The sequence below is a fragment of the Pholcus phalangioides genome, unplaced genomic scaffold, assembly GCF_987345545.1.
Source record: "Pholcus phalangioides strain wild (caught in Gottingen) unplaced genomic scaffold, Ppha-v1.0 ptg000015l_1, whole genome shotgun sequence".
Lineage (NCBI taxonomy): Eukaryota > Metazoa > Arthropoda > Arachnida > Araneae > Pholcidae > Pholcus > Pholcus phalangioides.
The window spans coordinates 23,144,284-23,393,692 of record NW_028301608.1 but is presented as its reverse complement, the minus strand read 5'-3'; the positions used below and the strand labels follow the sequence as shown (position 1 = coordinate 23,393,692).

The 249,409-nt window shown below is 35.7% G+C and overlaps 1 protein-coding gene across 4 annotated transcripts; it reads right to left on the bottom strand.

The window, feature by feature from the left end:
* Positions 1-5,952: 5,952 nt before the first annotated feature.
* On the bottom strand, positions 5,953-128,530 carry LOC149075687 (fasciclin-2-like). Of its 4 annotated transcripts, XM_089243173.1 has the most exons (18): positions 128,006-128,196; positions 45,490-45,661; positions 40,715-40,866; positions 37,869-38,144; positions 37,221-37,336; positions 36,793-36,952; positions 35,111-35,250; positions 34,182-34,338; positions 32,546-32,730; positions 30,951-31,065; positions 30,664-30,837; positions 30,296-30,552; positions 29,198-29,387; positions 28,388-28,432; positions 20,103-20,331; positions 19,867-19,923; positions 17,979-18,074; positions 8,435-8,658 (listed from the first exon to the last, which is right to left on the bottom strand). In XM_089243173.1, exons 1-18 carry the CDS (start codon positions 128,052-128,054, stop codon positions 8,559-8,561), a joined length of 2,670 nt encoding a protein of 889 aa, XP_089099299.1. In that variant the 5' UTR covers positions 128,055-128,196; the 3' UTR covers positions 8,435-8,558. The 4 variants fall into 4 exon arrangements, with proteins under 4 accessions (XP_089099302.1, XP_089099300.1, XP_089099299.1 ...); XM_089243174.1 differs by lacking the exon at positions 28,388-28,432 and having other exon boundaries at positions 8,305-8,658; positions 128,006-128,520; XM_089243175.1 differs by lacking the exon at positions 17,979-18,074.
* Positions 128,531-249,409: the final 120,879 nt, after the last annotated feature.

The following is a 249,409-nucleotide window of genomic DNA, read 5'->3' as shown; positions in this document are numbered from 1 at the left end:
GGTTGTCACAAGTATCTAGGGGTAGGGGTTTCCAACATAAAGTCTCTCGCGGAACCCTCGATATTTATAAGGCTATTCTGCGGAACCCTTGATGACAATGAGGCCGTTCTGCAGAACTCAAACCATAGTGACGAACTCGCATCGCGAGAACCTGGGTTCGAACCCCCACCTTCGCCATAGTGGTGGTCGGCTGATTTTGGTTTTCTGTGGCGCGAATGCGAGCCGATCTGCCGGTTAAGAAGTCTCGTCACAGAGAGCAACACAGGCCTACACAGCAATACAATTATTCAATCATTACACTTCACGCATAGTTAGAAAAAACTGGTGGCAGATGGCAGCACAACACATAATAAGCATTACACAGAAACAAATTTAGTCAGGTTCACTACACATACACACACATTCCAATATGTACAAATTCGTTAGAAGTTCTGCAGAGGAATATGGACGAGGTGCATGTCTGGTTCAGCAGCAGAACTCAAAACCAATTTTTGAATATTTTGTCCAAAAAAAATGTGTCCAGCATTATAGGCCCCAGGGCAAAATGAAATAGGGCTTTGTCACCACCTCTTAATATACATATTTATAGTCAAAGAAAGTCCCTATCCAACTGAGGTCTCTGCGTGCCCCATCATTTTTGTTTTTAACACTATAAATTCATGGGGGGGGGGGGTGCTGTGAAGAGTCTGACCTAGGCCCTATTCTGACCAAAAATGTCAGAATAGGGCCTTACTGTGGGATATGGAGCCATGGGCCTCCATGGCGTGGCTGGTTGAAGTCATGGTTTGGACTCACGAGGTTGGAGCCTTGTCAGACTATTGGGAGACATATTCACGAATCAAGAGCTTTGATTATAACCATCACTAGAAGAAAAGCTTCTGTGCGAGAACTGTGACATAATTATTACTTTAATTGAAATAATCATGATGCTAATAAATGAATTATAGGGTGTTCATGGATGTTGTTGGTCACACACAGGTGAATATATATATTTTCTAGGTAAGAAATAAAGTATCTGTCCTCGATGGTTAAAGTGAATGGTTAAAGTCTAACGCAAGGGCCCGGAACAAACCTTATTATTATTTTACACTATAGAGGAGGCCCCCCTAAAGATCTGTCTGGCTCATGGAGGGGGGGGGGGGGATGATGGGCATTGAGATGCTCTCGGTGAAGGGAAAAATTTATTCCAACATGAAATGAGTTCTCTAATTTTTTTTAGATACAAGGCACATTCTCTTTTATTTCATCTGTACAGGCACGTTGTTTCTCTGCACACAGAATTCCAATATCCGTGCGTAATGAAAAAACAACATGCTATTTAATATATATTTTTTCTATGCAGCAAAATATCTATGTACAAGGAAGCATTCTTAGACTCGAAAACATTCACATTTTGTAAACTTTGTTCACAAGAAAAAATTGTGTCTAACAATAAACAGGTAAAAATAAAATTTCATCAGCAAAATGTCTTCTAGAAAATGACTATATCGTAGCATTACATTACATGTAGAAAACATTACTGAACTGGAACTCCTGCTGTCACCTATCAGATAAAAAACACAACCGTTATAATTTGATTGTGGGAGAGAAGGTCGGAGTCACCCACCATTATTCTGCAACAAAAAATGGGACTCTTTTGACGAATCGTAGTCCCTCTTCTTTCTCCTCCCCCCCCCACCCCCCCCATGAGAAAGAAAGTTGTCATCATGCAGGTAATAATTACCAAAGCCACATGTGTAAATGAGGCTTAGGAAGAAAAAAAAATGCGTACAGGTGGAGGAAGAGATGTCTGGCACAGTAAGGCGGATTTATAGTTTTGTAGTCTGTACAAATTTTGCCGCGATTCACCCATTCCAGTTTTATTGACTACTCATTCCTCCAAACTAGCTACCCTGAACTAGTCTATTTAACCCCCCCCCCCCCCACACTGTAAATATGTTTGTAAGTCTAACAAAGAAAGGCTCCCAAAGTGACGTCTTCAAAAAGTTTTGAAAAAAAAATATCATTGACTCTATACTCATTTAAATATGTACAAAAATATAAATAAATTCAGTGAACTTGCTACGAGGTCAGTCGAAAAATAATTTTTAAATATTAATATTTTGAATGGTACAGGCCAAGAATGACTTTACAAATTCTGCAACCTCTAGAGTGACGTCATTCAAACAATACAGGATCAAGTACAGAACAGACAAATAGGGGAAAAAATTCTTTTTATACAACAGAAAAGCTGGAGTAAAAAGAAAGGAAGTTTTTCACAGATATCGCCAAGAAGCGATGAGTAGCCACCTGTTATGATTTTTAATAATCTTTTGAAGCTTTAATATAATTGCATTCCGCTGCTAATTTTTTTTGTATTTCTAGGTGAGGTGAATTTACTTAAATTTTTTCATAATTTTTTGAGGAAGACACCTTGGGTCCCTTTCCAGTCACTCTTTTGGTCGTTCACATTTTTTCACACCCCCTAGGCCGCTGTTTTTGTCTCTTGCTCACAGGCAGTACCATCTTAACGCATAAGCCTATCCGGGCACAGCCTGGGGGGCCTCACAAAAATGATATCCGGTTGAAATTTTCTAGGATTTACCAGGTAGGGCCTCCGAAAAACCACTTGGCCCGGGGTGCCCATGATACTCTTAAGACGGCCCTGCTCACAGGCCATTCTTTTGGGCACTCACATACTTGCACACTGTGGGCCCATGATACTAATGATACCATGATTTAAGACGGCCCTGCTCACAGGCCATTCTTTTGGGCACTCACATACTTGCACACTGTTTTGGTCACTAACTTGAACACTCTTTAAGTTAGTCATCCAAGTGTAACGGAATAAAATAAATGGCACACACACATTATCTCATTAAAATTCAAAACAAAGAACAGCTTCGTGAATATCAGTGACAAGAAAGTTTTCTTGATCAAAAGCTCTCTAGATTTCGAGATATTCAAAGATTCCATAGTATTTGATCATGCAGAACCCAAAAAAAACTATCACCGAACCCCTATTAGATACCTGTGATCTAAGGTCTAGCTAGACCGCACTATATATGTTAGCTGTTGGAAACAACATATCCCCACAACTTGCAGCTCTGAGGTAGCAAGCATGATCCCAACAAGGGTGGGGCTGACAGGGGTCCGGTCCAGCCAAGTGACAATTATTTTTTGGTTTTTCATACAATCAATTTACTATGGGGGGGGGGGAGACATGGTAAGTGAGCTGGGGCAAAAGATCCCTGCTGCAGGATGTGGGGGGCAAAGTGTAGTCCACCGATCACGAGAACACTGGCTACGTCACGTCGGACGATTTTATTATTTACTTTTAGGTAAAGCAACTGCCCATCGAGGATAGCGCATTAGCAACGGCGCTTTCCCGTTTGGCGTCTTTAGCGCTATTTTGGTCTCCTAGAAATTTCACTAAAAGCGCCACGACAGTGCTCTCGATAACGTCGTCATCACAGTGTTTTTGTTGCGTAAACACCAGCTGTTCGACAGTGTCATCTTAAGCCATTGTCGCATTAGATTCACAAAAATATCTGGTTGAAATTTTCCAGAATTTACGTGGTAGGGCCTCAGAAAAATCACTTGGCCCGGGAAAGCTCGTGATGCTCTTAAGATGGCCCGGCTGCTTGAGCACATTATTTTAATACAAAAAATATATTTTTTATTCCCGAGTGCGAACCCATGGACCTTGATTGTAACCTTCGTAGTGGCAGACGAGCTGAGGACGAAGGATGGGCTGACAAAATCCAGCCTATAGAAGAATTCTTAAAATTTTCTCTTTTTTTTTTCCACACTGTAAATTCAGAATGGACGTCCGGTGAGAGATCCCAGCCAGGATCCCTGCTGCAGCATGAGAGGACCATTCTTCCGATGCCCTTAAGCATGGCCCCCACATCTTCGACGGGTCACTCTAAAATGAATTTATAGTTGTAAAAAATGATTAGAACCATCCAGGGCCCCAGGGCTTGATCCCTGTAAGCCCTGCCCTTGGGGGGGGGGGGGACAGGCCCTTAAGTTGGCTATAGACGTAACTGCAAACTTGACAAGCAGGCATAGTCAATCTTTTTATTTGTCACTACTGCATTTGTCACCTAGGGGCCGTTCAAGTATTACGTAAGCAAATTTTTAGCCATTTTTGACCCCCCTCCCCCCTTGTCAGCAAAATTTCGTCATCAGCTCTGCCCCTCTGAATCCTAACTCATATTTTCATAAAGGGTGGTTGATGACGTAAGCATTATCCAACCCCCCCCCCCATCGATGATGACGTAATACTTGAACGGCCCCCTATTTAAAAAGCCCATATGAGTAGCTTCTGTCGAGAAAGTAAAAAAAGAAAAAAAGACGATGATATGGCTATAAGAGAAGGTAAACAGAACAGGAATGGCTAATTGCTAGCAGGTGGCATTCTCTTACTGCGGTATAGAAATTAAACCGAAGAAAATGCCATATAATTTACAGTAGTAATAAATTATTATTATTATTATATTAATAATACTCCTTTTGTATTAAATTATTAATTTACAGTAATTTTACTCCCTTTATTACTAAATGATCACTACTCCCTTCAAATTTTTTTCTGTATGAAATATTTTAGTTCAAAATATCAAATTTAATAAAAATTCAAATTTTTTAAATTTAAAAATTTAATTTACTTCCAAAATTTACAACAAACAATTTCCGAGTACATCTTTTAACAAACGCCAACACAAAAAGCGCAGCTCACGCAAGCGTGAAGATTGACGGAGTTCACTGAAGCGTGAAGAATACCCGCATGCAGAGATTTGCGCCAAGACAGCCTTTACTGGCAACCCGGGATAATTTCTATCCTTTCCCCGCGCCGAAATGGACCCTCTCTAGAGAGGGGGGTTCGCGTAACTCTTCTCGTGATCTGAGGACTATACCAAGCACCCAATTTATAAATCAGGTAGACCTGGGTTCTCAAACTGTGTACCACCAACCTTTGTCAAAGGCATCGTAGTGATAGCCTGTTATGGTTTTCCAAAAAGAGCTTATTTGTCAAACTGCTTTGTGAAGAGATGGACAAGTGTTGACTATGGTGAGGGGTGGCCAAACCATGACCCCCCCCCAGAGAAATCCTATCTACGTCCTTGCACCCATGATGTAGAACAGCGTTCTTCAACCTTTTTTACAGCTACAGGCTGACAAAAAATTAATAGGAAAAACAATTTCAACATTGCCCCCCCCCCCCCAAAATAATAATACAGTCGATGCTTGATATAATGACCCTCTTCATCCTGTGAAAACAGACATTTATTGGGAGAGTCACTATATCAAAAGTAAAACATATCACGTTTTACTTTTCGATATAACGCATTACAGTGGCCATTCCATTACAACGACCGATAAGATAAGTCCAAAATGTTTTCATTATATGATGGTCATTCTATGAAAACATTTAGTACTTATCTTACCGGTCGTTGTAATGGAATGGGCAACAAGAGGAATAATTTGCAGACCAACACAAAAAAATAGATGGGGGGAATAATTTACAGACACAAAAAAATTAAACAAATAGGAGAAATAATTTAGGGACCAGTAAAAACTAAATGGTAGAAATAATTTGATAATTTGAAGACCAGAAAAAAATAAACAAATGGGAGAAACAATTTCAGGGGGCGGGAGTGAGAGAGAAAAGAATAAATAGCAAAAATATTTTGCGGACCAGAAGAAATAAATAAATGAGAGAAATAATTTATGGACCAAAATACAATAAATAGAAATAATTTGCAGATCTTTTGTCCAGCTCTAACAGAAATAAAGAAAAATACAGAAACAGTATAACATTAAAAAAATTTAAAATTATGGAGATGCTATATGAATTGGACGAAATGTTTAGCAGACCGACAGTTGAAGAACACTGATCTAGAAGAAACACTTTGGGTACAAATACTCAAGGCATCCAATATTAACAACAGAATTCCCACACACAAGAAATTACGAACAAATTTTTATTTTAATTCATGCACAAAACATCACAAAATCAAAACAGAGCAGCAAAAACATTTATCGAAAAAATGAAAAATCAGGAAAAAAAGAAAGGAAAAAAAAAACAAAAACAACAACACTCGGTTCGCATCGCTGGTATGTACTTGAAAAATAGCTGCTCACAGAGACGATTCATCGTCGTCAGGCATTGGTGTCACTGCTCCCTCGCTGCATAAGAATTTTCACACAACCTTATATATATATATATATGAATCAATTTCCCTCCGCTTTATACCACGTATATACAGAATATTAGGATTATTTTTTTAAATGCATTCACGCTACTATCAGTCATATGACTTGCGGCACAGACATTAGGTACGGCATTATTACATTGAGAAATCAGTCTTTTTTTTTGCATTTAATTTTTAGCATTAATTGCAGTCAGTACGCAATTGTCTAGCATACTGCATCGTTAATATCTGTTATATATATATATATCTGTGTTTACATTGTATTTATTTTTATATACAGTGACTTGTTTGAAAGGGGGGAAAGAAAATTTGGAAAATATAATCAAAATTTGCGGAGTAAAAACTTTTTTTTCTTAAAACTTTGGCAGTTTTTTTTTCTGTATATAATTGAAGGCATTTTGTATGCTATTAAAATTTCAGATTACCTTGTGAAAAATCTACTATCAACATTTCACAAATGCAAGAACTGAGAATATATCCTCCGTAAAAAAAAGACATTGAATACTTGTGATGATGGTGTTAATCTGACTTGACAGGGATCTCAATCTTTCTCGAGAGTCCATCAGCATTTCTTTTTCATACAATGTAATAACATTTTGGTAATAATTTATAACTATGATAGTTATTAATAAAGAGCTTTTCATATGTCATGCGATTCATTTATATGTTCATGGATGGCATTAAAAATATACAATGTAATATATATTAATACTGATGTCTTGTTCGACAGATCTATTAAAAATGAAGTCACAGATGGCTTTGAAGACTGTAAAATATTTGTTAGTATGATTGATTCTGTAGATCTCACTTATTTTTTTCCCTTTAAAATAACTTGTAATTTATAAAATTCTTCCTTTCACGCTACCCTTGCAAAATATACACTGAATGTGACAAGTCTGTCAAGTAGAAAAAACTTGCATGTGCTTAAAAAACATCAAAGATCCACACTGCTTGAGAAGAATAACATTCATAATCGGAGACAACAAATACAGCTTTTAAATCCATCCCACAATGAAATTTTGCAGAAAAACAAACACAATTTTAGCCACAGGAAACTGAACCAGCAATAAACACAGAATTAAAAAAAAACATGAATGAACATGGAATGACTCATGGGTATAAGCTAAAAAAAATTATATACGAAAACATAGGCTAATTTACAAAATAATTGTAAATGAGTTTCTCCTTTTAGAAAATATTTGCAAATCAGATAGAGTGGGTCAGAGCGACCCATGCTTCCGCCGTGAGCAGCACCTTCCCTGACTTTAAGATTCTTCCCGTATATACATAAAAGAATACTGAAAAAATACATCGATGTGTAAGACATGCTTAGAAGCATATAAGGACCAACTAGCAGTCCCGCTTTGGGGGTGGAATTAAAAAACATGGGCTTCTCTGGCTTCAGGAAGCTAATGAAAAAATTGATTGAAGAACTTTGTGCTTTAAATTATATTTATGAAGTATTAAAAGCTCAAAGAAATGCCAAAGCTTATGAAGGTAAAACCCAGATCTATGAAGTAGGGGGAAAATTGGATCGAAACAAATTCACTTTTTTTTTCATCAGGTAAATGGTAATGCATTCATCCAAGATGGACATGTCAGATAGCCACAGATATACAACAAGAATAAAAATATCAAGTTTCTTCTTTTCTTTTTTTACAATACAGACACTGCTTTCAAAGGGAGAGAAAAACACATATAGCGTGAAACAGTACAATGAACTGGGGGAAAAAATAGATAGGACTGCCAAATTTGGAGAAATGTCTGATATATTTTTGTAACTGAACTTAAAAAAAAAAGGGCCCTGCCCTATCAAAAATTATAGTTTTTGTAAACATTAAGTTTTGTTATAGATTGTATTAAAAACTTTGAAATAACGGCAATACCCTACTGCAATTGTGACTGTACAAGCAGTCATTGCAGTTTCATACCAGACTTGCTAAGATCAAATCTATTCAAATGCCAATATATAGTGATATCATTTCAAAAATTTGACAGCCCTATCATACAATTTGTTTACATTCCTATGACTATAAACATAAAAGATGACAGCTGAAGGCAGAAATTCGCCTTGCGTGCGTGCAAAATATAGTTCATTCTTTTTTTTCCCTTTTCTCTCTTGGCTGAATCAAAAAGATACTATGCTGTCCTTTTCAAGTGAAACACACAAAATAATTGTCCTAAAAAGCCCAGTTTTCACAAATGTTCCTTCACGCTTCATCTTTAAAAAAAAAAACCCTCAATTGAAAATGATGTTGGTGTAAATTTTTTCTTTAGTGTGTGTGTTGTAACTTCTTAAATGTTTATGAAGTGGAATATTTTTTTTCTTCTTCTTTGGCGCTTTGTTCTCCCCTTTTTTACCTAAACTAGACTGTCCTTGGCAATACTAGACTTGGATCCCTTTGGTGATTTGTTTTTTAGATCATCGTTTGTGCCATCATTAGGCTTGGTATCTTTCGCACTGAAATAAGAATGAAATATTAGAATAAAAATAACTTGACACTTAAAGCAAAATATTGTGTGAAGTCTTTCACAACCATTTCAAAAACAAGAGGATTGCTGAATTGAAAAATTTTCCTCCACATATTAAAAGTAAAAAAACAAGTTTGGATCAAAGTTGAAAAATTTTAAAACTCTTATAATGTTGGCATATGCTCATCAAAAAGGCAATACATGATCTATCAAACTTAGTTTACATGGAAGAACAACTTGTAAGCTTTCACATGTGACTGATTTCAACATTATAATACTTTGAAGTGTTTAGGTACACAGATTCAAAATTCACATTGTGCAGTAAAAAATCTCTAACACTGCTCCCCTATCCTTTATGAATGCAGTGAGAACAGAAGAAATTCGTTGCAGCACTACTAGGGTTGGGGGGGGGGGGGAATTTATCAATCTAGCTGCAGAAATCCATGATTTAAAAACTTGCAGTGGAATACTGAATTTGTGTTTTATTCACTATTCTCCCCTATTCTCCCAATAAAACAATATGCACTAATGATGATATAAAAACTTGTGATCATACACAGGCTAAACATGATTTCTATTTTTAACCATTTTTATATGCATTTGAAATATAAACCTTCCGCTGGTAGCCTGTAAGTCGTCAGACAGCCTATGCAGGCTAGAAAATGACAAAAACATCACATTTTGGTCTGGATATGCATTTTATAAAATTTTCATTACTTTTAAAGACTAGAAAATGAACTTTTTTTCACAAGGACTGTACAAACTATGCTAAGAGGCATCATCTTATAAGAAGCCAAAAATTTGTTGGGAATATCTTGAAGCTTCCAGGTTTTATCAGATGTTGACCAAGTGCTGAAATCTATGTACATTTCACACTAACAAGAAGAGAGAGTGGTTCTTCTTTACACAAACAATCTCTACAAGTTAGGTCACTGAAAACTGCATGCAGATGACTTTTTAAAAGTGCAGTGACCGGTAATGATATCGCTTCAAATACCACCACAACTGAGCTTTAATCAGGTTCTTCTGTCTCAAACTAGAACAATCACCATTTATTGTCCTTGCCTGTCACAAACGTTTAATGTCCAGCCAGTCGTGATACTGGCTATTGAATATTATATGGACAATTAAAAGTCTTAAATCACACTTTTAAGAAAAAATTAAGTTCTTTCGTAAAAGTTTATGATTGTTTTTGCTTACTCTTCAAAACACACATTGCAATATTTTCTCAAAATTGAAACAATAGATGTAAGATACCAGCACATTTTTTGTTGCTACGACATACAAATTCCGGTAAAAAAATACCACCAAATCATGGACTACATAGTTTTCTGAAACATGTCTGACCGAAAATAAGTAGTGAAAAAACAAGGATCAAAATAATTTTAAAGGTTATGAAATATTTTTAAACATTTTAAGATGAAAACAACATATCAACGTTAGTTTGAAAAATTGATTTTTTTAAATGTTTCAAAAACTTGACTTTGAATTAAATTAAAAAGTTGCAAAATAGGATTTTCCTCTTCTTGATGCTAGTTTTTCAGCCAAAACTATTCAATGCTACAAACATTATCTGAAAAATACTTTGAGAAGTTAGATCAAAATTCAATGGATTAAAATATTAAATTTTCAAACCATTTTCCTAAATTTTTGTGAAAATCTATATTTGATGGAGGAATATAGAAGTGATATTTGACATTAGCGGCCAAAAGTATTTGCAAAATAGTTAAATACATAATTCCAATAATTTTCTATAACTCGAAATTTACAAGCTTGTGTAATCAATAGTTTGTATTACTACACATTCTTAGTTTTAAATTGCAGACTTTATCACAGTAATCACATTGAGGTCAATTGCATCAGCATATACTGAAAATCAATGTTAAGACAGGCTAATCAAAAATTTTCAAATTGCACACAAAGCATTTCATCTTTGAAAACTCTGGGCAAAAAATCAAACTATCAATGAACCTTTGAGAAAAAAATCAAGCAAAAATACATCATAGCTCACAACTCGTTTGACCATACTTTTTCATCGCAAACTCTGAAAATTCTGTTAATTTTTTAAAATGATAATACATGAAATAACAATACATGAATACATGTACTGGGGCCAGAAAAAACTTTCACTACTGAGAAGAAAATCCATATTGAAGATACTACAGAAAAAAAAGAATTCAGAATTATAAGGTAAGAACTTATTGATTCATAAGCAATTCATACTAAACTAATGAATATGTATATTGGTTTTGTCTGCTAAAAATATCAGTGAAATCACCAACAAACTAATTCAATTGCAGTCTACACTCCTTATAACGACCATTACAACAGGTCCCAAATATTTTCCTATTTCCCACCATGTTATTTTTCGTCCAATATAATGACTGGTGAATATCATTCTATCTATTATAATGACCAAACTCAACTTGCCCCCCCCCCCAAAACTGCATTAAGAGTTCAAGCGGCTTTGCCTCCCCCCCTTTTATTGCAAAGAAATAGACAAAATCCTTTGTCGAGTGTGTTTGACCTTGACCTTTTATGCTTGCAGAAGAAAGGATACAAAACATAGATGGTTTAAAGATACAGCATTGTCACTTCTATAAAATGCTTAGTGGTTAACTAGTGTCATATCTAGAAACAGGGCAAACCAAAGGCTCATTGCGGTTGTGTGAGTCGACTGGATGGTGGTGTTCTTTCTCTCTTCCCTGTTTCCTTATTCTATAATTTCACATGGTGATCCACACCCACTTGGTGGATTTTCTACCTTATTTTAAATTTTACTGCACAATTTTACTTAATTTATCAATGGCAGAAAATAAATAGGCAAGTGAACTCATTTTTCAGCATGTAGTAAAAAAAATAAATGTAGGTTTAGGTCATCACAGAAAATATAGTATTTTCGTAAGTAGGATGTACATACTCATACTATATTATGTATTGGTTAAATTTTTTCAGCCAGATACATTTTCCTTGTAACATTATGCTAAAATGAAAGAATTATCTTTGTTAAGAGAGAGAGTCAGTAGAATATACAATTTTTCGAAGAAGATAAACTTTATGATTTTATAAAATATTCAATATAATGTCCTTCCCAATATAACGTCCATTTTTTGTGAAACAAACAGGGTGGTTATAATGAGCGCTGACTGCACATGCTAATCTTTTCTTTTTTAAACTGAAAGTAAATGATTATTAAAAACTCAGTAGAATATTTTTGTCATGGCCCCAATACTATTTTCAACCGGCAATTAAAAAACAAATAAACAAACAAAACATCAAATTTGATATGTATAAAAAAAGGTAGTGCTAGGTATTTAGGAAATAGACAGAAAAATGTTTAAAAAAAATATAACAAAGAGTCACGTGAAAAATATGTGAGTTCTGAAAATTGACATGTTAGTAGTGAAGGATGACAAAGCCATACTGCAATTGCAGCTTGTCACTTCATGCAACATTCCAAGTTAAAGTGTAAAAAAGATTAGATTTCTTTCCCCAATTCATTCAGACTGCGATGATCGGTTATGAACCCAATGTATTTAACTATAAAACTCATCAAGATGAAAATTATGTTAGATATAGACAAATACTCAACAAATTATCCTGAAGTATGCCATCTATAATTAGTAAAAACTTAGAAATTTAGATTTTTGTTCCAATTCCTAAGGTGCATATTGTGATTATTTGAAAGAGTGCATGACCAAGATATCCAATAACCCAGTTATAAATATAGTCTAGAAAGAGTTGGCTAAATGTTTGAAATGATCAAATGTTTTAAAAAAGGTAATAGAGATCTTTTCCAGCTTTTTTTAGACTAATAGTACTAAATAGCTCCTTTCCCATAACATGCAGGCATTAAGTCTATGTATACATTGTGTATGCTGAATTGAGACACAAAATGAATTTTTTTTCTTGGTAATAACATTTAGAAAGGCGAATAAAAAAATTTACACCACAGTCATGTTTTTTCACGTATAATGGAAAAATACAATGGTGATCATCATTATAAAATGTTTCTACACACACACACACACATAAATTTTAACAAGGTTACTGTGAATTCTATCTATTATTTACATGGGAACCACAGATGCATATGCTATAAAACTATTTCCCTTACAATCTGTAATAAAAAAACTGAGCAACAATAAATAATGTAGAAGATGAATCTTAAAACTGAAAACGAAGTTCACCAATCGGATTTAATTAGTTTACCCTGTGTTAAAACTAAATAAAAGAAACTTTTATAGATGGAGTTTACTTCGATCAAATATCACACACCAGAAATTTTGCGATATTTATGTCATAATTTTTTTATAGTGAAATCCACAGAGAAAAAATGAATGAATTAAATAATGACCAGGTAATGCCCATAAGTGTATCAGATATAAAATGATTGAGAGAACCAATTTTTAAGCAAATTAATGAGTGATACAAAAACTGCAACCTCTATGAAAGAAATTATATAAATTGAATACTCAAACAAAAGAATGGTTATGAAACAATATCCCAATTTAAAAGGCCTATGAAAAGCGATCAAATGATCAGATTTTTCTGAAACTTGGTATTTAAGCTATTTAGACCGTAGGCAAGAGATTTTCAAAGAAATACAACATTCAGATTTAGCTTTTTTAAGCAATATTGACAACATATCTTGCCTACTTAAAAGCATCTTATTTTAGCATTGACAAGTCCAGATACTTTATAAAGCTTCAATATTCTAAATGGAATATTTTTTCCCTATACCCCTTAGTTTGCACCTGCTGGAAATTGAAAGAAAGACTACATCATTAAAAAAGATAAGGCATTTTGCAGGGAATTTAGTAATTTCTACTGCATTGCTTAAAGGGTAAAATCACCACAGTGCTTTTTAAATGGTAAATTTATGTGAACACAAAACTCCAGTTTCAGGCAGAGAATTAAAGAGCCATAACTGAGAGCAAGTCATAGTGTTTTCAAAATGCATTTAGATACGAAAACAACATGCTTTATTGGCAAATTGCTGTTATCAGAATAGCAGCATATTGTGACTTCATTGTGACAGTGCCATTACTTGAAAAAGAATAAGGAAAAAAAGCCGATTATACAAATCATGAAGTTTGCAGAAACAGGTGAATTAGGTGTTGCACTACGAAAAAAAGTATGCTTGATGTAACATGATTTCTGGCTTTGAAGGTTCTGTTAAAGAAAAGGTATATCACAGAAATATGTGTAAATTATGAATACAAAGGCCACAACAGGCAAATTATCCAATGAGGTGGCCGAAAAAAAAGATGCCCATGGTCCATCCTATCCAAAAATATGGTTGTCAAATATAACCAAAATACAGCAACCCAATATAAAAGTATATATTACGAAAGAAAAAACTAATAATTAATAACAGATAATACACTTCCCATAAATAGATTATGGTTGTCTTATCTAAGTATGGATAGCTTCTCGATTTATCCCACTGTGTTTATTGTACTTATTTTTAAGCATGCCAATTGTGTTAGAATGTGATCCCCCTTGAAGTAACCTGTTCCATTTATTTGCAACCCTATTAGAGAAAAACTCCCTGGAATTGTCCCTTACTGAACAGTTGATTGACGATGTATTAACTCATGGTCCATCCTATCCATCCGGTTGAAAACTTAACACTTCAATCATACCCCCCCCCCCCCCGCCTCCAACAAATGCATTCCTTCAATGTAAACATATTCAAGAAATCAAGTCTTAACCTAACACTTCGATTATAGTCCCCCCCAACATCTGTATCCCTTCCTGCCAACAAGAGCACATGTAGCTCTCCTTGTACCCCTCTCAACCAAGTCTATGCCCTTCTGTAGGAATGACAGTCATTCTTACAGAATATCTACAGGTCTATCCTAAACCTTACAGCATACTCCATTCCAGGACAAACTGTCTCAGAAAAGTGGAAATGCAAAGAAACCTTTTTAAGAATGAAACAGAGCATTCTATATACTTCTATGACTATCGCTGAACAATGTTCAGAAAACCTAAGCAACTCATAAAGTCAATGAGAATTCCCAAATCGGCAGCTCTAGTTGCATCCGGATAGTAATATCATTACACTTGTAAGTGAAACGTGGGTTGTTCGAACCAAAATAAGTGACCCATGCACTTATCAACACTAATGGTCATGCTCCATTCATTAGCCCATGTTTCGATAACATTCAAGTTTGCCTGGACCATCACCCCTATCACTTGGATTCCTGACTACCCCATTGGCTTCATGTAATCTGCAAATTTGTTCCCAATTCCACCGATACCCCCAATCAAATTTATTGATAAAAGTGAAAAAGTATGGGCCCAAGAACACTTCTTTGAGGGACTCTATGCCACTCGTCGTCAATGAGAATTCCCAAATCAGTGACCCTACTTGCATCTGAGGTAACAATACCATTGAATGAACTCAAGCATAAAACAATGTGAAGCTTACATTTGGATGTGACTGATCATGCCTTTTTGTGGTTTCAACTTGTCTTTGTTAGAACGAGACAAATTGTTTAATGAAAATGAAGTTTCAAAGCTTATATCTATATTATATTCTTGCTCATAAAATGCCACACTTGAACAAATTTTCGGATTTGCTGTCTTTTGAATATGGAGAATGGGGGGGGGGGGTTGAATGATGCTTACAACATCAACCGCCCTTTAAAAAATATGAAATATTCTTAATGGCATCTTTATTGAGAGTAAGCAAAAAAACGAAAAAAACCTTTCCCTAGTTCGTGGGCATCTGAACTAACATCATCCCATCTATTGATAAGTCCTCTATAGAGCAACTTTAGTGATCTCTAAATGTTCAGTGGATCTTTTAAGTGATCTGTAAATGTAACTGGGCCACTGAAGTGTTCTAGAAATGTGTTACTGCTGCTTAAGTGCTCTGGAACTGTACAGTGCGTCACTCAATTGATATGTAAATATGCCGCAGATCACTTTAATAATCTGGGAATGTTTGGTTAATTTGAGTAATGTGGAACTATATACACTGCAGGTTGATTAGCTGTGCTTGTCACTCGAGTGATCTTTAAATTTGCCATGGGTCGCTTAAATGCTCTGGAATTGTGCAACGGTTACTTAAGCACTTTGAATTGTACCACAGGTTATTTAAGCGATCTGTAAATGTGCCACTTAGTTTATTTTTACAAAATTAGGTTTGAGGTGGCAAGCAACATTAGATAACCCTGAGGGCCACATTTGGTTTGATGGTCATGGGTTTAGCATGTACATACGGCTTAGAGAGTTGGTTGCGATGAAGTTCTTAGAGAGAAATTTTGAGTTCTTAGCCTTCAAACAGCATTAAAATCAACAGAAAAAATTTATTATAATAACATATAAAGGTATTTTCTTCTGATATTTTAAATATTATTTTTTAAATATTTTTTGCAAAAAAAAGACTGAATTTTTGATCGTCTGGAGGGGGGGGGGGAAGAAGACTTGTAACTCCCTTCCCTGTATACGTTTCTGAACCCAATGTGTGTTATGAGGCAGGGCGCAGAGTTTTGCTGAAATTTTTTTCTGACGGGGGACGGGTGTAAAAAATCTGCTGACGTAATACTTGAATGGCTCTTAAGGAGGTCATTCAACTATTATGTCAGCATTGATGGGCATTTCGATTTGCTGACTTTTGATGGGGGAGGGGGGGGGGGGTTGAATAATGCTCATGTCATCAACCACCCTTTATAAAAATATGAAATATTCATAACGAACACCTTTACTGGGTGTGCCAGAAATGAGAAAAACCTTTCCCTAGTTTGTCAGCAACTGAATTAACATTTGCTCTATTGATTGATCTAAATGGCCCGTGCATCCTTCAAGTGATCTAGAAATGTGTCTGAGCTGCTTAAGTGCTTTAGAAATATGTTGCGGGACACTTGAGTGCTCTGGAACTGTGCCGCAAACCACTTAGGTAATCTGGGAATGTGCTGTTGGTAACTTGAGTGATGTAGAACCACACAAGGGGCGCCACTTAAGAGCACTAAAACTGTGCCACATGCCACTCAAGGATCACTAAATGTGCCATGGATCACTTAAGTGTCCTGGAACTGCGTCTAGAGTCACTGAAGTGATCTGTTAATGTGGTTACTTGAGTGATCTGAAAATGTGACAGGAGCCACTTAAATGCTCTGGAATTGTGCCATGGGTCACTTAAGTGATCTGTAGATGTGCCACTTGGTTCATTTTTACAAAATTATGTTTGAGGGAGCAGGCCACATATCAGATGACCTCCCAGGGCCACATTTAGTCAGTGGGCCAAGGGTTTACCATATATGGCTTAAAGGGTGGGTAGCACAATGAATTTCCGAAACAGAAATTAATTATAACGACATATAAAGGTATTTTCTCTCGAAATTTTAATTAAAAAATATTTTTTGCATTAAAAAAAAAAAAAAAAAAAAAAATAATAATAATAATAAAAGTCTGGGGGGGGGGGCATAGGGGGCATGCTCCCTTCCCCTGCGTTTATCTCTGATCCCACCAATATGCATTAGGAGATAGCGGGCAGAGATGACAGAATTTTGCTGAAAAGAGGGGGGGGGGTAAAAATGGCAAAAAATGTGCTGACATAATACTTGAACGACCCCTAATTGATATGGGTGGATGCCCCAAAGCAGAATATTTAGCACTGTTCTGCGACGAGCCCTCGGCTGACTGGAAATGTTCTGCAGTAAAAATCTCCATACATGTAATAGTGTTTTTTGCACTTTTTCTTAAAATTCTTCCGAATGGTTCTGCGACGTACGTCACAGATTTTGGCACATTCTGCTTTGTGGGGTGGATGACTCAGTTTATAACCAATGTATAATATGAGTATATTGTGATGCTGTTGTGGAATAATTTTGTCTTTATGAATATATTATAACTATATTTTGTATGATGAAGGCAGTAATTTCTACACACACACACACACACACAAAAAAAAAAAAAAAACAAAAACAAAAATCCAGAAATCCCGGAATTTGACCTCTATACAAGAGCGATAATGAAGAAAATTTTCAGTGATTGATATCTATATCAATCGATGAACAGAAATGCACATGATGTATAAGGAATAATTCACATCAATTGTCATTCTCTAAAAATATTCCACTCAACGTATTCAGTGATTTCTTTGATGATTCATGGCATACAACAGGACCAATATGAAGATAAGAAGGCTAAGTGCAAGTGAGATATGCAAGCCAACATGATAGGAAGTATAGATTGAAGGGGGAAAAAAACAGAAGAAAATTGAGCAGAGATATAAAAAAAATGGAAGCAAAAATGCAGCAATCGAACGGAAAGGACTGGTTTCCTAACGCTCACCCAGATGTTTGAATCATGGGCGTTTCTTCAGTAGCTACGTCCCCTTCATTATCCTTATCAGTCTCTTCCTTAGTTTTCGATTGGTCCTTTTCTTTGCTAGAAATGCAGAGAATACATAACATATAACTGAAATAATTCATACCCCGCTCTAAAGTAACCATTTTTTTTTAAAAGTACATCTGGTGTGAATAATGCTATTTTGAAGATAACTTGTCTCCATATTGATGCGACTTATTTGTTGTGTATCAAATTTATGGAAATCCCAAGTTTGCTGACAGTAAACACATAAAAATTATATGAAGATTATTTTTATAGTTATATCATTGCTTTCAAACGCTAATGATACAATTTTCATTAGACAATTTTCTACACAGTACCATGAAAATTTTTTTCTCATAATTTCATTTCTAAAAAAAATTGCAAGTAACTGGTAAGATAAATGAAATTTTAAACAAGTGAAATAAAATTTATTTAAATATATGAACAATGTGATGTTTCTTTGGGATTATAAGGATGTGATGAAATAACAAAACAATCAGATGCTTGGTCTACAACTGTGGCATTAGAAATTCAAACATTCTAATTGGAAAATCAAGTGAAAAAAAGACATTTTCATTCCTCTTTTGCAATAATCAGATCTTGTGTGATTGGTATCTACTGCTAATACTACAACTTAACTATATGTGCACTTCATACACATTCTTCTGGGGGATTTCTAATGAATTAATACATGCAGGAGATCGGTATTCTACTTCTGATTTTCCCCATATTTGTTAATGAAATGTTTGACTATTTTTTCCAATGAATCATTGTATAATTTTCAACAAAAAATATTGTGAAGTCATATTTATATTGGCCATGATAGCCTATGTAAGTAGTTGACCTGAACTGAATTAAAGGATCAAAATATATATTACATAACTATTTCTGAAATAATTTTTTATGGGAATGATGATAGAAATGTAGCAGGATTTTCAGATAAACAACATAGATACAACATTTTATGGCAAATTAACTTCTTTGCTTATACAAGGCTGAATTTTGATGCAATTGGCAATTTATAAAACACATTGAATCTCTTTGAATTTATGCAATAAAGAAAATTTCTGAAATCCACCAGGGCACTTTTAAAACCAATCCTTCACATCACCACCACCGTGTCAGATAATTAGGCATGGTAGCAAACTAACTAAACAGAAAAAAATTAGCAAATGCATTTTTCCCCCAGCACCACCAGATAAAAGAAAACAGAATTCGAACCACAAGGTCCCAGTCATTACCTACTCATTTTTGAGTACAGTATTTAAAAAATATATTTTTCTATAATATAAATCAACATGTGCAGAATCAAATGAAAATTTATTTTAAAAAATAAATAAAATGTTGTTTTACACAAAGAGCTAGATTATTGAAATGCAGTAAACAAAATCATAAAATTAGTGAAAGTTTTCAACAGTTAAAAAAAATTAAAATTATATTCATAATTTTTGAAGGTCATTTCTGTATTAAAATTCAATAACTGCCTTGTGGATGAGGAGTTGCATTTAATTTGCAACTAGTTATTGGTTAAACTGTTTCCTACAAACTTGTGAAATTCTATCCAGAGCACGTGTATTAACTAGGTTTTTATATGTATATAATAAAAGGTTATTAGATCAGGAAAATATCTGATGCAATTTTGGTATCAACTGCAAATAATTCATCAAAAAGTGAGCATACTGCATGCATGCAATTTTTACACTTGCAAACTGAACTTATTTCATGCTACATCAAAACTTTTCATGCTAGTGAAATAAAAAAAAAAGTATGGAATTTCAATGCACATAATATATTCACAGGATTAATTAAATAATAATAACTGATTAACAGCAGTTATTTATCTACTCACTCGAAAGCAGGATTATCAACCTCTGTCTTTGACTTTTTCTCTGTTATGTCACCTTTCCTAAAAAAATATTTTAATTACAAGTATAAAATACTTTATTTACATATAAACGATATATTCAGAATATTCGGACACATATTCTGCCCATAATAAGCAGACTTCCAGACCACCATGTATATCAAAACCAATTCCGCTATTCATCATTAAAAGGCAAAAGAAATTATCTGATCTTTACTTACCCTCCTTTACCATCTTCCACTGCAGCTTCTTTGGCTTTGTCATTAGGCTTAGCACATGCACGATTTCGGATCAGGAACAAAACACCTCGTTTATACCTCACATAGAGTAAAACATCCAGAGCAATAAGGATTACGAGTATCAACACAAATATTATAGCGCCAACTGCTCCTCCTGTTAATCCAGATCCACCACCTGAGTAATCATCTTTTAAACCTTCATGACCAGATCCTTGAATATAAACAAAATATATGTGTAATAAATATGCTATTGCTAACATTTTCAAATGATGAAAGCAACTTGGATTCAATGTAATTGATTACAGAAACATGAAAATATTCTGAATACCAATGGGAACAGGAGAGAGATCTATCTGATCCAGCATTTGGTAATATGCATCAAAAATGGGTTGAAAAAGCAGTGGTGGAGCTATAAATCAAAATAAGCTCAACAAACCAGCCGGTGAGACAAAAGGTGCTATGAATTTCTTTTCATTCTTTTTGGCTTGATTTCCGAATAATTTTCAAAGTTATTTTTACACAACGTTGAGACTTTCATCCATGTTTATAAAAATATTTTAGTCAAAATTAAATTTCTAACAAATATGGAACATTTAGAGATATCAGATAATGAAGAATTTTGAAAAGATTAACATTTCTGGGAAAAGTAGCTAAATAATTTATCAGATCTTAAACCAACAGAAGTTTCAGGTACAGGAATATTGATGCAAATGATACTGATGATGTATGTGCTTCCAATTTTGCAAAGATTGATAATTTTTTTCTTAAATTCTTTACAATTAAAAACCATATCTGAATGGCTCTTACCAAGATTCAAACTAAGGCTTGTGAAACTGTATCAACATACTGCATTGGCTGCATACCACTTTTTAAATATTCTTTATTAAGTTACTATACCTGCTATACTTGGAAAGTACTATACCTGCGGCTGATTTACTTTCAAAAATGAAATTTTTTTGATCTAAGCAAAAACCAAGTTGAATTTAGTTTATACATCAACACATAAACAACAATATCAACAAATAAAATAACTATCAACATTTGAAAATTTCATGCAGTGCAAAGCTCATGCAGGTAGGAGGCACGTTAAAAAAAATCTGCACATTTCACCTAAAACTCTACTTTGTAACATGCAAACATAAATAAATATATTTCAATTGGACAGCTTTCTTTTTTTTAAAGGAATCAAATGCCATTACTTCAAAACTGAGAAAAAGCTATTTAAAGTTATCTTCAATTTAAAAAATAATAAAAACTCTTTCAGTGAAAAAAGTATTAAGATGACTTCAGTACATATTAAGCTGTTTTACTGTTACGCATACCCCCATTAGAATTCACCTTCCCCTCATAACTTCATCATAGAAAAAAAGCTGTGTGTTGGTTCTCTTTAAATAATTTCAAATTAATATTTATCTAAAAGGCGCCAAGTAAAGTTTGACAATAGGTCATTGGGTATTAACATGCCATATGTATTGGTTGGTATGGAAAAATAAGTCCACTGATATAAAATTTATTGAACAGTTACATAATATAACTAATGAATATACACCTTTTGAAACAATACATTAGCATTCATTCATCAATCATCTGTTGTGAAGTCTGTAATTTCAAAATCATCTATGTCATCTTCAACCCCGGTACTGGAATCAAGTTTCTTATAAAAAGGCCAGGCATTCTTTGGTATGAGGTGATGAATAGATAGGATATCCTTATGCTTTTCCTTCTTATTGGCTTTCCTTCCAGGTCATAAGGGAAATCAACATAGTAGAATGAAAGCTGTCTGATGGTCTTTCTCGTTGCTTGCTCTTAATATCTACTTGAATGAACCTGTCTTATGAATGACTAGTTTTCATCTGAAGGATAAATGGTTTGGTCCTCTCAAGTTCACCAGCCCAAACTGTGAGCCAGTTGATTTTCTTTCACTCAGTGTCTATCTTCCTGTTGGTGATAACTTCTTCAATTTCCTTGGTCCCTTTGAAGTCATCCTTTTGCATTTGTGAAATGAAATTTTTTTCTTTTTGTGACATCCTCCATTCCTTAACATAATCTCTAAAAGTTTATAGTCATTGTTGGTTTTTAGGGCAGATTTTACATCACCAAAATCAGAATCATTTGGAAGATAATTGTGCCTTGAAATGAAATACTTCAATGCATAGGTGTACGCAAGATTTTTCTGGAGGGGGGGGGGGGGTAGGAGGCCAATGCTTCAACCTCACAGATTTCAGTATGACTAGGTCATCAAACATGTATTCATCATAAGCACATTTTTTGTTTCGGTTCATGAGTTAGACCATAAAATATGAATGGTACCCCACCCCCGTATTCGCAGGGGGTTACATTCCGAGGGTGGCCGCAAATACAGAATATCCACAAATAACCAAAACCTGTTTTTTTGTCAATCTTGTTTATTCAACACCATGAGAAGAGCAGGGTGATGCAGAGGTATAAGGGAATGTAAAAGAGGGTACAACGATTGTTGGCAATGCTTTCTAAAAGAACATTATGATTTCTGTTTGCCGTTTCTTCTTCATATCATCAAGTATGTAGGAGTATGTTGACAAGACTTCCTCTACCAATTTTTCTACATGTGAAGAATGTACCATAGAGGGATCTATATGATGAAAATAATCTATTGCTGATTTGAACTTACGTAGCCCTTCCACTATGTTACTCAAGGTGAACTTGTCTTCCATTTTCTTATCTCGATATTCTTTATCTGGTACCGCTTGTTTCATGAGCAGTCAGCTGCATTAATTCCTCCTCGGTCAATGCCTCTGAATTGCTATTAATTAACTGTTTGACTTCTCTTCTATATCTATATCATTGAACCCTTCTCCATCCATTTTGGTAACGTGACAATGTCTTTTATAATCTCTTCAGTTGGCTCTGTAGAAATGGTTGTGTCCTGGAGCACACATTGTGGACAAAGGTTAATCCAATGTTCCAACCCGAGTTGACTGTTTATCTCTTAAGAGCTGCCTTGGCTCTAGTGATGACAGTAACGACATTGGCGATAGTATAATTCTTCCTTACCTTCAAGCCATTTTCTGCATTTGCATCTTCTTCTGTTGTGTGCACAATCATCCCCATTGAGTGACGTGTATAGTGAGCCTTGAATGTTTGCATTACCCCATGATCAAGGGACTGAATGATAGATGTTGTATTAGGAAGCATATAAAAAACTTCCACATCATCAGCTTTGAACTCATTGATATCTGGGTGTACAGGAGTTTTATTCAGTATCAAAAGAATTTTGAATGGCATGTCTTCACTCTAAAGGTACCTTTGGAAAAGTGTTTTCGTGGTCCAAGCCATTTTATTGTTCATCCAAAATACTGTGTAGGAGCTTTGACTTATCCTTCAATGCTAGTGGATTCATAGATTTGAAAATGACGGTGGGCTTTACCATGTACCCATACGCATTTGTACAAAACAAACCTTAACTTGCCTTAAACGAACATGTGGAAACTTTATGTTATGACATGGAGAAAACATTGCTCCTGCCAAAAATCCCAACAAATATTATTTATTACAAGAGGCAAATATGGGTATATAATACTGGGATCTTCTCTGGAAAAGAAAACAAAAAGTTTCTTTTATATTTGAGTAGAAGGGTCTGCAGGACCACTGCCCAGGAAGTGGGTTCCTACTTGTGAAAACACATTCTTACTCATGTTGGAAGGACTGTGACAGATCTTATATATACAGTCGGCCCCCCTGTATTCACGGTTCTTTAACTTGCCTTAAAACCAGAGGCTTGCTTTTCTTCTTGGGTGATAAATTTCTTTGGGGCATTTTCTTCCAAAATAGTGTAGGTTTGTCAGCATTAAACACCTGCTGAGGTGCATAACCCTTCTCTTCAATAATTTTTCTAGCTGCCTCCTGGTTGGCAGCAGCTTGATCACTAGTGATTTTTACATTGCTTAATCCGAATTGTATCCAATTTTTCTTGTAAAGTTTTCAATTTTTTTTTTTTGTCTTTTTGAAGCATTTTCAGTAGCACTAGACAAATGAGCTGTCCTAAACATGCACAACTCAAATTTTGTACACAAAACACGTGAATGGCGATTGCTGAGTGTTGCCAAAAAAATTACCCAATAAAGGAAAAAAAACCTGAGAATATGAAACGATGAACACAGGGGGCTGACTGTATACATAAGATCTGTCACATTCCTTCCAACATGAGTAAGAATGTGTTTTCACAAGCAGGAACCCATTTTCTGGGCACTCGTCCTGCAGACCCTTTTACCCAAATCAGGATTCATACTCATTTTCGTAGAAAAATTTCCCTGACTTTTCCAGGTTTTCCAGTCAAATTTTCAAAAAATTCCAGGTTTTTTTTTAAATCAAAAAATTGATATAAATTAATAAAAATTTAGAAAAAATTAATTATATTATAAAATTATTTATATAAATTATAAAATTAATAATTTTAATTACAATATCATAATGACATCATAATCGTAGATTTTTTTACACACATTTATGCTTTTCAAATACACCTGATGGAGAAGAAAAATGGAACACAATTAAGGAATGAAAGATTTCCCTTTTCGGCAATTTCAATGCCCACAAGATTTAAGCCTTTACAGTTGTTTCTTTTGTGACATAATTAGTCAAAGATGTAGTTGGTTTCACTGCATCAAAATTCTTTCCAGTTGGCTTGCACCAAAGCCTCCTAGAAGTAGTATCTAGGAGGCTTTGCTTGCACTCGCGTAAGCGCTAGAACCGAGAAGCTACGCAATCGGGGGTTGTTCACTGAACTCTGATTTCACGTGCTTGGCATAGTTCTGGATAACTTATCCGCCCATGTTGCGAGTTTTACCGCAAAGCTGCCACCCACGCTTTATACGGGCCATTTTTGACTGCTTCGATCCAATCAGCCTACTGACGATCCGCTCAGACAAGTTTTCTTACAACGTATTGTTTTCAAATAAAAATACCCACGTGGAAAATCAAAACATACCCGTGCGTCATCTGTCGTTCCTAACTGAAGTCAACTTACAAAACTATCGCAACTGCGCTTTGTACCCATGACTTTCTACGATGCATAGTTATGATGTTTCTGGGGAAGCACTAGAAAAAGTTACGATAAAGTCATAGCAATACGCTTTTCCAAGCGGACTTACAAAATCCTAGTTCCTCCTTGGCAGTATCTAACGTTTTTTTGCGATATATTGCAATATTTTACGGATTATCAATATTTACGATGTTATCGGTATTCCCTTTTTCATCCCGACGGATTTTTTTTCCTCATTATTATTTTTGATCAATCTTTTTTTCCCGATCAGACGACAATTGTGACGATTTTCCAGGTTGTTGTCTGAAATTTCCAGGTTTTGAAGCAAAAATGGGCCATTTTCCCTGACTTTTTTTAGTAATTTTTTTCCTTGACTTTTCCAAGTTTTCCCTGACCCGTACGAACCCTGCAAATCTAAAGGAAACTTTTTGTTTTCTTTTCCAGAGAAGATCCCAGTATTATATATCGGGTGCCCGAGTGGCATGGTGGTAAGATGCTCGTCTACCATCGTGAAGGTTGTTGGTTGTCAGGGTCCTGGGTTCGAACCCAAGGGAAGATATAGATAAGATATTTTCCCAAACGAACTCGAGGCGACCACCGATAGACAGCGCCTTCACTTCTAACCCATCTCACTAATGGCAGTAAATTGCAATATAGCGATATGGCCAGAGTTGGTGTTTGGTGAAGTAGTATTATATACCCATATTTGCCTCTTGTAATAAATAATATTTGTTGGGATTTTTGGCAGGGGCAATGTTTTCTCCATGTCATAACACAAAGTTTCCACATGTTCATTTTCCTCTGCAATTCTCAGATCATCATCATTAACTCACCCACCCACCCACACTGCTTTTCTTGCTTCCAACTGATGCACATGTAAATCATCCTCTATTTTGCTCATGTCAGCAATGTTGTGACTGTTCTGCATATTAACATGAAAACTGCCACATTTACTGCAGACATGGCAGTAATTATGATTTTTGCTGCCTCCATAACTTTAAAATTCGATAATTTTGTAAGAGTGTTCTTTGTTCCCACCTAAAACTGTTGCCCCCCCCCCCTAAATTTTGCCCCCCAGGGCAGTTCCCCCTCCCCCTCTAGTTCCGGCCCTGATTGCAGGTATCTTTTTTCACCATGTTTCTTTCGATTTTAAAATGTGTGTGAAGTATCATTCTGTAACAACTAAAACTTACTGTACCATTCCCTTTATTTTCTTCCTTGTATATCATACATTGCTGGTTCTGTTGACTGATATTTTGTATCACCACTCTTTCTTTGACAATTTATAGGGCAAACTTATTAATGCCATCCTTTACTTTCTGAATTTCATCAGGGAAAATTTGAGGTTATCCTTTCCTGTGGGTTCCCTCTCTTGTCAGTTTTCTGTAAACAGAACCAACTGTCAAAGATAACACGGTTCTGTTTAAATAAGATGATGAAAACACAGTTTAGTAGTTGGTTCAAGTGCACACAAATGGCAGCACAACTTAGATGTCACCAGGTTCTATGTAAATAAAAAATCCTATATCTTTAAATAGTTCAGATGTCGGTATATCTCAAAAATGGTGCTTGGTTCCTTTTATATAAAAGCTGTCCAATTTATACTAAAATAAAAGAAAAGTAAAAACTCTCGAAGGTGCCACCTCTCTAATAAGACCAACTTTTTTTTCTCTCCCTGATACAGATTCTCTACCATACACAATTTACCTTTAATAAACCCTTAAAATGTATGCATAGTCTGAGAAATACCCATTGGCATGCATAAGAGAAAAATTCTCATTTTTTTCATGCATTGCAAATCACAAATAAGTGATTTGGCAGCCAATCTATTTAGCGCTTATAAGATGGGAGTAGTCATACAGTTAAGAAACCACTTCTCCTAAGAGAAAATTTTAGGAATAGAAAAGTAACTCTCTTAGGGGGTCTTTCGAGAGGTTTTACTGCATTTACAGTAAAAATCATAGCATAAATAATTCATATAACTTCTGCCCCAATTCTAAGTCTGAATTTTGCATCGATCAAATTAATTAAGCATAACAGTTTGCAAATGGTTCATAATCTACAACCTACAGTTGGTCTCTAGTATTTAAAAAAGTAATCAAGAAACAACATCAAGTCATAAATCCCATCATGATTGAAATTATATAAGGCCACATTATAAAAAAGGCAAGATTTAAACTGTAATGTAGGAAACACCTTGTAAAAGAATTTTGTGCATGATTATAGGAAAAATTAAAAATTAATCAATGATGCATACGTTGAATGCAACTTGATACACACTTTTTTATTATTCAAACTAAACATAAGTAATTAGCTTTCTACAGAGCAAAAAGTTGTTCGAAGGGTTTTCTAATAAACTTATTAAAAAAATAACTGAAAAATAAAATTATTTGAAATTCATGATGGATTAGTTCAGCTAGAAGAGCAATTGAAAAAAATAAACATAATATTTTTGATTATTTTTTTTAAAGTTTATTAACTTTTTTATAGTTTTCTCCTGGAAAATAGTAGTCAGCAGTTATGTCATACAATGCAACATCTTGTCTTTTAACCCATTTTCTGACTATTTATTTCATAGGTTTGCGTAAAAAAAAATTTGGTAGAAGAAATCATTATATTATCTTTAAAACATCATGAATTTAAAAGGCCTTTTTCTCAATTTTCAGCAGCTGAGGTAAGAAAAAATGTTGCACTGAGAAAATCAGCTTTACAAAATATGAGGATTTAGAAGGAGGCAAGATATCTTGTAAATGCCCAAATCAGAATATATTGTTGTATATTTGAGCTGTGATGAGCTTTTTTAAATGCATTTCTGTATTTTTTTATTTGATTCTTTTTTTCCCCACATGATCTATGATGGAGGAAATTTTTTCATTAAACAGAGTTTACCCTTGCTAGAATCTGATAGAAAAATATAACAATGTTCATGTTTCAAAAAAAAAAAAAATTGTCAGTGACCAAACCTGTTATTTGATTACATTTTGATATATGTACATATTTTTGAAAGTATTCTTTTGGTCTTTCATATCTTAATTTGCAAAGAATGCAAATATGAGAATTAACAATATAAGATGTTGTGTCCTAATCTTTCATACCAGCAAACTAACATTTGCAATGTGGAAACATTTCTAAAAAGGCAGACTCTACATTAAGCAAAGCCAACTAACTCTATATATAATATCATGCTTCTACAAGGGGTATAACACAGGGTTGTTTAATGGAAAGGGACATTTGAAGGTTAGAGTACCAGGAAGGTGGGCTGGAGATCGACCCTGTGACCTTTTGCTGGGATCTAGAAACAGAGAGAGAGAGACAAACACATAAAAACACCAACACCACAGAATAAACACAAACAGGAAAAAAAAAAAACACAACAAAAAAATAAATAAATAGACATAAGTGAATATAGTAATTTTTCTTTTCTATCATGTAACCATTCAAATATGCACTGCGTGTGGAATTTGATCACATCTAATACAGAATAATATCAATTTACAACGATTTGAAAATTTTAACAATGTGAACGTAAAAATTCTTGATTTTTAAACCATATCAGCCTAAAATTGTGATAATTAATAAAAGTAAAACCATAATATAAAAAATAAATTAATATATACAAGCACTCTTATAAAATGATCATTAGTTTCTGACATTAGTTAAGCTGCAACTGTCTTAAAAAAATAATTGAAGGGTGTAATAAATGACAAAAAAATGGATTTTCCCCCCCTCAAGAAACAGATATTATTATCAATTAAACCTTAGTGATAAAAAATTATAGTAACATAACAGTTTATTTGAATGATGGAACACTGTGAACACATACACAAGCATGCAACTTATATGAGGGTCCTCAAAGAAGTAAAAAGAAAAAAAATTAAATCAATGAGGGTGCAAAAAAAAAAAAAAAAAAAGTTATTGAGTGAAAGTGACAAAATCATTAAGAACAATGCACGATGCAAAAAATAAGAAAAAGACATTATTGAGCTTTATGGCTGAAATATGAAAAATCTTTATAGAGGCAAAATGTGAAAAAAAATGTGTTGCAAAAATAATCTACCTGCAGCTGTCTGGAACACCAAAGTTGCATCTTGACTGTATCCTAAATAATTATGCGCTCGAACTTCAACTTTATAGTAAGTATTTGGCTTTAAATTCTGCATCTCATATGTTGGAGCATATTCAAAATCTGAAACTTTGATTGCAACAGGATCTCCAATTCTCCTCCATTCACCATCCCGTTTTTCCGTCTAAAGCATAAGGAACAGAAGAATTTATGATACATATTGCTCAAAACAATAGAAGAGAAATACATTTTAGTTTTTATTATAAATTGTGAATTCAGAAAGTTTCGTCTTTTTGTTTTCATGGTTGAGATGTGAAGTAGTACAGAACGACAGTTAGTAACCAAATTACACAAAAATTTTACTTTACAACCCATATTATTGAGTATCAATACTACTGTAAGCATGAACATTTATCGTGTTCCTGTTTGTTATAAGGGGTTAAGGAGTCTGACTGTAATACACATATGTATACCTACAGAGGGACATAGACTTGGTTGAAGGGGTGCAGAGAAGAGCTACGCATGTCCTTATTGGCACACTGGGCTTGAGTTATGAAGAGAGACTTCATTTTGTGAATATGTTTACATTGGATGAAAGCATGTGTCGAGGAGATATGATCGAAGTGTTCAAAATTTTCAATGGGATGGATAAGATGGACCAAGTACACCGCCAATCGACTGCTTTTACAAGGGGACACCAATATCAATTGGTGAGGGACAATGCAAGGCTATGGTGTCGCAGGGAATTTTTCTCTAATAGAGTTGTTAATAAATGGAATAGCTTACCCCCGGAAGTAGTAAATTGTAACACAATTGACACGTTTAAAAAGAAATACGATAAACATGTTGGGGTAAATCGAAAAGCTATCCATACTTAGAATAAGACAACCATAAGTATTTTTTATGGGCATTATATAATATTTTATCATGTGTATATATTGTTTACAATTTTTTGTTAATTGCATTTTTAATTGGGTTGCTGTATTTTTGAAATATATGACATCCATATTTTTATGGGCATCTTTTTCTCAGCCACCTCGTTGGGCATTTTGCCTGTTGTGGCATTGTATTTGTATGTACTCATGTTATTACCTCAAAGTATCGCAGTTCAAAATAATCAATTTTCAAGCCATTGTCAAGAGGCACAGTCCATCGTATTTGTTGACGATCAGGATATGTGCTGATGTTCCTATTAGGACTAAGGAATTTCGGAGGTTCTGGTGCTGATTCTTCTGGCATCTGTTCACGAATCTGTTCACTCCATTCACCAATTCCAACATCATTTCTAGCAGCAAAGGAGAACCTGTATGCTGCTTTTGGCTGCAAACCTTCTAGAGTATATGCAGAACCTAAAAGATTTTTTTTTTTGTGAAAAGAAGAAAGATGTTTTAAAATTAAAATCCAAAATTATCTAGTACATCAATTTAAGATATTAATATAAATTATTTGTGAAGACGTACCTTCACTCCATTCATGAGTCTGAGCATCCTCATATGACATATTTTCATCATAATATCTAACAGCAAATGCTCTAACAGGCAAACCCCCATCATCTCTTGGTCCATGGAAACTGAAAGTTATGGTTGTGGCCGTTTTCTTTTCTACAGAAGTTTGCAGGATTACACTAGGAGTCCCTAAACAATGAAAAAAAATGTGAGATACACACAATACAAAATTAATTTTAAAAAATCCAATTAAAATGGGTATATCATAGTTCTTTCACAATGTACAATTTAAAATTACTCACTTGCTTCTGTTAATTCAATGTTAATAAACTGGCTTCCATAGGGGTTAGTTGCAGAACACCTGTATGCTCCATAAACTGACGTACCATCTCTGTTGAAATCTGATGGTGGATGTACCTGAAATAGCAAATGGATGGCCGGTAATGATAATTGAAAAAAAAAACTATGACACTATAAACGAGGCTTTGTTTTTAACGCTCCATTAGTTACAATCAAGTTCGTTATTAAAGGCAAGCATGCATTTTAGCACCCCTTCTAATCCGCACCCAGGGTGCCGGACCTGTCCGCACCTCCTAATTGCAGCCCTGGTAAGAAGCTATATCTAGTGCTATCTAAATATTTACAATGAGATGTGAATAATCTTAAATTATGGTATTTCAATTTCCTGCATAACATACCATTGTCAATAGAAGGATGATATATGTAGGATGATATATTAACACATTCATTGTGTTAATAATTATCCTGCATAATTATAATCTACATATTGTTACAAGTAAAAAAATATGAATTTCTTGGTGAAGATTCTACACAACTGTAAAAAAAAATAAAAAAAATACAGGGTGTTCTGTTAATGGGCCGACAAACTCAGAGGGTTGTTAGTAGGCATCAAGAGGAACAAAAATTGCAATAGAACATGGTGTCGCAAACCCTGTTGAGAGGGTGAAAATTGCAAAAAACTCATACAGGTTTCAACGTCACACTGGAACAACAAAAAGTACAATAATAACTACAAAAAGATTCATTTGATTAATTATTACAAGAGTTGTTGGAAGTTGCAGCTGCTGTGTCATTGCAGTCTACAACAACGTAAAAATGATTCCCGAACAAGCTCAAAGATACCAGGTATGCTTTTGATGTCCGCCGCAGCGATGACAATCCGCCAGGGTTGTCAAATTTGCTCCCTGGGTAGGATCCATCCCCCCCCCAGGCTGGGTTTTTTAGAGAAAACAAAGAAAATGTGTTGCTTTCAGGTTAAAATTTTATTTTAAGGCTAGTTTATGTATTCCAAAAATTGCTGCATAGCGCAGTGTTCAGAATATGCATATTTTGAAGTATTTTTAAAAGCTTTTAGCCAAAAGAACCGCCAAATGATTTTTGTGTTTTTTACCTCCTTTCTATTTTTCTCCTCTGAAGGCAAGAGTTTGGTTAAGCAAAAAACGAAAAGATAAACCTGTTTCATCACAATTAAACATATCTGCATCTTTATACCCTTCTATCATTGATATGAGAATTTCAGTTTTCTAATTTTCAACAGTTTCTTGAGATGCAGATATGCTTTCTCCACAAACTTTCCTAAACAATAACACTCTTTGAATTGGGTCAGCCATCCACTGCTCACAGTGAAATCACTTTGATTGAGACATTTTTTAGTGTATGTTTTTTTTACATGATAAGTTTAAAACCTCTCCAAAAATGACCATAGAAAGACACTGGGGAAATGAAAAATCAAACACAGACACATATAACAGTGAGTCAAACTTGTTCTTCGACTATATCAATAAAAGAAAAAAAATCAATAAATGATTGATTTTTAGATTAAAAAGTACTACATAGCTTCAAATTTTTTTATTATCATCTTGATCACTCGTCTAACCTGCAAATCACTATGTCCAGCTCTGCCAAATATGGTATAAATATTGTTGTCCCGAATAGGCTGCCCTTGGTATGACCATGTGATAGTAGCATTTGGAATGGACTCAGCAATACAGGTGAGGTTCATGGGATTCCCATTCCAAGTTTTAACTGCTGTATTAGGAGTTGAGGTCATAACAGGCGCAACTGTAATGAAACATACACATCAAATATTAGTTTAAAATAATCATAACAAGAAAAAAAAAGAAGAAGAAATTCATTTTTGAATAAAATATTGAATGAATGTGGGGTTTTCTATCTAATGAAATGTGATAAAATACACACAGTTTATACATCAAGCTTTCTTTCTCTCGAGAAAAACAGCAAAAATAAGTTTTTTAGGCTTTTCTGAGACTTGGTGACCAGATGTTAAATGCTTACATAAATTCTGAATATTTTGCATTGTTTGCCAATTCCAATTTATTCATCACATGTGGAAAATTTCAGGAGACAATGCAGATGTTTTGGTAATCAGGGTGACCTAGTGCCTGGAATTTGTCAAGCCCAGTCATAAAATATTCTGTAATATTTGTTATGAAAGTCAATAATAATTCCAATAAGAAGAAAAATATTTATTAATTTTGAAAAATAAATCAAATACAAGTACAGACGTGCCACCTTTTGGAATCCAGAAATCTGAAGATTCTCCTGAGGGGGTTACCCCCCTTTGGCAATCATAGACTCGATCAAAAAAAAAAAAAAAAAAAAAAATATATATATAAAAAATAAAAAAAACCATTTAAATTTTTTTGAAAAAAATCAATTAAGAAAAAGTTCCATTCTTCCACCCCCCCCCCAAGGCAGGTTCTGCATTGCCCCTGAGCAGAATATAATTCCATGTCAGTCTTTCCACTCAGAATACGGAAACCACATCTACATACTGTTCATAAAACATAAGTGTTTTCTTTCGTGGATGCTATCAGTGATTAATGATCTTGGGTATATAAACTCTTTAAAAGCTTTATATAGCTTAAAGTTTTATATTTTCTTTCTGAAGACATTTTTAATCAGAGGAAACAATTTAAAAACCTTCAAAATACAAAGCTGTTGATGAAAAAACTTGCGTTTACCGCATGACTGTTAACAGAATACAATAACGATTATACAGGAATTCGGCAACCAAGGTCATGCCCTGACTAGCATCCCTTGATAAATGATTGCCAACAAACGCTACAAAAACAAAGTTACGGCTTGGCCAGTTGTTTAAATGTGGTCTCCAAGACTTTTTTATGGCTGCTCGTGCGATGGAAATGACCACGGTTGTCCTCTATGGGTGTTTTGCATAACGACGATGGCAGTTATTGATGTCACGACAATGTGAAAGCTCGCATACAATCTAATTTTCTGCCAAAATCCGGAGAAATGTTAACAAATTCGGAGAGCAGGAGGAAGGATGAACAACATGGAGAGTTGGCAGGTCTGCAAGTAGCTGTTGCATACAATAAAATCATGCCATAATTAATGCAGACAGAGAGATTCTAAGCGAAACAGGAAGTTCACTCAAACAAATTACTTACCTCACACAATTTGAGTATCAATATGAATGTAATACCAAAGTTGTGAGTTAAAAAAAAAAGAAAATTTGAATGTTTCCTTACATTGAACTGTAAGATGTCCAACTTTTTCAACATGAGCACCTTTATTTTCAGCTGCACAATAATATAAGCCATCATCTGTTCGCATTGTATTCCTAATGGTTAAAGTCAAAATTGCTTTGTCAGCTTCTTTTCTCTGATTCACTGCTATTCTATCATCCTGGAAAAGAAAACCAAAGGACTATGGAAATCTGTGACATCCATTTTAAGTTATATCAATAAATAAACTAAAGTGGTGCTTTGTTTTGCAAGTAATTCATGAAACTTGTTAAAATTAACAACATATTTTCTATTCAAAATGATTTCACATTTAAAACATTTTTACTACACTCTGCTGCAGCAGTGTCTGAAAAAGGGATCCATTGCATTAAATTCTTTATTAACAGCATCCTATTTTCATGTTCATTGTGGGAATTTATTTCTGTTGAGATGTAAATACACAAATATGTACAATGCATATAAGAAGTCCACGTTATTTGAAATGGATGTATTAGCGAATGAAAATATTTTGGCCAGGACTATTAATAAATGCAAATGGTGAATGAGCTAGCAAACAATTTTTGATGTGCAGCAGTCATTCTATGGCGTGAGCCTGATGAAAATAGATTTTACTCATAAGGGGGAGATGTAAATACACAAATATGTACAATGCATATAAGAAGTCCACGTTATTTGAAATGGATGTATTAGCGAATGAAAATATTTTGGCCAGGACTATTAATAAATGCAAATGGTGAATGAGCTAGCAAACAATTTTTGATGTGCAGAAGTCATTCTATGGCGTGAGCCTGATGAAAATAGATTTTACTCATAAGGGGGAAGAATGTATACCTAAAAAATTTAATCATTTAAATAGCTGGTTGACTCATGAGTCTTTTAATTATAAAAATAACTTATAAAAAAGTTTATATTAACAATTAGTAATAAATTACTTCATTTGGGAATGGTCTATCCAATCCATCTTTTCGAATACTCATTTCAGGAAGCGGATCACCACGTGCATGACATTCAAATGTGGTTGCATTGGTATCAACAGTGGTGATATTATTAAATTCCATAATCTCAGGCTTAACTGTTATGGAAAAAAGTAACAAAAAAAATTGAATAAACACTTGATATAACATTATCTATCAATACTTGTTTCTGAACTGAATTTTGATTAAAACAAATGTGTGTAAAATTTAAAAATGTATATATACCACGTTAGCGGGCATGCCTTAAAACCTGAGGGTCACCAGCCTTTTAAATGTTCGGCTCTAATCCCTTCCGGCATGCTGGGAAAAGCAAGGTACAAAAGCACAATTGAAGATGTAGGTGCAAGAACCAGACAGCTCCACTTTTTTCTGATTCTCACTTTTTCTTATAAAAGAAAAAAATTCCCTATCAATTGGTGCAAGAATCATATAGCCCCCAGCAATAGGTATAGGGAAATGTAAAGGGAAAAGAGCTGTATCGGTGTCTCATGCAGTGTAAGAAACAATACAGCTCCTAAGATAGCTCCAGGAGCTGTCTTGTTTTTGCACCAAGTTATTTAAACGTTTGATGGCAGAACTTTTCACATTGCATCAGCCAGTTGTTGGTGTCCAGTGATGGCGGTGTTAATAATGATGATTTCTCTGCACATTTTAATAATAACTGTTGCTTTTAAAGTGATTTTGGTGCAGTATTTTTTAAAAAATGGATAAAATTTCATGATTATTTTTTAAATCTTTCTCTACGTTTTTTTTCTATAAACTTATTACAAGTTACTTCTTGTGACCATATGGTTTCAACCCTTTAAGTGGCATTGATGAGATATCTTGTTTTCTTTAAAAGTCTTTTATTTTAACATTGGCAAAAAAAGATATTTTGTAAAGTTTATTTCTCAGAGAAAAACCTTTCTCTACATTCCTTAATTTGTACCTGCTGGAAAATCAGAAGAAAGCCTAATTCCTAAGATATAAAATTTTGAATGGGGTTTCATGATTTTTGTTGTGCCGCTTAAAAAGTTAATGTGTTAATAAAGAGTTTTTTTGGGCATCTACTAGGATTTTATTGGTAAGCCTGGCCACAAAATTGCAGTGTTTGGTGAAAAAAAAACACAGATGGCTCCCATTCTTTTAGTGAGTGAGAGATTCAGAGGCCAAAAACATATTATATATTAATGTGGCTCAATTAATGTAAATATATATATTTTAATATTTCAATAATGTTTCAGATAGATTTAAAGTGATTTTTGCTACCAAACAGTGACAGATGATTATAGTTACAGACTACTAAGTTACGATAATACACATTTTCTTTATTGACTATCTCTTGCGATTCGAGTGTGACCCAAAACAGTTTTTTTAAGGGGGGGGGGGAATGTCCAGCATTTGTAAAAAAAAAAAAACCCATAACATTAAAAAATAATATATTGTGTAAATTAACTCAAACAATGTGAATAAGCTTTGTGCATGTTGAGGTTGATAACCGAAAAAACTGTTTATCTCAACTAATTTGCCCACTTAATTAATTTTCATTAGAATTAAAAAAAATACTAGGATATTTATTTAAAAAAAAAATAATAATAATTAAAAAAAAATCAACTAAAATTATTAAAAAATAAGAGGAACAACACAAAAGTGATTAATACCGATAACTGTGAGATCCAAAGATCGTTTTGCTTCACCAGCAGGGTTCTTTGCCATGCATGTGTACCGTCCCTGTTCTTCTCGCTTGATAGACAGGAATGTCAAAGTGCCACTATCTGCATCTACAACGTGGCCATCGATAAGACCAAGATCACGTCCATTCTGAAAGATATAAGTTGTTCTCATATGAATAACACATTTTTGAGAAAGAAAGTATTACAGTGTATGTTTTGGATATAAAAAGTTCTTAAATATGAATTGAGTATACAATAATTTTTCATAACCTGAAATCTGCAGGTCTTTGCTATTAGTGCTTTAAATAATTAAATTTATCGCATTGTTACACTGATAAGTTTGATTGAGGATTTCATTTATGTACATACAAGACATAATTATGAATCATAATGGTTTGCTAGTCAATACTACTCACAGGATCAAACCATGAATATAAAGGTCGAGGGAATCCTGTTGCTTTGCACTGCAGCATAGCTTCACTGCCTTCAACAACTTCAGCATTGTCATTCAATTCGATGATCTCTGGAGGTTCTAGTGAGAGAAAAGAAAAACAACCCCAGGATTATTCAAAGCCAATTCAACAAAATGCTACTTAGAGACAAAGCGAGGGAAATACAGGAGGTGGAGAAGAGATACAGGTTCCTAAGATGAATTTCAATGAAGCAATCCTCTAATATAATGATTGAAAGCACTGACTTCAATTGACGGTTACATTACTCAGCACAAAAGCCAAATGTTCATAGTGCAAAAATTATCTTCGAATTAATATAATATTTTAAATTACAAGAAGTATTATTTGTGCCAAAAAAATTTCTGCCATGTCTTGTGAGAAAAAAATAATAAATCAAAAAATCATCAGTTATTAACAAATCAATTCAATTAAGATTGATTTTTATCTACTTATAGTGAAACAATTTTGGGAACCAAAATAACTGCATTCACACATATTATATTAAGCTGGATAATTCTTGATACATGATGTGATTCAATGCTTGAACGACAAAACTGAGTAAACTGACTTTTTTGGCAAAATTTGAATTAGTAAAAAGAGTTGCATACATACCATGCACTTCCACCTTGATAGTACGTATTTGGAAGTTTCCAGTCTGAGAAACCATAGCTTTAACTACAAAATCACCTTTATCTTCTTTTGTTACACTAGATACTCGGATACCATCAGTTTCAGTGATATATCGGTCATCTGGTTTCTCTAAAGGCATTCCGTCTTTACTCCATGTGATTGTAGCAGGAGGATTGGCTGAAACTCTACACCTAACTTTACTATCACTGTTGATAACAAGAGACTGTTCTTCAGGACAATCTTCCCATGTAATATCCTCTATAAAAAATATACAGATCAGTATCATTGGAATGAAAACATACTTTCAAACAAATTGGGCATATGTAACAAAAAAATAAAATAAAATAATTCGAACTCATTAACAAACCTATAAATAAAATTACACATTTTTAATGGTGCACCATGAATTTGAAATACAACTTTTTTACAGTAGGCAGAGCCAAAAAAGGGCTTTGTTATCTTTAAAAGGTTATTAATAACTAGCTATAATAGCTGGTGCTGCCCAGATTTTCACTATACACTGGAAACATTGATGAAGTTACAAATCATTGTAAAGGATAAACATGTCTGAGATTCATTGTTTTGGAATCACAGTAACCAAAGTAAACATCCAAAAAGTCATTGTTGAGGCCCACGGACCACAGCCAAACAGCTTTTTTGCCCATTTCTGGCATATGCCCAGCTCTGATGAACTTTTTAAGTAGCTTATCTTTTAATTCCAGTCCTGTGTTTGGTATATATACTACCATAGGCATACGCAGAATGTTTTCTCAGAGTGGGGGGGGGGGGGGTTTAAAAATTTTCCTGCAAAATAACACTATAATCTCGGTTTGAGGGGGGTTTAGAACCCCCCACCCTTGTGTACACCAATGTATGTTACTGCCAAATCCTAAAATTGGCCAGTTTGTAAAGTAGTCGGTGATCCCTGGTCAGTCCGATAACAAAGATATGATTCGGGATCATCTCCAAGTTGCTTTTTTTTTCGTGATAATTATGTCTACATTAGTTATGGCAACCCATCAAACCACAGTCATGATGCGTAATAATTTTTTTCTCCAAAATTTGGCAGAAATATCTTATACACCATTTATACAAAAAAGTCCCCTTGCTCATTTTTTGGTGGTTTTGTTTATTGTACCTATTATCTAGATACCAGCCCATTTCTTAGGAACCAAGCATGTATATTTTTGAAGAAAAACTGTCTAATACAGTCGAATCCCGTTATAATGAACGCCAAGAGACCGGAGGAATCACTTCATTATAACAAAATTTTGTTATAAAGGAATTTCCAGTTACTTAGCATTGTTCCTGTGTAAACTTATTTGGGGAATTATGAAACTGTTCGTTAAAACGAGATTTTCGCCATAACGGTATTCGACTGTATGTATATTTTTTCAACCTTCCTAGACCTAGTGATCTCTCCCCATGTAAGTTCACACGTGACATAAATTCCAAATTTTTGTTTTCATTAGACTAGTAACAAACATAAAATATCTCGGTCCCAATAACAACTTTTTACTCACAATGGTGACATTCCACTTGTCAAGCCTTAATATGAAATTACTACGTAATATATATATATATATATACTAGCTACAATACCCGGCGCTGCCCGGGTTTTCTTCAATGAGCCTTTTTGGATCATGCGATATCTCCATCTTTCTTTGAGGGACATGCAAACCATGTCTAAGTTAACCAATATGGCGACGTCCTGCGCGACTCATGAAAGAAATAAATCTAAATTTAAAGAAACGTAGAAATGAATAGTCCCCCCCCCCCACCCTTTTTTTTTATAGGTGTAAGGTATTTCGATTCCCTTCCCCTGAACTTCAAGTTATCTATTTCTGCCTGTTTGAGCTTCCAAAAATGCTTAATTAAAGCTGTGGGATTTTTTCGATGCACTTTACGGGGCCCAAAACTAATTTTAAAAACATCCTAAACTATATGAATTTATGCAAATAAATATCAAAAGACAATACGGAGACATTAATTTTCATGCTTGAGAAGATGTAAATAAAAAGTTGAAATCAATGTTATTGCATGAATATCGAACTCGAAAGTAGGTCTGGCTAATCACTTCATATTTAATCTCCTGGACTTCGTATATCTCTAAGCGAACTCAATATTTCAAAAATCGAGTATAAAATACAACTTTTAAAATTATTGATGGAGTGGAAAACCCCACCAAATTTCCGTATTTCTACAGTAAAATCGGCAATTTTAACACTGATTCCTATGGGAATCATCCTTGGCCTGACCCTCAAACTGATTCTGATGATGATTATGACGTCTATTCGAAAAGCCTCATTACTGGGAGGATTGAGAAAGTGGCAAACCATTATAAAGGCATAAACTATTATACATATACTAACAGGATTAAAGAAGTGACAAACCGTTGTAAAGGCATATACACGTCTGAAACGCATTGCTAGGGAACCACGGTAACCCAAGTAAACGTTCTTGTTGAGAGTGATTGTTGAGGCCCAAAAACCATTGTTGCCGGACAGTTTTTTGCCCATTTGGGGCATTTGCCCTGGTCTGACGAAATTTTAAAGTAGCCTATCGTTCAAGTCGGGTCCCATTTGGTATATATGCAAAATTTGGCGACGATCGATCTAAAATTGTAGATTTGTATAGAGAACACACACACACACACACACACACACAGAAAATCAATTATATATATATATATATATATATATATATATATATATTCAGGGATTAAAAAAATCAAAATGTACTTCATATTTCTGCATGTTAAAATCATAGGCACACATCATGAGCATAGTGATACATCATGTATGAGGGGGGAAAAAAAAGTTCCTTACGGTAAAATACCAAGTTGACTGACGTATTCAGTCTGTCAGTGCTGTCATACATTGCACTGCAGGTGTATGTGCCACTGTCTTCTGTTGTTGGTTTTCTGAACACTAAGACTAAATCTCTATTCAAAAATGAAATATCTTTTTGGCTTCCTAGTCTACAAAAGAAAAATAATGCATGATCACAAATTTAGTTGGGAATACAAAAGGGTCTATGAATTTTTATATTTTTTAAAATGAAATTAAAACACAAATATTGTTAAACCAATAATAATACACCAGCATCCCAATCCCAGGGCTCCCACTCAAAAAATTAGAAAAAGCAGGACGAGGGGGTGGGACCCCCCCCCCCCCCAAGACAACAAAATCATAGCCTTATGGAAAATAACCTCTTTTTTTTTTAATTAAGCCAAAACAGTGCACTAGCAACCACTTATAATTATTTTTTCTGTCTCTCCTCACACTACATACATATATTACTTTATTTTTTCCGAAGAGTCTTCCAAAGTCCAGTCTGTCAACTCTCTTCTTCAATACACAACAAAATTTAAGTTTTTTAAGAATGATGCTTCTTTGAGACAACTTCAAAAGCACAGTGCAAAATGTGCAAATTACAAGTTCCAATGCAAATAGGGGAACCGGGAGCAGGCCTCGAAGTGAAAATTAGAAAAAAAAGGTAGAAAAAATAAGAACACCATTGACAAAAACTTAGGAAAAAATAGAATTCCCAAATTATATCGTGGCATTTAAAAATGTTGTACCATTAAGAGATTCACACCTTAAATATTTTAATTTTATAGTATTATCTATTAATATTTCAAGAAACTGAAGTTCTAACATATTTAAAAATATTTCATTTCCACAGAGTGTGGTATCAAAAACAATGTAAATAGCAAAACTAAAAAGAAATTAATCAAATTTCTATCGTCACTTGAAAAGTCTAATCATTCAAAAGACCCCATGGCACACTTTCAGGCCGTTCAAGTGGCTCACGTCACATTCCTAGATCAGTTAAATGACCCGCGGCATATTTACAGATTACTCAACTTACCAGCGCTGCTTTTCAAGAACATTTAAATTTACACATCATTCAAGTGACCAGCAGCACATTTACACGTCATTCAAGTGACTTGCCGCACATTCCCAGATCAATAAATATGTGTCCGCATATTTACAGTTCACAGCGGTATAGTTCCAGAGTACTCAATCGACTCATAAAACTTTTAAACATCACTCAAGTAACCTGCACCATAGTTCCACATTCTTTGAGTGGGCTGCAGCACATTCCCAGGTCATTTCGGTGACTCGCGGAAAATTTACAGATCACTGCAGCACAGTCCAGAGTACTTAATTGACCCCAGACACATTTACAGGTCAGCTTAAATGACATGCGGCACTGTTCCAGATCACTCAATCAAGTTGCTTGTGACACATTTCAAAATCAATGAAATGGCTCACACTCTACTGAAAGTAGAACACCCTTGATATAACACCTCCTGGAGTTACACCATATGGCTCGCAGCACACAGATCACCTAATGGTCTGTGATATATATTAACAGTTTACTTAAGTGGCCCGATGCATTTTTTATAGATTATTTTAGTGGCACTCTGGACACATTTCCAGACCACTCAAGTGACCCGATGTGCCCTTTCAGATCATCCAAGTGACTCATGGCACATTTCCAGATGGCTCAAGTGGCCTGCGCACACTTTCAGATTACTCAAATGGCCAGTGGCAAACTATCAGACCACCTGAATGACTTGCAGCACAATTTCCAATTAACTCAACCTCTCAACCCATTGAAGAGTGCGGGGGAAATTCATTGATTTGGAAATATGTCGGGAGCCACATAATTAAGTGACCTAGAGCAGCGGTGCAGGTTATTTGTGTAATCTGTGAATGTGCCACGAGTAACTTGGGTGGTCTGGGAATTTACTGCTGGTCACTTAAGTGAGATGGAAATTTACCTCTGGCTACTTAATTGAAGTAAGAATGTGCAGTGAGTCACTCAAGTTATTTGTAAGTATACTGGGGCCACATTTGGGCCATGGTTTGAGCACATGCATGCTTTAAAATAACATAAAGACACCTGAAAGTTATTTTCTGAAGATTAAAAAAAACTGGGTTCAGCTAGTAGCTAATCGGTTCCCAATGGCCCAGGCTCTGTCTCGTTAGTGATGAAAGCTCATTATGGGATCCCAGGAGAGGAAACCTTAGTATCTCTTGGAATCTCTCGTGTGGACAGAGCCTGTCCCTCCCCCGTCCCCTTTTTTGCCTTCCTTATTTTACAGCAAATGATCTGCGAAACAGATTCGCTTTCCCCATTGGACTTCAGGCTTATTTTTAGCACTTTCACTGAGCACAACAGCAAAAAGATACGCTTGTCATCGTCTCCAACTCCAGTGGAACTGAAAACATTTTTTCCTCTCTTTACTTTCAGTAGCAAGTTGTGAATAAAACATGTCAAAAACGGAGGGAGTGGGAAAGCAGTGATATTTGCAGTTTCTTGGAATTTTCGAATTGAGATGTTGGCTGTAAACAAAAGATGGGAGGGATGAAATAGGAATAGTAGGAGGGAATTGGGGTAGAAAAGGATTATTGTGCAAAAATATGAAAATAGGAGGATATTTGTAAAAATTGGAAAAATAGGAACGCTGTGAGACATGCGGAAGGTTTTACTTCGCTGTCCATCCTTTTTTTAAAGGGATTTGTTACAATTTTTTTAACTTTTCAATGCCAGCATCGTAGTTTTTCACCAATGAAGCATTTTCATTATTTATAGCTATTTGCAGAGATTTGTGAACATGTCCAGCGTCAGAATCACAAAATCTGTAACAGGTCTATGCATCCAACTGTTTTGTTATGCAAACTGTTATTTCACCTATGCACAAAATGTGCGTAGGTGAATGTTAGTTATTGTATAATGAATAGTCCAAGACCATGAAGTAGTAAATTCAAAATTGTTTGTTTTATCCAGACAGAAGTTTTTAATGACTACTTAAAACATTAACGCAAAATGAGTTTTTGAATCCTCAAACTAAGCAAAAGAAAAATTAATAAACCAAATGGTTTACACATTCTCTCCAAATAACTTGAAAAAAGATACAATTTCTGCTTCGACAGAATCATTAATTCCAATCTACTACATAGGCAATATATCAATATGATTCTGCTTTTCCTTTATAAATAGTTACACAAATTTCATTGACGAGATTTGGTAAAAAATAGGAAAAGTAGGACAAAACCCAGAAAGTAGGACATTTAATCAAAAAGTAGTAAAAGTAGGACAACTGGGAGCCTTGTAATCCCCAAAGCAGAATATTCCGAAATCTGTGACTCAGAACAATTAGTGCTACTGCAGAACAATCTGGAAGAATTTTAAGAAAAGCATAGAAAACATTATTATGGAAATTTTTACCACTACTGCTTAACCGTACATGCACTTCTTACACATTCCTTCACAGAATTTCCAACGAATCCGTACATGCCGGAATATGTTCTCAGTGCCTCTACGACCCTAATGCATCTATGTTGTCGAGCTGCGTTTGCTTCCTGTCTATGCTGCCATGTCTTCCACTTTCTGAAGTACAGATAGAAATGCTTGAATTTTCATGTTATGTCAGCATCGTGTTGTAGATTTGCCTGCTCTCTGCTGAGAGATGCTTTTAAATGGGAGACCAGCTTGCATTTGTGCCTTGAAGTCAGAAACTGCAGAAAACCAAATTCAGATGACCACCACTGTGCTGGCAACAGGGGTTGAACCTTAATCCTAACGTTGAGAGTCCAGCGCAATGCCTGCACCACTGCACAGAGGTTGGAAATTTTTACCACAGAACATTTTCAGTCAGCCGAGAAATCATTGTAGCACAATGCAAAACATTCTGCTTTGGTATGCCCAATAATTTGATTCCAGGTCGTTCAGTCTGGAGTTTTCATTATGCTCCCCATTTCATTCATGTAAATTTCCATAGTGAATCGATTCATAGACTGAGTTTTCAAGTTGCATTTGTAGCGATCATGATACGAGATGATCAGAAAGAAAATGAAGAGGTACCACTGATTCAGCATATATCTAGGCAGATGAGTTATTGATAATGTAATATGATCAATCCATATGGAAACATCCAGACCATGTTACTTGATATTTTTGAGCGTTTTACCAGTTAATTTACTACCATATTGAGAGTTCAGAACAGAGGTTTGTTTAAATTATTTTATACTCTCATCTATACAGGGTTAGCCTACCCCACCCCCGTTCCAAGTTTTTTTTACCACCAAAATGATTAAATTAATAAAAACAATTTCCCTTCACAAACTCTAAGGATATGTTTCGTATACACACATCTCAGTTTAATGGGGGGAAAAAAGAAAAGATTCAGGCACAGAATAACCCAAGAACTATTCCAATACCTTTACAGCTATTATTTTTGCCGCCCACTCCTCCCTTGTACAAGTCTCCATAATTTTAGTTTTTTTCATTATGCATTAAAGAAAACCACCCCTTTCAATACCTGAAATTTGTAGCTTGGAGCACACAATTCTTTGCCCCCCCCCCCGATTCTGATTAAGGGTAACATTGCATGGCAATTGCTTTAGAGTAACTATGTGATTGAAAAAAGAGAAAGGGTATCTTCTGTTATGATATTTATGTAATATTCTGGATGTTAGAACCTTGATAATCCAACCCTATTTTATCAAGAGCTCTCTGTACATTGTATCAAATAGTCTAGGTTTTACTGTATTGATATACATTTGCAGAATCATAAAAAATTACTAACGATGATGGCAGTTCTCCCATTGGTCCATGCCATTTCATTTCGGAGAAAAGTTCTTGGTTTTCAGCCTCTCCACGGCACATCAGAACAAAACCCTTATCAGCTGGTTGGCTTTGGTTCTGTCCAGATGGAGTGATCATCAAGTTGGCCCCATCTGTTGTCTTTAATAAATATCCTGAAAATGAAAGAAAAATAAAGAGAACATGAACACAAAAATCTTTCAACTACATTTCTTGTTTTAAGAACGTGACATGAAACAATTCAAAATCTGCCTCCAGAATTTTTGAATCAGCATAAACTAGAATCTCATTATAACATGACTTTCAAGGTGTATGATTTATATGCTGTTTCAATAAAATTTTGTCAGTTTAAATGCTTTTTGGAGGTTGGTAATTCAAAATTTCTAGAAAAGATTGCTTGTACTCTCTCCAAAGGTGTGTAGGTGTAATCACAGTGAAATGAGGGGAAACAGAAGTGCAGAGCTCCTACAACTTTTGATTGAAATATTTCCCTGACCAAATTAGTTTTATTTTTTTAAAACACCAAATTGATATTACCCCTCCCAAAAGTGACATATCATAGAATAATATACATTAAGAAATAACAGAATATATCAAGATTTACATTTGATATAGTATTTTTGTAATCATGAGTGATTCAAATTGAATTGAGCAGCACAAAAAATTAAGGAATTGCAGGCAGAACATGATGTTGGAATAATCACTTGAATTAATTGAACAGCAATAACTCCCATATATTTCTCAACATAAATAGGTTTGAAATATTCCAGAATTCACTCTTTTTACTCAATTGGAAGTAAAAAAAAAAGAACTACACAATTTGTTAATAAAACCGAAGGTCAATGAGATGTGTCAACAACTATGTGAAACAGATATGAAACCAAATTTTCTTGTGAAAGCAGGGTTCCTTCAACTTTTGACTAAAGGATTTCCCTGACTATCGGATACCTTTTTCCCCGACCAACTAATAACCATATCTTTTCTGAACCATCAAATTGATACAGTAGTTCCTCCCAAAAGTAGCATTTCATACAATAATACCCATTTTCTTTAAGAAAAGTATATTAAGATTTACATTTGCGATTAGGACAGCAAATTTATCTTTTTTTTATCAAAACAATATGCATGTGTGTGTGTGAATAATAGTACTCTTAAACATTCAAATGTTTAATTTTGAGATGAAAATTTTTTGATTATCGCATCAGCCAGCATGCGGGAAAATAAGAGTTATAGATTTACATCAATTGTAACATTGGGGGGGGGGGGCAGCGGATTGCCGGTGGAAGCGCAGAGGTGAGTCATCGCCCAACTCAGTTAAACAATTAAAAAGAAAATATTATGATAAATGTGCAATATGTTTTTAGTTTAAAATATCTGGAAATATGTTTATACATAAAATAAGTGCAATATTTACTTTCACACAGATGATGGGCCATGGACCGCTGTATAGTCAATAACTTCATGAAAAATATTCAATCTGCAATAGGTCTAATGGTGCTGATCCTGGCCAGATCTTCAATTGTCATAATCAGTCAGTATTGTAAAATTATGTAAGCGTATGTAAACTAGTTTTTCTCTGTCTGAAATGCTAAGCTAATTTTAATACTGATGAGTCTCAAAGCGAATTGGTTCTGGTGAATTCATGTGACAGGGAATTTTCTTTTATAATCGGTGTATGTGTTGTGAACATTCACTCTTGTTTGCTTTTGTATTCCATTCTAGCCACGCTCTGAGATTAGTTCTCTTGAGTGCTTGGACACTTCCTGAATTATCAGTCCTGTAAGCCTAGGCTTGGTGGCCACGCCTTCACTACTGTTAAAATGATTGGAAGGTATATTTTTCCTACTGGAAATTCACTTCAGCTATGATGAGATCTTGCAGATGGTAATAACTTCATAAAGCGCTGGAATTCCTCAGATTTTCCTGTGTCAGTCGATCGTGAGGCGTGGATCCTCATGGACTCTAACTAAAAGAAACAGGTGTTGGCTTCATGGAGTGACGGCTTCTGTGCAATAGACTTTTGGCCGTATTCACTGACACAGTTTAAACTACAATTGCAGCTGAAAGGATCAGAGATCGACACGGATTGGTTAAATTCAGGATTTTAACCAATCTGTGTCGATCTCTAATCCTTCAACCTGCGATTGTAGTTTAAAATCTGAATACGGCCATTAGAGTGATGTTCTAGTCTGACAGAGCTGGTGAGACCCTTCAAATTTTAATTTGATACTTAAAATCTGCATTTTGTTATTGGAAGAAACTAAAACGGTGTTAAATTGTAATTTTATCTTTACACCGTTAAATAAATGTTTTCAAGTGGGAAAAAAGTGTTGTCATTCTTTATTGCTGTCCGATGATGATTTATTGTTGGGAAACAAAAAAAAAAATTAACCGGGAATGTACTAGATTGGTATACAATTCTTAACTATCTCGACTATAAGAATTGACTAAAGTGGTTGACTTGAACCTAGTTTCTCTGCATCTTAAGGTTCTACGTCTGTTTTTATTAACTTCATTCAGATAGGTGGAGCTTCAAGGTTTTTTAAACTATCGCAATCTTGACTTCATATTCATTCTCACGGCTATATTATAGCTTCTAAATTAGAAATTCTAACATAATTTGAAGTGTAAAATTCGAGATGCATGGAACTACAAAGTTATTTCTTTATTCTTCGATCAAGTGTGTAAAACTAGATTGAGCAGTAGGGTGGATCGAAAAATCAAAATGTGGATAAAAGAATCGGCATGGGGCGCAAAAGTTGTCTTTTAAGCATACTAGCATAAATGCTATTTTTTTCAACTTCAATTAATTTCTTTCTGTGCCCCAAGACACTTAAATATTTGCAAAAAATTGATTTTTATGCAAATTTCGAAGAAAAAAATAAAATAAAAAATGAGTTAAATAATCTATTTCTCATAGGGAAAATAGTATAGGACATAAACATTCATCTCACAGACCGCGCAAAATACATAAACTCTTGTAACTTTTAAAGTGAAAGAGATAGAAAGATGAACTTCTAATTACCTTCCTAGATCGATCACTAACTAGTATTGCACCTGTCGCATGTCAGAGTGCACTTATGCTAATGGAGTTACAGTGAGTAGGTCGTCCCACAGACGATTGTTTATGAATAGTGTTGCGATTGTAGAACGGGTACGATTATTTGAAATCGTAATTTCTTCGTGAAGCTGAGTGTTATTCAAGGTAAATATGAATTATTATTATTCATACACACAACCCTGTGGATCTCAGAAAAAAATGTGTGCCTTCTGTGATTATAAAAAATGACGAATGACAGGGTTCTGTTGAGCCCAATGTAAAAAATTCATGTGTATGGATTACCACGATTTATTATGTGTTGATTGCTCAGAATAACTGAATCGCTAAATGTAAAAAGGGATCATGTCACATTTTTTCAATTTTTATGTTTTGCTGGATTCATGTAATAGAGACGCCAACACATTGTTTTATAGCAAAGTGGGTCAAGTCTCGCCTCCAGATGCTGAGAAAAAACGGATGTCAAAAGTAAAAAGATGTCAAGTCCAGGACATGACCCATTTTTTTACATTTAGTTCTCAAGACCGCTAACAGGTGGCAGCAGGGTTTTCCTGTTGAGTTACTTTCATAAGAAGGTTTTCTTCGTTTACATTGTTTTTGTTTCGTAGTTATTTGTTTAAAATGTAGTAGTTATTATGTTGTAATTATTAGTACAGAAAAGGAGCAAAACATTTTATCCTGCAATCATAGAAGCTAAAGAGCTTTGCCAAGAAAACAGTGATATTTTCTGTCTGTGTATTGACTATATGGCTACTGTATCCTTACCTCAGATTCAAGTGCAAGATATCTACTATTTTAGGCAGCTGAGTGTTAATACCTTTGGTATTCATAACCTAAGAGATGGTAAAATGAAATGTTTCATTTATGGCGAAACAAATGGAGGCAAAAGGCCTAATAAAGTTATGTTCTGTTTGAAAAAATATATTGATGGTGCTGAAGATGGAAAGATCTTGTAACTTTTTATGGACAACTGTGGAGGGCAGAATAATAACACATTGATGAGGTTTTTGATATTCTTAGTAGAGTCTGAACATTTTGAGGAAATTAAATTTCATTTCCCCATCAGAGGGCATTTTTTTTTACCGTGATAGAGATTTCGCCCTGATAAAAATACTTATCAAGAAGAATGTGAGATTGTACACAGTGGATCAATATGTGGATTTTATCAACCAGAATGCATCAAAGTTTACTGTATACAATACGGTATCGGCTCACGAATCTTCCCACTAAGAAAACTTGGTGTACCACTAATAATATTCCAAAGCAAAGCTTATTCATTGACAAAACTTCCAATAACAAAAGTAAAAGGGATGAGTTGAATAAATCAAAAAATACATCCCAATGGAGTATAACTATAACAATTTTTGGGACTAGATTTTTAGTGCACCAACCATTCTCATTAGAGGCAACCAGAAGAGGAATACTTTTGATCCCCATCTAATAGAAAGTTTGCATAGTATAAAAAGCCTAAATAAAGTTTGTTTCACTGCGTACATTTGTTTATTTATGTGTTTTCCTGAGACTTTTCAATAGAGAATTGGGGCTTTAAAATGTTTAATTGTAAAAAGGGGTCACGTCCGTATCAGATTTTACTCTCTCAGGCTTCATTAAATGCATTCCACAGACACAGCAATTAAATTTTTTACTTAAAAAAAATTATTGGAGAAGATATACGTTTTTTTGCCTCTCCTGAAAACTTGAGAAAATGTGGCATGATCCCTTTTTACATTTAGCGATTCAACTATTGTGTTCATTTCTATTTCAGAAAATTAATGATTAATAAACAACTTTTCAGATTTAAAGCGTGTTTTATTGCTCCTTGTATTCTATAAAACAAAAATCATCAATATAATATGTTCCTCTGCGGGACGAATGTTTATGACTAGTGTATTTCCCATGCATGTTTATGAATCTAGGGTTAAGGAACCTTTTGGATACTTCTTTTTTTCTTTCCCTTCATTTAAAAGATCAGTAAAAATACGAAAAACAAAACGATAGATAATGAAGTAAACTTAATTATGGGGACGAATCGGGCCTGACTCTATGGAGTTTCTTATCCCAAAATTGTATTCTCAAATCCATCTGTCCAACAAACAAGGCTAACCCAAGATGAAAATTTAGGAAAATGACTTGGGTCAACTCAAAGATGATTGAAACCAGTATTTTTTGACACTTTAATTGGAACACTTTTAGAATTTTTCCATAGATATGATCACATGGGCATTTGACAATGTCACAATAAATCATATCTACACAATAGAGATAACAACCAAAAAAAAAGGATAAAGTGAGCACATGTGGCAGCAATTTCTTTCACTACTCTATAAAGATATTACTAGGGATATGTAAATTTTGCAAATGAAAAATTTCTAAATCTGAAATTTCCCATTTATTTGCAAAAGTCTCAAATCAAAAATTTTGCATTTGTTCTCTAAAAACGACCCATTTTTTTTTTTCAACAATTATTACGGTTGTTTTTTTATTATTGCATGTTTTTAATATAAATTAATAACTGCCATAGAAAAGTTTAAATACCAAAAAAAAATTTTTTTTTTTACATTCAAGTTCTACTGTTCTAATTAACTACATGCAATTTTGTAAAGATTCCTCTGGGAAATTTTGAGGAATAGGTTCATGCAGAACCAGTGCGTGTGGCCCAAACATAATTTATCTTACCGAAGTTATGCATGTTTTGGGTTATACTGGGGGGGGGGGGGGGTAACATTTTTGAAGTCTGCATAACATAATCAAAAGTCAGTTGGTTTATGGAGAGAAGTAGCTGTAAACATGATTGCTTCCCTCCCCCATATCATGTCATCCCTTTTAAAAAAGTACTTTATAGAAAAGCTTCCAGTAATAAATTTGGGAACAAAGAGGATATAGGTGTTGCTGCGAATTCAAATGCCCAAAATATACATTTGCTGATAGGTTTCATTCGTTGAGTTGGGTGTCACATGTAGAGTTAATTTATTTGAATTTAGTCTAATTCTGTTTTAACGGGAACAATGCAAAAACCTAGAATGCCTTTATAACAAAATTTTATTATAACAAAGTGATTTCTCCTGTCTCTTGGAGTTCTTCATAGCAGGATTTGAGTGTACTTATCTGCTCCTGTTTTTAGCAGCATGCTATTGGGCCCTTCTTCATTTCTTCAACTCACCATTTCCATTTGCCAAAGTTTTTCTGTCTTTTTTCAAACATGACCTTACTTTGGCACTCAAAAGATTTCAAGACCATTAACTTACTCCACAAGATGTGCGTGAATGGATAGTTTGATCGTTCCAGATTGTCGATTGGTTCCATAATTTTCTTAGGCCAGTGTGCAACCAGCTTTACAGAACTCAGAAACAAAAGTCAACTGAACATGTATTATACGAGTTGGAACTTCATTTTCCCAACTGAAGAAGGATTACATGAACCAGGCCCATTATTTGGCAGAACAATTACACGCAAAAAGATGATCTATTGATGATCTTGTTTTAGGCTAGAGAATATCGGCTTTTAAGCACATAAGAATGTAAGGTGCAAATACTGAGCAAAACTATGACCAATTTTTTGCTTTAAAACTGCAAATTATTCATACTTCATGGAAAATAATTTTAAAAAAATCAAATTTCTGCATTTATTTGCCAAAATTTAAAAAATTTACATCTATTTCCTAAATAGGAAATTTACGTATCCCTAGATATTACACATGAAATAATGATGATAAAAAGCAACCATCAACCATGCCTATACCACAGGGGTCTTTTCAGACATCATGAGCCAAATTTAAACTTTCCATAAGGTCCGCAGAACACCATACCAATTCACACTGCAGCATTTATATTGCAAGATGGAATAGGGGAGATTTACAAGACTCTCTTTCTCTAGTAACATGCATCGGAATCTTAATAGAAAGGCCAACAGGGCCCTGAGTTAAACAGAGGAAAAAATCCTTCAACACTTTCATTTACTATGAAGTTTATTTCAATTATCTATTTTGATTAGTTCTGAAATTATTTATTTCACAAATTTTGAAAAAGTTTTTGATTAATTACTTTTTTTAATTATTCTGAAATTATTTAAAATGATTGTGTATTATTTATTATGGTAAAGCTGTAATCATTTCTTTCAGTAATTCTGCAATAATTATTTTCCTAATTTGAAACTTTTATCTGTTATGAAATAATTTAAAAAATTCTGTAATTGCTTTTTTCGAAAATTCCATTTTTTTTCGTTTTTCCATTTAGTTTTTTTTTTGACATTTTTGTAATTATTATTGCTTATTTATTATTTATTTCTTTTGCCGATTTTTCTGTCCTGAAATATATGAAATATATCAATCAGGCTCCCCAAAACATGTTACTTTCACCCTGTTAGGACGGTCCTGGTGATGTATCAAATGCATAGCGTTACTGGTGAGTCGGGAAAGCACCTTACAATTATAAATACCACAGCATAATTGATTCTCAGTGAACTTAATCAAATGATTATTTCGATTTTATCATCTTCCAATTTTTTGTCAGCTGTTTTCAGAAAATTTTCAATGGGCCATGCGTTGACGACCTCTGCTATACAGGCAGTTACTGGGTGAGGAAGATGAGGGAAACAAGAATGAATGAAAAGAGAATGATGAAAATATAGAAGTTTAAGAATAAAGAAGGAAATGAAAGTATGGTGTTTTTTTTTTTTTTCACTCAAGCAGAAAGGTCATGATAAATGTGGAAAGAAAACTAAAATATATTTTTTTAAATCTCTTGCTAAAAATCGCAATATTTGTAGATTTCCTTGATGTCTGATCCCGTGAGCACATATTTTTTTTTTTTTTTTTGCAACTTGAAGTTGCCCGGAATTGGTTTTTTTTTCCAAATAAAATAATGCGGGGAAGGAGACAAAAGCGATGTTCCGCGATAAATCAGATCCTGCGGTATAATATAGAAGCCTCATAGACATGCGCACGGTGTCACCATGGGGAATTGAGGGCATTTGCGTAAAACATATCCATCACAAATTTCGGTACATTCTGCTGTGAACAATAATAATAATTTTTCTTTTTTTATCATTCTTGGGGGGGGGGGGATTGTAATCGAAGAAACCACAAAAATTTGAAATCAATGAAAATCTTTCCACGAAAGTAAAAAGAAAAAGGCCGCACCTCGTGTATGAATAAAGCTAATTAAGTCGTTCATTTATTTGCAATAAAATTCTCAATACTGTGCAAATTTTTTCTCCCTTTTCCCGGGAACCATTGATTTGTTGATAGGACATATAAATAATGTATTAAAAATGTGGACAAAGCCGCTCAGAAACTCGGCGCCACGGCAGCATCTTTTTTTTTTATTATGGAGGGGATAGTGCGGTGGGGAGGGAGGCACCTGTTCGCTGGAGGCAACGCCCCCTATATTTACACTTAGATTTGATCAAGGACAACGCACACACACACACACAGTAAATATTGTAGAGTTCCCCCTTCCTGCTCTGTTGTCATCTTGAAGTAATTATTATGCACGTGAAAACGAATAATTTTCATCGATTACGAAATTTGTGAGCAAAGAACATGTTAAGTCTTCATATAATGAAATAGCTCTGTTACATTGATAAATTCGATAGAGAAATTACTCTTGATAGAGAAAACTAATGAAAATTCAAGCGTTGCGTAAGAAAGAAATTTCGTTATATTGGGACTGATTGTAGTTCAAAATTTACGTACAACAATCACAACTACAAATTGCACTCCTTAATTGGAAATAAAAACAAGTGTCCCAAAAAAGGGAGAATGGTAAATAATGGGTTAACGTTGTATGGGACAACAACAAAAACGAGATTCTTGCACTTATTTCTCAGAAGTAGTTCCATACTAAAAATGCAACTGCATTAACAATTTTGGATATTTTTGGAAAAACTTGTGAAATAAAACCCGACTATAGTTCTTCAATCATTTTTCAAACAGAGGAAGAATAAGATATGATTAACTCATTGAGATAATAAAAATATCACTTATACATTCACTAGGCATTTTGCAACTACTTTTCAAATATCGAAAAAAAAGGGGAAATTCCTTTATTGTAATTTGCTTTAGTGACGTGATGTCATCATGAATTTTAGTCAAGAAGTATCCTGAGAGAGAGGGAACTTGCCTTACCACTATTACCGCTCAACCGCTTTGTAAGAATAAAGGCATAAAAGAGAAAGTACACAAGATCAAGTCAGTGGAGCAGTTCTCAATATGTTGCGCGATGTAAGGCGCCATTCATAATTCATATACACACACGTTCAGAATATCAATGTTACCGCAAGAGCAAACCCCTACAAAAAGAAGAAAAAAAAAATGTGGGTTGTGGAAAAAAAAAAGATTCTGTACGTGAGAATAGAAAAACGACATGCACTAGCTGCAGAGGAAGGAGAGAAAGGATTCAAGAGTGTAACTAAACCATGATAGGGATTCGATAATTTATGGAAAATCTAAAATTCAAGCTCGATTAGGAATTACGAAATCTCAACAGTATTCTTTCTCTTCGAACACGTTCCCGAAACAATGGATGAGTGTCGGTTTGGATGAAGTTTTTTCTTGGAAGTTACAGTTTACAGAACTGAATCTCGTGCTAATACAATTTTTATCACTTCTTAAAATGTCGAAACCAATCTATTACCTGACTGGGGTGGGGGGGGGGGGGGGGTGAGGAGAATGTCCGTGGTGGGAAAGAGATCAAGAACCACAGGCATAAGCTTTCTCGACCGGCCTCCGTTCCAAACTTGGACAAAGTATGGAACTATTAGCCTATGTGAATCTATCATCTCGACAACACCGGTCTGTCGCTATTGAGACAATTTGCCACTGTTTCATCATATTATTTACAACAATAACGATAGAAACACATTTTGTAAATACACTAACAACTTCTCTAACAAAGCCAGAACTACCCAGTTCTTTAGAGAACCAGTCCTTCGAAGAAGTGACCTGTTGAAATGTCTTCAACCAATATACCGGGGAAACATTCCAGACCAAAATAGATTGCCTTCGTGGGGTAGGGTGACCAGACATCTAAGTTTGAAGGACCTGTTCTGGAGTCCCGGGAAATTTTTGAGTTGCCTCGGAGACGATAATATGTAATTAAATTACACTATTAGATCTAAAATAGGCAATATTTGGTGAAAAAAATCAGAGGTATTGAAGGGAGTTGGGCGCAGATCAAGGGTAGAAACGTACAGCGCTTATGAATGACGACACAATTCGATGAAGGTTTCATAATGCCTACAGAATGAGCACCTACAAAGGCCATATAAACATCAATAAGAAAGACGACTATGGGTCAGTCGCATAGATATAATACACCATTATTCTTATGACTATGGTCAGTAGCATATCTTTGGCTGGCTTGATTGAATATTTTCACATAGTTTTCATTATCGTCTAAGTTTTTGGTACAAGGTTGGTGTGCTTGGTCTACATTTTTCTGTTGGCAAAAACATGGAATATTGCAAAACCGAAAGTGGAAATGATATGTTGGTTTGTGTGTGTGTGTTTAAAACTTTTTCCAAAGTAATCCATGTACATCAGGTGATGACATAAGCATGTATGTCAAAACAGTAATAACGGTGCATTCCACTACTCTCTATTAGAAACAATCTTCTTGTGGCCCAAATCGAGTGTGGGAAGGAAAAAAAACTTCTACCCTCCTCTCTTTAAAGCTGACATTGAGGCTTGTACTGCAGTTTACAACTGCAGGCTTGCACTGCTTGTAGAAAAACTTCAAATGCAGTTGAACTGATTAGCCTATTATTAATTTTCTTTATTTCAGTTTTTTGTTGTATCATAAAGTAGAGATACAGATTATACGGATGACAAAAAATAATTTAGAACTACACTGCTCAAAACAATTAGGGGAAGCAAGCAAAAAAGTGAAGAAAACCGTGCGAGACAGCCACGTATTGGCATACAATGGATAGTACACGCGTATCAACGCGCAATACCGAAAAAAGACGTAAAAAAATTTGGAGTTAAGCTTTAATTCTTTGAAAATATGGAAAAAACATGAAAAGATGATTTAGGGCAACAATTTGGTTACATGTAAACGATAAAAAAAAAAGTACTGTTTAGACATGATGCATGAGTTTTAATAGGGCGTGTGGTCTCCTCGAACAGCTAAGACTGCTGCACACCTGTTTGCCATGGATGCGATGAGGTTATCGATCAGACTTTGGGGAATACTGTTCCACTCCTCAAGAAGTGCAATCTGCAAGTCTCGGACAGTAACAGGCGGCCTTGGTCGCGCAGCAATGCGTCGTCATTCAGGTCAGGAGAGCACGCTGGCCATTCCATACACTGTATTGTTTCAGCTTCAAGCATGTTCTCCACCAGATGAGCTCTATGCGGTCGGGCATTATCATCCTGGAAAACAAAGGAATCTCCAATGGCTCCAGCGTAAGGGATGACATGAGGTCGCAGTACCTCGTCTGCATATCTTCGGGCCGTCAAAGTGTCATTCCGAATGATATGCAGGTCCGTACGTCCGCCTATGCTGATTCCACCCCATACCATCCAACCAGCTCGTCTGTATTGTGACCTTTCACGAACGAATGCGGGGTTATTTCGAGTGCCCCTGTCCCTCCATACCAGAACACGTCGGGTGTCACACTCCAGACTGAATCGGGACTCGTCTGTAAACAGCACTTGGCTCCAATCATGTTGCTCCCAATCTCGATGTTCAGCAGCCCATCTTCTTCGGGCCGCACGGTGGCGTGGGGTCAACGGAATGCAGACCATTGGCCTACGTGCATAGAGCCCTCCCTCATGAAGCCGATTACGTACTGTTTGGCTGGACACCCTTCGTCCTGTTGCCAAGAGCAACCGTCTTTGCAGCTGCGTAGCATTCTCTGTTCTGTTTCGACGGGCTGTTAACCATATATACCGGTCATCAGTTGCTGCAGTAGCGCGTGGCCGACCTTGCCCTGGTCGACGTCTAACATTTCCTGTTTGTTGGAATCGATTCCACACCCTTGCAACAACACTTCTGGCGACTCCAACAGCGTCCGCGAAACTACGTTGTGTTTGCCCGGATTCCAGTCTGCCTATAACACGCCATGCCATGGATTCCGGTAAATCACGTTGTTGAGACATAATCAAGTCACCTTGTCTCAAAAAAAAAAAATACTGCGCAATCGAATTTATTTCACAGTTACGGCAGTAAAATGCCAGTTACGTTTACTGCTTTACACGGTTACGCAGTAAAGGACGTTTCTGCAACATCCCGATTTCTGCCCTTATCTCCTTTTTCTGGTTTTTGACGTCATGAACTTTGATTTGCATATGAAGTTTTCTTCTTCCGTTTCCTGCTAGGCTTTAAATTATGGATGATTCATTTTATGTTACTTATCGGTATACATCTTTGCGTAATTTTGTTAAAACCATGTGCTCCCCTAATTGTTTTGAGCAGTGTATTTAAATTAAATTGTTTGAATTCAATTTAAATTGCAATAAATTGAAATCTACGTATCGTTAAAAAAAGGAAAACGCAATTTATGGTAGTTTAAAATAGCATCCCTTATTATTCTATTAATCATCATCAGGTTTTTTATTGCGATATTCACGTTAGATAAGTGTTTAAATAAAATGTTATTTAAAGGCACTTGTGAAAATAAAGGGTTATATATTCTGGAGGATTATAAAGCCCGCATATCCTCTCCCCATTCACGAACCTCTGAATATAATCCTATATTGTCTGTTAATGTTAATTGACTTGTGTTGTAAGAATTTTTTACTAATCGTTGACTGGAGTCGTATGAGTGTCATGTACATGAAATTACATACAATGAGCTAATTGAAAGTCTGATTCTTTTTACTTGAGAGTTTTTGCTTTAGAGTTGAAAAAAACAAAAAAACAATCAAAAATCGATTGACATTTGCAGTTGTGTCAACAGGGATGATGTGGGTGCTTTTATTGCACAAAATTTCCTACTTAAAGATCAAGACAAAAACCCACAAGTTCCAAACACTTCCAGCACTCTTGGCCAGCCAAAGGCGCCGACATGAAGGAAAATTTATTCATTGAGGGAGGGGGGCTGAAAATCGGCATTTATTCCGTATATAAGGGATTCAAACCCGTACTCAAGGGGCGGAATGGTGCATTTCATTGTATATTCATGAGGGGGGGGGGGGGAGCGTGCTCAAATGGCATCAGTCCCAAGAATCTGGCGCCTATGGTGAGAGTGTTTGAATATTTCGGTGTAATAATACAACGCGATTTGAAATGTGCATGGCATTGCAAAAGAATAATTTAAAAATAAGACTTTTTGCAGCTGTTATACATAAAACTTAGATACATTGTCGATAAAAAATTCCTCAAAGATATATTCTCTGCATGGATATATTCAATAGTGAATTACGGATTGATCGAAATTTATTATCTCGGACCCTCGCTGAAAGAAATGGAAATCCCGACAGAAAGCGGGAAGCGCGGCCTATACGGTGGAAATTAAATTTTCAAAATTTATTTGATCCCAATTCATTATTTTGGTGTGCTCCCCAACGCCCCTCACTGCGAGAAATGGAAATCCTGACAGAAATGCGGCTTTTATGGTGAAAATTAAATTTTGAAAATTTATTGAATCACAATTTATTATTTTGGTGTACGTTCCAATGTCCCTTGATGACTTCAATGAATACTTTTTTTCATTTGTTAAAAATTAAAATAGAGATGGGAAGGGGAAACATTTTTTTCCAATAAATGAGAAAAAAATTAGTTCCATTTTTTACGCCTAAAGCAACTACCCTATTTATAAGATCATAACAAACATTTTAATTTTAAAGCAATTCAAATTTTTCGCGACGAAATGACTCCGCTACAAATTTGTACAGCGACAAAAAGAGTCTGCGACAAATTTGTACCACGACGAGTTTGTAGCACGAAGAATTGACGCTGCGACAAATTAAAAGTGACGAATTGATCTAGATCCAGAATTGGGCAAGACGTGCGGTTGCGTCCAACTGAAATCTGGTCGCCCCATCTATGGGAAAATGGCTTGTCAGAAGGGCTTTGTTTGAAATTTATAGAAACGGAATAATTCAGGGAACAGAACACAAGAAGCCATTTTTCTCCAACCTCACCGTATCAAAACTTGCAAAATATACTAAATTTAAAAACGCATTATCTACAAAGAATAGACAGGAATTGGGACTATATATATATATATATACTGTATATAATGTATCTCCAAACACAATTAGGAAAGATATATTTGAGTACTATAAATCCTAAATACTCTAAACCAGCGGTGCTCCGGGGAGCCCCAAGGGCTCCGTGTGATCCTCCCAGGGGCTCCGCGTCGACTCAAGGAAAATAAAATGAATCAGTAAATTTGACAGATAAGTAAATAAGAGAGGTTACAATACAAGGTTCTGCCATAAAAATTATGTACAAAAAAGGGTTCCTCGAGTAAAACAGGGCTCCGTCATAGAAATTATATACTGAAAAGGGCTCCGCCATAGAAATTATATACTGAAAAGGGCTCCGCGAATCAAAAAGGTTGAGAACCGCTGCTCTAAACTGAAATCCACGAAATGAAAGCTTAACACAAATGGCAAAGATGCATTTGTATTCTTCAAAACACTTATAATCTTTTTAGTTTCTCATCTAGCGTTATTATTATTTTTTTTTTTGTAAACACATTTTTTCTATGGCGTTTCTTAAGAAATAGCTGGGGCGGGTGGGAAACCTGATTTTTTAATCTAGTAGAGAATTTGTTTTTTCTTTTCTATGAGTGATGTTTTAGAGACTGTATCCAAACTGTATTTTGAATCTTCCCTCAAGTCTTGCATATTTCATGGACCTAACAAGATAGGTAGTCCTTATAATACCGTCCAAAACTTGAAATACTTTACTTCTTTCAGGAATCTATTAAAAAACACCGTCTTTTTACTATCCAAATGAACCTGCAACAAAATACTTTTTATTCTTTCAAAATCAACTTCAAGACCAAAAAAATGATGATACATACATTTCCAAAACATTTTTCTATAATTCGGAAAATTTGTTCATGACGTACATACTATAGCGGCGTCTAGATATTTCAATATTTAGAATGCATAGATAACAGCACACACGGCATTTTATTGGCGAGCTGTCGATTCTAGAGGCATACTTCCAATTAAAATAAATATCTAAATAACGTGTAGAACTCAGTTACGTCATTCATGTTGCAAGAGGGGTTGTACAGTTATTAAAATTAAAAAAATTAACTTTTTATACAGGTCCCTGTGTTCAAAAACCCAATTAGAAAGTTGTTGCCCTGTCTCTTCTGATGCCGCTGTGGTGGTCATAGTGACGGACTAGCATCGTGAGTACCTGGGTCCGAACCCCACCACCGCCACAGTGGTGGTCGCCTGAAGTTGGTTTCCTGTGGCTCTCAACTTTGAGGTGCGAATGCGAGCCGAGCTCCCAGTTAAAAAGTCTCACCACAGAGATCTACAACAGTACAAATATTCAATAATTAATTATACTTCACTCATTGATGGCAGCGCTGAAATTTCAAACACGACTAGATACGCACTCGGATTGTTACAGGGGGGTTGTATAGTTATTAAAATTAAAAAAATTAACTTTTTATACAGGTCCCTGTGCTTACAATTACCTATACACAATTACCTGCTCACAATTACCTATACACACATATTTCCGACGCAATTCAATCGGTAGTAAATTGCCCATGGCGATGGGCCGACATTGTGCTCGGTTTGAATAAACGAATGCCTCTCTTAATACCAACAAAAAATTCCACGTTTCCAAGCGCAATATTCATTGGGGTGTTCGAATTCGAAAAACAGCATTAAATCATTTGATGCTGCAAACCAGTTAAACGGTTTACTCACATTTGATGCTGTTTTTCCCCAACTTTCCTCGTTTCTCCAAATTCTATTTTTTCAGCGAATCATTGAAATGTTTCACTTGGACGTGGAATTTTATTGTTGGCATCAGGAGAGAGACAGGGCAACAACTGTCTAATTTGGTTTTTGATTTTGTTTCTCTGCTTTATAATCATTTTCAAAGTTAACACAGGGATATTGAACATTTTTGCAAGATCAACTTTCCGTCATTAATTTAACATTTTTTTCGAATTCTTTCAAAATTTTCCATGCTCTTTTTCCACAGCAAGCAAAGCACCATAACGAAAGAAAATTCAACAGGAAATGATCGAAAGAACTTAGCGTGTATGTGAGCTGCTGTGGTGGTCGAGTGGTTATAGTGACGGACTCGCGATGCGAGGATCCGGGTTCGAACCCCACAGTGGTGGTCGGCTGAAGTTGGTTTTCTGTGGTTCCCAACTTCAAGGCGCGAATTAGAGCCGATCTCCCCGTTAAAAAGTCTCGCCACAGAGAGCAACAGGCCTACAACGTTACAAATATTCAATCATTACACTTCACTCACAATTTGAAGTATAGATGGCAGCACTGAAATATCATACACAACACTAGATACACACTCAGACTGTTAGGTGCACTCACTTTGTTCCAGACTCTGCCACGAAGCTGGGCTGGAAGGGATCTCGGCAACGGGATAAGTCTGGTGGCAGAGACCCTGGCGTTCATTCAGCGTGTATGTGACTCTTATCGGCAGACCTGTACCCTCCAAATGCTTATAGCGTGTGTGTACTTCTTTACTCTCTGAGGATAACGCTAAAACATTGGAAGAATAAATTCGGAAAGGACGTACGGCCGCCAAAACAATTTAAACCTATTTCTCTTCAGAGTTAGTCGTTTGCGTATTCTCAGAAACAAGCAATATAAACAAATCATTTAGGTGTTCACTCTCAATGGCCATTAGCCAGCTTACTGGCTATTTTCGTTTACGTCCGCAATCACCCTAAAATTTATGGCTTTTGCGGTGACAATATGCAAGAACTGTTGCAGCAGCGCGTTTTCACTGCATACAAAAATTATGCGCATTTGATGGATATAAATGACGTTTTTTCAAAAGATTCGTAGTTTGAGTCGAAGTTAACTCTTATCATGGCAATCCCAAGATATCTCGTCAAACTTGATTTGCTTTATTTCGGTCACCCCGAAGTATCTCGGGTTCTTCGCTTTTATTTCCAATGTGGCAGTTATAATGCGGATCAGGAAAATTTTAAAAACCGCTTAAGCCCCTTACACACGGAGCGTATGCGGAACCGCATGCCTTTTCACACGTATACATATTTGCGGGCGTTTCGCCCGCATCTTTAGCAGGGTTGTCAAATTTGTTCCCCGGGTAGTACCCATTTTCCCCTTTGGGTTGGGGTTTTTTTTGGGGAAAATATGTGTTGCTTTTAGGTTAAAATTTTAGTTTGAGGTTAGTTTATGTATTCCAAAAATCACTTTTTTATAATTCTTCTACCTTTTTTTATGTAAGCATTTAGGTATGAGTTTCACATATTAAAATATGTTACAAGAAACCGCAAACAGAAAATGTAACCAGGGAACTATGGGAACCAGGGAATGTAATGGATTTTAGTTTAAGAAATATACTTGATATGTTATATGTAATAAGCATATCCACAGAAATTATTGCTTATCTATAATACACAATAATTTTTCACATACACCCACAAATCCTTGTACAAATAAATTGAAGCCTCTGTGAAGAAGTAAACAAATGTATGTAAACTGAATTTTCATTAAAAAAAATTTACATTTTTGCATTACTTTTTTATAAGTTTTATACGGGTATATCAGACGTTTATAATTGAAATATCAAAAGATAAAAATAACATTATCTCATAACGATTCTTGAATTGAACATTGGTAATAAACACCTTCAAGTAAAAAGGAACAAAAAGTATAGTTTTTCTCCGAAACTAAGACCTAACCAGAAAATAAGCCTTAGCTTGATTTTTCAAGATGCTCATAATTGACCACGAAAATTGGCCTATTAAAATCGTCAGCCAGATGAAGGCATTCGGTAGGTTTGTTGCTATACATGACAGGTTTTCTTGTATAAAGTGATCAGATATTAATATATACTAATGTTATTCACACTTTTGGATACATTTTCTGCGGGGTTTGAAAAATTTCGAGAGAAAAAATTCAGGCACCATTCTGATTTCACACATAAAAAATGTTCATTTTCGTTATCCAAATTCATTTATTTTACCACAAACAATCTTCTATCTTCATTGCTACAGTTCTGTATACAATTCAAGGTTCAGATATAATTACACAGAAGTGGGTGTGTTTATGTGTAAACAATTATTCCCTTATAGTATGGTCAATTTTATTGATCAAATCGTAGTTTAACATGCACAAAAAAATGTATATTTAGACATAATATACATTGTACATACAAAGGATGTACATTAGGGTGGGTCGAAAAAAAAAATTATTTTCAAATCGCTATAGTGCGAAAAAGTTGCCTCCTTTAATGAAAAGAAAAATGACGTAAAAAAATGTAAAATCTATTGACATCTTCCGGTCGCGCATAGTACTTGTACCATACCCTGTCCAATCAACCATCCAAAGTATGAGAGTGTGTGTAATTTACATTATAGTTACCAAAATTGACTAGGGGATTTAGTGGTTTACAGTTTCTTCTATTGTTTCTTTTCCAAGTGTTCACGTTTAAATCTGACTTTTGGGAGAAATTAGGCATGACTCTAATTTTTTGAGAACAGCGTAGAATTGGTGTAACTATCTCTAGCTTCATCTCCACATACTTTAGTTGAGGATTTCGGTAACAAGTCAGGCACATCTCTCGACTGCCTGAGTGGGACTGGAGCACATGTGAATTGCACGTGGGAAGAACGCTACAGCGGATCGCGTGTCTACTCCATTTCAACGAACTCCCTTTCCGTCACATTTTTCAGCATATATAGATGGTGCACCCACAGGGCAAAAATCTTTTTCTGGGCCCATTGGATAACAGCTTAATGGGTTTGAAAAGCGCATTGTGGTGGAGTATGAATCATGAGATTATTTGATTCTAGAAGTATTGTGTGGTTCCCAACTTCAAGGCGCGAATGCGAGCCGATCTCCCCTTCAAAAAGTCTCGCCACAGAGTGCAACCTACAAACAGTACAAATGTAATTCAATCATAACACGTCACTCACTTCACTTCTGCAGTATAGATGGCAGCACTGAAAAGTCAAACACAACACTACATACGCACTCAGACGGTTAGGTACACACACACACACAGTTAACTTCCGGCACAACTCACTAGGTAGTAAATTGCTCATGGCGATAGACCGGAGTTGTGTTTGACCCAGTGAACACTGTACGTGAATAGCGCGTTGTTTTTTACAGTATTTATTTTTTAAGTTTTATTTTATTATTTAAGAATAAAATTGTGAAGTATGAACAAAAGGAAGGTTCTACCTATACTAAAAATATTCTTAAAATATTTTAGTATAAATTGCTGGAAGGCATTACACATGCTAATGTTTTTCAAACATCACTCATTCAAATGTCTTGAGACCCTGTGTGCCTCTCAACACTATGGTATTACATACCATAAACTAGGATGACTTTGTGCCAAGGTTCTGCGTCGTGTGAATAGCTCCATATAACCTAATCTACAAAACCTGTATGTGCGGATGCGGAGCCCGCACTTAGGTTTTGACATATGCGGATGCCATTCGGACCCGCACGAACACTCCCAAGTTGCGGGCACATTCCGCATCGTCTGAAAGGCTCCGTATGCACCAATAGTTAAAACTTCTTCCGGACCCGCATCCACTCCATGTGAAAAGGCCCTTAAATGGTAAAAACGTCGAATAATTGAGCTTTTGCGTTAAACAAATGCATTATTAATAAATTATTAGTTAATAAAAATGTTTAGTAACCCATTATACGACCGAAGATAAGCATCGCATAAAACGTGAAAGTTGTACAGCTGAGCGACGTATAAACAAGGTGGTATGAGAGGTTGGTATTTGTTTAGCTGATTTTGAACTTTGAAAAATTCTATTTAACCACTTCTAAGCAAGCTTAGAATGGGGGAGGGGGGGGGGGAAGACTCCAAAAAGGGTCAAGTTAACTTTACACTACGATTCTATTTCTTTTACATTTCAGAGTTTGCAAATTACGGAAAAAAGTAATAATTTTTCCCTTTCTATCTTTCTTCTAACCCCTTTGGGTCATGTCATCATTCAATATGCAAAGCACGACATCCCTCTTGTCAAAGTTTCCTCTGAATGGCAGACGAATACACAATTTATTCTTTTGTGTGGAGGAAGATTCCCATACACAAAGGTGTTTTTTCCCTCTATTTTCATTTTCATTTTTCTAGTGAAGGACAGGATTTATATAACCCTTTCCTTTATCTTTTTCAGTAAAAGTGAACAAAAGAAAAGACAACTTTTTTTAACCTCCGGGGGGAACTACTTCGCTATTTTGAATTTTTGAGTAATGGAAAAAAAACCACCACTCATGGGCCTCTAGAAGCCAGGACATACTTGAGCATTCAATACAACAGTAGAATACATTACACGTGGTTTCAAATGGTACATCCCTCCCGTCCCCCTTTAATCACAAATTAATTTGTAATAATAGTTTTCTCAATTTTTCGTGCGTCACTTTAAAACGATGGAAGAAAAAAAAGATTGCCCACATCCAAGGTGAAAAGAAATGACCGCTCACTGCATAAAATGCATTGTGTGCGATACTGGACACACCTCAAAAATAAGTTGCATCAAAAACTTGATATGATTCTGGGGGAAGAAACAAAGATATGATTTCCCTAACTAACACAGAGAGAAAAAAAAATGGGAATCAGAAGAGGTTCTTTTCGCACGCACATGCGAACAAGTCGTCCCGAGATGTCATGGCCATTAGACAGAGCAGATAAAAAGATAGGAGGGGGGGGGGGAGAATGAGAACCATCATCATATTTTCTATTGAATTTCCGAGAACAATGAAAGACCATTTGATGCTCACTGAATTGGATCGGAGAGTTTCCTTCTTTTGGAGAAGACGTGTCCTTTTATATATAACAGCGAAAAGAAGAAAACGGCTCCAAACGAGATAAACCAAGCCGACTATCCCCCCCACTCAGTCATCTACCATAACAACCGCCTCCAACATGAATCACAGCAGCGTTATTTACTGCACTTTGTAAGACAAGATTTCAGGCTCCGGAATTCGTTTTCCACAAAGAAATCTTCTAATTCTGCTTCTGAGCTTGAAATGTCAAAGCACGAAGAGAGATAACTAGAGCTCTTCTATCGTCCCTATCCTAGTGATCAATAAAAATTCAAGCAGTATCGTTGATTCATCACGCGATTGGGTATACCTACCACCATTTACTGTGTTCAGTAAATTTAATTTTCATCTTACATCGAGATGAACAAGTCACCAAAGGATAAGTCATAATATTTCGTCATATACTGGAACTCTATTATAACTTCAAGGTACCGAGGAACATTTGATTGGCTAGATCCGAAAGCTGGCATTCGTTCGTATGAGATATTGTGCATCGCATCACAAAAACATCATGAAGAATACCAGCAAAATTACCTTCAGATTGTATGCTTACAACCTGTAATCTGTAATTAATTCCCAATGACAGCAGTAGGATTCGAATACAGGCTTTAGAGAAACAAATAATGGGTGGGTGGGGGCGGGGGCGGCAACAAGGCATTTGCTTTGGAGTGGCAGCAGAGAAACAAAATTATACAGAGAAAAAGAATGTCTCAGTATACTGAAACTACTCAGACCTACTGTATGTAGCGCCCATTCTGGTGGACGTATTCCACAGAAACTTGGTATATACGCTATATGGACCATAGGAAGAAGGAAAATGCAATAAAAGCGCCACTTTTTCACCTGGTGATCGAAAGTTAAAATATTTTGTATTGGATAAATCTCTCCCATGGATGAGATAGTTTATAAGGAAAACTATATATATATATATATATATATATGTATAGTGAGGGGTGGGGGGAAGGGGTTGTGTGTGTGTGATTGAGGAAAAAATTTTCTCTCATATATACATTTTAATTAAGTAAATTCAATGTTTAGCTGTCTTTTTAAGATATGTGAGATATATTTTTCAGAAATATATATCCTACATACCTTAAGAAAGCGGCTAAACATTGAATTTACTTAATAAAAATGTATAGGAAATTTTTTATTTACTAACAATTATCAAATTATGTTAACGCGATCAAGTAATTTGATTTAAGTCATCTGGGAGTTACAATCTAGAATGTCTAACTGAATTACGACTGAGAAAGGAAAAAGGAGGATGCTTATGTGCATAATTTTTACTGCCGAAAATGACACCAGTGTCTACCAACATCAAAATATATAAGTGCTGAAGGCACTACCGCGAATCCCATAATCATGAATTTGAAATCCAAAATTATGGAGAGATAAATGAAGAGAGCAATTTTAAATAAAGAAAAGAAAATGTACACACACATAACAATGGCCTAAAAGATGCTTTTATCACGATAAATAGATAGAGCAAATATCGAGGTAGGGTTTCTTGTAAAACTATAAAGAAAGAGATCTGTACGCCGTCATATCCCAAAAGCACGGCCCTGTTTCAATGGCAATGCCCGATTCGGTCACGATTCCATGGCTCGCTATTATCAGCTGACTCATATCTCCTACTCTTCAGTCATCCTCTCTCTCCGTATCTCATAATCCATCTATTTATAATATAACCTTTACCTATTCATTTTTATGCCGCATCACATTTTCACGTCGGTGATTTCAATGCACAAATCTACCATTCACGAAAAGGTACAAAAAATCGAGCATAAGTAATGCAGAATTTTTTCGTCCAACTTCAAGGGTATTGTTACGATTGAATCTGTTCATTTCTTTCAAAAACTTAAAAAAAAAGAAAGAAAAAAAACTTTTTATACTTCACATTTTCAGTGGAAGATTATTTTTTTCCGAAAAACAAGAATGATTGGAAAATTAAAATCGAACTGCACCCTATTTTTACCCTCTTTTTTTTCTTATTCTCTCAATCAAATACTTAAACGTGAAACAACAGCCTTAGGCCATTCCACATGTTTCGAAGAATGGAGAAGGGGGGGGGGGCATTTTATACGCCGACCATAAGAAATACGGTAGTTCATTGGAGAAATCTGTCTCATATTGGCCGTCAGAATTTATAAACTACCGAACGACCGGACTGAAAACAGCTATTATTGAACTTCTTCGGAACCTAAATGGCAGTGGTAGACTGCTATTTAGGCAAGACTTAGGCAATTGACTTAAGGCAATTTCCAATCGATTTTCCGTAAAATGGGACAGGCTGGTCTAGTCCCAATCTAAGAAAGCAAGAGATCAATACGATCTGTCCAGGGAATTTGTTAATGTTAGTAAACATCCATGCTCGAATCGGGATGCGAATCGAATCCAGACCTGCACAGCCAAAGGCTAGCACGCTACTCACTCAGACTGCCGCCAGTATCACATAACAATATTGCTAGTACTAAATCCCCAACAGAACTGCTACAGGTATCGGGAAAATATCCCAACACGCTTTCGTCTGCAGAAGGCAGGTTCAAGCTCTATCCCAGTTCTGTAAGTAGCGAGAGAGGATATAAATATTCATGACTGCTGACCCCCCCCCCCCCCATACGCAATATGTACTATATCATATGATCTTAAAACGCCAGCTAGATTGACCCGAAAAGTCTGCGGAATTTTCAGTCCTATGATTATCGTGAGCTTCGCGTGAAAACCGCCAGAATACGGCGTGAGATGAAGCGGTCGAGATGATCTCTTTCGCAGCGATCACACGAATGCTAAGTAATAAAACCAAGGCAAAAATTATATGCATGCACATATGAATATCAGGAGTTATTTTAAAGCACGGTAGTTGTGGTGTCAGATCTTGCACTTAAGGTTTGGAGCAAGGGTGACTTTTGAGGGCACGATCTTCTTTTTTCTTCTTCCCGGGTCTTTCACCTGAAGTCCATGAATGAAGCTTACATTTTGTACGGAACAAAAAAAATGTGGAGATTTATTTTCTTTCTTTTTTTCTCTCGAAAAGTAGGGGGGGGGGGGGGTCGAACATTTGAGCTTCTATTACAGATGCGCACCGGCCGAAAAATGTAAGTTGAATTTCAAACATGGATGCAAAATAGAACTCAGTATATTCTAGAGATGATTAGGTTTTAAAAACAGCAGCGTTTTCCCACAATTCAGTCGGTATATATAAAGCTTGGCATTAATAGTTTTAATTTTATTTCGTCCGTTGCACTTAGTTTTATCTAACACAGTATAGCTTCGGTTAACGAGCTTAATTCGTTCCGCCAACGTGCTCGTTATCCGAATCACTCGTACATCGAATCAAACTTTCCCATAGGAAATAATGGAAAATCGGATATATAATATTTGTTCCACAATTATTCATTCACATAAAAATATAATAAAAAATACAATAAAATATACATAATATATAAATAACGCTATAAATAAAAATACAAAAATACGATAATGTTTACAATTTAACTTACTTTAAATGAGAGAGAGAGGAGGAGGAGGAGGTCGGGTCTATCGTTTAGACTCACTGTTGTCTGCAAACTTAATTGTTTTTGAGCGACTTTGAAAAAAAAACCTATCTAATGACACTTGTTTTGTTGTTGGCCAGATTCATAGCTCCATTTTTTGCAGCTTTAGTTGTGCCAAAAAACTTTGAAATATAAGTACAATAGGGTATTTTTACATTTGAATGTCATCTTAAATATCGTATTTATTTCACACCGTATTTCCCAGCTGCGAAAATGATATTTTTCTTTAAAGCTTTTATACCGATAAACATGCTTAGAAGACTATTAATAAATCTGCACACAATGTCATATGAAAATAAAAGATGCAAGGGAAAAGAAATTCCATGAGAATTTTACATTTATATTCCGTGACAACGCACATTGATATTTACATCAAAGAATTAAGTACCCAAACAGCTAAAGTTGTTAGTTTTAAAAGAAATTGATTTCGATCATTGTTTTGCTTTCCTTTGGATTAAATGACTTCAGAACCAGCCTAGATCACAAATTACCTCTTTGAAGAAAATATTTCATCCTTGGCGACAAAGCTTTGAAACAATCATCTCAAATTTCAGAAAAAAGTATTGTACACAAGACCTTACTTGCATTAAATGACAATGAATTTTTCCATTAAGTAAGTCAGCACAAACGAAAATTTTTCCAAAGAAAAATATGTTTTTACTCTTTCTCTCATCAAAGAAAAAGATAGTGATTAATTTTTTCATTTTTTTATTCCTGAAAAGTGAGGTCAGGTCATAAGGCTCTGACAGTCAAAGTGACAGAATAAACTGAATCAGACAGCAATCATTCATCGGGGTATCACCTTCCGAATATCTAGAATCATTATATCTAATCACTTTTCCTAGCATATTATGTCATCACTTTCCTATAAAAATAATTATGGTTCACGGAAGATATATGTATACGGATGAACAGTAAACGGCAAAAATTCGTATTCTTGAATTATTGGAAAATCCCTGGTGGAAATTTATGTAAGGGTATAAAAAAAGGGGGGGGGGATAAATCGGGACCGATCTGTAAATATTAATTTACAATCAAATGCTTGACATACATTTTCCCAAATGTGTGATCAGCAGTTCAATATAATTTTCTTTATTTAAAACGTTGATACTCAATGACAGTGGGAACCTAAAATATGATTAAATTTAGGCGAAAATTTTGAGGTTCAATTTAACAAAAATACAGTAATAATAATGAAATAACTAGGGGTGGTCTGATTAATCGGGTCTCTCGGTTAATCGCAGTTAAAAAATTTTAGTTGAGTTAATCAACTCGACCAATCATATCAAAATTTAACTTGATTTGTTTGACTAAACCGATTAGATTTAACATTACAGATAAATGACCATATTTGAAAATATCAATCAATATTTTGATCAAATTTTTCGAAATCGGGAAAAAAGAATATTCAACGAAATCTAGTGATGATTTTTCAGTCTCAAATCGAGTTTCGTGGAAGTTTTCGAAGACAAACCCAAAATTTATTGTCCCACCGTGAAGGCAATGGTATTGTCAGATGCACATTGCAAAGGTGCATTCACTATCACTCTGGTTTCAATATCTCTTTCCGTCTGGTCACTAACACCGCTGCCCTGATTCGCAACAAATTGTAGTCTGCTATATCTCGAGCAGTTCACCACGAAAATAGATGACATTAGTATTGTTTGTTAGCTATTCCAAAGACAAAGCTGATGGTAATGACATCATTATGTCGGTACCTACCATGAGATTCAAGGCACAAACATATTCACGCCAAAACTTGAGGCCGTGTCTATGACCCAGCCTATTCCAATTTTTTAATTAGAAAAACTTGAGCTCCCTTCCCCCCATCAGTATAATTTGAGAGCAGTTTCAAACTAAAAAAAGTAACAGTATGTAAATATATAAATTAGTTTCGAAATAAGTAGCTAACTGAAAATAATCAATTAAAAAAAACCATCAAGACTTAAGTTGACAAATTACAAGATTTTTTTTTATACAGCATAAAAGACAAGTATGTTCATCATATTAGATAACTTTAAGAGGGCGGCCTTCATTTGTTAATACAAAATGCAGTATATTTCTATATTTATTTACATCCATTCGATAGGTAGATGTGTGAAATGAATGGAATATGGTTTTTACAGCATCAATTGTAAAAAATATTATCAATACTACGTTTACTATGAATGATTAGCATTCGAAAATATTCGATCGATCGATCAGCCAATCAATCAAAATTTTTGATTAACCCGTTACAAATTTTAATCTATTCCAGCTCAAGAAATAACGTGTCTAGTACAAGGTCCGAAAAATTGACAATACTTCAATCTCTCGTGATCAAAGATAGAACTTCGGATCTCTGTAAACATACGACTAAAAGGCCGAAACACACTATACTGACGTAACGTGATTTCGCGTCATGTCAGAGACGTTCTGAATTCTAATTCGTGGAAATTCTGTGACGTGATAATCACATCACGTCTGTATATTCACGTAAATTCAAATTCATTCAAATTTTTTGGGAAAATGAACTTTTGGGAAGGTCTAATGAGTGTCACAGTATTTTTTAAAATTTGCTTACAATGAAATTTGATTTTTTGTTTTTTCAAAAATGAAATTTCCGAAAATTTTATATTCCGATTTTCTATATCAATTTTTTTTCCTGACCATGAACAGAAATAATTTTTTTAAAAATAGAAAAAAAATAATATTTAACCATTTTTTTGTCACATGGTGTATGAGGTTTCCCAAAATTATAATTATTAATTACTTTGATTAAACTAAGATTATTAATTTACATTAATTACAAAGATAAACATACTAAATTGATGGCCAATTTTTTTGAAACTTCGAAAATATATTATTTAAGTAGGCAGTCATGGTACATGGACAAATTCTGTGATTTGGTAACAAATTGTAACAGCGGTAAAAAATGGGTTAAGGCAGCGAATGGGGCTAACCAATATTCCTTGCACAGTTTTTGTGGTGCAAAAGGAATTAAATACAGTATGTTGTTTACATGGTAGCACATTTTTGATTTTTTTTTTTTTTTTTTGTCCCCTTCTACGCCGATATCAAACTTTTTTCTTTTTTTTTGTAATTATTTTCTTCTCCTCCTCCGAGCACAATCCGGTTGCGATCTGGCACTCCACGCGCGTCCCCCCTCCCACACTATACAAAATCTAATTCAAGTCTTTCCTTCTACCGATCGTCCGTGGATCCTCCCAAGTTTGACGTTTGTGAAGTGCGAGTCACGTTCCTTGGCTGGCAACGAAACATTTGTTGACATTCGCACCTATAGACAGCTACAGGGGGAGTGGGGGGAGAGTGGGATAGACTTAGTAGACTCAGCCAAAGAGGAAAGACTTCATTTCTCCGAAATGTCTATCTCTCTGAGAGATTTAAGAATCTGCTAATCCTCAGTGGTAGGCGAGAGCTCTTCTATTACATCACCGCACCTTTTCGTAACTAAAACAATTTAACGTAAGAGGTGCCAGGTGTGGAAACGAATGCAAACAGATTCACCTCTGGAAAAAATTCAATTTAACATTCATCCACTTCTAGTGGAAATATAAAAAATTCCAAACTTATCATACACACCTATAACACCGTTTCTTTTCTGCAGTAGCGTGCACTCCATTTCCGGACAAGCAAAAAAAGAGGGGGGTAGACCATGACTAAGTGATACATAGCACCAGATCAGTATTAATTATTATATATCTACATCTCCTTCGCCTTTGGGATCACTAATGGCGTGACCACTTGTCAATTTACCGGATATTAAAATTTTTTTTTTCTTTTAATTTAAGACTCTCACAAAGAAATTGGTACACCCATCAATTGTGCCCTCGGCCATCACGCAGGATCGGTCAATCATCCAATATTAATTGTACTTTTTTTTCGATAAACATTACAAGTGATCATTTTATTTTCCTTCAAAAACCAGTAGGTGTCTTATATAATTCTCTCCATACTACATTTTCTGTTTTTCCATAAAATAACATGAAAATATTTTTTCAATTTCCAATATTTGGTATAAAATTATTTTTTGCCGTCATAAAACAGCTTGAAATTTTTTATATTTTTTATTTTGCTCCTTGTGATTTCACTAAAATTTAAGAGATTTAAGAGTGCTTATAATTATGTCTCGCACTGTATTATTCTGTCAATTCATTGCGCAACGAACTAATTCAAAAACAAATCTATTATACATTTTTTTTTCAAAAACAATTTCTAGTGCATAGCTGACAACTTTGGAGAATGAGAATTTGGGAGGTTTTCGCACGGATCCAAATTCAGTACAAAAATAAATGCAAAAAAGGGATCTTTTAAACATTTTAGGGATTTTTCATTAGTAAAAGGGAAATTTTAGGGATATTTTCCCGTTGCAAAAACTGTGACACCGTGCAAGCCATCGCTAATCATGGCCAATCAGTAGGTTAGTCTTTGGATTAAATAATCTCTCAAAAAACAAATCTCGCAAACCAGAAAGTCTCCGTCGGGCCCGCAATAGGACATATGGATAAAGCAGATACACGCGATCGTGTCAATTTTGGATTTCGAAAGGCCGGATTGACGCTCGCTGATTGGCAAATATTGTGTTTTCTTCCCAAAAATGAATTTTTTTTGTGATTTGACGAAATTTTACAGTATCAAAATTTTTATCATTCTCACTGCATTTTCTAACTTTGCGCTACATTCTGATGCTATATTTTAAGCATTCATGAATGAAGATTGCATCACACATCTAAATATACTGGTGTATTGTCTCGCAGGTTTTTTTTCCTTCACAAAGAAGCAGCAACACTGGTGACTTCACTGTAATGCTAAGTGCAGTTGGTCTTATAATCCAAAAAGACACTAGCTGTTCTTAAAGGATAAAGACCAGTGTACTAGTAGTTACATTACCTCACAGACATTTTAATTTTCTTTCTATAGGAAGCAGCACATCTCATACTGTATGTCGCCATCAGGCTTAATATTGAACTCTTTTTTTTTTGTTTTTTTACATATTTTCAACATTACCCCCAGTTAATCAATGTTCTACTGTGCAGTAGTAAAAGCCCGAAATTGGCCAGTTCGTGAAGTTGCCGGTGATCCCTGTCCAAATAATTTTCAGTTAGAAATTCCTAAAAATATGGACTGAGCCACCGTTTGGTTAGGATGTATAGTAGTAAATGATTTATGAAAAATAATCAGCTATATACAGGGTGATTATAATTAAAGTTCCGATTCCAAAACACTAATAAGAACTGTTGACAGTAATCTGGTCAGAATGGCTTGAAAATTTGAATGGATCCATTGCATGAAGCAATGGAATTTTCTTTGGCGAAAGAAAAAAAAGAACTTTAAATATTGGAGTATGGCCGCTGTGGTGGTCGAGTGGTTATAGTGACGGACCCCACAGTGGTGGTTGGCTGAAGTTGGTTTTCTGTGGTTCCCAACTTCAAGGCGCAAATGCGAGCCGATCTCCCCGTTAAAAAGTCTCGCCACAGAGAGCAACAGTCCTACAACGATAAATCATTCAATCATAACACTTCACTCATAGTTGCAAAAACTAGTGGCAGATGGCAGCACTACACATAACAAGCATTACAGAGAAACAACAAAAAACTTCACGTCAGGTTTCACTACACGTACACGCACATTCCCGCATGTACCGATTCGTTGGGGGGTTCCGCGGGGGGAGGGGTGTGGGCGGGGTGCATGTGTGGTGTAGTAGTAGTAGTAGGTAGGGCCTCCAAAAAATGACTCGGGGATCCATGATGTTCTAAGTCAGCCACCTCGTTGGGCAATTTGCCTGTTGTGGCGTTGTATTTGTATTTGAGTAGATGATATTGAAGTGCGAAAATGATATGGTTGCGCAAAATAGATTATACCGCTGGCCAAGTACAGCTTCATAAGTGTAAATAGCAGGGCTGGTGGACAATTCCCAGATACCGGACTGACTAGAAAATCGGTTTTGGCACCTAAATTGTTTTGATTTTGTAATGTGTCTTCAAACTTTTTATAATAACAGTAGGCCCCGTTATCCCACTCTCTCCTTCCATTGTATATGAATGAGAAAAGCATTCACCCCTCCGGCAGTGGAAAGAAAAATCAAAACACAACTTGTCTTTTTTTTTGGTGCCACTAACTTTTTCTGCCTGGTTGAAATGCACTTTTTTTGCTTCACACCTATTCCCTAGAAATAGCAATACGAATTAGCCATTTTGTAGCTGACTTCTGTGGTATTTTCTTAAAAAAATAGAAGAAAAAAAAATTAATCACTATCCGAGTCTTACAGTGCACCAATGAATTTGTCGTAGACTAGTGAAGTCATTGACTGCTAGTAGGCGTGGCATTGAAAAAAAAAATTTAATCCTTTTTAATATCATCTGGGTGTATTTACAGATAATGCAGCTGTGCGAGTGCGGTAGCATTTTTTAATTACTTTATTAATAACCAAGTGATTTACTATTCATAAATTTGTTTATTAGAATGTAATTAAAGTAAAAATATATTTCCTTTGTGATAGTCAAAACACATGTTAGTTACATAGTGAAATTAAGCTTTATTAAACACGCTTGGATAATTAGTTTCGTAATATGCTACACGTGTTAATGGTATTACACAGGTTTTGGGAATTTAAATATTTGCTGATACGTACACTGTACGTGCAACGCTAGCAATTACAAGCATTTTGATAATTGAAATCAAAATCAAATTGCTATCAAAATTTCGGGTTTACCCTTTCATGCCTCTCTCTCTCTCACACACACACAGACACACGCACGCACATTACAAGACTGCTTTTCTCGGGGAAAACATGCTTCACTCTAAACCAATTTAGTTGGAGCCTAAATTTTTTTCCCGATTTGTCCAGCCCCGGTGGATAGCACAACTTTTATTAAGATACACATTGCAACACCAGCCAAGCAGCTGCTGAAGACCCATTTTGACAATAACAGGACGACACGACACCTGGCCGCCACGTTCATCTGACCTTAACCCTTGCAACTGGCTTTGGGGGATACCTCAAACTGTTATGTACAGTGATGGGATTGCAAACTTTGGTGAATTGAAAGCACATTCACATCATTAGCATGACATACTCTGATCTGTTTTGAGCAAGCATTTTTGCACTTCCGTCTCATAGCAGAACACAGTAAACAACATATTTCTCGTGTAAGTCATTTTAGTGATGTTTCCATGAATTATCAAATTGTGCCATGCTAATTGCATTATAATTTTGCCTTGACTGGCTATCATATCCATTCTGCGAGCAAATTCCCCATGTGCTGGAAGAGTACAGCGTCGTCTATTTTACATTTTTAAGTATTTTTTCCTCTTCGTCATACAAAATTCGATTGCCTCAGCAACATTCATGCAAATTTTCAAGTCATTTTGACCAGTGATTTTTATTTTACAGTGTTTTGAAATCAGAACTTTAGTTATAATTACCCTGTATATCGTAAATCATTGTGAATTAATCTGCATTAAGTATGCTTCATTAAACACATTGTATTTGCCTAGTTTTTATCATAGCTTTTGTAAAATAGCGTTCTAATTAAGCGTATTGAAGGTAATTGGAGAAAAAATCTTTATTATACGGTCAATAACAAAATTTAGAATTCTCAAACACAGAATATTTCCTTGAGTTTAAGCTACAAAATAACTAAATTACAAAAGTTCGTTTTTATTAAAATGTAAGAAATATTTATAGATTAATTAATATGGGAATTGCGTTAATTACATTAATAAACATCTTATTTTAATTAACTATTAGAAGATTGGATGATTTTTTGAAAATTTTATTGTTTTTAATGTAAATACTATTAAAATAAATAAAAAAAACGGTTTAAACAAAAAATCCCAGTTTTTTGATTTAAAAAAAACCCAACTTTTTTTTTTACCAACCTTGACCGACAAACGTAGAAAAGAAAAGAAAATCAAAGTTTGGCGAAAAGGGTGAACTACCATCAAAAATATATAAATAATAAATAAAATTAAAAATTATGAATTTGAAAAAAAATATTGCAAAAATAATTTTTGTAACACCTGCCAACTATAGTACTACATACGCACATGAATATGTCGACACTTATTAATAACTAATGTAATTTATATCCAGCTATGTGTTGATTCCTATTTACTTATTTCTGTATAAATCACATTATTACTTTATAGAAATAACTGTAATTACTTCTTGATAAGAAACGCTAATTTAGAAACTGATAGCTTCATCTTTCAATTTCCCTTGCTTGTTCTCATTCATAGTATTGTGCAATGAATTAAATGAATTATTTTCAAGTGTATTGCTAAAATATGTGGAAAATTGGTACTCAAAATATTATAAATATTAGATTTATTTTAAATTATAATTTTAATACAGTGTTTCTCAATCGCCGGGCGGTTCTGATATCAGTCAAACAGGGTCGTGAGCCATTCACCGTTTCATTTTCCATAAGTGGTGTGTATGACTGAGCCTTCCATTCACAGAAGTAGTAAATCAGACCGCGGGCTTCTAAAGATTGAGAATTTGAGAACCACTGATTTAAAATACGTACACCATTGAGATTCACAGGGAAATCAAAATTGCGAAGATGGAAGGTTTTCGGGTTATTTTCCGTCGTCGCAAATGGCTACAAAAACTGAAAATTCATATCTTCATGGCTATCAATCTCTCTTCGTACAGGGTTTTTTTCTTGACGTAAATATTACTCAAAACTAATGCTACATAAACCGAAACCAGCACAATAATTTCAGAAAATGGAGATACAAATCAAAACTAGTACACATGGGGGGGGGGGGGGAAGAATATAGTATTATACGAGTCCAAAACTTGTTTCTCACACCAGACTGGCTTCAGATGCAAACGACAAATAACCTACCTCAAAATAGGCCAAGTTCATCTCTCACAATACAAATTAGTATAAAAAAATTCGTAAATAGCATATTCCCCCCCCCCATAACACGAATGTGTGTGTGTGTGTACACACACCCCTACATATAAAGACACTTCCGCCATACAAGAAAAATGGTCGTTTGTCTGAGAAAAACGTGAGATGTTTCTCTTTCTTTCCCTATCATTGGTTATTTTTCTTTCGATCTAAATCGGTCGACTTCACACACAAGAAGGCACCTTCTTGGACAGATATATATGGTTATGAAAACCTAAATCTATAATATCTCTTAAGTATTGCCTCTCTATCTGGGCAGGTCAATACATTTCCAGTCCAAACGATAACCTTAACCAATTCTGCAGATTGAAGCAAACGAAATATTAATCAGGAGATCTTCGCAAAATTAAGTTCTTCGCCTGCGAAACGTGGTGTACGTACATCGAACTATATTTACCAACAACTGAACGTATATAACCCTACTGCATAAAACTACCACTAACGATACAACGCCAGCTAATATCAGACATTGATAACACTACTCAACACTGATTTTATTCCTAAAGATATTTCAGTGATTTCAGGGTGATTTTGAGGCGCTGATTCCGAATTTGGCATTTATTTTGTCAGATTGGATCTCAAAAACTAGAGCTAATTCAGCAAAACCAACACCAGTTTTGAAATCAGCAAACATCCATATACTCCCAAAACCATTGAAATTTTCTTGAGAACATTTTTTTTGTTTTTTTTGAGCAGTTTAATCAATCGTTACTTTAAAGTATGCAGATGCATACAATAGGGACTGGCTAACACACACATACAAAGTTTGTTGAATTCTACCTTTCCTCAAAGTTCGTACCACGTGTTCGGAATTATCCTGTAAGTGCAAGTGTACTTATGATTTATTTTCAATAAGGATTTAAAAGCTCTCAAACCATTTTCTTGTCTCGTCGTAGCTCTTCACTCAGTCCGGTTATTCTTAACACACAGTAACCAGTTTTACAAATATATTATAGCTTATGACTCATAGACATGACTTATTATGGAGCTAGGAAAACAACATGCAATTACAGATTTCAAAAATGAATTTTAGAAAGAGAAGCTGAAGTGAGAGAGTGGGACTGAAGATGGATATAAGAAAAAGAAATAATTATTGAGCTCCAGATCGCCTTAATTGAGGTCAAGGCCACAAAAGCGACCCCAATATCAATTAATGGGCACATAATAATAACGAAAAAAGCAAGTTGCAAACGGGCTTAGTACTTGTCATTACACATTCAACACGAGAACTGTTGTCGAAAGTAAATAAAATAGTGTTGCTCTTTCAAGAAGTTCTTTTCAAGCTTTTCGGGACGGGAAGGGAGGAAGCGGAGAAATAAAAAAAAATCTATCAATCGGTTGTATCTATAATATATAATAGATATTATATATAACCTATCTTATACCGGTTAGGTATAGAATAGAAATTATAACTTCGTATTAAAAAAAAAAATAGTTCCTTTCAAAATAAAAGAAATATAATGAATAACAGTGTTAAAGCATACAAAAAACAAACTTTCAATGTGTTTTTCTCAGATCGAATTACGGAAGTTTTTACAGCTCATCCGCATGATAAATTTAAAAACGGCGGGGCGGGGGACTGCACAAAAATTCTGAAATTTTGTAGAAAAGGTTTATCCGACATATGTTTGTAAAATGAACTTCCGATTTAGCAACTGATGAGGGAAGTAAGTTTTTAAAAAATTTTGACTTGAGATTTTTGAAATTATTTATCTCTTCCACCCCCCCAAACTTTAAAACATAAAATTCTAATGAACGCTCAGACATCAAGTCCGAGATTTATTTTACTAACACATGTGGTATAAATATTCCTAGAAAATTTCAGAAATCTCCCCCCCCCCCCCCTGTTATTTCAGATACATATAAAGTCAATCAGTATTGTTAAAATATCAGAGGAACAGCCACAGAAATTTTTGTGTTCATTTGTATTCGAGTATTAAGGCAAAGTAACAAAGTTCAGTAAAAAAAATTATTTGTTTCGACGTCCAACATGCTTAACGAAAAAGAACCTCACCATATGTATGCAGAATCGAAGAAAAAACTTTAATAGGCATCTTTTGGAAAACCGAAATCGTGAAAACGTATCAGTAGAGAGAAAGAAAAGAAAAAAAGAAAACACTCTTAAAATTTCAGCTGACTTTTTGGTTCATTGATAAGTTTTTTTAAACTTTAATATATTCATTTACTACGATTCAGTATCATTTCTCACGGCGTGTATGATTCGATTTCATCGGTGATTTGATGAAATTAGAGAAACGGCTTAATGTCTTTCAATAGTCAAATACAGCGCATCTCCATACTCAAAACTGAAGGAACGGAATCCACAGTTGAAAGAGAGATGGGTTCACTGTGCTCAATCTCTCGGAACTTCTCTCATGCGATAATTATCAAGCTATACTGATGAACCTATCAGCTCCCAAGCATAACAGCGGGCAGAAGTGTAGGCAGTAATAAGCAGCTGATGACAGTTGACATTAGTGTCATATCCTGCATCGCATTTCGGCAACTCTCCATAAACGACACTGATAAGCCTCCGAGCTTGTCACGAGACAATGATGGTTGACATGAAAGAGTAAACCCGAAATTTTGATAGCAATTTGATTTTGATTTCAATTATCAAAATGCATGTAATTGTTAGCGTTGCACCTACAGTGTAAGTATCATCAAATATTTAAATTCCCAAAACCTGTGTAATACCATTAACACGTGTAGCATATTACGAAACTAATTATCCAAGCGTGTTTAATAAAGCTTAATTTCACTATGTAACTAACATGTGTTTTGACTATCACAAAGGAAATATATTTTTACTTTAATTACATTCTAATAAACAAATTTATGAATAGTAAATCACTTGGTTATTAATAAAGTAATTAAAAAATGCTACCGCACTCGCACAGCTGCATTATCTGTAAATACACCCAGATGATATCAAAAAGGATTAAATTTTTTTTTCCAATGCCACGCCTACTAGCAGTCAATGACTTCACTAGTCTACGACAAATTCATTGGTGCACTGTAAGAATCGGATAGTGATTAATTTTTTTTTTTCTATTTTTTCAAGAAAATACCACAGAAGTCAGCAACAAAATGGCTAATTCGTATTGCTATTTCCAGGGAATAGGTGTGGAGCAAAAAAAAAGTGCACTTCAACCAGGCAGAAAAAGTTAGTGGCACAAAAAAAAAAAGGAGAAGTTGTGTGTTGATTTTTCTTTCCACTGCCAGAGGGGTGAATGCTTTTCTCATTACAATGGAAGGAGAGAGTGGGATAACGGGGCCTACTGTAATTATGAAAAAAAAAAGTTTGACCGAGAGATTGGAAAGTTCGTTGGCGCAGTTCCAGATAGCAATCATTACAAACGAGAGAAACTGAATGAACAGACGGTGAGTCCGTGTTAAGACAGTCATCAAAAAGTCACAGGTACTGAATATAGTAGTACAGCAACACACACTTGGGGCGAGGGAAATGAATAATTGAGAGAAGGGGGGGAGGGGACACTGCCATCTCCAGTCATTGGCATCAGATGCCTAGTGTGTGAATTTTGAAAAATGTAGACACGTATAATGGTCGTTGTTTGGGATGATTCACATCTAAATAGATGTCTCCTAATTAAAACGTAATGAATCGATGGGAATGAACAAAACAGGTTTGTTTTATTGTGTCTGACAGATACATCAGTCATGTTCCAAAATTAATAATTACTAGAGCCCGGATTATTTGCAAATGAATATGTGCATATGCATTTGCATATTCGCCTATTTTAATTGTAATGTATATAAATGCATAAAATCAAAGAATTTTCAGTATAAGTGCATATTTTTGATTCACATTTTGGTATTTTAAGCGCATATTTCGCATTTCAAGAGCTTATTTTTGCATTTTAAGTGCTTATTTTTGCACTTTTTTAGTGCATATAATTCGGGCTCTAATAATTACTTTACAAATAATTCTAATCGGAGTAATTTTTTTTAATGCTTGAATACTTCTGAAATACTAGTTGATTTTTGTTTTCCCGTGGTGCAAAGGTATATGAGAAGATTACCTCTTCTCATATCATAGCTCAGTCAAAAGGGTTTTGCCAAACTTAAGATTTAATCAGATGACAATTTTAGTTGGTAATTAACTATTAACCATTTTCTTATAAATCCCGCTCTAACAATTGTACATATTACAACTTTTCAGTTTTTGAGGAATAGAATCATACGAATATTTTTCATTGAATTACTACAATCTCAGGTCAAAATTAAAGATGGGCGAATATTCGGTACTTCTGCCGAATAATGCTTAAGTATTCGGCCGAGTATTTGTGCAAATTAATCTAAGCACAATAAACTAATTAAAAAGAATATATTAATTGGAACTTTCTCATAAATTACAAATTTACTGATTATAGTTTGCTGTGCAGTATATATTTCTTTCTGCGAAAGAAGTTATATCACGGTTAAGATGTGAGGTGAGAATATTCTCAAGTTATTTATAATAGCACATATAACCACAAGAGAATATTCTCCGAAAGATTATTCTCTAGAATTTTACATCTCTAGTCAGGGTGAATTTCTAGGATAAGTAAAACATGAATCTGAAAATAGAATCCTACTGCAATAAGGTGCAAGTGTGAACATGAATTACACAAGTTCATAAACTCTGAAGGATGTTGTTACCTAGACAAGATAAGTATTGAGCTACTGAAAGAGGCAAAGAACATCTAAAGAGGAAAAATAAGTTGCACAAATTTTAAAGATGCATTACTAGTTGAGAGTCAATGATGGTTGGCGTTTTCTTCATTAGCTGTAAAATTGTAACGTGTTGAAAAAAAAAAAGATTCTGTAAGTAATATAACAATACAATACATCATCGTTAAATTTATCGTCAGTATCATGGCAATAAAAATCTTTCAATTACCAGTTGTTAAATATCAATTTAAATAATAAATTGTATATTTAAATATTTTTTTTCAATATCAATCATTAGAAAATTACCAAAAATTTTATTTACAATTGTGATTTTAAGAAAATTTATATTTCCAGTACCATGATAACCGGGGTAAGTGTGGCACAAAAAAATTAAAAGTTTGATTTAGAGGCAATGCTGTGGGTAAACTGATAGAGCCGCGAGAAACAACTTTTTTTATTATTTTGTCCATAAAATAATTGACAAATAATTTTTAACCCAATTCGAGACAAATGAGTCATAGTTATAACCGAATTTATTTTTTTTTTTGAAAAGCTAGTTCGTATGTGACACTTACCCCTTGAACTGGGGCGTGTGTGGTTTCAAAAGGGAGATAAGTTGACACCAATTTTTTCTCCACTTTTACAAATACCAGAGAAGCTATAAGAGAGTGTGGTTAAGTAGATATTTTTTCTTTGTACCTGCAAGAATTTTTTTGCAGTTCATGATTTACCAGTTCATACTTTATAAGTGTCAAACGACATTTCAGTGAACTAACTCTTATGCACTACTGAGTTAACAATACGCCCCAAACCAGAATGTTTAGCACTGTTCTGCGACGAGCCCTCGGCTGACTGGAAATGTTCTGCAGTAAAAATCCCCGTACATGTAATAGTGTTTTTTGCACTTTTTCTTAAAATTCTTCCGAATTGTTCTGCGACGTATGTTGCAGATTTTGGCACATTCTGCTTTGGGGACAATACGTCCACAAATCAATAATAATAATACATCTAGTTTGTGACATCATTAAGGGGAACCATTTTCGTTCATTAAATTTCTTTTAGGAATAAAATATGCAAAGAAAGAAAAAATTGAAAAATTATCGAACTAAAATTTCAATCTGAGATTACTTGAACTTTCATTAGCGTGAATTTCCCCGTCAGCTTTACCTTCACGAACTTTGATTTATTCCATTCTTCCTCTGCAGCTGAGACGTGATGAAGATGAAAATATAGACATTTCCCGTAGAAAGATGGAAAGCATCCACTTTACTCCTTCCATCGCTTTTGAAAAGATTTTCATCTCAACCTCAAGAAAAGAATTTTTAGCACCGCAAGAAAAAAGAGAAATAGGAGCCGGTATTTTTTTGGTTTAGTGTGCATGCGAGAAGGGAAACATTTAATAATAGCATTCATCATCTCGGACAAGAATAAGGCTGCTTCAAAGGTAAAACGGAAATTCACCCCCCCCCCCCCCAAAATTCAGTGACGAATTTAAAGATATCCAAAATGCACAATGGAAATTATATATTTTTACGCATAACATATTTCGGGAAAATGCAGGGGGAATTCATTCACCAGTGATGAAAAATGGATGTAAAGCATCACTACAATATTACACAATTATTATTTAATTAGCCACCGAATATGTTGCAAAACGCGTGCCACATAAATACAGTTCGAACCGATTCACAGAACTGATTTCAGTATTGTTGAGTCTTGGATTATCGTAATGCAAATCCTCAAAAACATAAGGAAGGTGACTTCGTTCAATAGAAGATTATGGAAGGATTAGACAATCGAGTAATTTGGGAGGGGGAGGAATTCCATGCTCTGATTGTACAAGTAGAATGCAACTAAGTGGAAACTATCAATTAACAGACGCATGAGTCGAAGAGATAATACATAACACAATGGTTGTTAGTGAGAACAAACGTTGTTTCGAAGAGAAAGTTTAAGAAAACGAGCAAGAAAAATGACAATACATTTTTCAACGTAGAAAAAAATTTTAAATTTCACGAGAAGCACTTAACACGTTCGTGTATAATAGATTTAATCTGCTTTAAAAAGTATAACATCACAAATTTAACTGTTGATAAAGAAAACACGATGAGCGCTTGAAATTGCATAACGATTGAACCGAGCAAAATATACAGTATAACAAAGATATGTCCAACTCAAAAACTTTGAAATCTGCGGCACCCTTTTGCCCTACTGGTTATATAACCACGGCACCCTCATGGCAACAAATTCCTGTTAACACTTGATTCCTGGTAACAATTGAGTTCGCACATATCAACATCCTAATCTTAGTACGTCACATATTTAGCGAAAAATTGCAGAATTAATCTGCTTGATTATTAATTAAGCAAAATTATTTTTTTTAAAAAAAGATGCAATTTTATGGTTGTAAGTTGACGTATATTAGCTCGTTACCGATAAGAAATGGGAAATCAGCAGAAGGAGCAATCGATTCTTCAATTTGAAAATATCCAGAATGAAAAGGATCGAAAACCGACAAACGGGCGGCGAACCAGAGTCGCGGTCGTCAACGATTATCAAAAGGTCAAAGACATACCGCTGTAATTATGTGCCTGTGGAAACGTGAAACGGACACCCACACGTTGTGCGTAACATCGTACGGATGAATACACGTACTATCCCCCTCCCCTTTTTTTGGTCTTTTCACCAAACAGGTAAAGGACGACTTATTTTTATAAAGTAACCTCGAAACCATCTTTTCTTTCACAACGAAGAACTTCAGCTGCACAATTCAGGCGAAGTTACACCCAAAATAGAGGTCAACATAACAGCTTCTAAATCCTACGATCGACGCAAATATAAATTCAGATCAAAATAATAACTCAGACTGCACTTTCCTTTACTGCAGTTTATTCTCAAACTTTTGTCACTCACGGCTCCCTTGCCCAATTCGCCGTTCATCCGCTGTTACCCAGAATAGTTTAGTAGATATTTCCATTCATACAGAAACACTTCAAAGTACTTGAGGAACACTGGTTATATTTATTGATACTTTTTTAGATATGTTAATTACGACAAAACCTTTTTTCTAAAAAAAATCTCGCATTTTCAAGCAAATCGCAAGAACGAGTGTAAAATTTTATGAGAACATACATTGAAACGATTCAAATCATGTCACCCCCCCCCCATAACTAACTGAATTTTTCCATAATCCCCTCCAATCTAAAAAAAAAAAAAAGGCACACACCCCTGCAATAATGGGGGGGGGGGGGAATCTTTATTATTAAAAGCGAGAGTAATGTTAGCTGAAAGTTCTCTCTCTCCTTCTGAGTCCGTTTCGCAGAAGAAAGAGCAAAAATTCGAATCATCACATACCACCAAATTCAAACTTTTGTTGCAATACTTTCTAAAACAACGATGTTAGTACAACTGAAAAAAAGTATTTGTTCATGGTGGAAAATTATATTAAAAAAAAAAAAAAAACCACACACACACACACTATGCCAGAAACCTTTGCGGGAGCGTACTCAACAACTTCCCAAAGTTTCATGGCGATCGGATGAATGGTGTAGTAATGCATAAAGGACAAACAGACAGACATACATTCGTTTATATATATATAGATTAGTTGATTAATGAAATTCAGTCAAATGGATGAAATGCATTTCTTTTGTAAATAAGTTTACCGCATTCCAAATCCGTGTCTTACACAGAAAATAACAATATTAAACAATTACACTAATACACTAACACTTCAGTGATCACGTGGTGCAAAATATGTTATTAAAAGCTCTCGGAATAACGAAAACAAGTGGCGAAGGTGAAATTATACTCAAGACGTTTTTAAACGAGATATAAGAAAATACCGTTACAGAGGAACTTATTCGATAGTAAAGGATATCTTTGTTTGAGAGTTTATATATATTATTAGACTATTGCACTGTATAGGCAATTCCAAACAAGATTTTAAAGAACATCGTTGAAGAGGGATTTATCGTTGTAGCGAGGTTTCGCTGAAATGTCATTTTTCAAAAATGTCACTTTTCAACATTTTTAATTTGAGATAAAATGTCTTATTTTTTCCTGAGATTCAAAAGAAATGTTTCAGATCAGCGTAAACGTCCGTTTTACGTTCTATTGCATTTTCAGATTCAAAAATGAGAGAAATTGAACCGAAACGGCTATTCAAATGAACTAATCAACATCAAAATAACAAATAATAGTTTAAAAAATAAATTGGCAATCTTTCAGCGGGTCAATGATTTTGAATAAACTGCACTTGAAGAACATTTCGTATTTCATGTCGAAGAGCTGAATAAGGCGGATTAGCATTATTATTACAGACAAAAAACAAAATCTGTTCGCAATGCTAATTATTTTGCCCTCATAACCGTTACAACGAAAACACCAATCGAAAGCAATATGAGAATTTCTAGTGCAAAGAAAACAGCTTTTTGCGTAAAAACTCTGTACTAACAATTGACCATAATGTGGAGAAAAAAGAAGCATAATTCTCATAATCAGGATAAAGAGTTAACGCATAGCGGATTGCCCATTTTCTCCTATAAACGCATGAATAGCGGAGATCGGTCAACGTGCCCCAGAAAAAAAAGGGGATAAATCCGCGTCAGATACCAGAGCAATATTATTTTGACCCCTTGACCCCCATAAAAATGTGAGGGGGGGGGAGGCTTAATATCGTTTTGCGGGAGGCTCAGAAGAAAAGAATCGAAATGACTACTGAGTGGATAACTGGCATGTATCTCACTTCTCCAATATAATGAAGACATTGTTTTTTGGAGAAGCTTCTTCAGTTGTAAGTATGACTCAGTTTATATGAACTCGACCAGCGTTCACCAATACCATAGACTGAAGATATATAGTACTATCATATTACTCTACGTACTATTATTAATCTATGGCCAATACGCATCTAGATGACTATTTCAACCCCCCCACCCCCGAACTTTTCTTAAAGGTTGAAAATACTCAAAATTTAGGTTCAATTTTTTTTAAGTATATGTACGAGATAATAAACATGTGAAAATAACAATTTGTCGTTTTTGTTCAACATGGTGAATATTGAATTTTCAACATTCTTCGTTTTTGCGGCATCAATTGTCATCGGATCATAGAGCAGCTCTTGTTGCTCCCCACCGAGCAGTTCACTTGAATCCTGCATAAAAGCCGCTGAATCCCAAGTGAATGAAATAGATTTAATTATTTTCAAAACTTTATACATGATGGCAAAGAAAGAGATGGCAGAAAAAAAAAAGAAGAAATATAAACTAATAATGATGCTGCAGAAAGCAAATGGCATGCAAAATATAAATGTTGCAAAAATTAACATGCATAATAGGAAACTAACTAATATTGCCCATTTATTTTATTGCCAATTGATGACAACACTGACATATCGGTAACAAAAAGATGATGGTTGGTATCTGTCGCTTTTCAAGCAGAAACCTTAGTTTTTCAACTCTTACTGAGAGGTTGAAATTAACGAAATTCCGAATAGAAAATTTCATAACAACCCTGGGATACGTTTGAAAGACTTCACAATTAGAAAAAGGAAATGAGCATTACAGACATATAAAAATTAAAAATGCTCAGGTTAGATAAAAATTCCATGAAAGCTAAAAACAGTTTTTAGGCCATCTGGTTGAAAATTTGGACAACAAGTTTGAAGAAAGTACAATGAAAATTTTCATTGACTTTGACGCAGTTTTGAATCCTATGAATGACACAACATGTGCAAAAACTTTCGAGACCAATGATAAAAAAAATGATACTCTGTATAATGGTTCAAAAACGAATTACAACCCAAGTTCAGATAAAGCAATGTACAGTTTAATTTGTCTCTATTGTAAAGGAAATGGGAATATCTTGTATAAAGGATGAAAATATGCTTCTATAGAAGAGCCACTTAGGGAAGAATGGTTATTCGTGAAAGAACTAAAATACATAAATATAAAGGAATGAAAATGGCAGAGTTTTGCAAATATATCAGTGGGTGCAGAAAAAGTGGCGATAACAAGCCTTTTATATATCCAGAAAAAAGAAAGTTGATCGTAATTGCCTTAACTTTGCCTCTTTCAACAGCATCATGAAAACGTGGTTTTGCGACATTAAATCGTATAAAATTAAAAAAGAGGGATCAACTTGGTGATGGTCATGTGGACACCCTGATAAGGTTATCATGCGAAGGGCCTCCTTTGACTGTCACTGATGAAGGCGTTCACTCTGATATGAATTTTGAACTGGCTGTTATATATATATATATATATATATATAAGATGTGGAAACAAAAGAAAAATTGTTGAAAAATGTAATGGAATGAGTATGTAAATATATACATATACTATGTATATGATTAAGTTGGTTTTTGTTATCTCATATTTTTTTACATATTTTTATCAAATCAATATTTATTATGTGTTTCAATTAAATATTTTTCGAAGTTTGAAAGTTTTGACGTATATTTTCATTTATCAGGGCTCCCACTCAAAAAATGAGAAAAAGTAGGAAAACGCAGGACTAAAAAGTAGGGCGGTGGAGAGTAACCCCCTTAGCATAATCATAGCATAATGGAAAAAATCCCTAATATTTCAAATAATTACAAAAAAAATTGTTTTTAATTTTGATTTTTTTTTTTCATAGCACTATTTCAGTTTCCTATAAAATTGACTCAAGCCAAAGCAAACTGACAAATGACTTGGTTACAAAACCAATTTTTGGCCAAAACAGTGTACTAGCAGATAATTCTTTTCTGTCTCTCCTCATATATACGTATTACATTCTTTTTTTGGAGTCTTCCAAAGGGCAGAGCTTGTCAACTCTCTTCGACAATGCACAGCAAATTTTGAAGACGTACGTTTTTTAAGAATGACGCTCCTTCGAGACCACTTTCAAAAGCACAGTGCAAAATGTGCAGATTACAAGATCCGATGTAAATAAGGCAAGGTGAACCAGATAGTTTTACTGCGTTGTCCATAATTTTTTAAAGGGATTTGTTTACATTTTACTGTTCAATGCCAGTGTAATCATTTTTGACAAATGAAGGAATTCCATTTCTAGCTCTTTGCTGAGCACCCATTGCAAATATTGTTTATGCCTCTTCATGCCTTAAAAATACAGAAGACCACTGAATGCTATTGGGTAGCATCAGAATCACCAAACCTAGAATAGGCCTATGTATCCAACTGCTTTGAAATGCAAACTGTTGTTTCACCTATTTGCACCATAATTTTGAATGATGAATGTTAGTTACTGTCCAAGACCATCATACAAATTATTTTTTCCATTCAGACAGAAGTTTTAATGACTGCTACACTTGTTGAACCCTCAAACTAAGCAAATGAACAAGTAATCAACCAAATGGCCCACATAAACCCCCCCCCCCCCAATTAACCTTTAAACGCTACAATGCATTTTCCAACATTTGTAATATTTGGCAATATATCAATGATTTCCTGCTCAAATAAGTCCAATTACACAAATTTTGTCGATAGGATTTGTGTGATAAAAGTAGGAAAAGTAGGACAAAACCGAGAAAAGTAGGACATTTTAACAAAAAGTAGGAAAAGTAGGAGGACGAGTGGGAGCCCTGCATTTATGTATCATGAATGTTTCAATTCCAATTTAAAACTATTTTTCACCGTTAAACCCCTAATTTCGAAAAATGCCCCTCAAAATTTAAGAGAGGAGTGAAATTACTCTTCATAAAAAAAATTTCGGATAACACTGAACCCAACTACGTTTCTTCGTCTTGCATTGATATTAATATAACTCCTAAATTTATATGGTTACTCACCTTGAAAATTTTTAAGGACAATTTTTAACACAAAATTAAAAAATAATTTTGCTTCGCAAGCAATATCAAATTTAATGCAAGAGAGTGAAATTTTATGATTTCTAAAGAACAGATAAAGTTAACTTTTTGGCACAAAGCAACAGACATTTGTAAAAAGAATCACCGAATAAACACATCTATAACCCGGTGGTATATAAAAACTTGAGAAAGCAATTTGATTGCAGTTCCGCGTTCACGAGAGTTTATTTGTCCCGTTGGCCCACAAAAGATTCAAATAAATGACGATAAAACATCGCAGAAAAACAATGGCCCACGAGTGACATAATGCGGTGGCGATTCGGAATGCACACAAAAGACGCGCGCGACCCGATTCCCGAGAACAACAGCTTGCCTTAGTAATAAGTAATAGGATTCGTAACTACCATATCAGCAGACCTTATTGACTGGAACTTGGAATTTTGTGTAGCAAGTGAGGCTTGACTAAAAAAAGATAAGGGAAGGCAGGGGTCGTTTTCATAATGGCTCATTGCTAATTAAGGGTTCATTTAGTTCATCGATTTTTCCAGCCTAAACTAAGTATGCAATTTTTTAAAGGATAAACTCTATCTTTCACCTGAGAATACCAGAATAACGAGTCTTAATCGGGTACATTCGAAAAAAGGAGTTTAAATTTACCCAAGATCGTAGAAATGCATGGTATATTGCTGCTCTTCCCAGCCTAGGTAAAATTTATTCTAACACTTTTATATTTAGGTATAGCTCAAAAAATAAAATGTGGTTCTGAGTTGTAGTTCACACGGTTAAAATGTTACACTACTGCATTTGCTTATGCTGTCTAAGTACATTTTGAAAACGAGTCGAAATTTTACTCTCACATCCGTCGAAATTTATTTATACCCTCATTTAATTCCTTAATTAATTCACAATCGGGAAGTGAAATGTCATGTTTCTCCCATCACATACAAAATTAATTTTTTTTTTCTTTCTTCCTAAAACTAATCTCATCATCGAAAGAATAGGCAGGAAGTGAGAAGGGAGTAACAGTCTGAAAAAGAACAGAAAAATGATTGAAACAATAACAGCTCAAGAAAATTGTGCAACGATGCAGCCAGCAACTTCCGGATATTATACACATCCTGGCATAACCATTAAAATTGATATCCGGCGCAGAAATAAAAACTATTGTTTTTTTATATGCGTGAATTTTTGTGGGAGGGTAAAATTTTTTCTATATATCACGATATCCTAGTTTTAGGCAAAAAGTGGGGGAGGGGGTTATTCCAATATTAATAAATGGAAATAAATCGCACTACAATCAGTTTCGCGACATCAGATTCATTATTTTTTCATTCGAACTCGGCTGTCTATCTGCTTCATTTTTATGCCTATTGTGAAGGCTATTGTGATTCGTTTGGAATGGACAAAACACTGTGCTAATGACCTGCACGATATGTGCTGGAGTTATCAGTGCCTTTATTATTTTAATGGTGCGTGCGTGGGAAGATTATATCAATAGAAAACTTTCTCATTATCCCGTCAGTGGTTGAAGATAACCATGAAATAATAAAATAAAGGTTTATATAATGAACCTGGAGAAGAAAAGACGATAAAGACAAATCACGGCACCCTTTCTCCATATTAGAGAAATAAAGTCAAACCGTTTCTTTTTACGATATGTAACAGGCTGAATGCTGATGTGAAGCGAGTTGTGTCTAGTCCTTTTAAAAAGACCCGCTACACATGTTTAGGTCTAGCATATATGGACAGACAAACTGTCCTACACACGTTCGATTTTGCCTGCGCAGGCAAATCTGAACGTGTAACGAGCTGAAGCCATCATAATATTTATTTAAATTTAATTTAATAAGGGAAATAATTATTAGCATCCCCACTTCAGGTAGATCTAAAACTTATATACATTTCATATACACGATATTAAAAAAAAAAAAAAAGCAGCAAGCAAGCAAGAAAAAAAAAATCAACGTAAACACAGATTCAGAAAACTGAGAACTATTGACAGTTACGACAGTTATAAAAAATGGTATTGTGAATAAAACGCCAAGCTTCACAACGTGAAAAATATTGAATAAATATATCATACAATAACGATTAGGAACAATCTATTTCTGAAGTCTATTATCCGCCAGCGAAGCTGTCAAGGTACTGAAATGAGGCCACAAAATTTCTTCTCGTCAGTGAAATTTCTTCTGGCCGTTTGTCACGAATAAATAAATGCTACAGACGTCGTATCGTTTATTTCGAAATAAAAAGTTTGGAAAGCACAAGAGGAAATAAGATCCGCAATCTTGCATTGCAATTCACGATTTGACGTTTACCCAATTCACATCACAATTCTGTCTTAGGCCGGTATTACACTATAAAAGTTTGATAAAAGTCCTATTATAAAAATTTAAAAATGCAGCCAATGAGATCACCGGTTGCATTTTCTAGAATGTAACCAATAACTTTATTGGTTAGATTTTTCAAGTTTTATAAAAGGGATGTTATCAAACTTTTATAATGTAATACCGGCCTTAGGCCGGACCAAAACTATTCAAGTGCTTAGGGCCTTTAAACGTCTTAATCCGGTGGTGAGTGAACACCGTACGTGGATAACGTTGTTTAATAAAAGTATTTTTTTTTAAAGTTTAAAAAAATTAAAAGATTAAAAATGTTAAAAATAAAAAAAAAAGTATTTAAAATAATTTTAAATATTTCAAAAGAAAAAAATCAAAACTTAAATTTAAAAGTTATTAAAGTATGTCAATTATATTCGTAATGAACAGAACGGCTTATAATTTTGATCCCGTCAGTGACCGTTGTTGATGTTTTATTGTATAAAATTGTAAGGTACGGACAAAAGGCAGTTAAAGTTGCTATATCTCCATCTCAGAAGGAAACGGAGGGATAGACGAATATGCAAGGATGACGTCACTCTTCGCTACCATACGAAGGTTTTTTAACAACTGGCTGTTGCGAAGATATATTGTGGAAAGAGAGAAAATTCAACTGCCTCTGCAGGGAATCGAACCCACATCCTCTCACTTTCCGGGTGAACGCCCTAGACCACTAGACTACACAGGAACCCTGTCTTAAGTGAAAAAAAAATTCAAAATAAGAAAAGCTAGTATAATAAAGTAAATAATTTAAAGACTATTGAAGCCCTTTTCCAGGCAAACTTTAAAAATTTAAGGACATTCGTATCATGATTGATAAAAACCGTGATATCTTAAAAATATGGAATTAATTGGATGTTCTTAATTTATTTTCAACACGTGCTCATTTTGATTTCGAATCTGAAAAGAAATGTTATTTTACTAAAGATACAGTGAAACCTGTACGTAACGGAACGTCAACAGACTGAAATAATATTCCGTTTCAGACAGATTTCCGTTTTATAAAGGTGCAAATAAGAGCACTAATCATTGAACACACTATATTTTGTTTCCGTGTCAGACAGGTTTCACTGTATATAGCTTTAAAACAATTATATAGTTCAACTTGTAGACAATATCAACTTCTAAAGGTCTTGCTTTAAAAAAAAACCACTTAGTATATAAGTATACAAATGACATTTAAGCAGAAATCATTTTATATTTAAAACAGTATTGAAATTTGGCTAAAATAAAAAGAATCAGAGAATTTAGTCGTATGTGTGTAGTGTGACTTATATGACCTATATTTCCCGCACATTTCTGTATTTTCATGTAGATCTGGCCATACCAACTTTTACATGAAAATGTCCTGTTACTTCCCCTATTTTTAACAAAGCCTATTTGAATTTTTATTAATTTCTGAAATTATTAAAATTATTTTCCCAATCCTATAAATTTTATTTAGGTAATTATGGTAATTTGGTAATTATGAGCAGGGGTGGGAAGTGACTAAGTCTATTTCGGAGCAGCTTTGGAGCAACAAAATATGGGATTCGGAGCAGATATTTATAAATGGGAGCAGTGAAATTAACAAGAATATTTTCGTTAACCCTCAACCCTTTTCAAAATAAAACTGCAGCATGTCTTTTGTTATCAAACATCTTTTCGTCAGCTTGATTTTTGTTTTTGGTGTTTTAGGCTTTTGACACCTTGTTTGAAAGAGCGGCTGTGATAAAATTTTTTGCACCTGTCTATTTAAGATAATTTTGGCTTACTGACGACACTATTTGCTGCCTTGAACAGCAGCACTTCAAATGAGCTAAAAAAAATTTATAAGTTTTTAATTTTTTTTATACTTGGAAAGAAATTGTTGCAAAATGGGAGAGAATTTCGGAAGAATCAACTCGATGTTTGGCGATTCAGAACTCATTATCTGGCGAGATTGGCGATTTAACGCTCGTTATTCGGCAAAGTTTCTAAACTAACATTCGTAATTCGGCGGACATGCGCTTTTTACTCCCGGAATGAAAATTTTTTTCACGAAACATCGGGATTTAACACAATGACAATCGACTACAGTAATTTTTGTTGCTTCCAGTGACGACTTTTTTTTTTTTTTCGGAAACACTCGAATTTGCACTGTAAAGCTGAAAGGCATTGCAAACCATCTTCAGTTCCACGATCACGAACAATATCGGGGTTTCGCGATGGAAAGCCCGATCAGGGGCCGATAGTTTAAGTATAGCGGAATAAAACACGCTCTTGTAAAGAAACGTTTCGTGGCTAGCAGGAACAAACATTTTTTGGCGCCCTTTCCGAAATTCCGGGCATACTGAAGCAAAATTCGCTATTTGGCGCAGAAAAATGCGAAAATACGCTATTGGAGCAGGATGGCGCAAGATATTAGTTTTAGCGCAGTGCGGCGCAATTGGCGCAGAGTTCCCACCCCTGTATGACTTTAAATATGAATATTAATCTCCTATATTTGTCATGTGTTTTTCCCACAGACTTCATTTAAATCTACTGCTTCAATGCAAGGGTACTTCAACAATTAGCAACTTCGTTTACCCTTTGGCATCATTTTAGATGACAACTAGCGATTTTCCCGTATTTTTTATCGAGGAGGCATGGTCAGCCTCCAGCACTCCATATACGCAACTGACATTCATTAATTAAATAGTTTAAAATATTATGAAGCAATATCAGAAGAATATTATGAAGTACAGTGTTTTTCTGCCAGATTTTTTTTTTAGGCGATATTTTTTTAAGCACAGAAGTACCTCAGGTATGAGTGACCATATCCTGTTTTGAACATTGTCTACGTAGCTCACTGCTTTTGCTCTATTCATTTTCGCCCCAGCGGAACAAGGTTTAGGGGGAACTTAGTTGGGATGTGGGGACAAAAATTGATGGAAGAAATTCACTTTTTTGTTTTTCAAGGACTTTTAAAGACTTGAAAAGGAACATTTTTATCAAGAACTTCCACGGATTTTCAAGGACTGTATGAACCCTGACTCGGTACATCAAGTTAGATAACATGATAAATGATAATTATTAAACACGTTATCTGAATTCCACTGTTTTGATATGGAATAGCCATTCCGATATCCAAAAATTATAATAAAAAAATTGTGATAAATGGGTGCTTCAAAAGAAGGTGTGTTTAATGGATCAAAGGACAATTTTTGAAAAGAAAACATAAAAGTCTTTTAAGAAAAATTATCCAAAGTCAACAAGGTTATCCCTCACCTTTAAAGCAGGATACGAGATCATTTTTTTAATATCGCATTAAAATTCCAGAATCCCACAACCTGATTTTTATACCCTCCCCTCCCCCATTTTCTTCATTAGAATTATACTGTATAGTATATAAAATATTGAAGAAAAAAAAAGGTTTTGTAGGTGGATCACCCAATAGGCACTATGTCCCCCTCATCCATTTACAAGGAAAAAAACCCCCACCTTTTCATACTTTTTCAGTGGACCAAACAATGACGGTTCGTTGGCGTTGGGTGCAACAGATGCCAAAGGCCTTTACCTTCTTTTTTATCAAATGAAAAAAAACAAGGGTGGATTCGAAAACCATCTTCCGAAAAGAATCAGAGTTGAGAAGAGAGCAATCCGGGAGCAGGAGGAGGGAGGGGTAACTTTTTTTTCCTATTTTATGGGAACTTGCACTACAGAAACGTGATTCACTGTGGTTTTCTCTCTGATTCTTCATTGTGCACGTGCAGCGGTGGTATATCATCCATTACATTTGTCCCATCCCTAGTCTACGTAAAAAAACCGCCCAACAATCTGTTTTATCAGAGGATAGGGGGGAAAAACATGGGATAGCGTCTCACGGTAGAAATGATACAGTGCCTCACGATTTGCTCGTCGACTCGAGGTGGTTAGTTAAACTGTTAATTTAGCTTGATTTTAATTGATGAAATTATTACTATCAAAAAGGGAAAAATTGAAGATTTCGGAACTCTCAAATACGTTGATGACATAAATTTGTACATGAATTATGAATGCGATAACAGGCATCGATTATCAAAAGTTAGTTTGTGGTGAGTTAACAGATGTTTTGGAGTCACGGTGATATTCATTAAACTGCATAAATTTCGACTGGGGTGTTGGCTAAACTCAAGTCCAAACATTTCATTTTCTAAAACTATTAGCTGTAATCACTGCAGTAAGCTACCTATACATGTCTTTCTTTTTAACAGCACACGACTTGACTAGAGCATATTTTTTCATCAGTTGCGCGTCAGTGCGCATAAGTTAACCCTTTATTTGGAAATGTTGCTCTCAAAAACAACACGGTTTTCTTATATTTTTCAAGCAAACGCATTTTATATTTTGATGTCTGTTACTAGAGGCGATTGACGTGTTATATAGCGTATCTAATATCCATAATTACCGAAAAGAGCAAATAAAAATTTGATTCGGACACATCACGGAAAATTTTTACTCGGTAAAGATCCAGAATTCCAGATTGTTGAGCAACCTAGGTTTGAGGAATCGAGGAGTAAGAATAAATCGACATCACTAATCTGACCAAACTGAATATGAAATATTGTACATGGTCTAATCGCAAAAACAAGTTTTTCATCTTCTAAAACTGTCGGGCATCCTATAGAAGTGTGTTTCTCGACCGCCGGGTCCTGCCATCAATCAAACGGGGCCGTGAGTGATTTGCTGTTTCATTTTTCCTCATTTATTTTCCATTAGTCGTGTGTATGACCGGGTCCTCTACTCACAAAAAAAGAAATCAACAGGGCAGCACGCTTCTAAAGGTTGAGAACCACAGCTAAAGAATGCCGGATTGCATACTTTGACGGCTTACTTAACGAGCGAGCATTACGCAAGCTATGCTATACTTTACAACTACATTAATTTGTAAGCGAAAATGAAGGGATTTGGTTCATATTTCTTCGCAATACCGGTTTATTTCTGCATATTCTGCACTATTTTGGATGTACTAACACTAGTTCACAAAATTTTTTCTTAGTTAAGAATCATCACACAAATTGCACTATTTAATTAATTGAAAGGTAGAGTGTAATTATACTAGAAGGTAAAATAACCAGTGGTTATCACTACGAGTATTTTGAGCCAATGAGATGCCTCCAGGGAAGAGGATGGATAGAAGGGTAATGATGCCTGAACTAATTAATTAGGACGTTAATTACTTGAAAAGTGGGGGAGGGAATGATTCTTAGAGATGAATAGCTGTATATTACACTACCATCAAGACGAGAAAAATGAACGGATACAGTCAAAAGAACAAGTCGATAATGGATTTCATGGGCACCTGTCATGTTGCACTGAATGGTTCGGAAGCGGCGAAAACAATAAAGAAAACCCAATAGTTGGATGCTGCTTTGCTTCGGAACCACGAACTAGATGATTTTAAAATTAAGCATAACACAATTATGCTAATGAGTCTTTCCGCCGAAAACGCACAAAGCAAGTTATTCATGCCGAGAAAATAATTCTGAAAGAAATTAGAAGAAATGGCACAAAGTTCCCTGGGGGAGGGGGGGGGGGGAAGAAAGAAATTTCCTAATGATAATCAGCATATTTTCAGCAACGTATATAAATTTCTACTTTCATGTCCGTCTTTACCTTCGTGGAAATTTTCATGCAAAAAAGATGATGTAATTATTGATATTATTTTGAAACAGTAAAAAGATTTCAGGTATTGTATTCCACTTTAATAACCACCAAAAAACTTGGTGGAACAAAGAAACAAACTGTGTGTCTATTCAATCTTTTTCTCACGTGGTTGAAATCTTAGATGCTCAGGGACAAAGTAATAATAATAATAAGCAAAGAGCATTAATTATTTATTTATTTTATTTTTTTGTTGGACTCGAAATGTCAGCTATTGAACAATAAAAACCTTTGGTTATGAAGGAAAAGAAAAAAACTCTGACACATCAACGACTGCAAACAGAAAGAAATGACAGATGTTCAGGGAGGCGTCATAAGTTGCCAACTTTGACACCATAGGAACCATCAGAAAATGCCACTATTGAAACGGTTAGAAGCATCGAAAAGATCAAAAAACTAAAGAGAAAGTTGGGTGCAAATGAAAAAAAGTCAAAATGTAGAAATATATAAGCTGAGGGAGAGAGAGATAGAGAGAACATTATATATATATATATATTAGGGTGGCCCTTATTATAACGGTGAAAAATTTACTTAACATTTTTAAGCGTCCATCCATTAATGTTTTTCCTTTTACCATAATGTGAAAGTATACCAAATATTTTTCAATATATAAGGATTAACCCGTGCCTCATCGAGCTTGATTGAATGACGATGTAAGAGAAAAAAATTGCTAAAAATTAAGCATTTAAAAATGTTTATTTATTACTCATATTAAGAAACTATGATTTTTTACTATAAAATTATGAAATGACATCTTTAAAAGGGCATATGAAACAAATTTACTTTTTAATAATATATTTAAATAAATTTTCGTTTAAGAGTAGCCTTCTTGCAGTCCGGATACTCCTTTCTGTGGTTTTCGACACACTGGAGAAGAAATTACTTCTGCTCTTCATCCAGTTACGAGCCCATTAACATCTGACATCAATTTCACCCGTTTCGGCTGTGTCATTAACAACACTGAGATTCCCGAATGTTTCTTGTGACTTTAAACAAGAATTGTCTCTATCCCAAAAATCTATACTGAGATTCAGAAAGCAAATGTCAACATTCAATTTCTTTAACAAATTTAAACTTTTCTGAGAAATGAAATGTTTTGTTTTATCTGAATTTTTTTGTGTGTGTGTGTGTGTGAACTAATTATTAGATAGCATATCTAAATTCTTAATGGCTTAAGTTGTAAATAATCATTAGAAAACCTTGTTAAAAATTTGGTAAATGATAAAAATGGACTATCATTATAAAACCAAAGGTGTCCAATCCATGCTTTAACACACACCGTTACAACAAACAAACTAATGTTCTTCAGACAGTTCACTTCAGAAACTTCTAAAGCCAATTTCTGTCCAAATAAAACATTTTAAAAGAGTAAATTACCTTTGCCAACCATCGCGCATAATGTAAGCCCCTGGTGGGCTGATTTTGATAGTCGGGAGTCTGAGTTCCTTCCAATAAAAACTATACATAATTCAACAAGCTCCCGATAATTGTGCTCAAGTTTTTCATTTTTCAGTGCATTAAAAAGGAAATTCACATTACTCAGTATTTCTTTCTCGTTACATATTTCGTTCAAATATATATATATATTTATTTATTTATACCCGTCCATATAACTTTCTTTTCCCAAATTATTTCATTTTTCTCTGATTTTTTTGAAGAAAACATCGGGACTACTAGTCACTTGAGGTAACTCATGTTCGAAAACACTTCGTAGCACTAATTCATACGCGTGGTGCCGACATGGAAAATATATCATCTCTCGATCTTTTACTGCTCTAGAAATCACACCGTTGATGTGACCAGTGTTGGAACTGGTTGTGTCAGAACACAGAGCATTTGAGCCTTATCTTCAAATCCCCAATCTTTCAGAACATTCCATACAACCATAGCTTGCTCCTTCCCTGAAGAATTTTCTAATTTTGGCACTCCGAGTAATTTTTCTTGATCTTTATATGTAAATGATACAGGTAGCCTTTCACTTTTTAAATCTCTCACATTTAAAGCAGGTAGCAATTTACCATCCCAATGAACGAATACAATACTGGGTTCATTTAATATCAGTAAATAATTTGATAATCTTAGTAAAATCTTAGAGAGAGAGTGTGTAGCCTTCGTCTTACGAAAATCTTCCCGATATCTTTGGATCATATTTCGGTTGATTGCCAGTTCATCTATGTTGTACCCTAATAAAGATTCAGCTGCGGCTTCCAGAATAAAAACGGGATTTCTCTGACTAATGTGGCATCGATCGAGTACAACCATTAATTTTGGAGTTAAAAAACATTTCTTCCCATGTACATTTTTCATCCCTAAACCTATTCGTAAATAAATGTTTTCCTCAAGAGACGTCTGGGTAATGTTTGATGAAGGCCCAAGTTGATCAGAAATATCCTCAATGCCTGACGATTCTTCTGATGAATCCATGAAATTGCCAGAGAGATCAGAACTACAATGAGCCTTAGCCCGGATGTTTTCATGTTCCCTGACTCTGAAATAATGACTTTTCTTCCCGCTTTGCTAGCTTCATATCGACTCCCCCAAGACATCCCCCCTTCGCCCGACTCTCTTTGACTCAGTAAAAATTTTCTGTCTTCTTCAATTTTTATAATTTCCAAAGCATTAGCGTGAGCAATGTCAAATAAATTATCAAATTTGATATGAACTTATGTTCATGTTGTTTCTGCGTAAAATTATGAGAGTACATCTTCATAATTTTTTCTACACAATGAGGTATCGTTCTCGTAGGAATCCTTGCCTTCTCCCAAAAAATGAGGCATTCGCGCACTACTAAGTTGGCAAGCTTACGACCTGCTCGCCACTGAAGTGATAATACTCTACCTTCAAGCACTTTGGCACTCACTGGCTTCCCACTTCTACCGCGATGAGGCACGGGTTCCCAACCTCTGATTTGAACAAATGAGGTCTCTAATTGTTTCTTGAAATAAAAGGAGAAAAAAATGGGCGGTGGGCGAACTGAAATTAAAACATAAAAAAATAAGGGCCACCCTAATACATATATATATATATTTAAAAAATGCTAAAAAGGCGTTCAAAAATTACCTTGTACCAGTTTTGACAGTGAAAATACAATGTGAAGCGAAATGAAAAATCTAAATTTTTGTACGGTCCTCTTGGAATCTAACGTCCAATTACAAATATGTTACCCTGTCTTTCCTGAGGCACAAAAAATAAATAAATAAAAATAAAATAATAATAAAAAGTGCAATATCTAAGATATTTGAATTCAACAATCGAAGAAAAGTTATGAAAGAACAGCAAATACTAACGGAAAACGCTCCTTTCCCTCATTTATGATGTTCTTTCCCAACTTTTCTTTGTTTTGAATTCAAATATCTCGGCGAATATTGCACTTAAAAACACACACACACACACACATTTTGCCTCAGGAGAGACAGGGCAACAAGTTTTTAATTGGCGGTTAGAGGGCAGGGGGACGGACAGTATAAAAATTTAGATTTCATTTAGATTTTGTGTGATACTCTTATTTTAACTCTCAAAACTGGTACACAATGATTTTTGAACACATTTCAAGCATATTTTTAATTGAAACCATACCCCTACGACGAACCCTTCATGAGATAAATGCCGCATTAGCACTTATAGGATACACTTACTAAATTTTTTATTTCATAATCACCATTTCGAAAAAACTTTCTTCACTGAAATTACTATTGTATATCACAATAATATTATTATCACTTCTTTTTAATCTCATAAAATCTGATCAAGCCAAAGCGAGTATTAGCAAATGAGCATGTTTTGGATGCTAAATCTTACGGAACAGCAAGATAAATACAATAAGTATAGAAAAGATGAATGGGGAGCAAAAATCCATTACAATCTAGTCATATTTACTGTGACGCTATTCTATAAACACTCATGATGCAAAATGTAGTTAATCTGCAACATCAAGCCCTTCTTCTCGTCAGAATAAACTCTTCATCTGCAACACCAACAAGTTAAGCAAATCGGCGCCATAAATATGTTTTGTCTACTTTTGCCAGTTGTGTGCATCATCAGAGTAAGCTTCCCTTTGATTTAAAGATGTCTTCTTTCCCCTCCCGATTCTTCCGTTCCTTCCATCCCCCTGCTGGACAAGACAAATCCTTTGAACACAAGTAAAGATGACTTGCGATCTCTTTCTTTTTCTTTACCTCTTATTAACCCTACTCTAGCAGAATCTTTAGCTGGTATTGACTCAGTACGTACCATACTTTCTGTCAAGCAACGAGTATTCCGTATTTCTTCCACAGAGACACAAGATCGACGTTTAAACCTCGGATAGCTCTATTTTTTGCATAAAAACACACTAGAAACATATCATTTGAGGAAAATTCACCCCCTTTACTTGCTTTAAAACTTCGTGAAATCGATTTCAAGCAAAGTAATCTTTGATAGCGTAAAGAAAATTTCACCTTAATATTGATTAAAATTTAATTTGATTAATTTTCTGTTTTTAACTCTTCATACAGAGAATTTAGACGACCAAATACCAAATTTTTCACATGAAGGCGTGATTAGCTTCATTAAAAAAAAAAAAGAGGGGGGAAGGGTTATAGTGATAAAAAAATCAGCTAATCAAAATAATAATAATAGCAATAATTAGCTGATGAAAACCATCGTGATTAAAGATATTCCAGGTTATATTAATTTGCAGCATTCGAGATTAAGATGAGGAAACAAATAAACGAAGAAACAAATCGTTCAGAAGATTATCCAGTATATGAGAACTAATTATAGAATAGAATAGACGCAAAAAGGAGGATAGAATACACACCGATATAAAAATGAAATAATAATAATAATAAAATAAGGGACCTTCTTAACCACACACTCCAATCGGTAAAGTTCCATCCACCTACAATCTATCCTTCGATAATGCAAATAGGAAAAAAAGAGAAAAATTAGTCGCGCGCATACGCACGCACAGACGCGACCTTGGCAGACACAACTGTCCAACGAGAGATGGGGATGTCGCATTGTCACACCGCACTGTTAATGACGCTATACCATTTACAAGCTTTAAGGAAACTGATTACAGCTACACATAGCAGCAGCAGAAATGGTGGGTGAGATGATGGCAAATGAGCGACCTACATTTGTAGCGCGGTCTATGTTTGTTGGATTGCCACATAAAGCAGGTCGGAGCACCAACATCCATCTATCTGATAGCCACTCGGCTGTATGATAATGATGATCCTTTGGTGAACACAGCGACATTTTATGGGTTCGGTGCTCCCTTTGCGATTCACATCCCCCCTCTCTCCACCGCTACTGCTTTTTCCAATCGACTTTTTCGGGAGTCGTAGCACATTATCTGCAATAAACCCAAACAAAAATATTTATAACTGCTGTTAGGAAGGGATTTCTTTTCATTATATACATCGAAAAACCTGTGATCAAATTGAAAATTCGCCTGTTGGATTAGCCAGCTTACAAAAGAAACGATGTTGTCTAAGAGGAAAACTTATTTCTTTAAATCGAGATATAACATCACTATACGATACACATCAGTTCTCTTGCCGTGACTTGTAGTTGTTCAAGTACCAGCTTCAGTGCAATCGAAAACAAAGATAAGTTGAGCTCTGATCTAGTGCAGAGATTGAACGTTCCCCACGGCTACCTGCCTACGGTAATGTAATGAAAGTAAAATTCCATAAATTTCATCAGCCATGTAACGAGTTTTCTCCCTTCCTCCAATCACTGACGGTTTGGTGGATAGGCATAATTATCACATTTATGAATTTTTCGAAGTACAAAAGAATGAATGAATGAGAACCTACCCCAAAACAAAACGGGCTATTCACGTACAGTAGTAGAAACTACGAATCCCAGCCACTCCGTGACTTAAATTACTTTAGAAATTTAGGTATAGGGGTCATTCCCAAAAAAAAAAAGTACAAACCGTTTCCGAGACTAATTTTTTTTACAAAATTTCAGAGCACTCTGGGTAATTTTAATTTTTTTCCAGTTATTCTGTCATATGATATTTCTTAATTTGTTTCAGATAGTATCTAATTTTTTTAAAAAATCACTGTTTGTAACAAAACCATAACCTGCTTTACCCAGCTTAAAAAGTGTTAAACTAAGAGACTTGGTGCAAATCTGGAATTTTTCTTCAAAAAAACTTGGAATCACATTTGATGTATATGCCATAGATAAATATAACTTACAATAAAATTTTGAAAAAAAAAAAAAATTTTTTTTTGTTCATGTCCCGAAATGTTTCCCATCTTAAAATGTCCACTTTGATCCTTTTTTGTCGCACCACGGTCATTTTCTGCACACGAGGGCTAATTAGACCGGGACCTACAATTTATTGCCGATTCCGAACGGCAGGCTTGTTTTTATACTCATCGAGAGGTTAGTGCGCTAACCCCTCGATGGGGGACTACCTGCGGTAGCAATTTTTTCTGCGGTCATGTCGCCGTTTCTGTTGTACCCCGTGTCAGGAAAGTTTTCTGACAAGGATGAACCGGGTATCGAACTCGCGACACATCTAAACATCCTTTGGTACTTCAGGCGAGTATTTTATCGACCTGGGCTACCGCGCCCTAAAATGTCCACTTCTTCACGTTATTTGGGAAATATATTTTTCTACCAGATTAAATCTGATAATACTTTTGAGCTCATTGAAAGGCTCACTTTTAATACTTGATCAACTTTTTTGGATTAGACTTTTGAAAAACGACTTAAGATTCATGTTATGTCTTCAGTACCAGATTTTTTTTTGTCGAATGTCCACTCTGTGTTACGCCATTATCATAAATAATTACGATTTTTTTTCATAACAAATATATTTCTTTTATCACCTAAATTAATTAATTTATTTTTTTGAATAAAGCAGTAGGAATTTTAAATGGGGGGGGGGGACCTTAAATCATAGAAACACACGAAATGGAGACAGAAGTATCTTGAAACATTTGAGTTGTCCAGGTGTAATGTGACTACGGTAGGCTAACTGACAACATAAACAAAATAATTTCGTTTTTTTATACACAGATGTTTGTTATAAACTGGGTTCGCTCTATACCAGGGTTCAAATGTAATCACATTTATTTCTGTAATCAATTAATCTATACTTATTACACTTGAAACAATTTTTAGTTAGCTGAAATGATCTTGGATCGGAACTGATTGATTATTATTGATCGGAAATGAATTAAAAGTAAAACTTCAATCTTGTATGAAGGTTATTAGAAGATATCTGTTGCATAGACTCTAACTTGAAACCTAGTCCTTATAACGTTATGAAAAATACAGTACCAACATTATTTTCCCCAAAACGTACGTACAAAACATGGATACCATATTTGGATCATTTTAGATAGATTTTTGACAGTTGAGGTGATTTCTTTCCCTAGTCAGAGGCGGATTTAATGGCGAGCGCACCGGGTGCGCGCCTGGGGCCCCCGAAAAACCCAAACTTTACACATTTTTCTCATTTAAGGGGTCCAATATTTTCTCTTGCACCCGGGGCCTCGACAGACATTAATTCAACACTGTCCCTAGTCATTCATTTTGATGCAATAGAATGAAAATTAACATACAAGTCACTACTAAAAAACAATTTGCGAAAGGGGTGTCATTTTTAAAACATTTAGGCCTACTTTAAAAACATGAGTAAAGAGGTCATCGTTTTGAATGCTTACAACCAAGTAATGGACAGACGTTCATCTTCAATTTATTTTGTAAGAAAAATAAAACAAAACCATGGTGAAATCTGGTGAAGGTAACTGAAAAGAGGAACGAAAAAAAAACTCAAAACATCGATACGCGACTGGAATCTCATTAAAAAGTACACACGACAAATGACTAGCACAAGTACACAAAGCATCAAGATTTCAAACATGAAGGCTTTTTTTTCTTCTCTTTCTATTCCAAGTCCTTCACCTGCACGAGAAATAGAAGAAACGTGACCATAAAAATCTAATGATGGCCCATTTTTTAAAGAATAGTCACAGCTTAGAAAAAAGAAGGGTCATTCTTCTATTCGGTGTCTGAACTGGAGATGGATAAAAGAGTACGAATGATAATTGGCAAAAGAAGGCAGAGCCTTCCTCCATGACCTTCTGAGATATAACGTCCGATCTTTATCCGGCAATATCAACGCTCAACGTACAATTTTCGATCATTGCTTGCCACCCTTTTCCAAGAACAATAGTAACATCAACAAACGCGATTATTGACCATTACAAGAAATTCAAAAAATAGAATACGCGCAATATGTATAGAATTCAAGCACAATATCGAGAGAAAACAAACGCGCTTATTACATGACAAAATAACCGAGGGCAAAGGGAGGAAACAATACAAATGATTTATCTTCCAAGAGATGAAACATGATAAGGAACTGAGAGAGATAATAAACACCCTCTAATAATTACGTAGATTAGTCTGATTGCATCGGTTTCTTCTCATTAAATTACTAGAAACGTTATGAGCTCGAGTTACGAGAAAAGCAAATTGGTGAGCAGGAAGTAGATCTTGCACATATGGGGAAGATTAAAGAAGCTCATACAGAATGATGAAGCACAAGCGAATTTTGAGCTTCCAAGAAAAACGTTTCTAATTTTCGGCGCTTAGAGCATTTGATTTTGCCTACTTGAAAAATTTGTCATTCTTATGAAAATATATTTCCGTTTTACCACAGTATAGTTGATACGACCCAAATTTCATGTTCACCTAAACAAGTGTTTCCCAAAAAAGGCAATATCGCCCCCGGGAGGCGATGAAATTTTACAGGGGGCGGTCGATGCTGTGGTTTTAATATACGATCCTATGTGGAAAGATTTTAGTAGGGGAGCGATGAGAACAAAAAATTTTTGAAGGGAATGATAAAACAAAAATTTTGGAAAACTATGATCTAGACCTTTAACTTTTTTAAAATCTCGAGCACTGTTTACGCCCCATTATCAGCAAAAGAGCATTCCATAGCTGCCAACTTTTGAAAATGAAAATTCGGGAGATTTTCGCGCGAACCCGTATTTTATGCTAAAACCACTCCCTAATAAATACAATAGGGATTTTTCCAAATAAAATAGGGATTTTCCAAGCATAAAAGTTAAAGCGTAGGGAATAAAATCCCTACTTAAAAACTAGTCAAATTAAAATAGGGATTTTACTCACATGGAAGTTAAACCCTTGGAAATAAAATTCCTACTCAAAAAACAAGTGAAATTGGAGGCCAAAACTTCAGTGATGTAAAAATAAATATTGTGTTCAATCAGAAACGCTGTGAACAAACATTCTGCGCGAATGACCCCAAAATCATCGGAAGATGAAGGAAAACACCGTCAATTTTTGAAGAACACTGACTTTTTGTGACACTTGCTTGATGGTTTTTTTTTTCATTTCACATGAGTGATTATGTCAGTCTTCCCATGACCGATGTTTATGTCCGTAACACAACTTGTACAAAAAGGAAAAGTCGCCCTCTTCTGGAAGTATCTTTAAAATTGATTAAATATGTTTTTGCTTATCAGTATTCATGCTTTGTTATATTGCACGTACGTAACTTCAACAAAAGAAATTTTGACCATATACGCGTCACTAGAATCTTCAATTATTATCCAGGACTATTAGCTGCTAAGAAATTTCCCTGCAGGATGACAAACAACTTTCTTGTTACCATCAGAGGGTTTGTAAAACTTCATTAAAAAGGGAATTTCCCCATTTACGACGTGTGACATCATTTCGAAAAAAAAAAGGGCTTCATGCCCCACAAGAAATTTCTTAGGGATTGTTTTCATAAGCGGGGATTTTTTTTTAATGAAGTAGGGAATGTGTAGGGACAATTAGGGATTTTTGTGATTTTCGTAAAAATTCGGGAGATTTAAGAACTTTTCGGGAGGTCGAGCAATGAAGCTAAAATTCGGGAGATTCCCGAAAAATTCGGGAGACTTGGCAGCTATGGCATTCATATTTAAATTTTGACGCTTGAATTACAGCCATTATAATGTGAGTTTTTGAATAGGGAGGAGAGACTCAATTAGATATTCTATCAAGAACTGGCGAGAGCACGAAATCAAGCACAAGCATCCAACACTCTTGGGTGCTTCGGTGATCACAGCGGTGCTCGCGTGAAACGGGGTGAAGATGCCTGACACAGAGGAATGGGAAAATATTTGCTGAAAATGGGTTTTCCGTTTTTTCTGTCTATAATCCACAAACGCGAATTTCGCAATTTTGAGGAAAAAGTATGTATAGCGGCGTATAATCAGCATGTGAAAATTTCATTTATCGATAATGAAATCTCAAGAAATGTAAAAAGTTGTTTGCCACGTTTTTGTGGGGAAAAAATATCGATTTTTCTCACCTCATACGTATATACAGTCGAGCCTCGATTCAATGCCTCCATCAGTACCAAAGAATTTTGGCGCTATAACGAGTTTGGCGTTATATCGGATCATGGTCGGAAGTGTTTCGGAGAAGCACCATTACATAAATTCACGTCTATTACGAACTGCTGTACCTCAATGTCTTACTAGTGTTACTTCATAAATAAAATAACCTATTTTATACGCATTCAATTTAAAGTTAAGAAAATTGATATAACTGTAAATACAGCATATAAAATGTAAACGTTTCTGCATATAAAAAACTTGACAGAAACATACCACTGACGCATTACAACTTAAATTACTTTAATTCTTCATAAATTTAGCGACACATTTTATAAGTGCAAAAACAAAATAAACAAGGGGAAATAATGGCGGAATTGCTTTTAGTCTATACCGGTTTTATAATAAAAAAATTTCCTGTTTCATAGATATTGAAAAAATAACTCATTCTCTCTAACGTGATTGAATGGAGCAAATCGAGGGAGATTATAAGAGCGCGTTAAGATGCTTGTTTGCCCAGGCTGACCAAGAATGTAGTCGAGACCCTGCTAATGACTATTCGTACCACTCGAGTACAAAACATGCACTTGTTGAAAAACTAATCTTGGCAATGTTGAAAACTGGTGCAGTACGCTTTCCCTTATTAAAATATTCGTTTCTTTGAAAAGGTTGGTCCCTATGCACGTTAAGCTATTTCATGAGAATTGCCCTTTCTAGACAACCCACCCCGACCACACCATTTTTTTATTTTTGATGTCTTTTGTTCTAAACTGTTGTTCTGTTGGGAGAAGAAATGTGGAAATTCTGGGAAAATGGACGCAAGACGTTGTATATATCCAAACAATAGCTAGTATTATGAGTTGGCGCGAAAACAGTTTTTTTCATTAACATCCCTACACGGAAGATTTGTTCACTAAAATTTTGTGGAACTGTAACGGAGGCGCTATAACGGGGTTCGACAGTAAGTTATCCATACATCTTTGAAAAATTATTTATTACAAATTAATTTTGAAAATATTTATTTCTACTCCAGCATCTCAGAAAAGAAATCCGCAAATAAAACACAGTTGTATATTATGGTAGTTCAATATATATATATATATATATAATACGTGGAGTAAGAGCCTTGCAAGAACTCTACAGCTCATCAAGTAATAAAAATAAAGTTTCAACTATTTTAACTTGTGAGGTTCACAGTAAAAGTTTTTGGCCAAGCATATAGATATGAAAATAATAAAAGTCATATCAAACACTCGATGACAGCTGATAATAATCATGAAAGACTTCATGTACTAATAACATAAATCAGAGAAAGATTATCACTATATGTGTCAGAAAAAGCATTGAAAGAACTGACCTTCAAAAAAAAAAAAAGGCTTCTGAAACATCCGCATTCCGATTGAAATACGTCAAAAACAATCCGAAACTACCGCAAATGCTATTTCTCAATCAAACACATACATATACATGTGCAAAGTAATAGATTGAATATAAAGTTACAAACACTGAATGGACCATTTCCAACAGCTTGGATTACTCACCATTGCGGTCTAAACGATATTATTTTAAAAACGGAAATCACTGTACAAATCATTCATAACCTTAATTTTATCAGTGAAAGAATGGTATATCTGATTATAATGCGAACACAAAGGCACGCAAAGAAAATAAACTAACCTCAGGAAACTTGCATTCATTGCAGGGCCGAAGAAGGACGACAGGTTAATCAGAAGTTTGGCTCTCTCTTCCTCAAACTCCGAAGGTTCAAAAAGGGCAGGGTTGTAACATTCGGTGTGACGCCTGGAGATTTATTCGTATTCTATGTGTCACCTTGGAATCCATGACCCGAATACATGCAGACGAATAGGAAGACGGAAATTCTCTTTTCAAATAACAATGAGTAAAGCATCAAACTCATGCTACTCACTCTATCTCGAGAGAAAATAAAAGACCTTCAAAAACTACGATTTTTATTCAGCTAATTTCATCACCACACACAAAAATATTTTCTACACTTGGGCTTCATTTAAACAAATAAGCTTACTATAAAAGCTATAATCATGAAAACGGTTAAACTTGAATCGGACAAGACGAGCAATCTGATTTGCATTAAAATAGAAATGTTTCCTCTCCATACTTTGCTCGAATCGATGCCTCACCATGGCGTCTTCATTCGTTCATTTTATAACGAGTCGTTAAGGGTGGGTCAGAAGAGTCAGCAAAATCTAGACCAGTGGTTCCCAACGTGGGCGTTAACACCTTTTGGGGGGGGGGGGCGATAGAATGTTCCAGGGTGCAGTAGAAGCTACGGGTGTAACATAGGATCCTATGGGCATTGGGGGGGGGGGCGATGGGACAAAAAAGGTTGGGAAACTGTTCTAGACTTATGTTGAAAAATTCAAAACCGTAAATTATAATTAATATTTTGTTTTAATTATAGTAATAAATTAATGTTTAAAGATAAAACATTGTAATATATGCAAAGTAAGTTTTTTATCATGTTGTATAACTATTGTGTTCAAAACATTATCAAAAGGCATTCCTTTAGGTTTTTGACCCCCGGGGGCGTTCACCCTCGTTGGGAATCACTGATCTAAGGGGCCATTCACGTATTACGTCAGCATCGATAGGGGGGTTCCGATTTGCTGATTTTTGATGACAAGGGGGGGGGGGAGGGGCATCAACCAGCCTTTATGAAAATATGAAATATTTTTAATGACATCTTACTCGGCGCGCCGAAAACTAGAAAAACCTTTCGATAGTTTGTGGGCACATGAAGTAACATCCCCCCCCCCTATTGATGAGTGCCCTACAGAACCACTCTTTACTGATCTCTAAATTTTTCGCGGATCCGAGTGATCAGGAAATGTGTCCGGGCCGCTTAAGTGCTCTGAAACTGTGCCACGCATCCCTCAAGTGCTCCGTAATTATATGCCGCGGATCACTTAAATAATCTGAGAATGTGCCGCGGGTAACTTGAGTGATGTAGAACCACACTGGAGTAACTTAAGTGCTCTAAAACTACGTCACATGTCACTCAAGGGATCTCTAAATGTGTCACTGATCGCTTAAGTGTTCTGGAATTGTACCACGGGACACTTAAGCGATCTGTAAAAATGTGCCGCTTAGTTCATTTTTTCAAAATTAGGTTTGAGGTGGGCAGGCCGCATCAGATAACCCCCAGGGCCATATTTGGTCAGCGGACCAAGGACCTTTATGCGATTTATCATTATATGGCTCAGAGCAGTGATTCCCAACGTGGGCGCTAACGCCCCCTGGGGGGGGGCGGTAGAAGCTACGGATATAACATAGGATCCTATGGGTGAGATTGCGTTGGGGGGCGATGGGAGAAAAAAAATTTTGAAGAAGGGGGCGATGGGACAAAAAAGGTTGGGAAACTATGGCTTAGAGGGTGGGTCGCTATGAATTTATTAAAGATAAATTTTGAGTTCATATCCTTCAAATAACAATGAAATTTACAGAAATTGATCATAATAGCATATAAAGGTGTTTTCTTAGGAAATTTCAATTAAAAAAAAATTTTTTTTTTTGCATTAAAAAAATAAATTTTTGACCGTCGGGGGGGGGGGGGGGGGGAGCACTGTACGTCTCTGATCCCGCCAATATGCGTTAGGATTCAGAGGGGCAGAGCTGTTGACGAAATTTTGCTGATGGAGGGGGGGGGGCAGTCAGAGTTTTGCTGACACGGTTGGGGGAGTCAAAAATGGCTAAAAAATTTGCTTACGTAATACTTGAACGGCCCCTAGACTGATGTACGATTTTCGAGAAATCAATGAGTTAAATTTTCTAGATATTTGTAATTATGTACGATTCTTATGAAAAATATATAATATATTAAATTTTTTTTGACATTTCTTCGTTGCTGTTTCTATTGGAGTCGATAGCATAGTTTCACTATTTTTTCTTGAATGTCATTTTCCAGAGATTCAAACTCTGAAATCGGTTGTGGAACTTCCAGTTTTATACTTTGGCACGAGTAAGTTTTCTTTTCGTAGCGTTCACAGAGATTAGCATTTCTTTCACAAAAGCAAGAGACATCTCTGTATTGCAAGTTGCTACTATTTGGTGGACTGCCATAGTGCCTTTTCGCACAGTTATATCATTCGGGATAATTTTTTTTATACTTTTTATTTCTTCATTTTTGATTTCGTACAATTTTACAATGGTGGCATCTTTGAGAATTGTGAAAAACTGAGTGGCATCTGTCATTTCCACACGCAAAAATAATATAGGGAAATAATTGTTCAGTCCCATAAAATACAGAATGTATTGTCATATAACGCCCTTTATTCATACTAAAATGCCTCTTGTGCCACATATCCCTGGATCTGTGCCTGGCAGTGATTTTGACGATCTGTACTATTTAACTTTCGTATGTAACTGAAAAATTAACACGATGGGGAGAATGTAGTAAAGGTTTTAAATTGAATAGACATAACTTATTAAATTAACTTAGAACTTCAAAAACTCTTAATTAAGAAAAATTTACATTAAATCATAGTTTCTATTCTGTGGCGTTGGTTGAGTTTTTGGAAGACGTAACAGAGTGGACAAATTAGCTGAAATTATTTTTCAGCTAATTTGAAGCATGAAGAAAGCATGACTAGGCCTATTAAAGATAAAAACTATGTCAAAAGATTTTTTTCCCATGCTCATAAGAGGAAGATATTTTACCATCACTATGAATAAAAAATATGACTTCCTTTTGTGTAGTGTGAGTCACAGTGTGATTAAATAATTTCTATAGAGGTTAAAAAACAAGAAAAATATAGGAAGTTTGTTTTATTTAGTAAATCTAAACCTGGAAAATATCATCTAATTTCAAAAATTATTTTAAATACAAAAACTTATTTTTTATTGAGATTGTTTATTAGACAGAAATTTCAAATGTAGTGTGAGTCACGCATGGAAATGGCCAAAAGTCAAAACCAAAATTGTTGATCAAGCATTAAAAGTAAACCTTTCAATGGGCTCAAAAGTGTTATCAGATTTAATCTGGTATAAAAATATATTTCCCAAATGACCGTAACAGAGTGGACATTTTAAAATGGGAAAAATTTCGGGACACGAATAAAAAAATAGTTTTTAATAAGAAAAAAAAATTATCTCAAAATTTTATTGTCAGTTTTATTCATCTATGGCACATATATCAAATGTGATTCCAAGTTTTCTGAAAAAAATTCCAAGTTTATACCAAGTCTCTTTGTTTAACAGTTCTTTGAAGCTGGGACAGCCAGATTTTGACGTTTTGCTACAAACAATGATTTTTAAAAGAATTAGATACCATCTGAAAAATAAATTAAGAAACACTGCATGACAGAGAATTAAATGAAGAACTAGAAAAAAATTAAAATTACCCCCAGAGTGCTCTGAAATTTTGTAAAAAAAAATTACGGAGTCTCGGAAGCAGTTTGTACACTTTTTCTGGGAATGACTTGTATATACACCCTGATCTAAGAAATTTTTAGGTGAAAATAAATGAGTTTAATTAGTGCATTAACAGATGCTGCGTGAGAATTTTTATATGGAATTAAATTTTGGACTGATCAGAAAATTTAAAATATCAAAATAGATATTTTTCCTCAGTAATTATAATTCTGAATATAAAGCCCTTTAATCTACATAAAAGTAAGTGTTTTGTTATTTAACATATCTATCAAGTTAACAAAAATTATTTGACATCATTGACAGTAAGTTTTTGATAGTTTTAATACCGATTGAGTTTCTGGGGTCAAAAACTTAACCCTGATGCCCTATCATGTGTACATACTTTGAATAAACCGCTCTATTCCGCTTAGCAAATTGAACACATATAATGAATACAGTAGCTTAGATAAATAAACCATAAAAATATATATCTTCTAGACCTGATTCCCAACGTGGGCGTTAACGCCTCCTTGGGGGCGGTGGAATGTGCCAGGGGGCGGTAGAAACTACTGGTATAACATAGGATCCTATATGGGTTAGATTGCGTGGGGGGGGGGGGGGCAATGGGAGAAAAAAAATTCTGAAGAAGGGTGGCAATGGGACAAAAAAGGTTAGGAAACAATGTTGAGACTCTTATGTTGAAAAATTCAAAATTGCAAATTATAATCAATATTGTTTTAATTATTGTAATAAATTAATGTTTAAAAATAAAACATTGTAATATGCAAAAAAAAAAAATAATAATAATAATAAGTTTTTCATCATGTATACCTACTGCGTTCAAAACATTATGAAAAGGCATTCCTTTAGGTTTTTGACGGTTTTCGACAGTTTTTGATGGTTTGAACTAGTTTTTGACATCAAAAACCCAACCTGAATAGACACAAATGAAAAATACTTCAAGTTTTTCAAAACTAGAAATAAAACGGAAACCCCCATTTTCCAAATACGTTTAATCCACATAAGATGAATTAAAAGCAATTTAGAAACTCGCACTGAGAACCAATGATGTTATGAGCATCATCTTTTATTTTTTCTGCGCGTGAATTAACTTTTCTAGTCCTCATAGAATCACCTGTTTGTCAGAAGATATTAAATAGCACATTACTGTGGCGTATTCGAGGGAAACATGTAAATTCAATGTAAACACGTGTTTTTGATTGCTTTCATTCGCAGAAACGCGTATGCTAGCTATAATATTTTGACAGTAAAATACAATGATAGCAGATATATAGGCATCCGTGTGTAAAAAAAGAATGAAATGGTTACGGTCTCTCGATTTCTCGCTACGCCATTCTCAATAGCACAAAAGTCGGAAATCTTTTGTACAGCAAATATTCAAGGAGAAACATTGGTATAATAACATATACAAAAATATAAGCGAGACCAAAATATAGCAAAAACAAGCTATTGTTATTCACACAATTCTTTTCGCGCCGTTAGCTTTATGCAACAACGCTTAAAAGCGTTGGCATACGTAAGACTCCCGTCACTGAATAAGGAAATTCCACTCACAGTGGAAACTATAAATACGAGTAAAAATTTAATCAGCGTCACTGAAGCTCACTGACCATAAAAAGCGGTCTTATCCCTGACGCATATACGCTCATGTCAATTAAATTTGAGTAATTAATCTTGCATCATCCGTAAGATTGAAGTAAAAAGGAAAGAAAATTCATTCGAATGTCAAAGTTAAAAGTGTACCAAGAATCGTAATTGATTAAAAAAAAGGCATGCGATTCCACATGTTAGTTAGTTGCTCACTGAGGACGAAAATTGTTCAATACGGGGCTTTATCTAGTAAAAGTATACCGTGGGGTTCATGGACACCATGATTAAAGTCGGGGTTTTTTACGCGTTCTTTTTAGAAATTCCACGAATCGTCACACTATAGCGCATCACTGCTCCTGAAACAAACTTCATTGAAATGAAAAAATTCACTGAAATTTTAGAAAAGAGTTTTTTTGCCATGAAAGAAATGGTAAGAGTAAGAAATGCTCTCCCCCACCACCACCCGTGATCGTTCCCTGGTTTAATGGATGGCACATATAATATTCATCTAACTGGTTCTCAGAAACAAAGTGGTTAAGCACTTCGGTCACCACTAATTTTCTTTCTCGTTCGTAACTACGCTGGAGCATTTATTTAAGGGAAACTCCTACAAATTCTAATTAGACTAGGCACCATTTTTTTAGACGAGCCAAACAAGATTAACCTCGTTTTAGTTACTACCAAGAGGAATGATAAGGTTGAAAACATGATCATCCATTTGAATGGACAACACTCCTAGAATGTAGATCTACCAACTCACACCAATACCAAAGTGTGGGGATCATAGAAATACCATTACGTCAGATAAGAAGAAAAATATGTTAAACACCCATTCAATTCTTTCCTCAAGATTTTCTTTCGAGACAACGAGTAATAACTCACCCTTCGACGTTGGAATCCTTTGTGTTCCAATAAACGCACGGAACACGACGACACATGAGCAATTTTTTAATACGCAACTCAAATGGATTTTTTTTTCCCAAACGTACATCACAAGGAAAAAAATGGTATCACGTGAAAACTAGTATTGTCTGGTTGAGGGTCAGGTCACTTTTTCCCCAAACACATCGAATTCTTTCTATGGAGGAGGAGAACTGAAGATAGAAGGAGGCGACATCAAGGTGCAGAGATATTCAACCATACAACTTGAAAATTGAACTTCTTTTCAAGAAAGAGGGGCCCACTCATTTTGAAACCAGATTTCCCATGTTACAAATTTACACCAGGAAGCTTAGAGGAAGATGAATCCTCACCCTGTGACTCAGTGATGAATGACGTGACACTTAAGGCTATGGACATCCAAGTACATCAATCTGTAATTTGTTCGTTATCACTTATGCGCGCGTTGTTTTTTATTTAAATGCATGAAATGAACATTAATATTCCATTGGTAAGGATAATGATAAAAATGCAATATATAATAAACTGAACACCTCATCCTTTGACACACACACCTACACATACAAGGCCACAATAGGCAAAATATGCCCAAAGAGGTGGCTGAGAAAGAGAAAAAGGTGTTCATAACAAATATGGATGTCATATATTTCTAAAATACAGCAACCCAATTGAAAATGCAATCATAAAAACTAAAGATTATAATTACATGATAAAATATAATATAATGCCCATACACACATAAAAAATATTTATCGTTGTCTTATTCTATGTATAGATAGCTCTTCTCTCGATTTACCTCAACATGTTTATAGTATTTCTTTTTGAACGTGTCAATTGTGTTGGAATTTACTACTTCCGTGGGGGGTATGAGCTATTACATTTATTAACACAACCTATTAGAGAAAAATTCCCAGCGACACCACAACCTAGATTTGACCCTTACAAATCAACACCGGTGTCCCCTTGTCGAAGCAGTCGATTGACGGCTTATTTATAATTAATCAATCAATCCCGTTGAAAATTTTGAACACTTCGATCATATCCCCCGACACCTACGTTCTTCCAATGTAAACATCTTCAAAAAATGAAGTCACTCTTCATAACTCAAGCCCTTTCCAGCATGGCCCAGCAGCAAGGTAGCCTGCTTACATCCCACAAGGGACAGAGCGGGGGCCATGTTCGGTGTTTGAATAACTCCGTGCGCCAAGATATATATGTATATATAAACAGGGTACGCGCGCACACACATATACACGCAAGGGGGTAAGGTATTTCACTGGCGAACCGTTGATCCTAGAGGTATACTTCTAATCAGAAAATAACGTGTAGTACTCAGATATGTAATTCATGTTTTCAAGGTTTTGTATAGTTATTAAAATAAAAACAATTAACTTCTTATGCAGTCCTCGTGTGCTACGAAATCCAATTAGAAAGTTGTCCTTCTAATGCAAAAAAAAAACATGTTTCTAGGTGCAATATTCACTGAGATATTCGAGTTCGGAAAACGGATGGAAGTTGAGGAAGAACACTCTAAATTCGGGAAACACCGTTTTACCCATTTGATTTTTCCCAAATTTCCTGTTTTTCGAATTCGAAATCTTCACTTGGCAGAGACGAGGACAACAATTTTCTAATCGGGGTTTGGGGCACACGAGGACTCTATAAACAGTTAATTTTTTTTTAATTTTAATAACTATAAAACCACCCCTTGCAACATGAATGACTCATCTGAATACTACACGTTATATTTGAAACTTTTTCTAATTGGAAGTATACCCCTAGGATAAACTGTTCGCCAGTGAAATGTCATACCCCCCTGTTTGCTACATATATATATTTGCGTACGAGCCTCCCCCCCCCCCCACCAAAAAAAAAGGTAAAAATTTTTTGTGAACAAAACAGTTTTCATACGTGCTCCCACTAAACCAGTGATTCCCAACATGGGCGTTCACGCCCCCTTGGGAGCGAAAGTTCTAGGAGGGCAGTAGATGCTACGGGTATAACATAAGATCATACGAGTTAAATTGCGTTGGGGGCGATGGGACAAAAAAGGTTGGGAAACTATGCACTAAACAATCACGAAATCGCCCAGAGAATTTGTAGACACCCTGTATGTGACGGTTCACAAAATTGAAGGGGTTTTTAAAAACCTCCATCAACAAAACTTGGAAAGGAAGGTGGGCGAATCGAATGCACCCCTTATTTACTCCTCTTCCCTACGGTTGCAACAAATGCCTTCTCTTACTGTGGCTGAAACTATGTAACTGGAAGGCGCTTGTATAAATCTAGATCATAGTTTCCCCCACCTTTTTTTCTCCCATCGCAATCCAACCCGTAGGATCCTATGTTATATCCGTAGCTTCTATCGCCCCCCCCTGGAATATTCCACCGCCCACGTTGGGAATCACTGATCTAGATCTAAACTTAGGTGCACATTTTGAAATGGAGGAGGGGATTCGCGGAGACAAGTGGAGGGGGGGGGGGAGAATTTGGGGTGTCTTACCGATTTCAAATAGGGCTTAAGGTGGAGTGGGGGGAAGGTTGCAAGGGGGCATTTACCCTCGTTGGATTCAAACCATCGATTGGTGAATGAAAAGCAATTGGGGGGGGGGGGGGGAATTACAGCCGATTTGTGCATCCAATTCAACAACCCCACGCAACCCGTCATCATTCCTTTGGGAAAAGATGAAACAAAAAATAAGTGTAAAGACAACCGAACGCAGGGATCTATTGAGATAAAAGTGAATAAATTTTTCTGAAGAGGATTTGACATGTAACAGAATCAGACCCACTTCCAAAAACAAGGCGATTGGGGTGTGAAGAATGATAATCGAATCCAGGAAATTTTCATTGCTTTCGAAATAGTAATTCGTTTTACTAAAAAACAACCCAAATCAACTTGAAACTCAAAATCATGTCACGTGTTTTTGATCTCAAGGAGATCTGAAATACGAAAAATTAAAACGGGCTAAAACGCTTCACTCGACAGTTTTAAGAAGACATAATACGATGCGGCATCATTTTCCATGTTCGGATTGGTTACTAGTGAGATTTACTTCTTTTTTTTTTCCCGAATTTATCTAAGAATTTTAAAAAGATAAACCTGGATACCGATTCTCTCCCAAAAAAGAATAAGAAATTGAGCACTGATATCCATTCCAATCCTTAGGCCGGCATTACACTATAAAAGTTTGATATAATAGTTCTTTTATAAAACTTGAAAAATGCAACCAATAAGATCATCGGTTGCATTTGCTCGAATGTAAACAATATATGCTTATTGGTTGGATTTTTTAAGTTTTATAAAAGAACTATTATCAAACTTTTATAGTGCAATCCCGGCCTTAGTTAAGTTACAGCAAAAGGCGGCGTCAATATTTACAACAGATAAATCGTTAGGCATTCGTGAACGATGAATGTGTAATTACGAGCCATCATCATGATGACCGCAAAAGTTATGTAGCAAGGTGCCACACACAATACCAAAAAACACAGGACAGGTAAAGAAAATGGTAAAACGAGTTTTTTTCAGTATACAGGAGAGAATATCCCTTCTCACCGTCAGACATCGACAGAGGATATATTATAGGAGGGAAGGAGGAAGCAAGGAAAGGTAAGGGGCCAACTCACGGGAACTACGGACAGCTGGCAACACTCACAAAACTCAAAAGACTGTGGACGAAGTTGAAGTCGTTGTAGAGGTCGTAGGAGAGGGATGTGAAAACTGGTTCTGTAACCCGGGATTTTCGAAAAAAAGTTGAAAAACCGCTGCTGGCTCTTGATGAAAGCCCGAGTCAGGGTCTTTCTGTGTAACATTTCAACTTCTCTTTGGAACTGACTCGACTTTTCTGTACTCTCACGGGGAGGGGAGAAAGAGATGATTTTGAGCATAGAAAGATCGCAGCTTTCAAGAAATACATGATTTCATAGGCGAAAACTTATAATGAGCTGATGGGTCCCGAGACACCACTCCGCCAAATATTTTCAAGCCCTCTTTCTTAATAATTTTACACTTATGTATGATTCTTGTAAAACTTTGAAGCAGATTATAATTAGTAGCGTACGTTTTGAGCTAGACACACAGGAGAACAAACCATGAATAAGCCCCATGCAGAACATTTTCATTCAAATTAAGCCAAACTACACACTTTGCTTTCGAGACAAGAACACAAAGATACAGTGAACAACGACGATTCGGAATTGTTACGATAATTCTTCAACAGTTAATGAGACAGGAATTATATAAAATATCCCGTGTTAGCATTTGACAACTAGCACACTGGCATTACACAGGCAAAATTATGGACATAGAATGCAGACAAGCGCTACTGCACGTTAACAGCTCATCAAATCCGACTTAAATGAGGGGAAAAAAATTGAACTCGGGTTAGAAATTTTTGGACATTTTCCAAGTACGAATTTCTCGGTGGAATTCTTTTCTCTTGAGAGAATCGATGCCCCAAAAAAGATAGTCTAATTCTTCCCATATACTCCCATGTTTTCTACATATCTCTATTTATTCATTCTCCTGTGTTTGCCAGATATACATATCTTTTAACAATTTAGTCTTTTCTTGTCTATCTCTTCGCAGGTTTCAAGAGAACAGATTTTTACTACAAAGAGAAAAATAGAAGAGGAATCCATTCCTAGCAGCATCTATTGGCGCTATCAAAGGGCTTTCTGTGGCAAAAGCGGACGGCACATATATGTGAACATCTGTGATCCTCCCATTCCTCAAAGCGGGCTATTCCTTCTTTCACATTCTTTCTGAAACTCCGGGCCCCCACTTTTCTTTTTTCTGTATACCTGTTATCTTGGACCCTCAACCTCCTCAACAAAGGGGATTTCCCCACGCGAGGGTTATATTCACTTTTCTGGATTCTGTGCAATGCTAGGCATAATAACAAAGGCACCTAAAGCGAAGGTAGGGCTCCAGAATTCGCCCACACACAATTCCTTTTAAAACATTTCTAAACGTGAATAGAACTTCTTGGATATTTTCGCGAGTTGGTTTTCTTTTTATTTATGGGAAAACCGTTAGGAGTGTAAATTTCAGAGCGGTACAACATCGGGTCAGTGAACATGTAGAAAGAACCAATCACGATCCCATTCTCTTCAGGGCTATAAAACTTGGAAACTGAATTCCACTATAAATCTTTCTTTTCTCCATCATCCGAAATTCAACAACCTAATTCAACAGAACTTCGCTCATAATTTTTTATTATAATCTCACGTTCCACATACATTCACAATTAATCTCTTATGAAACGTAATAGTAATAAAAATAATCCATTAATAATACCAAAACCTTTTACATACTCCATACTGTCTTTTTACTCCATCACCAACTCTGATAAATATCAGAGAGAAAGAAAGAGAAGGAACTCGGTGCTACGTACTAATTCAGAGGGTAAAATTTAAAATAATAAATACAATTTTGGACAGGGATAGGAGGAACGCAAGAAATGCATCAGTCAACAAAACACACGGAATGAAATCGATTTGATCACAGTATGAAGAGATGAAAAAAGTATGACTTTTGTTGTTAATAAGCAGATCGTAACTGGGGGGGGGGGGGCAACTGCCCTGGGCGGAAATTTTAGGTGGGAACAAAGGAATATAAAATTATCGAATTTTAAAGTTGTCGGGGCGGCAAAAACCATACTTATGGCCCTGTGATAAGTGCATCATTATAATATACAGTAGGTGTAAATCGAAGTCTATTAGGGGTGCAAGAATACAAATTCAGTTCATTGAAGGTACGATCTTGTAAAAAAATTATAAACCACTGTACAAGGGAATTTTTTTAGTAGAACTTCAGCTGTGAAGAGAGGCTTGACTCTCTGAATATATTGTTATAGAAGGATAAGAGTGTTAGTACAGAGCTGGACAAAAATCGCAAAAAAAGATCTAGGCGCAAGATTAATTTTTTAGGCACCAAAAAAATTTTTACCCGAAGAAAAAGGTCCAAAATAATGCTCTCTTCGTGACTTTTTTAAAAGCATAGTGACCCGCTTTCATGTTGACAGATATGCTGCTATAAATTCCAAACTTTAGTGCTGCTCTCAGCCTGCGATTTAGTAACTACACAAAGAAAATTTTAGGCGCCAATAACAATATTTTAGTCGCCATGGCGACCTGGTACTTGGCATTGGTCCAGACCTAATGTAGTAACTATATATTAATAGACTGTCGATCCACACACACACAGTGTTTTGATATTCACTGTGGGGAAAATCAAAAGGCTTATCTATTCATAGATGACGACCATATTCTAGGTGTTTATTTTCTTGAAGTTTTTAAGTTTCATCAAATTTGAAGTTGTTGTATAATATGAGGGAAAATCATATTCAGAACGGGCATTTTTTTCATTCTTTTTCAGCACCTTTGTTAGACAATTAACCTATCGTGGCTTTGGTGTTTGTAACTTTGGAGATGGGGCGGGTTATTATAAAAATGCATATATTGGTGTGGTGGTACTGTATCGTCTAATTTATTTTCAGAGGTAAATTCTCAGGCCAGAAAAAGACTTCAAAAGAGATGAAGATGACAACAGGCTGTGACAGTCAATATCTGTAGTGTGTAGTGGTAGATACGTTATATTGGTTTAGCCTAACCCCTCACAACATTCATTATGAATAAAGCACTTCGTCACGGTTTTCTGCGAAGTCATGAGTCTGACAATGATATCCAAATCAAACGAAGAGAAAAAAAAACCGTTTATATGACTAATTCGCACGAAAATACGAAAACGGCACTACATCCATCGTTCTATAAGGGGAGAAACGCCAAAAACAACAAATAAAAAAATACATAAAAAACCGCAAAAAAAGTGAAATACAATTAGAAAAATGTACCACTAATGAATCTCTAAATGTGGGAAATATATAGACAAATAAAACAATTTATATCTTAAAAGCAACCAGGCCATATGGTGGGTTTTACTTCCCAAACAATGTTTCAAATAAGCAGCAGGGCTCATGATTTAAATAGAATTATTTTGCTCAATTCTCTTTCATGTGAAAGATGTGAAAAAAGGGAAAGATGTATAGCCTACTGAGAAATCAAATAATCAAGACAGAGAGAAAAAAGAAAACAAAGAACAACTTTTAAAAACAACTGAATTTTTTTATGTGTATCTCAATTAAATGAATCTGAGGTATTTTAATTTGGGAAAAGTAAAGCTGATAACAGACTTATGATTCATAAGCAGCATTAGCTATTAGTTTTACTAAAAACATTAATAAAACTTATTGGTACTGGATTCTGAAAGCACATATTTCTATGAAGTTTGAAAAATAGAATTACTTTCAGAATGTTTCCATGGTGGAAGAGATTAAACGTACAGTAATACCAAATTTTTATCCGAGCCATTAATATCCCATACAGATACATGCATTACAATTATTATGATTCTCATGAACCTACTCGGAATACTATGATATTTTTTGTTTTCATTTAAAAACTTGTAAATCATGTTTGTGACAAAACCATGGATTTCAATTTCATGAGTATAAGTTCTCCTATGTTACATCAAAGTTTTCAAAAGTAAAATAAATTGTCAGAGGAAGAAATTCTTTTTTTCTTGTAAAATTTATGACAGACTGTATGAGAGTAGGGCCTACTGTCAACTGCAAATCATTCTCATGAAATTTTATCAGGAACCACACATATGTTACACTTGTAAGGATCGAACTCAAATTTCATGAGAATTAAAACTGGTCAAAATAATGTTTCTGATAATATTTATACTGCTGTTTTAATTAGGGATCAAATTTCTTCAATTCATTCCACTGAATTTTGCAACCATAAAAAAACACAATTTTTTTTAAGCAAGAATAAAATTCACTTTAAAAAGAAGAGAACATGATCATAATTACAATACAATTCTTTGAGAAATATAAATGATCCATGAGAAAAGAAAAGCACACATTTCTTTTCAAAGAAATGTCTAAAGCATATGTCTGTATTCAAATAATCTGTCTGTAAACTATGTGTCCATGGCTGGGATTACACTATGAAAGTTTTTAAAAGTTCTTTTATAAAACTTGAAAAATGCAACCAATAAGTGTATTAGTTATATGTTACGAATGAATGCAACTAATAGGCTTATCGGTTGTTTTTAAAGTTTTGTAAAAGATCTTTTATCAAACTTTTACAGTGTAATCCCAGCCTAAGCAAATATTTTCTATAAAATTCTTTTGCATGCATTTCAATACAAAAAAATAGATACATGAGATAGATTTACATCATTTACAAAATCAGTTATCACAATCCAGACACAAAACCACCACATAATATTTAGGATTTGCTGGTAGAAAGTGAAATCAGAGATTTCTGTTAGAAATTGTGTATACAATACTGCATATACCATCACTATATATGAACTTCTTGAGGTCAAATGAATCATAGCCGATTCAAGGCTCTTCTGGACTGTCTAAACCAGTGGTTCCCAAATTTTTTCTGTTCGCAACACCTTTGACTAATAGGTTTACCTGAGAGTTACTGCATAAATCTAATTCTAAACAGTTTGTGTTTAATGTAGGAAATAAAATACATGATCATACAATTGAGTTAGAACATCCACTTAGTGGGATATCATTATGGCACACCCAATAGCTGAGCACGGTACATCAAAGCGAACAGTTTGGGAACCACTATTTCAAGCTTTAAGCTGTAATAGCCTGTAGGTATGCCTGTGAAAGTAAGTTTGGATGGTTTAGAACAGGGCTGGACAAATCCCAGGCACATACAGGTTGGCTGACAGAGGTGATTCTCAACAAATTTACCAGATACAGAATCAATGCAGCAAGTAACCTAAAAGTGGAGCTGTGACTCCTAGTCAAAAACCCTGGGTTTAAGAAGGCCCTGCCTATGTTGAGTTAATAACTGATAGTGATTCAAGCAGTCGAAGTTGAAATGAGACAGAGGCCATGGCTCCCACATCCTGCAGCAGGAACCTTAGGATGGAGGTCTTTGATGAGCAACCCCAAAGTGAATTGATGGTGTGAAAAAACAAAAATTATAACAATCAACCCAGGCTCCAGGGGTCAAGCCCTGTCAGCCTTACTCTTGTAGTGGCCATGATAGTATAGCATGTATCTTGTTATACGGCCCTTCACACCTGTCAAAGTAAAGGAGTGAATGTATCCTTTGCATCAGACTTCTCAAATCTTCAACACAATGCAGGGGACAGGGCACATTGAAAATTTCAGTGAAGCCAGCAGGCCAAAACATATAAGAGGGGGCCATGGTTGGTCTGGAGGAGGTCAAAACCTATGTTGTACCACATAATCATTGAGCTGTAATTTTAATTTTCAAAATGATGCACAGGACATGCATGGCCTCCCCACATGGGCGGGGGCTGATAGTGCTATAGACCTAGGGTCCGGGACAATTATAATTTTTTATTTTTCAAGCTATAAATTCACTACAGCGGGGTTTAGGAAAAAGTATGGTGCAAGGGGCCGCCAAAAATCCCAGCCTAGGGCGTGGAGGTCACTTAGGCCAGTGTTTCCTAAAGTGGGCAATATCGCCCCCTGGTGGGTGATGGAATGGTCCAAGGGGGCGATAGAACCTACTGACTTAACATAGGATCCTATGGGTTTACTTGAGTTGGGGGGCGATGAGAGGAAAAAAATTTCTGATGAAGGGGGCAATGGAACAAAAAGTTTGGGAGACTATGACTTAGGCCATAACTAGGCTTTGGTACTGCCCTTGTTCCCCGAGACGAATGGGATGGGGTCCCACAAAAGTTTACACTTTCTTTACCTAACAATAAGTTTTTCAGGGGGGGGGGGGAGGGTCATCATCCTTCACCTCTGTAGTGAAATGGTGCCCTGAAAAGAAATATATATATATATATAGTGAAAATCACCCTGGGCTGGAGTAGTCAGGGCCCCCAGACTGAAATCTTTACAACACAAAAAATAATAACATTACATTCCCAGCCCGCCCCTCCAACCCCATTTTCCGGGGGGGGGGGAGGCATGATGCTTCAAAGATGCATCAAACTAATACAAGCTCGGTTCGTACGTAACTCTCTCTCTCTCTTATCAACGGTTTCCTTTTTTTTTTCAAAAGAAAAAGAGCCGGTTTTCGGGGTTGAGAGGGAGAACCTGTAACAATGTACAAGAAGGGGAGGGATGGAGACAGGTTGATCGGCCGTTAATGCACCTGCGAGAACCTTTTTCATATTTTCAAACAACACAATATATAATAACATATTATATCGACAGTAATAATTTTTTTTTCAACACTCACCTAAATACACGATCACCAATAAAGGTCCGATTCGTTGGAAATTCCCCATCTTCTCACTAAACTAATAATCACAAACTAAAATTCGGCAACGGAGGTTGTAAAAAAAATATATATATCGTTGGTTGGTACCTTTCCCCCGGTTCGCGCGCAAATCCTGGGTCAATCTCTCTTCTCTGGTATAAGGTCGGTGGTGGTTGATGCTTTCTTTTCTTTTCAACTGGTCGTTATAATCCTTGGGAACGAAATGATAATATGGGCGACTTTTAATATATATGTTTTTTGTTACAAAAAAAAACAACGGAATTCCACAATTTTTCAAAATATAAAAATTAGCCAGACGATATTTTCACAAAACGTAGAAAAAAAAATAATTTTTTTTTCCTCCTTATTTTTTATGAACACACCACATATAAACACCTTTCTTTTCTTTTTTTTCTCTTTTTCACTCACACGGCGAATGGCAGACGATCGTAACGGCAGCACAACTCGCGCACGAATGGCACCAGACGAGAAGCGGGGAGAAAGCAAGCACACGGGAACGCACATTTAAGGGTTGCCCGAGTTTTTCCCCTTCCTCTTCTTTTTTCTTTCCCCCCCCCCCTCCGTCACTGCGATTTCTCGCCAGTGTTTCTTTTTATCTCTTTTTCTTTTTTTTTTTCCGTCGCCAAGTTTCGAGGAAAGAAAAATTCTGAAAAATATTGGTCATTCTTCTTCGTGCGTCATTCTACGTATTGCATGGTATGAGGTATGATTTTTCCTCGTGATAAATTCCACTCTCTTGTTGGTTTAAATCTCTGACAGATATTTGTGATAATTATCATTTGAGACACGTAGGAATTATCTCTCTCTCTCTCGTTTGATAATTATCCGTATAGTTTTCATGTCTTACTTTTTTCTTTTCCCCGAAAATTATTGTCTAAATTTTGAAGATTGTTTTGAGTACTTCCGAGTTAATTTCTCATTCTCTAGGTTTTGTTTAAGAACTTCAATAATAAGCGACAGGTTCTGAAGGATAATCGATGATGTGCCATCGCATTATTGGAGATTCCTCTTCAATTTTTTTTTATCATTATTATACATTCATACAATCAGCGAGAATACAAAGACAACGTGAACGAAAAAATACAAAACGCTACAAGTAAGAACGCAACAATAAAAAGGAAAAAAAAACAAACATACACTCTGTAACAACCTGTAGGGATTGTTACAATCCTTCCATCAGGTCTATAAGAGATACATTATTTGGAGTTGTTATACAATGCAACAGCGTACCGCATTTATAGTTAGTTATTATGGTATTGCGTTCCTTAAACATAAAAAGGGAAAAAACATTAAGGCAGAATAGTGAGAGATCGAAGAATAAGTGTCTGTTTTATGATGTAAATTAATTTTTAAAAATGAGGTTTTTTTTTTTAAATCTCATTGTATTATAGCTTCATAGTTTAAATTTTTTGTTACTGAGCGAATTTGCTACATTTTTCGTATCATTAACGCTATGAAAATTCAATAAACCTCTCTTAACGAACACCCCTCAGATGCGGTCACAACTCTTTTACGGCCAAATAATAATTATTCCATATAATAAAAGTATGCATTTGAAACCCCTGATTAACGGTCACCTTCTCTTTTACGGGCGATTTTTTTGTCCCGATGGTGTCCGCAAAAGAGAGGTTTCATTGTAGTTCAATATTTTCGGGGCTGTGTAGGAGTAACTTTTTTAAAAAGTGTTTTATTTGTTTTTGGGACGTGATATATTTTTATAAGACTGGAAAATTTCTATTTGGCTTTTTATCAACCATTTATTATTTAATAATGAATATTTTACGATCCTGCTCATATAATTTTGTTTAAAAGTTAATTCAATGTATGGCATTCTGTTTTGTTTGGGTTAGAAGTAATTGTTATTTGGGATCTTTTTTTTATTGTATATGTTTTTCAAATGATTTATGCTACTATCGTATGCTCTCTTCCCCCCCCCCCCCGAAGCACAAATTCCATATAATTCACAATTGAATAATATATCCATGCATAAAATACATCTTTGAGGAATTTTTTATCAACAATATATCTAAATTTATATAAAGCTGTAAAAATTATTTATTTTTAATTATTTTCTCGCAATGCAATGCCCATTTTAAATAATCTTGCATTATTATGCTTAAACAAGCATATTAAGGGTGATTTGTGACATTATGGGTGATTTGACGGGATTTTTTTCTCGGTCATTTTTGTCTCACCAGGTTCATTTTCTTCACATGAGAGCTAATCAGACCGGGACCTACAATTTATTGCCGATTCCGAACGGCGGTTTTTTTCTTTATACTCACCGTGCACTTATCCCTCGATGTGGGACTCTCTACGATAGCAATCTTTTTCCTTGTGGTCATGTCACCGTTTCCGTTGTACCTCCGCGTCAGGAAAGCTTCTGACGAGGATGAACTCGTTGCATTGAACTCACGACCATGGGCGGAGATACGGGGGGGGGGGCATTAAAATTTAAACTCAGCGTCTTTCCTGGGTCTTGCCCCCCCCCCCCCCATGATACCAGACCTCCTTTCCATAGCTGCCCTCAACAGAAAATAATAGCGGTGCAGAGGTGTCTCAACAATTTCGGGGCCTAAAAAGCGCAAATTTACATATATTTTGTGGGAAGGAGGAAATCGACATTCAAAAATGCTGTAAAATATCAATTTAAAAAATATAAACACACACAATATTGTTGATTGTATTTTAACACAAATATTAATGAAAATATCAAATGGATGTGAACTCAGGACCGAAAAACAACCAGAATACAAAAGAATGCAACAACCTTCAAGCAGGGCAGATGCTATTCTAATAACCACGGTCTAGCTTCATCCAGGATAATATGGGAAAAGACAGTCCGAAAAGCAGTTATGAAAGAAGAAAACCGCAACATCTATTTTTTGAGATTACCATTATTTGCTCACCAACAGCTAAAGCCGTATGCTGAGGTGGGAAGGGAGGGCAGTGTCATCTTAATGCATGGGCTCACCCGGGCGGCAAGTGCAAAGGGCCTCATGAAAGTGAGATCTGGTCAAATTTTTGACTGTATGTAAATTGGGTTGCAGGTATTTCTGGGTGGGTAGGGAGCCCCAGAAAAATAATTTTGCCCTTGGGCCACTGATGCCGCTCACACGCCCTTGAGGGAAGTGAGTGTTATATCTTCCATTTACGAAAATATAGTTAAAAAGTATTCGAAAATTGTCGGAAAAGTGACGTCACCAAGAGTACGTGCAGGCGTCCTCCTTTCTCAGTTTTCAAATCTAGTAACCCTTTAACAACTGTCAACTCCCGAAGATTTTAGAAAAACCATTCGTATAGATGAAGTCACGTGACTAAGCTTACTTCTCGGAATGTTGCACTTTATTTCTCGGAACATCAGTCTTGTCAACACGTTGGTCCTGTCCCTTTCTGGAACATCAGTTCAGTCATCCCCAGAGATGACTGAACGTGTTGCTGCACCATTGTGTTTTTAGTTTCCGAATTTAAGGGCGGGGAGTCTATGAAACGCTTGCTGATACAGAAATTCTATGTAGGTCAGGGGTTTCCAACGTAGAGTTTCTCACGGAACGCTTGGTGGTTATAAGGCTGTTCAGCGGAACCCTCGATGATAATGAGGCTATTTCACGGAACTTAAACAAATTTTTGAATATTTATCCAAAAAACGTTTGTCCCTACTGCCGTCTCAACAACATCATAGCCCCAGGGTCCCAGGGCAAAATGAAAGAGGGCTTTGGCACCACTTCTTTTTTAATCAGGGGCGTACGCAAGATCGCCCTTTGGCTTATGGAGGATACAAAAATTATCTTCCTGATAAATTTTAAGTTGTCACCCTTCAGAAGCATTGAAATTAACAGAAATTGGTTGAAATAACAAATAAAAAATATTTTCTTCGGATATTTTATTTTTTTTAACCGAAACATTGAGTTTTTTTTTGGTCGGCTTAGGAGGGGGCACGGTCCCTCTATACGTAACGGTCTCTGCTTTTAATATACATATTTATTGTCATAAATCATTGTGCCAGATCTTATCCTGGAGCTATGACCAACTGAGGTCCACGCACGGCCCCTACAAGAGGTTGGGGCTGGCAGAGCTCCAGACCGGGCCCCAGGATCATTGGCGTACGCAAAGAGGGGGGGTGGGGTCCCACCTCAAGTCGAGATTATAGTGTTATTTTGCAGGAAAAACGTAAACCCCCCTCCCCTGAGAAGAAAAGAAATTGAACCCCCCCCCCCGGGAAAATTCTGCTTACGCCTATGCCCAGGATTATCCTCATAATTTTTGTTTTTCACTCTATAAGTTCATATTAGAGAGGGTCCGTTAAGAGTCTTACCTGGGAGCCCACAGAAGATTCCAGCTGAAGGATCTCAGCCTACTACTTCAGGATGGAGAGGGGACATGGGTCTCTGAGCCGTGCCCGATTGATTTCATGGTTGGGACTCAAGAGTTTGGAGCCCTGTCATCCTATCGGACGTATATTCACGAATAAAGAGATGTAATATATAATCATCATCAGAGATCCCGTGAAGGAACTCTGGCATGGGCTTCAAATAATCATGAAAATGCTTGAAATAATCATGACGCTAATCATTGAATCATAGGGGTTTTTTTTTGAGTTGTCGGTTTTTTACACTATAAACTCAATATCGAGGAGTATCCACTAAAGATCTGAGTCTGGAGGGGGGGGGGGGGTAGCCCTGGCCTATGTTGTTAGAGGGGGAGGCATGAGCACAAGAAATGTTCACGGGGAAAAGAAAAATTTTATATTCCTACATAAAAAAATGTGTGTTAACACACATTCTCTAGGTTAGTTAGTTATCCAAGTGGTCTGGATTTTGTTTTCAAACGTGACACTATCTCGTTAAAATTCGAAACAAAGATCAGCTTTGCGAATATCAGCAACAAGAAAGTTTTCTTCTCCGGGATCCGGGAAATTTAAGGGTTCCGTGGCATGTGATCATGTGGAACCCCAAAAAACGTTCAAGAAACCCTGGGGTTCCACGGAACACCAGATGATCTAGGTTATATGTGCTAAAACTGCTGCATCAAAATTGTTAATGATTTACCATGAATTTCAAATGGATCGATACTTAATTTATAAAACTAGGTTTTTTTATGCTAAATGAATTTTTTTTTCCTCAGAGTGTATTTTTCTTTTTTACTATTTATTCATGCAACATTTATTTCTTCGTATCCTATGCAAGAGAATGTGGGGGGGGGGGGGATTAATATGGATGAGAGTGAAATGAATAAACGTATATAGATAAGACGCCATTGAACTAGATTTAATTTTTGTTTCAACCAATAAGCTAACTCAAATAATTAATTCAATATTAAAAAAAATTATAACTGATTCAAATTTACAACACTCGACTCTAAACTGGGCCCGTTTTCCCTTGCCCCGAAGCAACATTCACTGGAAAACCCTTATCCTGTTCACCAAAACTGACTATTAAAAGAATATTATTTTTCATTGACCTGTGTTTATTGTATTGTATGTTAGAGAAAGAGGAAAAAAAACCCAACAAATTATCAATTAATTTAGATTGATATATTTACTAGTACCATTTGTGTTAGGTAAACACATATGTAACCTCAGGCAGTGCCGTCTTAACGCATGGGCCCACCCAGGCACGGCCCGGGGCCCTCAAGAGAAGAGGGGCCCCACAAAAATGATACCCGGTTGAAATTTTCTAGAATTAACGAGGTGGGGCCTCATTACAAACACTTGGCCCGTGGGCCCCATGATGCTCTTAAGACGGCCCTGACCTCAGGTCTTGAAAAAAATAATCATTAAAAACCATTTAAAACCGTTAAAAGTGAGGCACAGATATGTGTACCTTTAGAGCGAAGAGGTTATAATACAGGCATAGGCACCGGAACCCGTATATACGGGACGACCAGCAACTTTCAGCCCCTCCAATGTTTTCTCCACGTCGGCGTCTCTGAATACAGAGCTTCTTGATGGTTTTGCCCAGGAACCCCCCCCCCCCCCCCACCTAAGTCAAAGTCGTGCACTGAAATACCAAAGAAAAACACAAAACGATGTCTTCAAGCGCTGTTTAATTCATTCACAAATACATTACAGAATATATTTCATTTCATGATTGACAGATGCAGTAGTAAATGCGTAGTAAAATTATTAATAATTCTGTTACGTGAGGAAAAAAATATAAAAAAAAACCCGCGTCCGCAGATTTCTCATCGCGTTTCCTGTGCATTGCTCATCACCTATTATACACCGATTGGCTGAAAAGAAATGGCGATGAAGCGCCAACTAAATCGGCAAGGCTTGAGAACCCTCCGTAAAGAAGGTCGGTTAACGAACACCAAAAACGTATACCTCCGCACCAAGGTGGAAAAAGGGGAGATACAGGAATATAGTTCTCTAGAGAAGTGCGGTTGTGTAATTCATTTTCTAAAAAAAAAACCCTCAAATTGCAAATAGTATTTTTATTCTGTAAAATATACAAAAAAAAGAGGAAAACCTTATTTCTTTCAGTATCGATCCAGATCTCTTGAAGACTCGAAAAAATTCACGAGTGAAAAAGGGTAGATTTCTATGCAGTGAAACCCACTTTAGATGTTTTCCAAAGGTACAGTGAGCACGTAATACCTCTAGAGCAGGAAATGTACATATTTATTTGACAAATATGTTCTACTTATTTTTTTTAAAAGGAAAATAAGTTGGAAAAACTAGATCATACACACATAAAAAATGAATATTTGGAGTTTACAACGGAATTGGAGTGAAAAAAAGTTCTGAATCAAGGGGGGGGAACTGAATAAAGTTCTGAATCGGGGGGGGGGGGAGGGAATTGAATAAAGTTATGAAGTAAGGGGGAGAGGGAACCACGAAGAACACAAACATTTTCACATACAACCGTCTATATAACGGTGTGTTTTTCAACCTTTCTTACCTCGCGGCACACATCAATCGAGATTTTAAAAAGTAGTTTTTTAATGACTTTTTTAATTATTAACCCAAAGAAAACAACTGCTATTATAATGAAAGGGCAATTAACATTAATTCTGAACCAAAACTTAATTGTTAGTTATCAAAGGATTTTTGGACTTCTTTAGAAGGAAAAATTTATTCAATTTCCTTTAAAAGTTTTCGTGGCACACCCGTGTGCCGCAACACAACGGATCTGGAATTGTGTCACGAGTTACTCAGTTGATCTAAAAGCGTGCCGCGAGCCGCTTCAGTGATCTGGAAATGTGCCACAATGTGTCACTTCAATCGGGGGATTGAAGTGATCTGAGAAAATGTGCCAACAGCCACGTAAGTGATCTATAAAATTGCAACGGCCGCTTGAATGAACTGTAAACGTGTTGCGGGCCGCTAATGTGACATGTCATAAGTGTGCTACGAGCCACTCAATTCATCTCGAAGCGTGTCCCGCTGGATACTCGAGTGATCTCGAAATGTGCCGGCCAGCCACTTAAGTAATCTGCAAATGTACCTTGTGCCAATTGAGTGAACTGGAAGTGGGCTGCGAGTTACTCAAGTGATTTGGAAATGTGCTTGGGTCACTTAAGTGATCTGGATGCGCACCGTTGGCAGCTTAAATGATCTGGAAACGCGCTGCGAGCCGCTGAAGTAATATTGAAATATGTCACGGACTACTTAAGTGATTTGATAAACTTTGTTGGGCCTCTTGAGCTGTTTGATTTTTTGTCGCGGGCCACATTTGGCCTGCGAGCCATGGGTTGAGCATGCATGGTCTATACAAAAAATTTCCCGATTTTCACCGTGGATAAATACTTTTTTCAAATAAATCTCAAAACAAAATAATTTATCATAGGACCCTTCTCCGTTCATATATATTTTAGAGCATTTTTGAGTTCATCGGATGCTCCGAAGAACTCATTTTCTGATCTATGCTTACAATGTTAGCATATATGTAAAATCTTGACCACTCTTATTTCTAGTTTTTAAATTTTTAGAAACACAGTATCTATATCTATATATATATGTATATACGGGGTGATTATAAAAAAACTATCCCGACATATGGGCCCCTAACTATCATACCATTCACAGAAACTGAATGAAATTTTGGCATAAGATATTTTGAGGTATGCGCTCAAGAATGATATGGAAAACAACAGTGTCACTCTAACAGTTACGGTTACAGTGAGAAAATATCAAATGGCAACACCAATTTTTTTGTATTGGAATGCCATCTCCATACTGAAAAACACTAAATAGCGTTGAAATGGCACCTGTAGCACGAAAATCCCCGGAGCTAGGCAAGGAAAAAGTAAAAAGGACTTTGCCGTGCACCAGAGCATTAATGTTCGTTTCATTCGTCACACCGTTTCTTCGGCTGAGATCCCAGCCTGATTAGTCCTCCCCAAGGTCATGTGGAAAATTTGTGAAACACAATAAAATGCTTTATTTTATGCTGCTTCTCTGTCCTTATTGGTTGTCTTCACTTTTAGCCTATCTACCGCCGGTGATTTTCGTGCTACAGTTGCCGTTCGAACGCTATTTAGGGGTTTTCACAATGGAGATCACATTCCAATACAAAAAACTTGGTGTTGCCATTTGATATTTTCGAAATTTTCTCACTGTAACCGTAACTGTTAGAGTGACGCTGTTGTTTTCCATATCATTCTTGAGCGCATACATCAAATTACCTTATGCCAAAATTTCATTCAGTTTCTGTGAATGGTATGATAGTTAGGGGCCCATATGCCGGGATAGTTTTTTTATAATCACCCTGTATATATACGTATGTCAGATGACAAGTCTGATGGATAGGATAAGTGATGTATCACTTCATGTTTGACTTGAAACTGCACCACAATTTTCGACGAGTAGGTGCCAGAGCTAAAATGAATTTCGGATAAAACTTTAGCGCTGCTTATTAATTTCTTTTGGCAAGAACGAAGTACAGTAATTATGTGCACTGAGCCATTACTGATATTTCAGCTTCTTAGTAATCCATTCATAGTTCAAATACTTTGGCGAAATCACTGTGCGTTTGTCAGGGCCGCAACTAGATACTTTGTCACCCGGAGCAAACCGGCATTTTAATGTCCCTTGTCATGTAGAAGAAGTGGTTAAAGGGTGAATTTGACGCCCCTTCTGGTCCAGTGACTGAGGCACCAGACCCGTCTGCTTCCCCACTAGCCGTGGTCCTGGCTTTTGGTCAATGTTTTGCACCTGGCAATTTTAATCGGTCATTTTAACTTTTTTGTCCTCATCTTCTGGCAACTGCTGAAGAGTCTCTTCGAAGAGTCAGTACCAGAGTTATCTGAAAATATAATTTGAAGAGTAATTTCACTCTTCTCCAATATTTTAAGGGGTATTTTTGTAAAAAGTGGTTTTTTTTTTTTTTTTTTTTTTAATGAGAAATACTTATTAGAAAAAAAATAATCCAAAATTTGTAGTTTTTTCACTCTTCAACGAAATTTGGAGTAAAATTGAATTTTGATGAGTGAATCACGCATCTACATGGGTATTGGCGAGCACTGGTGAATACCATTCGAAAAATGAAACAGTTGAATGCTATATAGCTTCCATTCATAGCATTGGCTACCTGCTCACAAGATTTAGATGCAAAAGACTCCGGCTTTTAGCAAAATGTATGGCTACCTCTGCTCATATGAAACCATGATGAAACAAAAACTCTTAAGAGGAATAAACGGCGGCAATAATTAGCCTCGGAATGAAGAAAATTGGCGGGGGGGGGGGGAAGAGGATAGATGAAATTTGATATTACTTAACGACATCATTGTTCAACATGTGTCACTACGAATAATCCCATGTAAAATATATTCCGATCTTTTGGTGCATATGTTGTATACTCTTACTTTTTTCAAACATACGGATTTATCCTCTTATTGAGTCATTCGGACGATCAAAAATTAATAATAAAACACAATTTTTACAAAACAATTATCCAACATGAGTCAGAACTTTAACAATGTATGAAAAGAAAAAAAAACAAGCTTCTATATACTAAGGACAATAACACACAAACGCGTAGCAAAAAAAATTTCTGTGGATACACAAATAATATATTACACACGTATATAAAAAACTTATTCTGTGAAATCGAATATTTTACACTGAAATTCTATCTGGAAATATTTATATTTTTCTCTCATCTTCTATCACTCTCAAAAAATATTTTTTTTCCCTTTCGAAATGCATTTTTCTACGAGTTCTTACATTTTATTATATTCTAGTTCCCTTTTGGTGAGAAGAGATATATTGTGGGTTATTTTTCGTCCAAAGTTTGTTTTCTCTTCGTACATACATACATGCATCATGTATGTACGTACGTATTTGTATTATTTTCTCGTATTTGTTATGTTGTGAGTTTGTTGCTCGAGAATCCCCAAAAAAAATGGCCACCGAATATTGTATATATATATATATATATATGTTTTTTAACATTGGGGGTACTTGCTCTTTTATGAAGTCTTTTTTGTTGCGATTGAAGAATATAGAGGAGACAAAAACAAGATTTTTTTTCTCCTCCTTTTTTCCAAGTTCATTGCAACCAACAACTCTCGAGATTTTTGTTTTCTTCTATTAAACTGAATACGATATATTTTATTTGAAAAAGATACAGGGTAGTGCGCGCACGAAATGTATCTGTAAATTCGAATTGATCACTTTTTCTTGCACGGTATGCCTAAATCCTTCAAGAGCTGGGAATTAGGCAATTAGTGCGTACATATACTATGTAACTATAAGTTGGGGGCAGATGTCATAAATTGACTCCATGCATCATTAGTTGGTGCAGTTGGTATTATGTAAATTGAATGGCTTGCAGCAAGAAATGGGGTTAGCCTCATTTTTTTTCTTCTATGAGATGAAGAAAGAGTCAGTTTTTTTTTTTTTGCTCCTAATGCTACGATGGTGCTAGCTGTATCTATTGAGAAGCACAGGAACTAATTGGTGGAGTTGCCTTCGTCTTACACCAGGCAAAAAAAAAATTAAGGAGTTAAATTAACTTTAAATTAATAAACACTTTATATTTTTTCTTTTTAACAAGAAAGTGGACCTAACTAAAAAATGGAGCTAACCCCCTTCTTGATGCAAACCCTTTAGTCCTCGACTTGTAAATGACGAGCCTCAGATGAGGCAAATACAACGTTATACAATATGCATGTGTTGGGTCATTGGTCACTGTTTCATTAAGTGAAGCCCCGTGCTGTATCAGCAGATATACAGCCCTGTGCTGCATCCGAACAACGGATTCATATTTACTGCACGTCCGTATCGTTTTAAAAAAACAGCAGGGAAAGACATGACGCAGACATGTGAATTGCACATAATATCACAGCTTTTTGTGCTCTGTCTCTGGTATGAATGTAAAAGTCAACGATTTTCGTTTATTCCGTATCTGTACCAACCAGCAGTCCATGTTATACTGTAATCGTGCCTATCTTCCAACTTTCATAAGATGCAGGAATACCACATATGCGTACATGCAGTTATGACATTGTTGTCAATTCAATATCGATACAATATGCATCACCCTTTTATATGATGGAAATCCCTATATTATGGAGATTCAGAATCTTGTTGTAGTGATTTTCATCATAATTAGCATTTCGATTGAGTGCCATTAAACAAACAGAAATCTCCCAATTTTTACAATGGTCAGTGCTGAACTCCACTCCCCAATAAGATAGGAAAAAAAAGTATTCTCAAACTTTTTACGTTTGCCGTACCCTAGAGAATGAGAATTTCGAATGTCTTGTGGCAGGCATACTTGTTCGATTTTGAAGCATTTAAGCATCAACAAAAATTATCTTGACATTCACATTTCGCAAATATTTGTCTTACCATTTTCATAACAATTTTATCTCTAAAATATCTCATGGGAGCCCTGTCTGATCGCATTGCATCATAAAATGCTGTGGCACATCATTTAGGTGGGAGACTCTAAGCCATATTCATAAATGCAAACGAAAAAAAAGATGGCAGTTCAATACTACTTGCATACAATTGCTGCGAAATTCACATTGTTATTAAAAACGTTTTTTTTAGGATTGTTATTTCGAGAAAAATATTGTTAGCCAGTGCATGTTTCGAGGTGAATTTACAATCTGAACATACATAAGCGCAGTTACTGAAAATATTGGGAGGACCCGGGTCCATGGGTCGGATACAAGTTTCTGCTTATGAGAACATGAATGTAAGGACCAAATATATATAAAACTAGTATTCATTTCCCTCAAAGACGTGGAATATTCAAATTATTTTCTTAAGAATTCGTTTTATCGGTTTTTTTAAAATCATAAAATTATGAACATTGAAAGACTAGATGGCGACGATGGGTCTTGAATTCGGACATTGGATTTTCCAAATTATCATACTGAACAGAAGTCAGTGAACTGTTGATCGAAGGTAAAAACACATGCGATGGTGGAAACTGAGTCACTGATGGTGGAGCTGGGGGGAATGTTGGCTTGTTAACACCGTCATTATGGATAGATGTGCGTGCGTGATCAGTATTTTTCATCCTTTTTTCACTGTTTTCACCGTTCGTTGGTTGTACTGGAATAAGGTTGCGAGTGAAGGACATAACGAGAGGCGGCAGTTATGAAATAACGACCGTTTTCTGATGTCGTGAGACAAAGATTTCCGTTAAACTCTTAGTATTCATCCAATGTCAAGCAAAATTACATCTTGGGAAAGACCATCGGAAATCACATTTATCATATGAACATCCGACATTTTAAGAGAAAAAAAATAAAAACGACAATCCATGTATATGTATATATTAGGAATTTAAAGCATAATAAAGTCAAATCTTTTAAATTTCAAATCACGATTAATCAAACTTTTTATTTGATTTTCCAAGAATGAAGATGCAGTTCATTTTTCAACAAGAAAACAAACCATTTTGATGTAATAAATGGTTATTATTAGGGCAAATACTTCACCAAACACTAACTCTGGCCATATCGCTATTTACGGCGATTAATGAAGGTGCTGTCTATCGGTGAGTCGCCTCAAGCTCGTTAGGGTTTATATCTTAACTATATCCGCCCTCAGATTCGAATCCGAGACAGCAACCTTCGTGGTGGTAGACAGGCATTTTACCACCACGCCACACGGACATTGTTATTATTAGGGCTGGACTAATTAATCGATTAATCAAGTCGGTTAATCTATCAATTGTTAGTCGCAGTTAAAAATTTTAGTCGAGTTAATCGACTCGATCAATCCGATTAAAACTCGATTAAAATTTGTGTATAAAGAGGGAGTTTTTAATTTAACTTGATTTTTTTAACGAAACCGATAAGATGTCTCAAATTATGTACCTATAATATTTTGAATAAGTGACCAAATTTAAAAATATTTGGATCAACATTTTGATCAAAATCTTCGTCATGGGAAAATACAAGTCGATTTAATGAAAATTTATTTTTTATGCTTCGAATTGAGTTTGCTGGGAATTTCAGAACACAAGACCAGAATTTATTGTCTCCACTGTGAATAGCAATTTTTCGTATTCTTGGAAGCATTAGTTCCTCTCCTCACAAAAACCATTTTGGAGAAGTTTCTAGGATTAAAAGTAACAGTCTGGGCCATATCTTAAGAACATCATGGTCTTTCAGGTAAATAGATTTTTCTGATGACTGACTAGAAATGCCTGCCTACCAATTCTCGTGCTTAATCTCGAAAATCTACACCAGATTTCATCAGCACGAAGCCCCTCTGCACTTCAGGCCCTCGGGCCGTCCCTGGGTGGGCCGGCACAGGCGACAGTATGATCGAAAGTAGTTTCAAAATCAGTGACTAACCTAAAAACAGTTTTAAAAAAGCGTCAAGATCTAAGTGAAGAAATTCGAGGATTTGACAAATATATTAAGCATATTAAATTGCTTCAAGTGGGCTGTCTTAACTTTTTAATCATATATTTGTTTACATCTTGCGAATAGGTGCTTGGGAGAGGAAGAGAGAAATGAATAAAATATATTTTTTCATAGCATCAGTTTCATCAATTTAATATTTTTTAGTTACGAAAAATGTTCGATTAAAATTCGATTAATCGATTAAAACATTTTGATTAACCGGTTAAAAATTTTAATCGATTTCCAATCCCAGTTATTATAGATACTAAAATATATATTTCTGCAAATTATTAACATTTAGAAGTACTATAACTGATTATGATACTGAAGGGGGGAAAGTGGGAGAGAGGATCAAGGTCAATAGGACAAGATCAAATTTCAGTATTTGTTTTGTTTTTTGTCAAACATTTCTTTCTCATCTCAATGACAAAAATAAAGGTGCTGTCATTAATAGTATACATTATATATATATATATATATAAAATTTCGGGATACATTTTTCAGGTTTTCGAATACAACTTTCACTTTACCCTTGGGAGCCTAATGCGACAAGCGTAAAGATTAGTGCATTAAGAGGCCGGGATTACACTAGAAAAGGTTTGTAAAAGTTCTTTTATCAAACTTTTATTGTGTAATGCCGGTCCAACAAAGTGTTTCCTCTCAAGCAAGAAGGAAAATTTGAATATATTAGGTAGTGGCACCCAAAGCTATACCATATAGCTTAACAACAATTGAAACTAGTAAGCTTCCATTTTCATTATATTTTATCTTTAGAGAAACCCCTGAAAAATTATTCTAATATAATATTTCATTGTGGTTATCAATTTTTTTCTGAGTCTATTTTTCTTGTCTCATTAGACCCCGAGCCATCAATATTTTTATGATAAACATACATACTGTATATGAAAAACATTCACAAATCTGTATGTTTATTAATAACAAAAAAAATAAAATTAAATTTGTTTATTTTACTTCAAAAAAATCAAAAACTAAAATTTGTCCCCTTACTTTCCCATATATATTCGATTTGAAATTCAAATATTTCTTCGAGGAGAAACGGGATGGAATACATTTGCCATTATAGTATATTTTCTCTTTGAGAATTCTCACAAGAAAATTATATCAATTGCGTCAGCATGGAATGACATACTAGTTGCGCAATGGAGTGTTGTTTTTATAGTAAAAATGACAATTTTTTGTTTATGAGAAATGAGGGTAAAAATACTTCAAAGGTTGAAATTCAGCACTTTTCATAGATTGCTACGAATAGAAATATTCTAGAGTGATTGAATATAACGAGCAAATAATAATATATGTTGTTTTTTTTTCTTCTTTCACTGGACTGACTCTCGTGTCTCAGTATTTTCAATGTGAAGAGATTTGGCACGATTCCCACATTCGGGTGGAAGTTTCTTGGAGGAAATACGATTTCGCCGAGATCATTCCCACTACCAACGGCGATCTGTATGTACCAAAGATTTATTGTGATATTTCTCGGAGTGAAATATTCACTTCTACTTTTGCTACTTCACTTCCTTTTGCCTTGAGAAATGGTAGGATTAGTTCTTGACTTTCTCCGACTTGAAAGTCCAACTAAGAGGTTACACAAGATGATATGTTTTCATTGTCGATCGATCGATTTGACGAATTTAATATCAGTCGACTGATATTATGGTCAACTTGACCGTCATTAGTTTAAACTTTTTATTAGCCCTCGAAATTGAGCTGTGTCATCTTTTAATCGTATTTTACTGCGGCTGACTAGTGACCATGGTCATGTTCACGGCCGGAATCAATGACTTTGCTGCCCCAAGGAGGAAAAAACAAATTTTTTTGGGCTTTTATAAACATGTGTGCTCAAGTAACGTTTCTGACAAGGGAGAAACTGACAGGGCTCTAGCCTAGAGATTGACCATGTCTTACGATCAAATTTATCATGTTTCACGGGATCCAATAGTTTGCATCCAGGTTTTGTATCCTTCTCACCTGCCTATGCCACACTTGGTGACGTCTGGTTACCTAGCCCTAAATTTGTACCCAAATTTTTCTTTCTGGGGACCATTTTTCGCCAAAAAACTGAATTGCGAATTTCTCTCCTTGGATAGTTGAATTTGTAGGGAAAACAATAACGAAATCAGTTTAAACGTACTTGTTCTGTTTGATGCAAAAATGCCAAATAAAAGATTTCAATGGCTCAAATTGACCTGTGCGTCAGACATGACAGGACGGTACTTTGACAACCTGTCAGTTGTTTGTATACCTTAAAAAAAGCTTTTGAAATGAGTTGCATAAAACTATAAAATTCCAACAATCAGCTTTCACAAGTGGAACATCCAAGAATAATGCATTTACATTTTTTACTTCAGAGAAACCACAGGGTGACTAGTGATCATGGAATCGGTGAAAGTCACTCTCGAGACCATAAGTGAAATACGCATTTATCCATGACATTCGGCAACACCGGAAGTGTCATTTCGTAAGTTCATTCGTTAACAATAACCGCGATGCAATGTCGTACATAAATCAAATCCACTATTTTGTGGTGGATCGCACTAAGAAACCATTTCGTTTTGGCATCAATCAGTTCCTGTGTATGGTGTATATTCAGGTTGAGATCCTTTCTATGACATAAGCATCAGGACCACAGCACAATCAATTTTTCATTTTATTTCATTTTCCCTTATAACCTAGTGCTTTCAGTTGATCGAAAAATGGCGACAAATGAATTCACAAAGCGTAAATGATATAATATCGTGAGAAGAAGAAATATACTAGCAACTATCATGATCATCAACACGACCATTTTTTTATATGGTATATATTTTTCCTCTCTCGCTACCATTTGTGGTTTTTTTTTGTACACATACATTTATACCATATTAACTTACCATGCACACACCTGTTTCTATATCAGTCTGGCAAATGGCCGAAAATGTCAACTCCTCCCAATGCGAGAAAGAAAGGACAGTTTCCTCAAGGACGTCGTCATCGTAATATCCACCAAAAAAAAAAAAAAATTGCTTCTATCGCTCAAGCTTTCCGTGATAATCAAAGAGCTGTAAGGCAGAGTAAGGAATAGTATATATATAAAAAAAAAGAAGAGTGCTAGCGAGAAAACGGTAACTCTATTAATATTTTAGCTTGTCGCGCTGCTGCTCCAATCATCTTTACGAGGTGCTGCTCGAAAAAAATAACGTCGTTATCCCTCAATTCTCCAAAATTACATGCAATTTTCACGGAAGAACAAGATGAAGAAAACATGACAACATTCCTCCTGCGTGTAATTTACTGGGAGAATTCAGATAAGAGACGTTGTTTTAAAGTAATCTTAAGCTTATTCTGGCGATAAGCCCTTGATCGAATAACGCTGCTCGACTTCTCAAAGAGGATTAGGATCCGATTGAAGGGGTCCCTGGGATTGGGATTCACAAACTCTTATGGTTGAGGAGAGAAAAATAGTTTCTGTCCAATCTTTGCGTGGAAAGAATTCCAGTTTTGTTTACATATTAAAATGAATGTATTTTTTACTACATTACCAAGAGAGAAGGAGAGAGAAAGGTTTTTAGTATTTATTGCAGCCTACGGATAATATGAGAGAGGATTTATTTTTATTTTACGTCCATGTGGCAGCCCCATATCGAGATAAATTGTAAGTCTGTATAATACTGGTACGTTAACCCTTTCCGTGGAACACACATAGCAGCAACCACTAAACCCCCTTGTAAAGAGCCATGTCCTTCTTTTATGAAGTAGGCATTCTTCCGCTTTTTGGAAAGTTCAAAGTAAGGGAGATAGGAAAATGTGTTCCATCGGGAATATACCATCTGCACAATAAGTTCCATGACTGATGTGTAGTCGTTCGCGTATTTGTGATGTCATTTGCTAGACCAGGAGTCTTTAACCTATAGCCCGCGGGCAAAATGTGGCCCTCCAAGCTTTTATCCGTGGCCCGCTGACTAATTTGAGAAATTAGCTATTTTACATAAAAAAACGAGTAAATTAAAAAGAAAAATCGTTTAAGAATGCTGGCCGCTGAAATTTGCATTTTCTTTTTTTCTTTGAAACCGAGCACAACTTAGGTCTATCGCCATCTATGGGTATTTTACTACTTAGTGAGTTGTGTCGGAAGTGTAAGTGTGTGTACCTAACAGTCTGAGTGAGTATTTAGTGTTGTGTCTGATTTTTCTCTCAGTGCTGCCATCTATATTTCAGAATGGAAGTGTAATGATTGAATAAGCCCGAAAATCGCAAGGATACTATCAATAACTGGTGTAAGAAAGAAATAAAGTGGCTGATTTATTAGAAAAGGTCGAAACAGAACAGTATATTCGGGGAAGAAAAAAACATTACGAGGGACCAGATTTCGGGGGTCCTAATGTACATAGAACAAATGCTGTGACTAAACGAAGTTATATTTTTCCTGTATTTGTATTTTTGTTCACTGAGCGCCATTTTTTACTTAGTGGTTGGGATTTGAACTGTTGTTTTTTTTATTGCAGTTTTATTTTTTCCCACCTTCCATATTTATAGCATACGTATACCAAGTTTCAACAAAATACGTCAACCAGAAGGGGCTCAACATACCGTAGGTCTGAGTAGGATCAGTTTAATTATAATCACTCTCTTTTAACATGTGATATTAAGTTATATGGTCTCCCGTATAATGATATGGGTGGACACTTCGAACAACGTCAATTCCTTTGGCTTTCGGTGTCCTAACACTGCACGTGAATGTTTGGATTTTTTTCACGTATATTTTTATAGCTCCAGTCCAGAAACTTATTGTGCAAACGGCGCATTCTCATGTATTATTCATGGATTATAGTCCGTCTATTCAAATCCAGGATTTTCCAGTTTATCAGAAGTGAAATGTAATCAGGGGAAAAAACAAAGTAATCAATCACCCCTCAATCAAAATGTATTCGACTCCTGGCTTCGAAAATTTAAATAGACAGATACTTAGAAATCACTAATTCAGTGATCGATGTCCCGCAGCGATAATTTTTCTTTCATTTTCATCTTTGCCACCATACCTTTTAAATTACGGAGCGTCAAAGCTTTTCATTCTTTTATTACATAGGCACCACAAGCGTTACAGATTCTTAAGTGCTGTAGCGTGAGTAATTAAACCGAATCCAAAATCCATTAAATCAAAGCAACGTATAATCTACAGTCATTCATGCGTCGTAAACACTGTACAAGAAACAACTTTCTTCGGGAAGAAGACACCTTGAAAACGCGGAAATGGTTCTCGGGGTGACTCTTTGCGCGCATTCACACCAAAAGAAAAGCGGCTTTCGCATATAACATGATATAATCGTTTTTAAGAGTCATCTAAACCAATGCGGAAATTCCCATGCAAATTCGTTCCGTTCACAAACCGACCACAAAACGAGGAAATAGACGCTCCAGGAAATAATAAAACGTCACATTCGTTAACAAAATCGCGGCAATTAGGTCATTTATGCGTAATTATCAAGCGAAAAAATCGCACAGATATAAATATAACCTTGAATTCATTACTCATTTTTCTATATAGTATGAACTTGTGACAGTGCGTGTTTCCTGGCGCCAGACTCAATTCATATACGAGAACTGAACTTGACTCATAATATAACGTCAGTCTTTTTATTTAATAATAATTATTCCGGGTGTGTTTATACCTGGAAAAAAATTATGAACTACCTTTCAGTATTCAGTAAATATAATAATAATCTGGAAAACACGATTTTAATAGTGGAAACTAGATTATGGGGGGAAAACACTGAAAACAAACGCGAAAGAACTTAATTTCGGAGATAATTAATGGGGCGGCGACGTCATTATTCTTTTCGTCGTGTTATAATTAGGTGTTGATGATGGAAACGACCGGTAGTTTATGTGGGCACGAAGGCCATTATTTTTTGTCACCAAGTATTGTGTGTATAATAATCATTTTAGTGCTATTATACAGTCCTTTTTTGTCACTGCGAAGAAAAAAAGAATTGTAAGAGAGATTCACTGCTTTAGTTTCTGATACTCTGTTTATAAACGGTATGTGCTTGGAGAAAATTATTCATACACTAAAATATTCGAAACTGTTGAGCAGTGTTTTTCAAAATTCGATCTGCGGCACGACCTCTTGAATAAGATGGTGTAATCTAAGCAGGTCGTGAACAAATAGTCTCGCCACCGCCCTTCTCCTAAAGACAAAGATGATTCTCCGGCCGGATCCCGCCCTCCCGCCTTTCAAGCTGCAATTGTATGTAGCCTTCGATAATATAGCCTAAAATAATATAGCCTTCGATTAAAATATTAGTTGAAAATTATAATGCTATCTGTCTAATGCACCTGGCCTCTAGACCATTCTTAGGTGGGTCCATGATGATGATGAAACGAACTTATAAAACACGATAGCCTGGGTTGGAGCTCCACAATAAGCATGGTGGTGGTCAACTAAAGTGGGAAATGTATGGGGTTTATACGCTCTCGATTGGGCTTGGGCCGGGAACAAGTAGTAGACAATCTAAGAGTCCGAATGATACCTAGTTTCAACAAATTTTTTATTGTTTGGGATCGACTTCGTAGAGAAAGGACAGAGCGGGGGCCATGTTTGGTGTTTGAATGACTTCGTAGAGAAAAATTTATAATATTGACTGATAGCATGGGCATTAAGTATGTGTGTGTGTGTGCGGAGAGACTCAACTTCATTTTGTTGACTCCAAATATTGGTGACCGTAGTTCAGTCCATCAGAAACAGCTTAGATAAAAACACTTTCTACGAGGCTTGCATAGCGGAAGTACGTACGTATGTGTGCAGTGAAATACACAACCAATTTTTAGATTTTTATTTTTTGGCCCCTCACAGTGTAGGATCCTATCGATTTACTTGAGACGGCAGTACGACAAGACAAATGCAGGGTGTCTATAATTGAAGCTGGCGCGTTCTCTGAGCTATCTATAGTCTTAACTGCTGATCAGAAACTTATGAAACATCTCAATGAAGGGATCAGGATAATCTTCGAAGTTCCCTTTTAAGAAACCAAAAATCTCCTCATAACTTTTGGTGAAGAATCAGGATGATGATCATAAAAGAGTACGTTTATAACTAAGTACGTTCTTGTAAATTAAACGTTAATGAAGAAATGTCATGAATATTAAGAAGCTTGACAGCATGTTTGTTTAAAAATTAGCATGTGCTCTACAATCAGCATTAAACATCCTCTAGTAGTGAAAATATGGAACGAATTTTCTTCTCAATTTTTTTTTCCATCTGGTTTCTCAAGACTTCCAATTTTTTTCATAATTTTCTGATTGGTACAGTAGTTAAAGCTTTGGGACAGCCCCGAACACGTCAACTATAATTACAGATACCCTGTACGTTTTAGAGATTTCAGGATTAGATACTTTGCTACTGCATTCATATCCAATCATATAGATTGTAATAGTCAAAAGCTCGTCTCGTCGAATATTTTGCTATGCCATTTTGGCAATAAAATGCGGGTAAAAAAAAGTAAAAAAAACAAAGAACATTCTCGTACTCTCGGTGCTTTCCGTTTAATTAGATGACCTGCTACGTCGGCGTTGATTACAAAGATCGCGGTGATGTTTTTTACTGAATTTGGGGTACGAGAAAAAAAAAAGTTCGTCACGGTCGTAGAGATCGACACCAACCAATTGATGAATCATCATCACCCAATCGACAGCTGTGCAGCTTTTTCCCTTCCTGCCTTGGGAATGCTTGATACACAGCCGGCCAATCAACCCATAGCTGTACCACTCACTCTTTTGTTGTTACTAATAGTTCTGCAACCCGCTATAAGCTCGCGTACAATCAAATATACCCGGTACCATTCTAATCATATACAGGGTACCAATTTTTTTTTTTTTGTCTTCCCTCTCTCGCTGTTCTCTACAATTCTCTATATCCGCACCATTTTTTTCATCGTATTCAAGCTAATACTGTAATAATGGTGTATTCCCCGGTTTGAATCGGTAGTCTCGTGCGTGTGTGTGCCATCAAACCGATTCCCGCCTCTTCCATGCGTTTACCCCTCACTGTATGCTACAGGAGAACTGTCTCTGAGTATCACCGATTGAATGAAATCGATTCTTCATGGGATCAAAATCAATAACTCCAATCGCGTGAGGGGAATCATGGAAAGTGTTATTTTCCCACACTTTGAATCGGGTAAACATCAAACATAACTTCGTATCATGGATACGATCTTTCATCGAGTTTAATCAGCCAACCTCGAGAAATATTGATATCAGTCATTTTGGTTAATGAGCCGTATTAATAAATCAGATGAAAATTTTTTTTCTCGTAAAATATAAAGTGATCTCCTTCCTGTCTTATTGATAAAAATTGTACAATAAAAGATTTTTTTTTCTCCTATAAGTTGACCTTTTTCTTGTTATTAATACGCCAAGCATCTTTTACCGAGAGCAGTTCCTTCAAAAATGATGCAAAAAAATTCTTTGCGCTTCCTCCAAACGTCAGTCCTGCGCAAAGCTGCATTAAGACCTTTCAAGCGGCTTTGGTCCTGCGTAAGTAAACCCCTACCTCTGTCTGACGTGTGGTAATTTAAGACATCCTAAATTAGTGACCGCTTCATGATCATAATCCGATAACTACGTTTCAATATAATTTTTTTCCCTGAAATATAACGTGGCACACTGAACAACAGTACTCTAGTGCAGTGGTTCTCAACCGGGGGCCATATGGCCCCCCTTGTGGTACTGGGGTACTTCAAGGGGGCCACGGAAGAAAATGGAGAAGAGGGATATGACAGGTGGTTTGGAGAGCTGAGAAGAAAAATTAAGGTGTGAAGAAATAAAGTTTTTATATTAGTGACTAACACTTACAGTGAGAGAGAGAATCCAACAAAACCATCATATTTTATGAAGAGGTCCGTGGCCTTCATTTTTCTGCATTTTATAGGCACAGGGGGTCCATGGACTTCATCTTTACTGGCACAAATTGCCCGTGGAACACAAAACATTAACAGAACCTCTCGTTAAGCCCCTTCTAAAGAGAACACTGAAAGAGAAAAATAAAAGACAGGGTCATCAAGAAATCGTTTAAAAAGTGTGAATTTGAACTGGTATAAAAATAGCGGGAGTTCTGAAAAGTTTCTAAGCCTTAATAGAAAAACTCAATCTCAAATTGCTATCTTGTGAGACGCTCGCCTCACGCTGAGAATCACCGACCTAACGTGAAGTTTGTTTCTGTTAATGTTTGTTATATGCGCAGTGCTTCCATCTGCCATCAATGATTCTAACCATGAGTGAAGTGTAATGATTGAAGATTTTACTGTTGTGGGCCTGTTTCTCTCTGTGGCGAGACTTTTTTAACTCAGAGATCGGCTCGCATTCGCGCCTTATTTGCAGTAAATAATAATTCAGGTTAATAATAATGCAGGTTAATAATTCAATTAACCACTCCAATCACTTTTTGACACCATGTATTTTTATCATGTTCAACCGCTAGTAGATATTATCCGTCGAAATATTCTTTTAGAACACAAGATTAACGAATGAGGATACCGTGAACAGAAGAATTATACATACAAGAATGTCCCTTCAAAAGACGGGGGACATAATAGGAACCATTAATCTTTCGTCGCATGTACGTACAAGAGCTGGTATCAAGTTCCTCCGTTTATATTTCTTAATTTTGCTGTTTGTTTTTTGTTCTTTCTCTTTTTTTTTTCAGTGTTTTCAGAGTAAATTATTACAGCTTGACAAGCTGCACGTGCCCTTCGCCATTTTCATTTTTATATTACGTAAAAGAAATTCTTGAAGAGAATAGCGCTCGGGAGCAAAAGAGTTTTCTTCTTTGCTACCTTCTAGGAGACCTTCCATATTACGACATTCCCTCTTTATTGCTTTTTCTTATAAACTTCTTTCCTTTATTATTATTATATATTTTCGGTTCCTCTCGAGGGCTTCTTTTTTTCACGGAAGCTGAAGAGGACGACACCACCTACTCGAGGAAAAATGAAGACACTGAATGGGATATGCTTGGCTGTAGGATATAACTGTTTCCAGCCGCCGCAGCTGTGCCAACAGGAAATGTGCATTTTTCCATAGATTTCATTTTTTTTTTGGCCTTCGTATATTACGTTAAAAGAAAGAAAAAACCACCCAAAAAGAAGGTATCTTCTTGTAACTTCATGAGCTTCAAATGCACTTAAAAGTTTAGCTTCCGCGGCAACCAAACAAGATTTGACGATCTCGAGTGGGTTTTTAATACATCATCTTGATGAGGCACGAGACCGATACCTTTGTCCTAAATACCAATTTTTTTTAGACCCTTCATTAGAGAGAAACTTGGCTTTTTAGAGTACGAAAAATTTGAAACTTGAAGAGAAAATGCTTATTTTTTTCTTTTAAGTACTCCAGAACGTACTAAGTGAAGTACGATTTTAATGAACGGTGTCCCAATTTAATATCAGCCTGCTTTCCAGTTAATGCGTAAGAGTTCTGTTAGCAGTGCCATCCCAAGTGCATCGTGGGGCCTCCTGGCAAAGTGCTGTTCTGGTGGGTGCTTAGCTGACCGAAGGTATCTGTTATCAATTATTCACTCTCGGAAATCATAGTACGTACCAAATATCAAAATATACAGTATACTCTCGCAAAGCCGGCACATATCAGACCAGGCAGGGACGTCTTAAGAACATCATGGGCCCCCGGGCCAAGTGATTTTTCTCAGGCTCTACCCGGAAAATTCTCGAAAAATTCAACTACCTGTCGTTTTTATGAGGTCCCTCTTCTCTTGAGGCTCCCGGGAGGGCCCATATGTTAAGACGGCACTGAGACCAGGGTATGCCGGATTACCGAAATCGCTGGATTTTTTACTGGAAGTCAATTGAAAAAACCCATTTATTATACAGGTCCGTAGCCAGAAATTTCATTTGGAGGGGACCACTTTCATTTTGGGAGGGGGGGGGGACCAAGGTGGTAGAAAAATAGATTTGACCATCGTTTTCCCTTTTATCGGTCATTTTCTGTCATTTCGGGGGGGAGGGGACAAGTCTCCCAAGTCCCCCCGCTACGGCCTTGCATTTATATAATATAAACTTTTGCGCAGAGACATACAGTGATATGTTTTCCTCCTCTATGCTCTAAGAAAACCCGCATAAATACCTCCGGATTACTGGATGGCCAGAATTATCGAGAGTCTACTGTATTACTTTTTCAGTTGTGTAGGACTCAATGAAACAGCTTCCAGAAAAAGCTTTCTCTACTTGCTTTGAGAAGGGGGTTGAACTATGCGACAATGGCATATCATGTAAGGGAAGCTGTTTGGAAAAATAATAAATTATTTTTTGCTGCATCTATATAATTATACTGTATATATTTCTTAATTTTTTAAGATTTCACTCCAAGTTCTTATAGAACGTACTTTGTAGTGGTGGTGGATGATAAATTCTGCTCAAATTTTCCTTGCCAAAATCTTCCATATTAGCAGTTATTGTCATGTCTTGCATCCATTGTTTTTAGATTGCAAGTTGTGGTCACCGAAATATTGTATTAAATTAGTGTACTGCAGCGGTTTTCTCAACCTTTTTTGACTCGCGGAGTCCTTTCTGGTATATAATTTCTATGGCGGAGCCCCGTAGGCCTATTTTTTATTTATTCATCAAAGTTACTGATTTATTTATAGTATTTAAAATGTTTATAATTTTTTTTTGCAAATTTACTGGTTTTTTTTAGTTTTCTCGAGCTGCCGCGGAGCCTCTCGGGAGTGCCTAAGGAACCCCTAGGGCTCTGCGGAGCACCGGTTGAGAACCGCTGGTGTACTGTATAAACTGTAGTCAACTTGGTAAACTGTATTTAAATTAGTTATATAATTTTTTAAAGTGAAATGGGTGAATCTGTTAAATGAATGTTATGCATAGCTATCGAAAAAAGAAAAATTTATTTTTCTTTTCGATAGGAAACCAAAGGAAAAAGCTTCCATTTCCTCCTTTCCTTTAATTACTGTGTAAGTCCTAATAGTGGCCTCGGCGACAACTGGCGATATGATTCTCTAGAATTAAATTTCTACTTTATTTGTTATTGTCAACTCGACTTTTATTCTTTCTTTGTCTCAATAAGATAAAAAGGCTATAAATCATATTTGATCATTTGCTGCCATCTATTGGCAAACATGGACATCAATCAGTAGAAAAAGCAAAAACTTAAATTTTATGTGAAAATAATATTTGTATTTTTTGAAAACAGACCGGGATATATATATATATATATCTTAGGACTAACTGATGATTTGCACACTTGCGTGCCAGTTAATATCAGATTAATAACACCGTACGCTTGTTTGTGTCTATGACGAGTCAGGAAGGTAGAAGAAGTTCACGAAAACGACGTGACGTGCCACTTCCTGGTGCTCATGGTGATTCCATTCTCGATGTGGCATCTTGGAAATCTCTTGCTAAAGAAGACTATTTAATTAACTCTGAGAGACTAGCATTGCAGGAACTGAAGACAGCCAGAGAATAAACTGTATACATCTATACATACACACATACGAAGTGAAGGATCATGTTGGAGGTCGCGTTAAGAGGTCAATGGCTAGATTAGGTCCTAATTGAGACACTGTGTGTATATGTCATTCCTCCTCCTCCTATTCTTCATCACAAATGATTTTCTTTTCGTCACAGTGAATGACGTTTCTGTGCGAATGTCAGGAACTGAGATGCCATTTATTAACGTAACACAATTGCGAATTTCTAAACGGGCGAGAAGAATCTCGTATACACGATTTCATAAAGAGTTTCGTGTTTAATTATAGTAACATGACCACACCAAAGATCCTTATCTGACAGCAACAAGAATTTCAAGTTTTTATTTTCACCATTTCCAAATACTAATTGCTTTGTAAAGCATTCAGGCCAATGAAAATAAACCAAGAAATTTATCCTGTAACAAAAAGAAGACCACCTTAAAACTGAAAAAAAAGTCTAATTAGTGGAATGACTGCAAATTTCCGTCTGATAAATGAAATGAAAGAACAAGAGTATGATTAAAATTTTCGTCGTTCGAAACCAACAACTGATGACATAAGATTGAGTTATTTGAAAACGATATATTTTTTTTAAACTTATGCCACTAACAAGGAACTGGGCCCAAGGTGCCGTCCTCAAAAAATTATGAAAAATTAAGTACATTCATTTCACCCAGAAACACATAAAAACAAAAACTCTAGAGTGACGTGTTTGAATGACGCCACTCTAGAGTTGCGGGATTTTGAAATTCGTTCTTGGCCTCTATTGGCTCTCACGATATTAATATTTACAATTTTTTTGAGTTACCCATAATAATTTTGCCCGATTTTTTTATATTTTTGTGGATATTTATTACGAGTAGAATCAGTGATATTTTTTTAAAACTATTTGAAGACGTCACCTTGAGACCATTTTCTTGTAAGTATTGTGGCGATGTGGTATACGTAAGCGTAGCGGTGTTCGAGCATGCGTACCGGGCGGCAAATTTTTGCGATATTTTTTACAAAAACGTTTTTTGAATTGAGTTGGACAGGGATTGAAGTAAAATATTTGTCTGCACCGTAGCGTAAAAGATGCTAAACATGGTCGTAATTGTGGATTTATAGACACGTTTCCGTGTCTAATAAAAATCCCATGAAATATGTACTTTTCTTCCTTTCAAATCGGACACAACTCCGGAATATTGCCCTGGGCAGTTTACTACCTGGTGAGTTGTGTCAGAGGTGTGTGTGTGTGTGCGCGCGTGTAGTTCAGTCTGAGTGTGTATCTAGTGTTGTGTGCATAGTTCCCACCCACAAAGGTGGGACTGACAGGGCTCCTGCCCTGGTGCCCGAGATAATTCTCATCATTTTTTGTTTTTTCACGCTATAAGTTCACTATAGAATGGGCCCTCAAAAAGTCTGGCCGGGGAGGGGGGGGATATTAGCCTAAGGTCTTTGCTTCAGGGTGTGGGGGTGCATGATTGTGTGTGAAATTTGGTGCAGCCATCTATGTTCAAAAATATGAGTGATATGCAATGATTGAATATTTATATTGCTTAGGTTTATTGCTCTCTGTGTGGCGAGACATTTTAACTGAGGAGATCGGCTCCCCATCGTGGAATATGTATTACACGATTATGTATTGAAGAGTACTATATAGTCTATAACATTAGCTTAAGACACATAGTAGTCAGGAACTGCGATGCTGTTCCTGAGAGATATGTCTGAAGTACTTTAATAGATTTTTGAGTGAGATCGATGTGAGGGATCATGAAATATGTAATGTTATGCCGACATTCAAATACTTCGACTCGGAAACATCAGTTTCCGGTTGGCTCGGGGCATTATTCCAGTTTGTGTTGTCGCAAATGTTTTTTTTTTCTAGAAGGGTTGTATGAATGCATGAAATAGTTTATCTTCCGCTGTGAATTCCCCCGCGATAGACACTTTTAACCCTTCCAGACATGAACATTATTTTTTTTTAATTTTCAAAATGTTTTCTTTTGCATTTTTGATACTCAAAAAATACATTGAAACATGAAAACATACATTAAAACATACATAAATACATGTCAGCAAATGCCTTTTTTTTAAATTTTCAATTTTTTTCTTGAAGAGAAATAATTCACTTCGTTCAAATTTTTCAACCAAGATGAAGTACGGTACATTCATATTCACATACAAATTTTTTTTCCAGAATTTTATTGCTAAATTTTATATAATATATCACACTTTTCCGCGGGAGGTACTTTCTCTTAGAAGCCATCTAAAAACCCCCCTGAAAGTTCAACTTTTGTGTTGCATACCGGTTGCGACAAAATACGGGTTAGTATGCTTTTTGGTGTTTACAAAAAGTAATTTAGTGCCAAACACAAAAACATATCAACTGATATTTTGGCGCATAAAATTTACACACTTATGTTTCATGAAAACTAATAATATGTGTGGTAGCATAACGTATTTTGTTCGTTTTCATGTTGCATACCGGTTGGAACCAACAACGTACTACACTTCAAAAATTATACCAGATAGTTTACTTTCTATTTGATAGGTGGCAGTAGGGGGGGTCACATATTTTAATCGTGACAGTACCCAATTGTCCGGGAGAAATATATTCTTTTCTTTTTTTTTTACTCAAAATAAAAGGTTCTGGACTATTCCACGAAGCTGGGCTGGAAGATTTCTCGGCAACGGGATAAGTCCGGTGGCAAAGTGTTCTGGCGTTCATTCATTCAGGGGTCACATACTTATATTTCTTGATAGATATGATAGATATTTTTCCGATATTTTTGTGTAGAAGAGAAATGCCTATAAATATTTTCTACATTTTTAGAATCAATCGCAGAATTTTTATCCCTTTCGGACGCTTTATACATATACTGTATAATAGAGCGACATAATATACTTACATATTTTTTGGGGGGAAAATATTTTTACGTCTCTTTATATGCAAACTGAGACCTTTTCTATTCTCGCATGAATACCATCAGGATATAGCATTTACCTGGAAGTGAGGTTTTTCCTATTTTCAGAAGAGCCTAGTTGCAGTATACGAGGGCCCATGACCCTCGTATACTGCTACACTACACTATGTACACTACATGGCCTCGACAAGAGTAGGGCTGACAGGTTCCCCAACTATGGAAGGTTCGGGATTATTTTCATCATTTTTGTTTTTCACGCTGTAAATTCATCATAAAGGAGCCCATAAAAAGTCTGTGGTCTGGGGGGGGGGGGGGGCGAGCAAAAGATCTCAGCCTAAGGACCCTGCTCTGGGATGTGGGGGGGCCATGGCTGCACCAAGCTGTTGTCATGTTGTTAACTATAAAGACCGCGAGAATTCGAAATAACGTGACTACACATTAGCATCTTGCTTGCCAAAGAAAGCATTTCTGGGGAATTTCACGAATGTGTGCAGGAACCACTTGCATCATCGTCGATGGAAAAATTAAAAAAAATAACAAAAATGTTTAAATTCTTTTATTTATTTTTTTAATACCCGCGTCGGGCATGTGATCGAAAGAAATACATGCCCGGGGTCTAAATTTTTTCATGCCCCGGGCATATCGATTTGTTCATCCCTGATGTGTATACGATTTCATAAAGAGTTTCGTGTTCAATTCTTGTAACATGACCACACCAAACCTCCTTATCAGACAGCAACGTAAGAATTTCGTCTTTTTTTTAACCATTACCGAACACTAATTGCTTTGTAAAGCATTTAGAACAATGAAAAAAAACACCAAGAAATTTATCATGTATTGAAAAAGAACCCCTTAAAATTAAAAAAAAAGGTCTGTAACAGCGGTTAAAAACATTAACGAAATAACCGTAAATTTCCGTCTAATTAATGCAATGAAAAACAAGAGGATGATTAAAATTTTCGTGGTTCAAAACCAAAAAAAAGAAAAATCTCACTTAGTAATAGCGATGGTCGGCGATTAGCTCCTAATGTAAATTCGGGAAAGAGAGAGAGAGAGAGATTAGAGCCATCTTTTTTTTTTGAATTCCTTCAGGAAAAAAAAAGGAAATCGATTTTTTTTATTGCTGTGTAAAGTATCTTAAAAAAAAAGAACCAATTATTGGTGAAGGTTCAACAAAAAAGGTACCTTTTTATACGAGAGGTTTTTTTGCTATCCTCCTACCTTTTATCCGCAAACACGAGAAGTGAAAATAAAAAAAAAAAGCTGCCCCTAAAAACCTAAAGGTTTTTTGGTTATGGTTATGTTACACAAGATGGGGAGCACTTTAAGTCACGGTCGTTCAAAAACGGTCGTAAAAGTTAAAGAAACGGTCGAGACGATGTGTTTGCTTTCTTAGGGGGAGAGAGAGAGAGAAAGTCACTGTGGTCTTTTTTTTTATTATTATTTCTTTTACAATATTAATTTATTTCCTTTTGGACAGGGATATTAAAATGGCTCGGAGCTGAAAGAGGCATATACACATTCTCTTCTTCTTGAAAAGTGTTATTACGTGTCGAAATTCATGTTTCCTTCAAGGACGAGGAAACTACTAAAGGAATTTTTGTATTTTGTCGAAAATTAAAGTTTTTAGTGGGATTGGATTGAGATGAGCGTTGCAATAGTTTCAGGTATATCATGTGACTGACGCATATCATCACGTGAAAGGTGATCACTGAGCTGCCTTAACGCTTGAGCCTCCCAGCAGCATGGTGGGGTTCAAATAGACAGAATTTTTAAAAACTATTTAATTTTTAGTAGAAGAAAAAAAATATCTAAATTAGAATGAATTTCACTGGGTGAGGGACTCAAAGTCCTCTTTTTCGGGGGGAGGAGACTATGTTGTTAAGACGGCACTAGGGAGAGTATACTGTATGTTTCGGTAAATGAGATAAATCCGGTGATAATGTATAACAACCGACCATTTTGGTAAGCTTGATAAATTTTGTGAATTTACCACATACGCTGGTGATCATGTGTGATTACCAGCTCGTATTGGTAAATATGAAAAACTGTCATTGAGTTACTTTAATTTACCGAACATTTCAATTCAGTCTAGGACAGTGTTTCTCAAAGTGTGTTTCGCGGTTCCCAGGGGGTCGTGACGAGCTGGAAATGTTGATGTGTGTGTGCTAATTCATGCTTTGAAAATGCATTCATAAAGTGGTTCTTTTATGAATGCACAATATTTATTAAACTATTTTGGGGAGCCGCAAATGAACCATTAATAGAGCAAGGGAGCCCAGAGTGACAAAAGTTTTTGAAAACTACTGGTCTAGGAGAATGGACCCTATCGGTGATGGTGATTATGTTTAAAAAAGTTGATAAATGTGAAGAAAGCTAATATCATGAGAATGATAACAATTGAAACGTTTTTGTCCTTTGAACACTTATTTCAATTTAATCTAATTTTTATCGCAAAGTATATTTAGTGCACCTATCGTGTTCGAAAGAAAACTGATAAGAGCTGTTGAATTTAAAGTGACGATATTTTCGCCGGATTTCTTTCATATTTATCATATTTACCAACTTCATTCGGGTATTATGCATAACCACCGGCAAAAGTGACAACTGCAGGAAACTTTATCAAACTTACCGAGACGGTTAGTGATTGCGCATAATTAACAGGTAATCACCGATTTATTGCATTCATCGTAACACATTTAGGATATGATATACTTTAGCGTCATTCTGTATGTTTTGTGGTACAAAAACCAGTATTTAATAGAAGAAGAAAAAATCTAAATTAGAATGAATTTCTTTCACATGTAATTCTCGGCTACCTCGTTGGGCATTTTGCTTGTTGTGGCGTTGTATTTGTACAAATATCTTCAAAAAAAAAAGAAGAGGAACCAATGAAAAGAAATTCAGTTGATATGGACATTACTTTTTTGATTTCATCGTGCCAAGCTATTCTTTGTGATATAGATTTTTATTCACATGCGGGTTGAATAAAAAAAAACAAACTACTGGGAAACAACCTCATGCGCCCCTTACAGCATTGATAAATTTTTTTAATGAGACTGCGGCCTGATGCTTAAAAAACTGCAGTTACAAAAAATTTGCGACTTTCTTCAATTTCCCGTCACTTGCAACGAGCCAAAGTCGAGACGGTTTTTTTATAAGTGAATCTTATTGATAGATGCGAGCTTCACATCACCCCATGATGACAGAAGTGATCCTACGCAGAGGCGAATAAGACACGTTTTTTAGGTCTCACACTTTCTGAGGGCCTCGCAAATGTAAATAAGTTCACTTTTCGTCAATCGTCATTTTTGGAGCTTCGTAAGACAAATTCTCTAGGGCCTCGTGAATTCTAGGGCAGCCCAAAGCAAGCAGTTATTGTTGTCCTCTCTCAACCATAGACTAAAGATATAATTATTATAATTGTAATTATTAATATATTAATATTATTTTATAGCTCTGTGCTCTCACCATAACTTCTGCATCAACAGCACTTTAGGGGGTCACTAATGTGGAACGTTCCTCACTTAATTCCTCATGTCATTCTTCTGCAACAACGAATTCAGAATTATCCAAAAACACTTATTTCTGATAGCCAAAATTCTGGAAATGCATATTATAAAAATAGCCACCCTTTTTCCAGACGTGGGGCCGGTACGAAAACTATAGTGGGACTCCTGTGCTCCATTTTTTTTCTTCTGTGAGAGAGGGAGGAGGAATCAAAAAATATTTAGAAAATGAAAATCCATGAAAATTCAAAATAAATATAACTGGTGAAAATTCAGAATAAGTGCAAGAAATAATTTCGGAATTGAGGAAAATTTATAATTTATTAAAAGAAAAATTCCAGACATGGGGTGGAAATTCAGAATTTATGAAATAAATAATTGCAGAATTATTTCTTTCTAGATGAAAATGCGGAATTCTAGAATTATTTCTTTCTGGATGGAAATGCAGAATTCTAGAATTGATGAAAATTCATATTTACAGAATTGATGAAAATTCATATTTACAGAATTGATGAAAATTCACATTTACAGAATTGATGAAAATTCACATTTACAGAATTGATGAAAATTCACATTTACAGAATTGATGAAAATTCACATTTACAGAATTGATGAAAATTCACATTTACAGAATTGATGAAAATTCACATTTACAGAATTGATGAAAATTCACATTTACAGAATTGATGAAAATTCACATTTACAGAATTGATGAAAATTCACATTTACAGAATTGATGAAAATTCACATTTACAGAATTGTTGAAAATTCACATTTACAGAATTGATGAAAATTCACATTTACAGAATTGACAAAACTAGTAGTAGAGAAAGCCTTTTTTTATTCAAAAGATGCACGTGAGAGAGGTAGGTCATGTGATGGTAGAAGGAAAAAAACAACCCCTGTCATCAAGTTTTGGTTAAAAATGGGCCGAGGGTGTCATTTGTTGGTTTTTAAGGCGTAAATTCCGAATATGACATTTTTATCGTTGAAAAATCCACCATTGCATTACAAAGGAAGGATGCATTTTTGGTGTTTTGCATTCTCGCTATTTATCGACAAAGTGCGTTCTTGATAAAAGTGCGTTCTTTTCAAAATCGATTCTCATGTTATGACGGGGTTTCCCCATACCCTTTATATACTTTTACGATAATAACGGCTAAAATTAATTCTGGTTTCTTAGGGACGGTTTCTAGTTGTTTTTGATGAAGAATATAGTTGGGAAATTTTTTGGATGTTGGCAATATTGGCCAGGTTGATTCCGAGGCTTTGCTCCCGATCATAGCAATCTCGCCCTTCCCAGGTTCCGATGATTATTAGAGATTATTCATCGAGTTCGGCATCTCACAGTCTAACTCTAGAGTCTGAACTGGTTCATTACATTCATGACCTGAGTAAAAAAAATTATAACTAAATAAATAAAATGTTGCACAACTTTTGACCTATTCAAATATATTACTCTGACTGACTGCATCTTTGTATCACCCAGTTGAATTCCGAAGTTGATGAGACAGAGCGATTCATCGAAGGACATTAAAGATGGTGATATTTATTCGTGAATTGCAAGTGTTGGAGGAGGCGAAACAAACACCAAACGCGGTTTACAAGAAATTATTCGGTCGGAAACTTTGTAGAGCAATTTATGAATCTTTTCATGCTCGTTTAGGTGACACACGTATTTGATGTTAGATGTATACAAAAAATCTCTCCATGAATGCGTAAAACATATGGCTTATTGATAGTAGCAACACATTAAATCTCCAGCAATGTACAGACAGCTTCCTGTTGGTTGAGATGATAGGCGAAAAAAAAGAATGGTGAGAAAGAAAGAGACAAAGAGGCATCCCAGCGGGCGAGATTTACAGACTTGAACGTTGACGTTCGAAATAAATGAGGCTAGAGCCTGCAAGATGTCGAAAAATCACCATAAGGTACCTCACGCAGAAGGATTTACGATCGCTTTAGCCCGTGTTGTTGATATTGAGGTTTGAAGCAGGCCCACACTGCTCGCATACATGCATACACATATTCAAGAGAGAGAGAGAGAGAGAGAGAGATGAGGGAGGCTCTCTGGCCCGTGCGTTAGCACCCAATCCTATCAATCAAATGGGTGACCCACCACCCGAACATCCATGGGCAATTTCCTAAACCTATAAAGAAATAAGAATGGCGTATCTGGAATGGGAAATAAAAAACGATATATACATAAAGAAGGAGTTTTCACATACATTGCAACGATTCTCTGTAAAGAAAAATATTGAAAGATGGCCATGTTATTGCCTTTAATACGCCTTTTTCTTTCTCTTCTTTCTCTTCGGCGAGGTTTTCTAAACATGGATGAGTACCAACGGCATATGCGGAATTTTATCTTTGGCTGGTGTTTACTTTGTGTGGTTTTTTCTTCACCAGCCTAAGATCAATAATGTCGCGGAAGTGAGAAAATATTTATTTTCAAGACGTGATGATTTCAAGATCCGTGAATTAAAAACTTCTTACCACTGGTGACGGTTCTTTCTTTTAAGCTGGTGTGACAAACTCGTTGATTCTGTTCGGGATCCACGACATAGTATATGAATGCGTATGGCACATGCATGAGATTCAGCCGGAGCATTTCCTTGTTCGGTTGCGAACACCACCCTTTTCTTTTTATGAAATATCAGACATATGTTGGACTTTATTTTAAATGCATGCTCATTCGTGACGGATTTCATTTCTTTGACTACTGATTTTACAGTTGAAATTTAATTTTATTCCTCGAAGAATCTCGTGACACTCCGGTAGATCTTTGGTTGTGCCAAAGAGTCGTGCCACACCATCTAAAAATCACTGGTCTGAGGTTTACAGAATAATGTTTTATTGATCTTGATACGCTCGCTCTTCAGTCTATACTCATATTATAACGTTAACAAGCTGTTTCGTCTTTTCTCCAGAGTACTTTATTTTATTCATCCACCGAATTTTTAGAGAGCTTTCCTTACCCATAAATCCCTCATAAAATTTATTGGGGCTGGAGGGGGACTGAAATAGACTAGCCGCCCCTCCCAGTTTCCGGCAATTCAACGATTCCAATCAAAGCATGAATTTCCAATTCGTGATTGCCGTAAGAATTCAGAGAACAGTGCAGTTCATACTACTAAACTTTGATCTTGGCCGAACAGCAGTGTAGCGATAATAATCAGACAACTCACACGACTAAATATCGAATTCCGTTCTGGCAATGTCCAACTCAGCTGTGTCACATCAGCAATTTCCAATCCTCATATACTCACCGATCTCTAATTACAAGAAAAGAACAGAACGGGCAGAGATGCTTTCCTGGAGACAGCTGTGTGGACTTCTTTCTTAGTGTTTCATTTCCAAAGAAAAGGACCACCGAAAAGACGATACTTCTGGAAAACTCCATGGAAAATGACCAAAATATTTCCGTCATTATCATTATTACCTGGAATATGAAAGAAATTATCCATCCAATGAAAAACTTACGGAACTAATTTACAGTTAAAGTCTGAGAACACCTCATATTTTTTATCAGTTCATGGCTGTTTTTATATGCGTAGGTTTCGAATTATTCAAATCAATGCCAAAGAAAATTCCTCAATAATATTTTGAAAACGAAAATTCTAGGATTTCCCCAAAAGTTAGATGTTTCCAAGAAAACATATGTTCCAACTGCTGTGATGCGTCTTTATATCACATCATATTGAAAATTTTTATGACAATAGGGAAATCTACTGAGATGTCCATGTTTACGTAGGATCGACATTAGGAGGAGACACAAAAAAGGCTTGGGGGGGGGGGGGCACAAAAATGTTCTTTTCGAGGAATTTTGGTTACCACCCTTCAAAAAAGCATTTAAATTAACAGAAATTGGTTAAAATAGCATATAAAAGGTATTTTCTCTTTCAATATATGCTATTTTTTTAACCGAAACAATAATTTTTTTTCTGATTTTTGGTCGACTTGGGGACATCGGCCCTCCCTTGTTCCTCTCTTCTTCCTTGCGCCTCTGTTCGGACCACTTCTTGAACAGCACTGGTCAATAAGAGGAAGAACGGGGTTTTATGTTCTGTTGCAGTCACAGACAGAAGATAAAAATCATATATTAAATCTGTGGTTGCGGTATATGTGATTTCTTGAAGATCGGACAAAACAAAATATTGACCATTGGAAACTTAGCAGAGTCTTAACATGTCTAAAAATAGTTTACAAACATTTCATGAAACTATGTTGGAGGAAAAACTATATGGATCGATATTTAGTGCGTGACATGCTTCTAAAACGCACCGAAAAGAACCACTTTTTTATGGTCACCAAAAACAAATTCCATGAGATAGGCTGGGATGTTTTACTGACCAGACATCGCACCAAAAAGCTTTCACTTTTTCTGCCTTTCAGAAATTTTAAATGAAAAATATCATTCGTTGATGCAATGCTGTCAAACGCAATATTCATCCTCTATCAGTCACAAGATTCTACAAAAATGGAAGTTTTTGAAATGCTTGAAAAAGATCTTTAAGTTGTGAAAAAAAATTTTCCCGAAGAAAAAAGTCTTAAAAATGAAAACACACTACTACAGAAAAACAAATATATCCTTCCTGAAAAAATTTAAAAACCCATTTCGAATTAAAGCGAATTTGTGAATTATATAGATTAAAATCGAATCAACCCATACGAGCCATTAAATTTGAATCATATACGAAATAGTTTTTAAATTAAAAATCTATAGAATTAAAAAAAGAACAATTTCAAAAATTCATAATAATTTCTCCATTTTTAAAACTGATTACTCGAATGAGGAAAACAAAACAGGGGAAAAAATAATATAAATTTTTCTAGAATTATTTCCTTTTTGAAGTAAGAAAAACGGCGATATTTTCAAGATTTCGAAGAAGCCTCTCGCTGATCTTTTTTCTTAAGGAAAAAAAAAAAACACATTGAAGATAAGCAACAAATTTTCTTGGAGATAAAATTCGTGTCCGTAGAGATCCTTTTCTTTCATCTTTATCTCTTCGATTCTCTTCAACATGATTTTTCTTCCTTAATTTTATATCGTTAAATATTTTTCCCTCTTCCTGATAATTTATTCCTCTTCCTTTAGAAATTGATAGAATTTTTTTTTTGTACTCGATGGAAAATCATAAAATTTCATTTTTTTTACGTTTAATTTAATCCAATGAATTTCTTTTTTTTGTGGAGTGCGTGATTTTATGGAAATTTTCACTTTTTTCTCTATAAATATTGATTAGAATTACTTATGCATGTGTTTTATGCATGGAATAATATAAAAAAAACGGTTCTCTAATTTGTTTAAAAAATTATGTATTCAAGCCTCAAAACGCAGAATGAATTTGTATGAATTAAAATTTATTTATTATTGTCAGTATGACTTTGTATTAATAAATTTAACTGGGATTAGTACTTGAAAAAATTACCAAATTCAGAATCCATTTTAATGACGGTTTTCTAAATAAAAGTTAATTTTCTCCTGTTATTGTGTATCTGTTGAAAACGGACTTATCATATAATGCCATGTGAAAAATGAACTTATCAAACCATGTACTTGTCTGCGATGAGATTGTTAAATGTTAAACATTGTGTGATAGTGGGGGTTATAAAATAATATGATTCTGAATAATGAGCTTATTAACTTAATTAGTCACTCAGCTTAATTGGTTTTCTGAAAAAAATTGCTCGTGTAAATAATGTATTTCCTCAAGGAATGTCCTCAACAACAATAAGTTTATTTGATATGGATGTGATGTACAGTAAGCTTCCCTGAATAATGTGCTTGTGAACAAGGAGTTCATCTAAACAATGTGCTTGTGAACAAGGAGTTCATCTAAACAATGTGCTTGTGAACAAGGAGTTCATTTAAACAATGTGCTTGTGAACATAAATACATAATAAATAAGTTCATTTAAACAATGTGCTTGTGAACATAAATACATAATAAATGAGTTTATTTAAACAATGTGCTTACAAATAATGAGTATACCTGAATGATGTGCTCGTGACTAATGAGCATACCTGAATCATGTGCTTGTGACTAATGAACATATATGAATAATCTCCTTGTGAACAATGAGTTTATTTGAATAATCAGCTTATAAATAATGGGCCTATCCAACACTATGCTCGTGAACAACGAGTTTATCCAAGAGTTTGCACATGCACAAGAGTTTATCCAACAATGGGCTTGGAAACAATGAGTTTATCCAACAATGGGCTTGGAAACAATGAGTTTATCCAACGATGTGCTTGGAAACAATGAGTTTATCCAACAATGTGCTTGGAAACAATGAGTTTATCTAACAATGTGCTTATAAACTATGAGTTTATCCAACAATGTGCTTGGAAAAAATGAGTTTATCCAACAATGTGCTTGAAAACAATGAGTTTATCCAACAATGTGTTTTTTTTAATTGAAGTTTATCCAACACGTTCTGAGATCTAGCGTAGGACGACGGGACGGGGGACTTCTCTTATATTATCCAACTATGTGCTTAATAATAACTGTTATCTCAAACAAAATGCTCGTTAAAAATGCTCTATTTATTATCTAGGCGTTTTGAACATTCCTAGAAGCATGATTCTCGCCATGGCAGTAAAACGTGTGATTTGATTGGTTGCCTTGGGCATTTCATAACAAATGCCTTAACTATAATGAATATTATAACTATAAAATGCGTAATAATAGGAAACATTTCCAGGAAACTATTATATGTGAACTTACTCGCGGAACTTTATTAAAACTACTACAATAGTCCTACAGTCCATCTTCGTCACTACTCAAATTTAAAACTCATACACGTGAACACACACACATTGAATCTTTACACGTGTTTGAAATATTTATACTTGATACACCTTGATACTGAACGGGAAATTATCTTGATATTTGATGCTGAAAAAAAACCACCCAAAATTTAAAACATTCTATACACCTTAATTAAATAACTCTCCCTTAGCCAATGATGGTACAGGGTGTCCCAAAAAATAGTAAATAGTCAAAAAATTCAGACATAAGATTAGTGTTATATTATATCTATGATAAAAATTGACGAAATTGGTATATTTGAATGCGGTTTTTTATTCTCGCAAAGGTGTGTGTGTGTCTGTTGTTGTTGTTGTTTTTTTTTGACAGAGGGGGGGGGGGATTAGTTTAAATTTTTGTCAATAGAGGGCGATACACGAAAGCAAATCATTGGAAGCAAGCAAATTGAGTCTTGAGTTTCCCTGTTTCTGGCGCTTATGATTTTCATTGCGATTGGTGGATATTGGTGAAGTTGTTTTACCTCATAGCCACCCGCTGAAACTTTACGAACGTTTTGGGCATAGAAGGGATTGAAGAATTGTTTTCCATTGGGAATTCTGTGATTTATTTTTGTGCAACACCCTCCATCGACAACCGTTCGCGAGAATGACTTTTTCGCAAGTCGCATTCGAATGCAGTGAAATCTCTATATAATGATACTCTGTGCACCAAGAGAAAATATATATTTTTTTATAGAGTGAGTATCGTTGCATCGAGAGAGATCGGTTTAACATTAGAGTATAGGGTGTTCACAAACAAGACTTGGAAAACTGTCGTTATAGAGGGATTTGTCGTTATAACGAGTATTGTCGTAGCGAGGTTTCGCTGTACACCAATTCCTTGAATTATTATGAATTCTTAAACTATTTACGAATACATGGGATACGCAATACTGTGATACGCAATGCATTGTATCTGTATTTAGCTCCAATTCAACAGAATACCCTCTAAAATACGCATCTGTGTGGATACAGAAAATATATCAGCGTATTTAACCAGAAAATTTTTATTACGATATTACTCGTATCCATAGTAAAAATAATATCTGAACAAAAAAACCTCAGTTTCAGTCCCAATTTGAGACGTTTTACGTCAAAAACCACGATCGACTTTCACGTCCGATGACATCCAATAACAAATATATATTATAGAAAAATATTTTTCTACACAACCCGTTTTTTTAGAGGAAAAAGAAGAAGAAAAATATATACGATATTTCCAGAAAAGATCTGGGAAAATACTTTTATTTCTTTTAAGAAAAGAAAATATGTCAGTGAATATACCTTGAAGGAACATATAAAATACGAGCCACAAATTTCCCGCGGATAAAACTCGTTGTTAAAATTTTATCTCTCTTAAATTTTTCTTAACGTCCACACAGATCAATTTCTCTTCCTATTTTATTTTATTATACTCTCTTGAAATTTCGCTCCGGAGCTTCTTTTTGGCTTTTCCTGGAAAATACTTTTTTTTTTGGACATTTTTTTTTCCAATTTATGTACCTTTTTTTTTACTTTAATAGTATAAAATTCTCTTAAAACTTTTAAAAAAGCCAACATGTAATAAAAATTTTTCCTATGTAATTTGGTTTAAACATACTTCAAAGAGATTCTTTTTTGTACATAAAAGGGAGAAAAATAACTTTCTCAAGTATACGCGTATATGTGTACTAAAATATTTTCTCTTTTAAAGATGAGACTAGTTAGGAAAAGCAATTTAATGGTAATATATTTCCCCATTTTCTCGTACCTTGAAATATTTATATAGATAGTTGAAAAATGAATTATCTTAAGATGGTTATTTTCATTCTATTGCGAATGAGATGACCTCTGATTTGAAAAGTTATTCCGTCGTATTTACTATTAAAAAGAAAACGATTGCATAAATATTTAATTTAATGTATGAGGAATATAGATAGAATATTCTACTCGTATCATTCAGACATGAATATTATATACTACTAGCTATAATACCCGGCGCTGCCCGGGTTTTCTTCAATGAGGTTTTTTGGATCATGCGATATCTCCCTCTTGCTTTGAGGGACATGCAAACCGTGTCTAAGTTAACCAATATGGCGACTTCCAGCGCGACTCATGAAATTTATGTGTAAAAATATCAAAGTACGTAATATTCTAATCATAATTGAATCAGAGATTTATAGAAACTGTTTAGGTTTTTTATAATGTATTCTGGGGTTGTAGATAATTACAGTTTTTCATTGCAATGTAGAATGTGTTTAATAGAAGATGGGTGGATTCTCTCTCTCTCTCTCTCTTGTTCAGTAAGTTTGATTTCGGTCCCCATATAGTTTTACTATAAATAGTTATGAAAATTTCTATACTTACACTGCTGGCCACCGTAAATGCAACACCCTGAAGGAAGCATGCAAATAATATGAAATTTACAACATGCATTAGCGGAGGTGAGATATGCAAATGATTAGAATTTCAGCGCAGACGCACATCACGCGCGCCTGTGGCGCCACTTCAAAGCGTTATTTAAGGCTTGGAGATTTCGACGATTTGAAGTACGGAAATTGTGTTTTTCTTGTGGTTTTTTCAAAAAAACGATCAATTATGCCTCGTAGAAAACAGCGATCATCTTTTGATCAAGTATCCGAGTTCGACAGAGGAAGGATAGTGGCCTACCGAGATTGTGGATTATCTTTCAGGGAAATCGGTAGTCGTGTTGGACGAAACCAAACAACTGTAATGCGGATATATGATCTTTGGATGCAGGAGGGTACGACGGACTGACGTGTTCGATCGCATCCACCTCAGTGCACCACTTCACGTGATGACAGGCGTATTGGGCGTATGGCAGTGACGGATCGCTCAGCCACATCACGAACCATAGCACAGCACGTTCAGTCTGTACCGCATCATCCAGTGTCTGCGCGTACCATTCGACGCCGTTTACAGCAGAGTGGTCTGTCCGCAAGACGTCCATTGCTTCGTCTACCCTTGACGCAGAACCACAGACGTCTCCGCCGCCAATGGTGCGATGAAAGAAGGATGTGGACGGCACAATGGAATGAAATTGTCTTTACTGACGAGTCACGCTTCTGTCTGCAACACCAGGATGGTCGGATTCGAGTCTGGAGACACCGTGGAGAGAGGATGCTGAACAGCTGCGTTATGCACTGTCACACTGGTCCTGCACCGGGTATTATGGTATGGGGCGGTATTGGATATCACTCTCGCACTCCTCTAGTACGCATTGCCGGTACTTTAAAAAGCCAGCGCTACATCTCCGAGGTGTTGGAGCCAGTTGTCCTTCCTTACCTTCAGGGCTTGCCCACAGCCATATTTCAACAGGATAATGCGCGACCACACGTGGCACGCATTGTCCAAAGGTTCTTCGTCAATCGCCAGATTGAATTGCTTCCCTGGCCAGCTCGCTCTCCGGATCTTTCGCCGGTAGAAAACATGTGGTCCATGGTTGCTCAACAATTGACCCAGATTACATCCCCAGCTGCCACACCAGATCAACTTTGGCAACGCGTGGAAGCTGCTTGGTCTGCTGTACCCCAAGAACACATCCAAAGTCTCTTTGAATCAATGCCGAGGCGTGTGGCAGCGGTGATCTCCAACAATGGCGGCTACTTTGGCTACTGATTTTAGCAGGAACCACACTTCACAGAAGTCTATAAATTTAATCATTTGATGCTTGGTCAACATGTTATCTACAAAATAAATATTGTTGCGATATCTCTTGTCTTTCTTGGTGTTGTAATTTGGGTGGCCAGCAGTGTATATAGAAATATCCGTTTCTGATCTTCGGTCTAATTCAGTTTCACCCTCAGCGTGCTCCCATCATCCAGGGATGATAAGCACGCAGAGTGCTCCATCAACGTCAGATGATATGAATTTTTTCTGAAAATTTTTCAACGCGAAGTTTTTAAAATGACATATAGATGGCGTACGCATATATATTCTAGTATTTTCATTTTTTTATTTTATTTCCTTATTCTCTGACTTCTAACAAATTTCTTTGTACTATGTGGAATGATTGTGCATTGTTAAGTAGTGGTAGAGTGTCTGCTTACCCCAAATATATATTTTGTTGGTGATTATAAGTGCTCGAATCCAGATTCTTCGTATTACACCTTTTTTTTGATTGTATTATACAAGGAAATCCGTACAAAACGGACCGTAAAGAGACTGAAATAATATTCCATTTTAGACAGGTTTCCATTTTATAAAAGTGCACGCTCACACATAAAAGCATTAATCGATGAAGGGGCTATTTGTGATTCCGTCGAAGACAGGTTTCCGTCTCATAAAATGTCTATCTTAAGCCCCCATCTACATGGGAAATAGAAAAAGCGGGTTTAAAACCCGCTTCAAGAATTTCCACCAATGACTGCTCTACATTTCTTTCTTTACGAAGGAAAAATGTCGTCATGTGGGTGCTAGTACTCCCAATGCTACCGCAATATTAGTACATGTAAACGGGGCCTTAGATAGGTTTTACTGCGCAGTGATATCTCTGCTACCGAACTGGATTCCGGAACGAATTATCTTCGTTACTCCAGGTATCACTGTATTTGCAACATATCTATTCCCGCAGCCTAGGTACTAAATGTAGGCCTATCTGTTTGATATGTCCGAGTTATCTTGAGTTCTTCATCTTTTATTGTTTCGAAGATCGTTTGATCTGTTGAATTAATCGTATGTGGGAAAATGAATGATCGATGAAAAAAATTCCCTGCAACTCATTTCACCTCTCTTCATGCAATTTTGACTCATTTTTCTTTCATCATACACTCAGATTTTTGTCTGCTTTTAGTTAATAATCTTTTGTTCTCTTCCAATGCACTATGAAATTGTGTTATCTAATTACAATACAATTAATCAAAATTAGGCGTTAACTACTACTACTATTTAATCATGCGTGCACATCGTATACATTCCTCTGCGGAATTTTCTAACGAATCGGTACATGGCGGAATTTGTGTTCTGAGTGTATGTGTGGCCCCCTAACGTACTTATGATGTTAGAGTTGCACTTGTTTCGTGTTAATACTGGTGCAGCCATCTGTCTTCCATGTTTTGAAATGAAGACGGTAAATGTTTGTACATGGCGGAATTTGTGTTCTGAGTGTATGTGTGGCCCCTAATGTACTTATGATGTTAGAGTTGCACTTGTTTCGTGTTCATACTGGTGCAGCCATCTGTCTTCCATGTTTTGAAATGAAGACGGTAAATGCTTGAATTTTCATGTTGTGTAAGTACTATGTTGTGGGTCTGCCTGCTCTCTGCGGAGAGAGTTTTTCAAATTGTAGAACCGGCTAGCATTCGTGTCTCGAAGAATGTGAGCCTCCAACAAGGCTTCAACTGTATAATTCAGAATTTCCCAAAGTTTTTTTTCAAACCGCTCCCTTTCCTTTAGAAATATTTTCCTCATTTACCCGATTTAAGACATACCACAGAATCCTATATACAGTGAGACGCCCGTTTTTACGTACCTGTACGGATTAGAGACGGTGAAAAAAATGAGTTAGTCATTCATATTGTTGATAATTTCCAAAAAAAAAAATCACTTATTTTTGCTTGCTTCATAGTAAAATTTTGGTAAGTATAAGTTTCCATGGAATTGATGTAGGATAATATTTCGTTGTGAATCTCGCTTCTATGAAATGTATTCGTGATGGTGGAACTACTTGCAGCAGAAACGATTTTTAGTGATCTTTAGCAATTTTTGTGCCTTTTTGTATGTTCCACACACATTAATTTATTTCAATTTCTTTCCAATCTACTTGTCAAGCACATTATTTTCGTTTTGTTGAAAATTGTGAAAATGAAAATGGACGAACAGCAGTTTGCGAAAGTGGAGTTCGATCGGCGCTTCACTCAGAAATAATAAGCTAATGCATCATATCATTTCTTAAATCACGTTCTTCCAATCATAATGCACAAGGAGTGAATTACGCCGTCAACTGAAATACTTGGTGGAATTTACATTTGGCAAAGTTGAATGGTGTTTTTTTTCTCTATAGTTTTATTTTCTCATGTGTGGTTGCAGGTTGTTTTTTTTTCGATTCTTGTTTTAAATTTCATTATTTTATTTTTATCAATTTCAAAAAGGCCCTTTTAAAGGCCAAATTAATTTTTTCAATGGAGTTACCATCATCTTTTGTGAATAAGATCGTGTGGAAGAGAAGGATAACCGCGCACACAGCGGGGCACCCAAGGGGTACGGGAATGTATAATAGAGATTAGCGACGAAAGCAGTTGTATTGTTTTGTCCTACACGGCACATACACGGGAAGCGACACAAAGGAGAAAAATAGACCATTCAATGAGGTGCGTGACTTGAATAAACAAGTTTGTTTTCAACTCAATCTGCTGATTGGTCCGTTTTCTCCCTCTTTAAAGAAATGAGAAATTCTGCGAGGGGATCATCATCGTACCTCTTTACCCTCCCATTTCAGAACCCCTCCGCTCATTTTCCCGATCCTCCTCCTTTATTACGTGAGGATATCTTTTCCTCCATCCCGTATGCGATTTTTTCTCCCTAGTCGCAATTCTTGTTACCGGTACCTCTTCGTCCCACCCACATGAGCAGCCTACGACTTTTGTAATTGGAATTAATATAAAAAGTATTAGCCTAGCGTTTCATTTAGCGAAATTCAGAAGCTCAGCTCCCTCGTGACATCTTGCAATCTTCTTGCTCGAAGTAACCAATCACTGCCTGCTAATGCCTCTGGTGTTGCTAAGAGTGTGAGGATTGTAATTACGTTCCTTGGTTTCATCTAATTGAAATCTGGTCATCTTAATCATCTGTGACTTCGAAAACCGAACCTAATCCCGACGTGTCACTGAAAGTTGTGAGTCGGAATTTTATTATTATTTCTCTCTGAGATACACACATAAACTAAAAGTGCATAAAGGATAATATTAAAATGTATTCTAGTTATCTATTAAAAGAGAAAGGACCATGAAATTGGACGCGCAGGTTGGTGCGTTAGTAATGCAGTCATCGAAATGGAGAGAGGTCATCGAGAGAAAAGATGAATGTTATAATCTTGAAAACGAACTGAACTCTGTGAACATCTGAATAAGCCTTTTTCATTCGGAAAATCCAACCACCGAATGTAATATTTTATTGTGTGCGTGTGTCTGCGTGGCTGGATTAATTAATCATCACTGTTTGTACGCGACATAACAAACGCAATCGCAGCGGAAAGTTCCATAAAATTCGAATGGAAGCACGTCGGGAAAAGATTCCCCGCCTCCCTGAAAATGAGTTATGGAATCGTTTCCCTCTTTATTTTAAAACGTTCTGTTTAAAAATGAGTACATTTTTTCCTTGTTTGTAACTCCTGTAGTAAAAGAAGGACCATTAAGGACTCTAAAGCAACCTGGTATTTTAGAGAAAAGTTTGCATTGGAAGGTGGACGAGAATAATTTGACATTCCACGTTTGAGTCATGGTAACTAGTTGTTTATTTGGATTGTAGTCATTTAAATAGGGAAAAGTTTATTGGTATCGATTCATTTTTTTCACACATGAATATATAAAAACCCTTGATTTACTGCGCACACCAGAGAGATTTACTTTGTAAATCACTAATACTAAATTTGCAAATTAAAGATTTACAAACAGGGGAACGAATTCAAGATTAGCAAATAAAAACACTAATTCTTGAATTACAAATAAAAGCACAATTTAAGATTTGCAGACAAAAGCGCCAACCGAAGACTTACCGAAGATAAAAGCACAAACTCAATATTTACAGATAAAAGCACAAATTCAAGATTTACAGATAAAAGCAAGATTACAGATAAGAGCACAAACTCAATATTTACAAATAAAAGACAAACTCAATATTTACAAATAAAAGACAAACTCAATATTTACAAATAAAAGACAAACTCAAGATTTACTAATAAAAGCACAAATTTAAGATTTACTAATAAAAGCACAAATTTAAGATTTACAAGTAAAGTCACAAGTTCAAGATTTATAAACAGCATAAATTCAATATTGGATACTTTTAAGGCTGTTCCGATTAATCGATCGTTGTTAATCACGTTTAATTTTAGTTGAGCTGATCTGTTCGATAAATTCGACTAAAATATGCAGATTAACTTTAATTTATTTGGCGCAACTGATTAAGTTATTGAAATTATGTGTCTTTCTAAAAAAATTTAGCAGAAAATTATAGGTTTTTAAAAAATAACCGGATGAGAGATGTGAAACATCTAAGAAATGACAAAATTAAAAATTCTAATTGCGGGAAACATTCTCGCTTTCTTTGTCTTCATGAATAACACTACAGTTAAACCTTGTTAAGATGAACTCGCTTAGTACGAATTCATATTTTCCACGTTTGGCATAATTAAATCCCTGTTTTGTTGGTTAATGTTGCGAAATTTTGTTAGTATGAAATATTTTCGCTGTTTTACCGACTTGTATTTGCAAAATGATAACAAGCGAAATGGTGATGAGTCAGCGGGTAGGTTCAGTGTTGGGCTTGGTTTCCTCAGGATTAAATACGAGGTCCTGTAATTTTAGGGATCCAAATTTTAAAAAAAACAAATGTTCGCTTATACCAAACGAACATCTTTGACTACAGTCACACGAGCTCTTTATAGGTCTCCTTTAAGTAAAAGTCGGGCCCTGGGTCGGGGGCGAAATGTGAGTTCTTGGAAGAGAACCAATGAGTAAATTTATGTACACTACCTCCACTTACTCCAGTACCTGCCACCCAATTTAAGATCTTTTATTTTATATTAAAAATTTTAAATCTTAAAAAATGAGTATCATCACAGTATTTTTCTCACCGACATGAAGCTCTTGTCGTGACCGGGTGGGCCCAGACCAAGACAGACATACCGTAATAAAATGAAAATCACATCGAAATTCATGGTCGAATGCATGACATAAACTATCGACAGCTACACAAGTATATGTACACTCCTTTCCTTTACCACGAAGCGTTTCCCAAACATCTCCTCGATCGATAAAACCACTAAGACTGAAACATATGAGATCTTTTTATAAAAACGGAATCTATTTGAAGGAGGAGGTTCAAGATATTAAATGTATGCAGAGATGCGATCAGTAAGTACAAATGGAGGATATATAAGGGCAGAAAAAAGTAATCACATAGAGAGAGAAAATTAAATGTGAAGGGAACCACCCCTTCTCTCTTTTAAAAAAAATAATGGAATCACATCATAAGAGGAACCTATTTTTAACGTTTCTCTTATCCAAGGAAAGGGCAAAAAAGAAAAGAAAAAAGTAAAAAGCGGCTTTTGAAGCCCTTTACTCGGAATATATTTTTTGTCTTAAACTCATTTGGATTTTTTTTTTTCAGTGAAATTCTCTCCCTTCAGTAAAAAGAACTTATTCAAGATGATGATGACGACGACGTTTGCAAATGGCTTCCCATCAAGGAATGGGAAACGGAAAGAAATCAGTAACGTTAATATTTACAGTGGTAAAAAAGAGGATACCTCAAAATGAGGAGAATAGAAATAAGGAAAAGAAAAGATTTTATCATATAATATATTTTTTTATTTATTATTTAGTTCCCTCCTTAGTGATAGAAACACGGAGGTGATTCATCTTTGAAATCATAAGAGAAGCTAAATTTAAGAGACAACCATTCTATTTCTCTCTCTTTCAAACATTAACATTGATATCAAAAAAATGAAGGGGAAAACGAAAAACACTCTTAGATCTTTTTTAGAAAACGCTAAGAACTGTTTATTTATGTTTCAAAAACGGAATCACGAGTATTATTTTCCAACATCTGTCTTATTCAAGAATATTCTCAACGCTCGTGAGTGCCGTTGTTCATTTGTTTTATGTTGTCACTGGAAAGTAAATAACGAACTTCTGTTTCAAAAATATTATTTTTTATAATGTGAGATTTTATTCTGGGAAAATGCACTGCGAGTCACTCAAGTGATTTAGAAGTGTGCCGCGGGTCACTGGAGTGATATGTAAACATGCCACATCAAATAACTCCGGGTACCTTGTTTCACCCGCGGGATATGGGTTGAGTATGCATTCACTAGAGCAGGGGTTTCAATATAAAGTTTCTCACGGGGAATTTTTGATGGTTATAAGGCTGTTCTGTGGAACCCTTGTGCTTAGTGATATGATACTACATCGATTACGAACGAGAACCTATATAACAAAAAACTTTAATAAACATCCAGCAGAGACATACATGACAATCACAAACGATCCGACATTCCAATCACAAACGATCCGACATTCCAATCACAAACGATCCGACATTCCAATCACAAACGATCCGACATTCCAATCACAAACTATCCGACATTCCAATGCTACACTGTTGCCATTCCGCGACTAGTTATAATACTAATAATAATAAATAAATTTATAACATCTTTAACCTCTTCCTCCCCTTTAGGGGAAAACGATAACCTTCGTATAATTTGAGAGAGCAAGTCAGCTTGGATGGAGGCTTCACCAGGCGACCCGATGTTGTGACCGTGTAATATCCATTAGCCTGATTTGTCTGTGATGATGGGAATGTTACCTGTTTCTGCGGTGTTGGAGCCTGGCATTGGGGTGATACTTCATTGGTTGCTGGAGGTTTAGGGCCCCTTTTTTCTGGCTTGTACTCAGACTCTTGCATCTTAGGTAAGGATGTCACGGTATCTTAGTGGTTAAGGCTGGCTGTGAAGCTATTTGCTTGATTTCCATGTCTTGTTGACTCATGGTTTCATGAATTACCTGCTTCTTCTCAACGTGGAGCCCTCATTTATACGGATCTCATACGTATGCGGGCTGATCTGTTTTGCTGTTTTGTTACGCAGGCTTCTTCCCAAACCGGTCTCTTGTGCAGAGGGTTCCGGTGCCACACTGAAGCTCCAGTATGCAATGGCGCAAGGTCTTGTGATGCTCTGTTATTGAGCCATCTCATTCTGCCGTTCTAGCAACTTTGCATGGACTTCAGGAACCCGCGGTAGAGTGAATTGCAGACGCTGGCTACTGGTCGGCTAGGTCTTCCAAATATCCTTTGAGATTTGTTGCATCTCAGTTGGTCATCTGGTGTGTTACGTCGAGCTAATAAACCCAAGTATCCCCCCCCCCCCGAGCGAGCACATTTTTTGAAGATGGATATTGCAATTTTAACAGCAGATTCCCCTTGCCCATTGGAACTGCTGTTCCCCGGGTTCGACATGAGATGACGGAAGCCCCATCCATTTGCAAAGTCTATAAACTGTTTGTTCTTGAATTGTGGACCACCATCTGTGATGAGCGTGCATTGAATTCCATGCCGAGCAAAATTATGCTTCAATTTGTGGATTACGGTGATGGCTAGAATATTTTGCAAGAAGTCTACTTCTATGAATTTACTAGGATCAAGTAATTTCGCTCTTTTTAGCTGAAAAATATCAGCACCCAGTTTAAGCCACGGGCCCGGAGGAATGTCATGGGCTATCATCGTTGGAGTTGGCTGAACTAGTGCGAAGGCAGAGCCTGTGTGCCACATAATTCGTCATACTGCCGGATATCTCGACATGTTCGGCCAGAAGAAAACTTCTCTCGCTCGTCTGAGACATGCATTTATGCCTTGATGCCTAGCATGTATTTTTACTGGATGTTTATTAAAGTTTTTGTTCTCGTTAGTAATTGATGTAGTACCGTATCACTAAACATGGTCGGATGATTCATGTCGGTGTCGTAAGTGAGAAATTCAGTATCTATCCTCAATAGTTTAAGAAAGCACCATGACCTTTACAAAGGTAAGGCTGGAAAAGCTCTAGCACGAGGGCCCCTTAACAAACCTCATTATTATTATTTTTCTCTCAATAAATTCAATATAGAGAAGAGTTCCACCGAAGATTTCAGTCTAGAGGGCCATGACGAGCACCGAGATGCTCGCTTGGAAAGGAAAAATTTATTCCAACATGAAATGTGTGTGTGTGTGTGCCATCTAACTTTTCTTTTCCCGATAGGAGCATATTAGCATATTGTCTTTTTAAATCATCTGCATAGACCTGTTTCTCTGCTCACAGAATTTAGATATCTGAGCGGAATGACAAAATTTACATGCTATCTTATGCAATATGGGGGGGGGGGCATTTATTCTGCATAGCAAAAAACTCATGTACACAGAAGCATTGTGAGTCATTATCAGGCTCTAAGTCAGAGGAATATACCGTTATAGCGAAAAAAATCTCGTTTTGAAGTGTTCGTTAAAACGAAATTTTTTTTGGAACGGTATTCGTTAAAATGGAATTCAACTGTAAAAAAAACACAACTGTTATAATTCTTCTATTGAAATTAGGCACTGGGTTTCGATTAATGTACCCCATAAAAAAAAGAATATATTATGGTATTAATAAATAATTTATGAGCAATAAAAATACAGTGGAACTTCGGTTAACGAGCTTAATTTGTTCCGTGAACGTGCTCGTTATACGAATCGCTCGTTATTCGAATCAAACTCCCCCACAGGAAATAATGGAAACACGAATAATTCGTTCCACAATTATTCATTCACATAAAATTTACTAATAAAAACGGCATTTAATCAATAATACAATGGAATAATAACAATAATATAATACAATAAACTATATATAATGTTATAATGCCGTAAACAAACATGCGATACGATAATTTATAGAAATTAACTTACTCTGAACAACTACAGAGAAGAGGACCATCTCATGTTGGACGATTTACGGACTCACTGTTGTTTGCATTCTTATTCTTTTTGTGTGATTTTGAAAAGAACGTATCCAATGACACTTGCTTTTTGCCTCCATTTTAGGATTTCCTGGAGATGGGAAATTGCATTGTCGTTGAACAGATTTATTGCATGCTTTACTGTGCTTCTATTTAATTGGCACTTTCCCACAGAATTTTGCAGATTCCCACATTTTACACATCTCTCTAATCACATTTGAAAAGTGAGGGACTTCTCACTTCTCTCTTCCTCAGAAAAAGATATCCTCAATATAATCTCTTAATGTTGCATGCAATGGAGGTCCATCAGTTCGTCCGTGGTCAACTCCTGGCCAAGCAGAATTTAGATAAAAAACAAGCGAACATACGCGCGATTACAATGCGACATCTAGTTTCGCATAGTAGTCACACTCAATTTTTCCAATTGAGGCACGTTGACCGGACACTGTAGGGGAGAATATTACCTACAATTCCACAGTACGTGTGTGTACGAAAGCGAAGAATTATCAGCTTAGTTGCGAAAATGTGACAATGAATAAACAAAGTGCAAAATTTTTGCTCGTAATGCGAATCATCGCTCGTTAATCGAATCAATTTTTCCCCCCAAAATTTTTGCTCGTTATGCGAATTGCTCGCTAACCGAAATTCCACTGTATTAGTTAAATTATTAAGTTTGCCTCAAAATTTTAACAGTTGTTGATAGTTTGTGGTAAAATAAATACAATTGAACCTGCTTATGGGGGGGGGGCAGAATTAAAGTTTTTCTGGTTCAGATATTCTTTGTCGACAACTACAGAAAGTTAATCAATGCTGGTTCTACTCGTATTTATTTTACTGCAAATGAATAACAACAGTTAAAATTTCACGACGAACTTGATAATTTTATGTATATTATTGCTCAAAAAATATTTATTAATATCATACCATATTGTTTTTTTCATGCGGTACATTGATCGAAAACTTGTTCCCAATTTCGTTAGGAGTATTACAACAGTTGTGTTTTTTGTTTGATAGGTGACAGCACGAGCTCTGGTTCAATGATCTTTTTTTTTTCGTGGTAACGTCTTTAAAATCGATGCAAGGTGTGGGGAAGCAGTCGTGCTCAAATGAGCGACAGTTTCTTTCTTTCTAACCGAACACACCTCCAGTCTATCGCCATGGGCAATTTACTATCTAGCGAGTTGTGCCGGAAGTGTGAGTGTGTTTACCTAACAGTCTGAGTGCTTCTCTCGTGTTGTGTCAGATTTTTCAGTGCCGCCATCTATATTTCAGAAGTGAAGTGAGAGATAAGCAATGATTGAATATTTGTACCGTTTGTAGGACTGTTGCACTCTGTGGCGAGAATTTTTAACGAAGAGATGGGCTGACATTCACACCTCGAATTTGATATGGCAGCCCAAATAATCGTGGCAGCTGGATGTCGCGAACTGCGTTCTCTTAAACTGAGTCCACGTTTTTCGATTTTCCAGATTCGTCACATGCCCGTAAACGGGATCATATCTCAAAGACTACTCATCCGATCCGAGTTAACCGAGTGTTGTTTTGAAGAAAAGTATATATATGTTACAACTCACCCTCTGTCAGTCTTTTTATCTCAAAAGCTCAAAAAGATACGAGGCTGTGAAAATCAGACCCAATAGATCTTCAACAATTTTTCTTTTTAAATTTTGGGATCTTTTTTATTTTTTGATATAGAACTTTTGAATAAAATAATCTTGATCAATAATCGGTATATTGTATCATTGCTTAATTCATTGGTGCTCGTGTTTCTTTACGAGTTTTACGTGTTTCTTTACGAGTTTTACGTGTTTCTTTACGAGTTTTACGTGTTTCTTTACGAGTTTTACGTGTTTCTTTACGAGTTTTACGTGTTTCTCAGAGAAAGATAGAGACTGTCTTGATGAGGGTAAAGAATTACAACTCGGCGTTGCTAATTCTAGTAGTTGTCATTCAAGTTGAAGTATAGCAGTCTTTGAACAAGATTTTTGAATGTTTTCCAAATTTCAGCTGACAAAAACAAGATCTTGACATCTTCAGATGGTGAAGGATAAAGTCTTGGTATCTTTAGATGTACAGCTGTTGGAGACTTCTTTTGACAAGAGTTAAGTTACAGTGTACAGTAACAGTATGGCCCTGATTGACCGAATATCCATCAACCGGTGAATGTGTCAGATCAAGGTCCATCGGAATCTCAATATTGGTCGTTGAAAATGCTAGTGGTGGCAATAAATTTGAGATGCTTCAAATCGGAAAACCAGCATTGCTGCTAATTTTGAAACATGTCTGTATTTAGTTTACAAAACAAGAACAACGAAAATAGGCAAACACACCGAAAAATACGAAATTTCTAATGCATTTTGGCACACACGCACTATGGATGCTGTCTTCGGAGAACAAATATAATATGAACAAGAGATGCAACTTGAGCAGACGTCTTTTTCCGCCGAGCAACCGATAGTTTGGTATTCAACGGAAGTGGGATCCTCAGTCAGCGTGAATAGTAGCTATGTACATAGTCATATTACATTTATCCTCTGAAAACGACACCCATAATATGAGTTCGAGGACACAAATAAGCCTCCAAGATCCCCAGATCTCAGAAGCCTCGTTTTATTTTTATCGGGGGGGGGGGGGGTGTTCTGAAAAAACAGGGTATAGACATTGAACAATGAAGGATCGGAAACACCCTGCTTCATATCACTGAGAGGTATCGAGGTGTTCCCAAAGGATGAGTGCATACCAGACTGTACATAGGCAAACCGCACACTCACACATTACAAAATTTGACGAATACCACTGCTGCTGCAATCAGGACATCACTGAGAATGTTAAATATCGAGTTACTGCGTGCCTTCAAGAAAACTGCACCTACTTTCAATACTTACTTTAATCACAATGAATGGCACGCCAACGTACGATACAACTAACAATGTAAGTTACATATCAAGCACATAATTACAGTGGAACTTCGGTTAACGAGATTATTTCGTTCCGCGAACGTGTTCGTTATCCGAATCACCCCGATTATCGAATCAAACTTTCCCATAGGAAATAATTATAAAATTCACTCCACAATAGAAATGAATTAACTTTTGGGTGAGACAGTACAAGGGAAAGACTAACGTGTGTAGACCCAAAATTGCAAAAAGGAACCACGGCTAAGCCATGGCTTAGTTGGTCTTTCCCTAGTATCATTCCTCAATTATTCATTTACATAAGAATGACTAATAAAAAGTTCTTCAATAAATAATACAATCCAATAATAATATATAATAACGTACAAAATATTATATAATAATATATGATAAATTTTTCATGCAATAATCTTATACTGTACTGAAATAATACAGAACTCCATAAATTAATATATATAAACGATCATGTTAAACTTGCCCTAAACGACGAGAGAGAGGAACTCTACACTAGGAGTTTACGACGATTCACGGACTCACCGTTGTCTGCTTGTCGAGTCAGTTGTCTTCTTTATTTGTGTGACTTTGAAAAGGAACCCACCAATGACACTTGCTTTTGCCTCCTTTTTAGGAAATGGAAAATTTCATTGTCGTTATATAGAAAGGTTCGTTGCTCGCACACTGCTACAGCTTTATTTGGGTGGTTCTTTTCCATAAAATTTTTCACAGATTCCCAGATTCTACTGTAAAAATCTCTCTAATCTCATTTGAAAAAAGTAAGGGACTTCTCCTCACTTCTCTCTTCCTCAGTCGAGATACTGTCCATAAGCTCTTACTTAACGTGCAATGGACATCCATCAGTTCGTCCATGTTCACCTCCTGGCCATGTTCTCAAATTAGTTCTTGAATACCGTCTTCATTCACACTTAGTTCCATGGTCTTCCCTAAGGATACAATCTCTTCGACAAATGGTGGCTCCTGTTCATGTGAGCTAGCCTCTCAGAAAAAAAAAGTCACGTTCAATAATTCAACCAGCCCACAGTTTTCTCCAAGTAGAATAAAAAGAAAAAACTTCAAGCTCACATACACAGGGTTACAAGGCTACATCTAGTTCTTCATAGTGAACAGTCTGGCTTGCAGAGTGAGGCACGCTTACCGGAGACTGTAGGGCAGAATATTACTCACAATTCCAGGGTACGTGTGTGGACGAAAGAGAAAAGTCATCGGCTAAATCGTGATAACGTGAGATTAAATAAATATAATTCAAAATTTTTGCTCTAAATGTGAATCATCGCTCGTTAACCGAATCAAATTTTTTTTTTTTTAAATTTTTGCTCGTTATGTGAATTGCTTGTTAACCGAACCACTCGTTAACCCAAGTCCCTTTATATAGGTATCTTTTGTGATGTGTCTTATTTTGTGGGGCCGGTTCTATATGAATCATCCTGTATATAAGAGAAAAATAAAATCTGACTAGTATTTTGTTCTCTCTCACGTAATGTTTTACTAAAGATTGTATTTCATTATCAACATCTCCTTTCATCACGTGTCCAAAGGATAAAGCACTCCTTTTTATTTCTTTGCTCCATCTTGTGTGTGTTGTATATGTTTTTATTTTTTTAAATCCTTCTCCTTCTTCGAGTTGTCAATACAGTTTCAGCAAGAAAAACAGAACAACACTAAGTAGTTCGCTCGTTGTTTTTGTTGGTTGCTGGTAACAGCAGTTGTTTGCTTGCTCCTCCGGTCGACGGGGGAAAACCGAGGAAAATTGAGGAAGATAGCTGATAATGTGTGTGTGTGTGTCTCTCTCTAGGGTGAGCCATCTTCATGTTGTAGCGGAAGGATATCCGGGATGAAAGCACCAAGTAGCAACAGAAGAGAGATTTCCAACATGTCTTTGTGGTTGTTATCTTGATGACTGGAAACAACTGGTTGACGCAAATAACCTCTAGAATGATCGTTTACGAATTTATTTTTCAATCAAATTATTATTTTTTAATTGTAGAATGGATAAAGAACTTGGTTATAAAGGACAGTTTTTTTTAAAATGAAAATATGTATTGTCTTGACCCTTTAATTGGCAAGCATTGAAAGCAAATGAGGTTCCCTGAATTCTATCACATGACAATATATGTATGTATATATATATACATATATATATGCTATCAATGCTATCAATATTTAAAAAATATGGAATGCATTTTATATGGTATGCATACACGCTGCATTTATATGGTATCTGAATAGTTTTTGAAGAAATCACAGATATTTTCTGGATATTATGCTGAGGAGAACTCGAAAAGTCATCTTGTCGTTGCCGGGACTCCAATCCAGGCCCTCTTGCATACTAGGCACAGCTCCGGAACACTTAAGTTAAACGCGGCACATCTTCTATTCTATATCCAGAACTTTCAATTGGCCCACGGCACATTTCAAAATCTCTCGAATGAGCTGCGTCACATTTATGGACCACTTAAGTGGCCCGCGACACAATCTGAAACCATTTGATGATTTTATTTAATAATTTCGATTAACATACATGAACTGATAGCGTTTCAACCCTCAGAGCACTCCCACCATCCACAGATGATGAACGTAGTATTCTGCTCAATCATTCTGTGATAATTAGAAATTTTTTTTTTACTTATTTTTATCAAGATAAATTCTTAAAGTGACGTATAGATGGCGTACGCATATATATATATATTCTAGTTTTTATTTTTTTTATTCTCTGACAGGTTTGCTTGTTTCTATAAGGGAAAGTGTTTTATGGGATAGAGTAGTGGTGGATAGAGTAGAGTGTCTGTGGATTTCAGTCACGAGCGTGTAGGGGATTTTAAGTTGGAAATTCGATTTTGCATCAACCTTTTTTTCTCGATTGCATTGAATTTGTAATGTCTAAGAGTTTGATTGCCATCTATCTTTCACAAAAGGAAACAAAAAAAGTAAATTTTTACGCTCCCGCAGTGAGAAAAGCATTTTCCCGACAATTCCTGCTGCCAAAGGGTTAAACCAGGGGTGCTCAAACTCCGGCCCGCTAAGGGTCCGGTCTGCGAATGTTGTTCCGATAGAAAAGTTTCAATACACACACCAACACGATAAATACCTAGCCTGACCATATTTCTTTCATAAAAATACAGAATATCGCCAAAATAATCGTCAAGGCTAGTAAAGTTGCTACGAAAAAAATTGTCAAATGCAAGTAAAGTTGCCAGTTACAGTCAAACAAATTGTCAAAGTAAGTAAAGTTGCCAGTTACAGTCAAACAAATTGTCAAAGTAAGTAAAGTTGCCAGTTACAGTCAAACAAATTGTCAAAGTAAGTAAAGTTGCCAGTTACAGTCAAACAAATTGTCAAAGCAAGTAAAGCTGCCAATTGCAGCGGGAAAAATTGTCAAAGCACGTAAAGCTGCCGATTGCAGCGAGAAAAATTGTCAAAGGCAAGTAAAGTTGTCAGTTGCAATCAAAAGCATGTAAAGTGGTCAACTATCGAACAAAAAAAACGTAATGTTTGATAAACATGTGAGATGAGCATGACTTTATATGAATATTATAGTCACATATATTTACATTATTATAATTAATTATTATAATTAATTATTATAATTAATTATTATAATTAGAGTACTAATTATCATAAAATAATTTATATGTCATGGAAATAATTTAATTCTGGTTTTTATAAAATTCAACTAAGCCTCCTTGAAAATAAAAGGAAAAACAGGGCATTTCATACAAATGTTCGGACGACCAAAATTCGGGACGTATGGTTATACTTTGTATACAAATTTCTGGCCTGCGAGTGGCATAAATACCGTATATCTACCTGACCGGTAGGCTGAAAAGGTTGTGCATCCCTGAGTTAAACAGAAAATCATGAAATTCAGATTTCGGATTTTTTTTCCCTTTAAATCGTTTTGTAAGGTGACATTGATGGTTTCAGTCAATATAAAAACTATATCCCCCCCACAAGCCCGGATATAAACGACGTATATAATGAATCTGGTTTTAGATCAGAACATGCCAAGCCTGAAGGAAGTTAAACGACACAAAATCCCAGTCTCCTTCTTCCGGATCGACCAGGACAGATCGATGACTTGATAATCGTTTCCGACTGAAAACTTTTGAGCATTTACTTCGTAATCAGCCGCCGAGAAACAATCCCTAAATCATCCATGAGATTGTCATCAAGTCGATAAAAGTTTGATCATGATTCATCTAAATTGATGCGACAAAATCTTTTTTTTTCTGCTGATGTTATTTCCCCCCGACGAGGAAAATTACTTTATAAAGTTACGGCTTCCGTTGTAGCTTTAATCGCTAAAATGATAAATTGCGTCTCTTAAAAATGGCTTCTTTTGCTATTACGACGCTGTATTTTTGATTATAACGAGATTCGAAACGACTTTAAGGGGAGTTGTAAATGGGTTTTAAAACTAAAAAAAAAAAATTATTTAAATTTGTAAAATATAGAGAAATTGCAACATGGCTACATAGTACACCCAAACTCGGTTGTAATGGTTAAGGAGATGCCAATACAATCAAACTTGATTACAACGACCTCGGTTGTAAGGATTCCTCGGCTACAATGTCAATTATTGATGGTCCGGAATGATTCCCATAGAGAATAATTTTAATGACCATTGCCTTATAACGTCGACAAAAGCAACCATCTTGGATATAATGACAAATTTTTCGTCACTTTTATTTCCGTTTCAATGGGCATTTTCCTAAGATATTCCGAAGATTAGGGCTGATCACATTTAGGGAATGTTCGTCTATTATTCTATCTTCTAACGTTGAAAAAAAATGTATTACATCAGGGATGACCATCAGTTGACCCATTAAGTGATTTTGTGCCTACGACACGGTAAAAATACCGCGTATTAAATTCAATTTGTGATCAATATTTGAGCTATCTATTTCAACATCAGATTTCCTGATTAACAAACTGCTTACAAACTACTTATTTCTAGTGACGAAAGTAATTTAATAATTAACTAATTAATTAAATAATGGTGCGTCTTATACGGAGAAGTGGCACCACTGGTGAGGCCCGCGACACTGCAGCTGACCATTATGTTGGACTACGAACAGAAAGAAGTTGGCCACCCCTGTATTAAATGTTTGCTCATTGACATGATCATTATACAAAGCAGTATGTCCGTATTTCGCACACTCTTCCTGACTTTTTCATATAAAAAGAAGTCAAGATTTTCCAACGAAGCTCGCTTAAGTTTATAATCTTCAGTAGAATCAGGAATGAAGGTAATTTGCATAATTTTTAAATTGTGTTATAATGAATATGACCATAAATATTCATTTCACACGTTTGTCAAATTAATTTTTTTGCATGAAATACATTTTAGCAGACTTGCTGTAGCACTGTACTGCAATTTGGCAATTTCGCCAACTTTTGGCAACATGTTTAAAGAGAATCACGATGTCCCGTTAATTCATCCAATTTCCCTCATTTTTCCTCGATCAATTATCGCCCCGATCACAGAGAAACAAAAAAGTCATGCTCAGCCTGTGATTATACTATTTTTTTTGGAGTCAGAAAATGTTTTAAAAACGTCAACCTCGGTTTTAACGACAAAATTCGTGGAATATTCGATCTCCTTATAACCGAGTTTGACTGTATTAATGAAAAGAAAATATATAGCGTCTCTCAAAACGCTGTTGTTTTCCCATAAAAATTTATGGAGACTCTCGGTATCGTCGCATGTTGCTTTTTTTTGGACATGCGCAATATAACACGAACCTACTGCATTAAAGATTCTGTCCCAGAAACATCGAAAAGAAATTTTCAACACTTTATCCTATCTTTTCTCCCCCGAAAAGAAAAAAAAAACCTATGTAATATGACAAGAAATAGCGACAACTTCGCTGAAGAGATATTTCGTACTCGCTCTGGTGACATTTCAAGGAAAAACCACAGGAAAAATATAGGAAAATAAGAAAGATTTCCAGGACATGGAGAAAAAAATGGTAAAAATAGCGGAAATTGAAGGATGAAATAAGAGAAAAAACGTATACAAGGCAATAAAGATATAGTCGAAGGAGAAATATTCTCATGCTCGATAAAAAAAAAAATTGGTAGATATACTAAAAATTTATACAAGAGATGACAAGAGTTTGAGACCAGAGAATGAACGTTTCTAAAGAAAATATTTATTCGGGTTGTTTCACGAAGTGTGTCCAAAAAAGTTGAAAATTTTTGGATTGATTTTAAAATTCAAATAAAATATGAAAAATTATCTACAAAAAAAAGAGGGAAAACACAGCTAGTATAGTTTAATCTCCTTGAAATGATAGAATAGGATAGGAAAAACGTACAAGAATCAGGATAGGAATAACGTACAAGAATCAGGATAGGAATAACGTGCAAGAATCAGGATAGGAATAACGTACAAGAATCAGGATAGGAATAACGTACAAGAATCAGGATAGGAATAACGTACAAGAATCAGGATAGGAATAACGTACAAGAATCAGGATCAGAAGCTCTTCATCATGAAGAGTTACAATGTTAAGAGAAGTTCAATCCCCACTTCTCAACATATATGTTCTCAAAGATATTTCAATGACTTTAGGGCATATTGGGACTGCCGATTTCGAATCTGGCATAGGTTTTGTCAGATAGGCTCTAGTTTTCGAGACCAAGTGAAAGTCAAATTTCAATAGTAATAGCATAAGTAGCGTACGAACCACATTGAAACTGTATGTTATGAATAAATACTGCAGTAAATATTTGGCAAAATTATTTCATTGTTTTAGAGTCATTTTCGGGCACTGATTTCGGATCTGGCATTGGTTTTGTCAGATTGGCTGTATTTTTAGAGATAGAATGGAAATTTAATTTCAATGGCAATTCACATATAAGCAACATACAAATCACATTGTTGAGAATATACGTTATCCTTAAAAACTAGAGAATCACCTGCGTGAAAATAACAATATCAATAATATAAGGTGGAAAACAAAAGTAAGCGGGAGATAATAAAAAAAATACACCATTTTAACTTCAAGAGTTTATTTCTAATTCAAATACAAGACAGGCAAAATACCCAACGAGGTGGCTGAGAAAAAGATGTCTATATAGATGTCACGTATTTCTAAAATACAGCAACCCAGTTAAAAATGCAACTACAAAATCTAGAAACAATATATACGCATGATAAAATATTATACAACGCCCATAAAGAATACTTATGGTTGTCTTATTCTAAGTATGGATAACTTTTCGGTTTACCCCAACATGTTATCGTATTTTAAGCATTATACTAAAGCAGAAATGTCTTTTCGAGAATTTTTTTGATGCAAATCTCTCTCTGAGTAAGGATGCCATCTAAATGTGCTGAAAATAAAACATCTAGTTGCAATGCTGAAATATTATACAAATCCAAATCCTCGCGGTACTCAAATGAGTACAGTGAGTACAAATGGGTTAACCGAAGAACCGTCATTGAAAGGCTAATAACCTATGCATACGGCTCTTAGAGAATCAACTGCTTTGACACTAAAAATTAATTTCACGACTGTCCTGTTCACTAATATTGGAACGAAATGATCTAGAATACGATTATATAGCGGGAGGGTTTCTACAATTTATATCTTGACAGAGCAAAATATTGAAATTCGCTTGTGACGAAAATTCCATTATAATGACAATTTTCTCCGTGAGCTCTCGTTACAAAGGAATTTTACTATATTAATGTTTCTCTGTTTTATACTGGAATAAATTTATCTCATAATATTTGAATGAAAATTTGTCGAGATATTGATGGCTGAAAATCTTGACTTTCGTTATTTTTCAAGTGCTAAAAAGATCAAACTTTGAAGAAAAAACAGTTGATCGTAAACAACAACAAAAATGCAGAAGAATTTTGAACAACCAGATATCTCGACGATATTCAAATGTTATCAGTAGAATCTATTCTAGTATAATAGAGTGAGATGCAAATCTTGATTAGTAATTCAAATTTTCTGAAGTAGGGGAAGGGAGCCGTACAAAAATATATTAATTCTTATGTTCTCCTCAATTATCATTCTACGACAGTGAAACAATCACAGCTCAATCTAACTTTTTTATTGAATTTTTTTCCTATTTCACATTAATTTCAGAGTCAATCATAGAGCTTTCATTCCTTTCAGATATTCCTCCCGTATATAACAGTACATTCAATGCCATTAAATAATGAAATTTTCAGAATGTAATGAAAAAGCTAAGTTACGCATTGAAAACTCTAAAAATCACCATAATTTCAAAGATTAGCGAGATAATGCCAACTTTATACTATAAAAAGATAATTGAAATTTGAAATTCATTTTTAATAGTTTTTAAAAATCCAATATCGATTACAGATGTGTGAGAGAATGAAATAAGAACAAAATACATTCGGTATCTCCATTATTTTCCGATTCTTCCCTCTTCCCTGTATATAAATCGAAAATGGCATTTAGAAAATTTCCCATGATTCCTTCCCCACTAAAACGATGTCCCTGGTTATATTGAATTAAGTTCGAATTCCATCCATTTATACCATCTGCAACGAGATATGCCTCCATCATTTACGGGAAAAAAAACCCTACCGAATAACTTTCCGGATATGAGGGAAAAAATCATTATCGTACCGAGAGAACTTAATTCATTTCAGGGCAGAAGCACCATTTTTTTTCTGTTTTTAAAAAAAAAAAAATTAAATAGTTTTTTTTTTTTTTGCTGTGAGGGTCGCTCCGAGGCAGTGAAATTTTCCACAAAAAAATAAAAAGCATTCGATTTTTTTCATATAAATTTTCGTGACGATATCATCACGAATGCAAACGCCATCTTGGTTACCAAAATGTTATTTATTTTTTTTTTTTGAAAAAAAAGAAGAGGGAGCAGGAAATTAATTTCGTTTTTCCTCTTTTTTTTTGTCTAATTTTACTGCTGAGAAATCATAAGTTAAATTAATTTTCTTTTTCTGCGTGGGAAGTGAAATTCGAGAATTTTTTTCCCCCTTGTCTCATAAGAACGGGAAAAAAAACAGAAAAGTTATTATCTTTCGCATCTGTTTTAAACATTATATTAAAATATTAATATTTATTTTTTGATATAAGGAAGGGTAACACGTGTCATAGAGAGTCAGAGAATGGTTTTGGAAAATATTTCAAAAATTAAAATTTTGTCTTTAATGTTAGCGAAAAGTCATTGTTCGATTGATGGGTTTCCGCTAATCGATTTCTGATGAGAACTTCGGTACATACAATGTAGTTTGGAGAGATGTCGGTTTTTCCTACTAAATGCTTTATTTGTTTTCATACTAACGTTATCTTTTCTTTTACGCTAATAATGCGTGTTCAAAGGAAATTGCGGTTGTGTCTCTTGTGTATTGGTTGGCGCAGTTGCCCAGTGTGCAAGAGGAACCTATATAGTTTGATTCCTGGAGGAGACAAACAACTTTTCTTTCCTGATTCGTTTCGACATAACATACAGAAAATCCTATTTCCCAATACAATGTAGTTGTTAGGGTCTATGTAGATATTCACTACAAGATAAAAAAATTGAGTTTGATGAAACAAGTTTTACTTATTGTGTTTGTGTGTGTGTGTTTTTTCGAGAGAGAAACCGTTTTGATGTTACCAGCAAACTCAAAACACTATAAACGTTTTCTTTCACCATCGTGATTGCCACTGAAGAAACAAGTATAATACAAATACAAGGCAGGCAAAATGCCCAACGAGGTGGGTGAGAAAAAAGATGCCCATAACAAATATGGATGTCATATATCAAATACTTTCGATCAAGTATTGAAATATCTTCTGTCAGCATGATTGTATCTGGAAATACTTATAAAAATTTTCGTAATTTCCGTAATTGTGTTAAAACCATTAAGTGGCACAGCAGAAATCACTAAACCCCTTTCAAAATACCATCTTTTTTTAGTAAAGTAGGCTTTATTTCGATTTTTATCAGGTGCGTCTAAGGGGTATAGGTGAAAGTGTTCCACTGAGAAATAAACTTTACAAACCATGTTGTGGTTTGCTAAAATAAGAGCCTTTTAAGAGGCGATATATCTCATCAATGCCGCTTAAAAAGTTAAAATGCATTTTAATTAGTGTGAATTGTATCAGAAAATCTCTTGCATATGGTGTTGCATCCAATTTATTTGTCCATGTGTGTTTTGTTGTTGTTTGTTTTGAAAAGAGAGGTAGAGTTTTGATGTTACAGAAAAGTCATAACACTGTAAACCTATTTTTACCTTCGTGATTATAACTTGAATCACCTCCTCTCCGTTATAAAATCTATCTTGTCATTTTGATTGTGTCTGCAAATATCTATAATATTAAGATAATAAATTAATTTTTACGCTCGCGGTAATAAAGTATCTTTATTACCGTGAGCGTGACTGAACATATCAATCCAAATAGTGCCTTTAAGGAAGTTGGTGCACGCCAATTTTCCAAAAAACACATATTGAGATTTTTCAGTTTTTAAATACTATGAAATTTTCTGCGTCTAATTGCGTTCAAGTTTTTATTCTACCTGTACTAAAAATATTTTTGAAATATTTTAATATAAATTGCTAGCAGGCTGTAGTGTCCTGTATGCACGTCTCTCCGTTAAAACATTAACGTAACGATATGGTATAAGGCTCCAGAGCATAAGAAGAAAAAAAAGCCTCAGGAGACCGGAGATTGCAAAAACAAAATTGGACATTCGAAAACAAACAGAGAGGGAGAGGAGTATGTAAAAGTGATCGAGTAGGATCGTCTTCTCATGCTTACGTTATTATTCTATTTTTTTTGTTAATAAATTTCTGTTTATGCATGTCATGATGAGTGCCACTATTCGAAGAACACAAGGTCACTACACAGGCATTACACAAGCTAATGTGTTTCACTAAAATGCGTTTTTCTCAAAATTGTGTGATTTTTGTGTGTTAGATAAGGAACATTTTTTTGAACATCACTCATTCAAATGTCTTCAAACTTTGTGCTCTGTCAACTCTATGGTGTTACATACTTTAACACGAGCTTTTGGGATTTTAATTGTTGGTTATGTTTTTTTATCGAATTTTTTTACTCCAGCAACATGCAACTTTTTCAAAAATTACCAAAATTTACCCATATTTTGTGCCATAAAAAGTTTTTAAATAATTTTAATGAAATATCCTCGCCTTAAAGTATGTAACACCATAGTGTTGAGAGACACACGAAGTTTCAAGACATTTGAATGAGTGATGCTCAAAAAAAATGTTCCTTATCTAACAAAAATCTTAGTTTTGAGGAAAACGCATTTTAGTGAAACACATTAGCATGTGTAATGCCTGCCAACAATTTATATTAAAATATTTTAAAAATATTTTTAGTACAGGTAGAACTAAAACTTGAACACAATTAGACGCAGAAAATTTTATAGTATTTAAAAAATGAAAAATCTCACGATTTGTTTTTTTGGAAAATTTGCGTGCCCCAACCTCCTTGCCTTTAACTGTTTTGCTTTTAATTGCCTTTTTCTAACACCGTAATTGCGTCTGGATATCTCTTGTGTGTTCCACCCCCACCCCACTTTATCTATATGTTTTTTGTTGTTGTTTATTTTTGAAATAGAGTGAGAAACCTGACGTATATAGCATTTATGTTGTCAGAGTTCTGCTTGTTTCGTGTTCTTGCTGGTGCTGCCATCTACTTCCCTAAACACCAACTCTGGACATATCTCTCTCACTATATTCTAATTTACTGCCATTAATGGTTGGAAATGAAGGTGCTGTCTATCGGTGGTCGCCTCAAGCTCATTAGGAAAAATATCTTATCTATAGCCTAACTCGGGTTTGAACGTGGGACCGTGACAGCAGCCATCACGGTAGTAGACGAGCATTTAACCACCACGCCACTGGAACTATTATGTTGGCGGTCTGTCTGCGGAGAAAAAAAAAGATTATACTGTAAATCTCTTTTTGCCATCGCGATTTTTACTAAAATATTTTCCATCGAATATAAATATCTCTTTTCTCATCATGAAACACACACATACACACACACACGCACGCACACGGTTAAAAATATCTACACCGATTAGCTTGATTGCGACTGAAAATATATACAATACAGGATGGCCCAGAAGTCTGTTTTGAAAAAAAAATTTAAAAAAGCTGTTAAAGAGATAGAGCCAAACGGCTCAAACAATTTCAAAGTTATTTTTTTCTTGCTATTAAATTTATACGCACGCACCTTCAGTGACGCGGACGATGTCTTGTCTACATAGCATTTCTTGCCATGTTATTTGTAACATGCATGTTGAAAGGATGACGTCGCTAACAACTGGCTAGTGCGAAGATGAATTTTTGGGAAGAGAGGAAAATCAACTGCCTCGGCGGGGAATCGAATCGATATTGTAACATGGATGTTACAAAGAATGGGAGTGAAGATGAAAGTAGAATAGATCAGAAAAATAAAAAAAAACTTTGAAACCTTCTCTTTAAACCGTTTGTCCCTATCTTAAAGAATCGGCTCATTGAGAATTAAAGAATAACGTATTGTTAGAAATAACATGGCAGGAAATGCTATATAGACATGACATCGTCAGAGTCACTAAAGGTGCGCATTTAGAAATTGCGTAGAAACTAAAAAACAAATTAAAAAAAAAAAAAAAACTGTGAAAATATTTCAAATATTTTAAGCAGTTTGTCTTCATCTTTATCACCATTTTTTACATTTTTTTTTCAAAACAGGTCAAGACTTGACTACCACCCTGTATATTAATTCTCGTGATTGTATCTGAAAATATCTATATTTTCAGATACAATCCTACGGTTGTGATTACCACACTGGCTAGTCACCATCCTTGTCCATGTCTAGAAGTTATTCCCGTCATTCTTTTGAGTGAATATTTAACTCAATTTTAAGTAATGGTTTACGATAACTTCAATAATTACATGATTATAGCAATGAAATCGATGAAAAAAACAGGCATATAGAAAGAATTTCGATAATTACTTTTTTTTATCACTCACTCAATTTTATTCGTCTGTCATTGTGTGATATTGGTCACGCTATTGGAATCTCAGAATCATTTCATATCATTTAAAAATTATCGCTCGGGTTGTAAATTTATTATAATTATTTTGATTTCTGTGGTAAAACCGAGAACAATGATTCTGAAGGTAGACAAGAGAAAGTAAACATTTTCCTCTTACACTAAATGCCGGAAAATTCCATAAATATATTTTTAAAAAATCAACATTAAAGCTCATTATGAGCTCGAAGCAAAAATCAATATGCTAATTAGCCCGGGAAAACATCAGCGATAATTCCGGAAAATCGAGGAACATGCTATCTCACACTCTGTGATTATGATGTCTTTCATTTCGCTCACACATAAATTAGCGTCGATTTTTCCGAACTTGCGTCGGAGAAAAAGCTGTTGAAAAATATCGTATAATTTGCGAGTCAATTTTCCAATTTGAGATGACAGCTGCTGAATCGGTCGGCGATATGGCGATATAATTACCAGTTATCTTCTTTGAAATGATTCGAATGCAAATGACGTGTGGTATTTCGGCGAGCTTTAGGGTCGATTTCACTAAAGGCTCTCTCCCTCTCCTTCGTGGTATATGCTAATTTGTTAAGAGTTGAATAACAGATGTCGTTGAATGGTCGGAGTTTTGAACTATATATATATTTATAAATAATCCAGAAATCCCTTTAATCGTATTAAATAATGCAATGAAGGATTTTTTGGAGTGGAATTTAATTAATAATTTTTCTTACTTTTTGATCATTTTGCTCAGAAATAATTTCAAATATTTCAGTTCTTATTTGCAAACGGGGTATTATTTATCCAATATAATGTTAAAATGTATTAATTACTAGGTATTACGTACAGTAATTTACCTGTAATAAAACAAATTAAGAAATTATTTTTACTTCAAGAAATATATTTCAAGCACTTAACAGAGCTATTCGAAGGTGCTGCCTATTTAAACAATTTTTCATGTTGATTATCGATGGCGTCTTCCAGATAAGAAACAACTTACAAGGGATCTTTCAGTCGACAAGTATAGTCTCTTTTAAACACTCATGGTATTGCCAATATGATTTTGGATTGAAACATTTCTTGACATTTTTTCAGCATTTTCTGTATAGGGGCCATTCAAGTATTACGTAAGCAGATTTTTAGCAATTTTCGACCCCCCCCGCCTCTTGTCAACAAAAGTCAGCAAACCACTGACCCCCCCTCCTCCCTCCCTTGTCAGCAAAATTTCGTCAGCAGCTTTGAATATTTCACATCTTCAAAAAGGGTGGTTGATGACGTAAGCAACCTTCAAACCCCCCCCCCCTTGTCATCAAAAGTCAGCAAATCCGAATCCCCCCCCCCCCCGTCCGATGCTGACGTAATACTTGAATGACCCCATATGAGTAGTCTCTCATCATTTTTCGTTGGTAGCCGTATGAGCGGAATATGATTTTTTTCCCACCGTTTACCCAAGCGTTATTTTAAGAAGGGGGATGTGTTTGATGACGAAGGGGAAAGTTACTCATCGTTTTAGACGAAAATTTCATGTTAATAAAGATATCAGTTTCGGGGATGAATCGCTGGTACTTGAGGAGCTTATTTTCAAAAGGGAACATTTCCACTTTTATTAAATTCACAATAGAAGTAAACAACGCATTCTTCCTGAATACGTTTGCTTTCAAAAGTAGAAAATAGCCCAACAATTAGCATTAGGAGTGGTAGAAGAATATTTAACCACTACTACTACTAAACCACACATACACCTCGTCCATATTCCTCTGCAGAACTTCTACCGAATTGGTACATGTTGGAATGTGCGTGTACGTGTTGCGAAATCCGTGAAGTTTGTTGCCGTGTAATGCTTGTTATGTGTAGTGCTGCCATATGCCATCAATTTTTCTAACTATGCATGAGTAAAGTATAATGCTAGAATAATCGTACCGTTGTAGGCTTGTTGCTGTCTGTGGCGAGACTTTTTAACGGGGAGATCGGCTCGCATTTGCACATAGAAATTTGGAACCACAGAAAACCAACTTCAGCCGACTACCAATATGGCGGCCGGCTTCAACCGCTGCGCGTACTAGGTTTTGGCAAGAAATTTGGATTATCTTTATTTAAGGAATTGGCAATAAATATAACTTAACCGCTGGTAAGGAAAAGGAAGGGGAGGGGAAGAAAAAAATACGAAAAGATAAAAGTATATATGATAGATAATATAAGTAAGATAGGTTTTTTTAAGATTTCTCTTTTCACTCTCACCCTATGATTTCCTTCACTCTTACATGCATATAGTAGAAAGATACTTCATAAAGAAAGACGGTAAAGAAAAAGCAATTTCCGAAGATAACATTGTTGCTATAAAACTTCGCGATGGTGAAGAGAGAGGAAGGAAAACACAGAGAACTTGTTTGAGTTTATTCCACTGATTTTCGGTCGTAAAATTACGCCCGTGATCGTAAAAAGTTTAAATACTATGTTTTTTGATCAACATTCAAGGGAGTTATCCACATTTTAGTTTTGGAAATGTTCCGTTTTGAAAGAAAATTAGGGGGAAATGCTAATCTTTGATTGAAATTGAAGCTTGTCAAGTCTGAAAAATTGGAGAATTGCATGCCAACTGTTGATTCCGGAAGGTTTTAAGTAGCCCAGGAAGTGCCCTCTCGTCATTAACATAAGAAACACGATCATTCTACAGGGCAACCTTCCATAACGGTCACTCTTTTTAGCGAACACCACTGATGGACACAATTTTGAATTATATCGACGGTGTTCAATGTTTCTTACTATCCATTAACAGACACTCCTCGTTAGCGGACAAAATTTGTGGCCCCATGGGTGTCCGTTATAGGGAGATGAAAAAGGTGGACAAGTTCATCCCACCTGTTTTTTGATAGAAACGACTATGTTTACGTTGTAATTTCTACCAAAAATATTCCCTTTTGAATAATCACAGTTGCATAATCTGATAGAGCTTTTCCCAAAGATTTATGAACCGGTAAAAAGTGCCTTTCGTAAAAAGTATAAATGTTCCCCTTTTGAAAATAAGCTCCTCCTTAATCGTCAAAATGTTTTGCCAAAAACCAAGACGGTCAATGAGACTGTTCGATATCGACTCGAATAATTCGGAAAGGTTAGGAGTATTTTCTGAATGCATAGGAACTATAGGGCTGGTCCGATTAATTGATCCAATTAATCATCAATTCTTAATCATGTTTCAAAATAGTAGTTGGTTCAATCAGTCCTATTCAAATTCGATTAAAAGTTTCCTTCATCTACCACGTTAATAATGTCATGGAAATTGAACGATTTAAATTGAGGATGAAATCGATTATGAATTTTATCTGATTTATTAATGATTTCAATATGTGATTTAGGACTTTATATTCGAAGTAAGATTTAATATGGAATATATAGGATTATTTATATGTTTGATTTCCGATTGTATACGTAGATTTGTGATCTCGCAATTGATTTTACACTTAGATTATGATTTTACACTTAGATTATGATTTTACACTTAGATTATGATTTTATAGTTGTTATGATTGTAATGTATATTTTGTAATGTATGCTTTTTTTATGAATGAATTGCCAGAGGTATCCAGTCCGTGTGGACAATGAGCCGATATTGCCATATGGCGATGTGGCCTGGGTATCTTTCGGTTTGACGTCAGGTCCTTTTAGTTCGACTTAAAGAGCAGGGAAAAAAGTTGTTTAAGGGGGGGGGGGGGTCACATACCCTTTAACATGGAGGAAAACTATGCTCTAGTTAAAATATCATTGGAAATGCTATACAGTCGTATCCCGTTATAACGACCTCCAAGAGACTGGAGAAATCACTTCGTTATAGAGGAATTCCAAGTTTTTGCATTGTTCCTATGTAAACTTATCTGGGGAATTAGAAACGTGTTCGTTAAAACGAAATTTTTGCTATAACGGTACCCGTTAAAACGGAATTCGACTGTATAACAATTGATTTATTAAAAAAAAATTTTTCTCATGAATTTTTGATTAAATATGCTATTCTATGCCTAACATTTTACATATCTCTATAATACTTAATTTTAATAATACTTAATTTTTTGAAAAGTTTCAAAAAATACATTAAAAACAGCATGATAAAATGACATGACATCAATGTAACCACACAAGTAGTAGTGTTTGATGCGTTTCTGGAGTGGTCCAGTTGTTTTTGGTGCTTTTCCGAGAAAAAAAAGGAAACACAGCAACACTCCAGAAACGTACCAAAAAACTAGCGGATCACTCAAAATGGCCGCCACAGTACAATGCATTCGCGCGAAATCAGCACGCCTTTTCTCATACTATCTAAGCAAATGCACATGTAATTTTGCGTTTGGAGAAATGCCCCGTTTTTCTACCGGTGACACGAAGATTGAACTATTCTAGGTCTGGATATACATAACCAGGGAATACATAAAACACGAATTCGATCAGGTTGATGCAAATTTGCATGAAAATATTCATGTAATAATGTGTTTTAAATCAGATGTTATAATTTTTTGGAAAGGACTTTAAGAAACATTCAATCTACTTTATCCAAATTTTTTGCCATCAATATGCTGAAAAAGAATCTCTTACGCCTACGGTACAGAAAAAAGATGTCCAAGAATAAAAATATTGCACACATTTTAAGATAAATTTGATAATGTTTAATTTAATTGCAGGGAATATAAAATCATGCAAACTGTACAGTATGAATGCGTAAACTTTTAAAACAAACAAACTACTATATGTAGACTTATTACGTATTATTAAAATTTATTTTACTGTTCATTGATAAATGATTACACAAGTTGATAACACTTGGAACGCCTTGGCAAAGTAAATTATTCCCCATTTTTATCACGGAAAATTATTATTATTTCACTAAGCCGGATAGTACGGTCCGGATAGTCGAGAGTCTACTGCGTAGAAGCAATTGAATTTGAGTTAACAAAAAAAAAAAAAAAAATTAACGAAAATTTCTCAGAAAAAAATTTAAATATTGATGAAAGAAATAATTTCAAAACGAATTAAAATCGGGACCCAATGAAAGAAATTGTCTGCTAGCTAATGTAAATTCCGAGTCGATGAATCAAAAATTAGAAAAATAACAAACAGAGATAACCCCCCCCCCCAGCACCCATTAAAATTCAGAATAAATTGAAGAAATTATTCCAGACCTGATGAAAATTCAGCACAAATGATTGTAATAATTCCAAAACTGATGAAAATTCAGAATAAACAGAATAGAAAGATCTATTCTAGAATGTATGAAAATTCTGAATACATGAAAAAAAAATTCTAGACTTGAAGAAAATTATGAATACATGAAAGAAATACTTCTGAAATTGATGAAAATTCAGAATAAATGATAGAAATATCTCCAGAATTTACGAAAATTCAAAATTAATGATATAAATAACTGCAGAATTGACAAAAATTCAGAATAAATGAACAGGAAAAACAGAATAAAGGAACAGAAAAAACACGGAATAAATGAACAGAAAAAACACGGAATAAATGAACAGAAAAAACACGGAATAAATGAACAGAAAAAACACAGAATAAATGAACAGAATGAACAGAACAAATTAACAGAATAAACAGAACAAATTAACAGAATAAACAGAATAAATTAACAGAATAAACAGAATAAATTAACAGAATAAATTAACAGAATAAATTAACAGAATAAACAGAACAAATTAACTGAATAAATTAACAGAAATAATTGAAGACCCGATGAAAATTTTCAGAAAAAACGGAATTAATTGAAAAGTACTGGCATAATTGTGTGGTGAAATTTCAGAATTCACGAAAATTCAGAATTTACGTAAGAAATTATCATTACCGTAAGTGCGAGGTCTGGTGCGACCGCACCTGTCGCACACCCCTGGGAACGCGTAAAGGGGGGGGGGGTCTCCAGTAAACGAATCTCCCGGACACCACTTTGAAATCATGCATAATCTATAAGAAATGTTTGGTCAGGTTCAAATAAGCCCCCAACGATTCACATTCATTAGAAATTGCATTCTCTTCAGAAAATAAACACTTGAAACGATATTTCCGTTAAATACTGCACTATTCGCACTGGAACCAAACACGTACAACAAGATCGCATCCATAATGAATTCGAAACACGTCTAGAGTATCCCCTAATCGAGAGAATAACGGAAATTCAATTATCATACCGATATTTCCCACTCTATTCTAGAATATCGCGTTTTAGGACTAAATTATTATTACGATAATTGCTGCGAATCGAATATTCAAATTCCTTCGTGACTGTATAGACGAGTTCGTATAATCTGATAATAATATACTATAACCTGTCTCACCGAGTAAATTAATAATTTCGGTATCTGAATGATTGGGAACGAGATACACACACGTTTCCTCTTCCGACAACAACGTTTTCCGGTGAAAATAATTCTATTTTTCGAGTTTTTCTTTTAGTTCTTAATCCTCGCGAATTTTTCTGGGACAAAATTCTAGGAAAATTTGCATACATATTACCCTGGTTTGTTAATATGTGTCGAGAGTTTTTCTCTCGCGTGTGATAATCTCTCTCTCTCTCTCTGGCGAAGTAAACAGATTTCGAGTTCCCTTCTGGAAGGATTTCTTATTAAAAGAGGATTATTTTATGACAGTGAAAAAGAACCAACCCGGTTCTTAATGGATAATGTACATATTCCGGAACGTGTTGCGTGAATGTATTAAATTGTAAAAGGATAAATTTGGAGATCTCGCTATCATATTTACATCAATTTTTTCCAAAAATTATTACATACATCATCTTCCATGAATACTGGGTGCCCCATAAATTGGCTAATAGTTAAAAAATTTGCGGAGGGATTGAATTTTAAAATTGGATATTTGAATGCTGTTTCCAAAAAGAAAAAAAAAATTCTCACGAAGGGGGGATTTTTTTGGTACAGAATAAAAAAAATTTTAGTTCACATTTTTTGTTGATAGGGGGCGATGAAATCAGTCCAACAGTAGTGAATGAACCTGAACCTTTCTTCTATATCTTCTGTTCCTTAAACGCTCGTAAAGCTGCTGCCGGCAATTTGTGGCTGGAGTAAAACAACTTCACCAGTGTCAGTGTACTTTATCCACCAATGTTAACATTACAATGAAAACCTTATGAAAGTGCCAGTTACAGGAAAATTCAGAAATCAGCTAATAATAGTTCATCCTGCAACTGATACAACTATGTTACATATTTCCAGTAATATGCTTTCATCCAGTGCCCTCCATCGACGAAAAGATGAACTAAAATTTTTAACACAAAACACACACACACATCTACAAATACAGTATTAATACGTTCCCCTTTTCGTGATATATGCTTTTATATGGGGTTGTTGTATTTTGGTTGTATTTGTTTGTGTGTGTGTGACATCCATATTTTTTTATATTAATTTTTTTTCTGCCACTTCGCTTGCTGTGGCCTGTGGCCATTGTATTTGTACAGTAGAATCTCGATAACTCCGATAACTGGACATTCATTTTTCTCATGATTTGGCGAAATACTAAATGCAATGCAGAGAAACTCTGTAACTCGATACAAGATAGCTAAACACTGCTTGAGCCGATTACGATTCGCATTCTGTTATCACAACAAATTTTTCGAAATTGCCCGTGGATTGGCCAGTTAATAAGTTTTCACGACGTTTCTTTCGTATATTTCAGCTTCGTTTCATTTTTTTGTCGTTTGTTGGTCGAAAATATAATCCTCATAGCTTGGGAAGTGTCATTTTCCACTTTTTATATAGAGTCAGGAAACTCTTCCTACTTTTGGGTTACGAAAGTTACAGATAAGCGCGAGGTGGTATCTGAAATTTTTGAGCGAGAGATAGTTGAATAAGCAAAAATAAAGTTTTTTTTTATAAATCGAAATTTTTAAATTGAAAAATGAAAGTTTTCTTAAGTTTTTCAATCGCACTGCTCATTCACAAATAACAGATACTATATTTCTATACTTATGCTTTTTCTCCACAAATTCGAGATTATCCGGGAACTTTTCGGGAAAATTATAGGCAATTGTTTTCGGTAATTTATAGATCATGTAATTGTTCAACTGCATATATAAGTGCAACGTATGATGTACTTAATGATCTGCCGTAAATGATGTTTAAAAATTAGGAGGGTGAGATCAAAGAAACCTCGCTAACTTGACATCCGCTTAAGTCGACATTATTCATCGATACTTTTTTGGTATTGAGGTTCCACTGTATTAGTGTTTGATCAACACATTCAGCCAAAAAATTTGGCTGATCATTATACAGCCAAAAAAATTCTTCTTCCGATTGAGAAATGTCTCGTATGTTTCTTTCTTTGAGCTTACACAACAAGAGATGGAGCATGTGAAAAGGAAAAAATAAAACGCTTGTCCATATTTATTAATTCACCGTTACCTGGTATGAACGTAGGTATCTCGTTTAGTTTTGTATTCTACACAAGGGGGATAGGTACATTATCTTGAATTGCAAAGAATCGCTTAAAACCATATTTCAGAGATCAGACATATGAAACCTCTTCTTTGTAAAATTCGGTTGCATCACATAATACTTATTTCCTGCACGTGTCCAAATTATTCGAAAATCTGTGCTTGTAAAGTTACAAATTCAATTTTAGTCTAAGATATTGAAAAATGAATTTACACGGTAACGCATCGTCATAAGACAAATCGCTGCCTTTTGATCGCCCACCTCCGCAAAGAAAGCGGGCGATCCCAGAGTTCCGACGATCCACATAGCCAGCTCATCCTCGGAGCCAACTGTGTGGTCTCTCTCAAAGTCGCCGTTTTGACCACCCCGTCTTTCGAACTGAAGATTCAGTCTAAAATCTAAGAGAAACCCGAGGAAACTTCATCCCGGTCTCACCAGCTTCACGAAACGGGACACAATGTTGAAAGATTGTCTCAGCAAGCTGTTCTTACCTGGCAAACACCTGAATTTCTTTACCGATGGAAGCCTCCGCTTTACAGTAATAGTTGCTAATCAACCAAAGCCTCACCCTTCAGATCAAGAAGTGGAGGATTCTTCACGATCTTAATGGATCGAGCCAGGGTTGACCTCCCAATTGAACTAACCACGTTGACAACCACGTTTGCCTGAGGTACCAGCTGCCTTTCCGAACAAAATTGGGAAAGTTTCACGTTGCATTCCACTGGTTTGACGAAGGAATCAGTTCCCTCAGAAAACTCTACGAAATAAAATAAATCTCAGTTCAAAATAAGGAAACAGGATCGGTCAACCAACAGAATAACCTTCATCCTCGGAACTCTAGAAACACTGTTCAAAAGCGGTCTATATATAGGCGAAAAATCGGAAAGAATCTATCTGACGGCAACAATGGACCGCAATAATATCATTAGCAATGGATCAACAACATGACCGAAATTTCTGTACAACAATGGACATAAAATCTTCAGTAGACATTTTTTTGCTTTTGCTCATGTAAAGACTGTGGGTGTTGTATAGTGGCGCATTTACGAGGGCAATGGGTTGGTGGGCTATGGACCAGGACGGCAAATTTGAGGAATGAGTGGCCAAGAGAACTTGTAGAATGGGAGAGGGCGACAAAATTTGTATCACCCACCATAAATTCGCTTCTGCTCCAAGAACGGGTGGAGTGGGGGGGGGGGGTAGACGGACTAGGCCAGTGAGCGACCAAACCAGTGACCTAGGGAGTTTGCAAGTACGTGACAAGTGAGCAAAAGAGTGAGCATGTGCAAGCATGTGAATAACCAAAACAGTGTGTAAGCATGTGAATAACCAAAACAGTGTGTAAGCATGTGAATAACCAAAACAGTGTGTAAGCATGTGAATAACCAAAACAGTGTGTAAGCATGTGAATAACCAAAACAGTGTGTAAGCATGTGAATAACCAAAACAGTGTGTAAGCATGTGAATAACCAAAACAGTGTGTAAGCATGTGAATAACCAAAACAGTGTGCAAGCATGAGAAAGATCAAAAGAGCTACCTTTAAAGCAAGAAATCATGTCAGTGAGTGACCTAAAAAGTGACCTACATAGTGCTTGAGCATGGGACTGGCCAAAAGAGTGATATACAGAGTGTGAGCATGGGACTGACCGAAAAAGTGGTCTAGAGCGTATGCAAGCATGTGCGAATGACCAAAACAATGAGCAAGCATGTGTGAATGACCAAAACAATGCGCAAGCATGTGTGAATGACCAAAACAATGTGCAAGCATTTGTGAATGACCAAAACAATGTGCAAGCATGTGTAAGTGCCCAAATCATTGTGTAAATTACCAAAAGAGTGACCAAGAGATACACGCGTATTTACATGAGTGAGAGAGGCCATGAACGAAGGGCCAAGTGGGTTGCATTTTCTCGTAACAAAATCACGGAAGGAAAAAATTAAGTAATTTAAAACGACATGAAAATTATTTAATAATTACCTGGAAAAGAGTGTAGTCTATATGCTTTCAATTTTTGTTCTTTCTGAAGCTCCCGTGCCCCCCCCCCCCCAGAATACTGTCAACTTCCTACGACTCATGCGATGCAGCCTGATGATGTCTAACTAATGAATTATCAGCTCGACGTATTCATGCCAAAATAGTTTTAATCACGTTGAACATAAATTCATAATGAAATTAATCGGAGAAATTAGTTACGGGATGATAATTAGTCGTGACTCCGGTGTTTTACGTGAAGGTAATTGACAGAAGCAGCGGAAAAAAAAACCCCAACCATATAAAATCAATTTTTATTACCAAAAAAATATCTTTTAATATTACAAATACTTTAAAATCCACTAACACTCAGATATTATTAGCCATAAAAATACGTAATAAAAATTATATTTTAAACTTTTACAGGGTGTTGTGAAATAATATCTTTTACGGGGGGGAAAACAACGACATTATATTGAAACTTTCTACTGGACTTTATGGCCGTGAGCTGTCGGAATCATAAAAATATTGCTTTTTTTCGCGTTTATTACAAGAAAAAAAGGGAGAATATATATATGTAATAAATATTACATATTTCTCTCCTTTAAAAGGAGGCGGAATTCCATTTTCCCCGCTACAAAACCACTAAGAGGAGGAAAAACATATATAATTTAAAAGGGCATGAATTCTTTAATAAATACTCGGAAAAGAGGATACGTACGCGCTTTTTAGTTGCTTCCTTTTCTTTTAAGTAAAATTTCCTTTTAAATTTAAATTTTTGTATATTCCAGTAACGAGAGTGGAATATAATCTTTGGTATTTCTAGGAGAGGGGAAAAAAAGTAGAATAAGGATTTCTGATCCGCTTTGTAGGAATTTTCTCGGAATTTTTCCGAGGAGAAGGAATCCCTTTGTTGTCGTTATTATTATTTTTTAAGGAATTATTATATATTAGAATTTTCTTTCTTTTTTTTTAGATTTTCATTTCGATGCATATAAGGTTAGATCAATGGCCTTCAAGCTTTTGCTAGTCGCGAGCACTGCCTGTATCCATCATCAAAAGAAGAGCTTGCCCTTGTCGGAATATTTGACATACGAATGCATGAAATCATTATGATTTCAATCCTAGAAAGCAATTTTTACAAGATGTTTGATTGGAATGTTGATTAAGTGCTCGCGGGAACGAAATCGAGCACTCTGGGTGCTTCGGGGAGCACCGTGGTGCTCGCGAGCAACGGGTTGAAGATGCCTGGATTAGATAAATATGTTGGTATTGGAAATGAAAAATTTGGAAAATTTATAATTATGTATATGTATTTCTAATTATTATCGATTGATATATTCTTTTATATCCGTCAAAAAATATTCGAAGTATTTTTGTGACGGATATTTCTTGGTGCCATTTATAAAATTTGATATATTCTGTATAATACACTACTAAACCACACTTGCCCCTCGTCCATATTCCTCTGCGGAATTTCTAACGAATTGGTACATGTTGGAATGTGTGTGTATGCGTAGTGAACCCTACGTGAAGTTTGTTTCTGTGCAATGCTTGTTATGTGTAGTGCTCCCATCTGACATCAATTATTCCTAACTATGAGTGAAGTATAATGATTGAATGATTGTATTGTTGTGTAGGCCTGTGTTGCTGTCTGTGGCGAGACTTTTTAACGGGGAGATCGGTTCGCATTCGCGCCTCGAATTTGGGAACTGACTTCGACCCCACAGCCGACCACCACTGTGGCGACGGTGGGGTTCGATGTGAATCTGTCCCTATGGCAATTCTATCGCCATAGTGGTTTTCTAATACACTGATGTTCAAAATTAAGAGAATTGTCGCATTTTGCTTTAGAATTTTCCCGAAAATACTATTCGCCTAAACGCCAGTGGAATAAATTCAATTCAGTTCTCTATGTTTTCTTTGTTCTGTCCTCACTAACGCGAAGCTTTATGGTAACCCTATGAACAAATGAAATTATTCATCAGTTCCTAATTCATTAATTCTGAAATTATTTATTTCATTTATTCTGAAATTATTTATTTCAATAATTCTGAAATTATTTATTTCATTAATTCTGAAATTATTTATTTCATTAATTCTGAAATTATTTATTTCATTAATTCTGGAACTGTTCAATTCATTTGCTCTGGAACTATTCATTTCCTTATAGAGTTCTGGAATTATCAATTTTACGAATTTTTAATTATCACTAATGCTGGATATATCTATATCTCTTTAATTCCTAATTTTAATTAATTCTGGAATTATTATTTCACTAGCTTACCCGTCGCGCGTTGCTACGATCTGAGAAGAAAGGAAATTAATTCTAGGAAACTCGTTATGATAACATTCAATTTACATTGTGTCATTTTTATTGAAACTTATTCATTTTCATATGGAAAACATATGGAATACGGGATCAAGGGGGTCCCAGAAATGTGTGTGGGGGGGGGGGGGCCGTCCCCGAAATAGTTGAAAGCCGTGAATAGTATGTAAACCTGTATGAGGTTTAGGTGAATTCCAATTTCATTAGAGAATTACAATTATTAGGAGAATTCCGAGAGATTTAGTATGATGGAAACACAACTGAAGGACTTGAGAGAAGTTTTTTTTATAAAATTAAAAGCTGATAAACAACTCACAACGACATAAACTAAAAGTTCCTTCTCACAAAACAAACCGGACGGCAAAAATTCGTCGCGTGTGAAAACTACGAAGGGACTGAATAAACCGGACGGCATTTTTCCGTCTGAACGAAACCGTTGTGTATGAAAGGGACCTTAAAAATGGTTACCAAAACGAGCGGTACTAACTTCGGACCAAACGCTCTTCAAGGATGAGGAGATGATACACCCAGTGGAGCAAAAGCTCTTAAGGATGTCCTGAATTTCATGATGCTCATGTAGTTAAAAACAATAATCTCTGTACGTAACGATATTTTCCGAGGATATAACTTCGAAAGATAATTTAGGAGAATAAACAAAGGATTACATGGAAACAAGCTAAAAGATCAGGAAATGAAAAGTCCATTGAGCATTCAGACTCGGTTTGGCTAGTGATAGGGGACCGTACAGACGACGCCAAAGACATCATGTACATAATGCCATTCGTAAATTCATGTTTTTTTTGGCTCTTGACTCTTCCCATTATTGTTGGTGCCAGGAAAGCTCCCAGAAGAAGGAAAGGGACGACGACGAGATAGTCTTGATCCTCTGTTAGTTTATGAAAAAATTGAGAACGAGAGAGAGAGAAAGAGAGAGAGTGAATTGAAGGATGGAGCGGAAAGTTCTCGTAAGAATACGAACGAGTCCCTTGACGATCATTCCGTAACGGGAAGCCATTACCGGCAGACGATGTACTCGTTATTTTTATATCCCCCGCCATTAGGATTTTTACATTCTTTCAATAGCTTGCAGATGACATTCTTCGATAGAGATTCTTCCGATTCTCACCGATCCGCGTCTTTTTTTTTTTTTTTCCATAATGTTTTGGGAATCACAATGCATTCACTAGATATTCATAGTAGTCATGCTCATAACGATGTCCCCAGGACCCATCCTCGTCCTGTCTTGAATAATTCCTGTTGGAATAATGGATTTTTCCACCAATAATTGTTTTTTATTATATGAGCAGTCTGTAGTTTTGTTCCTCGACGTTTTCTGTTCTTTTATGGCATCGAACCGCACGTGTTCCTACAAACACGGAAATAGGAAAATACTATGCATTGAGATTCACAGCAATCACGTCATTTCTACTCCTCCAATCGAATAAGATTGATTTAAATGTCATTTATATGATCAATCTCATTTAGTTATTTTATACCAAGTATCCTGACGCCGTTTCCCACGTGCACTACAGTGCTCAGTGAAGTAGCCAAGAGGGTACACAATGTCCGATGCTATGCTGATGGCCGATTTAGTTTCCGTGTCAACTTCTCAATCGAACATCTTCATTCGATTGGCATTCGAGGATAAAAATATTACGTCGATTTGAGTTCAAGCGTTTTTTTAGAGTTGCCTTGAAGGTATTCGGATGAGGAGCACGAAAATGGTTGATGATTGGCCAACGGACCAGTGCACTATCATCCTAGTGAAGACAATCGTCAATTTTGTAGTGCTGTTACAGAGTAAGAATGATGTGATTGCGTGGAATGGCTATAGATTTATCTCTTGCCTTGGTAGTAGGAGCAACAAAAAAAAAACACACACACACACACTAGTGTTCCCAGGTCGTACCAGGGGAAAACACCCAGAACTAACATTACCCAGTAATGGGATAAATACGTATGTGCTTGGACAATAATTAGTGTACAGTAGGGGGTGCACAACCTCCGTCATGCGGGCTAAATGCGGCCCGTCAACGGGTTCCATCCGGCCAGCGAAAATTTTTCCGGTAGTAAAATATCAATACATACAACACGATCAGTACCCCAGGCCGACAATATTTATTTCATGAAAATACGGGACATACGTATTTTTATTACGTCATTCGACTGAAATTGCGTCAATTTTTAATTTGGCTAATTAAAAATTCCCAAATTCAAGTAAAGTTGCCATTTACAGCCGAAAAACATTCTCAAACGCAAGTAAATTTGTCAGTTACAGAGTTACAGCCAAACATTGTCAAATGCAAGTAGAGTTGCAGGTTACAGCAAAAAAAATGTTCAACGGCAAGTAAAGCTGCTATTTACATTGTGCAAGGAATCACCAATCACAGAAAATAACGGGTGCTGGAAGTTCAAATGTAATTCACCATAAAAACGTATATGTTTGACAAATATGTGAGATGAATATATTTATCTGTCTACAATTAATTATAATGAGTCATCAAAATTATCCTAATTCTTGATTTCGAAAATTCAACTAAACCTTGTTGAAAATGAAAGGAAAAAGGGCATTTTATAAAAAGTGTTGGGATACGTACAGGTTTATGTACAGGTTTCTGGCCCACGAGTAGCAGAAACGCTTTATATTTGACTCGCGGACTAAAAATGTTGTGCATTCCCCTGTTGTACGCAGTGTTATACAGATGCAAAAGCGGAATTTTATAAAGTGTTTTAACGTAGAAACTACTTTTACCTTTCCTTCCATTATTTCAGCCTCGAGCATTGCGATGTTATATATACATGTATGTATACGTACGGGGTATACGGTATATTATTACTGGGAATGTTGTGCGTATGAGACTTCTCTCTGATCGATGATTGTGTTTGCATTGCTCCAGAGATCCGAACTAATTTTGTTTAACCTGCTCCTATACCTAAAGAATAATAATAATAAGATGGAAGATTTCCGGGGCATATATCTCCAGAGAAAATGCGATTGCTTTTCGGTCTTCTTCTTCTTTGGCTGTGATTGGAATTGCTGTTTGTACAACACTTATTACACACATTCCCAGGAACAGTAAGCAAAGAAATAAATATAAAAGAAGTACTTTTATGTTCCCAGAAAAAGATCCAGATTCTTTATTATAAACTTTGATTTTATATTGGTTTGCTCTTGGAGAAAAATATGACAACAAATGCCGGATTTTGCTCCAGGTATTTGATAATCTTATAATTTCTCCAGATTTTTTTTCCGTTTTTTATTTCAAATTGTTGGGAAAGGAGCGTCTTTTTCAATGTCTATGACTAGTGATTTTGTGGTGTAAGTACTTAATGTTTATTTTGAACATTATTAGAAAACTCGTCTTATCCTATTTGATAAGCGTTAAAAACAACTTGTGCGGAGAAAATGATATCAGAGTAAGAATAGAATGACAGGATTGAGATATCAAAAGAGGATGCGTTAATATTGTGTTTTTTGCCCTAATCACTAAAGTGCTACGAAAATTAACAATACTATGCTACACGGGGTGTCCTGTAAGGGGCCGTTCAAGTATTACGTCACGGGGTGTCCTGTAAGGGGCCGTTCAAGTATTACGTCATCATTGATGGGGGGGGGGGTTCCGATTTGCTGACTTTTGATGACAAGGAGGGAGGGGGGTTTGGATAATGCTTACGTCATCAACCACCCTTTTTGAAAATATGAGTTAGGATTCAGAGGGACAGAGCTGATGACGAAATTTTGCTGACAGGAGGGGGGGGGGGGAGAAGGAGGTCAAAAATGGCTAAAAATTTGCTTACGTAATACTTGAACGGCCCCTAAGTCCTAATTCAGCCTTTATATCAACAACAAATCGTCATAGAAGTATGATTCTAATTTTTTAAAAATGCTCAAACGTGTACAAAAATTACCCTGTACCAGTTTTGAGAGTGGAAATACATTGAGTCCCAAAAAGAAGAAATCTAAATTTTTATACGGTCCCCTTGTCCTCTAAATTCCAATTACGAAGTTGTTGCATGTATATCCTGAGGGCCAACAGAAAAAATTCTATGTTCCTAAGTGCAATATTCGCTGAGATATTTGAATTCAAAATCGGAGAAAAATTGGAAAAGAAAATCATAAACTGACGGACACAACGCTCCTTTCCCTCATTTATGGTGTTCTTTCGCCAAGTTCTCTATGATTTTTTGAATTCAAATATCTCAGCGAATATCAAGCCCGTAGAGAGAGGAGTGTCTGCCCCCCCCCCCCCAAATGTGAGAAAGTGACTGAAAAAAGGGAAAAGATGGCCAAATCTATTGTTCAATCTATTCGGTCCTCCTCCCGAAATGCAAGTGGTCCCCTTCCGAACGAAATTTTCCGCTACGGGCCTGGCGAATATTTCACTTGGTAACATGGAATTTTTTCTGTTGGCCTCACACACACACACATGAGATAGAGGGCAACAACTTCTTAATTAGAAATTAGAGGACGGGAACCGTATAAAAATTTAGATTTTTATTTTACGACACACTGTATTTTCACTTTCCTTACAGGTACAGAGTGATTTCAGGTACAGAACATATTTTGAGAATTTTTTTAATTGAAACCATGCCTTTTGTTGATGAGATATAAAGCTCCCATTAGGACTTACAGGATACCCTGTGTATTAGCATTTCTTAACCTTTCTGAATCCAAGTACCAGTAAAATACCCGAGACAATTGGACGGACCTTAGATTTAAAGCAAAAGTACTGTGACCATGAGTCCCATATTTTACGGGACATTTCTGAATCTAGTGTGTCCGTTCTGATTTCATACAAATTTTTTCTCGTTTTTTCAACGAAGTTTATTCGAATTTGTAATCTTTAGTTAAAATGGTGGATGAAGATAACTTTCATATAGCATATAAATTATACTATGATAATTATGACTAAAAATATTAATACTCATCTTAGATCTTGCATATTTTGTCATGTTCAACGTTTTTTCAATGAACTACATTTCAGTTCGCTGCGAGTCCCATTATTTTACCACTGATTCATAATTTTGCAGCAATTTCAGCAAGAATTGGGGATTTTACCGACTTAAAGCCGTTTGTTCCTAGGAGTCGAATTTCTGCGCCGTATGCAGCGTGAAAATGCTGATTGGTTAAAAACTTGAAATTCGGGTTTTTTGGACCGATCAGAGTTATCACGCTGCACGCACTGTAGAAACCAGCTTCTAGGAAAACCCGGCTTACGGCAACGTTATTGGTGATAATTAGCAATGTTCCGTATTTTGCCGTATTTCAGATTCTCGTAATGGAAGTGGTCCCTAGTAATGATGAATCTTTTTTCATGAAATACATTTTCGTTTTCTACGATTCACTGCAGTCCTTTTTCTCGTCACTGTGCGGGCGTGTGGGCATCGTGCTGGACTCTCTTCCTAAGGATCCAGGTTTGAACCAGGCACAGTGGCGGTTGGCTGAAGTTGGCTTTCTGCGGTTTTCCAGCTTCGAGGAGCGAATGTGAACCGGTCTCCCATTTGAAAAAGTCTCTCCGTAGAGAGCAGGCAGACCTACAGCACGATAGTGACATAACATGGAAAAAAATTCAAGTATTACCATCTTTACTTCAGAAAATGAAAGTCAGATGGCAGCATAAACGCAAAGCAAGCGCAACTCGCAACATAAATATGTTAGGGTCACACTTACACTCAGAACACACATTCGGGTATATGCCGATTCGTTAGAAATTACGTATAGGAATGTGTACGAAGTTCGTATATGGATAAGTAGTAGTGGTCCTTTATTTCCCGACTCTTAAGACATTTTAGCAAATTTTGTCATAAATTTCATTTTTTGGTTACAATTTACTTGATATTTAATATTGCGATTTCCAGTATTTTCTTCGATTAGATATGGTTATGGTTACCCTATGGTTACTTATGGTTACCCTAAGTATGAAGGTCTAAATTTTATTTGAACCCATAAGAATATTACTAATGTCAATAAAAATATTTTTCATTTAATTAGAATTAAAATAATCAAGTCTGCCTGCGGACCGTAGGTTGAGAAACGCTGTTGTAAATCAGATCTCCATACGAAAAATGCATACTTTGAAAATTAGATGTACGTAGGGTGACCAGATTTCTATACGTCGAAACCAAGACATCTACCGTAATCAATATTACTAATTTCATCAAATATGACCTGAAATATCCGTAATTAATTTATAGGTTCTCTCAAAACTTGGCCGGGACACCAGCACAGACCCGTAAAACCACGACATGTAGTCACCATGAATGTATCAGTTTAATGCGGGAATTACCAAGTAAATCGTTACGATTTAGTCTCCATGACTCTCTCTAAGATTGCACCAAGACTTCTCTCATTCCTCACAAATTCTTCGAAGACAATACGAAAATGCTTTTTAAGACTTTTTGTAGATTCGGCAAAATTCTTCTTTAGATTAATTCGATTATTTTTGAGCTTACTTGTTTCTTCTTGAGGGTTTTTAAAGACATCGAAAAGACTTATTGAAAGCTCAATTGAAGTTTCTTCTTTAGATTAATTGGAGTCTTTTCTTGAGACTTGTTAAGTACAACGAAAAAAACTTCTGGAGATTAATTGAAGTTTCAGTGAAGGTTTCTTCTTTCCAGATTAATTTATTGAACTTGATTACTTTTCTTGACTTAATTGAAATTTTTTTTGAGCATAATAGAAGTTTCTTTTGAGCTTAATTGAAGTTCTTTTGAGTTTAATTGAAGTTTCTTTTGAGCTTAATTGAAGTTTCTTTTGAGCTTAATTGAAGTTTCTTTTGAGCTTAATACTACGTAGAAGTTTCTTTTGAGCTTAATACTACGTAGAAGTTCTTTAGAGCTTAATACTACGTAGACGTCTCTTTTGAGCTTAATTGAAGTTTTTGACTGAGATTAAATATAGTCTATTTTTAATCCTTATTGAAGTTTCTTTTTGATCTTTTTGAAGTTTCTTTCTTTTTTATCTTTTTGAAGTTTCTTTTTTTTTTTATCTTTTTGAAGTTTCTTTTTTTTTTATCTTTTTGAAGTTTCTTTTTTTTTTATCCTTATTGAAGCTTCCATTTGATCTCAATTTATGTTTCTATTTAAACTTAATTTGAGTTTCCAAAGACAACGAAAATTCTTATAAAGAGTTATTGAAATTTTAACGAAATTTTCTTGGGAATGGTTGGAGTTTCCTCTTGAGATTAATTGAATATCTCTTTCTGAGTGAAATTGAAGTTTCTTCTTTAGTTTGATTAGAGTTTTTTTTAGTCTTTTTAAGGACAACGAAAACTCTTCTGAAGACTTATTGAAGCTTCAACGAAGTTACTTCTTTCGAGATTAATTGAAGTTTCTTCTTGAGAAAATTAAAAAGACTAATAGATTCCATGAAGAACCTCTCGCTTCTGGAGACTTCTTTGAAATTTTTAGATCACACTTCTCGAATATTTCTAGGCGTGATGCTGCTATAAAGCGTCTTTGAAAGATTTCTCTTCTCCACGACTCTAGGAAAATATTGGAGGTGGCTTTTCGAAAATATTTCAAAGATTTTCTTGAGGTTTCATCATATTGTTCAAATATTTTCTTCCAAGGCTTTTCGAAAACTTTCTTGAACAATTTTATTCTTTCCCCAAAGATTCTTCTCAGACGAGATCCCGTTTAAATTCATACATATTCGTAGAACCTATTCCTATACTATCAAACAAATGAAATACAAACAATAATTTTAGTTTGAGAAATTACATCCAATATATTAATAACTTTTCTTTTAACAAAAACACTCTGTCACATCAAATAAATTTATCTCAGCAAAAACCGTTCAATACAACATCAAGCCCAACTAAGGTGGAGGCAATTTAAAACGGAGAGAGCGAACATATACACATATTCAAAAAAGATTAAATCTTAGTACAAAACTGGGTAGAAAATTTGAATTGGGAACGTTGCGTGCTTTTTTTATACGCCATTAAGAAGCCTGGAAAAAGATTGTCCACCGTTCGTCCTTTTTTAAAAGAGCTTGTTCTTCTCGTTAAAGTGTCGCTAATGTTTTCGCATTGAACTCTCTCTCCTTCTCTGTCAACTCTTTATTAGGCGGCCGATTCTCCTCGCTCAATTACTGCAGGGCTAAAGGATGGTCTCAAAAAAAAAAAAAAAAAAAAAAAAAAAAATAGATAGAAAGACGTTATAAGAAAAGATTTGAAAAAATTGGCCTTTCTTCTCTTCTTTACGTATAAAAAAAGGTCAGAATTTCCAGCCAGGAGCGTGAAGAAAAGAGATAAGGAGTTACGCACTTGCTTCTTTTTAAAGGAAAAGTTAAGAAAGGCCGTAAAATTCGAATTTTCCGGCCAATGCATCAAAGAGAGGTTATTTCAAGTGGTTCGTTCTTGTTTTTTTTTTTTTACGTTTTTTTATATTAGACCTTAATTTCTCCCTCCCTCCCATCTATCCTTGCTTTTCGTTTCTGGTAATATGTTTCTTTGGTTCCTTTCTATCACTTTTAATGGACCCCGAGAAAAGATTACAATGAAGTGTCTTGTTATAACACTTTTATCTCTTAAGTGAGACAGACATTTGAGAATTGAGATCTGAAGAATTCACACTATTTTGCTAATGCATTTTTTTTTTCGCTCCATAATGATAGCTCTTCATTGGTGATTGATATACAGGGAGAAAATAATTGAAGTTCCCGTACTCTGAGTAGTTTTTCTCAGAGACTGCTTATCCGAATATAGCCAAATTTTCATGATATCTTAATGAGACCATGGGAGAGAGATTTACGTAATAAAAAAAAAATAGTTTGATTTTCGACCAACAGGTGAAAAAGTGGCCCTTTTTTTAATTGAATTTTCCTTTTTTCCATGGACCATATAGCGTATATATATACCAAGTTTCAATAACATGCGTCTTCCAGAACCGGCGCTACATTTGTTTGAGCAGTGCCGGTATACTGAAGTTACCCAATCCGCACGGGTAAAAGGCTTATATCCCGGGAGGGACAGAGCCTGGGTCGTGTCTGGTCTGTCGGTATACTGAAGTTACTCAGACCTATGCAGCGCCCGTCCTGGTAGACGTATCCATTGAAACTTGGTGTATAATGCTATAATATATACGCTATATGGACCATGGGGGAAAATATAAAATGCAATAAAAAGTGCCACTTTTTCACCTGATGGTCAAAAATTAACTATTTTATTTTTTAAATCTCTCTCCCGTGGTTTCATTGAGATATCCTAAACATTTGGCTGCATTCAGATATGAAGTTTTTGGGAAAAATGACTCAGAGTACACGGGATTATTATTATTATTACCCTGTATAAGAGAATATTCATAATTTCGTGAATTTATTAGTATATGCATGGTCATTCCGTAAATACTGTTACTACTTGTGGAATGAATTACAAATATATTTACAATGATATTTAACTTTGATTTTTACACGATGTAGGTAGAACATATGACCTTAAATGACCTTCACCGGCTTCCACAGAGTCACAGCTTGTCGACCTTTTTGTTCAGTCATTACTTAAATTCTGCAATGTATCTATTACTACTGAACTGTACATGAACCTCGGAAACATTCCACTAAGGAATTTCTTCCGAGTTGGTACCTATCAGAACGTATGTTTTAAGTGCATGTGTGGCTTTAACGTATATATGTTCACAGATTTATGTGTTATTCGTGTTCTAGTGGCGCTGCCATCTGCCTTTCATATTAAAAATGAATACCAGGGGCCTAAATTTTCGTGTCATGTAAGTATTCGGGTTGAAGATCCGCCTGCTCTCTGCGGAGGGATTTTTTCCTAATAGCAAATCGGGGACAACTCCAGTGCTGAGGACGAGAGAGCAACCACAGTTCCTTACTCCGACGTCACAGATGAGAACATTGACATTGATAGACCGGACACACATCCCGCGATATGTCAGGAGATATCAAAGTGTTTGCTTGTGAGGACAAGCACTACATCTGTGACTCAACCGTACATGCAACTTGTAAACATTCCTCTAGGAAATTTACAACGAAAGCCAGAACATCTGTTCTGAGTGCATGAGTAGTCCTACCGTATTTTATGTTGTAAGAGTTATGCGTTTTTTTTTTTGTATTCTGATGGTGCTGCAGTCTGTCTTGCATATATTATAGTGAAAACGGGAGATGGCCGAATTTTTGCGTTAGGGGCCATTCAAGTATTACGCAAGCAGATTTTCAGCCATTTTTGACCCCCCCCCTTCTTGTCAGCAAAAGTCAGCAAAACACTGACCCCTTCCCCCGTCAGCAGCTTAGAATATTTCATATCTGCAAAAAAGGGGTGGTTGATGACGTAAGCAACCTTCAACCCCCCCCCGTCATCAAAAGTCAGCAAATCCGAACCCCCCCCCCCCTCCTCGATGCTGACGTAATACTTGAATAACCCCTTACGTATGCATCATGTTGAAGGTCTGCCTGCTCTCTGCGGAGAGACTTTTTAAATATGAGACCGTCTATAATTCACACCTTGAAGTAGAAAAACTGCAGAGAACCGACGTTCAGCTGCAAGGTTTCTAGAATATATATACAAGGTTCAGCTGATCTCTACTGCAAATGCGGCGCAGATGAGTCGTTGTGGCACTACGCTAACCGATGCCCACACACAGCGGAGTTCCACTTTGGTGATATGCCGGCAGATGAAATATATGTTTGGAAGAAAAGGGTTCTGCAAAGTCTGCTCAATTATCAGCGGGTGATGAAACTATTGCATTTTCTTGAGAGCTACTGCATGATAAAAAAGGGGCCACCGACGAATTAAACTTGCCGATGCCGATCACACACCATCCAGTCGCGTGTTAAGATTCACTACTGCGTAAACTTATAACTTGAGGTCGCGCAAACGTAATTAGCAGCGTTTTTGCGTCTGGAACCGATTGAACGTTTACAGCTGTATCCACACAAGAATGCAATGATATATTAGTTACTAATTATATGCATCACATATATTGGGCCTGACCGTGCTCGAATTTGAGACAAATTATATAATCATTGTCAACAAGATTATCTAGTAATTACTTCTATTTCTGCAGGAAACGCAATCAGCGTGAGATTTTGATTTTTACTTGCAATGACCACCGTGATACTTGATCGATCATGCCACTGCGATTCCAGATTTTCCACTGCTAAACTAGCAGATCTATTCATTGTAGATGCGCCTTTTTTGTGACATGAATAGAGGAATGAAGGCATTTCATCAAAACGTAGACGAACACTAAGGCAGTTGGACGTCCAGTCTCCACAACAACGAAATCTGAGGTGTTAGAACCTGGACTAACTATGTAACCACGAGTGGGATTTCATCATCCTACGTTACCGTTGACAGAAGACGCTCATCGAGCCTCAAGGATGTTCCCGTTGCCGAGAGACGAGTGTTACATGCGAGATTTCTAGATTAATAATTGTTATTGGGCCAGATTGCCCTACATCTATATGCTTCGAAGTTCATGATATTGTTATATGGATGATTTTTGAAGCCACTAATCAATTTATTTTTGTTGCCCCTTTGTCGGAAGCGGCTCTAAATTACTTGTTATTTTATAAAATTTACCGACACATTCATCCACCGGGAACGTTGCAATATCTCTCTGAGATATGTGAAATGTGGGGGATGGGGGGGGGGTGTTCGTTCTTTTACTGTTCAATGATCACCACTGCATCCTCATGATGAGACTCCAGTACCATGTACCATGCCTACACGACCGCCGTTCTGTCTTGTTGCCAAAATGTGCAAAATTTGTGTCCGATGTTTCTACTGGAAGCTAACGCGGGGTGGAACCAAAGAAATTTAAAGTTGTTAATGCAAGTTCATATACCATGCTTCAGACGAACAAGTTTGAAAAATCATTGATGGAATGTACACACAGTTGTTATATCTGTTATGGTCAGATTTTCATAAATGACTAGTGATTTTTCGGGCTTTGGCCGGCCAATTTACAAGGTGTCCGGAGATCCCTGGCCGAAGTTCGATGTGCGGATGTAAGACGGTCAGGTAAGCGTCAAATTCATTTGTTTTTTCATCATCAACGTCTGATACATGGTTATATACAGGGTGGATACTATGGACCGCGCAATAATTATACACGCGATTCCTTGTAAAAACTATAGAAAAGCGTTTTCAGTTTTTTTGATTTGACCAATAATTATGGCGTTATAATACATTAAAAATTGATGACGTCAATTTCAAAACCTGCCAAATTCACCGAACTTGCACCAAACGTATAACTTGGCGTTTTTAAGCTGATAGCAATGCTACAACCCTGAGCGTAATCAAGAAAGCTAAAACTGTGCAAACCAGTTTTTTTTGCATACTCCTTTCTCTCAAAACATTTCACTTGCTTCGTTGGATTCGTTGCTTTCGTAGCTGTATTGGATTAGCTTCATTTGACGAGAAAGAGAAAAAAAGAAGAGAAATTTGAGAGAAAAACTTTTTTTTATAATAATGCATCATGACTGCGATATGATGGGTTATAGCCACAAGTTATAGCTTATCCAGTCATCTTATGATGGGTTGCCGTAAACATAATTATCACGAAAAAATATGCCAACTTGGCGATGACCCCCGAATCATGTCTTTTCTTTTCGGACTTTGGCCAGAGATCTCCAGCCGCTTCACGAAGTTGCTGGCCAAAACTCGAAATTCGGACAACGGCCGATTTACAAGGAAATTTGGCTAATTCCTGCACTGTTCGATTTCGGGCATTCACCGTAATATCACATCAAAAACAGAGTATAACATCCTTTGAAATACATTTGTGAATCATTCTACAAATAGTAACAATATTTATGATGTGACTATATATCACGAACGCGTTTTGTTCTATATCAATAAATATCATAAAAGAAATAGTAAGGTAATACGTAATAGAAATGCGAAACTCACACATGGAGATAGGTAAAGATGGGTACATTTATTTCCATTGTGCGACTATTGAGATACATGGAAAAAACAAGAGATGTAAAAATCAACATGTCCCCTTGTAAGCAATTCGAAAAAATAGAAAAGGTATCAGTTTTTATACGTTATACACATATCAGCCTCCAAAGAGAACTCGATCCGGGTACTCGAAATACGAACAGCAATGGAAAATAAATGTTATATTCTGGAGAAGCACACATAAGAAGAGAGAGAGAGAGAGAGAGCTCTTCCTTGGTCCCATGTGACCAAAGTCGAACTTGGTCGAGGCTCTTGGAATGTTTAAAAAGGATGCTGGAACATGTGATTGATTGGCCTTAGGGTTATGTACCAAAGAACGTGACTACATAGCCATCCGACGTTTATTCGAAGAATAAGGGAGAAAAAAAAATATATATATAGAAGGAAACTGTGTGTGTGTGAGAATATTTCTGAGCTGTATTCGTACTTTCTCTGGATAAGGGATAAAAAGAAAGAGAAATGTGCGCCAAAACCCAAAGAGAAAGAACGTGATCGGAATGGATATCGGCCATCCAGAGAGTGCAAAAGTGACATAACGCCAACAGACGCTCGTTCCTAATGCAAAATAAGGGGTAAAGGAATACATATAAAATAAAGGATTTGTGATTTTGATGCTCTTTTTGTTTCCCTTTCAAACATTTTTCTTACTTTTATGTAAATTGTAATGGGTTTTGGACGCCTTCCACAGCATTTCCCATCGTAATAAATACATTCATATTTCTTTTATTAACACTGTTTGTATGCATGTATAAGGTTAGTTAAATTGATTACAAAACTTTCAATGGTACACTGAATGGCCATTTTATTATGACCATCTGGTAGTTTTTAGCAAATGAGATATGGCGTTACACTGTTCTGTAATTTCTGTCATGTATACACGATACTTGAACTCAGTGCAGATTCGGTCACGAATGTTTCTAGGGGACAGAAGAAAAATTCAAAAAATGTTTTTAATCAAACCTGTGTCATAAAAAGTTGCAAATGATTTCTATCTTCCGCAGAATATTTTACATGTTTTATGCAACACATACTTGTATGCACTTTCGTGGAAATACCACGTATATTCACGAGGATATAAATCTTATGAAAATCCCAATTTCATCTAATTTTTTTTTGGCTTATGACATACGGAGTTTTCAACCAATTTTTGCGTAACTTCAGAAAATTTGGCGCAATATATGAGACACACTCTAAAGAAGTTTAAAATGTAATATTTCATAAACGATGCGATATGAGCATTCTAAGTAAATGATGGACTTTTTGTTGTTGTGGCTTTTGTATTTGTATTCGTTTTTGTAAGATTTGTAATTAAAAAATTTGTGAAAAAATATAATTGCTATTTCCCCTGCGCATGCGATGGGCAGTGTATTATATATTCCTAATTTTCATTTTTTTTTTGGTGATATATGTTTTTATATTAGGTATTTTAGTGATATTTCACATCCATATTCTATATGGCATAATTTTTTAGCCACCACTTTAGGCAATTTGCCTGTTGTGCCGTTGTATTTGTATTTAAATAAATAAATAAATAAATAAATATATATATATATATATATATATATATATATATCAGATGTATATATATCCAGATATATATATGTATATATCTGGAAAAAAATTTGTGAAAAAATATAATTGACATTTCCCCTGCGCATGCGTAATTACAAATCTTACAAAAACGAATACAAATACAAAAGCCGCAACAACAAAAAGTCCATCATTTACTTAGAATGATGGACATTAATATATATATATATATACACACACACACACACACACACACACACACACAGGGCGTCCACAATTGAAATACCCTGTTTTAAAGCAGCCTACAGGTGAAACCAGTCATCAGAAAATTGTGAAATTTTGTGGAGGACTTCATGAAGTGATGTGAATTTGTTTCGGGGGGAAAAAATTAGCTGCACATGTCGCCACCAGAGGGCGTTTCACTTTGAATACCTGTAGTAAACACGTAAATTTATGTGATATCACGCAGCAGCCGTTATAAAACTTAGAAACATTCACGGAGATCTTGTTTCTACATGTGTTTGCTGTTCACAATAACGATAAGTTTACGAGATAGCGCTTACTTGGTCAAATCGTCTTACCAAAACAGCAATATTCCGCAGTAACTGCTTTACGGAAATATCGGACTTGGAAGAGGATCCGAAAAGGTCCAATGAATGTTAAAAGCCTTCGGTAAGTCGTGGCAATCCAAGAACTTTACCTGGCCTTAAAGACAGCATTTCACGCCACGTGTTGAACATTTCCCCGCACACACTTCGGTCAGTTGTGGAACATGCCATCTTGCGATTTCACACGGTATCTGAAAATGATGGCCATCATGTGGAACATGTTTTGTTGCAGTAACAATTGTAAAAGTGTTTAACAATTGTTAAAGTTATAAACGTTCGCCTAAATGCTTCATTTCTTAATAAAACGCCCTCTGGTGGCGACATGTGCAACTAATTTTTTTCCTCCTAAAACAAATTCCCATCACTTCATGAAGTCCTCCACAAAATTGCACAATTTTTTGATGACTGGTTTCACTTGTAGGTTACTTTAAAATAGGGTCTTTTAATTACGTGGACGCCCTACATATACATTCGCAGTGCAACTTATATAAAAATTCCAATTTAATGTCACGAAAATCCAGTTTAATATCGGCGATACATTGAGCAGTAATTTAAGTCACTTGCTGAAAGTAAGTGGATGATGAGGGATTTTTCACCAACGATTATTGTAATTATTTTCTGTCACTTGATAGTTTCCATCATTTTTTTCATTCTAACATCATACACGTGTGTTCAAGCATTTCTCTTGAAGAGCATCAGACACGTGTCTCCGCTCATTTGCATAATGCTGCTGCATTATTCTCGAAATAATCGAATGGCATTGACAATAATTTCGAAATCTGTGACGGCACTCAGTATTTTATCACTAAGTGAATATGATCAAATGACAGAAAATAATCTGAATATCGATTTGTGAAAATTCCCTCATCATCCAGCTACTTTCAGCTAGTTACTGAAATTATGCTCACTGTACCGCAGATATTTTCCTGAATTTGTGACATTAAACTGGAATTTTTGCAAAAAATTTTATAAGTTGCGCTACATATCTGGCAACCAAATTACGGAAAAATAAAACTGATAATTTTTTGGGAATGCGTAATTTAAGGGATCTAGAAATGTGCGTTTCAAGTCACTTAAATTATCTATAAATGTACGAAAAGCCACTTAAGTTATTTATAAAAACACCTCTTACATCAACACGCCACTTGCTTGACGTCACAGCGACGTAGAGTAGATTCTTCTGTATCTCCAGCGAAAGCGTCAGTGGACAATTGTCATTCAAGGAGGTCGTTTCGTCCCCTCGCTCACCAAAAATAGCACTGAAGATATCCACCGCAGTAGTGGATGAAACGTCTACCACAAAACTGTTTGGAACACGGAATTACAGCCCGAAAGGTATGAAATTTATTATAAACTCCGGCCGTGAAAGCCTACCTTTTCTTTTCAATACTTATAATTTCTTTTTTATTATATATTCCTAATTTTCATTCTTTTTTTGGCGATATATGTTTTTATATTAGGTATTTTAGTGATATTTCACATCCATATTCTATATGGCATAATTTTTTAGCCACCTCTTTAGGCAATTTGCCTGTTGTGCCGTTGTATTTGTATTTGAATGTAATTGAATAATACAATTAATGTTTTACACGAACATTCAATTTTTTTTTCTAAGACTTTTTATAGAATGATAAGATCAATCTTATTTTAAAAAGAAAATAGAATGATTTTCCGAAAAAAAATCTATCTTACATTACAGGATTAGGCTTGCACGTGTTCGTTTATTCATTAGAGGCTTTCCTCTAAAAATACGATAAGAAGAGGAGGACCGCCAAGATGTTATGATTGGCTCGAATCCAGTGGAAAATCCAAGAAATGTCCTCGGAGAGATCTTTTGTTTTGCTTTTTTTATTCTTTACGCAAAAAGGTTGTTTCTTAGATATTCATGGAAATCGGGAAAATGGAAGAAAAGATAATGGCTTACATGAAAAAGAGATAAAAAGGACCGAAATAAAAAGAGGCCAAAGGACAGCCATCTGCAAAATGTCCAAAAAAAATATACAAAAGATGAAAATATTCATTGTATATTCAATACGAAATAAAGGAGGAAACCATTAAAAGTATCTTACGGAGCATAATGTAAATATAAAAGACAGACGCGGTCTGTTTTTGACAAATGACAACAAAAAAGATAATGTCGAATTTAATATGATGATTGTGAATTTTTTTTTGTTATATTTTTAAAGAATTATGGTAACAATCCATTATAGGATAGCCATGTTTCATCGAGACGAATACCGTACTTTTGGACTTTCATAGGCTGATTATAGATAGTTTCATGGAGGGAAAAATATAAGAATTCGGATGCTAACTACGAAATATTACCAATTCTTGCCAAAAAATTTGCCAAATGTGGAGAGAATCGCCAATTTCATGGCTGAAATTGCTCTAAAATTTGCCAGTTGGTGGTTAATAAAGAGCTACTGCAGACTGCAGTGTATTTAAAGTATTTCACCGGGAAAAAGACGTTCAACATGAAACACGTCAAATGTGGGAGATGAGTATTCATATTTTTAGCAATAATTATCAAAATAAACGCATAAGCTATGGAAATAATCTTCATTCTTAATTTTAGTAAAGAAATAGAAAATTCAAGTAAGTTCACGTGGAAAAGACAGGATATCTTTCAAAAATATAAGATGGTCAAAACACATGAAAATACGACTCACATTTTTATCCTAGCGTAAAATAACGAGAAATCGCCAATTATCACCAAAATAATTGTCAATTTTTACTAAAATTGCAAATTTGATAACTATTGTAAGAAAAATCCTCAATCGTAGAGAAATAATGGGCTAACTTGCATTTGAATTCAGAGCCCACAGAGCAAATCTGCAACGAATTAAGTGTTCCTTGTTTTATCTTAAGTCTATAACCTTAAGATAAAACAAGGATATGTTTGATGGGCAGGTCTGGAATTTCAAATACACCGTTTGATAAATTAGTTACTTACTTACGTCATAATAAGTGGCATCACAATCGTTTTATTTCAAGACTTCTTCCTGTGTGGGGCCATTTGCAGGCCATTGTTTACAGCAAGAATCCTTAAACGCTGTTTCAGCTTGAACAGTTGTTTATGCAATACATCTATATATGCAATCATTGCAACGGCCCCACTCTGACTCTCCCCCCCCCCCCCAAATGACGGGCCTGGCTTTAAACTTCATCCTTCACTTTTGTCATGTTATTGCTTTGCAAGGCCACCATTTTGAATCCATCCTAATGTGATATAACCACCTGTGCGAAGAAAAATATCACCTACTCTTTAAAATACATTGTGAATAGAATGTGGTGTCATCTATTAGTCAACGTTGCAAGTATGTAGTCAATTAAATATTCGTAATGAACAGAACTTATAATTTTGGTCCCGTCAGTGGCCATTATTGGCAGGTTTTATTGTATAAAATTGTGAAATATGGACAAAAGGCAGTTGAAGTTGCTATATCTCCATCTCAGAAGGAAACGGAGGGATAGACGTATGTAGGTACATTATATTAATGAGCAGGGACCATCATATGGTGTTTTTAAGGGTATTTATGGCAAATAATTAAAAAAATTCCGTGAAAAATCACCTTCAAAAAGTAGACAAAGATGCGGACGAATTCGCTCTGCATCCGCATCGTCTGAATAGCTCTGAATAAACCTATTGTCAAAACTTCTATGTGCGGATGCGGAGCCCGCACTTAGGTTTTGACACATGCGGACGACGTCCGGACCCGCATGAACATTTCCTATAGTCCGTTTCAGGTTAACTTTGCAGTGCAGAGAAAGGTAGAGAGTGTATTCCTTCGCCACAAAATATAGTTCCCATATATCGGAGGCTTACGATGATCATTTATGCAGAATATTTCAATTTTTTGAATGATTGAAAATGAATACTGAAAAAATAGTGTTCTGAATCGATCTTTATTCGTTTAAGAATTTTAAAATAGAAAAAAAAAATGATCACCATTATGCGTAAAAAAAGACTTTTCTCAGTGAGATTGGCGAGAATCAACTATACCTTACCGTGACTGCGCATCGATACATCGGTTGAAAGGCTTTCGTTGTCATAGCAACGTGTGATGCGGTTCCCTCGTAGCTTCCCTTTCACTGCAAAGTTAACCTGAAACGAACTATAGGTGCGGAGATTTTTCGACTCGTCTGAAAGGCGCAGTATATTCCAATTGTTATAACTTCTTCCGGACCCGCATCCGCATCCGCTCCGTGTGAAAGGGCCCTAAAAGTTAGGGAGTCCTTTTTCTGAAACACCCTGTATGTGTTAAATTAATAATGTGTTAAAAATGATAAATTTATATTATTTGTGATAATATCGTGGTGTTCGGAATATCTATACAAGCTGTCCCAGAATTGTTTGCGCAGCGGATATCTCCACAACCCTTGAGTTTAGAAACATACTTTCAATTTGCAAAAACGTTTTTGAATGACGTGCGGTTACTCAAAATATATTAAATTTACCATGCATGAGGGAAAAAAATTAGAAAAATTAACTTCTTTTATGTATATACTCGTGTGCTAAAACGTCCAATTATTGAAATTGGGATTTTGACTTTTAAGTTTTCAGCCTTTATCGCCAATGATTGAGGGTGTGGTTCACAAATTGCGAAATGTAAATTTTATTCAAAGTTGTAAAAATTTTGTAATTGTAGAAAAGTTTTATCTATAAAAATAAAATGGTTGAGTTCATTGTATTTGTGTGCAGACTCTAAAAATGGTGACTTTTGAGCGAATAAGAACTTGCCAACACAGTGATAAGATGGGAAAATAGTGATTTTTTTACATTTAATATCACGATAAATATTGAATTTAAAAATTATATTTTTCGCAAATGATTTTTCAGAGAGAGAGAGGGAGAGAGAGAGGGGGAGAGAGAGAGAGAGAAAGAGAGGGAGAGGGAGAGAGAGAGAAAGAGAGGGAGAGAGAGAGAAAGAGAGGGAGAGGGAGAGAGAGAGAAAGAGAGGGAGAGAGAGAGAAAGAGAGGGAGAGGGAGAGAGAGAGAAAGAGAGGGAGAGAGAGAGAAAGAGAGGGAGAGGGAGAGAGATATAGATAGATAGAGAGAGAGAGAGTAATTGGGAGTTTTAGAACATAGAGATTTTGTATGAAAAGTTAATTTCTTTACTTTTTTTCTTTGCGACCCTTTCAAACAAATTGTGAGATTTTAAGTAACTTTACGTCATTTGAAATCTGTTTTGTAATTGAAAGTATATTTCTCTAAAATCAACGGTTGCAGAGATATCTGCTGCGCAAACAAGTTGGGGCAGCCTGTATACATCTTAGAGGAGAAATAGGGTGTTATATTATTATATTCCTTCTCAATGGTATACATAGATGATTACAATGGAGAAAGAAAATTGAAATAACCTTCGTTGAAGAAAAAAAGTGACATTCTTATCTAAAAATCCGGGTAAGCTCTTAAAATATGAATCATATGGTGATACAGAGAGAAACAATGTCATTCTCCACTATTAGCAGCATTCCGGAGACTTTCCATGAGCAGTCCATTCAGCGCTCATACATACGCTCTAAGAAAAGAAAATGCCAGCCCTCTGTAGCTCAATGGTAGGGCACTTGCTTAGATTGTGAGATATTGGTGGTTCTATTCACCCACAATGGCAATGTGAATATACTTTCCGAACTTCATCTCCACCTGACAACCAGTCTAATTCGTAATTCGCATGGTCATTCTAATTATCGCAAAACAACGTGCAAATACTACATAATATTGGAATTCTTTATAGAGTTATATGCTATTTACATGCAGAGAATTCGCAGTTATCAATCTGAACGTGAATACCGAGGTGTAATCCGTGGTACATGAAGCGATTCATACAGACGGGACAAATTCACTGTTCGATTCGATTGCGAGCTCGACCGGAATGATTCTTTCCGCTCAATCGATTTTTCAATCTACTATCTATCGACAGACAGTATGTCGTCGTGATAAGCGTTCGCGATAGAACATAATGTACAATACGAAATAGCTTGACTCCCACGCGGAGAAGCCATTTTTACAGTTGGTGGATAACGTTATACGTATAGAGTGATGGTGAGAGAGAGAGGAGAGCGCTTAGTTTTCCCCTTGAGGGCCGAAAGAAGAGTCAAACTACTCGTTGGTTCTTGCGACATCGAATTTATTTCGACGTCCGTAAACTGCTGCTGCTGATCATGACATGATGACGACGAGTAGTCGCAGGGATTTGTTTGAACTTTTCCGATCGTTATAACGCCACTTGCTACTGCTGAATTGCGAAATTTTCGAATGTTTCAATGTTTAACTTCAACTAATATCCAGACACCATCTGCACAGATAAGGTACAAATAAAATTCAGTGCTCCGAATATATATGATGCTGCCAGAGAGCGAAGTGGCCGAGAGTTGTGGCCAAAGTCCGACTTGCAGAAATGAGTCGGGCTTTGGTTGGAGATTCCTGGCCAATGTCCGATGTTCTGATGTAAGACGGTCCGGTACGCCCAAAGCCCTTTTTTCCCACCTTTAATGTGTTATACATTGTGATGCATGGCTATTGCAGCTGTATTGGATTAGCTATATATGAGGAGAAAAAAAAAAGAATTTGAGAGAAAAACTGTTTATATATGTACATTAACTGCATGCACATGTAGTTTTTTTTCTGGCAAATTCAAAAAAAAAAAGAAGAAAAAAAGATTACTGTATCGAGCCCGATATGATGGGTTTCCATAGCAAAAAATGCGCCAAATGGCGATGAGTGCTTAAAGTTTTAGCGTCCCGCCCCCTCGTGGCATACACTGGAATTCTGACGATCAAGGTTACATCCGGAATCCCTCTCAGGTTAAAAGTCAAGTTTCTTATGAGGGGGTCAATTTATATCATTTATGTTGCTAACAAATGGCGATGACTCCCCGAATCGTCCCTTTTCTTTTCGGACTTTGGTCAGGTATCCCCAGCCACTTCGCGAACCAGCTGGCTAAAGTCCGTAATTCGGACATTGGCCGGGTCAATTTACAACGAAATTCACCATTTCGCGAACTAGCCTATTTCTACAAGAGGGAAAAATTAACATTACGAAGGCCCCGCAAGTATCAAGGGACTGTTGACTTTTTTGAATGATGAAAAAATTGATGTATCCCAAATTACAGCTGTTGAATGCGACGGAACCAGAGTCAATACAGGAAATTCAAGAGATGTCATTTGTTTACTAGAGAAGGAGTTTGGCCCAAACGAGCTACCACTTAAGGCAGCGCCATACTTTCTTTCTTTTAAACAGAGCACAACTCCAGTCTATCACCATGGGCAATCTACTACCGATTGAGTGTGAGTGTGCATCTATCAGTCTGAGGGCGTATCTAGCATAGTGTTTGATTTTCAGTGCTGCCATCTATATTCCAAATTTTGAATAAAGTGTAGTGATTGAATATTTATATTTTTCTAGGCCTATTGCTCTCTGCGGTGAGACGACTCTTTAACGGGCTCCTCTCCACCCTATTTTTTGTTTGTTTCCTTTCTTCTTTTTCTTAACGTGAAAACCAGGCTACTATATTTATCACCTATACGTCTATACAGATCATTCAAATTTATCGCCAACAGCTTGTACGTGAAGGGGTTAATACTGACTATGCTTGTTCAACCCATAGATCAAGGTGCACCATTAAAAATCCAAATCTTTTTGTCGCCATTAAGAATATGGATAGTATCGGAAAGTTCAGATTTCAGTACGTTAATGAATGCGTTTCCTTGATAGCATATTAATAATAAGCAAAATTTGGGAAACAGTTTCCTAATGGATTATCGTGAGCAGTTTCCGTAAATCAGGCTTTGAACGTGGTGAAGAAACTCTGCAGTGATGCTGATTCCAGAACAGTTGAATAATGTAGAAACTATATAGGATCAATTATATATTATAATTATAAATTATCAAAATTTGTGAAACAGTTCCGTAACTGATCATAAAACCTTAATAATCGATAATTATTCTTTTTTGTGAATGTTGATGATTAAGTTGAAAAATTTTTAGTCATTTTACAGGATATATATATATATATATATATATATATCCTATATATCTATATATATATATATATATATATATCCAGGATATTACAGGATATTTTATCCAGGCTAGATTAATTGGATAATTCGAATTTTGGATAATATCAGAGTTTTAGTTTTTCCCTTTTTTCATATCGTCTCAATATCACTTTGTCTAATATAGTTTTGACATCCAGATAACATTTTGAGGTCCATCCCATCACGCTATGTGGGTTCAGGGGAACTTTCACGGACAAACATTTCACGGATACCCCCAATTTATCTATTGTTTTGTTTTCTATCGATTTCCCCAGCTTATTTTAATTTTGAAAGTTTTATTCTGTCCATGTTATCACATACTTTTGTTTGGCTTTCCGTCAAATAGTGTCTTTCTGTATAATTACCATAATTCATTTTTCCATGGTACTTCTGTATGAAGGCTTCGTGCTGTTTTGCTTGTTTGCGTTCGTGTTTCAGCTCCATTAGTCATTGCTGGTAGCACGCATTGGTTGAATATTTATGTTTTTCCAGGCAAGTGACATTTTTGCTTTTATCATTCAGTTCATACTGTTATTGAAATATTGAAATATACAAGGTGAGATCTTTCAAAGTTCAATGTCACTGTTTTGGTCACTCCCTGATCAGGTCCTTCATAATCTGGGCCATTCTTTTGACTATTCACATGCTTGCACAGTTTTGCTCACTCACGTGCTTGCAAATTCCTTAGATAACTCGATGGTCAGTCACTGACTTAGTCCCTCGCAAAAGCGAGGGTAACTAAGGTATGCGTATGTAATACTTTTGAGGTATGCGTATGATTTTACTGCCAGCCTGCTGTTCAAAAATTTTGCTGCCCTTCTCCCATTCTACTAATTTTCTTGATCACTGGTGTCTCACAGAGGTGCATATATCTCACATTTGCAGACCCTCCAAACTTGCCGCCCTGGACTATAGCCCACCAAGCTCCCCACCCCCTCCGTAAATACGTATTCGTGGTTCATTCGATCGCGGACATTCTTCATTCGATGCCGGGGCAGCCTGGTTTGCATGGATTACTTCATGTGTTCATTTGGGATTCAGAGCCATCAAATTTTTGGATCTAATTTTTATTTTGGTTTAAAAAAAAATTTTCTCTGAAAAAAGTATCTCTCTCTTGAACTATTTGTGCAAACTGCCAATTTTTTTATTGTCATTTGTTTTTTTAATTTTTTATCGAGCTTTTGACGCACCCGGCATTAAAAGATTAGTAATATAAAATTCAATAATTGGATCATTCTCCTCTCTCCCCCCCCCACCATTTACAATGCAGTTAAATATTCAAGTTCTTCTGTAGCTACCAGACCACCTCATCCGTGGACTACTGGTTGAGAAACGGTGTACACAAGATATCAGAGCCGCGCCTACCAGATGCGGGACCCGGTGCGAAAGTAATTTCGGGTATCCTTAGCCCCGATTTTATATCTCTTGGGGGAAGGAGATTCGGCGTCTAAAGATTCATGTAATACCACAAAATATATAAAAATGCTGACAAATATATATTTAGTAATGAAAATTCAGAATAGAGAAAACATCTAAGAGAATTGATGATGATTTAAAATTAATCGGAAAAAAATCCCACAATGGAAAACTTCAGGATTAACGAGAGGAAAAATCACAATTGATTTTCCTCAGAATTAATGAGAAGAAAAATCACAGAATTGATTAAATCTCAGAATTAATGAGAGAAAATATCTCAGAATTGAAAATATGTTTGATTTTTCTGTAAATTTTTTTACCTTCTATTACGATAATTGCGGAGCCCGCCGTGACCGCACTTGTCGCACACCTCTAAGTGCGGCTTTGCAAGATATGGAGGAATGTGAGATTTCCAGCTCTCAAACGCAACTCGTATGAGCAAAAAATAATTGATGTCACATCCTCGTATCTCAACCAGGACACTGAAAGATACACAGTCGAGCCCGCTTATAACAACATCGGATAGTATGAAGTACAGGTTATAACGGATTTCTTTCCGTCCCAGTAAACCTGCAAGACCAAAACAATATTTAAAATATCGCTTGCAACAAATTGCACATTTACGGATATCGGATGTAACGAAAGTTTGAGAACCACTGATATAACCACAGAATATAGGCGGCACCACCTACCAGTGAAATTTTGTACTATTTTTATTTAATAAATGGTGAACGCATCATTCGAAGTGCCGGTTGCTCGAGTTTGGTGTGTCATTTGGACCAACAGAACTTTATAGAATCTTCTGAGTTTAAGAAGTCTAATTTCGGTTTAACCCTGTAAATACATCAGTTTTTTCTTGCTTCGAGTGAAAGACATAATCATGATCACCCTAACGCAGGATTTCTCCACCTTGCTGAATCCAAGGACTAGTAGAATATCAGAGAAATCGATGGACCTGTAGCTGTTACAGCATGACTAGCGTGTGACCATGCATCCCGTATTTCACGGGATATGCCTGTGCTTTTGTTCGTTCCAGTTTCATACAACGTTTATCCCGTTTTTTCAACGAAGTTTATTTGAATTTGCAATCTTTAGTTAAAATGGTGGATGAAGATAACTTTCATATAACATATGAATTTTACTATGATAGTTATGATGAAAATATAAATAAGTTAGATCTTATTAGAATTTCACATAACGACCGAGTTAAAGCTCTAGAAATTGCAATAAAATAAAATAAATTGAGCAACAAGAAGCTACAAGAATCGACATAATGATGTTGCAAAGATGGCGAGACTTGGCAGCGAAGAAATGGCATTCTTCAGGAAAGCAGACTACGACCGAAAATTTATTTAAATCATCACAGAAGTGAACTTTTTAAGTATACTGTATTTAACTTCAGAATATTCTATAACTATATATAAGTTCATTTTTTGTTTCTTTTTTCTGTTGCTTTGTTGTAAAACATGATTATTAGGTTCGTAACGTGTAAAATTATAACATAGTTTGACGTTTAATAGGCTTTTTCTTGACGCTTCCCTATTACCCGATTTATATTTTCGCTTACCCGACGTTCTGCTGGCCCGTTTATGACGGATAAGCGAGACTCTACTGTATCAATAAAAACATTTTCCATTTGTTAGAATTAAAATAATCAAGTCCATCTGTGGATCACCTGTACTATCGTCGCGAACCATAGGCTGAAAAACGCTGCCCTAACGATTTAGGCCGGTTTCACACTGGACCGATACTTCTACAACGATAGGAACCGTGTCGATGTCGCGGTTGCATCGCTTATCGTATCTGTCCAGTGTGAAACAAGCCTTGATAGATTCTCGGCTCTTCTCGACGTAACTCGGAGCAGGTATATTCCACAGTGACGACACCTACGGATCTTCAAACGATCGTTTTTGTGGAACATTCCAGCGTTGAATCTCCTGTATTGTAAGCCTCTCGCGAAGTTCTCGATGCAAATCAGTTTCCGAAGAATAAGAAAAAAGAGCTCGTAAATTCTCGGATCGAACCATTTTCAATTAAATTGCGTCGACTGTAACCCGAATATCGGCAGAGATTTAACGATTGCGACCTTTACGCCCATCTTGTCCTTCATCATCTCCGTTATAGGGTCCTAATCCAATTTATCACTTCAGTTTCGAAGTAATGGCGTCCTAATCTCGTTTATCAATTCAAACTGATCCTCTTTCTCTCTCTCTCTCTCTACTAGCTTTTCCTTTAATTATCCGAAGATGATTTTCCTCGAAGACGGTGGAAAAGTCTCGAAAAGCGAGACCAACTCATGCGAACGGAAGCAACACAAGATGGAGATGCCATTAAAATCCTCGCCACAGGTCTTTCCTCTTCAGAGAGAGAGAAATCGATTATCCATTTCATCTTTGGACTACTTGGCATCGTCAAGTGTGCTTTGGTTCTTTACAACTAACCTACTCTAAAACAACGAATGCTCATGAAATGCCGTCATTGAATTTTCTCTTCATTCCTGCGGGATTCCTAACAAGATTTCAATCGCGGAATTTCTTCAAGAAATAAAGAATACTTTTTGAAGAATAAGATTTACTTATACAATCAAAAAAAAACTGTTGAAAATCTAAAATGCGTACATATGTCATTTAGACCACTCATAATAGTCAGTTGATGTCACTTTCGAAAGTAACATGGAGGTGTGATGCTGCATGATCATGGAATAGAAATTTTGCTGAACTTACGTAACATTACGGTGACCAGATGTCTTGCTTTGACCACGATTATTAACAGTGATAAACGATTATGTGACCTTTTCATCTATCTTGTCCTTCATTAGTTTTTCTCTGTTATTTTAACTTCAACCCTTTCAGACCCAGGACTCACAAACGTGAGGATTGTTGTTTTCTGTAGATTATTCTCATTATTTTTTAACCCTCAGGGGGTTTAGCCCCGATTTCACCGATAAAACACCCATAACTCTTTAAGTTGTATTTTTGCATTGTTTTTGTATTCCTTCATTGTTTTTGAATTCTTTATTTTTTGTGCTATAATATATATTTTGTACATATGTAAACTCTATGTATGTGTGCGCGTGTGTGTGTACATTTATTTGCGTTTAGTAATGTTTTCTGTGACACGGTCTCGACCCTTAACAAGGGCAATGGCTGAAATCGGCTAAAGCCGATAGAGTCTGGGCCGTGTTCGGTTTGAAAGTTTATTCGAATAAAATTCTCCGGAACAAAATTTCTCCCATAGTTTAACAATGTTGACCTTCCCTGCTTAATCAGGATCACGATTCACACAACTATTAATACACATCCGACCACTGTATAAATAATATTTTTATTGGATGGAACATTTGAATTAATAGCAAATACGTTGTCAAGTTGAGACTTGGGAGAAACCTGTACTTGAGAGTGGGCACTGTTTTCGAAGTGTAGTCTCCAGCACGTATTTTTAATAAAGAGCTACTGCAGACAGTTGTTACGAACTCACACTTCGGACTCACATTTCGCGAAGCTTAGAACACAAAACGATTTCTGTTGTGCAGTCACCATCTCGACGAACACTGAAGTGGCGTCCGAAGGAACAGAGTTAGCACTACCTGTCGGCAACTACGTGAAACTCGAGATTTCCCTCTTTCTACCTGTGCGTTATTTGATCAAGACGAATTAAAAGCTGAATAGTTATGATTTTTTTAAATTTTAAATCGGATGATTATTTTTGAAACACCCTGTATTTTTGTTCCCTTTTTAGCCCATAGAGAGCGTGAACTTTCACAGAAAAAAAAAAAATAATAATTGAAAATCGTAGGTATTGTGAGTCGGTCCTCGGTATTCGCGGTTTTCGTGTTCGCGGTCTCCTTCCCAGTTTTTTTTTTGGAAAACAAGTCATATATTGTATAACTTGAAAACTATAGCCATCATTGTTTAATCTTCAAATCCTGAGAATTAGAAGACAAGTTCATTATGAGCAACATAGCAAAAGGCTTCGTAAGTTTACATCGGCAATGTATTGTTTCAATGAAATCTATTGTTTGTTTCCATGACCCATCTGTGGTACGTTGTTTTGCATGTAGAAAAATTATAAGGAAAGTCTTTTTTTACTATACTCTTACAAATTAACTAGAATTTAGAATTTCTTTAGAATTAGAAGTTCTTTCCAGCAAGCATTGCCTTGAATCACTGGACCCCTCCCCCCCCCCTCCCCCACCTAATACTTCTTCCACACGAAGCAAATACTATAAAAATGGGATTTTTAGGGAACAAAATTTTTGGTTTCGCGTTATTCGCGGTAACCACTGCAACGTAACCTCCCCCCCCCCCCTCCCGTATACGGAGAGACGACTGTAATAATTTTCATCTTATTTTTGGTGTTTGATTTATTGATACCGACCCTTCATCAGTTTTCAATATACAAACTATATTAAAACCAGAATTACTATAAAAGTTCTTTGAAAGAAAAGAAAAACCAATAAGCCTATTGGTTACATTCGCTCTAATGTAACTGATACGCTTATTGGTTGTGTATTTTCAGTTTTTATATAAAAGAACTTTCTAAAAGTTTTCTAGTGTCGTCACAACGGTGTTAAATAGCAATTGAATTGTTCCCCGCGTAATCGAATACTCCGCTTAATCCGATATTATATGTTAGAACCGTTTATATCCTTTTAAGCGGCGCCGACTGTATAAATACGATGTACTTCACAGTCGGTCTTACCGCCGTATTTTTCTGCTTATTATCTGTGGATTATGGGATAAAAAACTTCGAAATTTCTATAAGTGTGGATTATATACCATCGCGTGTATTTTTTTTGAGATGTTGAAATATACATATTAAAAAAACTCAATTTCTATTAAAAACAACATTTTTTTAAAGGTTTTTTTTGTTGACGTGTAGATGTGAGTAGAAAAATCGAAATTTTTTCCATAAAAGCGTGAAAAACAACTTAAATTCTTTTAGATTTCATTACTGAAGAACGAAATTTTCACTTGCAGATTATACTCTGCTGTGAGCTGGTGTAAGATGATAATTTTGGCAGTCTCGAAATATGGAAATTTTCATCTGCGGACTATACGGATTATCGCGGGAAATTACGGTGCTTGTCGTAAATAGGCAATGGTTTGGTGGAAATTAATGTACACGTATAATATATACTTTTATATTTCTAAAAGTCTGTGTCCTTTTTTGGAGTTTGAAATTTTTTCTCGAATTTCTAGAAAACTACTGGGCAAATCGTTCTGAAATTTTGGTTACGTAAACCCTATGCTTGTTCTTAAAATTTACACTGAAAATTTAGTCACGAGTATATTTAGGCGATCGACAAAAAATCAAATTAGAAAACAATGTTTTGGATCAACCCTGCATGGTAAAAAACTGTAAATGATTCGTAACCGTCACAAAATATTTTACTAACTTTATGCAATGCTTTTGAGCATTTTCGGGGGGAATAGCACGTATATTCAAGAAGATATAAAGATTTTCTATAAATTTCCAATTTCTATCGCCTGTCTTTTCTACACTACTTTCTACTTCTGTCTTTTTTTTACACAGTTTTCAACCAATTTTTATGGAATTTACATAAAAATTAGCAATAAACATGAGACACCATCTGTAGAAATTCAAAATATGACAAATCCATACTCAATGAGATATGAGCATAAATGATTTCTAATCGCGCATGAACGGAAAATGTCTATTTTTTCATATATATTTATATATCTTGCCAGATATATAGAGAGCAACTTTTTTTTATATAAAAATTCCAGTTGAATGTCGTGAAAATCCAGAAAGATATACGCGGTACCGTCAACTGTAATTTATTTACTAGGTGAGAGAACCTGGATGATAAGGGATTTTCCGCAAATCGATATTTCTATTATTTGATGTCACTTGATAATTTCAAAAATAAGCCCACAGCATTATGTGAATCAACGAAGACATCTGTCTGATGCTATATAAAAGAAATGCTTAAACATAACAGAAATGAAGAAACTGATCGAAATAATGAAATAATGATGGGTAAAGCTGATTTTGTTGTTGACAAGATCAGCTTTACCCCCCTTGGGATTGTTTGCTCTTTTAAATTAGTGAAATCAGTGACGCAGTAAGCGCATTTATAACAAACTGTAAGTGGATTCGTGCGAGGAAGCCCCCTGCGAATCAAGTTTCTGCCGTGAACCATAGCTCAAGGGTCCTTGGTTGTAAGTGGATTTGTAATACCCATCTCGGAAGCCCCCAAACGAATCAAGTTTTGGTCGTGACCCATAGCTCACGACCCCATGGTTGTTAGAAGATTTGAACGACCGATTTCGGAAGCTCCAGCGATCCAACTTTTGTTACGACTCATAGGTTAAGAACCCCCTGCTCTAGGAATATCTGGAAATAAAACTACGTATGCAACTAATCAGAATAACAGCAAACATTTCATGCAATCGGATTTTAGTAATTAGTTATGATATTGTGTCACCAGTGCAGAACCACCCTGCACTGTTCTCGGTGTTGATATGGTCTTTCAAATTAGTGCATATAATACGCAGGCCTCCCCCCCCCCCTCCTCCTCCTCTGCATAATAGCAAATGAGTCTAAATGGTGCTATTCTTCGATCTCTTTAAAAAAGGAGGTTAGCGTATGATTTAATGTCGATGCAAATATCCAACGAAAATTGAAACCTAAATAGAGCTGGTTGTAAGCTGCAGCAGATCCTGCCAAGCGAGGCCCTTGACTAACCTGCCCGACAGACACACTTGCGTCAAAGAAGGATGTCATGTTTATTTATGCGATAATTAAAGAAAACTTACGATTATTTCGCTTCGAAAATAAACCGCGTTTGATTTTTGTTTCGTCGGGTAAGAGGCACGAGGTGAATAAATTATGCAAAATTAGTTTAGCTCATTAGGTGAGCTTTAAGCCGCTTTTCCCGTCACTGACACCAAAAGCAATGAATAATTCAGAGACCTCTCTCTCTCTCTCTCTTTTACAATTAGAACAGCGGCGGCATAAACTCTCCTGGCCATGAATGAATGAATCATCTCGGCTTGGCTGTCGCTGACAGGACTCTGAAAGGAACCTTTTGGCCATTCCCGAAAACAGAATCGTCATGAGACTTGACGCTGGAAATGTTGCTGTTGTTGATGATCCTTTTATGCCTTTCATTAATTACCGCGTTGTGTTATGCCCCCCCCCCTTTTTCCTCATTTTTATGGCACCATTACCGATGGTTATTATTTAACAAATGTTACCATTAGTCTATACGACGCGAGCCGATTCAATTGTCAGAAAATATCTTTTGTCTGTATTTGATGGGTGTATTTGATATTTAAATTTGAATTTCACGGGATTACTGAAGCGTATGTTTTCTTCTTTAGCTTTAGAAAGAGCTTAATTTCGAATGAGAATTCAACTGAATGCACTGGATCAGTGTTTCTTAACCTTTATCAACTCATGCCCTAATTTCGGACCATATTTTCCCCTCGCGGCCACCGTCTTAACCGCGGGTCTCCTTACCCTCATCCAGGGGTGAGACTATTAGGATCCAGAAAGAAGGTGAGGGGGTTGATCATCCTTCCCAAGAGTTGAATTATATCGGGAAATAGGTCTGTGTAAAATAAGGAATGACACACACACACGCGCGCACACACACACACACACAACATATAACTCTCACCTCCCGAAATATCACCCTGGCTACCCTGGACTACTACTGCTAAACCACACATGCACCTCATCCATATTTCTATGAGGCTATCCTAAGAAACACTTATTGTACTTATAGTATTGAAACTTTTATTGTACTCTATAGTATTCTTTTTGGAACGATCTCATATCTTCAATACATTTTTTATGACGGCGACATATTTTCGTCAGGAAATTTTAGCCACACCTTATTTTGGAATCATTTCAAAGCATTTTGAAAGAACGTATGTCAGTCCCGAGTCTGGAAAAAGTGGGAAGGGAATTATTACACGAAACACAATCACTGCGCTGAATCGTCGGTGCTGAATTGCAGATTCCTTAGCCGCTGTGGTGGTCGAGTGGTCATAGTGACAGACAGACAGACATGACCGCTGACCGCCCAGAGAGATCATATTGGAATGCTTGGGATATCTTGGATGGTCATAGTGACAGACTCGCATCGTGGGGAACCGGGTTCGAGTCCCACCGTCACCACAGTGGTTGTCGGCTGAAGTTGTTTTTCTGTGGTTCCCAACTTCGAGGCGCAAATGCGAGCCGATCTCCCCGTCAAAAAGTCTCGCCACGGAGAGCAACAGGCCTACAAACAGTACAAATATTCAGTCACATATGACTCACTCACTTCACTTCTGAGATATAGATGGCAGCACTGAAAAATCATACACAACATTAGATTCGCACTCAGACTGTTAGGTATACTTACACTTCCGGCACAATTCACTAGGTTGTAAATTGCCTATGGCGATAGACCTGAGTTGTGCTCGGTTTGAGAAAAAGAACATTCCTTAGGGCCATCTACAGTCAAATTTTCGGATCTAATTTTTATTCTTTTGTTTTAGGAAAAAAAGACGGTCTTTCTGAAAATAAATCTAGCTCTGATCACATTTGTGCAAACTGCCAATTATCATTTTCCTTTTTTAAATTAATTTTTTTAAACAATGTTTTGCAATTTTCTGCCATTATAGCGAGTTGGGTTGGAAATGAACGCACCATCTGTAGGTAGTCGTCTCAAGCTCGTTAGCGGGGAAAAAAGAATCTGCTATCTATATTCTCCCGGTTTGAATCCGTGATCTTCGCCCTCATTTCAAACCCATCTCATTAATGGCAGTAAACTGCAATACAGCGATATAGACAGAGTTACTGTTTGGTGAAGTAGCTTATTACCAAACCATGGTCTATCGCACTACTGCTCTAGAATCGGCAGGATAATGAAGAAGAGGGGGGGGGGAGTGATGATTTACTGCTACTCATTGGAACCCTGGCAGACGTTAATCATGGTTTTCAGGTTTTAAACAATTCTTTTCATTCAATTGATTGGAATACAATCATCAGGTGTGTCTGAGGCTACCCCAGACCACCTCCCATCCGTGGACAATAGGTTGAGAAACACTGTACTAGATATTTCAGCGGAATGAAATTTCCAGCTCTGAAACTACAAAAACAAAATCAATCGATGAGCATCGCGTATCAACCGGAACATTGAAAGATATAGTTTCACGTATGATTTCCTTGAGGACTTTCCTCCGTCAAAGTCTATTGTGACATAGCGGTCGAATTCTGAGTTCTAGGGAGACACTAGAAAGCCGAACACAATAATGACCATTGGGAATCGAGAGGGGGATTCATTCTCACAAGGCAAGTCACGTATTGACAGGACAACAAAGTCCTCTCGACTACGAAAGAAAATCGTCCCAGTGACCGGAAAAAAAAGGAATCAACTTTATACCTCCTAAGTTATCCCAAATCCCTGAAGCCTTCCTCTAAGTTGTACATCCGAGTGCTGCGTTATAATATCAGGCCCCTATTTCAACACCCGAGAGCTTGGTTTAGGAATGTTTCATGAGGGGAAATCAGGTAAAAAAAAAGTGGGGGGGGGGAAAGGTAGTTTTTAATTAGCATCCTGTTCCTGCGCGTTATTCATGTCGAAAATAGTTTCAAGCTGATACTGAACATATACAAGATGTCCTGTAAGTTCTGATGCGGCCTTTATCTCATCAAAGACAGCATCAGAGACTACGTCCGCCATAGAGGTATAGTTTCGATTTTAGAAATTCTTAAAAGCCGTTCAAGAATTACCTTGTACCAGTTTTTACTGTGAAAATACAGCGTGTCACAAAATAAAAAATCCAAATTTTTACACGGTCCCCTTGTTTTCTAACTTCTAGTTAGGAAGTTGTTGTCCTGTTTCTCTTGAGGCCAACAGAAAAGCTTCCAAGTTTTTAAGTGCAATATTCGAAGAGCAGAAATTTAAATTCAAATATCTGAGAAAAGAATAGCAAAGAAACCCAGAAAAAAAATGAAAGAACAGCAAAAACTAACGGACAACGTAGGAAACTGGTTGTTTATCCAGACCAGGTCGCTTATCCAGACACCTGGATAAGCAACCACACAAAGCTATATGATATCATGGAAGGAACTAAACGTTTGAAATGGAAATGGGCTGGACATGTTGCAAGAAGACAGGACAACAGATGTATTCTAGATTGGTTTTCCCGTGGTGTTAAACGTCCGAGAAAGCGATCCCACTCAAGATGAATTGACGAGATCAGGAAAGTGACTGGAGTCAACTGGATGGCTAAAGCATCAGACAGAGCAGAATGGCAAAATTTAGAGGAGACCTTCATCCAGCAGTGGATTGAAAATGGTTGATGATGATGATGATGATAAAAACGAAAAATATGTCATAAAAATGTTTCACATTCATCAAAATTTCCTCAAAAATATGACCTCGAAAAATTTCTCAAATAACATTATTTTTGGAGGGCAGTTTATTTACAGGTTTTTAAGAGAATAAATGTATTTTTTAGAGAAAATATTTTAGAAGTTTTTAGAGCATAAAAATCCTAGCCCTAGTAATGATTGAAGATTCTATCGTTGTAGGCTTGTTGCTCGCTGTTGGATATACGGCAAGAAAAAAGTAAAAATTTCGCATACGTCGGCCTGCTATATCCAATGGCTACAGGTGAAATCGGCGACTTCAGTGACGTCAAAGCTTCGCGTGGAGGCTTTCTGCTATCGATGGTGTGTTAATATATGTATGTGCTTGTGCAAGAATCGGTTTATACCTGGAACATGTCAAGCTTTGGCGAGAGAGAGAGAGAGAGAGAGAGAGACGTAGATGATGCACTTTTTTTTATTGTGTGGGGCTGCCTTTGTCCTTTGCCCCGGAAGAAAAACGATAGCAAAAAATGCCAACACCGAGAAGAGATAACTGAAGCTTGAACATTGGTACACGTTACCTACACGATACACATCTTCAGTTTTACTTGCGTAAGCGAGGCTTCATGTGTCCTACGCTCAAGCATGATTGTTCGAAAATCTTGAGCATGCATACTTGTCAAGCTGGCAGTTACGGGTGTAGCTGTCTTTAGAAGGTGGAAACCCCCCTCACTGGTCTTGAATTTCAAATGATGGCACATCGAAATATATTCTCTACCGTCTTTGTTTGATCATTCATTTTGGATCCTCCAGATATGCGAATAAGAAAATATCTGAGGCTTCCTTTCACATCTCTGTCCCTCGGAAACATAAATGTCTCTCCATTCATTTCTATCGGAAACAACGAAGCCATCAGTAGTTCAGCCCGAAAGAAAAATATAAGAGGAAATAAGAAAAATATATATTTCATATCATACACAAGTGGGGTATACATTATCTTTTCGCTTCTTCTATACTATACTATGTGTGTGCGAAGCCTAAGCTGTCGCTTTGTCTTCCAGTCGGGCGTAATATGATTAATGCGTTTGTGTGTCTCGAGACATTTCGATATGGAATATAAAGTAAAAGAAAGACCCATTCTTGGTCTAGAACACACAGAAAAGAAAGAAAGAAAAAAAGACAACAGATTTATTATATAATATGAATGCGACATTGTGCACTGCAGCCTGGATCCAGTTGACAAGCCTGCAACTCCCGTCGTTGTTGCTGCTGCTGCTGCTGTTAGAGTGGTGACGGAATTTCTTTTTATACATTTATTAAAGAGACCGGAGAAAGAAAAACGTTGTGAATTCTGCGAACGATATGACGTAGAAAAATGATCCGTTTTAATCGCGTGCTGGTCTTAATCAGTGCATTCATTCATGCTAGCTGAATGCAGACGCGTGCTGGGTGACATGTGGCAGTGATGTTGTGACAGTTTTCTGCGAATTCTTTTCGCTTGTCTGTGTTATGTTCTGCTTTCTCTCTTTTTTTTTTAAGGAATTTGCATAAATTTCTGCGAGATAAAGTGAAGGTCCTATTATTATGTTCACGCCGCTATACCAACATGTTTTTGTATTTGTATTCTAGAACGTTTTTCGAAAATGCAGAACAGTAATACTTCGACGTAACTAGTCCGAGTTAAACCATTTTCTGTGAAAAATGAACATTTTCTGAAATTCAAGTATAATCACGGGGTTAGTGCTGTTGTAGTAGAGAGAGAGATTTTTAAGTGATTTTTAATTGTGAAACCTTTTTAGTCACATGAGTGAAGTTACGCCAAAAAATGCCTCCGTATAGTAGTGGTTCTCTTGAAAATCAATACAGCGTAATTCTAAATTCACGGGAAAACTTCAAGAGGTGATATAAAACTCCTAATCAAGCAGTTTTGGTCGTAGAATGTGCGGTAGAATCTCAATAGCAAAGGCGGGTAGAGGGTGGTTTTTAGAGAGTGCATGATAGCACGTCACCAAAAGCAAATATTATATTTTTCTGACAGATTTGCCGCAAAAAGTGCAACCAATCATTCGTGTGGACAGGGTATTGCAACGTGGTAGGTGCAATCTGGGTAACGCAAATTTTAGAACTCATTGTACCGCTTGATTATTGTTTGGCGCAGCATAACCTTGATGATTCTTCACCAATAAAAAAACCAATCCAATCTGAAGGTGCATATGCACCCTCGAATGGTTGATGGTACATATCGCAGAAAAATCTGTCGGAAAAATATGATATTTGCTTTTGGTGAAGTGCTTGAGCACTCACCGAAAACATCCTCTACCGAATTTGCTATAGCGATTCAACGGCGCATTCTATGACCCAAAAATGCTTGTTTAGGTGATTTATATAACCTCCTAAAGTTTGTCTCATGAATTTAGAATCTCCCTCTATGAGGGGCACGTTGGCAGTCCTTCTGGCGTAAGGATCATTCTTATATCCTGACCCAAGATCCCGCTCAAAAGAGAGAGGGACAATGGTATTCTTATATGGAAGGTTACGCAACTTTTCTGTATCCATGATAGCAATCAGGATAAATAAAAATTCGAGTTTCCTCCGTTGAGAGAAAGGGAAAATTTTGTACTAAAAGTTGGAATGGTCAAAAATATGAAAAAATATTGGCCACTCCACTTCTTATGATTATATGGTTAAATATAATCTCTCATAATCATCTTCTTATGAAACCATATGATTCAGTGGTGCTGGCGCGTCGCCTCTTTTCTATGTGGAAATAATGGTAACATTCTAACAAGAGCTCGACCGGTGTAGAAATAGCAAAATCTCGTGTACAGGGTAGTTCTAAAATTGCTTTGCCGATATACGAGACCCCCTAGCGGCAGCAAAAATCAACGAATTCGGGTGAAATTATAGATATAGATGTTTCAGAGTATATGTGCTCGAGGATGCGAAAAAAACCCCCCCTGGTCTTGCGGTTACGGCCACCACGAAAACATAAATGTGGGCGAAGGACGATGACAAAGTTCTCGCCAAGGGGTTAGTGCGCTAGACGCTCGGTTAGGGGCTTCCGCAAATTTGAAGAAATACCCCGACGGAGCGTCTAGCGCACCAACCCATTGGTAAAATCTTTCTTTGTCTGCGTCCTGCGCCGGAATTTATGGTGCCACCGGTACCGTTTCAACACCATTTATGTTTTTTTTGACACGCTGATCATTTTGAAATGTATAAAATTGGGTGTTACCCTTCGATTTTTTCGAAAATTGCTTACCCTTGGCATCATTTTTAGCAATTTTCCTTATTTTACTTCACTGTATTTGGGATTTTAATTTCATGTATATTCCTTGAGGAAATATGGCCAACCTGGAAACAACGGCAAATCCCGTAGCGAATGATCAATAAAATGACATCAAAAAGAAATTAAGGAAATACAGTATATATCACTCACGTAAAGTGAAAAAAAAACATCCATGCATTCTGAGGGAAAATTAAATGATTATCGTTCAAAGAATGTTTGGATAAGAATTTTTTTTTGAATTTTAAATTTAAATTCAAAATTATATAAAGAAAAAATGCTAATTCAAAAAGCTTTTGCCGTTTGAGTTTCAAATTCAATAAAATTAATAACCGTAGAAAAGAGTTTCAAATTAACAAAATTAATAACCGTATGAACTTCAATCGGTTACATTTATGTATCTCAAACTAATCAACCTAACGGGAAGCACGGAATCATTTTAAAAACCATCATTTTCATTCAAAATATTGTCATAATGATGATGTCTTCAAACGAAAAAGCCTCCCGAAAAATTATCTTATGGAAAAGATGGCTTTTCTAACTAAAATCTCATTAATAATCTCTTTGATACCAAACGTTCGTGACGTAACAGTTTGACAAAAGAATACCCGACTGGTAATTAACTTGGGCACTAATTAATAAGATGATTAATTAATTAAACTTTACAGAGATTCTATCTGACTAGAAAAAGAGGGAGTTGACTTAATAGAGTTTGCTATTAGTTTTCTTCTTTTTTGTAAAGTAATCGGAATTTAGAAGAATATGGAATCATCTATTTAGACGTAGAGCAGTTTTAATTATAATTAATTTAATTTATAATATTTATATAGTTACATAAACAATCCATTTTGTAGTTTGAACACTTTTTCTTGCAGAGAAATCAATCACACAATTCTTTAAATTGATAGTTTGTGAAAAATACATAATCAATAATTTTATATAAATTGGTCAAATTTATTGAATTAAAAAGGACTAATTAGAATGATAACTACGCTTTTTTATTTATTGATCCATGGAGAATAATCATAATAGACGAACATGTATTTGGGAGAGATAGTTATATCGAGTATCGTTATAGCAAGGTTTCACTGTATATGTATCTGTTTTGTGGGCATGTAATTAAATTGAGCAGATGGTGTAGGCTGGGCTGGATAGGGACCGTATTTAATGCGATCGTCGCATTGTGGTATCTCGGGCCTACTGAGCATGCTACATCTTACTGTAGCAATTTCAGTCAGGTAGGAAATTCAAGTAATAAATGTGGTCAAAAAAATTAGACTAGAGAGAGAAAAGGACATCCGAACTTCCATAACTCAGACGGTTAAACCATGATTCCACCTTCATTTTTTTTTCAATCTTATGATAATTATCTAGAAATTCATATGGGCCTATAAATACCTACTTTCTCCTTAAAATCTCATTGTAATATTTATTATTTTATAATGTAATTAATATAATTTTATATCTTTACAAGAAAAATAAATAAAGTTTCATTTATACAGGGTGTCCTGCAAGTGCTAATGCGGCCTTTATATCATGAACCGTCCGTCGTAGAGGTATGGTTTCAATTTTAAAAATCATCAAAATGCGTTCAAAAATTACCCTGTATCATTCTTGAAAGAGAAAATACAGTGTGTAACAAAATGAAAAATCTAAGTTTTTATATGGTCTTCATGTCCTCTAACTTCCAATTAGAAAGTTATTGCCCTGTCTTTTCTGAGAAAAAAAAATCTACGTTTCCAAGTGAGATTCACTGAGATATTTGAATTCAAAAAAAGAAGAGACAGGACAACTTTCTAATTGGAAGTTAAAAACAGGGGAGCCGTATAAAAATTTAGATTTTTTATTACGTGACACACTGTATTTCTACTCTCTAAACTAGTAAAAAGTGATTTCTGAATGTCTTTTGAGCATTTTTTAAATTGAAATCATTCCTCTACGATGAACGGTTCATGAGACAAAGACCGCATTAGCACTTACAGGACACCCTGTATATCTCAAGTTGATCCGAAAATGAATCTTCATTATGTGAGAAGAAAAAAAAATCGATTTACTCAATATGCATAGGCTAAACGTCTCAGAAATTCTAAATTTTCTTTTTCTCCTCTGGAAATCCTATTAATTGGCACAGCAGTAATTCAATTACATTGGGGAACACATAAGGTGGGAGTAAAATTACTTAAATCATGATCCTTCCTTAGTAATGAATTAATATTTCGAGATCTGCTTTTTTGTAATTAATTAGCTCTCTCTTTAAGCACTCTCACAAGTAAGATAAAACGATGACAAGAAATTTCTTCTTTCATCATCATTATTAT

What these genes read in the sequence shown, in the direction of transcription:
- LOC149075687 (XM_089243173.1), bottom strand. Translation starts at nt 128,054, where the DNA reads ATGGGGAATTTCCAACGAATCGGACCTTTATTGGTGATCGTGTATTTA. An exon ending in ATGGGAGAACTGCCATCATC is followed by an intron (nt 40,867 to 45,489) that starts GTTAGTAATTTT and finishes TTTCTTTTGTAG; the next exon opens with ACTAGGAAGCCAAAAAGATA. An exon ending in CATTGAATTAACAGAAGCAA is followed by an intron (nt 30,838 to 30,950) that starts GTGAGTAATTTT and finishes TTCATTGTTTAG; the next exon opens with GGACTCCTAGTGTAATCCTG.